The sequence below is a fragment of the Manis javanica genome, chromosome 2, assembly GCF_040802235.1.
Source record: "Manis javanica isolate MJ-LG chromosome 2, MJ_LKY, whole genome shotgun sequence".
NCBI classification, from domain to species: Eukaryota; Metazoa; Chordata; class Mammalia; order Pholidota; family Manidae; genus Manis; species Manis javanica.
Window position 1 is genome coordinate 24939833 of NC_133157.1, and position 288358 is coordinate 25228190.

A 288358-nucleotide genomic window follows, 5' to 3' on the forward strand; every position below is an offset into this window, starting at 1 on the left:
TATTTGCTTTTTGGTTGTTGAAGCATGTGAGTTCTTCATATATTTTGGATATTAACCCCTTGTTGGATATGTCATTTACAAATATATTCTCCCATACTGTAGGATGCCTTTTTGTTCTGTTGATGGTTTCCTTTGCTCTACAGAAGCTTTTTAGCATGATGTAGTCTCATGTGTTCATTTTTGCTTTTGTTTCCCTTGCTCAAAGAGATGTATTCAGGAAAAAGTTGCTCATGTTTATATTCAGGAGATTTTTGCCTATGTTTTCTTCTGAGAGTTTTATGGTTTCATGACTTACATTCAGGTCTTTGATCCATTTTGAGTTTACTTTTGTGTATGGGTTAGATAATAATCCAGTTTCATTCTTTTGCATGTACCTGTCCAGTTTTGCCAACACCAGTTGTTGAAGAGGCTGCCATTTCCCCATGCCTCCTTTATTGTATAGTAATTGACCATATATGCTTGGGTTTATATCTGGGCTCTCTAGTCTGTTCCATTGGTCTATGGTTCTTTTCTTGTGCCAGTACCAAATTGTCTTGATTATTTGATTACTGTGGCTTTGTAGCAGAGCTTGAAGTTGGGAGTGTAATCCCCCCAGCTTTATTCTTCCTTCTCAGGATTGCTTTGGCTATTTGGGGTCTTTTGTGGTTCCATATGAATTTTTGAACTATTTGCTCTAGTTCATTGAAGAATGCTATTGGTATTTTGATAGGATTGCCCTGAATCTGTAGATTGCTTTAGGCAGGATGGCCATTTTGATGAGACATTACACCTTTTGATAAACCCCAAAGTCTGTGCTGTCCTCGTAAAAGGAGCATGCTGCTGATTCACCAGTAGCTTTGAGATCTTTTCCAAGAGAAAGAATAGGTTTTTGTGGCTCAGTCCACATGAACTTGCCTGGTAACCCTTCTGATGAATGGCATTTATTCCCTCAGAGAGCTGCCTGAGGCTGAAGGTAGAGATATGACATTGAGACAGAGCTAAACTAACTGGCCTTCAGGTCTGACATTTCATCACAGAGTTCTATGCATTGGAGTTACCAGGGAGTGCCTTCCCTACAAATAAGTCTCAGTCATTCTATCAAGATGAATTCTCATTATCAGGTTTCCAGCACTTTACCTTTAACACAAGTCGAGGTTTACTTTCAAAGCTGGGTGTGGGACCTTCTAAATAGAAGCCCTGTGTGATCATAAACTATTCATGTGAGTTATCATGTTTCTAGAACTACCTACTTTCTGGTTCCCTTACTTTACAGGTGTTGATCACCACATGTCTCATCTCCTTGACAACTCTGATCTCAGATCTACCCTTAATTTATTTTTATTACATTCACTCTCTCATCCTGGACATGATGTCTAGTCTTGCTGATTTGACACATGACCCTGACTGACCATGACTCTACTATCTCCACCTGTCCTAGCAGTGGGTGTCAGCTTCAGACACATCAGTCAGAGGCTGTGCTTGAGTCCATTCCCTGACCTGTTTTGCACCTTGCTCTTTCTGTGAAAACATCAATAACTCTAAGAGGTCCCCCTCCATGGCACAAGGCCAGAAGCAGGACAGGAGACTAAAAAGTATTGCCCTAATGAAGTCAGAAGGGCTGTAGGCCTGGGAGAATGTGCTCCACCATCTTTGGCACCCAAGCCATGAGACAGTAGTACAGTTTCATACATCCCAGGGAACTGCTCACCGAAGAGGAAGCTGTATCCGTTCAGACTGTACCTCAACGACATCTCTGTGCCTTGAGAATAGTCAACAGGATGCAATAGAATATCAAGTGCTTTGGTGCCAGGCCCACTTGGGTTTGAATCCTGATTCTACTCCTTGCTAACTGTGACGTCTCAGTCAACCTTTTTAACTTCCCTGAGTCTCAGTTTCTTCCTCTACATAATGGGGATGATTATATCTATATTAGACTGCCATTGTAAGGATTAAGGAAGTAACAAATATCAAATATAGAATGTTGCATATAATAGCCAATAGTGTTCATTATTTATTATTATTATTATTATTATCATTGGCATGATAAGGCCCTATGCCCAAATTCTGGCAAGAATGGAGAAAATTTCAAATATTCAGGAGGCTCATTTCTTGAGACATGGGCCACAAGTTTCTTCACACACGATGCTGGGCGATCAGTGTGTTAGTCCCCAGTTGGCTTCCTGCCTGAACTTTTAATCTTGTCCCCATCTCAATTTAAAGAGGGTGAGAAAGCAGAGACATCAATCGTTTCCTTGTCAAGGACAACAGCCCCTTCCTTCTTCCCCAGTTCTCTCCTGGGGCTCCATCCACCAGTGCCAAGGGAGGGGGCTGCTGCTGAATACAAATCACCACGTGGTGGGGGAGGCTTTATGCCTCTGTGGGAGCCAGGAGCAATTTCACTGTCTCTGTGTCAGGCTGCAATGAGTCCACTCCAGTCGTCCCACTCCTTCTGGGGTTAAACACCCCACCGTGTTCCACAGTTGCCTGGATAGTGATGTAACCATGAAGATGGCAGTTACCCAAGGTACTGGGACACAGACTTTATTGATTTGTTCTTCTAATGCATTAGGAGGAAACAGGAAACCTCAGGAAGGTCACAAACGACAATTGTGCATTGACTGGCACAGACATTTACTTCATTCAGGAAAGCACGACTCAAGTGGCCTTGCTATCAGAGAGGAAGGAGACCATAGATGCATGACTCAAAATGAAAGACAATAAGCATAGGCTGGATCAGAAGGAGTCAGAAAGGTTTAATGCTCAAGCTCAAACTTGAGGGCGAATTTTTGTTCAGTTACTGCAAGGCCAGATGCTCAGTTAGTGTTGCTAAACAATTGGATGAAGGAACAGACCAGGCAAGAGCGATTAGGTCTTTGCTATATTGATCCTCTTGGCAGCTCTACAGCATTCTCCCAATTGATCCTGCGGTTACATCTCCTTTCCATCTCACCTTCATGATCTTTAAAGCTGAGTACACCAGGAGCTTTTCATGTGTTCCCATTGTTCTTGGCTTTCTCTTCTTCAGGCTCCTTCTTAGAATCACTGACCATTGAAAAATCACAGTATGTCTGAGGGAGTCCTGGCCTTCCTGTCCCATCTCTCCTTCCAGACCTGTGTTCTGAGTGTCTGGGGTCTGCCTCCCATAAGTCTAGGCTAACCTTGTCCTCCCTGATGATTATAACAGATGAAATCTTCCTTTGCAGGTTCTGATTATTTCAACTTTATCAACTCATTCTTGTTTTCTGTGAGCAATTATGCCAAATGTCTGCTCCCCATGTTAGTCCTCTATCCTCTAAGAAATGAAACCTTTCCCAAAGCGAAGCCTTTCCAAACATTTGGACTTTAATCATTTCAGGAGATTCTGGGTAGGGCGTCAATGTCCTTGCAAACCCATACATCTATCATTAAAGCCAAATCATTAGTCCAGGACTCATGGAATAGTTCCATTTTTCTTGAGACATTTTTGTATTGATTATTAGAAACTAAAAAATTATAGAGGAACAAGGAGAGATGGGATTTCAAACTGTACTTAATTATTCAGGTTTTTGTGGGCTCTGTATGGACATCTAGTCTCCAATCCTGGTTTGAGCAACCATCTGAAACACCATCTTGCCAGGAGGAGAAGCAACAGAGAGGTGGTATCTCTAACAAAAGATCTAATGCGAGAGTTCACTCGATAGGCAACGTGGAGATAGAGTAATGACAGCCCAAGACTTCTGTAGAGTTCAGATTCTAGCTTGGGAACGTGGCTCACCCAGACTCTAATGGTCATTCTCTCTGAACTTAGGCACAAGACATAAATTTTGTGGGCTACAGTAGCCTCATGTTTAAAAGGGATTAGTAATAAACTGATTTGGGGTTACTATGAAGATTAAATGAGATAGTGGATTGTAAATAGCCTCACACATAGTAAGTGCTCAATAAACATGTGCTCTTTTTTTTTAGTTTGGTTTTGTTTTTGAAAGGGTTCACAAATTGTCTAGATGTTTTTGAGTGTAGTTTGAGTCTTACAGAAAAACATCTAACATGTACCAGCTACTAACTATGTGCCAGCTAATATGCTAAGCAGTTTGAAAGTAGAATTTTATCTGCATACATATATTATATTCATTTTTTGGATAAGGAAGGTGAGGATCAGAGAGAGTAAATAACTACCTCACATTATACAACTAATCACTGATAAAACCAAGATTCACATCTTGGACTTTCTCATTCCAGAGCCCATTCTCTCTATCACTTCATTGTAAGAGCGTTTCAGAATGAGAAATCAGCGGTATGACTTTAATAAGCTAAAAAAACAGTGAATTGTAGTGTCCCTGGGGAAATAGGGGTTGGAAAGTGGAGGTGGAAATGCACTAAAATAATAGATTCCAGTATCGATCTAGAGCAGGGCTGAGGAGAAGGAGATTAGAAGGATTTGTAAAGTTGTTATTAGTATTTGCCAAAGACGTTTGCTATCTCTCATGTTCTTCTTGGGAATGCTGCCTTTTGGATATCTCTCTGGACAATGAGATCACAAAAAACATCCTTCTTTCCTTCGTTCCTTATTAAATCTTTTCAGCACTGGGCACCATGCTAGGCACCAAGCGTGCAGAGAGGAACATGGGACATGATTTTATATTTGATATGTTTTAGTTATACATGCATCAAGTTGGGTCTAGAAAGAAAACCTGGAACAGGATTTTAATGAGCTTTGAGTCTACATTGAGGAGTCTTGACTTTGGCCGCATACTTACCTATGGAGTCATTTAGGAAGAGAAGCTTATAAGCACTGCAATTTCTAAAATTCACCTTGGACCAGTGATGCTGCTCAAGTTTTTCACTTGGTGACACCAAGGGATTCACAGATGTGATGAGGAGAATACCTTAAACTTGCAGTTTGAAAGTTGTGTCTTATGTGCATCTGACTTTATTTTCTGAGGAGAGCGTCCACAGCTTCATTCTCAAAGGGTCAGTGCCACAAAATGAGTAAGGTCAAACCCCATTAGAGTTGTCTCAGAAAGAAGAAAAATTAGAGGAATATACGTGAAGGTTGGTAAAGAATTCAGCCAAGAGATGAGGATGAGCTGAGGTTGTGACTGTGGGGATGGGGCCAGCAAGTATAAGGGCTACTTAGGAGCTAGGAATGACGGGTTGACAGTCAATCAGATGTGGAAGGTGAGAGGAAGGACAGATGAAGCTTCAATGCCTTTTGGTTTTCTAGCCTAGGAGATGGGTTAATACACCAAGAGAGGAAATACAGGTGAGGCTCTAAGCTTGGTGGGGAAGGTATTAAATTTAGCACTGGTATTGATATGGATTGCTCCTTCCTTGGAATATGATTCTGTAGTGCTATTTCTCTATGATGCTTGCAACACACACCAGGAAATTTAATTTAATTCATTGATATACTAGGCAAATGAGGAAGAACATGCTGATTTGAGATTTGTGCTTTAAACACAAAAAGGATTGTTTTCAATAAAGCATGGATATATACCTAAAATTGAGGGTCATGACCTCATCCACCATTTCTAACTTTCCCATCCCTCCATAGTCTCAGAGACAAAGGTGGTGATTCATGACTTGGGATGTGTTGACACAGTGCTAGATGTTTAGAGAAATTCTTAAGAAGTAGAATAATTCACATCTCTTCCAAAATGGGCATAGCAACAATCTAGCTATTGCCTGAATTTTCCCTTTTCGTAAAGGTATTTCTCATTTTGTAGCTATGTTAAAGTCATATATAAATGCCTTAGCTAGAGAAAGGACCTTACAGAAGAGATTTTGAGCAAATACTATGTGCCAGCATTCTCCCTGAAAACATTAACTATTTAACAACAATCTTTTTAGGGATCTAAATCTATGAGTTAGATATTACTATTCTTAGTTCACAAATGAGGAAAATGAGAGTGAGAAACTAAGACACTTGCCCAAATTTGTCAAAGCAGGAAGTGGCAGAGCTCTTCTGATCCCCACACCGTACATTATCTGACCACATCTATACCTCTGGCGGATTGATTCTATTCTTTTTGAGTGTTCCCATCCCCTTCTGTCTTCTATTCACTTTGCACTCATCTTAGATTCCAAAATCTGTGGCTATAATCGTCCTTGTGCAAACCCTCACCTTCGTAGCCCCTCATTTCTTCCATCATTCTCACCCAGCAAGATTCAACCTTGCACCCAACCATGCCCACTTCGTTCCTGTGTCAGAGCCACTGATGGTGGCCTGGAGAAGAGCACTCCACCCCACCAGGCTGACTGGTTGGTCTCACCTCGAATTTGTGACCACAGACCTCAAGCGGGCACTCCACCTTGCCTGGCAACCTTGCCACATTCGCTTACTCCATCAACTCTCTCACTGTTCAAGACACCATGGTCAAATCTTCTTGCTCAAATTTCTTATTCTGCTCCCTTCTCCTTATTTTTCAATGGAGATTTTGCTTCTTAATCAACTGAAAGAATCATCAATCCTAGGACAAGTACACCTATTCTCATGACCAAGTTTACCAGCTATCTGCTTCTTAACTTACAGACTGCCTTCTTCCCATTTATGTATTTATTCATAAGAATGGTTCATGCTTCTACTAAGACCAACGCCCCCCACCTGTGCGCTGGAGCTCACCCCCTGTCCTTCCCCAGGGCTCTGTTTCTGCAGTTGTCCCCCTTCTGTCCTCAGGACCACTTTTTCCCTCTCTATTGACCATTGCCATCAGCAGACAAACATGCACTACTATCTCCCATCTTAATAAAACAAAATCTGAACCTTTACCCCCATGTCCTCCCAGCTCTTACCATGGTTTTCCTCTTTTAAAGCAAACATTCTGAAAAGAATCCATACTTGATCTCTCCACTTTCTCATCTCTAACTCTCTTTTTAACCTGTGCTATTCAGGCTTTGGCTCCCATGGCTTCAAAAACAATTTTTAAAAGCCACTCTTGTCAGTGTCACTGAAAAATGACATGTTGTCAAATCCGACGGTGAATTTTCAGGACTATTTGCAAACTCTTAGGAGCTTGATCAAGTTACTTGCTTACTTTTTCCTTCTTAAGCACTCTGTTCTCTTGGCTCCTGGGTGGTGTGTTTTGGATTTAGCCATGGCTTCCTAGTATTCTTGCTGGCTTCTCCACCCCTGCTCTAACCCAAAGATTCAGTGTGGTTCTCTGTTGTCTCCTCTTCCCTACCTGCATTTGCCTCCAGATGATGTCAGATAGTCTGATGACTCCGTTTGTCCTAACCTCTTCCACAGGCTATGAGATATCAAGCTACTTATTGAATATCTAGAGTACTTACTATGTATTTTAAACTGAACATGGCCAAAATAGAATTTTTTTCTCCCTGGAGATATTTTGATCTTTTTTTTTTTTTTAAATCTAGAAATCATTTTTTTATTTTTCTTTACTCCTCATTTCCTCCATCCAACCCATCAACAAATTTTGCTGCCTTTACTTTAATCTCATCACTTCACTCCATCACCACCAAGACTTCTAGTGCAAGCCACTGTTGTTTCTTGCTTGGACTATAAATGCTACAAATTGATCTCATTGCTTCTGCTCTCCCTTCTTCCTCTCTACACAGGACTCTGCTCTTAGCAGCCAGTATTCTTCTTACAATGAATTGTGTTCTAGTGTAGCACAGAGAAGGCACATATTGGATCTGTGGCATCTTGCTGCACTGATGGTCAGTGACTGCATTGGGGTATGGGTGGGGACTTGATAATATGGGTAAATATAGTAACCACATTGTTTTTTTCATGTGAAACCTTTGTAAGAGTGTATATCATTCATACCTTAATAAAAACATTTTTAAAAATGAATTGTGTTCTGTCCTCCTACAATTACTTCAATTACTTTCCATCTTACTAAAGAATAAAATGAAGACTACATAATGGCTTATCTGACACTACCTGATCTAGCTTGTGCTTACCTTTCTGACCTTATTTTCTACCATTTTTTCCACCAGTCAATTGTGCCACATTTACATTGGCTTTCTGGTTTTCCTTTAACACACCAAACTCATTACTGCCCCAGGGCCTTTGCACTTCTTAATCCCTCAGAATGCTCTCAGCCCAGATATTTATAGAATTCCTGTTACTAAGAAGTAATAGAATATCAGAGAAGCATAGAATATCAGAGTTTGAAGAGTCTTAGGGATCTTTGACCCCATCCCTGCATTTTCCAGCTAAGAAAAGTGAAGCCAAGAAATCCACACGGTGAGTGACCAAGCTGAGACCTCCACCTCTCTTTACCAATTCTTTACTTTAAATCTTGTTAGATGAGCTAATTACTCCATGCATGGTGCTCTTTTTGTTTTGAGTTCAAATTAACTGTGATTAGTTTTAAATGACAGCACAGTTTGTCCATCAGAATTACATATTTCTGAATTCTTTTAATGTACTTTTTTCCTGGGGCAGTGGGCTCCAGTGGGTGAGGTTGGGTAGTGAAAAGGGAATGGGAACCAGGGGTGATGGTATTTTAATTACATAGATATTTGGTTTTCCTCTGTGAAATCAAAGTGCCTCATCCAGGTGTTAATTTGAATCCCCTGCTATCCTTCTGAAATAACTTATGGAGACCAATGCACAGATGAGAAAATGGAGCATGTATCTCCTGTGTATACTGCTTACATTTAGAAAAGAATGACTTTTCTAAACTCGCCCCTTCATTCCTTTGCTTGAAATCCTTCTGTGACTTCCTATGCCCTCAGGAAGAATTCCAGCCTCTGGAACTGCACTCTCCAGCCCTCATCACCCGTGCTTTCACTAACCTCATCTCCCTCAACTTCCTTTCTTACAGCCTCTGCCATCGCCCAGGGTTCTCAGTGTTTCTGCCACACGTGTCCTGCCTGCTGTCTCTCACCCCTTGGGCCTTTGCCCAGGCCCCTGCTGCTCTGAACGAGAAACCAGCGTTACCTCTTCTCTGCTTCCGTGAGGCTTTTCTTAGGCAGTGCCGTTTGCTCCCCCAGGATCTTGACCATCCTGTGCATGCCCCTATTTTTAAAACATTTTCCAGGGTGTGAAGGGGTTGTGTTTGTTTTTGTACTTCTCGCTCCTCTGCTGGTCTGTGAACTCTTAAGGAGCAAAAGTGGCTCTTATTCTTTTGGTGTCCACAGAACCTGGGTCCCCTGCAGGCACGTGATAGGAACTGAGAACGTGCTGAGTGAATGACTGAATGAGTGCATGTGACTAGCAGGCTGGCAGGGAGCAAGAACAGCCTCCCCAAAGAATATTTTAATGGATTCTCATCTGCCACCACCTTGACCACGCCTTTTTCAATCCCACTTAAATTTCACAGACTTTGCAATAATCTCTCCCCAGGGTTAAAGAGACCAATCACTCTTGTGAGGCTCCTTCTGGCAGGCGCTACCCCTGGCTCTAAAGGGCCTCTTGAGCAACCTCTGAGGTCCCACACGTGAACACATGCTGTGGGATTTTACAGTGATTTGTTTATTGCAGCATATTCCTTTCTACTGGTATGCAAGATGATTTCTATGTGGTTTGTGGATTTTTAAATAGATATAAGTTTATTTATATGACTTAGGAAGAACCCTCTTCCATTTATGACAGCAAATCACATAGTCTAAAAAATATTTTTTTAGGTTTAAAATGTGAATTGATTTAATGAGAAATAGGAAGTTTATGTAACAGATGCATAACAATATTAGTGAAGTGGTACCTGAACGTTTAATAATCGGGTAATACTGATTTCATTCATTTAGGCATTCATTTTTATATTCATCCTCAAATGTTTATGTACACATGCCAGGCCCTGTGGTTTATTAGGGGTACACAGATGATGAGTAGATTCTGTCTCGGTTCCTGTCATTTAAACCTTAGACACTCTCCCTGTGCTCTCTGCACATTCTTCTACTGGATGCTGAGAACAGTTTTTGAACATTCACATTGATGTGGGGTGACCAGATTGGGTGGGAGTGGAAAGAGGAAAATACATACGTAGACATGTAAATATATATATATATATATATATATATATATATATATATATATATATATATATATATATGGGTGTGTATGTGTAAGTGTGGGCTGGACTTATTATTTCTAGCAATAGAATATGTCAGATGGTATATGCACACACACATTCACCCACACATAACCACCCAAGTGCTAGAATTGCAAAGCCATGCTGTGTGGAAAATTCAGTTGACAGGAGTGGAGCTATAAGGTAGACAGCAAGCTATGCGAAGAGAACAGACATCAGGTCAGAATTCAAAACTCAGCTTTGCCACTTACTAGAAGACTTTGGGCAAACTCTTCTCTGGGTTTCAGATTTCCTCTGTAAAGTGAGAGGATTGGACTGGATCAGTAATATAAAATCCATTTCAGTGATTAAGTTTAGGGAGATAGCTTCTGAGGGCAGATCCTGGTTCAGTAAGAAAATGTGCTTCAGTGATTAGTTATGTCTAGCACAGATGTGAGGGGGAATTGAATGATTACTTATGTCTGACATGAGTGTGAGGAGAGAATTGCGATAGCTTGCTACACTGCACTTAGGGCTTTTTTAAATTTCAGTATCATTAATGTACAATTACATGAGCAACATTATGATTACTACACTCCCCCTATTATCAAGTCCCCACCACATACCCCATTACAGTCACTGTCCCTCAGTATAGTAAGATGCTACAGAATCAATACTGGTCTTCTCTGTGTTGTACTGCCTTTCCCATGTCCCCCCCACCCTGTATTATGTGTGTTAAACATAATGCCCCTATTTCCCGTTATCGCTCCCTTCCCACCCATCCTCTCCAGTCCCCTTCTCTTTGATAACTGTCAGTCCATTCTTGGGTTTTGTGAGTCTGCTGCCATTTTGTTCCTTCAGTTTTTTCTTTGTTCTTATACTCCACAGATGAATGAAATCATTTGATACTTGTTTTTCTCCACCTGGCTTATTTCACTGAGCATAATACCCTCTAGCTCCATCCATGTTGTTGCAAATGGTAAGATTTGTTTTCTTCCTATGGCTGAAAAATATTCCATTGTGTATACATAGCACATCTTCTTTATCCATTCATCTACTGCTAGACACTTAGGTTGCTTCCATATCTTGGCTATTGTAAACAGTGCTGTGATAAACATAGGGGTGCATTTGTCTTTTTCAAACTGGGCTCCTGCATTCTTAGGGTAAATTCCTAGGAGTGGAATTCCTGGGTCAAATGGTGTTTCTGTTATGAGTTTTTTGTGGAACCTCCATACTGCTCTCCACAATGGTTGAACTAATTTATATTCCCACCAGCAGTGTAGGAGGGTTCCCCTTTCTCCACATCCTCTCCACCATTTGTTGTTCCTTGTCTTTGGATGTTGGCCATCCTTACTGGTGTGAGGTGATATCTCATTGTGGTTTTAATTTGCATTTCTCTGATGATTAGCGATGTGGAGCATCTTTTCATGTGCCTGTTGACTATCTGACTTTCTTCTTTGGAGAAGTGTCTGTTCAGCTCCTCTGCCCATTTTTTAATAGGGTTATTTGCTTTTTTTTGTTGAGGTGCATGAGCTCTTTATATAATTTGGATGTCAACCCTTTATCGGATATGTCACTTATGAATATATTCTCCCATACTGTAGGATGCCTTTTTGTTTTACTGATGGTGTCTTTTGCTGTACAGAAGCTTTTTAGTTTGATATAGTTCCACTTGTTCATGTTTGCTTTTGTTTCCCTTGCCCAGGGAGATATGTTCATGAAGAAGTTGTTCATGTTTATGTCCAAGAGAGTTTTGCCTATGTTTTTTTCTAAGAGTTTTATGGTTTCATGACTTACATTCAGGTCTTTGATCCATTTTGAGTTTACTTCTGTGTATGGGGTTAGACAATAATCCAGTTTCATTCTTTTACATGTAGCTGTCCAGTTTTGCCAACACCAGCTGTTGAGGGGGCTGTCATTCCCCCATTGTATGTCCATGGCTCCTTTATTGTATATTAACTGACCATATATGCTTGGGTTTATAGCTGCACTTTCTAGTCTGTTCCATTGGTCTATGGTTCTGTTCTTGTGCCAGTACCAAATTGTCTTGATTACTGTGGCTTTGTAGTAGAGCTTGAAGTTGGGAAGCGAGATCCCCCCTGCTTTATTCTTCCTTCTCAGAATTGCTTTGGTTATTGGGGGTCTTTTGTTGTTCCATAGGACTTTTAGAATGATTTGCTCTAGTTCATTGAAGAATGCTGTTGATATTTTCATAGGGATTGCATTGAATCTGTAGATTGCTTTAGTCACGATGGCCATTTTGACAATATTAATTCTTCCTAACCATGAGCATGGGATGTGTTTCCATTTATTGGTTTCTTCTTTAATTTCTCTCATGAGTGTCTTGAAGTTTTCAGAGTATAAGTCTTTCACTTCCTTGGTTAGGTTTGTTCCTATCTATTTCATTCTTTTTGATGCAACTGTGAATGGAATTGTTTTCCTGATTTCTCTTTCTGCTAGTTCATCACTGGTCTATGGGAATGCAACAGATTTCTGTGTATTAATTTTGTAATAACTTTACTGAATTCAGATATTAGATCTAGTAGCTTTGGAGTGAATTCTTTTGGGTTTTTTATGTACAATATCATCTGCAAACAGTGACAGTTTGACTTCTTCCTTACCAATATGGATGCCTTTTATTTCTTTGTGTTGTCTGAGTGCCATGGCTAGGACCTCTAGAACTATGCTGAATAAAAGTGGGGAGAGTGGGCATCCTCGTCTTGTTCCTGATCTTACAGAAAAAGCTTTCAGCTTCTTGCTGTTAAGTATAATGTTGGCTGTGGGTTTGTCATATATGGCCTTTATTATGTTGATATACTTGCCCTCTATACACATTTTGTTGAGAGTTTTTATCATGAATGGATATTGAATTTTGTTGAATGCTTTTTCAGCATCTATGGAGATGATCATGTGGTTTTTGTCCTTTTTTTTGATGTAGTGGATGATGTAAATGGATTTTCGAATGTACCATCCTTGCACCCCTGGGATGGATCCCAGTTGATCATGATGAATGATTTTTTTGATGTATTTTTGAACTCGGTTTCCTAATATTTTGTTGAGTATTCTTGCATCTATGTTCATCAGGGATATTGGTCTGTAATTTTCTTTTATTGTGGTGTCTTTGCCTGGTTTTGGTATTAGAGTGATGTTGGCCTCATAGAAAGAGTTTGGGAGTACTCTCTCCTCTTTTACTTTTTGGGAAACTTTAAGGAGGATGGGTATTAGGTCTTCACTAAATGTTTGATAAAATTCAGCAGTGAAACTATCTGGTCCAGGGATTTTGTTCTTAGTAGATTTTTAATAACGAGTTCAATTTCTTTGCTGGTAATTGGTCTATTCAGATTTTCTATTTCTTCCTGGGTCAGCCCTGGAAGGTTGTATTTTTATAGAAAGTTGTCCATTTCTTCTAGGTTATCCAGTTTGTTAGCATATAATTTTTCATAGTATTCTCTCATAATTCTTTGTATTTCTGTGGTGTCCGTAGTGATTTTTCCTTTCTCATTTCTAATTCTGTTTATGTGCATAGATTCTCTTTTTTTCTTGATAAGTCTGGCTAGGGGTTTATCTATTTTGCTTATTTTCTTGAAGAACCAGCTAGTGCTTTCATTGATTCTTTCTATTGTTTTTTTGTTCTCAATTTTATTTCTGCTTCAATCTTTAATGTCCTTTCTTTTACTGACTTTGTGCCTCATTTTTTCTTCCTTTTCTAGTTTAATTACTTGTTAGTTTAGACTGTTAATTTGGGATTGTTCTTCTTTCTTGAGGTAGGCCTGTATTGCAATATATTTCCCTCCTAGCACGGCCTTTGCTGCATCCCACATATTTTGTGGTGTTGAATTATTGCTGTCATTTGTCTCCATATATTGCTTGATCTCTGTTTTTATTTGGTCATTGATCCATTGTTTATTTAGGAGCATGTTATTAAGCCTCCATGTATTTGTGGACTTTTTCATTTTCTTTGTGTAATTTATTTCTAGTTTTATACCTTTGTGATCTGAGTACCTGGTTGGTACAATTTCAATCATTTTGAATTTACTGAGGCTCTTTTTGTGGCCTAGTATATGATCTATTCTTGAAAATCTTCCATGTGCACTTGAGAAGAATGTATATCCTGTTGCTTTTGGATGGAGTGTTCTTCAGATATCCATTGGGTCCATCTGTTCTAATATGTTGTTCAGTGCCTCTGTCTCTTTACTTATTTTCTGTCTGGTTGATCTGTCCTTTGGAGTGGGTGGTGTGTTAAAGTCTCCTAAAATGAATGCACTGCAATCTATTTCCCCCTTTAATTCTGTTAGTATTTGTTTTACATATATAGGTGATCCTGTGTTGGGTGCATAGATATTTATAATAGTTATATCCTCTTGTTGGACTGACCCCTTTATCATTATGTAATGTGCTTTTTTTTTTTTGTCTCTTGTGACTTTCTTTGTTTTGAAGTCTATTTTGTCTGATACAAGTACTGCAACTCCTCCTTTTTTCTCCTGATTAGTTGCATGAAATGCACTTAGGGTTTTTGAGCTAGCTTACCTTGAATAGAACTTCAAGGTCTGACATTCTAATGAGCTGCACAAGTAAACTCCATATTTTTAAAAAAGTAAGTGAGTGAGCATGACAAAGAGAGTGGTGTTGGTGGTGGTAGTAATGGTGTGCAACAGCTTCAGTTCATCTTTGTATAATTTGTGATAGGCAGCCTCTAAGTGACACCCAATTATCCTCACCTCCTGGTATATTCATTGCTTTGTGTGACTTTCTCCCCATGAGTGTGAGCTGTACTTGTTTTGTTTCAGACAAATATAGTAGAAGTGATGTGATGTCATTTCTGAGATTAAGTTATAAAAAGACTGTGGCTTCTACCTTCGGTTTACTCTCTTTTTCTGAGGGAGACCAGCCGCATTGTTACAAGTCACTCAAAGAAGAGGGCTATGTGGCAAGCAACTGATGTTTCCAGCCAACAGCCAAGGAGGACCCAACCTGCCAAGAGCCATGTGAGTGAGCCTGGAAATGGATCCTCCCTAACATGAGCCCTGAGATGACTGCAGCTTCAGGAGCACTTGGTAGCATATTGGGAGGTCCTTAGGCAAAATACCTAGATAAGCTGAACTTGGATTCTTGACCCACAGGAACTATGAAATAATAAATGCTTAAAGCTGCTAAACTTTGAGGCAATATGTTATGTAGCAATAGATACCTAATACAGAACTCTAAGTTTGGCAATCACTAAGGTGAATCTTGACAAATAACAGGCAGGTCCGAGTTCTACTCTCTATATAGTAAAAATGACCATGAGCTTAGTTTAGCTCTTGATATGTCCTCAAAAACATCCTCTGCACATGCAGGCAGTTGGGGACCAGGGTCATACCTTATCCTGAGCTCCAAACTTGTATTCCAACCTCCTACTGGGCTTTGCCTAGAGGATAGTCCCCTGGCACCTCCCACATAACATCTCTGACATTCTCCCCAGTACTGCTCTTCTCTTCCATATTGGATGTTCAGGCCCTAAACTTTGAAATCAGCAGTGATTCCTTCCTTGCCCTCACTCACTGTCTCTTATCTCTAGAATCCCACTGACTTCCACTGTCTAAGTCAGGGCAATAGCCTTCTCTCTCCTTGATTATCCCCAGACTTCCTCTTGTCCTGCAACCATGACAATGCTTTGCCCTGCCTGTTATCACTGAATTTCAATATTTAGTGCAGAAAAGAGCAGGTGAAAATCAAACTATCTCTTATCCCATCATCATAAAATTTATCACCTCCTGGTATCACCTCCTGGTATATTCATTGCTTTGTGTGACATCATAAAATTTAATTTTCACTTAATTTTTTTTACTTTTCCAGCCTCTGACCCTGTGCAAAATTGTATTTCACTTCATAACAAAACTAATTTCTCTACCATTTTTGTGTTTTACTTTCAGTACTTCATTAAATAATAAGTATTTTCCCAATTTGCTACATTATCTTAGAAATTATAGCTTTCATTGCTGCATACTATTCCATGGAGGGGAGATACCCTAGCATAATTATTTCTTTATTGGACATTTGAGTCATTTCTAGTATTTGTTGTGATAAGCAACACTGGATTGATCTTTCTGAGTAAAATTGATTGCTTCTCTACAATTAATTCACTATAGAATGTTTAGGAAGAGAATTTCTTGGTCAAATATTCTGAAGACTTTTTGGTATAGGATAGATGTCCTGATTGCTTTCTAGAAGGTTGACTGTAGGTGACAAGAGTGTAAAATAACATCTTCTATTTAAAAAAATTTTTGGTGCACTGATACACTTTTTAGAAGTCCCCTTGGAAAGTGACTCATTTGAGAGCATTGAAAAGTTCATATAGTATTAAAGATAAAGATGAGGGTCTAGGAAAAAGGGAGGACTAGAAGTCATTAAAAGTTCAAGTTGCTGAGACCGGAACATATTTTTTCTCTTCTATTTCAATAATCAAACAAATAACCCTCACTGTTTCTATTTACTGATGTCTAGGAATGTAGGGGCCTATTAATTTCCATACAACTTTGTAAACTTTTGCCCCATAATCAATGCTGTGCTCCTGCCTAATGGGTGAAAAGACTTCTGGGCATAGAGCACACAGCCCTCTCCTTGCAGACCATGCTCCATGTACCTGGGATGCCAGCATACTCTGCCAGAATTTCCTTGGACCAGACTTTCACTATCATAAACAATACCTTTTAAAATTACAATATTATTGACTATATTCCCTGACTGTACTTTGCATCCCCACCCCCAGGACATATTTATTTCACAACTGGAAGCTTGTACTTCTTGATCTTCTTCACCTATTTCACACATACCCCCACCCCCTACCCTGTGGCAACCACCAGTTTGCTCTCTATATTGACGGGTCTGTTTCTGTTTAGTTTGGTTAATTTATTTTGCTTTTTATATTCTACATATAAGCGAAATCATATAGTATTTATTTTTCTCTGACTTATTTCACTGAGCATAACACCCTCTAGGTCCATCCACATCACAAAAGGCAAGATTTCATTCTTTTTTATCATTGAGTAATACTCTATTTTACATATACACTGTATCTTCTTTATCCATTCATCTATTGATGGACACCTAGGTATCTTCCACATCTTGGCTATTGTAAATAATGCTGCAAAAATTAAGTTTTAATTTTCACTTAATTTTTTTTACTTTTCCAGCCTCTGACCCTGTGCAAAATTGTATTTCACTTCATAACAAAACTAATTTCTCTACCATTTTTGCGTTTTACTTTCAGTACTTCATTAAATAATAAGTATTTTCCCAATTTGCTACATTATCTTAGAAATTATAGCTTTCATTGCTGCATATTATTCCATGGAGGGGAGATACCCTAGCATAGGGGTGCATACATCTTTTCAAGTTAGTGCTGTCATTTCTTTTCCAGGTAAAAACCTAGAAGTGTAATGACTGGGTCAAATAATTTTTTGAGGAACCTGCATCTTGTTTTCCATAGTGGCTATGCCATTTTACATTCTCACCAGTAGTTCACAAGGGTTCCCTTTTCTCCATATCTTTTCCAATATTTGTTATTTCTTGTATTTTGATACTAGCCATTCTGACTGGCATGAGTTGCTATCTCACTGAGGTTCTCATTTGCATATCCCTGATGACAGGGGATGTTGAGCATTTTTTCATATGTCTGTTGACCATCTGCATATCTTCTTTGGACAAATGTCTATTCAGGTCCTCTCCCCATTTTAAAATCTGATTATTTTTTTTTGATGTTAAGTTGTTGTATGAGTCTTTATGTATTTTGGATAATTATCCCTTATTGGATATATCATTTGAAAATATCTTCTCCCATTCAGTAGGCTGTCTCTTCATTTTGTTGATGGTTTCCTTCACTAGCAGAAGATTTTTAGTTGGATGTCATCCCACTTGTTTATTTTTGCTTTTGTCTCCCTTGTTTGGGAAGACATATCCAGAAAAAAATTGCTAAGGCTGCTCTTTAAGAGTTTACTCCCTGTGTGTTCCTTTAGGAATTTTATGGTTTCAGGTCTTATATTTTAGGTCTTTGATCCATTTCAAGTTTATTTTTGTGTATTGTGTAAGCAAGTGGTCTAGTTTTGTTCTTCTGCACACAGCTGTCCAGTTCTCTCAACACTGTTTACTGAAGAGACCATCTTTTCCCCATTGTGCATTGTTACCATCTTTGTCATAGATTAATCGACTGTATAAACATGGGTTTGTTTCTGGGCTCTCTATTCTGTTCTCTTGATCTATGTGTTTATTTTTGTGCCAGTACCCTACTGTTTTGATAGCCTATAGCTTTGTAGTATAATTTGAAATCAGAGAGCATGATTTGCTCATGCTCTGTTCCAGCTTTGTTCTTCTTTCTCAAGATTGCTTTGGCTTTTCAGGGTCCTTTTTGGTTCCACAGAAATTTTAGGATTATTTGTCTAGTTCTGTGAAAAATGCCTTTGGTATTCATTCTGGTAGGAATTGCATTGAGTTTGTAGATTCATAACAACAGTAAAGTTACCTTTTTTTTTTCTTAAGCTACCTCCTCCTTCTTTTCTTCCTCTTTCGCTTCTTCTTCCTTCTCCTCTTTCTCCTCCTACTTTCTCTTCTTCCTCTTCCTTTAATATCAAGCTATGCAGTTGAGGTAGTACTAGTACTGAAATCAAGAGTCAGGCCTGTGGAATCAGACTGCCTGGGCTCACAGCTCAGCCCTTACACACTCAAGGAGTATGACCATAAACAGGATTACCTCTCTGTTCCATGGTTTCCTCATCTGAAAAATGGGACTAATATTCATACTTCCCTGTGGGGTGGTTACGGTGGTTAAATAGGACAATATTTAATTGTTGACTTATTTAACAAGTTGACACACAGTGAGTGCTCAGTAACTACCAGCCACTGTGACCAAATTCTCTCCAATTATTTCCTTAGAATAGATTCCCAGAAGTAGAATTTCTGAGACACAGGATAAGAAGAGTACTTCTACTTCTCTTTCTCTGCATAACTTCCCCCAAATCCTTACACTGATTTCCACTGGATGCAGGTGATATTTTCAAGGACTCTGCCTTGCTGAGAGCTGAAGATGAAGGAAGGCAGGGAGGGGAAATGACTCGCTGTGGCCAGAATGCTGTCTCAGCACTGGGTGGCCAGGCTTGCATCTGAGGAAAATGGAGCCCAACTCACCAGCCTTATGAAACTGGCTCTGCAGGGGTGTCAGGCAACAAACTGATACTGGAGAGAAGTCAAGGAGAAATATGATTGCCTCAGGATAGGGACTGCTCTTGTCAGGAAAATTCCTAGGAACATGAAGAGAGTCGTGCTTAAATGGTTCTGTGAGTCATATCCAGGAATTTGTAGAACAAAAGGGCGGTCACGCCATGGCCAGGCAGGACTCCTGACAGAGCGCTTTTGTGGAAGGACTGAGGAGGGCTGGAGAACACAGCGTGGACCAAGTCATTACCACCCTGGTGATTCCTGACCCACATTCACAGAAGCCAGCTCCCCTTTTGTCTTCTTCTTCTATGAGGGACATTAATAGTTCAGTTCTTTTCAGTAGACAGAAAGGTTCTGGGTATCTGAGGGCTTATGAATGACTGACAGAGAGGTCTGCAAGGAACTTGACGCAGGCTGACAAGACCTGACTTCCTAAAATAACTTACTCACCAGTTCCTTGTTGCCAGTAATTTAGCAGCAGTTGGGGGTATTTTCACAGCCTCCCTGAAAGTCAGGGCACTGGCTGATGCTGTTGTCACGGACAATGATGAAAAAACAGTGAGGATGGGATAATGGTTATGCTCATAATGAAAGGAAAGAAAAACTAATATTGACTGAATACAACAGTGCTGGTGCTTTCCTATGCTTTAAAATCACAATTTATTCTCATGACCCACTGAGATCTTGCCCATGGTCCCACAGCTGCTAAGTGCCCACCAGGGGTTTAAATTCCTGTCACCACTTCAAAACCAGGGCTCTTTCCTCTACCTCACACGCAGCAGGTAAAAATGACCCCCCAAACCCCACTTTGCAAAAAGACCCCATCACCATTCCAAAGGGCCCTGGGCTTTTTGTCATTATTATATTGACTTTGCTGACTGTCCTGTGCTCTGTTCTATAAGGACAAAGCCAATTGAACAGGTTATTTCTGCCAGGGCTTTAGAATATAAACCAGTTCCAGATTTGTGATGACAGTCTTGAGATTTGGGCCCTAAAGCAGCCTGATCACAATAGGTGAGCTGGGCCAAATGGCCAGCAGCCTTCACCCAGAGATCCTAGGGTCTTGGATCCCCACATGGAGCAGCCGTTAGATTTCTCAGTAGACCAACTGTTCCCAGTTGATTTTTTCCTCTGAGCAGCTGTAGAGCCCTTTCAGTCTCACCCACTGGCAGCAAACCTGAGGCTGCCCCCTTGTCCGAGTGCCCAGCAAGTTTGTTGACCTGATTAACCTATGATAATTACCTTTGAAGCTACACAGTAGGCAGAAGGGACTAGACAGACGGCCCGGCTGGCTCAGTTTTCACAGGGCACTTCCACAGGGCATTCCCCTTTGGGTCTCTGGACATGAGCTAGTCCATCTCCACATATTTCTTTCCTTTTTTGGCTTGTCCTCTCCCCTGCCCTCTATCAATGCACATGCCACGGTCACCAATTTCCTTGTATAAAGAGATGCAGAGTGGGGAAGGGAAAGAAAGGTGAATTGCTCATCTCCAGGACACGCTCAACAGCTAATGCATATTCAATATGAATGCCTTGCAAAGCAGTAGTAGTCATGTTTCCAAGAATCATAGACTGTATCAGGCCAATGAGAGAAGGGAATTTCCCAAAATGCTCCTTATTGGAAAAAGAAGAATGTCAACTTTTCTCTGAATCGACACCACCTCGAGGAGTGGTGGCTGGGACATGGGTTTTATGATTACAAACCTGGTTTCAGTCTTCGTCCTGCACTTTCCTGGTCTTCGGAACTTGAGCTGATTTTTAAAAATTTCTCTGCACCTCAGGTTTTCCATCTTTCAAGTGGGAATAATAATACATAGTCATAGGGTTGTTATAAAGATGAAGTGATAAAATGTAGATAAAAAGCTTAGCATGGTGCTTGGCACAGAGAAACATCCAGTAACTGGGTGTTGTTATCTGGGGTGTCTGCGCCAAGGGAAAGTCTAAGTGGGAAGCAAGGTGGAGTTGGGAGCCCAGGAGGCATGGCGTGAAGGGGCTCCCAGGGGAGCCTCTTGAAGCGGCTCGCTGAGGCCTCTTCTTCGATAAAGGAGGTTGACTGAGTGTTGCATTCAGAAGATGGCAAAATACGGGGTGATTTGCTTTAGCCCTAACAGACTGAGAACAAGAACTTCCTTTTATAAACTGCCATGCCCCTTGAGCATTATGACTTCATTCTTTTCTTGAAGTAAGGCTCAGAAAGCAGCTATCAAATGATATCTATCCACTTGAAGAGTCGGATCTGTCTCAGCAGGTTGCAGGGGGGAAGGTCCCGTCACATTCTAGGCCAGCATTACTAAGATTTGCTTTTCTGTTTTCTCCTACTTATTCCCTCTTTTGCTCCAGCAAAGGGTGCCTGGTGCCAAGTCGTGCAAATCACCTGTTACTTATATCTCTAAAAGGGAAAATATACTGACATGAAATAAAATTTGGAAAAATAAAACTAGTCAGCCAACACCACTTTGAGTTTCCTTCTTTTATTTTCTTTATCTGAATACACTCAGATTTTAGGTGGTCATACGCATTATGAACTTTGAAACTGTTTGCTCCTTTCACCTACAATTACACCATAAGTCTTTTATACATTTCCAGAGCCTTCATAGCTATGGCTGTAGATTGTTCCATAGTATTCCTGTCCCCTAATGTTGGACAGTTAGGTTGTTTCACATTTTTTCTCATTAGCCTCTTTGTTACATTTTATTATTTTTTATTTTGACTTTATTCTTTACTATAATAAAGATGCGTTTTATTCTTTTTAATTTTTGGGGATACATTTCTTGTTCAGAATGATTCATAAATCTTGTTATGCATTACCAAACTGCTTTCCAGAAGACTGGTACTCATTTTTATTGTCCCCAGGATATTACACTTACAAAAATGCTAGACTTGGATGTTATTTATTTATTTATTTGTAATTTGCTAACTCTTTGCCTGATGATTTGTGATCATAGCCATGTTCCCAAGGCTTATAAACACAGTTTTCATTAAAACTGTGTTTCCTCTCAAACGGTCTGTTTTTATAAGAACTGAGCCTGAATTGGGTGTCCTAATTGTGACTGACAGGTCAGCCCTGGATGCCCTGAGGAGTCTTATTTCTCATTCCACGGTGGCCCTGGAAATCTGATCATCTCACCCTGGTGTCCTTCTTTCAGTCTCCAGAGTTGCAAGCACTGTGCTGGGCACTAAGGGAAAAAAGAGGGAGCAGGGTAGGGGTGCAAAGTTTAGTGGGGTAGACAGATGACGAAGTGACACAAGAATAATCCCCAGGACCCCAATGAGGAGCTCGGGGAATGCTTCTCAGAGATAAAGCTTAGCCTGACATTAGAAGGGTGAATTAGAGTCTATCAGTCAAGTAAAAGGAGAAAGACATTTCTTTCTCCCTCAGCCATTATAGCCATCTCCCCTGGTCCCTCTACCTTGTCACATTCTCGTAATACTTGCATCACACTGAGCCACCCACACTTCCATGGCCAGGTTTTGTTCACACTGTTCCCTGAGTTGGAACCTCTTCTTCATCCTTATCCACTTACTCAAGTCTTACTTATTCTTCAAAGCCCAGTGAACTTCACTTCTTCTCTATAACCTCCCTATCTCCATCTAGAGATGGAAGTGAGCCCCAAGGAGGACTTCCCTCCCTCCATGAAACCTTCCACAGCACTTGGCATATATGACAGCCATAGCTTTCAGAGCATTTTTTTGCTTCCTATACTGAACCATGAACTTGGACAGTATGACTTCTCTCTCAGTGTCACCTCTGCAAGCTCAGGGCCTGCCTTGGGGTGCTGGGTGACTGCTGAGCCATGATAAACTCAATGGAAGATCATCTCTTGAAATACAGTCCCTGGGTGCCATTGCTGGAACTCCGTAGCTCTTCAAAAAATAAATATATAGTGACTACATTTAAATATTCAAGTTCAATTTCCACTAGGTTTCCCTTCAGGAAATCACTGTTTTCTTTCCCCCAGTGGTGTTTGTGGAGAAGTCTGCCTCCTATACCATGAGGTTTTCTCTACTGTCTGAGAAACCTGAGCCTTCCTAAGGATCATCAGTCGGCTCCAGCAGCCCCACCCACCGACAGGCAGGCCGAAGCATGTCTCCTTAACACAGAGGCCTTTTTTCTTCTTGTGAGAAAACTAAACCCGCTCTGCTATCTGAGATGAATAACTCCTGCTAAAATAGAACCCACTGAATCTTCCAGCCAAGGAGGCGGCTGGCAGGGATGGGGGAGGTGAGCACCTTTTGAAGCATAATATTTCCCAGGATTAGGGCATTTCATTAGGAGACTTCTAGATGTGTTTTTCTCTCTAAAGACTCAAATGAAAGTCCAGAGAATTTACCAACTACAGTGAACCATTCTTAACCATCAGGAGCTCGCCTGCCCATTAATTGTAAACAAGTTTGTGCGTTGATCTAACAAATGCCTATTTATTTTTTAGGTTCGCCCTGTTTCATTTTTAATTAAAATCGTTGCATTGATTTGTTTTTAAAATAACAGTGAAGGCTCTGACTTAGTAGGTCGAGAAATTATCATTTGAAGGATTAGAGTGGCTCTTCTTTTGATTGGAGTAAAGATTAGAAGAAGAAAAAGCAGAACAAAGGAATGAATGCAGCTCCCCCAATATAATGAGTTAGACCGCATCCCCCCCTTGATCAAACAAAAGAACAAATGTTTTAAACAAAGAGTATAGATTTGACAAACCATCTCTGCTCCTGCAAAGGATTTTCGAGGGGATTTGGAAAGTTGTAGCCTGTCCATGTTCTGTTATTTCTGAGTATATTAAGCCAGTACTCTGTTAGCTTAGGTATTGTTTTTCTGTGTGCTTGGCTTCCTGGCAATAGAGACTTCCTTGAAGAAAAGCAATTGGGAGATACCCTGGTCTTGGTTAATCTGTTCCCTTTTTCACACACAGACTATTGTCTGGGTGTGCTTCCCAAGAGAGGCAGGCATTATGTCCTGGGCCCCTTCTCCCAAGTCAGCAGCCCATACAAAGGGAGCAGTACATCTTAGGAAGAGCCTGCTGGATTTCCATTTGTCTCTGGAGCAGTTTTGCTTTGTGCAAACCTCACTGCACAATGTGCTGATTCCCAAGGAAAAACAAAAGAAAGCAAGGATAAGTGTGGTGGTTCGTCCGTGTGCCACCCAGTCTCACCGCCCCAAAGGGGAAGAGTTTGGAAAACCCCGCTATCATCCCAGCTCACTGCTGGGCTCTGAGGGCTCAGAAGAGACTCTTTCCCATGGGGGAGCTGAGGGTCTGGCTGCATCTCTAGAACAGGAACTTCTGGAGCTGGTCCTTTGTCTCTGTATCCACAGTGACCTTCAAGCAGATGCAAAGACAGAGCAGCTGTCCTCCTGTCAGTCAGCTCCGACAGCACGCGCTCTAGGAGTTTTGACTCACCTCATACGAGAGTTGTTTCTTGTATATCGTCATTTAATTACTACCTCTTCACTAATTTTTTTTTTCACTTTATAAGTACGTCCTCCGTCTCCTCACTCTCTCTCTCTCTCTCTCTTGTGCTCACACACACGTACACACACACATACAGACACACTTCTGGATAACTCTGAAGAAAGATCTCCCTCTCCTCCCTACCTAAGTTTCTTAGGTGTGCTCTCTTCTTGCTGCCTCTCCAACTCCAACTTCTGCAGACTCCTTAAGTCACTGCAGTGCGAGTGCCGTCTTTCACCTCCACCCATGATCCCAACCTGGCTGAAGTCACTAGTAACTGCCATGTTATTAAGGCCTTATTTGTTTGTTTATTATCTCTTCTTCCAGACCATGAGCACTTTCAGGCTTTGGGTCAGACTTTAGTCACCTCTGTGTTCATAGAATCATGGTGCTTAGGCCCAGTTTGACTAAGTGAGCTTATTCCAGAACCGTCACATTGCCAGTTTCTCTTCTTGTGTTAGGGAAGGAAAACACCACGACCAGGTGCAGTACAAGGAACAGCCACATACATGGCCTACAGGGCATTTTGCAGATGAGGCAGCTGAGGCTCTGAGAGACTGATGAGAATGCTAAGGCACACAGAGGTTAGGTACAGTACACAAGGTCACAGAGCTGGCAAGTAATGGAACTAGGGTTCAAACACAGAGAGGTATCGTTCCAGACTCTAGTACTGTGACCACTGTATTATCCCAGGAGGTAATTCTCTTATTTCTAAAAGTCCCGGGGTTTGTACATTTGCCTGAGGGTGGAAGTATCTTGAATTCTTGTCATGGATTCTCTACGTTAAACATGCCTAGTGTTTTCATCATTTGACACTATCATCATTTTCACAGTCTACCATCTTGTTCGTTCTTTGGAGATCCTCCTCCACTTCATCCATTTTCCTTGAAAGGCATGAACCCCCTGACAAGGAAGCTATCCCAGGCATCATTTAACACAGGATAATTCACAAACATGCCCATTTTTGTGGTCAAATCACATACATTAATTTATGTATTCATGTGATCCTTCCTGCTAACTGTACCTCCTGAGTCTTTTTCCAGGGAGCTGCCACAATTCTCTCTCATGCTTGTTCGATGGGTGTTTGGGGCATAAGTTCAGGCAGTTCCTTAAATTTATCCCTGATAAATTTCATCTCATAAGATAAGATTCATTTAAACCATAATTTCTCCAAATGCTTTCTACCAATTTGGCACCAAGACATATTGGAAGGTGTATAGGATTTGGACTCAGAGAACCTTGAATTAGGAGTCAACCTTGTCACTTATGTGTTATTTGATCTTGGTAATTCCCATTAATCACTGTTGCCTCAGTTTTCCACCTGTAATTTGGGGCTAATGGTATCAACTCTAGAGGGCTAGGGAACTCATTGACCGAAGGGCTTTTAAAACTATATCCCTATTACCATTATAATCATGAATATTTCAATCCTTGCTAATCATCCAAGAGCCTATCCAAAAGTCATGAAAACACATTATAACAATATGTTTCTTAGCTTTTCCTTTTGCTTACATGCATTACATTTATGTTACTAATGTAACTATTTTTGCAAGGTTTCCAGCAATTTGCATTTACCTCTTAGAAATGCTTAGTAATTGTTTCCTGAGAAACTAGCAATGGAATATGAAATACCTATTCCTAGAAATGCTTCTAGTGAGCTTTAGTGCTTGTATAAAAAGTTCAGTAACAGGGTCACCTGCACAAAATGTTAATAAGGGATTATTGTTTTCTGGAGACATAACCTGGGCTGGGGCGCATCACACAAAGAACCTGCTGACCTCATGGCCTCCGTCTCCGGCCCAGTCAGAGGCAAGGGTCAGCCCTGGAGAGGCTTCCCCTGGTCCTGGTGCTCAGGCTGCTGGCCTTCACTTGGAAACACAAGAGAGTAAGAGAACTGAGCAAAGATGACTTTTATTCATAGTCCAGATCAGAATTGTACCTTGTTAATACTGATCTCTCTAACCATCTAAACTACTAAATTCTGGAAACTTTTGCTATGGCTGGCCTTTCAATGTTATCCCGAACCTCTAGCATTTGACTGACTTCTCTGACTCTTCCGTGGCAGGCTCTCATCACTCATATCTGCGTAAGCCTTGCAGACTTAGAGCACTTCTCAATTTGCTGTTACCTCTGCTGATATCAGATGCCCAACTAACTCTCAAGTCTTCCACAATCCCCTGGCCTACAGTTTGAGCTGCAGATCAAACTCTGCTGTTACCAGTCAGGACAGCGAACTGTAAGCTAGATTCCTGAAAGGCTCTATGAGATCTTCAGAATGAAGAAAGTTCATAATAGAATTTTTTTCTTATGCTTAGGCAATGGAAGCCTACACAGCTGATTAAAATAGGATTTGAAGCGAGACAGACCTACACTGAACCCGGTTCTCTCAACTGTCGGTATAATGTGGGGGCAAGATATTTGCTTCCTAAGTGTCAGTTTTATCACCTGTAAAAGGGAGGGAATAATTCCTATCTCATAAAGATTCTGTGAAATTATGTTTATGTGTTTATGATAGTGCCCTGTGCACAATCAGCATTTCGTAAGTATTAGTTTCTATTTTTAATTTGATGTGGCACCCATGCTACAAAGTTCAGCCCAGACTGTCTGACCCCAGGTCCATGCTCTTTCCCCCATGTCAGATGGCTTTAATTAATGACCTCAGGCTTATCAGTTGGTTCACAAGGTATCTCTTCAGTTATGGAATGTTTATTAGATAATTCACTTTAATTACTATATTTTTCATTTCCAGAAATTATGGTTTATTCTTTTAAAAGTAGCCATTCTTTTTTCAGAGTATCTCATTTTGGGGGAAGCTCTTTTTTATGCCTTTAAACTACTTAGTATATTTATTTTATATTATCTATGAAATGGATTATCTGAGTTCCTTAGGGCTTAATTCTATTATTTTTGTTTGTGTTCATGAGAGATTAATTTGGGGGTGTGTTTTTAGTTTTGAATTGAGAGTTACTCTTGAGAGGGTCTTTCTCTGTGGAAGTCATGTTTGTTTTTCACTGAGGGCGTCTGCCAGTAGGAGTGTGGTATTTGCTTCTTTTAGATGCTTCAGGGATATAAGAAGTCTAGAACCTATTTTGTATAATATTCCAACTTGAGGGTTCCAGAATTGTATGAGTAGTAAAAATTAGGGCCCCAGCTATAAACGTGGCACAAGTTGGTGGATAGAAATGTCAAGGAGATACATTTTTTTCCTAATTCATGGATCCTATTTTATTTTACAAGTGACTAAGTTCTTACTTTCCCTTCCTGAATACGCACAAGACCTCATCTCTTATCATGATATGAGCAGTAAAACCGAAGCCTCTTGGTCACCTCAGGGCAGCTAAGGCATCCTTACAACCTTTCTTTTGAGTTTCTTTTTCATTTCTGACCTCTGACCTTCGGGAATTTCTCTTTCTTGTGATCTCAGCCATGTGCCTAAAACGATGTTTGTATTATATCTAGTACTTATAAACATTGTGGGAGGACTTTCTTCAGAGTATCTACTGTGCATAATGTTAAAACTATGAGACATCCCATCATTACTGCCTGCTTTGCAATGTGTGTCTCTACTACAAGGAGATCATGAGATCTCGGTGGCTTTCAGATTGCTGTCTAATAACTTGAGGGGTCTGTTTCAAGCCTCTGTGCCTCAACTATTTCCTGCTCATTAGACCATAAAGTGGGCCTTCTCATTTTGACTGAAAGTGTAAGGTGTTAAGCAATATCCTAGATGATTTTCTTTTCTCTTAATTTTATGTTTCTGCTTTTGCAACTTTCCCCCCAAGACAATAAGTGTCTGGTTATATGTGCATGTGTGTCCTATGTACATGAACATCTTTACAGAACTGAAGTCTGAAGAGAAGAGAGATACCTGTATTTACTAGGCCACATGAATCGTGGAAGAGAGACCCACTTTTATTGCTTTGGGTAATAACTAATTTCCTTTTGAGAAATGGTTGGTCATTTCCATTGCTTAGGCCCACTAGGTCTTATCTCACCACCTACAAAAAAACTAGAATCATTTGTGGGAGTGGGAACTAAACACTTATCAATTCAAGTACATTCTTACTACCTTCCTCCACCACTTTCTGTACAGAAATGAGCTTCAGATCTTCTCAATAAAAGTCATCAGGTCTGTACAATCCAGACAGCCTTCTTTGGCCTGGGAGATGTGTCTGTTTTGTTTCATATCACCTCATTCTGCAATAAATTGTGACTTCTGGGGCATAGGGGCAGCACAGTTACTGAGCTACTCTTTAAAGGGCTTGGGCTTCAAGAGTGAAGGAGCAAAATGTTTGCTGATTGGCAAGAAGCCACAGGATTATTTTATTTTAAGTAAAGATATATGAGGCATGGAGGAAAGAACATCAACTTTGAAAGCAGTCAGAAATGAATTCCAGTCTCAGTTCCGTAGCTCACTAACAGTGTGATATTTGGCAAGCTACTAAACTTTTCCAAGCCTCAAATACATGAATTAGAGTCAATTTGCAAGACATGGGAAGCTAGAATCTGTGAGAGGCCTAACTTAGGGGCAGCATGAATAGTGGCAAAGATTTTAAAGCCATCCAGATGTAGGGTCAAACTGTGGCCCTGCCATTTCCTTTGTCTAAAATGCAGAAGTAATACCTACTGCACAAAGTTGTGAGGATTAAAGTCAATGAAAAATCTCTTGCAGCGCTTGGTCCACCACATCAGCGCCTTTCTTTCTCTTGTTAGCACCGTCCTTGGCTCAGTACACACCAGTTCTAGCCCCTTGATCCTGGAAGGCTCAGAGAGTTGTTTCTGTTCTACGCTTTGAGCGCCGTCTGTACAGGAGGAAGCCAATGGCTCAGCTTTTTACCTAAAGTAAGATGCGCCTTTCATTCGCCTTCCCTCGATTTTCCAGACAGAGGGGTTATTAGAAGCAGGGAATGGCTCCAGGCCAGCAGGCCACTTCCTGCTCACCACCTGGCCCTCCCACGGAGCTTTCCATCTTACAACCAACCTCTGGGGCTGTGACAACAGGACCCAGGCAAGAGGGCACTGTCTGAGGACTTGCTTTAGATTCCTGAGAGGCCTCTGGAATTTTCTGGAGACAGACTGGGCTCTGTCAGTAGCCCATGGCCTGGAAAAGCGAGAACAGGGGTGTACGGCAGGCTATTGCTTCGAGCTGGCTCCCTCCCTGAGGCTTGTGGTTTTAAAGCTTTCATTGCTGAGATCAGAGCCGTTCCTTTTTATTGCAGTGCCAGAAAGGGCCCCCCCAGCCTAGAGTGGGTGATGGGAACAATTTCCATGGGCCCTCAACCTGGCCCAGAGTAGAGATGGCTGCCGGGGACTGGAACCTCCTGTGGGGCTTGTGTTTCCCTTCCTATTAAATCCTCCCTGAGCTCAGAAGGCTACTCCATGTTCCCATCTCTCCAGCTCTGCCTCTGGCTTCTTTAAAGGCTTCAGTGTTTCCTCAAATTAAGGGACCCAGCTGCTAGAGGCCCTTTGTTCAGTGTCTCCAGGATGACCTTTCAGATAATTTGTCCCCACTTGCAGGGGCTGAGTTTGCTGGTATTTAGACTCAGAGCTTCCTTGGCTAATCAGAATTTATTATCCTCTTTGTTAGGGGACTATGAGGCTCTTTTTCTCTGTGGAGGGCTGTCTTCTGGGTAAGTGATACATGGGCTGGCCCTGGCTCTCTAATCCTGGCAAGGCCCATTTCCAGGTTGTGTCTCCACTGGGCCCCAAAGACTCTTTGTGTGTGTGTGTGCACACACATGTACATACGTGCACTTGCACGTGCACACTCACTTGGCCATGGAAAATAAAGACTATCAGGTCTCAGGATCATTCTGGGATAGTCGAAGGAACATGGAGTCTTCTGCAGCTTCATCCTAACAGATTTGCTATAATTATTTAATTATTATATTAAATATATTAATATAATATATCTAATTATTCTTGCAAATCTGATTAAATCTTGTTAATTGAATTTTTTATTGTGGTAACATATACATATCGTACACTTTTCCATTTTAATCACTTTTAAGTGGACACTTCAGTGTTAGTAAGTGCCTTCCACTGTTGTGTAACCAGCACTGCTATCTGTCTCTGGAATTCTTCACCTTCCCCAGCTGAAACTGGGGCTCTCCGTTCCCCCTCCCTCCAGCCCTAGGAAATCACCATTCTACTTTATGTCTTATGACTTTCTGTCTCTAGGACACTCATGTAAGTGGAATCATACATTATATGTTGAATAGTGTAGATAGACCACCTACTGTTTATCCATTCAGTCGTCAGTGGACATTCGGGTTGTTTCCACCTTCTGACTAGTGTGAATAAGGTTGCTATGACCATATGTACACAAATATCTGTTCAGGTCAACTATTTTCAATTCTTTGGGGTATATCCCTAGAAATGCAATTGCTGGGTCACACAGTAATCTTGTGTTGAATGTTTTGAGAAGCCACTATGCTGTTTTCTGCAACAGCTGCAGCGTTACTTTCTGTTTTGTTCTGTTTTTTACAACAGCCATCCTGAGGTAGGTGATGGGTGTGTCCATTGTATTTTGAGGGTGATAAGAATGAGAATGACTGCAATTCTGCCCATTTGTTAAATTCATACTATGTACTAAATGTTTAACACAAATTATCTCCCTGAATCTTCACGACACCCCCGTGTGGTTTGTTGCTCTCTCTCTTTCATGGGAGGGAAAACTGAAACTCAGAAAAGTTATATAACTTGCTCACAATCAAACAGTTGAAAATGAGCAGAACTAGGAGCCAGGAGCAGGGCTGTCAGAGTTCCACATCCACGCTCTTTACACTACACAACTTATCTTCTAACCACATAGGTGTGCTTAGATGGAAACTTGGGATTTCCCCCTGCCAGCATGTGGCTAATTCCAAAGGCTTCACAATGTAAAGCCAGAGGCTTTCCATAAATGTGGGGCATTGAGATGTTGGCTAATTTTCAGAGGGAAAAACCCACATACACCTACACAAGCACATAAAACATATACATAAGCACTGAAAATATACTCAGGAAACATTCCAAGCCTTTGAGCCCTTGTTATGTGTGCTGCTGCTGTTCTAGATCCTGAGGCCACAGAGGTGAGCGAGTCATGGGCCACTCCTTCAGGGAGCGCAGCGTCTAGCTGGGGAAACACCTTCTCAGGTAATTATGGCTCAGGGCACTGCTGGCTGTGGCAGAGGAGGTTCCGTGTGTGGAGTGTTAGGACTGAGGAATGGAGATAGGGCCCTATGAGCACAGGTGGTGAGAATAATCAACATCATCCTTAGGCACAGGAAGCAGGGAGGGATTCCTAACCAGAGTCATCCTTGGAACTGAATCAGGATAAGCTAGAATGTGATAGTTGGAGGAATGCTGACAGAGGAGGAGGGTAGGTACTTTGTGCATAGGAACAGCAAATACAAAGGTTCAGAGAAGGGGGGGATTGCGGCCTATACAAAGTGGTACAAGTATTTCAGTACATCTGTAGCACAAAGGGCAAGTTAAGGAGTGTCAGAAATAGGATTGGAAATACGAACATGGCCTATCTCATTAAGAGCCTTTTCTGTCTTACAAAGTGCCTTGATTGGTCTTGATGTTGATGGAGAAGCATGGAAAAATCTCTGTTTTAAGCATGACAGTGATTTGGTCAAATTTGTGTTTTCAAAAATCCTTTTTACATAAATGATGGTGGATGGATTAATACTGTGGTGAGATGAGAAGTGAGATGTGAATCTAGCAGGAGACAGACTAAATATAATAATAGCTTACATAAAGTAATTGCTTGCTATGTGCCAGCATGGTCCAAACACATTACAGGCATTGCTCATTTAGTTTCCATAACAACTCTATGAAAAACATATTATTATGCCATTTTACAGATGGGGAAAATGAGGTTAGCTAAGTTGTCACATTGCACTAAGATAATGAAGTCACATTGCACTAAGGATGTGTCTAGCATAGTAGTGCTGTCTTAGGTCACAACCTGAGGAAGAAATGGTAGCTAAAATTAGGGCAGTCCTAGTAGGAAGAAAAAAAGCTGACTTATACCCAAGATACTTAGAAGGTGGAAATAACTGAAAATGATTGACTGGATTTAGAAAAAGAAGAAAAATGAGGTGTCAATGAGTCTCCCTCAGACTGGAGGACTTCTAGACATGACTTCTACTGAGAAGGAGCACAGCAGGAAAGATAGTGGACTTTGTTCTGGACACATTGTAAAGCCTGTAGAAACCATATATTGATGAAGAGAACCTTTTGAAATATCAATTTATATCCACTATCCTTAATGATGAACCTTCCCTTGAGATGCCAGCCAGGGATAGTTGTATGCATATGTGATATATAAATAAATTTGTAAATACATGGATACTGGAGGTGCATTCTTAAATTTTTTTACTGGTATTTAAATGAATGATCAAGAAAGTTTGGAAACTACCAATCTTATAATAGATTGAGAGTAATTCAGATTAAAAGTTTATTTGAGACAAAGCATTACCTAAAATATGCAGATAATCTGTTGTGATATTTAATCTTCTTGACTACTTGGTCCACTTACACTAGTCTGTGTTCTATTATTTGTCAGTAGGTCTATTGTATATATTCAATACTGGTGATTCTGTCCCATACTCTTGGCTCTCACTCCTAGTATATTATTTCAATCCCTGGTCACATTTTACTAATTTCAACCATTTGCCTTCTTCTATAAGTAACCCTGGAACTCCATTTTCTATAGATTCTCTGGGGAAATCTTCAAAGAGTGGAATCTATACTTGTCATTTCATTGTTTAAAATCTTTCAATGGCTCCATACTGTCCATATGGCATCAAAGCCTTGGTCATCCATGTATTTTTCCTCTTCTCTCACTGCCGGCTATAGATATTCATGATACTATAAACAAGCTCTGCCATTTCACAGCACCATGTTTTCATGCTAATATACCAATACTCTCTTTCATATTGATCTGAAAACTCCTTATTTATTCTTCTAAACCTTCTCCTCTCCTCTATGAACTTCCCTCCAGTCCCCAGCAGACTTGTTATTTCCCCTATACCTACAATATATTGAACACATATGTTTAATACTGTAATAAAAATATACTTGATGTGTCTGTCTTATCCTGTAGACTGTGAGTTCCTTGAGGATAAGGACTTGATTTGTGTATCTCTGCAGTCCTTCACAGTCCCTTATAATATTCCAAATACAGTGGATAATGCAACCATTGTTGGTGAGCTAAATGAAGGAATGAATGACTATTTATTATAAGAATTAGATAAGTTAGTACACTCAAAACCCTTAAAAGGTACCCAACACTTAACAGGGGTTATATAAGTACTTGCTATTATTATTATTCTCCTGTCTATTTTCTTTCAATACTTCTTTCCAGTTGGTTTTGTCATCTAGGCAGATTAAAGGAACAAAACATGTCATTTACATCTTTTATATTCCTCATAAAGCCTAATATAAGCACTTAGTCGACTTAGTCACACATTCATCAAGAATTTGAGATCCCCAGAGTCCAAATTTCTGCTAGGTTTCTTCCTCACCATGTGTGGCAGAGCTCTCTGAACACACTCTGATACCCAACCGTCTGTAGTATATGTATACATATATATGCACTCTGAGTCCATGCATATGGTATACTTCCTTTCTTCTCACCAACATTCCCCAATCCCTCTTGCTTTTCTAGCTTTTCAAGAGTGCTTTCAATCTCTCTTGAACCTCAGAGATTCTTTGCCTCAAGAGCAACCTTATTGCAAAAGACCACCACATTCTCTTCATATGGATTTATCTGTGTAGATTTTGCCCCAAATAAATAAATAAAATGGAATGTCACACTTCTACAGCTGAACACTGAAGTTTGTTTTCCTTCTGTGAGGCTGAACATTTATTGATGAATCCATATTGTAGTAACAGCAACTTCTTCGACAATTTCATGGGCTGTGCAGCAGTCGGTAATAGTGCATGCACGTGGGCAGGGAGAACTATGCAAATATCAGTAACAATTATGCTTGGTGTATGCAAATTCCATCAGTTATTTTCAGAAATTAATCTTCCAAATTACTTTTGCACAATTCAGGGAAATTGAAATGTGCATTTAAATAATTGTCGGAAAATTTAAAAGCAATCTCCACTCATTTAAATCATCCAGTTAAGGTGCTATTATAAACAAAAGGATTGTAGATATTTCAGACATAGCAGCCATACTGTCAAAACAGAATTACAGAGGTCATGAGAGCTATGCTTTGTTCATAGACAACTTACCAGGGATGACGATGTTTGGTTTAAAAATTTATTATTAATATTCTTCAAAAGTCGTTACTAAAGAGAAGCATTACTGTTTTGTTTATATATTCATTTATCTATCCTTCATGTGTTAATATCTCCACTTATCAACTCATTCACCTACCAAGTGCATGTTTATTAAGCATGACCGTGTGCCAGGGTCTGAGCTAAGTTAAATTAAAGGGGTAGAAAACCTTCTGGCTTGGGCCTCCAGCCTAACACAGGCCATAAATTTTCATAGTTTAGCCATGTTGGGGTCTTTAAATTTCCTGTATGAGTTTAATAAGTAACTTTGTATGAAAGCTAGAATTTTGGGGACAATAATTAGTGCATTACATAGATAAAGCATTTTTAGTGTCTTCCTCTGCTTTCATATAGTTTCAAGTAATCATTTATGATGAGGGCTTTAAATGCTGGTGAAGGCTAAGTTTCCCTGATGTCCTCTAATCCTTGAAATGAGACTTTCAGGGAAAATATCACTGAATTAGTGAATAAAGGATAGAAAGGTACATAAGCCTTACCTGCAGGAACCTGCCATTTCATAGACATGTAACCACAAATTTACCATTTGTCTCTTTAGTGACTTCAAATCTGTGATTTAACTGTTTGAATTTTTCATTGCCTATCGCTCAAATGCATTAAGAAAACATGATGCCCCAAGTGAGGGGAGGTAAGATGCAAAAATGCTGTCTGCAAGAAACATCTTTTTCATTGATGTTCTCTATTCATTCGTTTGATTACTTCTTATCAATTTCTGCCCAGGGATGACTTCCTGGTAAAAATATACACTTCTTTGGCCATATGTCCTAACTTAGCTAAGATGTTCCTCATAAAAAACACACTTTTGATATAGAACATAGGTTCAAAATATCTGCATTGTTTTTATTGTGGTATTATAAGTCAGTATGGCATTCTAGGTTTTGTGTGTTTTCATTTTTTGAAAGCTACATTGAGACTATCCCTTAAAAATAAATTGTCATTGACTCATTTGGTGGGAACAATTTATTTTCAGCCTAAATAATGAGATCTGGGTTCTCAGATCAGACAACCTATTGTTGTGTTTACCTACATTTTGAGTCCTGGTTAGCTTTTTTTTCTGGTCTCTCATGACTACTACATCCATGATCCTACAAATGGCATACTGCTATCAGAAGTCAGGTAGAATGGCAGAAAAACGAGTTAAGAAACACAGAAAGAGAGGACAGTGTATTTCTCACCTTGCAGTTGCACATTCAACAATTATCTTTCACTTATTAATTCAACAATCATAGTTCACTTATTCATTCAACAGTCACCAAGGATCTGCCGGGTGGCTGACACTGTGAAGGAATCAAAAAGAAAGTTCAAAGAGGTGTCTTCTATACTTTCAAGGGACTGCCAGCTAGAGGGAGAGTGCTTAATAACGCCGATAGCCAGGGTTTCAACAGAGTATGTCCTCATGATCCAGAAGCGCTGGGGAGGAATGACTAACTCAACCCAAGAGATCTGGGAAGGAGGTGATAAACTGGATCATGAACACAAGAAAGAAAAGAGATAAAGGGCATTCTAGGCAGGAGGAATTACTAGTTCAGTGATTAAAATACAAGGCAGAGAAAGGTTAGGCCATAGAAAGGTATAAAGTTTTAGGGGTTCAGAGGTAAGAAACATCACATTTCCTAAAGGGGATAAAAGAAACACTTTGAAGAGGGAGTGCTATTTAAAAAGGGCCGTGACATTTCCAAAAAGAGAGGGCTAGTGAGGGCATTCAGCCGGGAATCGCATGAACAATGGCATGGAAACAGGAAAGGCCAAGGGGGTTTAGGGTGCACAGGAGTCATGGTTGCCTGGCATGTAGTCCGGGTGTAGTTAAGACTGGGAAGGCCAGGTGCAGTCAGGTGGTGGAGAGCACCTACTTCTATTATCTAGTAGGAATCATTGAAATTTTGATTTGGGGTAATAAAAGTCCATTCAATTTAATCCCACCAATATTTTCTGAGCCCTTGGTCTGAAGCAGGTACTGTGATAGGATCTAGGGACATAAAATGAATCAGGCATGTTGCCTGACCTCTTGAATCTCCCACTGACATAAGTCTATGCCTACACCTATACATACGCCTGCACCCATACCTGTGTCTCCATCTATGCCCACATCTCCACCTGGCTGTCTGTGTCTGTGTCCAAATCTACAGCTGTGAAGAGATTAACCCAATGGCGGTGCCTAGGATGGTTGAAGCAGAGGGGTTGAGATGGGGGAGTGAGCAAGCAGGAGACATTAAGTTAGAAGGCCCTGTACTAGTCCAGACAGGGCTGGGTGGGGGGCTTAACAGGAAGACTGTGCAGCGTAGCAGGAAGAGCACTGTTGTCGGAGCACAAGGAAGGGGAGTTTGGACATGGGCTCTATTGCGAACTCTCGTTCAGAACTTCTCCAAGTAACTTCCTCAGCCTTATTCCCCCCATTAGTAAAATGAGGATCATAACATTTACCTTTGAGGTGGTTGAAAAGATTACAGGTGATGTATTAAGCACTTGGCACTGGTGGCACCGGGGGTTGGCAGTGATGATATCTGTTATAAAGAGGCTGTGGCTTGTCACTCTCTGATGAGAAAAAGTGGCATTTTATCCCAGAAGAGGGGCATGTTTGGTGGCTCCTGACAGGGAATAACGGTGTGGCACTGATTAAGCCTGCCCTTTGACCTCTATGTTTTGTTTCCCAGGTAAGGAGCACAGGTACTCCTTGCTGGGCTGGCAGAGCGCCTCACCTTGGGTGGTCGATTCATGACTGCTCTTGCCATGCCAATGAACCCACTGACTCGGAGCTCTGCACGGCTCTGGCAGTGAGCATGGCTGCAGCTGCGAACAGGCCAGGTTGCGCCATCTCCAGCAAACATTTACAGTGGCTGGGTGCCTGCTGCCCCTGCCCTGACACACAGGAAGCCGAGAGCTGGCCCAGTGAGTGGCAGCCAAGAGGATGCTGCCAGCGTGGCGGGCGGCTGCTGCAGAGGCCCTGAGTAGGAGCCAGGCTTGCTTCCTGCTGTGGGGAGTCTCCTCTGCTGTCAGCCTCACAGCTCTGGATGCAGCTCCTGCTAGGAGCTCACCTGAAAGAGGGGGCCTATTTCCAGGGCCCTGGCTCTTCCTGGCTGGGGTCAGATGGCTTCCAGGGACGACAGTGCCATGGTGAACAGGGAGGAAGCCAGAAGACGGTGAAGACACAGGGCAGAATGCTTCCAAAGGCAGATTCTGCTGGGGGCTCTTGTGGGTCCAGGATTGAGACTTGCCCTGGTGATCATTAATGTTTGTGAGCAGTTGTGTGCTAGCAGAGGTTTAAGAACAAGCTCTCAAAAGAAAGGAAGAAAAGGAAGAAGGGAAGGAGGAGGAAAGAAAAAGAAAAGTCCTGATTTGTAGAATTTGATGATTTCTATGGTATAAAGACTGCCACTGCATAAAATTTAAAGGTACCAACAAGATCTCACTGAAGGTGAAGCTGAAAAGAGATGCTCAGCAGCACATCATTACATAGTATTCCCACCATCCATTCATATACAAGAGATATAAATAACCTCAAGAACGTAGATAACAGTAGACGATAATATAATAATTGGGAAGTGAGAATTTGAGTACTTATTACCTTTTATATAATATATTATATTATTATAACTGTACCTTTTATATATTATATGTATAATTATAACTATACATATATAATTTAGCTTTTCATAATTACATATATATTAAATTACATATATTAGCTTTTAATAATGGCTCAGTTTAACAACTAGCTCAAAAAATTCATGTGTTTTTTTCCAGAGCTTCTCTGTTTTAGCTTCTCTGAAGAATAAACCTCCAGTCTTTTGATTTCATTTGAGAAGGAAAATTGCCTGACTGATTAGTGTACAGTAGGGGATCTGGGGATCTGAATGTCTTGTTTTGTTTAATGTAGTGAGGTGAAATTCACGTAACATAAAATTAAGCACATGAAAGTGAACAATTCTGCAGTACATAGTATAGTCACAATGTGCAACCACCTCCTCTATCTAGTCTAAAACATTTCCATCACTCCAAAGTGAAACCCCTGTATTAGATTCTCAGAGCTGCCACCACAGAGTGTTAGAGTTTGGGTGGCTTCAGCAACATGAATTTACCTTCTTACAGTTCTGGAGGCTAGAAGTCTGAGATCGAGGTGTGGAAATGAATAGTTCCTCCTGAGGACCACGAGGGAAGGATCTGTTTACGTCTCTCTCCTCAGTATATTGATGACCATATTTTTGCTGTGTCTTTATATGGGCTTCCCTCTGTATCTATCTGTATCTGAATTTTCTCTTCTCATAAGGACATTAGTCAGTTGGGTTAGGACCCACCTTGACCACCTCATTGAACTTAATCACCTCTTTAAAGACCTTATCTCCAAATAGACTTACATTCTGAAATCACTGGGGTTAGGATTTCAATATATGAATTTGGGGTGGTGGTGTTGGTCACAGTTCAGCCTAGAACAACTCCATACCCATTAAGCAGTTTCTCTCTATTTCCCCCTCCCTCAGGTGCTGGCCACCAACAATCTAAGCTCCATCTCTAAGAATTGATGTATTCTGGATATTTCATATAAGTGGAATCACACTATATGTGACCTTTTGTGTCTAGCTTCTTTTACTCAGCATAACATTTTTACTTTCATGGGAGTATATGGTTCATATACATATAGGAATATATGTTGTAGTTTAAAAAAAATGAGGACCACTGGGGTACATATAGCTTTTCAAATTAGGGATTTTGTTTTCATCAGGTAAATTCCAAGAGGTGTGATTACCAGGTCATGATATTTCTATTTTCAGTTTGTTGAGGAACCTCCATACTGCTTTGCACAGTGGCTGCACCAGTTTACATGTACACCAGCAGTGTAGTTGGGTTCCCTTTTTTCCACATCCTTGCCAACACTATGTTTATTGCCACATATTTACAGCAGCCAAGATATGGAAGCAACCAAAGTGCCCAACAATAGATGAATGGATGAAGAAGACATGGCAAGGTTGGATGGGAAAAGAAGATGGTAATGCAGGAAGGCAAGGCAAAACTTACTCCCCAAATCACACAGAACATGAAAATACAGCAAATACAGCTAGGCCTGTAGTCAACCTGAAGACTGCAGAAGCAGCCAACTACATCTGGAGAAGAAGAGAAGACTACAGAAAAGGGTAAAGAGACAAAGCCATGATCCAGTACCTCACCCCACCCCAGCCCTCAGGTGGAAAAAAGAGTAACTGAGCATGGAGGTAGTAGAAGCCTAGGACCCTGGACACCAGGCCCTGGAGATCTGCTTTGGGAACATGAGCCCACATTGCATGGTGCCCTGGTGATTCAGGCTGGACAGCAGAGATAAGTAGATCACTCAGGGAGACTGAGATCTCAGCCACCTGTGGAGAACAGGCATACTCTACAGGACCCCCAAGAAAGAAAGCACAGCGGACAGTTTGAAAGACTTCCCAGCAGTAAGAGGGGCATCAGAGGGAAAACAGAGAAACCAAGAAGCTGAGAAACAGAGAGAAAAAAGGATCTCTAGGAATGAAACAATACTAAGAGAGTGGTGTGACCAATCCAAACAGAACAGCATTCACATTATAGGGGTACCAGAAGAAGAAGAGACAGAAAAAGGGATAGAAAGTCTTTTTGAGGAAATAATTGTTGAAAACTTCTCCAGCCTGGAGAAGGAAGTAGACACTCAGGTCATAGAAGCACAAAGATCACCCAACAAAAGGAATCCTAGAAAGACAACACCAAGACATATAACAGTTAAAATGGCAAAGATCAAGGACAAGGAGAGTATTATAAGCAGCCAGAGAGAGAAAAATATCACTTATAAAGGAAACCCCACCAGGCTATTAGCAGACATCTCAACAGAAACCTTTCAGGCCAGAAGAGAGTGGCAGATATATTTAATATAATGAAACAAAAGGGCCTCCAACCAAGAAAATTCTACCCAGCAAGATTATTATTTAAATTTGAATCAGGGATTAAACAGTTTCCAGATAAGCAAAAGTTGAGGGAATTCACCAGCACCAAAACATTTCTACAAGATCTCTTAAAGGGACGGCTCTAGACAGAAATGCTCCTAAGGCTGAATACCTGTCACAAGAGAAAATAAAACCACAATAAAGGTAGTAGACCAATTAATCACTAAGCAAATACAAATTAAATAAATTCCTCACAAAGTTAGTCAAGGGATACACAAAGAGTACAGAATATGACACCTAATATATAAAGAGTAGAGGACGGAGAAGAAGAAGAAGGGGAGGAAAAAGAAAAAAAAAGAATCTTTAGATTATGTTTCTGAAATAGTGTACTAAATGAGTTAAGTTAGACTGTTAGAAGTAAAAAAGCTACTCTTGAACCTTTGGTAAACATGAATCTAAAGCATACAATGGCAATAAGTATAATCACCCTAAATGTAAATGGACTGATACACCAATCAAAAGACACAGAGTTAATGAATGGATAAAAAAAACAAGACCCATCTATATGCTGCCTACAAGAGACTCAATTCAAACCCAAAGACATACACAGACTAAAAGTGAAGATATTTCATGCAAATAATAGGGAGAAAAATGCAGGGGTAGTAGTACTTATATCAGACAGACTAGATTTCAAAACAACGTAACAAGGAACAAAGAATGACATTACATAATGATAAAGGGATCACTCCAACAAGAGGATATGACTATTATAAATATCTACGCATCCAATATAGGAGCACCTAAATCTGTGAAACAAATACTAACAGAATTAAAGGAGGAAATAGAATGCAACACACTCATTTTAGGAGACTTTAACACACCACTCACTCCAAAGGACAGATCAATCAGACAGAAAATAAGTAAGGAGATAGAGGCACTGAAGAACACATTAGAACAGATGGACCTAACAGACATCTACAGAACTCTCCACCCAAGAGCAGCAGGACACACATTCTTTCCAAGTGTACATGGAACATTTTCCAGAATAGATCACAAATTAGGCCATAAAAAGAGCCTCAATAAATTAAAATATACTGAAATTCTACCAACAAGCTTCTCAGACCACAAAGGTATGAAACTAGAAATAAATTATGCAAAGGAGACAAAAATGCCCACAAACACTAACAACATGATCCTAAATAATCAATAGATCAATGACCAAATAAAAAGAGAGATCAAGCAATAGAGGGAGACAAATGAAAACAACAACTCAACACCACAAAACCTGAAGGACTCAACGAAAGCAGCTCTAAGAGGCTTTCACCTCTAAGCACATCAAGAAAGAAGAACAATCCCAAATGAAAAATCTAAAGTCACAATTTATGAAATTAGACAAAGAAGAACAAATGAGACCCAAAGTCAGTAAAAGGAGAGATATAATAAAGATAAAAGCAGAAATAAAGAAAATTGCGAAGAATAAAATAACAGAAAGAATCAATGAAACCAGGAGCTCATTCTTTGAGAAAATAAACAAAATAGATAAATGTCTAGCCAGATTTATCAAGAAAAAAGAGAGTATGCACACATAAACAGAATCAGAAATGAAAAAGGAAAAATCACAATGAACACAATGGAAATAAGAAGAATTATTAGAGAATGCTATGAAAAATTATATGCCAACAAATTGGATAACCTAGAAGAAATGGACAACTTTATAGAAAAATACAACCTTCTAAGGCTGACTCAGGAAGAAAAAATATCTGAACAGACCAATTACCATGAATGAAATTGAATTGGTAATTAAAAAACTACCAAAGAACAAGAGTGCTGGACCAGAAGGCTTCACTTTTGAGTTTAATCAGATATTTAAAGAAAAGCTAATACCCATCCTCCTTAAAGTTTTCTAAAAAGTAGAAGAGGAGGGAATACTTTCAAACTTTTTCTATAAGGCCAGCATCTATCTACTCTAATACCTAAAGACACCAAAAACACCACAAAAAAGAATATTATAGACCAATACCCTGATGAAAAATCCTGAATATCAAACTGAATTCAAAAATACATAAAAAAGATGATCCATTATGATCAAGTAGGATTTATTCCAGGGATGCAAGGATGGTACAACATTAGAAAATCTATCGACATCATCCACCACATCAACAAATAGGACAAAAATCACATGATCATCTCAATAGATGCTGAAAAAGCATTCAACAAAATTTAACATCCATTCATGATAAAAACTCTCAACAAAATGGATATAGAGGGTATGTACCTCAACATAATAAAGGCCATATATGACAAACCCACAGCCAATATCATACTTAGCAATGAAAAGCTGAAGGCTTTTCCTCTAAGATAGGGAGCAAGACAAGGATGCCCATTTGCACCACTTTTATTTAACATAGTACTGGAGGTCCTAGCCATGGTAATCAGCCAACACAAAGAAGTAAAAGGCATCCAGATTGGTAAGGAAGAAGTTAAACTGTCACTGTTTGCAGATGACATGTTGTATATAAGAAACCCTAAAGAATCCACCCCTAACTACTAGAACTAATAACTGAATACAAAATTAATACACAGAAATTTGTTGCATACTAACAATGAACTAGAAGAAAGAGAAATCAGGAAAACAATTCCATTCACTATTGCATCAAAAAGAATAATAAAATACCAAGTAAGTGAAAGACCTATACTCTGAAAACTACAAGACGTTCATGAGAGAAATTAAAGAAGACACCAATAAATGGAAACACATCCCATGCTCTTGGATAGTAAGAATTAATATTGTCAAAATGGCCATCCTGCCTAAAGAAATCTACAGATTCAATGCAATCCCTATCAAAGTACCAATGGCATTCTTCAATGAACTAGAACAAAGTTTTAAAATTCATATAGAACCACAGAAGACCCTGAATAGCCAAAGCAATCCTGAGAAGGGAGAATAGAGCCGGGAGGATTATGCTCCCTGATGTCAAACTCTACTACAAAGCCAGAGTAACCAAGACAATTTGGTACTGGCACAAGAACAGAGCCATATATCAATGCAACAGGAGAGAGAACCCAGATATAAACCCAAGCATATATGGTCAGTTAATATACGATAAAGAAGCCATGAATATACAATGGGGAAAAGGCAGTTCTTCAACAACTGGTGTTAGTAAAAGTAGACAGCTACATGTAAGAGAATGAAACTGAATTATTGTCTAACTCCAAACACAAAAGTAAACTTGAAATGGATTAAACACCTGAATGTAAGTCGTGAAACCATAAAACTCTTAGAAGAAAACAGAAGCAAAAATCTCTTGAATATAAACATGAGCAACTTTTTCCTGAACACATCTCCTCAGGCAAGGGAAACAAAAGCAAAAATGAACAAATGCGACTATATCAAACTAAAAAGCTTCTGTACAGCAAAGGACACAATCAGAAGAACAAAAAGGCACCCTATAGTATGGGAGAATATATTAAAAAATGGCATATGCTACAAGGGGTTAACACCCAAAATGTATCAAGAACTCACATGCCTCACCACCCAAAAAGCAAATAACCCTATTAAAAAATGGGTTACTTTTTTTTAATGAACAGATACTTCTCCAAAGAAGAAATTCAGATGGCCAACAGGCACATGAAAAGATGTTCCACATTGCTAATTATCAGGGAAATGTAAATTAAAACCACAAGAGATATCACCTCACACCAGTTAGGATGGCCAACATCCAAAGACAAGGAACAACAAATGCTGGCGATGATGCCGAGAAAGGGAAATCCTCCTACACTGTTGGTGGGAATGTAAATTAGTTCAATCATTGTGGAAAGCAATATGGAAGTTCCTCAAAAAACTAAAAATACAAATATCATTTGACCCAGTAATTCCACTCCTAGGAATTTACTCAAAGAAAACAAGATTGCTGATTCACAAAGACATATACACTCCTATGTTTATTGCCACACTATTTACAATAGCCAAGATACTGAGGCAATCTAAGTGTCCATCAAATGTTGAATGGATAAAGAAGATGTGGTACATATACAAAATGGAATGTTATTCAGCTATTAAAAGAAAACAAATCCTAACATTTGCAACAAAATGGATGGATCTAGAGGATATTATGATCAGTGAGGTAAGCCAGGTGGAGAAAGAAAAATACCAAGTGACTTCACTCATTTGTGGCATATAACAACAAAGAAGAACTGAAGGAACAAAACAGCAACAGTCTCACAGATTCCAAGAAAGGACTAGCAGTTACCAAGGGGGAGGGGTTGTGAGGGTGGGTGGGGGTAGAGGGAGAAGGGGATTAAGGCACACAATAATCCACAATCACAATATAGGTGGGTCATGGGGAAAGCAGTCCAGCACAGAGAAGACAAGTAATGACTATAGCATCTTACTACGCTGATACACAGTGACTGCAATAGAGGTGAGAACTTGATAATATGAGTGAATGTTGAAACCACAATGCTGTTTATGTGAAGCCTTCATAAGATTGAATATCAATGATATTTTAATAACAAAATACAAGATGTGGCACATATATATACAGTGGAATATTATTCAACCATAAAAAAAGAAAGAAATCCTGCCATTTGAAACAACATGGATGGACCTAGAAGGTATGGTCACTGCAATAAGCCAGGCAGAGAAAAACAAATACCATATAAATAATAAATTCACTTACCTGTGGAATATAAAAACATAACAAAATAAAATATCAGTAGACACATAGACACTGAGAAGTGACTGTTGGTTACCTTTGGGGAGGGGTTGGGGTGAGTGGGTGGGGAGGGTTGGGGGATAAAAGGGCACAAAAATTCTCAATCAAAATATAAATTGGTCACACTGATGGTAGTACAGCATGAAGAATATAGCCAATGATTCTATAACATTTTCCTATGTTGACAGATAGTAACGGCCCTAGTAGGGGTGAGGATTTAATAATATAAGTAACTTAAATCAGTGTGTTGTATACATGAAACCAATATAACATTGCATATCATACTTACCTGGCAGGTGGTTTTCCAAGGGCAAGGCTTATCCGTTGTACTCTGGATGTGCTGACCCCTGCAATTTCCCCAAATGTGGGAAATTCAACTGCATAATTAAGAAAAAAAAAGATTGCGTATCAACTACACTGCAATTTAAAAAAATGAGAACCAGTGGTCTTGAAAGCTACCCAAAAACAACAGCTCCAAAGTTTTTAGATTCCCTTGGGGTCCACAAACCTGACCAATAGTTGACAGAAATTTTTGCCTCCTCTTTTCAAAACTGAAGGCAAGACGACTGGTCAAAGAACATGGAAATAGTCGAGGCAAGACCATTGTAAGCCATGGACTAGGGAAAGGAATGTGGGGATGAAGAGGAGCTGGCTTCATCAAAGTGACTGGAAATGTAAATCAGTCCCAAGAGTTTAAATATTACATATTTGAAGAGCATATGCAAGTATAATATAAGGAAAATTAAATATCACTTCTCATACAACTTCAGTTATAAATACTATAAACATTTTGCCATCTCTATGGTTTTATTAAAGAGTAACACACAAAGAAAAATGTGCACAAGTGATGTAATTTTAGAAAGTTAACCCACCCATGTATGTACCACCCAGATCATGATACGCAACATTACCATATCCTAAAAGCTTCCCTCATGCCTCTCCTGCTGAAGATATTAATTACTAGTTTGGGTCTATTTTTGAGCTATATATAAAGAATCATATTGTATTCTTTCATTTTTGGTGTATTTCCTTACACTCTGTGAAACTGATCTGTGTAATTATGTGGAATAGTGGCTCTTTCATTTTCCTACTATTCTATTATATGAATATACCACATACTATTAATTGATCTTATTGATGGGCATTTGGGACATTACAATGTTGCTATGAACATTCTTGTTCTTATCTTTTGTGCTCATGTGTGCATCTCATACTGATACATCTGTAGCTGGTAGGGGTGCATCTCATACTGATACATTTGTAGCTGGTAGGGTGAATCCACCAAAGTTTTTTCTTGTTTTGAGTGTATATTTAGGAAGGGAATTGCTAGTCTTAGAGTACGTATGTTCAGGATTAGGAGACCACTGTCAAAGTGTTTTCCACAGTGGTGTACAACTTAACACTATGACTGACAGTATTGAGGGTTCAAGTTACTCCACATCCTCACCAGTACTTGGTTAATATCAGTCAATGTCACCATAGTGGTGGGTGTTGTTTAGCGGTATAAATCTGGGCTTTTAGTTTCCATTTTCCTTCTGATTTACAACAGTGAGTTTTTCACATATTTATTCACCATTGGAATATTTTCTTTTCGGAAGTTCCTGATCATCTTTTGCTTAGTTTTTATTGGTCCCTCTTTCTCTTATTGTTCTGTAGAAGTTCTTCATATATTCCAGATATGAGCCCTTCATCATAGATATATAAGGTTTACATATCACATATATTGCATATATCTTTTTATACATATGAAGATTCATTGCAAATATCTTTTCTCATTCTGAACTTCAAGAGCAGAAGTTATAATAGTATAGTCCAATTTAGCAATCTTTTATTTTATGGTGAATGCTATTTGTGTCCAGTTTAAAAAATCTTTACCTATCCCATGAGAATAATTTACATTCTTATCTAAAGGTCTTATTGCTTTAACTTTCATATTAATCTTATGATCTATCTAGAATTAATTTTTATGTATGGTACAAGATAGTGGCCAAGTTTATTTATCCATATGAATAGCCAATTGATCCAGACCATTTATAGAAAAAAAACATTCTTTTTCCCAACTATGGCATCTTTGTCATAAATCGGGAAATTACACATATGTGGTGTTGTTTCTACACTTTTTACTCTATTGTCTTCACCTGTTTTCCTATCCTTAACACCAATAGCATATTGTCTTATTTTAGCTTTTTAAAGAAGCCTTGATATCTAGTAGAATAAAGAAAAGAAGCTTTTCTTCCTCAAGATTATTTTTGCTATTCCAAGCTATTTGAATTTCCAAAGAAATTTTAGATTGATTTTGACAATTTGCACAAAAAGACTTGCTTAGATTTTGTCAAAACCTCATTTGTTTTTTGTTTTTTATTTTAAATTCATGAGCAGGTTTTGAATTTTAACAAATGTTTCTTCTGCATTATATAGAGAGATAATGACATGGTTATTCTCCTGGTAGTGAATTACATGGATTGGTGTTTGAAAGTTATAGTGACCTTCCTTCCATTCCTGAAACAAACCCAATTTGGTCATGATGCACTCTTCTTTTTATGTAAAGCCACTTTTAAGTATTTTTTTCATATATTCGTAAGAGAAATTGGCCTGTGATTTTACTTGCTTATAATGTCCTTATCAGATTTTGCATCAAAATTATGCTGTACTCATAATGATTTGGAAGTGTTTCCTCTTTTTCTAGTCTTTAAATATAAGATATAAGATTGCATTATTTCTTAAATATATATAAGAACACACTGGTAAAGTCACTTGGGTCTGGAGAATTCCCTTTAGGAAGGACTTTAACTACACATTCAATTTCTTTCATAGCTATATAAGCTATTCAGTTTTTTAAATTCTTCTTTAGTTTTAATAAGTTGTCTTGTTTAAATATTTGTTAATTATTTGATTTTCAGATTTATTGACTGTGTCTTTCATAAAAATCTCTTATTATCTTTTTAAGGTTTATAGAGTCTGTAATTACGCCCTTTTTTAATTTCTAATTTTGGTAATATTTTCTTTCCCTCTTTCTTTACTTTATTAACCTTGTCAGTACTTTGTAAATATTAATTTCCACCCAAAAACAATCAATATTTCTTTTTGTTTATTTTCTATTGCTTGTTTATTTTCTATTTTATTAATTTCTGTTCTTTGAAATTATTTTTCTTTTGGTTTTTGTTTTCTCTTCTTTCACTTCCTGAGATGGGTACTTAAATGATTGTTTCCAGCCTTTCTTTTCTATTGCCTTTCTATTGCCATTTAAGGCAATAAATTTCCTTCCAAGAGCAACTTAGACTGTATCCCATAAATTTCTGCTATGTAGTGTTTTCATTATCACATAACTCAAAATATTTTCTAATTTCACTGAGATTTCTCTATGACATGGGTTGTTTCTCTAAATTCTTGAGTCTAATAATTCATTTATTTATTTCCATTATTTTTTGTACAATAATAAAAGCATGAAAAGTCAGAACTTGTCTTCTTGGTATAACTTTGGTTGGATTCTGTGAACTTTTATATATCTTGATTTATTTAGGGTATTTACAAAACACTTCAATATTTAAAATATTTTTCTCTTTGCTCCCTGCTTCAAAAAGACATATGCACCCCTATGTTTATCACAGCACTATTTACAATAACCAAGATATAGAATAAATCTAAGTGTCTATCAGAAGATGAATGGATAAAGAAGAAGTGGTACATATACACAGTGGAATATTATTCAGCCATGAAAAGAAAACAAATCCTGCCATTTGCAACAACAAAGATGGAGCTAGAGGGCATTATGCTCAGTGAAATAAGCCAGACAGGGAAAGAAAAGTATCAAATGATTTCACTCATCTGTGGAGTATAACAACAAAACAAAACTGAAGGAACAAAATAGCAGCAGACTTACAGTCTCCAAGAAGGGGTTAGTGGTTACCAAAGTGAAGGGGTTGGGGAGGGCAGGTGGGGAGGAAGGGAGAAGGGAATTAAGGGGCACTATTATTCTCAATCACAATATAGGTAGGTCACAGAGAAGTCAGTACAGCACAGAGAAGACAAGTAGTGACTCTATAGCATATTACTACACTGATAGACAGTGACTGCAATGGGATGGGGAGAGGACTTGATAACATGGGTGAATGTTAAAACCACAATGATATTCATGTGAAACTATCATAAGATTGTATACAAATGATACCTTAATAAAAGAAAAGAAAAAATATTTTTCTCATAGTAAGAATTACAAGAATATTTTTACTTTTCCAGGTGATTGGGTTTTAATGATATTTCATGTTACTGATTTCATTTTACTGCATTCTTAAGATAGACTTGACCTGTAAAACCTCTACAGCCTATGTTGCTCTTCTTGGAGGATTGTATTTAACATTTATATGTTAGGAAAACTTTAATCACCATAAATTAGATATTCTCTATCTAATTTTAAAATTTCTAATTATTTATTCTTAAATTTCTAATTATTATTGCCTTATATAGTTTCATAGTTTATTATCAAACTCATAAGACTCATAGCTTCTATAACTTTGTCTTGGCTTATGCACATTATCAATAGAAAATACTTTTTCTATCTTTTTAATGATTTTGGTTTTGATTTCTTTGATTTTTTTTCATTTACATTTGTCTGATACTGGACTGATCATCCTTTAAATTTTAATCTATAAAAAATGCTTTTGTTTATGCATATCAAATGGTTATAGTTAGAATTGGTTTTTTTGCCCATATTGAAGAGTTTTGTCTCTTGATAAGGGATTTCATTAACAGTTATAACTATAATCGTTTTGTCTTCTGTTATCATGATGTGTTTTTTATATTATGTATATATGTAGAATAACTTTTATTTTATTTTTTCTCTAATAATTTAGAAATTTCAGAACATATCCTTTATTCCACTAGTTCCTGTACCCCTGGGGATATACAGCAATGTGCTTGAGATGTGTCATGCCACAGGATACATACAATACATGTTCTTGAAGTATCAATTCCATTTAACAGTAAGGAAATGAGAAAATTTAATATTAAAATTGGCACTGATATACAACGTGATAAAATACAAAATTCACATCACATTTCTAAAATTTCTGCCTGGGACTGGGCCATCCTGGTTTATGTTCACAGATCCCTGGAGTATATATTTACTTTTTTCTGATATCAGGGGTACTTATGTGGAAATATTTGAGAACATCTGTGTCCATTATTAAAAATTACTTTTGATATTTGAAACTGTCTGTATTACCTAGTTTCAAAAGTCAAAAATAAAATAGTATTTCTTGAATTTCTACTCTATCAAATAAGGAAATCAACACACTTTAATTTTGTCTCCTCCTTATCATATTTTTTCAGTTAACTTGGTCTAACCTAGAATTTTGGATCCAGATTATTATTATTCTAATTTGGCTATGGTTTTTTTTATAATAATTCACAGTTTTTATTTCTTATTTATTATGCAAACACTATATTTATGACAAAAGTTAGAAAATTCAGATAAACATCTTTAACCTTGTGTTAATGAAAAATATAAAGAAGGGGTAATAATTTTGTCATATTGTTGTGAAATAGGAATCCAATGTTTTTCCCAATTAGTCAGTTTCTATGACAACAATTAATCTGAGTCCCCATCTTTATCACATATGCTTTCCTGTGTCTAAATGTTAGAGCACCATATCATAAAAAAGTGGGCTAAATAATAACACTAAAGTAGTAGTGAACTGAATAAGAAAAAACTAATCGTATGGTACAGTAAGTAATACTACAGAACACTGGCCTGTGCTAAGGTCTATTTCTGTATTTCCTTTTTCGTTTCCTTAATTTGTCCTTCAACTATTGTTTCAGTATCACTGTGATACATGCATATATATACAGTTAATTCTCATTATCCATGGCAGTTATATTCTATAAAGGCACTGCAAACATTGAATTAGTAAATACTGCATCGTTGTTCCTAGGGGAAGTACAGGATTAGGTTCCTGAAAGCCTTTGGTCACAACACTTCTATTGACTTGATCATTACATAACCTTGTTACATGTGTATTTCTGTTTACACACACACACACACACACACACACACATGTTTCATATATATATTGGATTCATTAACATTGGATTCATCTTATGCTTAGGAATACCAGACAGGACACCGGTCATTTTAAACAACCAGCAACAAATGGCACAAAAAATGTGAAAATGTCGCACTAAATATACTGCAAAAAGGACACTTATTTACAGTATGAGAACTGAAACAAGAAGGCAGAACATTGCCTTATCAGACCTCAGTTGTTTGACATGCAAGTGGGGCAATTCAAATGTTTTGCCACTCAACTGCCTATGACTGAATGATTGTGTATATTGATTTGGGGGTTATAAATAAATTTTAGCAAAAAGAATTTGCTAATATAGAACCTGCAAATAATGACTGTGTGTGTATACATATATATAGTTATATATATATATAAAATATTATGTATAGTATTATATAAAATATTGGTAGGCTGGTCTTCTCTCACTGCATTGAAATAGTTCTTGGCTATTTATGAGAGCTTATTTTCAGTTTTTTATTCTGCAGTGTTTTTTTATGTTTGTCCTCTTTTGCTTTACATCTACATTCAGACTAGTCAGCTTATCTTGATTTATGTCCCTCTTTCCCCTAGGTTGAACATTTACTTTCTCAATTATTGGGCATTTTTGGCATGGATGGGGCTGGTAGAGATTAGGGATAATGGCTCACCTTTGGTTCCCTTTCTGCCTTTGTGTGCTGGAGATAGTCCTTCCTCGTATCTATAGCTGGTAGGCAAGTTGAAGGGCACTGTTCCCAGTCTACTTCTCAGTGATTAGCAGTTTATTACCTACTGCAATAGTTCCTAAATTATAACCTTTAGACCAATGCACATTTGCGTTGAAATGTTCACTGGTCTGTTGTACATGGAAGAAAATGCAGGCAATGTTTAAAGGACAATAGGTGTTTTCATTAATTAAACACCCTTTGCACTTATTTTTTAAGTTTTTACTTGTAAGATAAAATAAATGGAACCTTATGTGGTTCCCAAATTTTATATGAAATTTTACTGATGTATGAAATCCAGACATCCTGATGCAGTACATTCTTTTCAGCAGTGTCATATCTTTTCCTTTCCCAACCACTTTTCTCCTTGCAAAGATAAATTATTTGCACTGATAATAATTATTATCATTATATTATATATAATATATATTATATAATACATTCTATCATATATTATATTATTGTTGTAATAATTATTATTAGTGTAACTATATGCCAAGTCTTACCTAAGCACTTGACACAAATGAATGCCTTTAATCCTCACAATAACTCTGCTAAAACTAAGTAGGCAGGAACTATAATTATCTCCATTTCTTAGATGGAAAAACTAAGGCACACAGGACCTCAAGATCACCCAGCTGGCTAGCGGCAGCTTCAGGATTTGAACACTGGGCAGTCTGTTTCCCGAGTCCACTCCCCTAAGCACAGCCCTGAGCTCCCTCTCTGCCTGCCTGACACCTGCATTCCCACACATGTTTGGGCTCTTCCTGTTTTCCTCCCTGACTTCAGTGCTTTATTTGTAGGGATTCCATTTCCAGCCTGCAGCGCTGTTATCATCCCTAACCACTTCTCCATCCCTGGCCTGGTGTTGACTCACTTCTGTCTTCCCTGAGCAGACAGATGTGGCCAAGACGTGTGGCTGGATGAACACAGAGGAAGGAGTCTATGCTGCCTGACTCTTAACACAGTACAGAGCAGAGAGAGCTGCCTGGCCATTTCCTGTTTGCTTGAGATCCTGAGTGTCTGTCTAAATAAAACTATGGAGAAGACACAAAGTATCTTCCTACTTATTTTTAGACCTCTTTTTTTTTTTTTTGCAAGAAGAAATTCTGGTCTTTGCCGTGCAGAGTCTGTGCACATAAACCTGGATATGTTTCCCCAATCCATTTCTTTTGTGTTTTACAGATTCAATACCTTTTCCATTTTGAAACATTATTTCTCAGTTTCAGCTTTTAAGGTTGTTTGGAGTTTGGATTTTTTAAAAGTTGTCTTTATGAGTATGCTGGCAAAAATTTTGTTAGCCAACATTTTAAATTCCAAGCAGGTTCTCTCTGATTTTTTTGTTAGTAAAACTTTTTCCAAAAATAAACTCTTTTCCTGAAACTTGAGAGAGACTGCCCCCGTTTTGGTTCTAGCTCTGTTCAGTCAGTAGAAAGCGGACACACAGTGGGCAAGACTGATGTTCCGTCCTACACAGGAGGGGTGGGGCCTTCGTGATCTTGCCTCATCCGTTTTCCCTAAAGAAGCCTCCTCGCAGATCTAGCCTAGATGACCTGCTCTTTTCCTAGTTCTCTGCTGGGGCTCTCTGAGCAGAGGGCCGGGGGAGGTAGGAACGTTAGCATGGGCCGCCCCTCAGGCAGTGTCTTCTCTGTGTTTGACGTTCCTACCAGGTCCCAAACTCAGCGTTCCTGCCCTGCGGTCCCTCTCTCAGCCACTACCCAGGCTCTGGTGCCCATCCTGCCTCCTGCCTGCTCCACTGCTCATGCACTGCGGAGAAGCCTCGCCGGCTGACGGTTCTCCTAGGGAGCACCTCTGCAAGCCCACTTTGGAGGCAGTCAATCTGCAGCTCAGGGTGGGGCTCCCAGGGCAGCATTTCCTCTCTGTGCCAGGGCTTGCCTGTGCCCTCACCTCCTCCCTCCAGTTAAGAGAGCTGCCGCCAGGGGTTCCCACTGCACTTGATCACTTCCCTTGCTCTGGCCCAGTTCTACTCGTCCCCTGAGGAAGCCCTCAAAGTTTGAGGAAAGTGGCCATCTCTCCTGCATTCTCAACGCCAGTGTGGAATTGTGTTATTTACTTTTGGTCACATCAGTGGGGATAAAAGGGCGTCTTCCAAGATCTGTACTTAAGTCACCATCTTCCATTAAAGTCTTTACATTATATTATTGTCTTCCTGGCTTTGTGCCAGTCACTTTCCCTTATGTGGTCTCATGTAATGTACTAAATACTCCTTTAAGATAGTTTACCGTCATCCCATTTTATAGGCAAGTAAACTGAGGCTCAGAGGAGCATATGTATTTATTTAGGTTTGTACAGCTAGTGGGAAATAAATCCAGGAAATAAAAATCCAATTTTTCTAATAAGGTGTGCTGCCTTTCTACTACCATTCCTTGTCTCCAGTGAATTATCTTGCCTGAGAAAGCCAAGCAGGGGCCCAGGTCCAGACATGGTTTTGTCCCTTTCTAGCTGTGTGACCTTGCACCAGTTATTCATTTTCTGCTTGCATAAAATGGTAATAATAATGTATTTCTTTTTAGAGTCTGATGAGAGAGTACATGTCAAGGCTTTCAAACCCAAATGCCTTTAGGAACATGGCAGGTGGCATAAGTATGTGAGGTGGCCTCATGTAAAACTTTAAGGATTGATGGGAGTTGTTGTTGGTGATGCTTCCAACGTCATCAGATTTCATTTGCTGTAAGTTGTTGGGCTGACTGTATGCCTACCAAAAGAGCCAAAATGAAAGGGAAATGAGAAAGAAAAGTACCAAGTGTGGTCAAATATGTGATGGAACTAAAATTCTCATAGACTGCCGGTGAGAATGTAAAATCATGTAACCGCTTTGGAAAACCACTTGAGGAAGGATACACATCCTTTGGCCTGGCATTTCAACTCCTGAGCATACCCTGGGAGCAAATGAGTGCATATGCGCACCAAAAAGATTGTATGGTAAGAATTGCATGACAGCCCTGTTCATCATAACCCCAAAATGGAAACTACCATCAGCTTTACGGTAGACCAATACATCGTGGAATATTAACACAACGGAATCATCTGCAGCAGTGAGAGGGAAGAAACCACAACTACACACCACAATACGGACGCATCTTATGAACCTAAGGCTAAGCGACAGAAGCTGAATATGGAAGAATACATGTTGTATGATCCCAAATGTTAAAAGGGAGGAAAAAACAATCCATGCTGTAGGAGCCAGGACAGCAGTTAGAGGGTGGGAGGGAATTTGAGAGGGGCTTCTAGGGGCTTCTGTGTTTTTTACAAATCGAAGGTTGACAATTGAGGCAACCCTGCATCGAGCAAGTCTATTGGCACCATTTTTCAAACAGCATTTGCATACTTCATGTCTCTGTGCCACATTTTGGTAATTCTTGGAATATTCCAAACCTTTTCATAATTATTATACTCATCATGTAGATCTGTGATTGGTGACTAGGACTCACAAAAAGCTCAGATGATGGTTAGCATTTTTTTAGCCATAAAGTATTTTTAAATTAAGGTACGAACATAATTTTTTTAGACATAAATGCTATTGCACATGGAATAGACTAGGGTACAGTGTAAATATAACTTTTATATGCAGTGGGAAACCAAAAAAATCATTTGACTTGCTTTAGTGCAATATTCACTTTATTGCGGTGGCCTGGAACCAAACCCACAGTGTCCCAGAGGTGTGCCTGTGATCACAGACTCCTCCCCCAGACACAAGCACTATGATCAGATGCACATGTCAGCAGGCAGGGCCTGCCACAGTCTTCCTGCCTTGATGTTCCCACCCTCTCTGCCCCACCAACACTGGCTACAGATGATAGAGCCTCTTTCTCTTTTTTTAACAGGTTTTCCAAGTAAGTCATGGGGAAGCACAGCTGTGGCTGACATGCAGGATGAAGGCCTAAATGTTAAATCGCAGGAAAGATGTTTTGAGAACCTTTGTCAAGGTCTCATCTATTGTTCTGGTGCTGTCATTTCAGGGTCCCTTGGGACCTTGATGTACCCTGGCTTGCTGTGGTTACTCCAGGTGTGTGTGTGCCATGGAAATCGAGCAGAGGGGAAGCCTAGCACCCTTCTCTCTCATCCCTTGACATCAACCTTCATCCCTGAACCATTCTTTTTTTTTTTTTTAATTCAGTGATATTTTAATTCAGTGATCAGCATAAATAACTTTGAGTTTTGCTGTCAACTACTTGAGCCCTGCAGCTATTAGAAATAAATATTATTTTACCACATTGTAGCTCCAGGAGGAAGGGTTCCCTGCCTGGGACAAGTCCCCTATGAGTTTGGTGAAACTGAATAAAGGCAAGGACAAGAAGTTGGGGATTAAAGGGGTCACCACATTTATTCTCATGGTAGTAGGTTTCATGTTCTCGTGCTCACACCACTCTCCCCTCCCCTGTTCTCACTGGAGGCTCTGTCTGCTCCTACCATTCTCTCCCCACTCTTGCGGCTCTCTCTTCATGCCCAGCCCCAGTCCCTTGCACTGGGAGGAATCTGTGGGCAGATCTGTGGTGACTGGCAGCTGCCTGACCAATTCTGTACCAGGAACAGAGGAGAAGAGAGAATGAGTGTTTCCTCTCCACCCCTCCCCTGGGCTGGCAATCCTGTGACTGACCGGCTACTCTGTCCACAGTAAACATCCCATACATGTGCAAACAGGTCCTTATATGTATATATAATGGGTGCTACTAAGGCCAGGTGGGATTCCTGGCCAGAAATCTCCATTTTCCCCACACACATGTCTAGAAATCCTTGTAGAAGTACATGCTTTGAATGGAAAAATTGAGATTTGAATTCGTCACACTATTTTAAAGGACTGTTTGTGAGAGTTAGAAGCAACCACCTCATCACATGACAATACATAAAATTAGCTAAACAAGAAAAATAAAAACTTACATACTTCACAAAACAAAATATGAATGATAACTATACGGATACACTTAATTTCATTAGCAGTCAGGAAAACCCAAATAAAAAACACAAAAAAATTAAAATATCTGACAATACTAAATTTTGGAAGAATGTGGAATGTTGTATGCAGCTTTCAAATGGCTCCCAATAAGCCATCTTGGTATTTCGTGGTTGATATTAACACCATTTTGAATTGCTCTCCAAACTGAGTCAAGGCTGGCCTATGTGACTGATATATACAGCAAAGTAATTTGTGTCTTTTGAAACTAGATTATAAAGGACATTAAAGCTTCTGCATGCTTTCTTGGATCATTCATTTTGGCTGCCATGCCATTTTTTTTTGAGAGGGCATCTCTCATATTTATTGATCAAATAGTTGTTAACAACAATAAAATTCTGAATAGGGGACTCAATGCACAATCATTAATCAACCCCAAGCCTAATTCTCAACAGTCTCCAATCTTCTGAAGCATAACGAACAAGTTCTTACATAGTAAATAAGTTCTTACATGGTGAACAGTGCAAGGGCAGTCACATCATAGAAACTTTCGCTTTTGTTCACGCATCATGAACTATAAACAATCAAGTCAGATATGGTTATTCGTTTGATTTTTATACTTGATTTATATGTGAATCCCACATTTCTCCCTTATTTTATTATTATTATTTTTTTAATAAAATGCTGAAGTGGTAGGTAGATGCAAGATAAAGGTAGAAAACATAATTTAGTGCTGTAAGAGGGCAAATGTAGATGATAAGGTCTCTGCCTATAGACTAAGTATTAATCCAAGCTAGACAAGGGCAACAAAACATCCACGGATGCAGAAGATTTCTCTCAAAACAGGGGGGGTGAGGTTCTAAGACTCCCCCCTTTGATCCCCAATTTCTCTCCTGATGGCCCCCCTGCAACTGTGCCTGTCTTAGGTTTTCCTCCCTTGAGGAATCTTACCCGTCTCTGGCTAACCAGTCATCTTCCGGGGCCATACAGGGAAATGTAAAGTTGGTAAGTGAGAGAGAAGCCATATTGTTTGAAAAGGTTAGCTTTCTACTTCTTTGCAAATTTATGCCCTGTGGCTTCTATGCCCAGCATTTGTCTTGAGGTATCTTTACCACCTGGAAGAATTATGATACTCGGTAATTTTCGATATGAGGCACGAATTCTACTAAAGGGTTGTAATTAGGAAGGAAGAAGAAAAGCTATAGAAGTAGCAGACGGAAGAGAACATGGGAAGATTGAATATTTCTTTGACATATCTTCTTGTAGAGTAACATAAGCATGTATGGGTTTTAAACTACTAATTAAACTGCGTACACACATTAACATAATAGGAATACAGCTACATAAAAAAAGCAGACCTACAATTACCAGCCATATCCAGTGAAACCAAGAAAACCAGTTAGGTACCCTAGGCATTTGTGAAAACTTATCAGTGATATGATGGATATTGTCTAACTGAATTTGAATAGTTTGAGAAAAGTCAGACAAATTAAAACAACACATTCCTGGGAATGGTTCACATGCCGTATGTTCTTTTAATGGTAGATAGTCTATAGTCACACGATTTTGGAGCACTGCAACTTGCACTTCTCCTAATTCTTGGTTGAGTTCCAACAGTATAGGTCCAGTCAAATTTGTTGTTTTACTGTATGCACAGGCCAGCTTAGATATCTCCTTTTTCATTCCAATGGCAAGTACAGGAACTGGTGGGATGAATACTGTTACAACTGCAGCAGCGCCAGGATCTTTGTTGAAGTTTTTTGATGATCATCTTCTGGAATGACTCTTCCAGAGGATGTTGATGTTGGAAGTTCTTCTTCATATCATATCTTAATTCGTTTTCTGTATAGCCAAATTAATTAGGCTTTGATCCTCTGTATAAACACAAACAAACCTTTGCCCACACTTTAATATGACCTTTATACCATTGTGAAGAACCTATTGGAGATCACCACACAGGAGCTGCTTTTTTTTTTTTTTAAGAGAAAGGAATATTATCAGAAAAATGTAGCTGATCATCTGACAACCTTTAAAAGATTAAAATTAAGAATATGTAAAGCATGTATTACTAGTTGATTTGCAGTTAGTTTTATCCTATCAGGGAGTAACCCCCTTACTTTCTCTTTTTTTTTTGTTATCATTAATCTACAATTACATGAAGAATATTATGTTTACTAGGCTCTCCCCTATACCAAGTCCCACCCACAAACCCCATTACGGTCATTGTCCATCAGCATAGCAAAATGTTGTAGAATCACTACTTGTCTTCTCTGTGTTGCAGAGCCCTCCCCTTTCTCCCACCCACCACATTATGCATGCTAATCATAATACTTCCTTTCTTCTCCCCCCCACTTATCCCTCCCTTCCTACCCATCCTCCCCACTCCCTTTCCCTTTGGTAACTATTAGTCCATTCTTGGGTTCTGTGATTCTGCTGCTGTTTTGTTCCTTCAGTTTTTCCTTTGTTCTTATATGCTACAGATGAGTGAAATCATTTGGTATTTCTCTTTCTCTGCTTTGCTTATTTCACTGAGCATAATACCCTCTAGCTCCATCCATGTTGTTGCAAATGGTAGGATTTGTTTTCTTCTTATGGCTGAAAAATATTCCATTGTGTATATGTACCACATTTTCTTTATCCATTCATCTACTGATGGACACTTAGGTTGCTTCCAATTCTTGGCTACTGTAAATAGTGCTGCGATAAACATAGGGGTGCATCTGTGTTTTTCAAACTGGAGTGCTGCATTCTTAGGGTGAATTCCTAGAAGTGGAATTCCTGGGTCAAATGGTAAGTCTATTTTGAGCATTTTGAGGAACCTCCATACTGCTTTCCACAATGGTTGAACTAATTTACATTCCCACCAGCAGTGTAGGAGGGTTCCCATTTCTCCACAACCTTGCCAACATTTGTTGTTAATTGTCTTTTGGGTGGTAGTGATCCGTACTGGTGTGAGGTGATGTCTCATTGTGGTTTTAATTTGCATTTCTCTGATAATTAGCAATGTGGAGCATCTTTTCATGTGTCTGTTGGCCATCTGAACTTCTTTTTTGGAGAAGAGTCTGTTCAGTTCCTCTGCCCATTTTTTAATTGGATTATTTGTTTTTTGTTTGTTGAGGTAGGTGAGCTCTTTATATATTTTGGATGTCAAGCCTTTATCAGATCTGTCATTTACAAATATATTCTCCCATACTGTAGGGTACCTTTTTGTTCAATGATGGTGTCTTTTGCTGTACAGAAGCTTTTCAGCTTAATATAGTCCCACTTGTTCATATTTGCTTTTGTTTCCCTTATCCGGGGAGATACGTTCAAGAAGAGGTCACTCATGTTTATGTCTAAGAGATTTTTGCCTATGTTTTTTTCTAAGAGTTTTATGGTTTCATGACTTACATTCAGGTCTTTGATCCATTTCGAATTTACTTTTGTGTATGGGGTTAGACAATGGTCCAGTTTCATTCTCTTACATGTAGCTGTCCAGTTTTGCCAGCACCATCTGTTGAAGAGACTGTCATTTCCCCATTGTATGTCCATGGCTCCTTTATCAAATATTAATTGACCATATATGTTTTGGTTAATGTCTGGAGTCTCTAATCTGGTCCACTGGTCTGTGGCTCTGTTCTTGTGCCAGTACTAAATTGTCTTGATTACTATGGCTTTGTAGTAGAGCTTGAAGTTGGGGAGTGAGATCCCCCCCCCAACTTTATTCTTCTTTCTCAGGATTGCTTTGGCTATTCATGGTCTTTGGTGTTTCCATATGAATTTTTGAACTATTTGTTCCAGTTCGTTGAAGAATGTTGCTGGTAATTTGATAGGGATTGCCTCAAATCTGTATATTTCTTTGGGCAGGATGGCCATTTTGACGATATTGATTCTTCATAGCCAAGAGCATGGGATGAGTTTCCATTTGTTAGTGTCCGCTTTAATTTCTCTTGAGAGTGTCTTGTAGTTTTCATGGTATAGGTCTTTCACTTCTTTGGTTAGGTTTATTCCTAGGTATTTTATTCGTTTTGATGCAATTGTGAATGCAGTTGTTTTCCTGATTTCTCTTTCTATTGGTTCATTGTTAGTGTATAGGAAAGCCACAGATTTCTGTGTGTTAATTTTGTATCCTGCAACTTTGCTGTATTCTGATATCAGTTCTAATAGTTTTGGAGTGGAGTCTTTAGGGCTTTTTATGGACAATATCATGTCATCTGCAAATAGTGACAGTTTAACTTCTTCTTTACCAATCTGGATTCCTTGTATTTCTTTGTTTTGTCTAATTGCCATGGCTAGGACCTCCAGTACTATGTCAAATAACAGTGGGGAGAGTGGGCATCCCTGTCTTGTTCCCAATCTCAGAGGAAAAGCTTTCAGTTTCTCACTGTTCAGTATGATGTAGGCTATGGGTTTATCATATATGGTCTTTATTATGTTGAGGTACTTGCCCTCTATACCCATTTTGCTGAGAGTTTTTATCATGAGTGGATGTTGAATTTTGTCGAATGCTTTTTCAGCATCTATGGAGATGATCATGTGGTTTTTGTCCTTCTTTTTGTTGATGTGGTGGATGATGTTGATGGATTTTCGAATATTGCACCATCCTTGCATCCCTGGGATGAATCCCACTTGCTCATGGTGTATGATCCTTTTGATATATTTTTGAATTTGGTTTGCTAATATTTTATTGAGTATTTTTGCATCTACATTCATCAGGGATATTGGTGTGTAATTTTCTTTTTTGGTGGGGTCTTTGCCTGGTTTTGGTATTAGGGTGATGTTGGCTTCATAGAATGAGTTTGGGAGTATTCCCTCCTCTTCTATTTTTTGGAAAACTTTAAGGAGAATAGGTATTATGTCTTCTCTGTATGTCTGATAAAATTCTGAGGTAAATCCATCTGGCCTGGGAGTTTTGTTCTTGGGTAGTTTTTTGATTACCATTTCAATTTCTTTGCTCGTAATTGGTTTGTTTAACTTTTGTGTTTCTTCCTTGGTCAGTCTTGGAAGGTTGTATTTTTGTAGGAAGTTGTCCATTTCTTCTAGGTTTTCCAGCTTGCTGGCATATAGGTTTTCATAGTAGTCTTTAATAATTCTTTGTATTTCTGTGGAGTCTGTCATTATGTTTCCATTCTCATTTCTGATTCTGTTGATGTGTGTTGATTCTCTTTTTCTCTTAATAAGTTTGGCTAGGGGTTTATTTATTTTGTTTATTTTCTCAAAGAACCAGCTCATGGTTTCATTGATTTTTTCTATTGTTTTATTCTTCTCAATTTTGTTTATTTCTTCGCTGATCTTTATTATGTCCTTCCTTCTGCTGACTTTAGGTCTCATTTGCTCTTCTTTTTCCAGTTTCGATAACTGTAATGTTAGACTCTTCATTTGGGATTGCTCTTCCTTCTTTAAGCATGCCTGGATCACTTTATACTTTCTGCTTAAGACTGCTTTAGCTGCATCCCACAGAAGATGGGGCTTTGTGTTGTTGTTGCCATTTGTTTCCATATATTCCTTGATCTCTATTTTAATTTGTTCATTGATCCATTGATTATTTAGGAGCATGTTGTTTAGCCTCCATGTGTTTGTGAGCCTTTTTGTTTTCTTTGTAGAATTTATTTCTAGTTTTATACCTTTGTGGTCTGAAAAGTTGGTTGGTAGAATTTCAATATTTTGGAATTTGCCGAGGCACTTTTTGTGAGCTACTATGTGGTCTATTCTGGAGAATGTTCCATGTGCACTTGAGAAGAATGTATATCCTGTTGCTTTTGGATGTAGAGTTCTATAGATGTCTATTAGGTCCATCTGTTCTACTGTGTTGTTCAGTGCCTCCGTGTCCTTACTTATTTTCTGCCCAGTGGATCTATCCTTTGGGGTGAGTGGTATGTTGAAGTCTCCTAAAATGAATGCATTGCAGTCTATTTCCCCCTTTATTTCTGTTAGTATTTGTTTCACATATGCTGGTGCTCCTGTGTTGGGTGCATATATATTTAGAATGGTTATATCCTCTTGTTGGACTGAGCCCTTTATCATTATGTAATGTCCTTCTTTATTTCTTGTTACTTTCTTTGTTTTGAAGTCTATTTTGTCTGATATTAGTACTGCAACCCCTGCTTTCTTCTCTCTGTTGTTTGCCTGAAATATATTTTTCCATCCCTTGACTTTTAGTCTGTGCATGTCTTTGGGTTTGAGGTGAGTTTCTTGTAAGCAGCATATAGATGGGTCTTGCTTTTTTATCCATTCTATTACTCTGTGTCTTTTGATGGGTGCATTCAGTCCATTTACATTTAGGGTGACTATTGAAAGATATGTACTTATTGCCATTGCAGGCTTTAGATTCGTGGTTACCAAAGGTTCAAGGTTAGCTTCTTTAGTGTCTTACTGCCTAACTTAGCTCACTTATTGAGCTGTTATGTACACTGGAGATTCTTTCCTTCTCTTCCTTCTTGTTCCTCCTCCTCCATTCTTTATATGTTGGTTGTTTTATTCTGTGCTCTTTCATGTTTCCTTTAACTGCTTTTACTGGGTAGTTGATTTTATTTTTTGCCTTTAGTTAGTATTTGTTCGGTCTGCTTTCTTTGCTGTGATTTTATTTTCTCTGGTGACATCTGTTTAGTCTTAGGAGGGCTCCTGTCTAGAACAGTCCCTGTAAAATACTCTGTAGAGGTGGTTTGTGGGAAGCAAATTCCCTCAACTTTTGCTTGTCTGGGAATTGTTTAATCCCTCCTTCATATTTAAATGATAATCGTGCTGGATACAGTATCCTTGGTTCAAGGCCCTTCTGTTTCATTGCATTAAATATATCATGCCATTCTCTTCTGGCCTGTAAGGTTTCTGTCGAGAAGTCTGATGATAGCCTTATGGGTTTTCCTTTATAGGTGACCTTTTTCTCTCTAGCTGCCTTTAAAAGTCTTTCCTTGTCCTTAATCTTTGCCATTTTAATTATTATGTGTCTTGATGTTGTCCTCCTTGGGTCCTTTCTGTTGGGAGTTCTGTGTATTTCCGTGGTCTGTTCGATTATTTCCTCCCCCAGTTTGGGGAAGTTTTCAGCAATTATTTCTTCAAAGAGACTTTCTATCCCTTTTTCTCTCTCTTCTTCCTCTGGTACCCCTGTAATATGGATATTGTTCCTTTTGGATTGGTCACACAGTTCTCTTAATATTGTTTCATTCCTGGAGATCCTTTTATCTCTTTCTGTGTCAGCTTCTATGCATTCCTGTTCTCTGGTTTCTATTCCATCAATGGCCTCTTGCATCTTATCGATTCTGCTTATAAATCCTTCTAGAGTTTGTTTCACTTCTGTAATCTCCTTCCTGGAGTCTGTAATCTCCCTCTGGACTTCATCCCTTAGCTCTTGTATATTTCTCTGCATCTCCATCAGCATGTTTATGATTTTTATTTTGATTTCTTTTTCAGGAAGACTGGTTAGGTCTGTCTCCTTCTCAGGTGTTGTCTCTGTTATTTTGGTCTGCCTGTAATTTTGCCTTTTCATGGTGATAGAGATAGTTTGCAGAGCTGGCACAAGTGATGCCTGGAAGAACTTCCCTTCTTGTTGGTTTGCGGCCTTTCTCTCCTGGGAGAACAGCACCCTCTAGTAGCATGTGCTGTGCAGCTGCATACAGAAAGGGCTTCTGATTCTTGCTCAGCTGCTATGGAGTTTATCTAGCTGTTGCTGTGGGTGTGATCTGCCTCGGGCTCCTACTCCAATATGGTGGAGCTGCATTGGAGGGGGAATGGCCGGGAGGCTATCTCTGTGAGGGGCCTCTGTGTTCTCTGCTGCCCAGGGGGTTAGAGTGACCAGAGTTCTCCAGATTCCCTGTTGCTGGACTAAGTGTCCCAGGATGCTTCCATCTGGTGGTGGGGTCCCTGTCCCTTTAAGACTTCCAAAAAGCACTCACTTTTCTTTGTCCAGGTGCGCCGGCTGCAGGGACCTGCTTACAGGTCTTACTGTCCTGTTTCCCTAGTTTCTAGCACCCCACGCATGCACTGTGTCTGCGCTCTGGTCCGGATGGCTAGGGCTGGCTATTTAGCAGTCCTGGGCTCCCTCTGCCTCCCCGCTCCGACTCCTCTCCTCCCTCTGGGAGCTGGGGTGTGGGGCGCTTGAGTCCCACCGAGCCGGGGCTTGTATCTTACCCCCTTCACGAGGCGCTGGGTTCTTGCAGGTGTGGATGTGGTCTGGATGTTGTCCTGTGTCTTCTGGTCTCTCTTTTAGGAAGAGTTGTCTTTGTTGTATTTGCAAACATATATGTGGTTTTGGGAGGAGATTTCCACGCCTCTATCTTGGCTCTGCCTCCCCTGAACCATTCTTAAGAAAGCCCTGGGTTCTCAGCCAAGAGCGGCATAGGGCTGTGGGGTGTGGTGAATGGCTGTGAGCATGTGGTTGTTCCAGTACCTCCTTTATACAACTGGGTTGTTTCCATTTCCAGGGAAGAGTTTTCACCTGGTCACACTCAAAAAGAGCATCACACTTAAGCAAAAATATCAGTTAATCCCAACAACAGAAGCTGAGGCTGGGATCATATGCCTATTTTGCAGAAAAGCAAACTATAGCCCAGGTAAGAGAAATAATTTCCCCAACTACAGTCTGCTTTATGGAAGGTCTAGATTTGAACTCAGGGCCTCTGAATCCCAAAATGTGGCTCCCACTTAAGTGAAACTAGAAGTCCCAACTCAGGGCATTTCCTCATCTCTCCTCCTCCTCTCCCACAGTCCCTCCATCCACCCTACCCCGCAGTGAGCCAGGTCCCACTTTCCTACCATGCCATTATTTCAAATGAGTCAGAAGAAAGCCTAGCTACAGCTTTTTTACAGTCCTGACACTGACAAGCCTTCAAAGGACTTGCTGTGGCTGTGAAAAGGCAGCTGTTAAAGGGAAACCAGCACCATACTTTACAAGGTCCTTTTCTCAGACTGGCCACTCTGGAAACCTCAGTGGACTGGGTCCCAGTGCTTTTCAAGCAAAAGCCTGTGCTCTTTTGAGGAGGGCTGTGGGGCTCCACAAGGCCCCTATGTAGGGCCGCCTGCTGGTCTCCACAACTGCCACTCTGAACCCAGACCCAGCCCACCTTTGCCAACAAGGGATATGTCTGGGGGCAGGTGTACTGGGCAGTAAGATCCACCAAAGGGTTTCAATCAAGAAGTGTATGTGACCAGTCTGTGTTTCAGAAAGATTCCTGACTAAAGTATGATGCCGGTTTGGAATGGGGGAGTGAGATGCATATGATGGGGAGACCAGTGTGGAGACTTGTATTAATCAAGGAAAAAGTAACAAAGACTGGGGCACACACGTAGAAAACCGACTCTTACTAAATGAGTGAAAACATCAGTTATTCTGGTACCATCTGTAACTTTTTTACTCAGTAGTAAAAAACTTTTCTCTTTAGCTTTCTTCTTAAATAAAGGAAATTGTTAATCATAATTTTCACATGCTAGTTATTTATTCAAATGCACATTAAATAAGTAAGGGATTGTTTCTACTTTAGATTATGACTAACTAGCTTTTATGGACTAATTTTCCTATTGAGAATAACTAGTAGCTTGGACAAAAATATATCAAAATCAGGACTTAAGAGTTGAGGATCCTAAAGAAAAGAGGAGCATAGAAACATTCTGTGATGATTATCCCCTTTTGAGGGACTTACTGATTCAGAAGCAGCAGGTGTGAGAGTGGGGCCGATCAGAACTTTCCACAGTCTCCCAGGCTGATGAGGCAGAAAGTCAGAGTTGAGGGCTGTGACTGGATTTTCAGTTGGGACTGCTGAATCAGAGCTGGAGGTATAAGAATGAACCAGAAATACATCAGCCCTCTCAAAGACTGGACCCAGCATCAAATCAGTTTAATGTCTGATTGCAAAAAAAGTACATTCCCAGCAGCCTGACTAATATTGGTTTGAACTCTTATCATTCCTTTTCTTGGATGCTGCAACTCTGCTTTTCCAGGGGCAGGGGTTATGCATTTACTATGCGTCAGATTCTTCCTATTTAATGTGAAGGAGGTAACATTATCATCACACTGATCTATTAAGCAAACTGAGTCTGAGAGAGTTAAATGATTTTCCCAAGGTCACAATACTAGTCTATGATAGAAATCAGATTTGACTCGTCTGTGGCTGCAGATCCTGTGTGCATTCACTGTAACAATGACCTTTCATGCTGCACTTTGCTAGCTGGCCTCCCGTTGACCAGCAGTGCAGCTTCACCGACACGGCCGGTAGTACCTTGGTCTTGTGGACATTTCATGTACCCAATTGGCAGGTCCAAGCACTTTCCCTTTGAGGCAGCAATAGCCAAATGTACATCCCTGGGGTGGGGCCCTAAGTCCAAGGGTCCCCCTCATCTACTTTCTTTCCAAGGTTTCTTGGTACCTGTGGTTTTACCTCATCCCTCTTCATCAGTTGTTTTCTCTGACTACTGGGCTGTGGTGCCAGCAATCTTTACCTCCGACCTAATCTTTCCCTTGCTTGTTAGCAGATGTCTATCTTTTCTGAGTTCATTCTGTTAATTTTTCTTATCTTTATATCAGTAAAACTCAGTGCACCTCGTTCCATCATTCAAAGCACTAGGCCAGGGACAGCACACTGTTTTCACCTTAAATGTTCTCTCCAGTCCTTTGGTAGCAGCTGCCCGGAGCACGATGGATGAAAGGATTGTGAGGCACTTTCACACTCAGAGGTAGTGCCTGCCACGCTCAAGGAGAAACGTCCGTTGTGAACACAGGCTGTGCGGGAGAGGCGGCAGTAACCACACACTGCCTGCTGGTCTCTAGCACACCATGCGCTGGACATCAACTACTCTGACTCTCTTTCTAGAAGAACAAGCTGCATTTGGGCTTGAAATTCCGTCCTAGCAGCAGTTCCACCAGGAAGGGTGCCCTGTGGTCATACTGGGGTCCTTTTAAACTCACTTCCGATGATGCTCAAGAGGTTCAACTGCTTGCTAGGAAATACCAGAGCAGACATAAATTTGAGCTCCCAAGAGCAAATTCTCCACCCTTTCTGCTGCCCTCAGATGTCTCTCCACAAGCCTTTCTACAGCTGATTATGGTTTATGAGCCAAGAATTTATATAGTCGATCTGACAAAAGATTTTTTTCCTGAGCTGTGACTATTTTTATGTAAGCCTAGCAAGGTTATAAAAACGGAATCACATTTAGTTACACATTTAATGAATCACCTTCTTTATTGAAAAGAATCAGGTTACATGAAATCAGGATGGTCCCTGAACACCAAGAACATATCTTTTGCATTTAAAAAAATGTATGAAATAGGAGAACTGACTTACATTACTCACTTGACAGTGGTTGCATTCACCGCACCAGCAACCATTCACGTTGCCTGTTTCTAGCTAGCCTCACATGGACAGGTTTCCCTTCTTTTTGCCTTCAAGATGTTTCTATGCACGTCGCCCTCTCTGCCTGCAAGCCCTTCTCTCACGAATTCCCATGATGTGTTCATTTTTACTGTCTCTGCAACATCAATTACGTTTTTTTTCTCTTGGTGAGTCTTTCCAATCAAATTAACAATCTCTAGTCCCAGGACTTCCAAAAAAAGTAGCCTCCTCATGTCTATGAACCAACTTCTACCTTTGAACTAGGAAAATGTAGCTATTCACTTACTTATACTACATGGTATTATACATGTTAATCCATGGGAAAGTAGATTTGTGAACGGTGGGGGCTTACAAGCAAGCTGAAAATGATGAAACCTTGAAAAGCTGGAACTGGAAGCAAGCACAGATGTTCTATAATCTACCTTCTCACTTTAAATGAAAGCACAGAGACCGGGAGTCAGGTAGGTTAATCATCACCCAGTGTTATGGGCTGAGTTGTGTTCCCCCCCACCCCCAACAATTCGTGTGTGGATGTCCTAACCCTTGGTGTCCCAGAATGTGATTGTATTTGGAGATGAAGTCTTTAGAGAGGTAATTAAATTAAAATGAGGTCTTTAGGGTGCACCTTAATCCAATCTGACTGGTATCCTTACGGGAAGAAGAGATTTGGACACAGACATGCTTACACAGAGAGGTAAGACCCTGTGAGGACACAGCGAGCAGATGGCCGCCAGCAAGTCAAGAAGGGGCCTCAGAAACCAACCCCCCGACACCTTGCTTTTGAACTCCAGAAGGTGAGAACATTAATTTCTGCTGTTGAAGTCACCTAGTCTGTGGTATTTTGTTATGGCAATGCAAGCAAACTGATAGGCCCAGCTGGTAAGTGACAGGAATGGGATTCAAACCCAGGTGCCAGAATCAAAGTCTAGGTGCTTTTCTGTGTTATTCTATGTGTAATGAGCCCTAGTGTGATTCATGACAAGATATACAACACAAATCTGCCTTTCCTTTTAGATTTATGGATTGAATATTGCATTTTCAGGATTAGGTTGAACCACGAGTAACATTAAACAGAGAGGGAGAGGAAGGGAGAGAGGGAGACAATTTGGAAAGGGAAAATCAAAATTGTCATTACTTAAAAATGAAATTCTCAGTTTTTGAATATACAAGGAAATCTACAGGTAAATTTTCAGAACTAATACAAAATTGAGCAAATGTGTCTGGATAGAAGATGAATATTAAAAAAATTCTCATTCTGATCCACTGGAAACAATCAGATATAAAATATAAAGAAATAAAAAGACAAGTTATCTAGAAATAAATTGATCTTGCTGAATTCTATTTACTAACACTTTGTTGAGGATTTTTATATATTTGTGAGGGATATTGGTCTGTGGGTTTTCTTTTTTGGTATCATTGCTACCTGGTTTTGGTATCACAGTAATATTAGCTTCATAAAATGAATTGGTATTCCTTCTTCTTCTGTGTTCTGGAAAAGAGTGTGCAGAACTCTTATTAATTCTCTTTAAACCTTCAGTAGAATCCTCCACTAAAATCAACAGGATTAAGACATTTTAGGTTGAGAGTTTTTAAATTCCAAATTTGAATCATTCAAGTTACAAAGCCATTCAAATTATGTATTTCATATTGAGTGAGTTGTGGTAGTTTGTGCATTTGGAGGAATTGGTCCTTTTCATCTAAGTTGTCAAATGTGCACACATAGAATTGTTCTTGGTATTCCCTTATCATTCTCTGGATGTGTGCAGGGCCTATAGTGATTAGGTGTTTCATTTCTTACAGTGGTAATTTGTGCCTTCTCTTTTTTATTTTGTCAATTTTGCTAAAGTTCATCAATCTTATTGATCTTTTCAAGGAACCAACTATTTGTTTCACTATTTTCACTATTGTTTTACTATCATTATTGTCATTCATTTCTGCCCTAACCTTTATTATTTCCTTCCTTCTGCTTGCTCTGGGTTTATTTTGCTCTTTTTTTCCCTTGGTTCTTGAGGTGTGGACTTAAAAAATTGACTTAAGACATTCCCTCTTTTCTAATGTGTTTAGTGCTATAAATTTACCTCTCGGTACTGCTTTAGCTGTGTTCCATGCATTTTAATATGTCATAGTTTCATTTTCACACAGTTTAAGGTATGTCTTTGATGCTCCTTGAAACTTCCTCTTTGTCTTGCGGATTATTGACAAGTGTGTTGTTTAGTTTTCAAGTGCTTGGAGATGTTCCTCTTAACTTCCTATTGATTTCTTATTTGAGTCTTATTTAGAAAACACATTCTGTGTGACTTCTTTTGCTTTTGTTGAGGTTTTTTTATGCCCCAGGACATGGTCAATGTTGCTCAGTGTTTCATGTGTGCTTGAAGAAAAAATGTATTCTGCTGTTGTCAGTCCAATGTTCTATATAGGTCAGTTAGATCCTGTTGGTTGATTGTATTGTTCAGTTCCATAATCTTGCTGATTTACTATTAATTGTATCAACTGCTGAGAATGGGGAGTTGTAGTCCCCCAACTTGTGGATTTCTCCTTTTGTTTCAGCAGTTTTTGCTTCATATTGAAGCTCAGTTGCTTGGTATTTACATATTTGGAATTATGTTCTACCTAGTAGATTGATGATTTTAACATTATGAAATGTCCCTATTTACCTCTAGTAATGGTCTTGTTCTGACATATACTCTATATGATATTAACATGGCAACTCATGTCCTTTTTAAAATTAATGTGTATGTAATTATGGTGTAAATTTTTCTACCCTTTTATTCTCAGACTACTTCTGTCACTGTTTGATGTGATTTTCTTTTAGAAACCACACAGCTAGATCATGATTTTTACTCTCTGCCAATCTATGCATTTTAGTTTGTGTATTTAGACCATTTATGTTCAAGATAGTTATGAGTATGTGAGGGCTTAAGTATGCATTTTTTTATTTATTTTCTGTTTTGTTTCCTGTTTCTGTTTGTTTCCTTTCTGTTAGTTTCTGTTTGTTCGGTTCCCTTGTTTCTCCTTCCTTTTGATACTGTGGGTCATTCAAACTTTTTGAGGATTCCATCTTGATCTAGCCATATGATTTTGAAAATATGATTTGGTTAAGTTTTCTGATCTAGGTATTATAATTCATGTACAGAACTTATCAAAGCCTGTGGTATCATTTTACCACTTTGAGTGAAATGTAGAAAACTCACTTCTGTCTGTAAATACTCTTTATACATTAAGGATATTAGTTGCTAAGTACATGGGATTTATTTTTCTACTTTGTTAGTCTGAACTTGAGGTTTTATATATGGAAAAATTTTGAAGTTTTTTTTTTGCTATCACTTCTCTTCATTTTGATTTTTCTGGTTTTTTAATGATCAAGAGCCCCTTGGTAACTTTCTGTCTTTTAAATATTTTCCTAATTTTAGAATTTTCTTGACAGTATTTATATATAACATACACATACATTATTATCATCTTTGGGAATTTGAGAAGGATGATATTAATTTTATAACTTAACATAGAAATATTAAAATCTTAACAGTAGTTGGAAGCATGTACTCTCCTCTTCTGGTTGGCTGGCTGGTTGGCTGGATAGACAGACAGATGATAGAAAGATATAGATGATATATATATATAGATAGATAGATATTGATATAGATATTATGTCTTAGTAATATTTTTGTAGTTTTCCATATAGAGATCTTACAAATTTCTCATTAAGATAATTTTTAGACATTTTACATCTTATGCTGTTCTTATACATATCATCTTTTTATCCATTATATCCTTTCACTGGCTGTCAGGAAAAGAGCTGTTGATTTTGATTAGTTACCTTGATTCTAAATTATTTTTCACTTTGCATATTTCAGGAGATATTCTTGAGGTTTCCAGTTTTATAATTAGGTGCTTTTTTAATAGCATGGAAATAGTTTGAATATAACTAGTTTATAAATTTGATCCTTTCAAAGAGAAGCAGCATCGTAAATATGAAAGAAATAACATAGATTTTTAAATTCATGCAGACCCTGATTCAAATTGCTTTTCTGCCATGGCTGTTTTATGGCACTGAACTTCTCAGTGTCCTTAACTGTTAAAAACAGTTTACATCATAGGGGGGTTGTGATAATCAAAAAAGTCATGAATGTAAAGTACATAGTATTGATAAAGAGCGAATATGCAATACATACCTATTATTTTTCTATTATTAAACACTTAGCTTCATACATTTTGACTGTGCTCTATTACAATCTTGGAACTGGAAGGTAGAAAAATTATATCTCTGGCTCTTTCACCAGACTGTAGGTTGCTAGAAGGCAGGATTATGTCAAGAATAGTAAATAGCATCATCTGACATAGCAGCTCTAACAGACTGTAATTTTCTGCTTAGGGATCTAGGTTGAGAAGACGAGTGCTATATGATTGGTCCTGTCTGCCACTAGTGCGCATTGGGAAGATGATGGGACATGTGCCATACACATCTCGGCTCTATGGTTTGCCTGATTCACCTCTAGCAAATGATAGGCACAGAAACATATCTTAATCATACTAAATGAATAAAAGAATGAATCTCTTACATTTTGGCATGAAAATAATGCAAATAAACACATACATGGGCAGTGTTACACACAATGAAAGGCTTACCTTCAGATTCAACAAAGACTATTTTCACGTGTGGACTTCATGAGAAACATTATCTTGGAAAGAATGTGAATTCTGTCTGCACTTAAACAAATTTGGGTTCACATTTCACCTTCACTGCTTTCTGGCTGTGTGCCCTCGCATAATAATTCTCTGGACTTTAATTTCTCAGTATTAAAAGAGATAACAATACTCAAATACTCTTCATTTTCCTTTGTCTAAGAATGTCTTGATTTCTCCTCCATTCCTGGGTAATATTTTCTTTGGATATAGGATTCTGGATTGAGAGTTCCTTTCTCTCTGCCCTTGGAAAATATACCCTTTCTTTCTGGTCACTATGGTTTCTGATCATAAATCTGCTTTCATGCTAATGTTTTTCCAAAGGTTAGGTGCTATTTTTCTCTTGTTGCTTGGAAGATTTTCTCTTTGTCTTCAGTTGTCACAAGTGTGATGGTGGTGCACATCAGGATGCATTTCTTTGGTATTATCCTGTTTGGGGTTCACTCACTCATCTTCTTGGATCTATAGGTGTTTGATAAGATTTTTAAGTTTTCCATCTCTTTAATCCCTTTCCCTTTTCAAAAATCTCTTACATTTTTTAACTTCTTGAATGTCCTGTTAGGACAAGACGAAAGTAAACCCAAAAGGTTTATTCCAGTCCCTTCCTCTTTCTTCCACTTTCCTTTTGGTTAGTTCCTGAGACTGATGGGCTACTGTTTGAGAAGCCACAATGGCTATATTTAGTCTGAAGTTGTATTTATGTTTGCCACCCACACATAGACACAGAGACATGCACGAATCTGTTCTAGTAGTGTGGAGACTCTAGAAAGCTCTCAGCCTATCCAGAAATTCTTTGGTGAGCTGACACGCATGATGTGTAGGATCCTTCACAACCTGTGGTTGCAGTGCTGCTGCAGAGACCCTTTTCCTTATAGAAATCTGGTACTTCTGGCTGCTACACTCCAGTGCAGTTGAATTGTTGAATTCCAAGTTCCAAGGCTGCAACAAGGACTGGGAATCAAGGAAGGGAAGGATCTTCTACTAGGATTGTTATACTTTCATTCCACTTTACTTGCCAATGAAAGCAGAAATCATCTCCACTTCTACAGTTATAGAATATTAGAGGGACCTCTATATCTAACCCAACCACCTCATTTCACAGAGGATAACGAGTCTCAGATGAGGAGAAATGGCATATTTCAGGTCACCAGATATGACAGTGGGAGGGGGACAGCACCCTGGGTTCCCAACTCCATCTCTGCTAATTCTTCCCTCGTACCGCGCCACACACCCAGCAGCCGCACTCTGGATGAGTTCTGATCACTGCAGTATGATGCAGATCTGACAAAGCTAAGTCGTCCTGGGGCGGGGTTTGGCAGATCTGGTCAATGCTAGCTAAGACTAGCCAGTATAGAACTGGTGACTACTTCCTTTCCATGGGACATACCACAGCCACCCTAGTCAACAGGTGGGAATCAGCACATCCCGCAGGCAATACACAGTGAAGATGACTTAGGCAAGTGCTGTCCACTGAGTCACACTCCTACAGCGTGTGGTGATAACTAACCTACACATGGACTAATTGTACCAAGAGGTAGAATCTGTCCAGCGCTGGGGTTCAAAAGACCTGGATCCTCATCCCAACTCTGCTGCTTACGTGTTTTGAGGCCTCAGGGGGTACACGTCCCCTTTCTGGTTCTCAGGGTCTCCACTTGAGGTAGGCAGAATGATGCACCCTCCCCCGAAGACATCCATATCCTGATTACCAGAATCTGTGAACAGTTCTCTTCCACAACAAAAGGGATTTTGGAAGATGCAAATAAGAGATGGGGAGATTATATAGCTGTACCCAATATGGATACTATGGGCCTTCAAAACCAGAGAACTTTCCTGACTGTGGTCAGAGATGTCACTGTGGAACACTAGTCAAAGAGACAGTGTCACTGGCCTTGAAGGAGGAGGAAGGGGCCCGGCCAAGGCATGTGAGTGGCTTTAGGAGCTGGAAAGGACAGTAAGTAACTCTGCCCTGGAGCCTCTGGAAAGGCGGGCAGCCCTGCTGACATCGTCATCTTGGCCCACTGGCACTCATCCTGGACACTCGACTTGAATACATTTGTGTTATTTTAAACCACTACGTTTGTGGTAATTTGTTATAGCAGCAATAGAAAACTTTGTTACCATCTTCAAGTCAGAAAGTGATAACAAGGACGCTATTTGAAAAGTGAGTTACAGAAGGAACCTGTTCTCCGGCCCACTCACACTCTTACAGCTGATGCTTCTCTCTGTCTCGCCTGGATCATCACAGCCCCTCCCCATGCTCCCCTGCCTCGCCTCCAGCCTCACTCTGTATTGCCTGTACCAGTACCAGACAGATCGGGCTTAAACCAGTTTCCGACCTCATGACAATCTTCTTAAAATCTTTCACTAATTTATCATCTCCTAGACTGCTGGTTTTTATGTTGCACCAGGCATGCACTGAAGAATAAGTAAATACAAAGATACCCCTCCTGGTAACATGTTTATACTCGTACGTACAGGAAAACTTCACTGTGTAATTTCCAAAGGCCTGTGGATCCTTTGATCCTCATCCATGGACTCAAGTATAAGACACTTGGGTCACAAAGATGAAAAGTGCAAATGAATGCCTTTATCTGAAATGATAAGGACTGTACCTGCCTCTTCTTCATATACTTCTTAACCCCCATCAAGCCCTCTGCCACACCGAACCCCTTTCACTTGCCCAGATGTCCCAGGCTGATTCAGGCTCCATTGTTCATCTGCTGGAATAATTCACCCCCTCCTTTCTTCCCCTGGTAGGCAAACAGCTCTTCATTTTTGCAGACTCATCTTAAAACTCTGTTTTCTTGAGCAACTTCTTACTCTCCACCCACCCCACAGGCGCAAGAGGCACACCTTCCTTGAAGCCCTTCACAGCTTTCTGCCCACACTCTGTCAGCCAGTCCGGCCCTTCGGTGTGCTCGGCTGTTCAAGCATTTCACCCCTTCTCTCTAGGTGGTGCACACTGAGTTGGGGAGTGACCACACCTCAGCCCTTTGGCAGTTTTGCTCCAGGTAGGTTCCCAGAAAAAGCTCAGAGCAGGACTGTTGAGTGGATGACTGGTTCTGGGATTGATAGCTACATCAGGGTGTTTCTTTAATTTACCCAATCTCCGCTCTTTGCAGTGTAGTGCTTTATAGGCCACGAGCTTTGTTAAATTTCTTAAGTACTGGAAAATTCCTAAATTTTATTCCTAAAAATTGGCTTTTGCTGAACAAAGCCATTTAATTTCAATGTGGGGCTGTGGCACATGGGAATCCATCTGCTGCTCTCTGAATTTGATTCGTTCAGACTAATACCCATCATGACCAACAATGTGTAGTTTTTTTCTCAATTCACGGCTCCTTCTCACCAAGGATTATCTCCCCATTGACCAGAGTGTCTATTTTTGCCAGGAACAGATCTATTATCTGGAACACAACACGGTGCTCTAGATGATAAAATCATCCTGTGTTATCTGTGTCAATTTCATTTGAGGATCTCAAAATGTGGCGGAAGAGCACTTAACTGGTGGTCCAGAGATTTGGATTCTGGCTCAGATGGCCACAATGTGCCCAACATACACATTTTCTTAGACTTAAATTCTTCATCTGTATGATGGAAGAATTTAACTCAAACACTACAGGGACTTGCTGGGTTGAAATTACGTGATGTGTATTGTCATGTATCTTCCTAACCTCATATGTTACTACTCCAATGTATTTTTCCTACGAGCAATTAGGAAAACTTGAGTTCTGAAGGTGATGTGATTTGTCCAAAATTGTTCAGAACACTGGAGTATAATTAAAATTTTTTGCATCCGATTCATTCATTCATGCTATCAGTCAACATTATATTATGAGTGTCTGTTACATGCCTGGTACCACACCAGGGGTAGATAATTCAAAAATGAATAGAGGAGACCCTTGCCTTCTAGTGGCTGACAGTATACTTCAGGAATCAGTCACACAGACAAATACCCTGCAGACTGACAAACGTTATGTTAGATAGAAGCTCTAAGGGCTCTGGGAGGGGAGGTAGTTGAACCAACTACCTGGGTTAGCAGCAGATGGAGTTTGCTGTTTCCAAAACCCTTTCACATGCATCATCTCTTGACTGTCATAAACCTCCCAGGAGGTAAAGAGATTTTGTCTGTTTTCTGCCTTAAGTCAGAAACCTGAATGTGAGAAGAAGAGAGACTTTCTGAAGGCCATGTGGCTGGTAAGTTGCAGATCCAAGGAGTGCAAAAGGGCTCTTGGCATGCATGGTGTGATGGATCTTCACTGCACCGAATTGCTGCCTCTTTTCAGTCAGCAGCCCCAACCCTCAGACAAGTTGTGACACAATAGATATTCACCTGATGTCTACTAGGTGCCTTTAGGGATGAGGCCCAGGGGAATTCTAAGGGGACCCATATGGTCTCCACCAGAAGAATGTGGGGCGGGCAAGGCATTCGTAATGGGGCTGGTGACAATTTGCATAAGCACTTTGGAAGGAGGGACAGAAAAGAACATGTGTAGGTTTCGAGAAGGGCAATTAGATGAGCATAAAGTTTGTCCTAGAGGTTGGTCCTTCAACACCTCCATGTGCACAGTTGCCAGAGCCTGCCACAAACACAAGGTGAAGAAGCTATTTCTGTTAGAACTTCATGAGACTTCTTTGGGTCCTAGGTTACAAGGTGTGGCAAAAGATGACTGTGGAGTGGGACCTTGTCCTCGCTTTTATGTGGTAAGCAATGGTTTGGCACACTAAAGCCTGCAGAGAACACTGGCCCCTATGTAATTCAGGAGACATCATACACCACAAAGGTGTACAAATGGCACAGTGGTGCTCAGGAGCAGTTATGCCCAAGTCGTGTGGGGTCATTCAATAGCGGACACTAGAAGAAAAGACACCTCTCAAGGTAACAGGTGGAAGAGGCCTTCTCAAGACATTTCCCTGATCTGGGCCAGAAGAAGACACATTTGTGGACCCTGGGAATCATGGCAGACTCTTTGGCAACTAGAGGTCAGTGAAATGTGAGTTACGCTTGTACCCTCAGTACCTACACTGACCTGCCACATAGCAGGAACTCAGTGAATGAATGTCCATCTGAGTGGAACTACATTTTCACCATCACTTCATCCCACACTCCATCAAAGGGCACCCACATAAGCCTCCCGGGGAACTTGCCCTTTCATAGGTGGCTCTGCACTTCATTCTCAACTCTTCTGCCACGCTTACCTACTCTTCTTCTCTAATCAGGAGGTAGAATGTCCACCTCTCTTTATATTTCAGTTTACAACTTTTAATTCAAAAGTCATGTGAAGCTCAATAGTTAATTATGGATACAGTGAATACATGATGATGAATCAGAGTCTGGCTTGTTGCAGACTTGAAATATGCTAGTGTCACCAGTACAAACTTCCTTTACCTTCTCCCTGTCTTCAGCACTTTTGCTTGCTTCCTGAATCAGCATAAGGAAACATGTACAGTTGTCTGAAGTAGATAAACTGTGTGCTTTTGAACAATCACCCAGAGAGGGTCACTGAACAAAAGAGTACACAAAGGGCTTGATGTCTTACTGTCATTCTTTCAACAGGTACCTATTGAGCTTCAGTTGTATACCAGATACTTTAATATTTTATTCTGAATATTTTGCAATATTTTATTGCATTTGTTGATTTACCTGTTGTTCTACCACTTCCCTCAACCCCAACCCCTGCTGCCGTGAGTTCTTCAGGAGCTGACTCTGCAAGGCCTTCTCCTGACATAGGTACTTTTGTTCCTGACCTCTCTTATTCACATGAACTGAAGCTTCTAGAAGATTCTTCAAACGTTTTTTGAACCCTAAACTCTCCCCCCCTTTTTCCTAGAGGTTGGTCCTTCAACACCTCCACATGCGCAGTTGTCAGAGCCTACCACAAACAGAAGGTGAATCACTTTTTGTATGTTTAATACACCAATGTATACAAATTTGAATTTGTATACACTGAACCTCAGAAAGTATTTCAGTTCCTCTTTTGCATTTTTACTTTCCCTCTTCTGCATTTGAGGTTCTAGGGATTAATTAGGTAAGGACTGCTGCTTAAAGAAAGTTGGGCTTTCTCCATCTTACTTTCTTAGTTGTCTTTGGTCTAATAAACCTAACAACTCATATAATTATTGATTGAATTTTCCCTGAAAGATGACCATGAGAGACCATGGCTCGAGACAGAGACATCAAGATCTGGAGCCAGGCAACCTGGATTTGAATTTTGGTTCTGCCAAGTAACAACAGAGTGACTTACAGCAGTTTGTGCAAACTTTTCCTGCCTCGTTTGCCTCTACTGAAAACTAGAGGAGATAATAGAAGTATTTAGGTCATAAAGAGGCTTTGCGGATTCAGTGAGTTCATATATGGAATGTTATTAGCACAGTGCCTGCATAGCAGTAACTCCTAATTCTGCTAGCTGTAGTAGTTACAGGAGTACTAGTAATAGAAGATGCAGTAGTAGTAAAAATAAGACATATTTGTACACTGATAATACAGGAACAAATGAAGTGGCTCACATCAGATACAAGCTAAACTTTATTATGCCTAAGAGCACTCATTGTTGTGTGGAAATTTCTCCACAGACAAAAATGTCAAAATTAGTCATCTCCCTTCACTATGTTTCTATCCCCTCCAAGCAATCTTCTGAGGACTAATTCAGCTTTCCAGCTATCTTAATACCAGGAAAACGGTGTGGTAGAGAACAGGATGACACTTGCTACGGGAAAGTGGTAAATTGGCATTTTAAAAATCAATCTTATGTGAAATTAGTATCAGCATGTCACTGAGAATCTCTCTGCTCTAAGCGTACTGATAAAGTTCATTCTCTGGACTTCCAAGCCCCTAGACCATGGTGAATTTGTGAAAATGACACTCCCCTGGGGGTTCAGTGTCTGGCTTGCAGTGGGACCATTGCTTCTGCTTCATCATGTGCTGTGCCCCTTTGTGGCATTCAGACTTCAACAGGTTACACTTCAGTCCTAGTGAATCTCTAAGCGCTCCAGTCCACAATGAAATAATATCTTTCCCTAGCAGGCAAACTCCACGAAGCAGGACTGGAAACTCCAGATTAGAGGCTGTGCACGTTTTGCATGCCTAGCACAATGCCTGGCCCCTAGTAGGCACTCAATATTTGTCATACTATTTCATGCACTCCCAACCACACAATAGCAACGTCTTCCAGGAAGAATTGGCTTTTCGTCCTAATAATAAATAATATGAGCAAAATATAATCAAATAATCTAGAGATACATACAACTCTTCACTCTGAAAAGCCATTTACTCTCCCAGTCTGCTTATGAAGGGGAGAGAGGGGGACCACTCTTTCGCACATATTCCATTTCTAACACTTTCAAGCCATTTTAATCTACCAGTAGTGGAGAAGGTCATGAAATATCTCATTCCACAAAGGCAATTTAAAAGAAAGAAAAACCAGATAGTACATTCAGAATGAGAGACATTCTGATGTCTATTTTAAGGAGAAGGTCAACTCAAGGTCAGAAGACAATCTACGGAATTGCCAAAAATGAGAGGCTGTACTTCCTGTACTTTAGGGATTATGGCAAAAGTCTGACCTGCTTGAGTCTGGGGCTTCTGGTTCAGCTGCTCAAGGGCAGTGTTCACCTAAAAGGTGTCATTTTCCTAACACCAAACCACACAGCAGCTACCCAGATTCCTGTGAGCCCCAAACTCTGCCTGGGGAAAAACAGCTAGAGCAACAGCCAGTGGCATTGGCCAGGTTTTCTATTGAGTGAATTTCTGCTGTTATCTTTCTTCATTCTCTCATTACACATTTTAAAACTATTTCCTCTTTGAATTTGTTTTATTGTTCTTTTCACACTCCTTTAGTTACATTTAAAAGTTTCCATTTTGATTTCTTTTTAACCAAAACATGATACAGAAATATGTGTGTTTATATTTGCATACCTGTTTTGATTTTGTTTGTTTCTCTGTTTTGGACATCTATCTTTTAGTTGTTAACTTCTAATTTTATTGTGTAATGGCTAGTGGATTTTGCTTATAAAGTTACCTTTTTGGAATCTCTTGCTATTTCACTTACAGCCTTGGTTATGGAGACTTGTTTATTAATGTAAGTTTTATGATAGTTGCATATGTGCTACAAAATAACATAGAATCTCTGTTAACTGGGTACTAAATTCTCTAAATATTCAAGCAAGCCTATTGATAGATTGCTACTAAAATTATTCCTATTCTTATTTGCTTTTTGTCTGATTGATTTTGTTTCCTGGAGGGGTTTGTTCAAGTTTTCAAAAGCAATTTTGTATTTTTCAATTTCCTCTTGTAAGTCTGTCCATTTTTGCTTCAACTGTTTGGTAGCTATATTTTAAGTGCATAATAGTTATTTTTTCTTGGCTGCATTTATCACTATGAAGTGTACATCTTTGTTTCTTTTAATGGTTTCCACCTTAAACTTCATTTTACGTGATATTAACACAGTATATTTGCTTTAAATCAGCCATCTCTAAACAAGTATTTTCTACTGCTTTGTTTCCAGAGGAAATTTTGTTTTGTTACTTAAAAATAGCAAGTGGCTAGGTTTTTTAAATGCAATCTAGGAGTCTGTCTCTTACAGGTGGTTTTTACTATATTTACAGAGTTGCACAACCACCACCATAATCTAATTTTAGAATATTTTTACTGCCACAAAAAGAAACCTTACACCCAATAGCAATCACTCTCTTCCCCTTTCCAGCCCTAGGCAAACACTAATCTACTTTCTTTGTCTATAGATGTGCTTATTCTGAATATTTGATGTAATAAATATCTAGTTTAAGATTGAATAGATAGACATGGCAAGAGTGGCCATCCTTGTCTTATTTTGGATCATAGGGATAAAAGGTGAATTGGCATTTAAAATGATATATCTCTCACCATTAGGTATGATGTCAGCTACTGGTTTTTCATAGATACTTTACCAGATAGAGGAGATTTCTTTTTTTAGTTTTCTGAGTATTTTTTTTATCATGAAAGGGTGTTAGATTTTTTCAAATGCTTTTTCTGCATTTATTGATATTATTATAAAATTGTGTCCTTAATTGTATTAATACAGTGCATTATATTGATTGATTTGGGGATGTTAAACCAACCTTGCATTGATAGGATAAATCTTACTTGGTCAAGGTGTATAGTCCTTTTTGATGTTGCCAGTATTTTTTTTGAGAATTTTTGCATTTATAATCCTGAGGGATAAGACTATAATTTCCTTTTGTGATGTCTCTATCTATTTTAATGTCAGGCATTAAGTTTTAAGATATTTTTTAACGTATTTCAACATATTTTTCTAACAATCTGCTGTGTAAGTAGCTCTATTTTGCCTTTTGAAAACAAGAGTTTTAGTATGATTAGACTTTCTTCCTTCTTTCTCAACCCATGTACCAATCTACAATCTACATTAAGACAGTCTACACATTAGGCTTGACAGTAAGTTTTACACATGCATTTCTTTCATGTGTCTCACCTTTCCCTTCTGGATTAATTTTTCTCCTCCCTTAAGACATCTTCTAGTGACTTTTTTTTTTTTGAGAGACTGTGGGCTACAAGTTTTTCTGAGCCATGAATCAACAAATTTGCCTTCACTCTCTAGTGGAATTTTGGCTGGCCATAGAATTCTAAACTTGAGATAGTTTTCAACTAGAACTTACACTTTTCTTATAGCCAAAGTGATGTCTGATGGCATTCTGACTCTTTCTTTTGTAGTGAATCTCCTTTTCTTTTTCTGGATGCTGTTGTGATTTTCTGACCCCTTGATGCTCTGTAATTTGTATGTGTGGTGTTATTTGATTTTTTCTGGCACTTTAAATCTATGGAGTCTTGTCTTTCTTTAGTTCATGGGTCTTCTATTATTTCTTTAAATGTTCATTTCTTCTGGAATACTTTTTAAATGGATGTTAGAAAATTTTTATGTTTCCAATGATTTTTAACCTATCCCATCTAACTATCCTAATCTTTATTTATTTTTTTGCATTTTTTCTAGCTTTACTGAAATATAGTTGACATATAACAGTCTATTAGCTTAAGTATACAACACAGTGATTTGTATGCATATATTATAAAATGATCATCACAGTAAGTCTAGCTAGCATCCATCACCTCACATAATTATTTTTTTTCTTGTGGTAAGAACTTTTAAGATCTACTCTCTTAGCAGCTTTCAAATAAATAGCACAGGATTGTTACCTATACTCACCAAGTTGTACATTACATCTCAAGGACTTATTCATCTTATAACTGGAAGTTTGTTTGACCACCTTCACCCATTCCCTCCCCTTACCCAATCACTGCCCACCCACTCCACCAGCCATCTATTCTCTGTTTCTATTAATTCAGTTACTTTAGATTCCACATTATAAGGGAGATCACAGAGCATTTGTCTTTCTCTGTCTGACGTATTTCACCTCTTTATTCCTTTTCACTGCATTCTTAAGAGAACTCCTGGGCTCAATCTTCCAACTCACTAATTCCCTTTTCAACCTCATCCATTGTACCATTCAACTGATGTATTGGTTTATCTTTTGGTGTACTAAGTTTCTAATTTTCAAGATCTCTATGTGGCATTTTATTGATAGGAAGTCCTTTTCCCTCTTACAGTGTGATTTAATTTTCCTTCTAGAGTCCAACTCTGATCACCTTTGTTCCTCAGAATCATTAGGTATAGGTTCTGGATTTCAGTTGGCTGTTTCTCATGGCGTGGCCTTTCCTCAATTTACTGGTGAGAGTGGCTCTTTGCAGCTGAGTTTCCCTGTTTGGCTCAGATCTATTTGTTCACACAGCCTGTCTGAGAGGAGGAAGGGGACCTGTCTCCTAGACTGATTTGACCTCTTTCAGGGAGGTTTGGGAGGTGATGGGACCTGCCTCTAGAGAGCACTGAATGGTGATCATCTTCTCAGTGGAATGCTGTCCTTCCTCCTGGGCTTTATCAGCCCACTGTGGTCCTACCTTATTTCTCCATTCCAAATTCCCATCACATTGCTTTTCCCTGGGGGTAAGCATCCCTGTAGTGGCTGGCTGCCCTTGGGGGAGGAAATGATTCAGGCTGATGTACCTGATGGCACCAGGCACCCGGGTCTCCTCCTCATCTCTGTTTTAAACGTTTGGGGAAAGTAGACATTTTTCAATAGAACTTCCTCTGTGCCTTTTGGGTTATAGTTTCCCTTTTCATGCCAGTTTCACTTACTTTCTGTTTTAAAGAATTCTTCTTTGCTTCTGGAACCACTGAGGGTTTTACTTCTTGTTTTTGGGCCTTGTTTTGGATTTATTTTTTCTTTCATATTTTTTTCTATAATTTTTCTTTAAAAATTTGAGAGGAAGCTGGAGCAGAATTGAGACTGTCATCTTGTGATTAAAATTAGTGCCAATTTATTGGAACACAGAGTTCTACGACCACCACCATCCTCTTTATTCAGTTGAATTCTCCAATTGAGAGAAAGAGAAAGAGAATGTGAGAGAGAGCAAGAGAAATGAATTTGGAGAGCTGTTTGAGACTCATTTGAAGAAGGGGCATCTCTTAAGTAGCTCAGGGCTGTTTATCCTATTTCCACGTCCTGTAATGACAGGTGCCACCTGCAGCAAAGGAACAAAGAGGGTATTCTTCAGAAGTATGGGATAGAATCAGAAGCTCAGCTATAGACAAACCCCAGCTGGCTTCTTTTTACCCTGTCAATAAAAGGCCCTGTGCTTGCACTGTGGCTCCATTATCCCCACAGCATCAAAGCCAGGACAGGCTCCTCCTATCTCAGATGCTGACTGCTGCACTTCAGCTGAGCTCTGCTTCCTGGTGTAAATGCAGCTGCACACACTCCACATGTTCTCTGAGTGTCTTCTTATTCTTCCTTCGGACTCACCAAGGGCAGCAAGATATTCCTTCCAAGTGAGTTATTCCAAAGCTAATACAGTGTCTGAATTTCCAGCTTGCTATATTCTTTTTCTTTTTTAATCTCTACCTTTATTTTTCTTCTTAGATGTGCCATACTAGTCATCAACAAACACTTATTGAGGAGATGTTATCTACATGTCCCCCTGGATAAAGAGGTCAGGAAATCCCTGCTATATATTCCCGAGTCACCAAAGTGTTCCTGGAGGAGGGGATGCCATATGAGGCAGACCTCTAAAGTTTTATCTGATAACTTCTGCCCTTGGATGACAGCTGCCCATCTCCCTTGGAGGAAATGCTCCTCTCCTGACCTTCCAGTGGCGACCTCTTCCTATAGTGGTGACCTGGGGTTAGTCCTGAAGATGGGCACATGACTCAGACTGGCCATCTGAGTCCTTCCTTGGGATTAACACACACTGAGGCAGGAGAAGAGCTCCCCCCTCTGAGCTCCTCCAGCTGGGATGAAGTCAGCCTGAAGCGGCCTCCACAAATGCCCGCCTCCCCCCGACATTTCACATGGAAGATGGTGCTTCACATAAGAGAAAATGAGACCAGTGTCAGGAAGAAGAGAGAAGAGAGATCAGGGAGAGAGGGAGAGAGAGACGAGAGAGCCATGTCAGACGACACGGTGTGAGGTCTTGCATCCACTCAAATCTTGCACCACCTACTCTCTCTAATTATACCTTGTTTTCCAGACATTCCACATCTGTCTTTTATGAATCTTTGCACAACATGGTTTACAACACAGGAAAAGCTCCTTTAGCTCCTTCCCCTCCTTTGTTCCTGGCAAGTGCCTACTCCTCCTCATCCTCTAAGGCTTGGCCCAGTTATCCCCAGTGCCTCTGCAAACAGTGAGTCCCTGGCCCCTCCCCTCGCTGGAGACTTCGAGTAGACTTCTAAGGAAGCATTTCCTCCTCACCAAGATTATTTGTCTCTACTTCCTTTTCCTCCATAAGACCGTAAATTCCTTGAGGGCAGGGACCGTGTCTGATCACCTGTAAGTTCACATGCCTCAAACAGGACTGGGCATCAAGTAGAGTGCCTCAGTCACCGAGTGATCCCTAGAATTGACTTTCCCAGGAGACGAATGGGGGTGCATGTGTGGGTATAGGAAGGAAGGGGGTTCCCTCCTGCCCTTATCCACCCAGCTCTGTCTCCTGAATCTTTTCTTTGGCAGAGGTTCTCTGAGCCACATGGTATATGCCAACAGAATCCCCTCTTCTGGGGGAATGGTGGTCTTTGGGCCTCCAGAAGGGATTTAGGAGAGGTCTTATGTGCCATCTGAGTAACAGGGGGTGACAAGAGGGTTTTATTCAATGGTATCTAACTCATGGTCAGGTCACTGAGAAAGAACCCTGATGGCAGTCTGGAGACCGAGACCGAAAACAGCAAAGAAGGCAGGGAACCAGGGCAGGGCATGGGTCTGGGGCGGAGCTGAAAAGGGCTTGGGTGGTGGGGATAGAGAGGAGGGGACACTGGCCTTCCTCATCATTTATTCTCTCTTGATCCCCTCAACCGAGCAGCTGAGACTTCCTCCATGGAGGCCTTCATCCCTGGCATCTCTCATTCTTCTCTGTCTTGTCTGCAAACCTCAGAATGCCTCTAAATCAGGAGAAAATTATGCTTTCTCTGTGCCACATAGAATCCCTGGGAGTCACATCTTTGTCAGCACTTCTGCTTCCAGCTCCCATCAGATCGGTTAATGTTTTTTTTATGAAGTGAGGACACCTGATTTCTGTCAATGCAGGACTTAAGACTGCCTCGTCAGCACTGCCTCCCTGGCTGGTCACATCAAATAGAGGAAGAAAGCAACCAAACTGGTGATTAGATCCCAAGGCGATGATGCCAGGGCTATATGCTGTTTGTGAGCAGGGCTGAATAGAACCAAGGGTCCCACAGTGCTAGGGTACCACAGTGCTAGAATGATGAGGCACAGCCAGGGGGCTGCCTGTTCTGCTGGCATGGAAAAAGCTGAGCACCAGCTGTCGGTCATCTGGCCGTGTAGGTGAGCCCCTTCCCTTGTCTGGTCTCAGTTTCTCATCTGTCATGTGTTGGTGATCCCTAAAGGTTTTTCTAGGCTCCTCTACTCTAGAGAAGGGGATGTACAGGGTCTCTTGTTACAACCTGTAACAATCCCATGTGCTAAAGCTTTCTTCCCTCTGCTTGGTACATTCACACCCACATTCATTCGTCAAGTAAATCATTCATCATTCATTCATTCATTCATTCACCGAATATCCACCAAACCTCTACTCTTCCAGGCCCTGTGCTCAGTGCTATGGATACAGATGTAAATAAGAGGTATTCTGACCCACAAGGAGTTTATAATCTAGAGATCAATCCAGAAATGTAAGTGGACAATCACTACAAACTGCCAAAGTTAGGAGCAAAGTGAAGAGGGGTACAGAGACCAGTGTTATTATTAAACAATCTGTTTTGTTCACTCTCCAAGCATCTGGTACTCATCCTGGATTAAGGTTAAATCCTCAGTAAGTGAATCAAGTGACATGTTGGGACCATAGGATGAGTAAAAGTTTCTCAGGTAGAGACTGTAGGAGGAAAGCATTCCAAACAGACAGAAGTATATGGGTCAAGACCTATCAGCATAAAAGAGCTTAACCACCTTGGGAAGGGTAAGCAGTTCTGCATGCTTGGCTTACAGGGTACTGCAAAGACCTGTCAGGGGATGAGGTTGGGGAATCGGATGGAGAGAGGACTCTGAATGGTCTTCAGGACCATGTCAGAGAACTTGGGTTTGAGCCACGGCAAAGGGGAGCTACTGAAGATGCAGCATAGCAACTTTTGAAAGATTCTCTGGGATTTTATGTGGGTGAATTGGGGTAGAAAATGCCCCAGGGAGGCACACCTGTCAGAGCATCTTCCCCAAGCTGGTACTATTTTTGGCTCAAAGCCACCAGGAATGAGTAGGGCATCTCCAAATCTGGACTTTCTTCCACCTCAACAGGGTAGGCTGGGTCACTGACTTATGGAGGTCCTGATGAGGGACAAGCAGATTATTTGGGGAACACCTTGACCTAAGCAATATCCATAAATATGGATTGATGATTAGGAAAACTACTGATGTCTGTCAGAAATCAAAGAAACAAGAAAGCACAGACGGATTGAAATTTACCACTCACCCTTCCCCAACCTCTCCTAACCTAGACCTGCTTAACAGAAACCTTGCTATCTCCTTTCCTGCTGTTACCTGTGAAAAAGCAAGTAGTATTTTGGCTAAAAACAAATCAAAGCAATCAGATACTACAAACCTCCCAGAAAGACAATAATATGTTTAATCCCTTAAGTATCTGATGTGGGGAGCTGGCGATCAGAGAAGGGGAAGTTTCTGGCTGAGGTCCCTCAGCAAGTTAGTACCTGAGGCAGAATTAGAACCTGGGTCTCCTGACTGCCAGCCAGGTGGCTGGTTCCCTCAGAGTGACACTTGGCCTCTGGCTGTGTGCACCAAGGGAAGAGGTAAATCCGTTGTGTCTTAGCAAGCACAGGTGGTCAGGCTCTCTGAGAAGGTGAAGCCAGAATTTCCCCTGAGGCTCAGCCTACCAAGGTTTCACCATTATGCTGACTCATTTCCTATAAGTAAGGTCACTTCCCTGTTTAAAAACCTTTCATGCCCACAAGGGAAGTTCAAACCGGTTGGAGTGGCATCCAAGGCCTTTCATCTGTGTCCTTCCTTAGTCTCCAGACTCATCCCGGTCCAGCCAGATATACTCTGGGTAGCACACCAGTGGTTCTCAATCCTAGCAACATATTACAATCACTTGCTGCTTTTAAAAAAAAAAAAAAACTGAGGCTCAGATGGAACCTCCAGAGATTGGACGGTAGGGGCTGGGCCCCAGGTATCTGTACATTTTAAATCTCGCCATGCATCTCTGATGAGCAACCAGAGTGGAAAAGCACTGTTCACACTCAGCTAACTACTGGTATCCTTATTCTCTGTGAGGCCTTAGGCCAGGTTCCTTACTCTGCCTTGTGCCCACTTCTCCACCTGGTTCTCCTCACAACTGCCAAGGTGGATCTCTCTGTGCGCTGGACCTCTGCACACACCTCTATTACATTCTGTTCCTTTACTTACAAATCTTGCAGTCTCTTTGAGGAGAGTGTGAACTTCAAGGAAAATGTTCAGTTTATGTTTCTTCACTGTCAAAATTATAATTCCTGACATACAGTAGATGCTTAGTAAATAACTATGGTCTGAAAAAGAGTTTCTGAGCCTCAGAATGACCTCTGTTCAGAAAGCTGTGCATATTCCTAGGGTGCTGAATCATGGACATGACTTCTGAGAATCTCCAGGATGTGTCCTAGCAATTGGTCCTTTATATCTTCTGTCTCCAGGGAAGGAATATGACCAGTGAATTTGTTCTCACCTGCAACTTAGGCCTTAAGGGAAAATTTATTTCCCTTACTAACTTTATGACCTGTGTATCTAAGCATCTATGAAATAATATGTAAAGAGTTCAACACATTGCCTACCATATTAGGGTTCTCTAGAAAAACACACCCAGTTACAAACACACACAGAAAGAGAGAGATTGGCTTATGTGATTATGGATGCTGAGAAATCCAGAGTTCTACAGTTGGCATGCTGGGCACCTAGGAAAGCTCCAGTCGAAAGCAAGTGGTCTTGAGACCCAAGAAGTGCTTGAGTTTCAGTTCCAGTCCAAAGGCAGGAAAAGAATGATGTGCCAGCTCAACAGTCAGGTGGGAGGAAATCCCTCTCAATCTGCTTTTTTGTTCTATCCAGGTCTTCAACTGATTACATGAGGCCCAACCCACATTAGGGAGAGCAATCTGCTTTACTCCGCCTACAGATAGAGGTTTTAACCTCATTCAGAAACATCCTCACAGACACACTCAGAATAATGTGTGACTGAATGTCTAGGCATCCTCCGGCCCAGTCCAGAGGATGCTAAAATTAACCACCATGCCCTGCCATGTAGTGAATTGCCCTCATGTGTGAATGTGAATTCCCTTTCTTCTGGAAGATACGGTTTCAGAATCCCCCAGTGTTCCAACCACTATCCCTTCCTAAATGAACTTAATCTCTGCTTTCTCGCCAACCCTCCCATCTTCCTTCCCTCTTTGTTTTCCTTCTTCTCTCTCTCCTTCACACCTTCTTATGCAGCCTCCCAACAGGTTCATTTAGAAATTATCCCAGAGGAAGGAATGAATCCCTTTCTTTCTATCTGTGTCTTTCAAGACTTGAACACAAACAGCAGGATTAAAACAAGTTGGGAGAAAAATCTGAACCGATTTTTGTTATAATCTGGCACCAGAGCAGCGAGGGCCTGGCTTCTCTGTGCTGAGGTGGGAGGCAGGGAAAGAGAGAAGTCAGTCCTCTGACATAAATACTGTGCACTGTGTTTTTATTACTGCATAATCCATGCTTGTGCCACTTGTCCGCATACCACCAGTTAATGGAAACCTCATGCTCCCCTGATCTGGGTCGCCTTGTGGTTAACTCTTGCAGGGCCAGGTATGCACCCAGGCCAAAGGAAATCCTTTCCAGAAGGAAGCCGGGTTATCAGACAGGCAGGCGCTGCCTCACATGTTGAAGGAAGTCACCATGGGGTGTGGCTAATGATAAAGGCAGGAATGTGGCAGGCAGGCACTCGTCTGGACCTGTGCAGGGCTGCTCAGGACATGCCACATGGCTTCTGGGTGCACACGTCACATGAAGTCTGAGCTTCCTCTAGATTCACGGAATTACCTGCTCCCTCTTTTGGAGTTTTGATCCATCTGGGAGAAAGGGCTAAGGAGCCTGCACAGACCGGGCATGAACTGACTGCATGGCAGGACAGCACTGTTTCGGTGTGTGCTGCGGTTCTGCGCACGGGGTGCGGGAGATCCAGGGAAAGAGCCACTAATTCTGCCTGGGGTTCCAGGAGTGGCATCCAGAAAAATGGATTTGATCTTGGAGGTCTTGATGCACAGCCTCCATAATGTTTTTTTTTTTAAATCAGGCAAGTCAGGAGAAAAGCCAGGCCTGTGCAGGGAAGTGATGTGTGCAGGGTCTAAAGGTATTTTCTGATATAGAAAATGAGGCAGGGGTGGTGAAATGGTTAAAGGCTGGCCAGAGAGTCACACTGCCTTCTAATCCCAACCTTCTCAATAGCTTGTGACCTAGTTTTATGACCTCTGCTTTTGTTTCCTCATCTGCAAACTGGAGACCATATTAGTGTGTACCTCAGAAATTGCTCTGAAGAGTAAATGATGAAATGCATAAAGCACTTAGCCCAGTTCCTGGCATTTTAAAGGTTTGGCTAAATGCCGGCTATCATTATCATCAGCGAACAAAAGACACTTCGGAATGGTCAGAACACATGGGGTTTGGGGATGATGGAAGGGCCCAAGCTTAGTCGGGGACCAGGTGGTGAAGGAACTAGAAGCCGTAACTAAGGATGTGGATTTGATCCTGTGGGCCGTGGGAAATCACTGAAGGTTAATTCATAAAAAGACTGTCCTCCAGTCAGTTTCCTTTCTTGGAAGATTCTTCTCAGAAAGCCGTTTTAAATTTTTCATCAGAGACCCAAACCATCTTGGGTAACACCCCTCGCAGTCTGAAGAGAAGCATCAGCCCGCCCAGCGCAGCCCCCTTCACTGCACCTGCATCACCAGACCACCTCGTCTTGACATCTTAGCTCTAAGACAACAGATTCAAGAGCCTGCACCTGGGTTTTCCTTCTCATCATTGCCAGTGAATGTCCATAATTACAAAACAAGGGGAAGGAACCAGGTCTGGCTCTCCCCAAAGTTCTGGGCCCCAAAGCCAAGTTTGTAAAACAATGTCTCCTTGTCCTAGTTAGGAGGAATTGCTTGGCATGTGAAAACCCCTGGAAATTTGCCACCAAATGGCCGATGCATCCTGCAAGTAACGCTGATGGGATTTGAGTAGCAGTTCACCAATGGAGGCTGCTGGCCTGTTTGTGGGGTTATCAGAGTAATGGATCCTGGCATTCTGCTCACACCATCTTTACAAATGTCACTTTCACTTTATTGTACATTAACCCCAATCTCTTCACAGGCTCCAAAATAAAACTTCTTTGCAAACAACCAAGGTCCATCTGCTGCACTGTTAAAAATACCCCAGCTTGAGAATACTGAAGCATTAGATGAATCCATGATCAGAGAGAGTGCAGTGGACTCACCTGAAAAGGCCTGCCTTTGATTGAGAGAAATCAGTCTTTCTCTCTTAGGTGGGAGGTTGATTACTCTCCCTCCACATGGTAACAAAAGAACCTGAAATTCCCAACACTGATCAGATTTCAAATATTGCCTCCTCTCATCCTTATGAACCCATACAGATTATTACTATGTGCCCTCAGTGGAACCATCACCTGCTGAGAGGTTGATTCTCTAGTTGGGAATGAAAGAATGAACCAATGAATGAAGAACAGATAAAGGTTCTCTATTCCCACTTAGTGTACATGAATTTTATTCACTTCTTTTTCTGTTCCCTGATCAAGTACTCTCCATTGCAGAGAGAGAACACTTGCCCATGTTCTTGCTAACAATCTGAAGGTTGGGTCTCACTTCCTTCTCTGAAGAACAACCCCAGCAGTGAGTATTTAAATTAATCTACCTGTGCTGCCAGAGCACACAGCCCATCTATCACAGCAATTTGTGCAAATGCCACTCTAGTATCCAGCTCTATGTATCATGTATTTTGAGATTGCACAGTTCCTGAGGCCTTTGTAAAGCAAACCTTTCATGAATAAATCAGGAAATACCCTGATGCATGCTTTATGTAGAGGAAGTTCTGCCAAGTTTGCTAAAATGAACAAATCCCCTGAGTGCAGTCTACCTCTACACATTGCAAAATACAAGCAAGCCTCTCCCCAGCCCCCGTGGCTGTGATCTGTAGATGCTGAGGACTCCAGGTCTATAAAGTATTGGTTTGATCACCGGAAGCTCCAAAGACTTTCAAGCCAGGAGCCACGTGAGGAGTCTTGCTAGTCCACAGGAAGGACTCTGCGAGTGGAAAATGTGTCCGCTGCAGTGCCTGTGGCAATGGGGCTTCTGCAAGCAGAGGAGGAAGGAACAGGAAGAATTACAGTGAGCCTGTTGTCCCACTTGTTTCTGAATCTACTTCGTTTGAGTCCAAAGCACTGCAACTGACTCTTTTGAGCCTCTCCCAGAACACAGGATGTGGCCTAGTGAGCCTTCCCCTGTAGCAATGGAAATTCTCCTGATAAGAATAAGGATTTCCAGATTTCCAGCCAACCTCAAATTAGAGAGGGCTATCTGGGTAGAAGAATGCAGAACAAAATGCTGAATGATTCCCTTCCTTTTAACAAGGGCAAGCAGGCCCACCCCCTTCTGCCCAGAAAAAGCTGTATGAGATTAGAAGATCTAGTCTGAAGAAACTGACGAAGCACTGACTTGCATTCTGTAGTTAGGGTAAGGAGAAGTCACACTGCCATCAAGAAGGTGGGCAGGATGTTTGGACAGGGTCTTATATTTGCTTTCTGGGTTCCCAAATTTGTCCTGGGCAGTGCTCTTAACGCTAGTCATCCACTTAGTGACCAACTCCTTCTAACAAAAGTCAACCGAAACAAACTCAAAACAGAAATTTTCAAACAGTTATGTCTGTTGCTAGCAGCGTATCAACCATACCCTGATTCTTTGGGAAGTCAAAAGGCAACCCAAAGGTTGCCTGGAAGTAGAGTCTGAACAAAAGTACTTTGTTCTTCCTGATGTCCCTAATCTGAGAAGTGTCTCTTGTACAGCTTTTCCCTTTGATTGTGCTGAAGATATAAAGACCGCATCCTCTGTGCTTCCTTCTCCTCCCCGTAACTCCTTTCTAATCATCTGTCTTGAATGAAGCTTTCTTCCTTAGATTTTGGTAATACCCAGCTTTAGCAAGGTGGACTCTTCCGAAGGCACTCTTTAAGGATCTCACTTGGTGCTGCCAGATATTTTTAGCCTCCGTTACCATTTGTTACCAAGGTGGAGATTTTTGTATAGTTGGTTGCAGTCATTTATAACTGGATTGCCTAATATTTGCCTTCTTAAAGTGTCACTGATTCCCAAGTTTGCAGGAATACTGCTTTCATTCTCTTATGCCACTCACATGATGGAGAAGTTTGAGTCCAACCTCATCCCTAAAGGGCTGAGTGACCACAGGCAAGTTTCTTCATTCATAAAATGCTGACCACAATCTATACTTTCCTTAATCTGCAAAGAACCAATTGAGAGAATTTATACTGAAGCATGGCGAACAAGGTTGCTGCACAAATAGGAAATGACTTTGCTGAACATTTTTCAAATAATGTCCCTGGGTTTTCCTTTCATTGCTGAGCACTTTCCACAGTGTCTGGCATGTAGTTGGACATCTGTTGCTTGGTGCTGGTCTTGTAAATGGGAGTCTGAGTGTGGGAATCATTCTCTAAGAAAGGGGCTTAAATGAGGATGCATTTTGTTTTTTTCTCATTATTAAAGTAATTCAAGCTCAAAAGATAAAATTAAGATGATGCATGAAAGTAGTAAGGAGAAAATTAAAATATTTCATTTTGTAAACTATACGCATTTTGCTGGGCATGAAGTCTTTCTCCCTCTGATTTGCCCATATGCTCAGAGTACAGTACTGTCCCTTTAAGTGCTGACTTAAAGTACAGCTAGGACCTGGAAATATATTTTCTCAGGAGGCAAAGGGATAGATTAGTTCCCTGGCAAATCTATTAGTTCATTAATTAATAGAAATTAGATATGTCAGTGAGGGCCTGTGAAGCCCCATTCTCTCTTGGATTTACTCTTTAAGGTAATAAAAATAATATTAGCTAATATTTATTCAGTGCTTACTATATGCCAGGCATTGTCTAAGCCCTTCATGCCTATTAACTTATTTTAGCCTCAAAAAAAATCTCAACAGCAGGTACCACAGGTCCACAAACCCTTACCTACAATTCCACTGTCCAAAAAACTCTGAAAATAGGAATGTTTTTTCTAAGTTTGGTACAAACTCCTTTGGCAGTACAAAAACCTTATCTGACATGAGGCTGTTCATGGTCTTTATACATCCTATTTATGAACAGTTAAGTTTCACTGAAAAAGCATTAATGTATTTGATGATAATGTTGTCCCAGAACCTTTTATTGGTTTTATGTTTTAGACAGTATACACACTTTATTACCTTTATAAAATTTGAAAACTTCTATATTCCAAACCATATTCTAATCCCAGGATTTCGAGTCTATGATTGTGAACATGCATTATTATCCTCACTTTATAGATGAAAAAAAAATGAATCATAGAGGCATTAAGGAACTTGTCCAAGCTGGGTCAGGATTCTAACCCTGACTTCAGAGTGTGCATTAAAAGTCTTCACATTTGTATAGTTCTCAAAAGCTTATACAGTGCTTTCCAGCACACTAGCTTGAGAAGTTATACTTAAGAGATTTTACTCTATTTTATAGTCAAGACAAGTGAGGTTTAGGGACTTGCTCAGGGTCCTGTAACTAATGCAGCAGAATTAGGACTCTAAGCTTGGAGCTGTCAAAAGTAACTGATCCACGCACGCTTCACCCCAGGGTTTAGGCAGAAGGCTGTGCTGCTGCCCTGATTCCTCTGGGCTTCTGGAGACTAAAGTGCACTCCCTCTTTTGGCTTCCGGTGGTCCCTTCTGCCCACAGCATCTGGGCCAGGGTGTGCTCCCTAACACCTGGCATGGCCCCTGGGGTGAGGCACCTGCACTGTGCCTCTGACTAGGGTGAGGTCAAGGATTCACGAACACTGGGGACCACATGATCGCTGGTGTGAGCAAACTCCTTGGAGATGAGTCTGGAAGGGAGGCTCTCAGCACGAGGGCACCCAGCTGTTTCTCTGGCCAAGACTCCCCTACTGCCCCACAGATCTGGACTTTCTTTGGCAAGTGCGGTTTGCAGCACCCGATTCCACCATTCTCCCCTTTAGCACATACCAGCCCGTCCTCTCCTGGCTCCTCCATCAGGACCCACACTTAATCCCCGCACACCCCCACTCACATAGCATACCCTGCAGGCTCTAATTACACCCTGTTTGTTTTCCTGGGAAACCCCACAGTCTACTCACCCAGATCAGCCACTCCACAAATCAAAGAATAGATTCTAAAGCTAGCAGGCTACTTCTTCAGAACAAAATAAACATAGTCATGAAAAGGGCATTAGAGAAAAGGCCAGAGATCTGAGACCTGGTCTGACTTTGTGTCTTTGGACACGTCATGACCACTCTAGCCTCTCTGGGGACATGCACCTGTTCTACCACTGCCATGTCAATATGTGAATCCATAAGAAGCGGCATGTGAAGGAGTCCAGAGACACAATGGCATTACTGAGAAATATAACAGCATGAACAGTAGCTAGGTCTCAGGACCTACCTTGCCCTGGTATAGTCTCACCTGGCTTCCCATTCCCCTTTGTCCAATCGTGTTTGCCTTTTCAGGGTAGTGAATAGCGTATTCCAGCACTGGGACCAGCAGAACTCAACCCAGGACCTGCCCACCTGGTTGAAGCCCTCCAGGTCCAGGGGAAAGTGACTTTCCTGAAGAGTTTGCCCATATGCCTCAAGGACTCCAGAAGTTAATATCCCTTCCTTCCCTCACCATTTGCCCTGTGGGTGGGGGCCTGCATCCCTGAAGGCTCCTCTGCTCTTTCACGGTAGACCCGTAGGCAGGGACTCGGGCTCGCAACCAGCTCCAACACCTCTGTGGACTACCTGGGACACCTGCTCCTCTGAGGCTCCAATGGCTGGCTACACACCTAATGCTGGCAGGATTTAGGGCACTGGTGTAAGAGAGGGAGGTCAGGAGATGAGGATGGAGAGGGAGCCTTATGGATTTCCATAACTACCAGATACCTCTCCCAATACTAAAGACACTGGGTCCTAGTCCTTTGGTTTCATTTTCCCTCTTTCATTATTAGACTCTGAGCACCTTAAAGGTCAGCACTGCTTCTCTGACTGACCTGCATTTAATTCAGGGCTGAGCTTAAGACCTTGCTTTTGGTAGGAGTTCAGAGTGCTTGCCGATTGAAAGAATGAACAACTGAATAAAAGAATGAGTGAATGAACGAATCATTCAAGAGTTACAGCTGGCAACAAATGGCATGTCAGACATACCCTTTTTAGGAACTTAGACCTGCTAGGGAAGGTACTGAATGCTCATTCAGAGCAATTTCATGTTGAGATGTTCTGTCTCCAAATTGGTTAGTGGATGGCTCCTAACTCTGGGCAAGATAAAGCTGGAGCGCGTGAGCTTTGTTAAAATGCAAAATTCTACCTGCACCACAGCATTGCCTGAAGTCAGGAGTTCTCATCCCTGGTTGCACATGGAATCACCTGGGGCTTTTAAAAACAATCCCTCGGCCCCACTTGAGACTAATTGAGTCTAAATCTGAGTGTGTGGCCCAGGCATTGAAATTTTTAACATCTCTGTCGGTGATAACTCTTGTGCAGCACAGCTGAGAACCACTAAGTGACAGCTAAACACTAGGATTATGCTTGGAACTGTGTGGCCTCAATTTCCTCATCTGCAAAGGGGGGATAATTAAATCTACCTTAGGTGTTTTCAAGGAAGATAAAATAATACATGCAACGGTAAAGCCTCTGTGTACTAGCTTACTACTATTTTCCTCAATGGTATTATTTTTATTATTTGATATCCATGCCTTAGAATGCTTAAGCAGAAAAAATAATCTATTTACTTGGATTAATCAACATTCATTACATGCCTAAAATGTGTCAAGAATTGAACAAAACACAATACAAAGAGGAATCAGACCCAGTGTCTGGGCAAAGAAAACCGTGTGTATGGAGTTACCTACTGTGTGCTAGACTCTCTACATACACGATGTCATAAATACTCCCACTCATCCCATGATGGGGTTATACCGCTAGTGCTTACAGAAAAGGAAACGGAGACTTGAGAAGTCATTCCCAAACCTCACAGCTGCAATGTGGAAGAACCTGGCTGGAACTCAGGCCCCACTGCTTCCAGATCTGTGTTCCTTCTCCTGTACCATCACTGAGCACCTGTATGAATGTGTTGCACATAGCCACTCTTCTCTCAAGAAATTTACAGGTAGAGGAAGGAATGATTTGTGCTGAGTGGGGAAAAAATCAGAGGAGGCTTTTGTAAAGAAGTGAAAATCCAATGGGGTCTTTGGGAGAGGAAAAGGATTTTAACAGGTGGGAGATGGGAGGGCAAGGATGTTCCAGTGGAGGAAACCCCAGGAACAAACCCAAAAAGGACAATAGAGCACTCCACTGACTTGGGGTGCATGCATATCGTATGCATGGCTACATTGGCTTTATTCCTTGCCTGTTGCTTTACTCCCTTAAGAGAGATTCCCTTCCTCTGAAGGAGGACTCCTGGAGGGTCTGGAGAGCAGTCTCAGAAACACTTTCTCCCCCAACTGTCTTCTTATCAACAGCAAAAATCTCCTTTGCATTCTGAGCTGCTGTCCTACCGACATCCATGGGAGTTTTACATGTCAGTCAAATGCCAAATGGGCAGCAGGGAGCTCAGCGGCAACCGTGGCGCTTGTGTCCCTCCTGTGCATGTCGGACACAGCATGCTGCATGCATGTGCACATGTAAAGCACACACACACACACACATGCAGCTGTGAGGAAGAGACCAGAGAATTCTGTCGGGCACAGCTTTGGCTCTTCAGACACGACTGAGGAGGCTTGGTACATTTTTCTCTGCTAACCAGGCTCCAGGTCCCATCTGCTCCTTGCAGAGCAACAAGGTCAATGCCAATTTCCCTTTCATCATCCATGTCTGTGGCTGAGCTGTCTGCAGTGGCAGAAATGAATGTTCTCCATAGCTCTTAGCTCCAGGGTGGCCACTTCCAGCCTGCCTACAAAATGTGATTGTGTTACATTACAGCCAAGCAAAATACACACTGCTGTGTCCATGTCCTTTGCATGGCAAGGCCACAGAAGGGGAGAGCCTCCTCTGGAGGAAGCTATTCCACCACTCAAGGTCTGCTTGAGCCTGTTGAGAATTGCAGCTCAAAAAAAAAAAAAGCCTAATGTATGTAATATGAACTGGGTGGTTTCCTCTGGCGGGCATAGCTGAGGCCGTCACATTTCAGGTTTTCCAATTCTACAGAAATAAAAAGACCATGTGTGCTAACCATGCTGGCCCAGAGATTAGATCACAATTCTGATTGGAGAATAAGGTTAATCATGGATTCATCACACAGTGACCTTTGCAGGCAGGGCTGCAACCCAATGAGGCTGCTATTGTGCAAAGACTAGATTCAGGAGCCCCATAGGTTTCTGCAGCTCAGGCTGCCTGGATTCCAAGGGGAGGGGGCTCCAAGCTCCAAGCGGATTCCTGCAAGGGAATGGGGGTGGGGTGGGGAATGTTACAGGAAGTGAGGTTTATACACTCAATGTCCATAGGTCAGTCAAACTTAGAAACAGAAAGAAGAAAGGAGTTCCTAGCAAGTTGGTTTTCAGATGTGCTGGTGCAGGAAAGAAACCTGGCATCTCCTCTTGGGCTTGAAAGGCTCTGGCTCCACTTGGAATGGGACAGGGAAACACAGCTTTGTAATGTAGGGTTTACTGGCCCATGATCAGAGATCAAGGTAGAAAAATACTCCGGGAAGTTGGCGTGGTGGAGGTGAAAATGAATTCTGCTGCTTTGTTCACAATTATCTGGGGTCACATGGCTTTCACCACATACCAACACATATCCTGAATGCTGGCACTGGTTTAACCCAGTTGTCTCTGGAGAATCAGCACCTGGGCTCTGCAATCCCAGAGCCGGGTGTGAATTGAGGCTCCTCAGTTTACTAGTGATGTGATCTTGGGCTATCCATTTAACCTCACCCAACCTGTTTCCTCCTCTGTAAAATCAGTGAAGAATAAAAGGAACCATATTTTGGAAGACAATGCCTGGAGACGCCTATTACATAGTAAATACTTATTATGTGTAAGGTCATAATATTCTCTCAACCTCTCAAACCAAACCCCCTTACCCCTCCTGCTCCATCTACTGCCTCTCTTTCCCTTATTTTATTCTTAAACCACAGAGGACTTCTTAGGATCTCCTGCCACCTTCTCCATCATTCTTCTGTCAGCATGTGCAAGGACACACAAACACAAAGAGAAAGGGAAGATGCTGGTCCAAGAGTGCAGAGCTCTATGTCTTCACACACATTATTCCCTCTGCCTGGAAAGCCCTCTCTTCTTCCTGAATGCCACAGAATGATCAGACTCTGTCCGCTATTCGTAGCTTTCCTTGAGGCTTGATTCCTTCACAGGCAATACCTTTTCCCAGCCAGAGTGTACCAGCCCTGTTTCTGGGCTCTTTCTTCTGGATTATGACAATATATGTCTGTTATTGCATGAACCCCATTCTGTGTGTTTACCTGTGCATGTGTCTGTCTTTCCCATTGGATGGTGAGTAGCCTGAGGGCAGGGCCATATCCACTCTGTATCCCAGGTTCCTTGCATCGTATCTGAAACATAATAAGTGCGCATGAAACATTTGTTAAATTGAACTGAATTTAGCTTAGTGGAACAACTGAGAAGAGAACCGTTTTGATTAAAACATTCATATAGTATTTTAAGGTTTTTCATCAACTGCTCCATTTAATTCTCACAACAATCCTCTCAGATCAAGAAGGCTTGAGGCACTGTTATCATTTTCAGAGATAAGGGAACGGGGGTTCCTAGTGTAAAAGCTGTGTGCACAGTCATACCTCCAGTAAATTGTAGAGGCAGAACTAGAATTAAGGTCTGTCTATTTCTAAGACATTTTCCTCCACTGAGATTTATTGACCCAAATAGCAATCAGAGCATACTTCTGTCATTTCCAAAGCATTTGATCCATTCCTGCACCAGAACATGCACCATGTACATCTTCCTATGTTGCTCCTACAGGATGTCACTACTTCTTAGCCATCAGTGTCCCATGAGGTGCACACAAGGCAAAGTTCACAATGATGAGTAAGGATGAGACGGGACATCTACAAGATAAGCTGTGGATTATGCACATTCTCCTGGCACCAGGGGAAATTCCACCAATTTTTCTCCACTTAAAAAATTATAAGTGAATGCAACCCAAAGCAATATTATTATAGAGATACATTTGGTTCCTCTTAATTTAGATTAAAAGCCATCTACAAATGATATTTATTTTAATTTTATCAATAACACATCATTTGCCATTCACCTTACCATTATTCACTTTATATCAATGTGTCAAAGAATTGAGAACTGCTGAACTTTCACATATATTTACAGAGCCCACAACTGAATAGAATAGCTGGGGAGAAATGTTCAAAAAAGATGGTCAATGGTCTTTGCCTTCATGGAGGGTGCACACAAAAACCAAGCTAACATATTGAAACTAATTGCAAATGTGCAAGTAATTTATATTATATTATATAAATACATATTACATTTATGTGTATAAATATAATAAATATGAAGGTAGCACATAGGACAGGGGTAATAAGACCTGCTTTAAGTAGGTGGCCATGGAAGGCATTTAGAGGAGGTGACATTTAGGCTGATAAGTTAAGTAATCATCTCCAGAGTGGGGACTCCCAGCCAATATGCTGTGGAGATGTACTGAGATACAGAAAAAATATTAACTTCTAGTGATATATTTTAAATTGAAAATAACAACTTATATGCTATTCATATCTAGTGATGATCACTCACTCAGCCTTTCTTTCTCTCTCTCTCTCTCTGTCCATTTTTCAGAAGAGCACATGTCACACCCAATAGGTTGGATGTCTAGAGGGAAAATGGAATTCCACAACACTGAGGAACAGACAGCGGCACCTCACTTGTCTTTCCCTTTCCATGGATAGTAATGCATGACATTTCACAAGTGCATGGTTAAGTGGATTTCCAGATTATATTATCTTAAGTAAATGAGCACTGACAGAATTGGCAAGTGGCTTTAGAAATTTCCTCCAACGAGACTGCAAGATGAAAACAATAGTAATAAGGTAAATGCAACAACATTAAGAAAACAGCAACTGATACATCTGTTCCTTATATAAAATCTTTGAGTCATATAATCATAATGAAACACAGATAGACCAAAAATGCTTTCCAAAACTGAAATTATTAAGATAACTTGAAATACCAATTTGCATCAACTATCATTAGAAATGCACTATTTGGGGATAGGGAGGTAAGGGAAATGGGGAGAGATTTGTACATATCTGTGATAATTAGAGCTAATAATGCTGTATCATAGACCTGAATGTTGCTGAGACAGTAAGTGTTCTCACCACAAAAAGGAAATGGTAATTATGTGACAGGATGAAGGTGTTGGTAATGCTCTGATGGTAAACATTTTGCAATATATAAATGTATCAACTCAACACACTGTGTACCTTAAGCTTACATAATGCTGCATATCAATTATATCTCAATAAGCTGGGGGAAAAGAAAAACATGCACTATTAACAAAGTAATATGATTATTTACTTAAAATAGTAGTTTAATATTTCCATATAGATCTACAGTTGCATGTATTTCATAACATACATATTAGCAAAGTAGTACTTGTGTAAAATTTATAAATAGATAAGTATACCTACATTGGGAGTTTAAGTTCTGTTTCTCCCTCACAAAAAGAATCAAAAATGTTTGAAGACCATGGATTTAAGGGATGAGAAGCAATTAGCCATGTGACAACTAGGGAAATAAACAATCCAGGCCGATGGCATAGTATCTGCAATGGCCTGTTGGGAGAACTAAGGAAAAGCTGGGGGAGCTGGAGTGTAAACAGTGGAGGGGAAAAGTGATGTGGTTAGAGAGGGGGGCAAGGGCAAGGTCACACAGGACCCTGGAGACCATGGCGAAGATCATGTGTTTTAGTCTAGTGAAATTGCCATGGCCTGTAAGTGTTTAAAACAGTGAAATGATGAAATACAGTGTAGGTCTTAAGAAAATTCCTTTAGCTGTTTTCGGATGATAGGATCATGCTGGGTAGGCATGGAAGTGAGGCAACCAGGGAGGAGGCTGTCATATTAATCCAAGCAAGAGATGAAGGTGGCATGCGCTAATGTGGGAGCCCTACAGATGAAGAGAGGTATATGGATTTTAGAGGCATATTGTATATAAACCCAACAGTACTTGCAGGTAGATGGGTAAGAGTGGGAGGTTGGTGACGGGAATGGAGGAATCAAGAACAAAAACAAGGTTTCTTGCTTGAGCAACATTGTGAAAGTTGGTGGCATTAAGATGGGTAGTAGGTTTGATGACAGAATCAAGATATCTGTTTTAGGCATATTACGTTTGATATTTCTGTGAGAAATCTAAGAGAAGATGTTAATCAGGTGGTTGGATGGACATGCTATATAGAACTTACGGGAGAAATATTGGCTGTCCTTAGCTGTTAGGATCTTCAAGGGAGAAGCCAACATCTCTAAAGCATTAGGACTTAGCTCATTACAGCGATAAGGACTATGAATGTTGTTTGAATCTTCAAGTTTAGGAGAAGGGGAGTAAAAGGAAGATCACTTGACTAGAATTTGTAGGTCAGGGCAGCAGCCATTGTCCCACCACACACTAGACCTCCATAGCTGGGGATTCAGTCATTCTCAATTGAGAAAGAGCAGTAGGTCAAGGTCAATAGTGGAGAAGAAAAGAGGCCAGCTCTGGGGAATACCAAGGAAAAAGTGCACCTCCTTGGGCAAGATATGTTCCAGAAATTCTAGCTGATGAAATGTAACATGAAACTGAACAATGATGGAGGAAAATTATTTTTTTATTTCTGCTATAATCTGAGCATTAAGTGAAAAAAAATTAAGATCCATTAGAAAGTTTAACAAAGCTGCTGAATATAAGATAGATTTTTAAAAAGCAATAGCTTTCCTATCTACCAAAAAAGTATCCATTAGAAATATAAACACAAAAAGTATTAAATTCACCATAAGCCAAAAAGAAAAAAAAATCCTAAGAATAATTTGAATAGGAAATGTTTAGAATAAAAATAATGGAAACCTATAAAACTGTACTGAGAAATACAAATTAAGATTTGAATACATGGGGACGCAGATTATATTCATTAATAGGAAAGCCAAGTATTTTAAGACTATAAATTCTTCAAATTAGTACATAGGACTAAGAAAATGTTAATCAAACTTACAATGGACTTTACTGTTGGAACTTGATGAAGTCATTCAAAAGTTTATCTTGAAGAATGTATGTGTGAGAATAATTAGCACGTGGGTAAGGAAGAGTGCGAGGGTAGAAAAGTCTGTGGCCCAAGGTAAACTCAGAAGGGTTCAGGTAAGAAAAGCTTCATCTTTACACATCAAGTGTACTTACCCTCTCTGGAGGTGCTCAATACTGCCCACCCACCTTGGGAAGTACACAAAGCCAATTCCAGAACTTCTATTTAATTTAAATATAAATACTATCCTCTCCCTTATAATGGAATCTTTCATTCTGGCACCTATCCCATTGTTTTTACAATTATTTTTTTAAATGGCTGATTTCCTCAGCTGATTAATTCTTCTCATGTTTATATTACTACTGTCAAACAAGTATCTAATATGTCGAAATTATTTGACAATATTTTTTGTGAACAAATAAATATTCTGGAGGAACTAATCTGCCTTTCTGATCTATTACTGAATCAGGAATTTATTCAGCCAATATTTATTATATACTGACTGATGTTGTGGGAGATACTAGAGAAGCCAAAAACCATTCCACTGATGAGAATTATCAAGTCTATTAGAAGGATTATTTCTAGTACTTCTGAGTATAAATTATTCATTTCCCTAAACACCTTAACACCTATTTCTCAACCCTCTGACATTTTACCGAAGCCACTTCAGAGCAGCCACATATGGTATCCAACCTGGTCCCTCTGGACATCCAAGATACTCAATATTTAGTCTCCTAAACATGCCATGACTTAGAAGAGATTTTCAAGTTCAATAGCTTCAGTGTTTCACAGATTTAAAAGAAAATGCTTCCTTGTTTTAGTTCACAAAAAGTACTTTAACAAATATGAGAGTTTGAAAATTTGAAATAATAAAACATGTTCCAAAATTTCTTCACAGCTAGAAAACTGGACCAGGTTTTACTACCAACCCTAGTCTTCCTGCTTTGACACAGCGTGAAGAAACTGTTGCTATATATTGCAGCTGGTTCACCAGGCAGTCAATATTAAGGCCATAATGTATGGATATTGATTGATGGTGATTTTCAAAATTTGAAAACCCTGACACTGCACTGTCTACCTATGAGTTCAAAATGCTGTCAAATCAACCTCAATGAACTGTAAAAGTAGCTTGACTTTCTGTACTTTGTGCCATACCTACTGGTGAACTCACGATTCAAGAGCAGAAATTTTGAGACGTTGTACATTCCCTAGCCCAAATGTTCCCTTTAAAAAAATAATCTGTATTTTCACAATTCTGATTCATAGTTATGCACAGATGTTGTGGTGAGTTTAGGGGAATTAAGATAAAGAGGACTCCAATAGCCCCCATTTACATGCTGGTCCCTATGAACTATTCTTCAAACAGCAGCCAAAGTGAATGTTTGAATGAAAAAAATACAATCACGTATCACCCTCAAGCAAACTCTCCAATGGTCTTCATTAATCATGGCCAATATGGCCCTCCTTGAATTGGCCCCTGCCTACCTCTGTACTCTGGTATTCTTACTCATTCCATTCCCATTATAACACTGATTTTCTACCTGCTTCATCAACCCACTATGCTTCTCTACTATAGGCACTTACTGTTCCCTCTATCTGGAAATCTCTTCCCCACATTTCCAAATGGCTTGATTTCTCATTACATACATCTCAGCTCAAAGTTATCTCCTCAAGGAGAATTTCCCTGCGACCTTATCAAATTAGCAATATCACCACCATCACTTTCTAGTCTTTTTCCTTCTTTAGTTTTTTTCACAGCACTGGTAACTACCTGAAATTATATTATTTGTTTATTATTTTCTGTCTCAAGCCTTCTATAATATAAACTTCATATAAGCATGAATTTATCTGACTTGCCCACAGCTGTGTCCCCAGTGCCTCATGTTATAAATGCTCAATAAATATTTTTTGAATGAGTGAATAAATGAATGTCTCAACCTTGTTCTTGGGGGAGCTTCTGGTGTACATAGATTCATAAATAGATTATTATTTTGTTGAAAAATTACAACTCTGTCAGGTAGATATTATCTTGTCTTCAAGAAGTAATGAAACAGATTCAGCAAGGCTAAGTAATTTGCCTAGGGTCACTCAGCAAGTAAAGTGATAAAACTCAGATTTAAAGCCATAACTATTTCACAGAGTGAATTCAACTAACTTCTTCTAAATGACAGATTAATCTTCCAAGTAAAGTCATGTAGAATTTGCTTATCTCACATAGCCTTCCTTGGCACACAGTTTATAGCAGTTGGTCATGTATACACATGTCATATCATATACCAGAAATAATCTTGTACACAGAAAACATAAACAACATACATTTCAAAAGTCTCTCTGTCATAACCCGAAATAGTGAAACACTGGAAGTAGCCTGAAGGCTCTCAAGATCGGGGAAATGGAATAGTCATCCATGATGCATTCATTACAGTGGCATATTATGTAAAAGCTGAAGGTTACATTTAAAAATTTGTTCAATAACATAGAAAGCATTCCCAATATATCTTTTGGTGCAAAAATGTATATGATAAAATTAAATGCAAGACGTGCACTTCTGGCTATGAAGGAGTAGCTTATGTCAGACACCCTTCCATAACAAACAACTGTCTTAAAAGCTATAGAATGTACAACAACAGCTGTTTGAAGGAGAGCAACCGAAGCATCTGGGCTTGAGAGAACAAGATCCCAGAGAGAAGGGAAGGACTGAGGCAAATATATGTACATTTGTCTACTTTTCCCCCTTAGGCCATTTGCCAATTGGCAGTGAAGACAAAACACTAAAAAAGAAATTAGAAGAGTAAATATTATGTCAGTATTAATGGGTCAGACAAACAAAACTGAAGTTTAAGCCCACCAACACAGCCAGCAGTTCATAGGACAAGATACTGGTGGAATGAGAAAACTGACCCCAACATTCTGAGCATAATTTATTCTAGAGATATTTGCCAAAATAGTGTATACAACTTTAAAACAGTTTTGAAAGAGCTAGAAGGCTATGCAGAAATTTAATTAATCTCATGAGATTGACATTATGAAAATTAACTTTAAGGAGGCGGAGTACTGGTAGACCATTTATAGCCTCAAATAATCTTACTCCCTGATTGGGCTGAGGTAATTTGTCAATGATCAAAGAAGAAAGATTCTTTCTGTAGGAAAATAAAATCATCCAATGTTTCCACAATATTTCAAACAAAATATCCAACATTCAATCCACAGTTTGAATGTACCAGGAAACAGGACCAAATGACCCAAAGAAAAAAATACACAATAATAAACCTATAGGTAATCTAGCTATTGGAGTTATCAGACATGGATTTTAAAATAATTATGCTTACCATGCTTTAACAAATAGATTAAAAGGTGGATAATTTAAGTAAAAGACTAGAATTTACAAGGATGACTGAATGAAATTTCAGGGACTGAAAATAAAATAAGATTGCTTTAATAGGACACAAAATATAGCAAAAGAGAGATTACTGCATTCATACATAGGTCAATACAAAATATACAGATTGAAGGACAAAACATACAGATTGAATGGCAGACCAACAGCAAATACAGGAAAGGAATAAGAGATAAATGGGATACATTGAAAAGATTTACTAGGCACCCAAGTGGAGAGAAAAGAGAAAATGAGCAAAAGTAATACTTGAAGAGACAGAAGCTAAGAATTTTCCAAAACTGATAAAGCAAGTAAAAGATTCAAAAGCTCTATGAACCTGAAGCATGATAACACTACTAAGAACACATACCTAGACCCACCATAGAAAAACTGCTGGAAATCAAAGACAAATAGATAATGAAGAGCAACTAGAGGGGGTGCATATTGGTTTCAAAGGTGCAATAATAAGACTTACAGCTGACTTCTCAGTAGAAATTATGGAAGGTAGAAGGAATGGAACAAAAAAATTAATGGGCTAAAATGCAGTAATTACCAACCTAAGATTCTATGCCAAATAAAAAGATCTCTTAAAAATTAAGGTGAAATAAAGACATTTTCTGACAAAAATTTGGAAGAATTCATCACCAGGTAAAGCATACTAAAATAAATATTAAAGAGAGTTTCTCAGACAGAAGAGATGTTATTCCAAATGGGAGCAGGTAAGTCAGTAATAATGAAAATAAGTATGAATAAAGATTATAACAACACAAGGATCATAAAGGGATAAATGGGGCTAAAGTTTTGTACAATCTTCGCATTGTTCAGGAAGTGATAAAAGTTTTCAATATAAGGGAGAACTTAACAAGTCAATGATGCATATTGAAATCTACAGGATAACCAGTGAAAATAAAATTAAAAAAATACATATGCAAAGAGAAACAGAACACAATAATTTTTTAATATTTAGCACAATAGAAAATTTAAAAAATAAAGGAACAAAAACTAAAAGGGACAGAGAAGATAGTAAATTTAAGTTCAAATATATCAATAGATTAAATGTAAGTATATTAAACACCAATGTTTATCAGACTGAATAGAGAAAATAAAATCAACTATGTGCACATTATGAAATGTCTTAAATGTAGAGACAAAGTTCATATACCTGTGCTAATAGCAAATAAATTTTGAAAGCAAGAATTATTCCTAGAGATAAATGGGATATTTCACTAAAAAAATGATGCGAAAGGAAAATATAATAATCCTAAATTTATATGCCTCTAATAATACAAGGTCAAAAGATATAAAGTGATAACTAACATACCTCTTAGTAACTGATAGGGGGAAAAAATAGAAAAACAAAACAGGAAAATGTATGGCTGTACACATGAATTTTTCTAATCCATTAAAGAAAAAAATAATGCAAAATTACAAAACCTTCCAGAGGACAGAAAAAAGACAAACTTATTTTAAGTCAGTTTGTTCTTGATACCAAAACCTGACAAGGATATTACAATAAAATAAAATTATTATCTAATTTATCTCATGAGCGTAATTGTAAACATCTTAACTAAAAAAGTGTAAATCAAATTCAGTCGTACATGAAGAAGGGAATACATCACAACTAAATTACGTACATATCAGGACTTCAAGATTAGTTTAAGATTAAGAACTCATAGAGTAATTCATTACATTAGTTTCATAAATAGGGAAAATCAAGCAACTCAAGAGATTCCAAAAAAGCAGTTCTTAAAATTCAATACAATTTCATGATAAGCAATGGGTTTGTATGCAGAAATGTACAGAAATCCCACAAGTCAGTAAGGTAAAGAAATAAATCAAATTTTTTAAATGACTATGTTTGGAATGGGCACTCCACAAAAGGAAACATCCAAATGGTCAATTAATTATAGAAAAATCTCTCCATATAATTAGTGTTAGGGATAGAATGCATTCAACCTGAGAATGTGACCCTATCTGAAAATAGGATCTTAGTAAAATGAAGTTTTATTCCTCAAAATGTACATTGGTGAGATAGGCTGGATATTGAACTAGGAGTCTGTCAAGAACATAGAGCCACTCAGAAGTATCCATATCGCTGCTGCTTCTACCTGAGAGTTACTGTCCATGCTGCCCTGACTTTGAAAAGGGTCTGTCTTGCCTAGAGGGTACACTGCTAGGACCTTCCAATACCCATGGAGGACAGTGGCTGTCCCCTCACTACCTAGAGTGATACAAAGAAACAGCCTCCGCTTTGGAGTGAATCATATCTCTGTTTGACTATGACTGCTTAGCAGCTATGGACTTCCTCCAAGCCTTTCTTGACCTTCAGTCCACTTGGTTCAATGTAAAATTCAGCAAATATTAATTAAGGATCTTGACTACATTTTAAAAATTGTGCTCAATCCTGGAGATAAAAAGAAAACTATGAAAAAATACCATCTCTATCCTCCAGGAGCTATAAACTGGAGAGAAATACTACACTATCCTCACAGCTGTTTATTTTTTTGTTCTGAGAAGTAATGTGATACAATTTAAAGTAATATAGTGCAATTTGTCCATACGATAAGTATCAGTGTTACTTCCTTTTTCCTATTTCTTCTGTACTGTCAACCTGTCCTTGGCTGTCTGTTTGGAATGTTATTTACCTCACTGCACTTCTGTTTCCCTCCTTGCAAAATGGGGAAAACAATAAGACTTACTGCATCCATCAGGATGTATAACTCACCTTGCAATAACAACTCCAGCAACTTAGTGGAGTTACTGCAGCTGTCCACTGCTCTGTGATGAACCACCCCTAAACTTAGTGACTTAAAACAACTATATTTATTTTGCTCACAAATCTGTACTTGGGGCAGAGCTTGGTGGGAAGAACAAGTCATCAGCACTAGATTAAGTGGCTGGGAGACAGGGGACTGGACCAACTGAAGGCTCACATTCGTGTGTTTGACTGTCTACACTGCCTGTTGGTTGGGCCTCTACTGAGAATGTGGCTGGAACACCTACACATGGTGTTGCCGTGCTTGGTTTCCTTGCAGCATGGAGACTAGATTCCACAGGAGAGAATCTCAACAGTAACAGACAAAAGCTGTGTTGCGATTTGTAACTTAGACTTAGAAGTCATATTGTGTCACTTCTGCCATGGTCACAGGCTAACCCAGATTCAAGCGAAACACAACCCTCCCCTGGCAATAGGAGAGCATCAATGTCATGATGTAAGGAAGAGAGTGGTAAGGAATATGTTGATGTCACCATCTTTAGAAAAATCTGCCACAGGTGCTAAATAACAAAAGATTAATTTTTGCCCTCACTACATGGTCTCACCAGAAGTAAGCATGGACCCCAATCATCATACCACTTGGGCATCCAGTCAGATATCTTGTTTCCATCTTGACATATGTTACCATAATTGGTAAAAGGAAAAGTAATGTCATTTATCTCAAAGATCTTTTACTGAAAAGTGAAATTTGCCAGTTCATCTCACATTATATTGGCAAAAAAGACACAAGGTTCAGCCTAAACTTAAAGCAAGGTATGGAAGGTCAAATCTACCACGTCTAGAAGGAAAGAATTGGATTATTTATGAATGGTCCTAATAACTAATATACCCACCATATAGGGTTACTATGAGGATTCAGTGGGATAAAGTACATGAAGTTCTTAGTATAATCTTAAATCATTGATCATATTCAATGAATCATAGCTGTATTACTTGTAACTATGTATTCTGTACAATGGCCTGGCATTTCTCCAGCCACACTCTCCAATGTTGTGGATGTGAGTCCTTGCAGATCCTACAATATTTTCCTTTGGAATCTGGACTCAGGGGCTTCATATGCAGGATTATTAGCTTTCTCAAGCTTGGATACCACTTAAAAAGATTTGTCATCTCACTGAGACTCAGAAAACGGCACTGTGCATACTGATTCTTGGCATGGGGACTGGAGAAAACAGGCTTTACACAGTTTTTATAGGGACTCAGAATTGAAACCTTTATCTTCCATTACTGGCTCTGACTTAGTGCTATAACAGAAAGACGGTTGGGTACCAGCGTTAGCTATTTAAACAAAACAACTTGACAGCCTTAACCAGAAGCAGACTTAGCCCTGGAAGAGGAGTGTGAAACTTCAAAAGATGCCCACATGCAAAGAATAATGTTTCCATGAAGATGTCTTCCCGGAGATGTCATTTTGCCTTTCACCTCACAAAGTAGGGTTTCTGCACCAGTGACCTCTCTTGTCAATCTGTCCTTTGCTCAACTTAGATGCCTTGCTGGCCTTTTGAAAAAGTTTGATAGTTTGGTAGGCAGGCCTGTCTTCAAAAATCAACTCCACTTTTTACCACCTTTGTGATGTTTGAGAAAGTTACCCAAAGTCCCCGAGTCTAATTTTTCATCTGCCCAAATGAGGATGAAAGGACCTACTTCCCCACAGTGGTTCTGGGAGATTTTAAAGGCATCCATATAAACCTCATGGCTTGATTTCTGTCATAGAGTGGGCACTGAAATGGTACCTCCTTCTACATCCAGCTTCCCAGGTTCTCCTAAAATGTGAACAATGATGCCCCCTCCAATTCTTGTTCCTCTCCTCTTCGCTTTATTCTCATTACATTCATTGCTAACGACCATCCTGGTTTATGACTCAGAAGAGGATGGATTGGGATCCAGGTTTTGTTCATCTCACTTGTTTATAAAAAAGAGTCAACTCCAACACCAGCTTATATTAATGAGTACCCACAGTTTAAACCAACCTTACTTAAAGAAGGCTAATTATTCTTGAGTTTATTCTATGTTCTAAAATAACTTAAATCAAATGAAAATTATCACCTTTGAAAGAATCAGAGAATTCATCAAACTTCTTTTCACTGTAGAGTTTTCAGTCTCTACCATGGTTATTGCTTAATTCACTGTTTTTTTTTCTTTAACCAGTTTAGTATTTTCTACCAAATTCTCCATTCCACTGACAAACTCAATTATTAGAGTAGAAAGTATTCTTATATTCTCTTTTTTAAATCAAAATCTCTATCATGGGGATTCTTATTTCTAATATAAATTATTTATTCTTCTATTCATTGTTAGATTTTTCAGACTTCTCCATTTTAATGTTTTTCCAAAACACAGGGTTTTGATTTATGCCATTTAAAATATTTTATAAACCCAGTGTTTTCTGCTTTTATTGCTATTTCCTTCAGCTCTCCTCAGAATTGTTTAATTCTTTAATTCTTCCATATAAAAAAAAGCATTTGTAACTTACAATTCTTTTTTGAGAACAGCTTTGACAGTACTTCCTAAATTTTTTGTTTAGGTGTTCTCATTTTAAACACTTTTAAAATAATTTATCAAGTTTATCTTTCTCCTAGTAGTAATTCAGAGCAATGTTACTTAAAGTTTAAATCTTGAGGAATGTATAAAACTCATACTTGTAAAAGCATGTTTAGTTACTTGGCATTATGGACAGAAAATGTGGCCTCTACAGTGTTTGGCAATAAAAATATTCCTTTTTACACATGCATTTATAGCCTAGTCATCATATTTTCTAATTGTTCATTAGGCATTCAAACCAACTGTATTTTCCTTTGGTAGGCACAAACTTGGTGTATTTACAAAGTACGTAACTATATGTATCATCTTAATACTTATATTATTAAAATTGGCATCATCTTTTTTCCTCCAAGATAGATCTGTGAGAAAGATGGGCTAAGTATCCTAAAACAATCAAATTATTCTGTTTATCTTCTTTCTTTCATAGAATTCTCTAAAAAAACATAAATTCTATATTGTCTGAAATTATCACTGGCTTTGCTTTTGTTTTCTTTTTATTTTCTTGATATATCTACACCACCCAATTATTATATTTTTATTTTCACACATTTTAAGTTGTCTCTGGAATGCAACAGCAGATTATTCAGTTCCCTAGATTCAATGTGTAGATTTACTTTAGAAGTCTTTGACTTTAAATGAGGCAGTTTAACCTATATATGCAAATTATCATGACTGAAATACATACTTGTTCTCCCATCATATGCCTTTATGTTTTCTATTTTTTATGCCTCTTTAAGGTTTTATATTTTCTATCACGTGGATGGTGTTTTGTTTTATATTTTCTATTAATTTATTCAACAAACACAAATTGCGTTCTATGAAGCAGGCACTTTGCCAGGCTTTAGGTACAAAAATAAAGAGAAAAACAGGTCCAGTCCCTGCTGGACTGAGGTGGCAGATTAATAGGGAAAATAGACATAAGTAAAGTAATTTAATTAATTAAGGGTTGCAAATAATTGCATTACAGATCATGATGATACACTGATAAATGCTCTAAAAAAAGGAATGCAGTTCTATCAAAGCATATGACAAAGAGAGTTGACATAGTTAACTTAGCCTTGGAAAATTCCTCAAGAAATTAAATATGACCTGAAACCGGAAGAATATGTAAGAATTCACTCATTAAAGGTGGAGTGGTGATCGAAGTGGAAGGTGAAAGGGATCTGTGGTAGAAGAAAGCATTTGAGAATCCTAAAAACAAACCAGCAACATTAAAAAAAAAATACACTAGCTGGAACCTGGGGAGCTCGTGACCTCTTGGTGTGAGATGAGGTTTATATGAGTTTGACCAACATTTGCCAACTCCTGTCTCTTTAAATCTCAAAGTTAGAAATGAAACTAGACATTCTGCTTCCTCCACCACCAAGCCGTTTAGATGAGGAATCAAGTGAGAGTTTTCTTCCCACTTAACACTTCTCAGTCTTAAAATATAATTTTGGATTCAGCACACCAGACTGTGTTTATTAAATTATTCTTTTGTGTATCATGTATCTTCCATGTCAAGAATTTTAATTGACATTTGCATTCAGTTTTGAAAAAATATTTTCAACAATCATTTTACGTAAGACTTAATGACTCTGTGTACCTGTTTTCCTTTTCATCATTAGCCCCCATTTGCCACAGAGTTCCATGCTCAAGATTTTAACTTTGATGAATTTTCTGGTCACTTAGAATAGGTATGTGTCTTGAACTAATTCTTTCAAGAAGAGTGCGTGGTGGCATATTTCCTGAACCTGCTCCTGTCATGGAATGTCAGTGCTGTTGATTCACATATGAGTAGCAACCTGACTGATTATAAAATTCGTGGTCATAACCAGCCTTCTCCAAAACTCTAAAAATTATTTCATTGCCTTTTGGCATTCAGCATTACAGAGGAGAAGTCTCAGGTTATTCTGATTATTATTCCTCTGTAAGTAATTTCTCTTATTCTGTTTTGTTTTGCTCTTTTCTTAGATACAAAATTGTTTTCTGTCTATTCAAATAGTGGACTATTAAAATATTTCCAGGACATTTTTGGGTGTGGCTATCTCTTCATAGATACTGCCTTGATGTAATCAGGTGCAGTCTGTAAACTTTCATATGCAAATTTTGAATGGTGCTTTCTCTGGATACCATGTTGCTGAGGAATTAGAGCATTCACTGTAAGCCAGGCTTTCTGGGTTTAAGTCCCAGGTTTGTCCTTCAGTAAACCTAGGACTGTGAACTAAACTTTAAAAGGAGAGCCCAAGATTAAAAACTCTCTGTTTTACTTTTCAGGTCCTTTGCTCATTTTTAAATTATGCTATTTCGTGTTTGCTACTGAGTTGGTTCAGTTCCTTATATATTTTGGATATTAACTCTTTATCAGATATGTGGTTTGAAATGTTTTCTCCCGTTCTATACACTGTCTTTTTTGTTGTTGTTGAGTGTTCCCTTTGTGTGTATAAGCTTTTTAGTTTGATGAAGTCCCACTTGTTTATTTTTGCTTTTGCTCTGTTTTTTTGGGGGGGGAGAGGGGTCAAATCCAAAAATCATTGCCAAGACCAATGTCAAGTAGCTCTGTCCCTCTTTTATTCTAGGCGTTTTATAGTTGTAGGTCTTAGGTTCAAGTCTTTAATCTATTTTGAGTTGATTGTTGTATATGGTGTAAGATACAGCATCCAATTTCATTCTTTTGCATGTGGCTGTCCAATTTTCCAAACACCATGTACTGATTTTTGTTTTATTTATTTATTATTTCCTTTCCCAACTGTATATTCTTGGCTCTTTTGCCAAAAATTAATTGACCATATTTGCATGGGTTTATTTCTAGGGTCTCTATTCTGTTCCATTGATATGTCTATTTTATGCCAATAACATATTTATTCCTATATCTTTGTAATGTAACTTGAAATCAGGAAGTGTGATGCTTCCAGCTTTGTTCTTTCTACTGCTTTAGATATTTGGGATCTTTTGTTGTTACAATAAATTTTAGGACTGTGGGTTTTTTTTCTATTTCTGTGAAAAATGCCATTGGAATTTTGATAAGGATAGCATTGAATATGCAGACTGTGTTAGATAGTATGGATATTTTAACAATATTAATTCTTCCAACAAATGGACATTAAATATTTTTCCATTTATTTGTGTATTTGTGCATCCTCAATTTATTTCATCAACTTTTTTAGAGTTTTCAGTGTACTCATGTTTCACTTCCTTAAATTTAATTTCTAAGTATTGTGTTCTTTTTGATGCAGTTGTAACTGGGATTGTCTTCTTGTTTTTCTGCTAGGTCATTGTTGGCATGTAGAAATTCAATTGACTTTTGTATGTTGATTTTATATCCTGCAACTTTACTGAATTAAAAAAATATATATGATAGTTTTTTCATGGAATATTTAGGGTTTTTGACAAAGAGGTAATTTTACTTCCTCCCTTCCAGTTTGTGTGTTTGTGATATCTTCTAGTTGCCTAATGGTTCTGAACAATTTTTGAATAAAAGTGGTAAAAGTGAGTACTGTTGTCTTGTTCCTGACCTTAGAGGGAAAGCTTTCAACCTTCTCTATTGAGTATGAGATAAGCTGTGGCATTTATTATGGCATTTATAGGGTTGAGGTACATTCCAATTATGTCTAATTTGTTAAGAGTGTGTATGGTGAAAAGGATGTTAAATTTTTCAAATGCTTTTCCTACATCAGTTGGGATGATAATAAGATTTTTATTCTTCATTTTGTTAATATGGTGTATCAAAAATATTGATTTGCATATATTGAACCATCCTTGCATCCCAGGAATAAATCCCACTTGATCATGGTATATGATTCTTTTAATACACTGTTGAATTGTTTGCTTATATTTTTTTGAGGATATTCACCAGGGATAATGGTCTATAGTTATGTTTACTTTCAGTGTCCTTGTCTGGCTTTGGTATAAGGGTGATACTGGCCTCATAAAATGAGTTTGGAAGTGTTTTTCCCTCTTCTAGTTTTTGAAAGAGTTTGAGTAGGATTGGTATTAATTCTTTTTTAAATGTTTGGTAGAATTGACCAGTGAAGCCCTCTGGTATTAGAATTTTCTTTGGTGGGAGATTTTTGATTACTGATTCAATTTTCATATTAAAATTGCTCTGCTCAGATTTTCAGTTTCTTCATGATTCAGCATTGAACAGTTATGCATTTCTATATATTTATCCATTTCTTCCAGGTTATCTTATTGGCATGTAATTATTCAGTTATTTATTATGATTCTTAGTACTTTTTCAGTTGTAATGTCTCCTCTTTTGTTTCTAATTATATTTATTTAAGAATTCTCTCTTTTTTTCTTAGTTGGTTTAGCTAAAGGTTTGCCAAATTTATTTATCTTTTCAAAAAAATTAGGTCTTAATTTCATTGATTTTATGTATTGTCTTTCCAGTCTCTATGTCTTTTATTTTCACTATGGTCTTCTGTTATTTCCTTCCTTCCACTAATTTTGGGCTTAGTTTGTTCTTCTTTTTCTAGGTCCTCTAGGTGTAGAGTTAGGTTATTTGAGAAATTTCTTTTTTCTTAATCTAGATATTTCTTGCCATAAACTTTGCTCTTAGAACTGCTTTTGCTGCATCTCATAAGTTTTGGCATGTTGCAGTTCCATTTTCATTTGTCTCAAGATATTTTCTGATTTCTTCTTATACTCATTGGCAGTGCAGGAACATATTGTTTAGTCTTATATATTTTGAATTTTGCAAGAGAAATTAAAATTGTGTTCAGAGAAGACACTTGACATGATTTTGCTTTCTTGGATTTGTTAAGATTTGTTTTGTTGCTTAATATATCTATCCTGGAGAATGTTCCAGGATATGTATTGAGAAGAATGTGTATTCTACTACTGATGCATGGGTCTATTAGGCCCATTTGGTGTAACATGTAGTTTAAGTCCAATGTTTCCTTATTAACTTTCTGTCTGAATGATATGTCCATTGATGAAAATGAGGGATTGAAGTCCCCTACTATTATTGTATCATCTATTTCTCCCTTCAGATCTGTTAATATTTGCTTTATATATTTAAGTGCTCTAATGTTGGCTGCATAAATGTTTAAAATTGTTATAACCTCTGATGAATTGACCCTCTCATCATACAATAACCTCCTTTGTTTCTTATTAATTTTTGACTTGAAGACTATTTTCCATGATATAAATATAGCTGCTTTTGCCTCCTTTTAGTTTCCATTCAATGCATGGAATATTTTTCTGTTTCTTCACTCTCAGTCTATGTGTGTCCTTAAAACTGAACGGACTCTCTTATTACACAGGCAGCATATATTTGGGTCTTGTTTTTTTCTCTGGTTATGGATATTTATTTCTTTTCCCAGGCTAGGGAAGTTTTTAGCCATTTCTTTGAATAAGCTTTCTGTCTTCTTTTCTTTTTCTTCTGGGACCTTTAGAATGTATATCTTGGTCCTTTTGATGGTGTCTATTGGTCCCTAAAACAATTTTCATTCTTTTTTTTCCCTTCTTTGATTGAATGAATCCCATTGCTCTGTCTTTGAGTTTGCTGATCATTTCTTCTGCTTGATCTAGGTGGATGTTGCACTCCTGTATTTGCATTTTCAGTTTATTGTATTCTTTACTTCTATGATTTCTGTTTGGTACTATTTTGTATTTTCTATTTCTCTGTTGAAATTTTTTCTTGTATTGCTCTCCTGACCTTAGTGAGTATCTATATTATCATTATTTTGAACTCTCTATTGGGTAAATCATTTATCTCCATTTAGATCATTTTTCTGAAGATTTATTTTGTTTTGTTTTGTTTTTGTTTGGAACCTACTCTCCTGTTTCCTGATTTTCCTTGATTTCCTGTGTTGGTTTCTGTGTATTAGATAATAACCACCTCTCCTAGTCTTTACAGACTGGTCTCGTGTAGATCTCATGTAGAAGACATTTTTAATCAGCCTGGCCCAACTTCCTGATCATTTCTCAGAACTTTGTGATGCTGCTGTCTTTGTTCTTAGTGGCTCCCAGTAGTTGAAGGTATGTCAAAACTTCCTCTAAACTGAGCTGTGGGGGGATAGCCTTGGCAAGTAAATTCTTGTGGAACCATCAACTGATTCTTCATTTGCTATACACTTTTGAGACTCATGAATGCAAGCCCCATTGATTTTCAGAGCTAGTTGATTCAGAGGCTCATCCCTCATGTGGCAACCTTACAAGCTGGGGAGCTAGATGTATGGTTTAAGCCCTTCATTCCTTAGGGAGAAGCTCAGTATTGGGGGTTTCCTCCTAAATGAATGGCACTGTGCAGGGGTTGGGATTTATGGTGAAAATGGGTCTCAACCTTTCCTACTTATTTTGATTAGGTTATTTTTTCAGTCTACTGATATTTAAGAGTCATTTATCTAATTTCTGGATTTCTCTTGAAGACAATTGCTCCATGTGTAGCTGTGTATTTGGTTCACTCATGAGAGGAGGGAAATTCAAAAGCCTCCTATGTCACCACCTTGATCTGGAGTGAATAAGGTTTCCTTTAATCGACTGTTTGCTTTTGCTTGTATCATAATGTTCTGATATAATATAGCTTGAGATTTGATCTCCATTCTCTATGTCATATGCCTTTCTTTTTCTTTTCTTAATTTCACCTCTTGCTCTTTTCCTCTGAGAATGGAGATGCTTCTTCAGTCTTAGCCCTATTTCATGATTTTCTTAATTGCACCATTATTGCTGCTCCTTACTTCCAAAACTGATTGTTTAAATTGTGTTCTTCACATTTTCCTTTCTTTGGAATTCTGCCTTGACTACCTCTTCTACTAAGATATCATCTGTTGTAACTCACTTCATTAACTTTATTTGTCAACTTTTCTACTTTAAAATTTTCTGTTCCTTTCCCAACTACAAGTCTTCTTGGGGATAGTAAACAATATCTAGATCTTCCTCCTGCTTTCTGTAGTTAATATATTCAAAGTTCTAATGAATGAATCTTCAGAATTACTTCCTTTCTCCTGCTAAATTCTTGATAGGTTCCTATTGTTGCTTCAGTTGTTATATTTTCTATTTATTCATTCTAAGAGGAGGGAAGATCCAGACTCAATCAGGATTTATTAAGTGTCAGGGTGTGTGCATTTCCCGTGGCTTCATTCACTCTGTTTCTTTGCAAGTCAAACTTCCTCCCAACAATAGCAGCCAAAGGATAAATTGTGATTGCTAGATTTAGCAAATAAAAGTATAGTATTCTCAGTTACATATTAATTTTAGATAAAATAATGAGTTTTTTTTTACTATCAGTACATTCTAAATATTATATGGGATATATTTATGATAAAATAATTTTTTAATATCTACTATTCAAATTTAACTTGGTTCTTTATGTTTTATTTGACAACCCTTGATTAGACTGATAAGTATCAAACTCAGCCTAACTCCCTCTGGGTAGCAGGTTTCTATTTGGTGCAGATCTGAGGGGCCTTCTTTTCCTATTCTGCTCACTGGTTCTGTGCAAATGCTGCACTATTCCGGAAGCCCTGCTTTTCCTCTTTCCTCCTGTCTCTACAAATTTGGAGGGGACTCCGTATCCTAGGATATCATGTGTGATTGCCCTTCCTCCTTCTACTTCCTTTGCATCACCTTGAGGAACTTCCTGTTTTCTGGGAGATCAAGTTTCCAAAAGGATGGAGTAAAAATAATAAGTATTTATGAATGTTTACTATGTTTCAGGCACTGTGCTTAGTGCTTTGCATGAATTAGTACTTCTAATTTAATCTTCATAGCTACTCTTTATGGTACTAGATGAACCCCATTTTGCCAATGATGTAAACAAGGCTTGGGAAAGTTAATTACTTGATCAAGTAATAATTCTGGGGTTTAACAACATGGGGCTATGTTATATCAATGTTATATCAATTTATTGCTGAGTACAGGCCTTGAACTACTACATGATGTCCACATCTCTGGGCCAGTAGGCAGCTGTGCAATAGGCACATCATATTCCTTTGTTTTGCCCTTCTGTGAGGTCACACATGGACAGTCCACTATTTTTCTTTTGTTAATTCAGATTCAAAAGCTGTTACAGGAGTGAAATTTCTACCAGATTCTAGAAATATATTTTCTTGCAATTTTAGTTTTGCCTGTTGTGAGTTTTCATCTATTGTATTTTTATGGAGATTTGAGTAGCAATTTGGGACAGGCTAGGACAAGACTTGTAGCCAGTTTCCATTTTAATCTGTAGCACAGTATTTCATTTTTGACTCTTCCATTTCTCAAATGACAAGTTCTACTTTCTAAACTTTTTCAAAAAGCCACTGTCAAGTTTAGGGGATATGGCTGTATCAAGTGTCCCTATACAGTCCCCTTTCCTAATTCTTTCATTCTGATATTGATGTTTCCCCATTTGCTCCCAATCGTTATTTTCTTTGTTACTCTTTTGACCTTTCGAGAGACTATGTTGTCAAAAAAAGTTACAAATAAGTATAATGGTCTGCTTTTTAAAATGCAGATTCTCAGAAGACATGAGAAAAGTTGGAATTCCGTATGCTGCCAAGTCCTGGGCCAATTCTATACCCTTTGCCGGAGAACATCATCAATCTCCTCCCTCTCCCCAGGTGGTTAGTGATATGGTTCTATGGCAATAGCACATTAGCTTCTCCTTTTCTCTTTCAATTCATCCCACTTCAGGTCCTAAATTACCTTACTACTCAATACTGTCCAGACAGACTCCACTACTTCATTTCCTCTTCTATTTTTTTCCTATATTTCTAGTTCTTCTAAATATATTTAAGTTTCAATTGTCACTATTCATCCTTGATCCCCACTCTGTCAAGTTGCACTGATACCTCTGAAATTTTATTTGACAATTTTGTGCTTTCTTCCTTCTCTTGATTGATCTTTGTCCTGAATGTGTTGGCATACACACGATGTGGCTGTAAGACTTATTTCTGAACATATTTTTATCTGAGAGTTCCTGTGATACTTCACACTACATTATTTCTTTTTCTCATACCTATTGTCCTCTGTGACATCTGCTTTTGCAGTTTTATCTAGGATTTCCTTCCCTGTCCCTAAAACTCAGCTACTCAGGCCAGGGACTCTCTTGCCAAACACATTCTTTCCAATATTTGTGAAGTTCCTCTAGGCCTGTAGGAATCTTCCTTCAACCAAGTAGAGTGGTAGGTTTTTTTGCTGAAATGTGAAAAACAAACGGCTACATGATTTCCTTGGTTCTCCCAGGTTGAGGTCATATGTGAAGATCTCATGTTACTTGTGACCTTGAGCTCACCCTGAAAATATCTACTATATCCCTTTTCGTTAGGGGGCCATTTAGATACCATTTAGCTTTGGGGTGAAAGGGAAATTAGCTGCCTTAGAGAGCTGTAAATAAAAGGGGAACAAATCAAGATAAACAAACTTAGGAAAAATTACATTAACATTGTATTATACATTTAAAATTTGTTCAGAGGGTAGATCATATATTAAATGTTCTTACCAGAATAAAAAAAATAATAACTAGCAACTTTAAGAAAAGGAATTCAAGCAACATCATATGATAGCTAAGATTAGAATGGAATTTGAGTACATGTTTCGTCTTTTAGTAGCTAGGTGACCTTAGACAAGTTAACTTTACCTTTCTGAGCCTCAATTTCACCCTTTTTAAAATAAATACAATGATAGTAAGAATATAATAGAGATATCAAAAGAAATACTCTAAATAATACATGTAAAGTACTTTGTATATGGCAGAGATAATATCTGAAATAGTTAAGTGTTCAATGTTACCTGCAATTTAAAAAAATGAAAAATTATATTATAAAGGCAGCATCTACCTTTATGCTCATCAACAAAGGAAACTTTTCTATTTTTGACCCTTTCCATCCTGCCCATTTATTGACATGATATTTATATAATTATAATTAAATCTCAATAAAAATTTTATTTTCTCATATTCCTACAAAGATGTCATGGTATCTTAAAATGTGTGCATCACAAGTTCATTGAGAAGATATGCCATAACTTATTTAAACATTCCCCTATATACTGAATGTTAAGAGGCTTAACATTTTTTGCATTTAATCCCTTTCATGAAAAATAGCTGTTTTTATTTTGGATTGCCTCCTTGGGAAGCATTTTCAGATGTGAAGTTACATGGCCATTGATGTTTGCTAAAAAGTATTCCCAAATTACCTTTTTGAAAGGTAATTTTATGAAATCAACAGATGAAAAGATAATTTTATCTTGCCATCAACAAATGTAAGAGTCACCATTTTAATTCTTGCCAAGGCCAGTTAATCATTACATTAATGTTTCGGTAATTTGAGAAAGTGGTAGGGTATAAAATTTAAATTAGTCATTTAATCTGGCTTCTCTTCTGGCCAGAGAACTGAGAAGGAATCTCTGACAGCTATCCAGTGCCAGAAGAGAATTTTTAAATGCCCCTACAGGGCCTGTGAGAGTATTAATTGGTTCAGTCATTCTGGAGGGCGCCTAAAGACTGAATGTTTATATCCTCCCAAAATTCATATATTGATGCCTAATGTCAGTGTGGGATTTGGAGGTGATCAGGTCCTGCTAGTGGAGCTGTCGTGAATAGGTTTAGTGCCTTATAACAGAGGACTCAGAGTTCCCTTACCCCTTCTGCCATCTGAGGAAAGACAGCTGTCTATGAACCAGACACCACTTTTATCTTGGACTTCCCAGCCTCCAGAACTGTGAGAAATAAATTTGTTTGTAAACCACCTAATGTCTATGGTAATTTGTTATGGCAACTCAAATGGACTAAGACAAGGGCAGTTGGTAAGATACATCAAGAACTATAAACATAATTCCTATACTCTGGGATTACTTTTCTAGAAATATAGTCTAATTTTTATAATATTAAAATTTTGAAGAATATAAGTGTCCAATAGAAAGAGAATTATTAAATAAGATATGGTACAGACATGTAAAAGACTATGAGAATGTCATGCATCATGTTTAGAAAGAATATTTTAATGACATGGTGAATGGGGAGGGGAAAGAATAGCATTCTAAGTGCAATATGTTCTCAGTTATGAAGAAAAAAATGTAAGGAAAAAGTATGGAAAGCAATATACCAAAATAGTAATAATAGGCTGCTGATGAGTGGTGAGCTTTTAACATTTTCTATTATTCAAAATGCCAGTCTCTTATATCAACAATAAGGAGAAGTTAAAAAAAAAAAAGAAAAAGAGAAAGAAGAGAAAGAAAAAACCCTCTGGAATCAAAATACGAATGTGCTCATACAGAATTGGAGGCAAGTAACTTCTAGACTCAGTATTCTAACTCAGCACTTCCTCTTCCTTCATCAACCTTAATTCCACTGTATTGACCATATGCATATCCAGCATCACCAATATTCACTTTCACTATGTTTTTTATTTTTAATTTTTATTTATTTATTTATTAAGGTATCATTGATACTCTTATAAAGGTTTCATAAGAAAAACAATATGGTTATTATATTCACCCTTATTATTGAGTCCCCTGCATACCCCCATTGCAGTCACTGTCCATCAGTGTAGTAAGATGCCAGAGTCCCTGTTTGTCTTCTCTGAGCGACAGTCTTCCCCATGATCCCACACACACCAGGTGCACCAATCATGATACCCCACAATCCCCTTCTCCCTCCCTCCCCACCTAGCCTCCCTAACCTCTCCCCTTTGGTAACCACTAGTCCCTTTTTGGAGTCTCTGAGTCTGCTGCTATTTTGTCCCTTTGGTTTTGCTGTCTCTCCACAAATGAGGGAAATCATTTGGTATTTGTTTTTCTCTGCCTGACTTATTTCACTGAGCATAATACCCTCTAGTTCCATCCATGTTGGTGCAAAGGGTAGGATTTGTTTCTTTCTTATGGCTGAATAGTATTCCATTGTGTATATGTACCACATCTTCTTTATCCATTCATCTACTGATGGACACTTAGGTTGCTTCCATATCTTGGCTATTGTAAATAGTGCTACGATAAACATAGGAGTGCATATGTATTTTTGAATCTGAGAATGTGTATTCTTTGGGTAGATTCCTAGGAGTGGAATTCCTGGGTCAAATGGTATTTCTATTTTTAGCTTTTTGAGGAATCTCCATACTGCTTTCCACAATAGTTGAACTAGTTTACATTCCCACCAGCAGTGTACGAGGGTTCCCATTTCTCTGAATTCTCGCCAGCACTTGTTGTTACTAGTCTCTTCAATGCTAGCCATCCTAACTGGTGTGAGGTGATATCTCATTGTGGTTTTAATTGCATTTCCCTGATAATTAGTGATGTGGAGCATCTTTTCATGTGCCTGTTGGCCATCTGAATTTCTTTTTTGAAGAAGTGTCTATTCATATCCTCCACCCATTTTTTAATAGGGTTATTTGCTTTTTGGGTGTTGAGGCTTATGAGTTCTTTATGTATTTTGGATGTTAACTCCTTGTCCGATATGTCTTTTACAAATATATTCTCCCATACTGTAGGATGCCTTTGTGTTCTGCTGATGGTGTCCTTTGCTGTACAGAAGCTTTTCAGCATGATGTAGTCCCATTTGTTCATTTTTTATTTTGTTTCTCTTGCCTGAGGAGATACATTCAGAAAAAAGCTGCTCGTGTTTATATTCAGGAGACTTTTTCCTATGTTTTCTTCTAAGAGTTTTATGGTTTCATGACTTACATTCAGTCTTTGATCCATTTTGAGTTTACTTTTATGTATGGAGTTAGACAATAATCCAGTTTCATTTTCTTGCATGTAGTTGTCCAGTTTTGCCAACACCGGTTGTTGAAGAGGCTGTCATTTCCCCATTATATATCCATGGCTCCTTTTTCATATATTATGACCATTTTGCTTCGGTTTACATCTGGGCTCTCTAGTCTGTTTACTGCTATGTTCTTTTCAGGAACATAGATACTATATTTCTCATTTGTAGATTCTATCTCCCACTTTATCCAGTATCTGGTATAATCCCTTGCAAAAAAAATTGTAATTACTCTTCATTTATTAATTAATTCATTCAAACATTTAAGAAACATTTACTTAGTGCATGGTGTCCCAGGCACTGTGCTATACTCTGGGGAAATAACTATAAGCAATGTAGTATTTTTATCCTCAAGTTGCCTAAGTAAAACTTAAAAGGGTTGCTAATAAATTGTCACTCCAGGAAGGAGATGGTAACAAAGACGAATTTCCTGGCTCAGCCACACCAATAAGTTACTAGAATGGCAGCTTCCCATAACCTCACTGCTCTCTGGTGTTAGAAGCCCTCTCAAACAGCCTTGATGACTGCATTTATTCTAGACTCACCCTTCCTGATGCTGAGGGCTGGGCACTGATCTGGGCACGCCAGCATCCTCTGATATTGCTTAACCTTCCCATAGCCACAGCCTTAGTCCCCTCTTCGGGGCTCAGCCTTTCCAATAAGCCACGACTACCATGGCCCCACCAGATGCTGTTTCTCGCTCTTGGGTCTCCTCTTGTTTTATTTTTCTTTTTATCCCACAAACCCAGGAAAACCTGAGACCCTAGAAATACACTCACCCCTGCCTCTGAGGTTAGTGCCATCATCCTTAATTATGTTACTTCCACAAAAGTAGAGAATTTATTCACAAAGTTCTGCTCCACCAACTAGCATGAGATTCCCTTCCATTTTTTCCAGCTTTCTTCTGTTGAAGAAGTTTCCATCTGCCTGTCTTCTACCTCAAAACAAGCCCATCAGAGGGGGTGCCCATTTCTACATCTGTGTGTTCACATTTTACACTGGGAAGTCAACTTCAAGATGGGTGATAGAAATGAGGAGGCCCAAGGGTGGGAGAGGACCATAGCAGAACTGATCCTATGGGGAGAAAAGTTATCATAGGAAATTCTTTCAATTAGCTCATTTCCTCCTGTCTATTCTCTTTGATTTGACAGATACATTTCAATGAACACTGTTCTTCCACAAATTCAGGCTTTCAGTAACACCAGTAGGAAAACTAAAGTCTATCATCTCATCTGTTCATATTTTATTTCTTTTCCTCCTCCAACCCCCATTCTATTTCATAGACTCTCAGGATTTCTGGATGGAAAAGAGCTTCAAGATCATCCAATAAAATGCCTCTTTAGATCATTAAAATTTCTCTAAAAGATTTCCCTAAATGGTTCTTCAGCTTCTGCTTGAACATCCCTCAGAAATGGGGACCTCATTGCCAGACTGGGCAGCCCATTCCATCTTTACACAGCTCTAGAAGTTAAAATGTTTTAATTCCCAGTGAGTTAAAAACTATTTCCCTGATGCTTTCTATCCTTGGCCCTAATTTAAGGTCTGGAAGAAAATATAAAATCCACCTATTCTAATTCCCTTAACAATGTACAAGAGGCAAGAGAAATAAACCATAATAAAGCAAATTTATTCCACTTCTCATTGTACAACAAATATTTACCAACTTCTCATTGCTCCAAATCTAGTGCAAAGATCTGGGAACACGTAGGTGAGTGAGGCTCATGGCTTTCCCTCAAAAAGCTCACAGTCAAGTACAGTAGTTAAGAATAAGTAGTCCAGTGAAAGATCATTTGGTTCAAATTCCTGCTCTCTCTTGATATTTGTGTGACCATGGACAAGTTACTTGGTCTTACTTTTGTTATATGTGAAATAAAATGTTAATAGCACCTATTGCATAAGGGTATTGTGAAAATTACATGAGATGAGCCCCACAGAGCTCATTAAAGGGTCCACAAATGTTGGCTGTCATTACTAGGAGAAGACATGGTGGAAAGAGGTGAGATCAGTTTCAATACAAGGGGTAAATTAGGCAAAACCAGAATATTCTGCTAAGGCAGAGAGAGGGCACCTAAACAAGACCCCAGAAGAGCAGGTAATTTTTAGTTAACTCTGGAGAGATGGGGAAGTTAGGTGGGTAAAGTTGGAGAGAGATATTCCAGGCAAGGATTGAATCTGTGAGATCCTAAGGAGTGTTCAGAGAACTACAAACAATCGAGAATGGCTGGAGTACACGTATATTGTGGCAATGAGTAAGACCAAAGAATTTCTAGGAGTCATAAAACCCAAAACCTTGTAAGCCAGGCTAGGAGAACGAACTTTGTCCTATAGGTCAAGGGGCGCCAATGAAGAATTTCCCATAAAAAGATCACATCTGTGTTTTAAAATCACTCTGGAGGAGGGTGAACTGCAGAAAGGCAAGCCTGGAGGAATGAGCTCCTCAGTAGGTGGCTCATGTTTAGGGCACCAGTAATGCAGGGGTGAATGAGCTTTTGTCAGCGGCATGATTTATCTAGGATTTTGCAAGCATAAGATATACAGGAAAACTCTTTTCATATCAGCATATGCGTGCATAGCTTTGGATTTTACGATTTGGTCCAATTTTTATTTTGACTCAAAGAAGCAGCAACAGGATTGCAGTACCCGGGCACTTAAAAATGCATTAAAATAGCTGAGAATTATAAGGGCAAGAATTTAAGGCAACAGTATAGGAGACAAAGAGAAGTGGCAAAGTTCAAGGAAACACAGTCACCGTGGAGTTCTTACCTCCAAAATGGCAGAACAGGCACTGTGGTTTTCCGACCCAAAGCCTCTCCCGGGCAGTGAGAGAGCATGACGATGTACTCCCAACAAATTCACTTCGAAGTCATGAATATATTCTAAATATGACTTCACCATTTTCCTGAAAATAGTTGTCCAAGATATTCCCTGAATCCTTATTTACTCATTTGCATTCATTTACTTGTCAAATATTACTAAACTTTACTAAATATTACTTTACTATGTTACTGAAATAAACAAAAAAGATGTATTGATTGATCTCAAGAAGTTTATAGCCTAGCAACGTGGATAGATACTGGATAAAAAAATTAATAATTTAAGCACATTTGTGATAGAAACTACTTTCTTTCACAGCCAAAAGCTCAAAAAGAATTGTTACAAAAGACGTCGGTACATACTTTCTTCCCATCCACTCTTCAAATTATTCTGTTTGGCTTTTCCTTGAGAAGGTATACAAATCCAATGGACAATCTTTAGCCAGCACCTTATTTATAATTTCAGCAGCATTCAACAGTCCTTTCTTCTTGAAATGTTCTCTTCTCTTACCCTCTGTAAGAAAGGAAAACACAATCTCCTCTTCTACTCCTTTGCTTCTGATTCTGTTTCTGGTGTTGACTCCTTTTCATGTTGGGGTTCTTTGGATCTCTTTGCATCTTAACTTCTCTTTCTCTAGGTGAGCTCACACACTCCCAAGGCTTCACAGATTCTCCACATATTTCAAAATTTCAAAATTCTATATCTCAGCACCAATCTCTTGTGAGCTATAGGTTCATATAACTCAATTGATTACCTAATACCTCCACCCTGATGCCTCATGAGCATCTCAACCATGATATGCCCAACATTGTTGGATTTCTGCCCCTTCCTATCTCAAATATGTTCCTCTTCCAGTGTGACCGCTCTCATGAAATGTTTTAATCAACTGCCCAATTGCTCAAGACAGAAAGTTAGGTGTTTACCCTGACAGCTCCTTCTCCACTAAATCTAAAATCTCTCTCCAACTGTCTTCATTTCTCCTTATTCCACCTAGTCTAGGCCACCATAATCTCCCACCTGAACTAGTGGGATATCTTCCTAACTTACATCTCCAGAGTTACTACCATTCCCTTACCAATAATTTTCTACGCAGTGACTACATATTTAAAACACACACACACACACACCTCTAATCATGCCATTTCCTGCTTAAAACTCACCAATGATTTTTTTTCTTACCCTGAATTATCTCATCTAAATCCAACATGACCTTTAAGACCTAGCATGATCTGCGACATGACGGATCAGCTCTGATCTCTTTTTGTAGCACTCTTATCTTCATGTCCTAATCATAGAAATCTTTTGGTTCTTCAAATATTCTGTGACCTTATACTCCCCAGAGATTTTGTCTATGCTTTTCCTCCTTCTTGGACCACTCCCTTCTGCTTGCCCGTTCATATCTGTTACGTCACTCTCCAAGATAGCAGCTACTTCCTTTTGTATTTTTTGTCTCTTCTCGCCCACTAAAATAAGCTCCAAGCAGCAGGGCCCTAGGCTGTTTACTTACTCTTAGGCACTCAGAACATGAGAGAGTCTCTGGCACAGTCAGTCAATGACTATTTATTTCATGATAAATGAGCTAATCATCAGACTGCTGGTTTGGTTAGTTTTCTTTATTGTATCACGGATTTTTGTTCTGCCAACTACTTCTCTGTATCATTGATCACTGTCATAATTCTATGCTTACTCATGGTGACAACAGTAGTTATGATTGAGCAGGAGATTGAAGGATGAATGAGGTGTCAAGTCACTTGATCACTTCTAGATCTCGATTATTTACTAAAAAGTGAAAATAGGAAGATGAAGGAGGATGGATCTTCTTTTAGTTTTTCTAGATTTAGAGCTGTAGAATTCTATGTCTAGGAAATTCAGGATCCAAGAAGTGATGGTGGCTGAGAGGTGCCAACAGACAGGAATGAGCACTATGTTAGGAACAAGGGATTCCGATAGTAGATTTAAAGGTTAGTGTTAACTTTGTGACATTCATCTTTCTGTGCTATAGTAACACCTTCCATAAAAAATTAAAGATAATAATGCCTTGCCAAGTGTATCAGTAAGGGTTCTCCAGAGAAACAGAACCAATAAGAGGAACACACACACACACACACACACACACACACACACACACACACACACACACACACACATCTATTTATTTATATAGGATTTATTATAAGGTATTGGATCTTTGTGATTATGGGGTCACAGACTCTCATAATCAGCCATCTGCAAGCTGGACACCCAAGAAAGCTGACAGTGGAGTTTGCAGTCCTGAGAGCTGAAGAGCCAGTGGTGTAGACTACAGTCTGAGTCTGTATGCCTGAGAGGCAAGAGCACTGAAGGCAGGGAGGAGTCTTTGACTTGGCTCAAGCAGTCAGGCAGGGAGAGAAGTCAACCTTCCTCCAACTACCTAATCTATTCAGACCCCCAGTGGATTGGATAATGCCAGCCCACATTGGAGAGGGCCATCTGCTTTACTCAGGGCACTAATGCAAATATTCATCTCTTTTAGAAACACTCCTACTGACACACCCAGAAATAATGCTTGCGCAGCCAGCTGGGCATCTCCTGTCCCAGACAACTTGATACATAAAATTAACCATCTCACTAAGATTGGAAATAGAATTCTGGGATTTATTTACTTCTAGATACATTTCCATCTATTCTCCATCCATTGTTTTCATCCAATATTTATGCAATTAACAGTCACTTTATGCAGCACTGTGCCAGACATTGTGCCAGGCATGAAGGATTCAAAAATCCATAAAATCAAGTACCTAACCCTGTGGAGTTTAGTTTGGGGAAGGAATCATGTAAGTAGGTAGTTCAGAATTCAATAGTTTAAGGATGAGATAGACATAAAGGCACTACTCTGAGACTAGTGCAATCAGGGAGGGTTTCTGAAGGAAGCTCTTTAAAAAATAAATGAGCACTTCAAAAAATGGTAATGTTAACTGGGGCTGGAATCTGTGTGTGTGTGTGTGTGTGTGTGTGTGTGTGTGTGTGTGTGTGTGTGTGTCTGTCTGTCTGTCTGTCTGTCTGTCTGTCTATGAGAGAAAGAAGAGAGGGAGCAAAAAGGACGGGATGGAAGGAAGCAATGTGAGCAAGAAAATGTGTGCAGGAATCATAAGCAATCCAATGCTGTTGTACCTTAAATGGCACCGTGGAGAATGATTAGAGCTGAAGCTGTGTAGATGTATGCTGAGGCCAGGCAAGTCTTGGGTGGCTTGGGCTTTGTCTTCTAGACAACTGGGAGATCCAGGTATTTAATAAAAAGGGGAACGTTATATGGTCAGACTGATGTTTTGGAAATGGCACTCTGGTAACTGCATGGTATTAGAAATGGATAAAGTCAAGATGAGAAGCAAAACAGGGACCTACCTGTTGACTCTACATATCCACAGGTAATTTTTCATCATGTGAATTTGTCCCCATATAGTCATATAATCTGAGATGTGAGCAGGGCCTTTAGAGATCATCTCTCCAACCCGGATTCAAATCCAGAATCCTCCTACCAAGTCCTAGGCAAGTGGTTCCTATACACATGCACACAAACTTGCCCATTATTGTACTGCATGCAGACAACTCCCTGAGCACACAGATATTGTTGATTGCCTGTGATTTTATTTCCCCAAGTACCCACTGTAACACAGTGACTGCCTGACAGATCTAATCACAGGCAGGGTCTCTTCTGCAGTCACCCCAGAGTAAAAGCTCAGCGTGCTCCCAAAGAAACGACTGAAACATACAAATCAATTGCCCTTTTCTTCTCTTCTTTTTTGACCCCATTTTGAATGCAAGTATGAGGTTTGATAACAGTACCAGGGACTCATCAAAAGGAAAAAACTGCACAAAGGTAGAAGTACTGAGCCTTGCACCAGCCTCGAGGATTGCCACAGTCACTCCTGAGGACAGCCAGGAACCCAAACTCTCAAATGTTGATGTCAGAATGTGGGAAAACACCCAGCACCCATTCCTCCCTGCCTCTGGATGGGGCTTCATCAGCACTACCTGCTTCTTGCTGTCCCCTCCCCACGCTCCTAATTACTAGCCTCTGGGCCTCTGTTTATGCTTTGCCCCTACTTGAGACACATTACACCAGTGCCATAATTTAACTTCAGTGTATTCTTCCAGCCCAGGCCAAATGTCTTCTCATTTACAAAGTTTTACTTGAATGACTTCTTCTAAATTTTCCATATCACTCCAAATGTATCTTTAATATGATACTCATCTGTTTGCCTTGCATTATGATTATTTATGCCCATATCTTCTCTCTTCTATGCCTAGAGCTCCTTGAGGGCAGGGTCAGCCTTTATATATCCTGCAGCACGCTCTAGGGCTTGGCAGATGGAAGGCCCTGTATTAAAATTTGCTAATTAAATAGGTAAAGTGGAACTGGAACTCACAGATATAAGTGACCTAATTTTGGGCCTTTAGGGATACAATTTAATCATGAAAAGAACTTGAAGAAGACCTATTTGTTCCAGAAAGAGGCTAGAGATTATATTGGGGGCTTCCTGCTTTCTTGTCAGGAAGCAAAATGCTGTTCCAAGAAGGGTGGTCCCACAGGGGTCATCCTTGCGTGCGAGATCAACCAGCATCACGCAGAGGCCACGACAAGCATGTATTTTGGAGGGAGATGTATGTTCGGAAACTGGAATTCTATGTTAATAGCCATGTGAGCATGGGAAATGCACTTCACTCCATCAGTAAAGCAGGGACAGTTGTCCCTACGTCAGGGGACCATCACAAGCAGCGGATGTACAAAGTGCCTTGCAGTGACTACAACACTGCTGCCTTTTAAAAAATAATTTCCTTTTATTTAACTTTCCTTCTTCCTCCTCTACCATGCTTAGAACCCAATTCCTATTTTATATGCAGATGTTAGTTGAATAAAATACACTATACTTGTATTTTCTGAATACCCACCCAATTATCTGGACATTGGCCTACTTAGCCATATTTGTATCTGATGAACCCATCTTCTGGCCTCAGCTGCATGGGGTGGGAATTCTTTGCCACTTCAGTTCCTCTCAAGTAGAAATTTGGAACTGCAGCCTTGAAATACTGAGGCAATTGACTCTGCATAGTTCAGATAGTAAGTTCTATAAACTCAGGTTAGATGGAGTCTTCATGGTTGACAAAAGCCACTTTGACCAGCAGCACTAAAGCTTCTCCATCTCGTTAATATATTCTCTACTCACTTTCGGGGTCTGGGCTCCAGTTCTCATTAATTCTCACCTGGACAACTGACTACAACAGTTGAATCCATGTCTCAATTTTCACCCCACTTCTCTCCATCAGCTTCTCTGGAACAACAGTGAGCGGTCCTTCTAGAATAGTATCTGTGAGGCCTCTTAGGTCTACACTCCTTCAGCAATTTCCTTTTGTCTACAGCATTCTTTTCAGACTCTTCCAGAGAAAACTCACAAGGTTAGAAGCAAGTAAACAGAGCATGTAGGATGAGATCAGAGGAGGAAGGGATGAAAGGGGACCATCTCAACCACAAATCTCTTGTGGCATAGATTGCATTCACTGTCACTGGTTCCCTTGTCATTCTCTTTCACTTTCTCAGGTATACTAAGATTCTCCAGAGAAAGAGAACATACATATATTTATATATATAGATAGACAGACAGACAGACAGACAAAGAGAGAGACAGAGAGGGGAAGAGGAGGGAGAGGGAGAGACATTTATTATAAAGAATTGGCTAATGTGATCATGGAGGTGGATATGTCCCACCATATGCCATCTGGAAGGTGGAGGCCCAGAAAAGCCAGTGGCGTAGCTCTAGTCCAAGCCAACAGGCCTGAGAACGGAGGAAGTTGCAGGTACAATTCCTAGCCCAATTGCAGGAGAAGACTGATGTCCCAGCTCAAGAGTCAGGCACAGAGTCAATTCTCCCTTCTTCCACATTTTTGTTCTATTCAGATGCTCTACAACTTGAATGAGCCCTGCTCACATTAGGGAGGGCAATCTGCCTTACTTAGTTGATTCAAACACTCACCTCATTCAGAAGCACCCTCATGGACGCATGCATAAATAATGTTTAATCAAATATCTGTGCGCCCTATGTCTCCGTCAGACACATAAATTAACCATCACACAGGGAAATAGTGCTGTATTATATTTTACTTTTACTTTTCATTCTTTTTGGGGGGGAGAAATGAGTCGTCTGGGGATGTAGGGCAAAATATACACTGACAGCACTTAATGAGGTACTTTCACAGTCCTGGCTTATAACATTGTCCTAATACATTAACAAATAGGGCCAACTTCCATTCTCACTTTCGTTACTGATTTGGGTGATCAAGTACATGGCCACTCTAGAAACATGACAGATAGTGCTCTTCATTTTCCGATTACCGCTGTAACTTTCATGACCTGTAAATGGATGAAGGATCTCAAAAACAAAATTTCTGTAATTAATCCTCATGGGTCAATTGCTAAACATTGCTTTGTTACAATAAAATATTCAGTTTCGCCTTTCATTTGTTCATAGAATGTTGGAAATACCTCTAGAACCAAAATTTGTGGACCACTTTTTAATCATTGAGAACAATGGAATCCTTCACTTGCAGCAGGTTTCCACTCTTTGTTATGTTTCTCTCCCTTCAATGACAAAAAGAGCTAGGTAGCCCTTCATTAGAAAATCATGACTTGACTCAGTTATTTCTCTGGTGAAACAAATACACATTTTTCAGAGCAGAGTAAGCTTTCAAAGACACATCTCATTTCATTTCGCTTATTTTAAAAGATGAGTATTCACACTACCTACCCTATTTATTAAATGAGATTTATCCCTTTCCTACCCCAGTGAACATACTGAGAAATTCAGGAGATGTATTTCTGGGGGTGATGCCTTCTCAGAGAGAGAATCACAAAGCTGATTAACATATTCAAAGGTGCATTTCAAGTGGTTTTGATGTGAGCCTTTCTCCCATCTGAGCACACAAATCCTATGTGTATATGTGCATGTGTATATTATTTTGCATGTAATACAAGTTATTTTTAAAATTTATATATCATTTCAATGATGTTTATGTCACTACCTTGCCAATAAATACTTTAATCCGAATACTTTCAATCTAAAAATACTACAGGAAGGACAAAATGACTGCAAAACTGGCATCAGTATTTTATATAGTTAGATATTAAAAAATCAAATTAACTTCCGTTTTCAACCAGTTGCTCAAGAATGTGTTTCTGAGCACATTAGAAGGCAGTGTGTGATAGTATCACTCAATAATGGCACCTTCTTCAGCATGACTACCTCTTTTTGACCTTACCTAGATTTGACCCTACCTCTTCCCACCCCTGTTACTGGTATTCCACCTTTCAAGATGATTTTTGATACTGAACTCAGAAGAAATGTAAAACATACTTAGTTTGGTTGGTTTTTTTTCATCATATTCCATCTAAACTGTGCTTTGGGATTCAGAAAGTTCAGACACAAGTGTCCTACAAAATTTGCAGGAATAAAAACAATGAATGCCAAATGTCTATGTAGTTGTGCATTTATGAGTCAAAGTCTTTTAACCCAAGAGACACCAAAGTTTAAGCCCTTTAAAGTAAGGGATTACACAACGAGGCACGTATTTTAAGAAGTGTTTAAGCACAGATTTTTTAAGCCAGCTGCTGAAATCAACTATGTGTCCACAGATTGCAGGTGGTCAGTGCTACCATTTTCATCTGGAGAAGTAGAGCACGAGGCAGGGCACATCTTTCCAGGTGCCCAGTGATTTCGGGTTAGTTTAGATTCTGCCCATTTTTCAAAGTTTTTACCACTTCCTAGTTCATGCTTACAGTTTCCTGTTTTTAAGCACGATAAATATTCTCAAATTCAAGATCATTATACTTGAAAATAACAAGCCCCAAATCACAGTCACAGACATCCACACAGAAGATTTCTCTGTACCTTTGCATTATCAGAAATTTACTGGTAGGAAATAAAATTCAGCATATTTTGTTTTATAACTGCTGTGTGATAAACAAAACATCAGATCAAATAGCGGCTTGTTATTTTTGTGCAGTGTATTCAAAATAATTTTGGAGTACAAATAAAACATTTTTTCTGCAAATATATCCTTCCAAAATGGATAATAGCTTATCATGTCTCCTGACTTATCATCATATACCTCTGGCAATATCTATATTCCAGTTTGAGAAAAAAAGGACTTTGTATGGTATACAAAGTCCCTGTTCCCCATTTCATACCTCATTGTTCATTCTCTGCTTCCCACCTCACTTTCTGGCTCAAACTGTCTTGAGATTTTTGTCATTGTAGTGCAGGCCAAAGAGGCCATTGTAGTAGAGGCCTCAGCACCATGAAGAGGACAGGCTAAGAGCATGGTATACAGAGCCAGACTGTCTGGGTGAGAATCTGGGGCATGCCACTGTCATGGCCTTGGACAGACTACTTAATGTCTCTGAGGCTTGCTATAAAGTAAGGATAATAATTACCTCATGGGGTTACTGTGAAAATTAAATGAGTTAGTATATATTAAGTGCTTAAAACAGTGCCTACTTAACAAAACTATATAAAGGTTATTTATTAATTCCCCTAATGATCAAAATGGCATTTCTTATCCAAACCACTGTCCTTGGTCATGGCCTGTACAGGTGGCACCCCAAAGAGCCTTCTCATACCCCTGACTACCAGGGCAACAGGACCAGTGTCCAGTGCTGTCCCCATCACTTTGAGTTGTAGCAGGCAGTTGACATAGTTTTGTTTCCCTCACAGATTAAGAGCAATGCAACATCAAATTGAGACCTGTTCATCTCTCTCTTTCTGGTGTGAGGCCCAGAAACATGCATGCTCCACAAAACTCATTAAGACATAGTTGAGTTAATGTATCTTAGAAACAGCAAAGGCAGCCACAGAGGAAAATGGGTTCCTTTTAGCTTAAACCAGATGAAGATGGCTTTTCAAGGTTGCCTTTTTTGGGATACACATCATGGAAAACTGATAGGTTCTTTGGAGAACGTATTCCCTCTCCCTTGAGTTACCATCCTTGGCCATACTGAACTCACCCACATTCGTCCATTGTCTCTTGGACGATGGCTCACACTTACCGCTTTCTAGGATCTTGCCTGTCCTTCCCGGGATTGAGTGACACACCCTACTTGCCCCTGACATCCTCAGGCCTGAGGTCTAATGACTCCTGGTGACTGAGGGGTTATTGGCTCATGATTCCCTTGGGCTGAGGAGGTGCTGTTGGTATTCTGGACCTCCAAGCAGAAAGGGTGTCTGAGAGCCACTTAAATTAGATGATAGCCCGCCGGACACTACAAACAGAGTGCAGCTGTGTATGAAGCTTGACTCAGGAAGGGACAGCATTTGAGGCACTGCTGGGTAAGATGGACTTCTGATCTCACTGAATGAGTGGCACAGTAGCGGCACAGTAGCAGGCCTCCTGCCCACCAGAGCCCTGCACTTGCATGAGCAGGTATTTCTGGGCAGCTCAGTCCTGGTTGCAGGTCCAGGGAGAGGAAACTTGGAGCCTCTCCTGAGAGGTGGGGGGCCAATCCACGTGCTGGGCCAAGCCAGGATCTGGATGCCTGCTCTGAGATTCTCGCACACGAAGGAAGTTGAAGGGCAATTCTGTGCCTCAGAATTCCTCCTTCCATCTTCTAAGAACCAGGAGGTCTCAGCTATTGTACCCAAGATCAAATAATTTCTTAAAAAGGCAGAAAAGGGACCTGGACCAAAGCCTAAGCTTTGGTGGCCCTGTTTTGTGCTTTCTTAAGCAGGGACTTGGGCTTTAAACATTTTCCTTTTAATATGAGGGAAGGTGCAAATGCTGGTGGGGGTATGCTAGGTAGATTAGTGTCCTTCTGCTCATTAGGGTCACCTTCCAGTCTAACCACCACATGGCACCCCATTTCTTTCATGTAACCTGCCCTCAGTCTCTGCATTTGCAAGGGAGGAGGGGCTGGGGAACTGCTGTGGGAGTCAGAGCCCTTAGAGAGGGGGGCAGGCCGCAGGCACCCCTCAGCCCAAGCCTGTCCTGAGAGTGCGCTGCCGAGATCACCAGCTCTTCCTCCCATGAAGTTCTCTTTTCTCTTGAGACTGGGGAATATTTGGGAGCATTTGGTCCATTGTTTGGAAAGGGTGACCAAAGCTGGATTTCCTTCTCCATAGATGGGAGAGAGGATGGCTGTCCTGGGAATGATCTGGCAGCTTCCATATGCTTTATGAGATTATGTGAAAGCTCTTGTCTCAGTAGCAGAAGCCTTGAGCTACCACGCTACTTTGCTTTCAGCATCCTCTATATCAGGTGTCCTGGGAGCCAGATGTCAAGAGCTGAATAGATGAGACGTTGCCATGAAACAGCTGACCACTGTCCCTGGGTAACACAATGTCTACCACAGTACAGAAGACCTTGGAAGTTATACTTGATGTTTTAACAGGTCAGGCTTGATTGTCCACCTGCTCATATAGATGTGTCAGATTTAGCAAGTCCATTCACAAAAAATCAGAGCCTCCCTCAGAAGTAGCATAAATAAAAAATCAGAAAATATTGGTGAACTGAGCTGAATTGGGCTTTCTCCACTGTTGAAATTGGCAATTTGAATATAAAGGACAAACAAGAACGAATTAAGAGTCTTTGCAGGGTTCTGAGAGGGATCTACACACGTGCCTGTCTCAGGCCCAGGCTGGAGAAGGCACCAATTGAAGTTTTGTACTTTTAACCTGCCATGGAACTGGATTAAGAGTCAGGAGACCTCAGTTTATGACCCAATCCTGCTGCATAACTTTAAATAATTCACTTACTCTCTCTGAGCCACACAGAGTTATGGTGAGGCTCAAATGAGAATATGTGTGTGAAATCCCTCTGTAAATGGAAAACCTCTATAAAAGTAAGACACTGGTCCTATTATTATTCAAGTAATTAACATGCAACAGATGCGCCAAGGGAGGTAATTTCCCTTAGAAACTAGAGGTAGAAAAACATCAAATCCCCGTATATTCTGGTCAGTGTGAATCAAATTGCAATTTACGTCTACAGTGTAAACAACTAAGGAATATGCTACTGAAGTATCTTCCTATAATTTTAAAAACAAGCACAAATGTGACATGGTGCTCTGTGATACTAGAGATGAGCACAGGACTCAGAGTTGCTTTCACAAGGCCAAGTGAGGTAAGAACTGCAAAGTGCCCCTGGGAACGGCACCAAGATGGTCAGCAGTACCAGGGTGGTGGTAAGGATGGAAGCCAAGCAGGGTGGGATAGAGGGAAGGGAGTGGAAGCTACAGAAGGAGGCACAATGCCTTTAGCCAACTCCTTTAAAAAGTCGGCCATGAAGTGCGGAGGGGGAAGGTGCAACTGTAGATAGAGATGGAGTGATTAAAGGTGGGAGAACTGCAACTTTATTTAAAGTCTGAAAGAGCTGGAAGAGAAGGAAGAATGTGAAGATGCATGACAGAGGGCTTACAGGTGGAACAAGGCCCTGAGGAGCAGAAGCGAAGAGCCGCCCTGGGGGAGCGGCTCGCGGAACTGAACAGGAGGGAGGGAAGGGAGGATGGGCGTGCCGTCTGTACCAATGTGGGGCTGGTGTGGGCACCAAGGAAATTTTGCTTCTGTTTCCTTGCACAAATGAGAAGCAAGGACACCTCTTAGGAGGGAAGGAGGTGGCGGCTCAGGAGAGGAGACGATTTGGTTTTGCTGATGAAGTGCCCACTGACATCACTGTCATCCCGGTGCCCAGTTCCTACTTGTTCTTTATGACACGGACTCATTTATGCATTCACTCACTCAGTCAGTCAACGGCTGTGGAATGGACACCATGTCTGTAGGAAATGCGCGGGAAGGGCAAAGGTAAAAACCATGCTGGGTGTTGGGCTGGCACAGGATGACTGACTGTGCTGCAGAGAAAAGTCAGCTTTACTTGACCCAGTAGAGGACAGGCCCAATGACCGTGGCCTCTGAAATTTGCACATTAACAAAGTGAGCCTATAGCTACATCCTGACAAAACTGATTATTAGTCATAAACACATTTCATGACCTATGGGATAGCAGTTGTCCTTTCTCTACCCTCACAGGACCCAAAACCCTCTCTTCAAGCATATGTTCTATTTGAGTTCCTGGCACAACTTCCTGTGGGCACCCCACCACCCTTTCTAGAACAATGGACTGTTAATTATCTCCCAATATCTATCTTCCTTTCCTCCATACTAAGTGAATTCAGCTAGGTCCATGGCTACTGCCGGCTAAAGAATACGTTTCTCAGTCCCCCTCATGATTTGGTAGGGCCATGACAGTCAGTTCTGACCAGGAGAACGTGAAGAGAGTGATGTAGGTCCTTTCCCGCTTAACAGGCTTTCCATTTTTCCCTTTTACAGGCTGGCACCAGGACAAAGTGACAGATCACTAATTTGGATGATGCAGGGAGGGAATGAAGCAATACCACAGAAAGAGCCTGGTCCTCCTTGTTACAGTCTTCACTTATTATTTAAGACTTTGAAACAGTTGAACCTCTATGTGGTATCAGCAGTGGCCTTAGCTGAGGGGAGCAGGAGAATGGCAGGGAGTCCACAGGGCATATCCATTTAGGATAATGGTGGTCATAAGTCTATCAAAATACAAGCTGAAAGTCTGAGCAGGAAGAGGAAGGAATTGCACTAGGTGTCTTCACACAAGTAATCTCATTTCATCCTCATGCCAACCTCATGGAATGTGTATTATTATCTTCAGTTTACAGATTGTGAAACTCCAAGAGGTAAGCTACAGTGGTCAAATGTGCAGCTACTGAGGTCTGTGTTTCTGTGCGGTGTTCAGCTCTGCTCTTTACCTCCCTGTGAGGCTTCTTGTTCCTGTGAGGGCCCCAGGCTGCAAGGAGCTCAGACACTTTCATCAGCAATGTGGCTTAGCAGGAGCAAGAACTCAGTCTTCCCTTCCAGACCACAACATCCTGGGGCCATGTGTCCATCACACACTGACGCCTGTGAGCCCCTGCATGTACAGTGTTGATAGGGCTGAGGGGAGGGGGGAAGAACAGCAATGCCCCAGGCCAAGAACCCTTTACAATGGAGCCAGGTGCTATAAATTTCTCTAAACGCATGGCCTTTCTCCACACATGCACATCTGGAATGCCGTATAACCCCTTCCCTCTCCAACCCCCTCTGCAATGATGACTTCCTGGAGCATTTTAATGACTCGCCATTATAAATAATATACTCTACCCTTTCTTGTAAAAAAAGAAAAAAAAGCTAGAGGTTTCTGCAAAACCAGCAAATTACTCCAAATCGTAATTTCATTGAAAACACTGGGAAAAAAAAATTCATACCCTGAGGTAGGAAAGGTTTGGGAGATTTATATCTTTCCTTGAACACACAGATTTATAACAGTGGATAATGTACATTCATTTCATCCATATTTATACCTGAATTGATGCAGAGTCTGGTATCCATTACTTTAATCTATGTAACTTGATCATCAGAAATCTGAACCATAATTTTAACACGTATTACAAAGAGTTTCTTTTGGGCTTGAAGGAAAATGACGGTAGAGAAGAAAAGCCATTAAGAGCCAGCTGCAGTCACTTACTTGTGGGGCCCCTCCCCACTTCCCATCCCTTACCTGCCTAGACACACATTCACTCCCACGTTGAGCCCTAGCACTAACTGTACCATGACTGGAGGGGAGAGAAGCCATACACAGGGCAATTCAGAGGGAATTCATGTAAATAAATCTCTGATATCATGGCCAACCCAGAGCTCATGTGGAGGCAGTGGTAATGGGCCAGTAGTCATCTCTAATCACTTAGGAAAAGTGAAAAAATGCAGGGTCTGATCAAAGCTTCCTTCTGACAGACAGTGGAAATTAAACCCAGATACTGGTTCTCAAACAGCATTGCTGGCACTCAACACATGGTTCCTGTCCAACTTCTGAGCACCAAACATTGGTCTGGCTTAAAATTCCAAATGCCTGTCCTTGCACAAAAGCCACATAGTAGATTTTTGAGAGATCTGGGCTCCAGGAATATATTGGGCAGAAGATGAGGCGCACAAGACCCTGGGACCTCACTTACAGCAGCTGTGTATCAGAGAACTTTCTTGGGTCATGATCGTGGGATTTCCTAAAATCATGTAAGCACCATGAGGGCAGATCTTTTTGTTTGTTTTGTTCACTGGTTTGATGAGGGCTGGCATTTAATAGGTGCTTGATAAATATTTGTTGAATGGAAGGCCTTCATTATAAACTATCCCAGAGCTATAAACTGCAGTGTGAAAAGATACTGTACAATAGCGAAGGATGAAACCCATGGGATTTTATAAAATTAGGAACATAATTTAGAAGAGAGTAATAAGCAATTAAATCCATTACTTTACATTCTTGTATCTTCCAAACTTTCTTCCATTTTTTATTACATTATGTCTTAATAATGTCTTGTATTTTAGAAATATTTCAAGATTTTAAAGCATGTGATCAATGTTCACAGCGATCCTGTGACATAATTATATGTGTAATGTATTATTCATATAATTATAATAATATGTTATATGTTACAGAATATAATTGTAACTAATACCATTCCCATTTCACAGATGAGGAAATTGGGAAGCAGAGTTTCCATAACCTGCCTGTGCTACCGGCAAGTGGCAGGAAGTACTAAACTTTGTGTATCACCATCTTTGGATTCCTGGTGCCTGTCCTTTCTCATACAGCGCACCACAGGGATGCATTCCTAGCAAGGGTCAAGGGCAGAGTGAGTAAGGAGGGCATTTTAGGAGTGGCTGATTTTAGAGCTGTTCTGGCCTGGTCTGAACCCAGGAAGAGATTGCCAACCTACAAATCACTAGGGCTGCTACATGCATTTCTTTAGTGCCTCCTGAGGATGGTTTTAGATATGACCGTGCCTCAAGGGAACCAACGCCAGGTGTCTGGTCCTTCAAGTTGGATAGGACAATAATTGGGCTTCCAATTTCACTGGTGAAAACTGACTTTTTAGAAGGAAATCTACCCCTAAAAAGAGGATTAATAGAGCTTTTGCTTTATTGATATTTTAATTTTTTACTCTAAGAATGTCTTTCAATATATGTGTGTATATATATATATATATAACATGCTATATATGTGTGTATGTTTATAATTACCAATGTCTTTAAAAATTATAGCCAAAATAAATAATTGCTCTTTTAGTAGAAGAATGTTTCCAACTATAATTTCCCTTCAGACAACTGGCCTTCTTGAGAGAGCGTCAGGAATGGGGGGAGGAACCCTAAGTTTTCACATACCACAATGCAGGCACTGTTAGGGGTGTGCTGCAGAAGCTCGTAATAGTCATCCCTGCCGTATCCTGGTCATCACTGCTCTTTGTAGAAAGCAACGCGAAGGGTCAGCGAAGTGTCTTGACCGAGGTTCCACATACAGTGAGTGAATATGAATGTACTGGGATTTGAGCCCAGGAGGGAGTAGCTTCACAGCTCATGCCCCATCCAGTCCATCTTTACCATTGACACATCTCTACCAGCTGCATCTGGAACCAGGAGACTGAATCCTGCAACAACTTAAAAAGAGAAATTTTATTTTTTGGATTGTTTCCTTATAAAGTTTTCTCTTTTGTCCCCAGCCAGATGTGAGCTTTCCCTCCTTTGAACCCCAAAGTATTACTTTGTTTCACATTTATTGAAACCTGCATGCTTCATACTTGACTCGGGTGCTCTGTGAAATAGTCCCGGCAGATACTGCCATCACGCTATTCCCACTGAACAGGTAAAACAGCGCAAAGAAAGACCAGCGACTCAGCCAATATCACGCCCCTGAGACTGAACTCATGCACCCCCTTGCTCTCAGCCCAAGCTGAGATATTGGGCTTGATATTTTAATTTTTTACTCTAAGATATTAAAATATCTCAGCCCAAGCCCTTGTCTTGGCCAAGACATTTGATAGCGCCTGGCTTGAAGAAACATACAACTTTCCACTTAACTGAAATTGAAAGGAAGACAGAATGTGTTACATTTCTCCCAGTCATTTGTATGTGACTCTTATGGGTTAGTGAAACAGCAGGGTCTTGTTGTTCATTTGCTGTGTACCCAGAACTGAGCTGGGGAATTAGAGGACAGAACCATTTCTGTGAGCCAAGTTCCTGCCCTCAGGGAATTAACAACGGCTGGGACGGGTAACTGGAAACACCTGAGTTACTCGGGCACAGGCTGGCCTGTTGCACGCTTCCAGGTCCCTGAAGCCGACCATGTTGGCTCAGTGTCTGGTATTCGACAGGCAGGAGCCACTGCATACAGCTGTGTCCACCTCTGCCACACCTGGTGGGCACCTGCACGGGGATGGACATCTGGCCCAGCCAAAGTCCTCAACCTCTTCACTGATTTCATGCCTAGCAACTCACTCTCTTTACTGAATTTTCACTTTATTCTTCCATTCCATTCGTTGGATTTGGACTTGACCCATAGCACTATAAAAATGCCATTTATTAAGTCATGATTACAGGTCAGGAATTGTGCTGGATACTTTATACTTGCTCTCTCTAGTCCCCACAATAATTGGAAAGGCGAGAACTGTGGTCCCTATTTTAAGAACATGGAGATGGAGGCTCAAGGCAAGGTGAAGGACATTGCCTGAGGTCACAGCAGGCAATACGAGCCTGAAAGGTGATGGGGAAGTGCAGACAAAGCTCAAATAAGGGGAAGGACTGCTTAAGCATCAATATTTTTAAAAAAACCTTTCATAAAACATTCTTGTTTTTCCCAACATGTCAGTGATCTGACATAAATTTAAGGATGGCTTCCACTTGAGAATATACTTTGAGACTCATGAGCCCAGAAACACATAAAATAGGAAAATAAGCACATTTTTTTGATGTTGCCAGAGAAGGATTTTTCAAAGCCCTGTAACAGCTCTCAACTACTTATACCAAAATAACTTTCATTAAAAGTATTTACTATGTGCTAGACTCTTTACATGTAAAACCTCACTTACAAATAACATCCCATTTTATAGAAGGGTTGTGTATGTGTGTGTGTATGTGTATACATATACAAACATATATATTTTATAGGTACAAATATAAATGTACATGAACATTTAATGTGTAGGTGAAATAAAATTCTGAGCTCAATCTTAAAATGATAGAAATGGGATTTGAACCCAGCTTTCCTGAGTCTAAACACTGTTGGGATTCTATCCACTAAATTATTGCTTCTCAACTTTGCTCACACATTAAAATCACCTGAGAGTTTATAAAATTCTGATTTTGAGGGTCAGAGATTCTGACATGAATGGTGTGGGGTACGGCTCAGCATGAAGAATTTAAAAAACTCTCCAGATGATTCTGATTTACTCCAAATTTGCGAGCCCCCTCAGCCTTCACTCCATGTATCAGTTTCTTATTGCTGCTGTGACAAATCACCACAAATGCAGGGCTCAAAATAAGACACACGTATGATGTCAGTTTCTGTAGTGCAGAAGTCCAACATGGATCACACTTGGCTAAAATCAAGGCATTGTCAGGGCTGCGTGCCTTTCCAGAGGTTCTAAGGAAGATCCTGTTTCTTGCTTTTTCCAGCTTCTAGAGGCTGCCCACAGTCCTTGGCTAGTGGCTCTATTCTTCCATCTTTAATGCCAGCCATGGCAGGTCAGGTGCTTCTCACAGAGCACCACTCTGACCAATTCTGCCTCCCTTTCCCCACTTAAGGACCCTTGTGTTTACACTGCCCACCCCCACCAAGGTTTTCCAGGATAATCTCACTTTAAAGTCACATGATTGGCAACCTTAAGTCCATCTGCTACCTAATTCCCCTTGGCCATGTAAGGTAACACAGTCATAGGTCCTGGAGATTAGAAGACAGAACCCTTAGGGGGCATAATTCTGCCTACTACAATGGACTAGCAATTCTCAGTGAAAAAAAAATCAGGGTTTCCCTTCCATGGCACCTGCTCACTGTGGGGAAAGCTAATGAGCAGAGTGTTCTTTAACAGAGGAGTCAAGTCAAAGCTGCTGGGTATATGAAAACATCTCCCTTCTGTTTCCCTCTCTTTTCTTTCCCACTAGTAAGATGAGCAGTGAAAGTCTGTCATTCTCTGGGCTTCCCACAGCTGCTGTCACACCACTTGAAAACAGAGCCCAGGTGACCAGCGTTCAATCCGTGCTGGGACAAGGCAATATGTGAGCTGCCATATGCTCTGGTGGGTCCCGCTGACGCTGAGCAGGTGTATGGCATCCGGGCCACGTGGAGGGTGGCAGATTCACAGAAGGGAGGAACCATTTTCAATTTACCGGAGGAAGACCTAGGAATTAACAGAGGCCTGGGTCTATTTGCCTCTGTCATGCTTCCCCATCATTTCTTAAGAAACAGAGGATGGTTCTGGTTTTCATTCTGACAATCCAAGGAAATGCTTTGAACATTATGCTCATGCTGACTTAAAAATTATTCTCTGAGTTCTCCAACACTCAGAATTCATCAATTATCAAGGTGCAGAAGCCTCCAAATATTTATAATGACAGCACTATCATTATGTTACATTATTTTGACAAGAAGGGGAGGAGAGCAGTTTAACCTCAGTCAAGGTGTGTGTGTCTGCATGTGTGTGTTTTCTGTGTATCAACTGAGGATTTCTATAACACAGTTGTGATGTACAGTCGTGTCTCAAGAATTTCTTACAGAAACTATTGGCTTATATACCTGAGCATCTTTATTTTTAAATATATTTATATCTACCAATGACTTTTCTAATTAAATGTATCACCTCTGATGGAGGATGAGGGGTAGAGAAGAAAAAGCAAAAGTTAAAAAATGGTATTCTATGAACAACCAAAGTTGAGTCATTGACACTAGCTCCAAAGAATTCATTTTAGTCAGTGGTACTGCCTCTGTTCCCTTAAAAAAATGAATGATTGGCACAAAAAAATATGCTATCAACTTTTACCAAAAAATTTGTTTAGGTCATTTCCATAAAATGGCCTATGCGTCATATGTCAAGCTGGTGCATTCTCTGTGTGACTGACTATGCAGACTGAATTAACATCTAAGTTCTAATTACTTGCACCCTCCTCAGTCTGTTACTGCCTGACATGGGACTCTCCCAGAGGAGTGTCAGAAAGGACATTTTATGGGCTGATGGGAAGCAGGGGAAAAAGATCCACTGGGCTTTTTAATGCAGATGATGCACAGTGCAGAGAAGAGACAAAGGGGATCGAGGACCCCGACTGGAAGGTTCAAGTGTGTTTGTGTTGCATCTGTTATTCCTCTAGCTTTTTCATTAATGCTTCGTAAAGGCAAGCAGAATCACAGCTGGTGAAAAGGTATCTGTTTGACAGGCCCAAGGCCTAAATCTCCTCTCCCTTCACAGGGCCAAATGTTCATAAGGGCCTTGGAACTGTCCACCTCCAATTTCAGGTCAAAACACAGTGTGAAGCGCTCCTGTGGCCAGGGAATTAGCATGACCTTGGTCAATCAGATGACCTTGGGCTTGCATCACAGCACTCCATTTTCTCACTGTGGGACCACTGGAACATTAGGGAAACTAAAGGTTAATGTCCTCATCTGAAATAAAATGGAGGCTTAATAATATGGATTCTAGTGCTATAGTGAGATGTTTCAGTTAGACTTTAGTATGTATTAAGTTTCTTCCTCCACATAATCTACACTGTATGTGGATGAGGAAAAGAAAAAAAGTGGTAGCTGGTTTTATGCTTCTGATGATTGAAGAGAAGAGAGTACATGTGCGAAAAAGACCTCCACCAGGACTTTCAAATGAATCAGGTCTTATTTCCAGTGTATTTTTTGTAATGGCTTAAAGAGCACGGATCTAGAGCATGACTGCAGGGATTGGAATTCGAATGCTACCACTTACTACCTGTGCAATCTCTGCCTCATGTTCATGGTCCATCATATGGAGATAATACTAATTACTTCATAAGGTTGTTATGAAGATTAGTTGGATTCCTACATGTGAAGCACTTTTAGAATAGTGCTTGTTATTATTTGCAGACATATCTAAATATTATTGTCCTTCCTCCCCTTGCACAGCTCCATACTTAGGCAATTCATTCATTCCCACTGGGAATGGGTTGTTTCAGAAAGGAAATAAAAGAAGAGTCTCTTTTCGGTCTTTGAATTTCAAATGCCTGACTTGTAGGGCAACAGAAATGACTCAGAGAAGAGTAAAAAGTATGACAGAGGCTTTCTGCTTCCGAGACTAGACTGGTGTGCTTGAGGTGGGACAGAGAAGACTGTGGAGGGATGGGCAGGTGTAGCAAGCAAAAGCCAGCACCTGGAAAACTGCTCTGTGTAAAGCTGAGGGCTAGTGGTGGAAGGGATGATCTGAACCCCCAAAAATGTATGGGATACAAGAGCAGAAGAGACTTGTGCTTCATTTCCAGGCTGTGCTGTACCCAGGTCTGGGAGGACCTCACAAAAATTTTCTGTACTACAGCCTGGTGTAGACACAATGATTTCTCTGTATCTGAGAAGGAGACTGAATTATAAACCAGAAACAGGCAGACTTGAAGGAGCCGAAGATTGGAAAAAGGGATGACTCCTAGTGATCTACATGGACTAAAGATGAAGGGTCAGATGGCAGCATGTACAGATGATACTGAGCACTAACCAGATGCCCTCTGATCCCAGACCACAGCAATACGGTAACTTGGACTTGGATGCACCCCAGGGGAAAAGAGGGGGTGATCCTCAACTGGCTGAAATTAATTTTCCACATGTTTCTACTCTTTGGATTTTTAAATAGAACCTCAATTGGGTTTCAGAAAGTTTTTGAAAACATTCTTCCTCTTACACACTGGAGTTTATAGACCAAGATTCATACCTATTACATGTAGGGGGATTTGTGGAAGTGAGTTTTAAATTAATGACTGGATGAATTATTTGTTTGTAATTTGGAATGATTTTCTTAAGTTATATAGATCTTTGTACCATCCATGGATGGAATTTAGTAATCCCATCTATTGAAATACATTTTTAAAACTTTACCAATAGTCCAAATGTGTATACAAAGAGAAATACGGTAGATCCCCACATACCTATCTCCTACCTTCAACAAGTACCCATTCAGAGTCAGTCTTGTTCTAGCAGCCCTCCCACACAACTCCAAGCCCTTAACCATTGTACTCTTTTGAATGAAATCCCAGACCTTATAATATTTCTTTAGTTCAGTAAGTATCCCTAAAAATAAGGACCATTTAAAGAACATAATTATAATACCTTTAATCTATGTAAATATTTACAATTCCTTAATATTATTAAAAATATAACCAGTGCCAAATATTTCTAATTATTTTCTACATTTATTTTTGTGGTTTGTTTGAATCAAGATCCAAACAATTTCCACACATTGCCTTTTTATGGGTTTCTTAGGTCTTTTTAAAATTATACTTTCTTCTCCCTCTTGCTTTCCTTACAATTTATTTGTGAAGAAATCAAATTATTAGTGATGCCCTGTAGTATTTCTCACATTCTGGATTTTGCTGATTGCCAACTGGATGGTAACATTTAGCATGTCCTCCCAGGACGATATTTCCCATAAACTGAGAGTTATAACCAGAAGCTCAATCTGACTTGGAGTGATGCTTTGACAAAAAAAATGCTTCATTGAATATACTTCATCATTCCAACAGGCATCACACAGTGTCTACTTCTCTCATTTTGTGATGTGAGTACCCATTGACTATGATTATCTAGATCCACTGTTTCACTAGAGGTATGAAAAATAGTGATCTGATTCTCTCTTCCTTTATTTGCTAGCTGGGATACTTTTATAAAAATATGCCTGAGAGGAGGGAGCCAAGATGGCGGCGTGAGTAGAGCAGCGGAAATCTCCTCCCAAAACCACATATATTTTTGAAAATACAACCAAGACAACTCTTCCTAAAAGAGAGACCAGAAGACAGGACAACATCCAGACCACATCTATACCTGCGAGAACCCAGCACCTCGTGAAGGGGATAAGATACAAGCTGTGGCCCAGCGGGACCCGAGCGCCCCTCACCCCAGCTCCAGGCAGGAGGAGAGGAGTCGGAGCAGGAGGGAGAGGGAGCCCAGGACTGCTGAACACGCAGCCCTAGCCATCCGCACCACAGGACAGACACAGTGCATACGTGGGGTCCTGGATAATAGGGAAACAGGACAGTAAGACCTGTGAGCAGGTCTCTGCAGCTGGCGCCATGGGGACAAAGAAAAGCTAGTGCTTTCTGGAAGTCTTAAAGGGACAGGGACCCCAAAAACAATCAGAAGCGTCCTGGGAGACTTAGTCCAGCAGCAGGGAATCTGGGGAACTATGGGTACTCTAACCCCCTGGGAAGCAGGGAGCACAGAGGCCCCTCACAGAGATAAATAGTCTCCAGGCCGTTTCCCCCTCCAACGCAGCTCCACCATATCGGAGCAGCAGTGCAGGGCAGGCCATGCTCACAGCAACAGAGGAGATAAACTCCATAGCGGCAGGGCAAGAATCAGAAACCCTGTCTGTGCAAAGCTGCCCAGCACAAGCCACTAGAGGTCGCTTTTCTCCCAGGAGAGGAAGGCCACAAATCAACAAGAAGAGAAGTTCTTCCAGCTGTCATTCGGGCCAGCTCTGCAAACTATCTCTATGGCCATGAAAAGGCAAAATTTCAGGCAGACCAAGATAACAGAGACAACACCTGAGAAGGAGACAGACCTACCCAGTCTTCCTGAAAAAGAATTCAAAATAAAAATCATAAACATGCTGATGGAGATGCAGAGAAATATACAAGAGCTAAGGGATGAAGTCTGGAGGGAGATTACAGACTCCAGGAAGGAGATTACAGAAGTGAAACAAACTCTGGAAGGATTTATAAGCAGAATGGATAAGATGCAAGAGGCCATTGATGGAATAGAAACCAACGAACAGGAACACATAGAAGCTGACACAGAAAGAGGTGAAAGAATCTCCAGGAATGAAACAATATTAAGAGAACTGTGTGACCAATCCAAAAGGAACAATATCCATATTATAGGGGTACCAGAGGAAGAAGAGAGAGAAAAAGGGATAGAAAGTCTCTATGAAGAAATAATTGCTGAAAACTTCCCCAAACTGGGGGAGGAAATAATCGAACAGACCACGGAAATACACAGAACTCCCAACAGAAAGGACCCAAGGAGGACAACACCAAGACACATAATAATTAAAATGGCAAAGATTAAGGACAAGGAAAGACTTTTAAAGGCAGCTAGAGAGAAAAAGGTCACCTATAAAGGAAAACCCATCAGGCTATCATCAGACTTCTCGACAGAAACCTTACAGGCCAGAAGAGAATGGCATGATATATTTAATGCAATGAAACAGAAGGGCCTAGAACCAAGGATACTGTATCCAGCACGATTATCATTTAAATATGAAGGAGGGATTAAACAATTCCCAGACAAGCAAAAGTTGAGGGAATTTGCTTCCCACAAACCACCTCTACAGGGTATTTTAGAGGGACTGTTCTAGACAGGAGCCCTCCTAAGACTAAACAGATGTCCCCAGAGAAAATAAAATCACAGCATAGAAAGCAGACCAAACAAATACTAACTAAAGGCAAAAAATAAAATCAACTACCCAGTAAAAGCAGTTAAAGGAAACACGAAAGAGCACAGAATAAAACAACCAACATATAAAGAATGGAGGAGGAGGAACAAGAAGGGAGAGAAGAAAAGAATCTACAGACAGTGTACATAACAGCTCAATAAGTGAGCTAAGTTAGGCAGTAAGACACTAAAGAAGCTAACCTTGAACCTTTGGTAACCACAAATCTAAAGCCTGCAATGGCAATAAGTACATATCTTTCAATAGTCACCCTAAATGCAAATGGACTGAATGCACCCATCAAAAGACACAGAGTAATAGAATGGATAAAAAAGCAAGACCCATCTATATGCTGCTTACAAGAAACTCACCTCAAACCCAAAGACATGCACAGACTAAAAGTCAAGGGATGGAAAAACATATTTCAGGCAAACAACAGACAGAAGAAAGCAGGGGTTGCAGTACTAGTATCAGACAAAATAGACTTCAAAACAAAGAAAGTAACAAGAAATAAAGAAGGACATTACATAATGATAAAGGGCTCAGTCCAACAAGAGGATATAACTATTCTAAATATATATGCACCCAACACAGGAGCACCAGCATATGTGAAACAAATACTAACAGAAATAAAGGGGGAAATAGACTGCAATGCATTCATTTTAGGAGAATTCAACATGCCACTCACCCCAAAGGATAGATCCACTGGGCAGAAAATAACTAAGGACACGGAGGCACTGAAAAACACAGTAGAACAGATGGACCTAATAGACATCTATAGAACTCTACATCCAAAAGCAACAGGATATACATTCTTCTCAAGTGCACATGGAACATTCTCCAGAATAGACCACATACTAGCCCACAAAAAGAGCCTCAGTAAATTTCAAAAGATTGAAATTCTACCAACCAACTTTTCAGACCACAAAGGTATAAAACTAGAAATAAATTCTACAAAGAAAACAAAAAGGCTCACAAACACATGGAGGCTTAACAACATGCTCCTAAATAATCAATGGATCAATGAATAAATTAAAATAGAGATCAAGGAATATATGGAAACAAATGCCAACAACAACACAAAGCCCCAACTTCTGTGGGATACAGCGAAAGCAGTCTTAAGAGGTAAGTATATAGCGATCCAGGCACACTTAAAGAAGGAAGAACAATCCCAAATGAATAGTCGAACATCAAAATTATCGGAACCGGAAAAAGAAGAACAAATGAGGCCTAACGTCAGCAGAAGGAGGGACATAATAAAGATCAGAGAAGAAATAAACAAAATTGAGAAGAATAAAACAATAGCAAAACTCAATGAAACCAAGAGCTGGTTCTTTGAGAAAATAAACAAAATAGATAAGCCTCTAGCCAAACTTATTAAGAGAAAAAGAGAATCAACACAAATCAACAGAATCAGAAATGAGAAAGGAAAAATCATGACAGATCCCACAGAAATACAAAGAATTATTGAAGACTACTATGAAAACCTATATGCCAACAAGCTGGAAAACCTAGAAGAAATGGACAACTTCCTAGAAAAATACAACCTTCCAAGACTGACCAAGGAAGAAACACAAAAGTTAAACAAACCAATTATGAGCCAAGAAATTGAAACAGTAATCAAAAACTACCCAAGAACAAAACCCCCGGGCCAGATGGACTTACCTCAGAATTTTATCAGACATACTGAGAAGACATAATACCTATTCTCCTTAAAGTTTTCCAAAAAAAGAAGAGGAGGGAATACTCCCAAACTCATTCTATGAAGCCAACATCACCCTAATACGAAAACCAGGCAAAGACCCCACCAAAAAAGAAAATTACAGACCAATATCCCTGATGAATGTAGATACAAAAATACTCAATAAAATATTAGCAAATGAAATTCAAAAATATATCAAAAGGATCATACACCATGACCAAGTGGGATTGATCCCAGGGATGCAAGGATGGTACAACAGTCAAAAATCCATCAACATCATCCACCACATCAACAAAAAGAAGGACAAAAACCACATGATCATCTCCATAGATGCTGAAAAAGCATTTGACAAAATTCAACATCCATTCATGATAAAAACTCTCAGCAAAATGGGTATAGAGGGCAAGTACCTCAACATAATAAAGGCCATATATGATAAACCCACAGCCAACATCATACTGAACGGTGAGAAGCTGAAAGCTTTTCCTCTGAGATCGGGAACAAGACAGGGATGCCCACTCTCCCCACTGTTATTTAACAGTACTGGAGGTCCTACCCATGGCAATCAGACAAAACAAAGAAATACAAGGAATCCAGATTGGCAAAGAAGAAGTTAAACTGTCACTACTTGCAGATGACATGATATTGTACACAAAAAACCCTAAAGACTCCACTCCAAAACTACTAGAACTAATATCGGAATACAGCAAATTTGCAGGATACAAGATTAATTCACAGAAATCTGTGGCTTTCCTATACACTAACAATGAACCAATAGAAAGAGAAATCAGGAAAACAACTGCATTCACAATTGCATCAAAACGAATAAAATACCTAGGAATAAACCTAACCAAAGAAGTGAAAGACCTATACCATGAAAACTACAAGACACTCTCAAGAGAAATTAAAGTGGACACTAACAAATGGAAACTCATCCCATGTCTTGGCTAGGAAGAATTAATATTGTCAAAATGTCCATCCTGCCCAAAGCAATATATAGATTTGATGCAATCCCTATCAAATTACCAGCAACATTCTTCAACGAACTGGAACAAATAGTTCAAAAATTCATATGGAAACACCAAAGACCCCAAATAGCCATAGCAATCCTGAGACAGAAGAATAAAGTGGGGGGGATCTCACTTCCCAACTTCAAGCTCTACTACAAAGCCATAGTAATCACGACAATTTGGTACTGGCACAAGAACAGAGCCACAGACCAGTGGAACAGATTAGAGACTCCAGACATTAACCCAAACATATATGGTCAATTAATATTTGATAAAGGAGCCATGGATATACAATGCGGAAATGGCAGTCTCTTCAACAGATGGTGCTGGCAAAACTGGACAGCTACATGTAAGAGAATGAAACTGGACCACTGTCTAACCCCATACACAAAAGTAAATTCAAAATGGATCAAAGACCTGAATGTAAGTCATGAAACCATAAAACTCTTAGAAAAAAACATAGGCAAAAATCTCTTAGACATAAACATGAGTGACCTCTTCTTGAACATATCTCCCCGGATAAGGGAAACAACAGCAAAAATGAACAAGTGGGACTATATTAAGCTGAAAAACTTCTGTACAGCAAAAGACACCATCAATTGAACAAAAAGGAACCCTACAGTATGGGAGAACATATTCATAAATGACAGATCCGATAAAGGATTGACATCCAAAATATATAAAGAGCTCACATGCCTCAACAAACAAAAAGCAAATAATCCAATGAAAAAACGGGCAGAGGAGCTGAATAGACAGTTCTCTAAAGAAGAAATCCAGATGGCCAACAGGCACATGAAAAGATGCTCCACATCGCTAATCATCAGAGAAATGCAAATTAAAACCACAATGAGATATCACCTCACGCCAGTAAGGATCGTCATCATAGAAAAGACAAACAACAACAAATGGTGGTGAGGTTGTGGAGAAAGGGGAACCCTCCTACACTGCTGGTGGGAATGTAAACTAGTTCAACCATTGTGGAAAGCAGTATGGAGGTTCCTCAGAATGCTCAAAATAGAAATACCATTTGACCCAGAAATTCCACATCTAGGAATTTACCCTAAGAATGCAGCACTCCAGTTTGAAAAAGACAGATGCACCCCTATGTTTATCGCAGCACTATTTACAATAGCTAAGAATTGGGAACAACGTAAGTGTCCATCAGTAGATGAATGGATAAAGATGTGGTACATATACACAATGGAATATTATTCAGCCATAAGAAGAAAACAAATCCTACAATTTGCAACAACATGCATGGAGCTAGAGGGTATTATGCTCAGTGAAATAAGCCAAGCGGAGAAAGAGAAATACCAAATGATTTCACTCATCTGTGGAGTATAAGAGCACAGGAAAAACTGAAGGAACAAAACAGCAGCAGAATCATAGAACCCAAGAATGGACTAACAGGTACCAAAGGGAAAGGGGCTGGGGAGGATGGGTGGGTTGGGAGGGATAAGGGGGGGAAGAAGAAAGGGGGTATTATGATTAGCATGCATAATGTGGGGTGTGGGAGAAAGGGGAGGGCTGTGCAACACTGAGAAGAGAAGTAGTGATTCTACAACATTTTGCTATGCTGATGGACAGTGACTGTAATGGGGTTTGTGGGGGGGACTTGGTATAGGGGAGAGCCTAGTAAACATAATATTCTTCATGTAATTATAGTTTAATGATAACAAAAAAAACGAGTAAGAAAAGGGGGATTACTCCCTGATAGGATAAAACTAACTGCAAATCAATGATTAATGCATGCTTTACATATCCTTAATTCTGATCTTTTAAAGGGTGTCAGATGATCAGTTATGGAAGTACATTTTTCTGATAATATTCCTTTCTCTTAAAAAAAAAAAAAAGCAGTTCCTGTGTGGTGATCTCCAATAGGTTCTTCACAAAGGTATAAAGTCATATCAAAGTTTGGGCAAAGGGTTTATTTGTGTTTATACAGAGGATCAAAGCCTAATTTGGCCACCCAGGAAACAAATTAAGATATGATATGAAGAAGAACTTCCAACATCAACATCCTCTGGAAGAGTCATTCCAGAAGATGATCATCAAAAAACTTCAACAAAGATCCTGGCGCTGTTGCAGTTGTGGCTGCATTCATCCCACTGTTTCCTGGACTTGCCATTGGAATGAAGAAGGAGATATCTAAGCTGGCCTGTGCATACAGTAAAACAACAAATTTGACTGGACCTATACTGTTGGAACTCAACCAAGAATTAGGAGAAGTGCAAGTTGCAGTGCTCCAAAATCGTGTGACTATAGACTATCTACCATTACAAGAACATATGGCATGTGAACCGTTCCCAGGAATGTGTTGTTTTAATTTGTCTGATTTTTCTCAAACTATTCAAATTCAGTTAGACAATATCCATCATATCACTGATAAGTTTTCACAAATGCCTAGGGTACCTAACTGGTTTTCTTGGTTTCACTGGATATGGCTGGTAATTGCAGGTCTGCTTTTGTTATGTAGCTGTATTCCTATTACGTTAATGTGTGTATGCAATGTAATTAGTAGTTTAAAACCCATACATGCTTATGTTACTCTACAAGAAGTTATGTCAAAGAAATAATCAATCTTCCCATGTTTTCTTCCGTCTGCTACTTCTATAGGTTGTCTTCTTCCTTCCTAATTACAACCCTTTAGTATAATTCATGCCTCATATCAAAAATTACCGAGTATCATAATTCTTCCAAGTGGTAAAGATACCTCAAGACAAATGCTGGGCATAGAAGCCACAGGGCATAAATCTGCAAAGAAGTAAAAAGCTAACCTTTTCAAAGAATATTGCTTCTCTCTCACTTACCAACTTTACATTTCCCTGTATGGCCCTGGAGGATGACTGGTTAGCCAGAGATGGGTAAGATTCCTCAAGGGAGGAACAACCTAAGACAGGCACAGCCGCAGGGGGGCCATCAGGTGAGAAATTGGGGATCAACAGAGGTGAGGCTTAGAACCTCACCCCCCCTGTTTTGAGAGAAATCTTCTGCATCCGTGGATGTTTTATTGCCCTTGTCTAGCTTGGATTAACATATAGTCTACAGGCACACACCTGATCATCTACATTTGCTCTCTTACAACACTAAACTATGTTTTCTACCTTTATCTTGCATCTACCTACCACTTCAGCATTTTATTTAAAAATAATAATAATAATAATAAGGGAGAAATGTGGGATTCACATATAAATCAAGTATAAAAATCAAACAAATAATCATATCTGACTTGATTGTTTATAGTTCATGATGCGTGATCAAAACCGAAAGTTTCTGTGATATGACTGCCCTTGCACTGTTCACCATGTAAGAACTTATTCACTATGTAAGAACTTGTTCACCATGTAAGAACTTGTTCATTATGCTTCAGAAGATTGGAGACTGTTGAGAATTAGGCTTGGGTTTGATTAATGATTGGGCATTGAGTCCCCTATACAGAATTTTATTGTTGTTAACAACCATTTGATCAATAAATATGAGAGATGCCCTCTCAAAAAAAAAATATGCCTTAGAATATTTGGCTATCTTGATGTTGTATAGGAAAAGCATGTGGAACATTTGATTTTTTTCTCTATTTCCCAATTTTCAGAAAAATGAGAACTGGTTCTTTCATATATTTCAAAGGTTGCCCATGACTTCTTTTCCTTTTTAAGCATCATTATGTTATCATTAGCTTTTCATATTTTTGGTGTGTTTAATTCAATTTATTATTTGCACCGACGCCCAGATTGCCTCTCTTTGGTCCAGTGGAGTCTCTTTACATTAGCTGCTGAGTCCTTCTGGCATGGTCTCAGGAGTTTCTGATAGTCCTTACTTTCTGCTATATGGTATTTCAAACTCATCTTGTTCATTTCCTGTCCTAGACCTGGAATCAGCCATTTCCCCAAGCAGCACAGCCTCCTCTAAGAGGAAAAGATCTTTAAATAACATAATTTGGTTGTTGGTGGTCCTTCTTACTACTGGATTTGTTATTACTTCTAAGTCCTTTCAGTGTACAATGTTAAATGTCATAAATACATACTGATATTTCTGGTTCCAATGATAAATTACACAGGTTTTTATTTAAATTATCTGATTTCATATTTATATCTTTTTCTTATACTAAAAATCTTAGATCCTATGGACAATGATTATGTTCATGTGATATTGCTTCATTATATATATTAACTATATATATGTATATATAATATTTTATATGTGAAATTGTTTCAAAATATCAATATCAATATCAATATATTTATTCACAATATTATTACTCCAAACAGTCCCAGGTTTTCTTTTTATATTTTTGGATTTAATTGTTTTGTTTTAGAGCTTATGGTAATCTTGCCATTGCACTAAGGATGTAAAGACAAATTATTCTGTGTTAAATCACTTGAATATGTTCCTTTCTATGGGGCTGTGCCAACAAATTTACATCAAGTTAAAAAATTTTTTTCTTTGTGTTTTTGGGGAATTCTTTTCCTATTTATTTTTCTTTATAATTATGGGAACAAGGTTTATTTAGAAAGGCCTGCTTTCTGTCTTGAGCCCTTTCCCTTTGTTCCCTCTCTTTATATGCCTCACTTTCCAATACAGTTGATATGAGATGAACTGATTTAATGCACTGAGAGTGAATAGTCTTTATTTTAAATTTCAGTAAATGGCAACTATCATTATGGGAGAGGCATGTGACTAGTTACTGTCTCTGAAGTTTCCAAATTTGAATATTCTCTACCATAATCTCTTGAGTGGTAACTTTTGGTCTTGATTGAACACTTGTCTCTGTATCTAAATAACCCCAAACTTCTTCAGAAACATTAAGTTTCTACTTCCATGCAGAGGTCATGGCTTTCCTCTGGTATCATAAAAATAAAGTGGGGAGGAGAATTACAAAAGTGGAACAAAACCCAAGCTTTGATGTTAGAAAATCCTGGGTTCAAATCTCAGATTTTTCTATTTATTAGCTGTTTTGTAGGATAAATTCCTTAGCCTCTCTGAGCCTTAACTTCCCACATATGTAACAGTGATAATAAGGTCCACTGTTATTATTGCAGAAATTAAATGAGCTGATGAACAGAAAGCAACCTACACAGTATTTGGAATATGCTAGTGCTCAAGCAAAGCTTATTTCCATTTTCCCTTTTTTTAAAACTCAATCTATACTCTTACTATCCTACCTGCAATGAAAAGCAGGTAGGTCTTTGATCAGCATCAATGAAATTTCTGTTCTGTTCACTTCCTCCAGAGAACTCCTTCCTGTATTAACTTCTATCGTTTTTCGTGCTGGTGTGCACCTCCACAGTCACCCTCTAACCTTCGTCACCGTGCTTTTTGCCCTCGGACACTGGCCCACATGAATGTATCAAAGGGCTCCCAGTGTTCTCTACCTTGGTTGAATTTGGTCAATGGGAGACCTGGTAGGAGATTTGAGGGTTTATCAAGGAACTGATTCCTCTAGCTCTCTTCCTGTAGGAAGGGCGCTCCTTGACCGGTTCCTCTCTGAAGTCTCGGATTGTCCGTTGTACATTTCCCTGAACTCTGACCACTCCTTTATAAATAGTCCTTTCATTAAACTCACTTCACTTATCCTGTTTGAGTGGTGCCATCTGTTACCTGCTGTGATCCTGACTGATACGATTTCCAATCAAGAAAATAATGAGATTGTTAGTTGAAGAGACACATTTTGCCTCAATTCCTTCAGTTATCTTAAAGTCTTAAACTCACATAAATTTAAATTAAGGAAAAGCAAACTAACCAGACTTCAGTAAATTATCCCAAACAGCAAGTAACTCAATGAGTTTTGCTTTAACCTTTCTGCCCTCAGCTTTTAACCAAAGGTCAATACAGGAACTGGTCATATGCTATCTCCATTCCTGGATCTTCAATAAATGCACAGTTGAAAACGGCATCCATTATTGTGGCCAATGTCCTGTCATGGTAATGTGGAAATTGCACAAGATTTGGAGTTAAAAGGTATAGGCTGCTCCATAATTTACTAGTCACAATACCATATTTCTCTGAGCTTCAATCTATTCTTCTATAAAATGAAACAAAAATACTTACAGAGTTGTGAGTATTAATGAAAAAACAGATGTGAGAGACCTTTTTAAAGTAAAGAGCTCCATAAATATTCATGCATAGTATGAGTATATTAACTTCCTTTAAAAATTTAGCATGGGCAAAGGTTTTCTTTCCTAAGGAACTGCTGTGCTTCATTTCTGTGGAAAAGGAGTATATGACTCATCGTGATTTTATTTTTTTGCTTTAACTTGTAAGAAATGCACAATTAATTGTAAAATTTCATTATAGATTTTACTAGTATTTGTATACATATTTTTAGTTCCCTTTACATGATTTTTACTTTTCCTATTTTGATGATATTATGGTATACTTTACTTGAAGGGACATCAAATTACTTTTTGGAAAAGATGCAGTGTAAACAAACAAGCCAATACAATTTTTAAAAAAGAAGAATTTGTCCATAATTGTACTGCTTTCTGAGTGAAAACTCTCATTCATTTTTCTACAACATTTCACTTTAATTCTGCACCCAAACAGTGTTCACAGTGACAGATCCAACGGCCTATATCCATGATTCATTATTTGAAAATCAGCAGGATCCTCATCTGCCTATCTATAAAAAGATGTAATATATAATATATTATATTATTTATAGAAATCTGTATTAGCACAGATTAGCACAATAGGAATAGGAGACAAGGGAAGAAGAGAAGGAGGAAAAAAAGAGGAGAAAGAGGAGAAGGTATATATGGAGAAAGAAACTGCCATCCTCCTGGGAATTACAGTGTCCATTTCAATCTTGTCTCAATGTTCCTTCCCATGTGAGAACCATTCCCATCAGTACACTATACTCACCTCTGCCCATCAGTGTATTTTCTTATTGGTTCCTGTCTGCCATGTGACTTTTCATGACTATTCTGTTCTCATTCTACAGAGAGAGGAGCTCAGTTCAGATCCCTCCAAGGCAATCACAACTACTTTTAGACCACAGCCTTTCTCCAAGCCAAATACAGGTCTTGTGAGATACCATCTCCTAATTTGCAAATCAATAGGACAACAACTATAAAACAGGCTTTATCTGTTAGATCAAATGAAATTACAGAACAATAGAACTATTACTTTATTTCAGGCAAAAGAAAGATTTTAAGTGAAGAACAAGTATAAATGTGCTGTCATTAAAAGAAAAGAAAAATAGAACTGCCTGAGACAGTTAGTCTGAGTGAAGATGGAAGATTTTTAAACACACTTCCCAAGCCAAACAAAGATCTTATTTGTATATAGTCAAGTATAACTTACCAAGGAAAGGGACTCACTGTCCTATCTGTAACATCCTTTTGAAAGACACCTGAGGTACTATTATGCTATGTAAAGCACCAGGTCATTTAGGGCTCTGTCAATCAAGAGACTGATTCCTCCAGACCTGGCTGGTGAATAAAGAAGACACTTCTAGGTTTCAGACTGAAAGTCACACTCCACTTGCTCCAAACCCTGAAGTTCTGAGAAAAGGAGAACTTAACCTAATCTACTTCCATGTTAAAAGAAACACTGGATTCTCAAAGCCAGAATTAAGGAATCTTTGGTCCAAGCAGAAGCTGATTCCTCAGGAATGTCTGAAAACACTTCTGGATTCATTTATCTCTTCCTTGTAGGATGATTATTGGTAGAGAAATATGGTTGCCAGTAACATACTTAAAATTAAATAAAAAACACATGTTTCTGGAACAACAGCTAAATAGCCAAACCCTTTAAAAAAAATTCTGACTACTTGCTCATCCATGTTTCCTACCCCCAACATGTATTACAAAAACTGTCAGAGAGCAGACTTGAAAGGATCCTACCATAAACACCTATATACCAATCACCTAGAGTCTATCATTAACCTCTACTATACCTACATTTATTACATATCTATCTATTCATCTCTGTTTACATATATCATCCTATGTATTTTTAAGACATTTCAAAGTAAATGCAGACATCTATTTCCCTCTAAATACTTCACTATGCATATCATTAACCAGAATTCAATATATGATAGTTTCTTCTTTGGATATAAAAATTTACATACAATGAAATACATAAATATTAACTGTACTTTTGCTGAAATGCACACATGTTGTACCCCAAACCCCTATTAAGGTATACAACATTACCATGATCCCAGGAAGTTGTCTCTTACACCTTTCCAGTCAATTGCTACCACTACAACTCTGGAGGTAACACTCTGATTTTTTTCCAGTTTCAATTAGATTTCCTGTTCTAAAATACAACAGAAATAGAATTATGCACTACATATCCTTTGTACGACTTCTTTCACTCAGCATGGTGTTTTGGAGATTTGCCCAAGTTGATGCATGAACATACCAGTAAGTCTTTCCACTTCAGTGTTGAGTGGTATGTCACTGTATGAATATTTTGCTTATCCATTCTCATCCTGATTGACATCTGGGATCTCCAGATTGTGCTATCATGTATAAAGCTGCTATAAAAACAAGTTTCTTTTCACTTATTTTGTGTAAATAACTAGAAATGGGTTTGCTGGGTCTCAGCTGTAAGTCATGGTACTTTTTTGGTGATTGCTCTATGGATGACAATATTCATTCTTAATTTTACATGGTCTATGATAGAAAACTTGCAACTATAAAAGTCCATTTAGTCCTCTTGATCCTTTAGGTTGTAGTGATAGTATATATTACATCTATACATATTGTACAACCTGCAAAACAATGTTATATGTTTTACTTTAAATATTCATACATATTTTAAAGAAATTAAGAGGAAAAATGGACTTTTATATTTACCTCCACATTTTCCAAGGTGTAGAGTTACCAGCCCTTCCAGGTGCTTCTTACATTATTCCAATAATTTTTTACTCCTTCTTGAGAAGCCAAATATTATCTAGTATCATTTTCCATCAGCTTGAAGGCTTTCTTGTAGTGCAAGTCTGAAGCTGATCAACTCTTTTAATTTTAACTAAAAATCTATTTATTAGACTTTAATTTTAAAGATTATTTTTTCTGAATACATAACTATTTTTTCTCCAGCTCTACTGAAGTACCATTGACAAATAAAATCACATATTTTTAAGGTTTATATAGTGTTTGATATTTGTATACATCACAAAATTATTACCACAATCAAGCTAATTAGCACATCCATCTCACATAGTTACCATTTGTATATGTTATGTGGTGAGAACACTGGAGATCTACCTCTTTATAAATTTCAAGTATGCGTGACTGCTAACTTTGGTCATCGTATTGTACACTAGGTCTACAGAACTCACTGACCTCGTAACTGAAGGCCTGTGCCCTTTGGTCAGTATCTCTCCTTTCCCCCTACCCGTTAGCCTTTGGTAGCCATCATTCTCTTGGTTGCTGAGTTGGGCTGTTCTATTTCGCAGGTTCCATATATAAGTGAGGTCATGTAACGTGCGTCTGGCTTATTTCACTTATCATGATGTCCTCTAGTATCATACAGAGTATGTTCATGGCCCTCAAATTAATCTGCGCTCTGCCTATTCATCCCACCCCTCAGGCCCTGGCAACCACTGATCTTTTTACTGTCTCCACTGTTTTGCTTTTTCTAGAATATCACATATTTGCAATCACAGCCGACATGTAGCCTTTTCAAACTGGCTCTTTCACTGAGCAATACGCATTTACGGTTCATGGCTGGAGAGGTCATTCCTGTTTAGCAGTGAATAATAGTCCATTGTCTGGACAGTTTCTTTACCAATTCACCTACTGAAGAACATCTTGGTTGCTTCCGAGTTTTGGCAATTATGAATAAAACTGCTATAAACATTCATGTTCAGGTTTTGGGGGACATAAGTTTTCAGTTCATTTGGGTAAGTATCAAGGAGCTTGACTGCTGGAGCATCAGGTAAAAGTATGTTTGGTTTTGTAAGAAACCACCAAATTTTCTTTCAAAGTGTCCATACCATTCACATTCTTGAGAGTTTTTGTTCTCCACATTCTTGCCAGCATTTGATGTTGTCAGTGTTCTGGATTTTAGCTATTCTGACAGATGTATAGTCATATCTCACTGTTGTTCTAATTTGCATTTTTCTGATGACACTATGCTGTGGCACATCTTTTCATATGCTTATTTGCCATCTGTATGTCTTCTTTGGTGAATCAATATATTTTTTCTTTCTGCTCCTACATCAGAATTTCCTTTGGGTTCCTCATAAAGTCTATTTCTCCACCAAGATTTCTGCTCTTTCCATTTTAACAGATGTATTCTCCTTTACTTCATTTATCTTAGTCACAATTCTGTTTTAAAATCTTTAAGGAATATGGCTGCTCTATTCACTTTCCAAAGAAACAGGAACTTCATCTATTTAGCTTTGAAAGTAACTGTCTAAAGATACAATGCTCTCAATATAAGAACAATGAACACATCCCTAAAATAATTTTTAGATATTTAATACCTATAATATGTGACCAATAAAGAGAAAGGATTTTTTTTAAATGCCAACCTCTGTATGACCTCCACAGTAAGATCCTTCCACTACAGCTGCTTCCAAATATCTGAAAACTTGGTTCCAGTGAGACAACAAAGGTTTCGCCCTATGATGGTAAGTTTTATGTGCCAACTTGGCTAGGTTATAATGCCCAGTTATTCAATTAAATGCTAATCTAGGTGTTGCTGTAAAAGTGTTTTGTAGATGTGGTTAATCAGTTGACTTTGGCTAAAGAAGATTGCCTTTGATGATCTGGGTGAATCTCATTCAATCAGATGAAATCGTTAAGAGCAAAACTGAGGTTTCACTGAACAAAAAGAAATTCTGCCTGTGGACTGCAGATTCAGCTCCTACCCAAGATTTCCTAGCCTGCCAGCCTGCCTTAGAAATTTGTCACCACTTGAATATATACATATATATATAAAACATATAGGGGGGAGCCATTATCTTTGGTTGTAGACAATGAGTAAAGTTTCTACCAAAGGTTATGTTAGGACTTGATGAGATTTGAAGATTGTAGAGGTGCTCTTTAGGCAAAAGATTATAGAAGGGCAATTTACAACTAGAGACTGACATATGCAAGATAAAAGGTATGGAAAAACCCTCTGTGTTAGGGAAAGGTCACTACAATATGGCTGGAACAGAAGGGCAGGAAGAAAATGGCAATAAATAAATGGGACTGGAATGGAAGGTTAAAACTTGGTTAAAAACTACCTCAAAGGTCCTGCTAAAGATTTTGGATTTTGTTCCAGTGTTCTTAGGAAATCCTAGAAGTCTTTAGAATACAGTGATAGTAGGACCAGATCTGTGTAAATGGGTAATGGTTTGGCAGGGGCAGAACAAGGGGTAGAGATATCAGACATGCTGTTCATCACATTGTATGGGTTTGTAGTTTAATCTGTATTTGTTCTTACTTTCTCCTTAGATTCAGTTTGAAGCCCTTTAGACCAATTTGGTCTCCTACCAAAGCCCATCTTCTCCATCTTTTAGAAGTGCAGGGCAATAGGTTGAGCCCAGAGCAACCAACAAGCCTGGATGAATGCTATTCAGATTAAGTTTAAATAGTAAGCACGGGCAGTTTGAGGAAGGAAGGTGGGTCCCAGTGGTAGGTCTGGGCATGGAAATTCCAGCATTTGGACAGGTCAGGGCATCAGAGATAATGATGTTTGTGAGCAAGTCACACAAAAGTAACCTCTGATCCTAGAGCAAAGGCTATTCACTCTCTGCTTTCTGTTAGGCTCCTGGATCTGCATGGTCAAAACAAGTTCTGGGGAATGTGTCTGCAGCCAGAATTTCTAAATTGCACTTTGCCTTTTACTAAGAAAGGTGTAGAGTTACCAGCCCTTCTGGGTGCTTCTTACATTATTCATGCTTACACAAAGCATCCTAGATAACTCCAAGACAGTGGAAATTATATTGGAGAAGAAAGATACAGAGAAAAGCAAATACCCTGTTGCAAGTTACCAACAATTATTACATAGCCCAAATGAGAGTTAGTATGAAGCAGTAAAACAATGATACTTTGGCAGTGGGACAGCATGGGAGGAAATTAAATAGAATTATGCAGAAGTGTCTAGGTTTCAATATCATTCCCAGTGAGAGGAATGAAGAAGGTATAGATTTTTATTTTGAATTCTAATAAGGAATTGTTCTTCCTACTGAAAGGATCAAAACCCCTCAAAGACAGAACATCCGTTTAGTGAGTGAAGAGCAGACATTTGAATAATGCATTGTGGGTAACATGCATGCACAGAAATCAATTGATAAAGTCCTGAGTGCCAAAATGAGCACTCAAAGAGGGCTTAAGCAAAGATTGGTAGAGAGACTGATATTCCATGGTTGAATGGCAAAGGAGAAGGACAGTGAGGAACACATAAAAGGAAGAGAGAAGCTGACCCTGCCAGAAGGAGAGGACTCAGTACACACAAATGATGCTTCCTGTCTTTGTACCAATGGGAGATTTCATCTGGCCCATAGCCTGTCATGAGAACAGGCTGCCAAAATGCCAGCATCACCCCACCTCAACGGCTGCTACTTGATGCCAATGTTCCCTGTGAGTCTTTGTAGCCAGCACAAGCTACCAGCTTCCCTTCACCCGTTGCTGTCCAACACAGGGAACCCCATTCATCTCTGCTTACTCATATTCGCATCCCCTTGCTGCTCTGCTTTTCTCAGTTCTCATCCCAATTATTACTGCCCCTCTTTCAAAAATTTCCCAGTAGGATGAAAAGTACAGCATTGGGAATATACTCAATAATATTGTAATATCTTTGTATGGGGACAGTTGGTAACCATACTTATCATAGTGAGCATTTTGTAAGGTAACAATTGTCAAATCGCTGTTGTACACCAGAAACCAGTATAATATTGTATATCACCTATACTTCAACTAAAAAAAAAGCATTCCCAGTAAGACCTCTGGCACTCTTCATTATAAATAAATCCCCTCCCGTATTAATTTTACCATACATTAATCCTTCCCCAGAAAAATATGGTTTTTCTGTTAGCCCTCTCAAAAGAAATCTGTTCATTCTTCCACCATTCACCGTGTTTAGTGTCAGGAGGTAGGTTTGATGTTTTCTTTGCTTTTCAATGCTACATCCAGATATTTGTTCATCCATCCTCTCATAAAAATCCCTATCCCTACACCTTCTGTCTTAACCAATCACGGTCCCCTACTGGCTTCATGCCCCGCCCCCTCACTCACTGTGGACTCTGGTCCCCAGTCAACCTCTACGTCGTGAGAGTGGCTTTGGTATCCCTGCTGATGAGCCATCCAGCATCTAAAACCACCCGCCCTTGTGGCCTTTGCCTTCACTCCTTTCCACTCCTATCCCATCATTCATGTTTGTGGCCACTCCTTAGACCTTGTCACCATCTGGAATGTTTCTCCTTCTGAAATATTAAGCTGCAGTTTCCCACATAAACCATAAACCTCCTTTCAGGTCCCTGAATATCTCATTCTCATCTTAAGTGCTCATCTCACCTTCAGTCTTTCATTTTCCTATTCCACCAGCTGTGTTCTGACCTCTCATCTTTTTCTACCCAATCTGGGCCCCACATGGACCATCAAGTTACTCTCCAGTTCGTACTCACAGTTCCTCTCACCCTCGTCATTCCACTTGTCTAACATAAACCTAACATTGGTTTAGTATTTTAATGTCTCATTTTTCTCCATTTCTATACCTGAATTGTTTAGTGCTTCTAGACAAAGCAGACTGACAACTCTACAAACTCATGTTCTCCAAATTGAACCATGTGTGATTGATCAGTGTCTTTACTGGCTCTTGGTCATCTCTCCTTTCTATTCTCCGCTTGCACTGTCTTAAGTGTGCTACCCAACACTCATTGTCTTCATTCTCAGCAATGATCTTGTGCCTTTCAAGAGTTCCAGGAAACTCAGTCTTCTCAATCCCTGTACTACCTTCCCTACATTTACACCAACTGTTCTCCCACAGTGTAAAAGATGAAGTTGTCCTCCCTCTTGACCACAGCCTACCACTCATCTGAGTTCTGAGTATACCTTCCTCTAATTCCGCTTGCACTTGACTTTTTCAATCATCCTACTTTTCTACTGAATTACTCTTTCATTCCTTCCCTTGAGCCAATTATCATTTTCAAGTTTTTCCAATGCAAAAACAATGAGAATATCTCTTCAACTTTACATACCTTTCTAGTACCTTCTGCACCTCCCACTCAATCCTCAGTATATTGTCACAATAATTGCCTTTAATAGCACTTCTCTCTATCTGGCATATTTTTTATATATCATTTATATCTCCCAAGAGAATGTTGAGTTCCACAAAGGCATGAGTTCTGTTTTGCTTGAGTCTGTACCTTCAACACCTGGAACACTTGAAACAGAAGAGGTCCCCAAACCATTTACTGAAGAAATGAATCCTCTGAGGATTGAAGGAAATAATGTACATGGCAAATGGCAGGTATTCAACAAATATTAATTTCTATCCTCACTGCCTCTCATATTGTCTGCCATAGTAATTGCTTGGAATGGCATATCACTATGGAAACATAAGAAAATTCCCAAAGGAATTTGTCTTATTCATACTTAGGTAATTCATGCAACATTATTTATAGGATCAAAGGCTATCCCAAACATAATCTGGATAAATTCTTTGGTCAAAATACTAAAACATTCAATCATTTCATATATAATCTAGACTGTAACAACAAATAATAAACTAAAAGTTCAAATACCTAGATTTTACTGATGTGAGATAAGAAGACTTAAAGCTAAGTCTCCTCTTACATGGCAAGATAGAAAATACTTGCGTTTAAATCCTAGCCTAGGCAATGACTCTTAGTTACTATAAGGGACAGGAGTGGAGGAATGGGTGAAATAGGTTAGGGGGATAAAGAAGTACAAACTTCACTGATAACAAGTTAATCACAGGAATGGAAGTACAGCACAGAAAATATAACCAATAGTACTGCAATATCTTGAAATGGTAACAGTGGGTAACTACACTTACTGTGGCGAGCATTGAGAATGTATATAATTATTGAGTTACTATGTTATATGTCTGAAACCAACATAAAACTGTGTATCAACTATACTCCAATAAAAAATTAAAAAGGAAAAACTGTAGCTGTAAGAATTTAAATAAACAAACAAATAAATAACAACAACAACAAAAAGCCCTCACAAATCCCAGCCTACCTCTGATTAGCTGTGTTCCTTGGGCAGGAAATTTTAGAATCTCAGAGCCTCAGCTTTTTCACCTAGAAGATAGGGATATGAAATTCCCCTTCTTGGGCTCTTTCAGGGGTTACAGATATAACATGTATTATATATATATAATATATATAACATATAAAAGATGTATTCCAGGGTATGGCTGATAGAAAATAACAAAAGTTAATTTCCACTAAACAAGTATCTTGTCCCAAGGCTGTTCTTCCTTCAGCCATGGACAACAATTACAGAGTAGCGTGGCTGCCTGGCAGAGGGCTTGCCCTGCGTGTGCACCTGCTGTGCCCTCCCTCTATCGTACGAACAGCTGCCATCTGCAAGAACTTTCCCTTGGCTATAGATGATTCTCTTTCGAAATCTTTAACAACCATAGGAGGTGTACACAGTTACCGCTGCCTAGATGCAGAAACCAAAGGCCAGAGTGATTAAGTCCCTTGACCAATGTGACACAGCTGGTACTGGGCTAAGCCCACCTCTGGACGCTGTGCCTGAGATGTGTCCTCTACTACATGGGACTCATTGAGAAGCCTCACATGGCTGTCTGTCCATAGTTTGTTTTTTCTTCCCTCACCAGAGTGTAAGCACCTCCATGTAGCACCTCTGAATAATTCATCCCTTTACCCACAGTACCTACCATTTAGCATTGCATATGGTAAATACTTGAGAATTGTTTGCTGATTGAATGAACCTGAATTATTAATCAGAAGACAGGAGTTACTGAGCCCTACAATGGGCTTAAGATGAGCCTCTTTGGGTTGACCCAGAGCAGCCTGGGCATCTGGAGCCCTGGCAAAGGTGAGAGGCCTTTTGACATAGCCTAGGGCCCCCCTGATGTGAATCTCTGTCATGTCTCCTTGGCCAGGTCAGCACTTATAGTCCAGGGTCAGGCCTTAACTTAAGAACATTGCATACTTTATCACATCCCTGGTAAACCCAATAGACCTTTCAGTTTAAAAGAACCTATTTTAGCTCAGGTTCTGGACACATAGTTTATATATGATGTGAGTCATTATAAATGACTAACCATAAAAGCCAGCATCCATATAGCAAATTACAGTTTCCAAAGTGCTTTCACATCCATCCCTTAATTCTCACATTAACTGTTCAATGTAGTTCTGATTCACCTCCTTTCACATGTGAGTATACTGGGGCTCAGAGAGATAAGTGTGCCGCCAGAGAACACACAGATAAAAACAGTAACTTGGCTTATTCAGAGCCATCCCTGGGCCGTGTGCTCTGCTGAGCATATCACTTGCATTATTTCTTTTAATCTTCACAAAGGCCTCATGACATAGGTAATACTGTGTTTCATGTAATTCCTATGAGAAAAGTGAAGCCTGGATTTCCCAAGGTTGCACAATGGCTGGCAGACAAAGCCCAGATGAACCCTGAGGCCAGAGCCTCCCTCCTACCCGCTCTGCCAGGCTGCCCAGTGTGGTGCAGTAAGGGGCCAGAGGAAGGAGAGGCCCCACTCTCACATGCTGACTTTACAAGCAACAAAAGCTTGGAAACCCATGGATTCATCTCAAGTACTACCCTCCTTGACTTTGTTTTCTCTTAGTTGAATCTTTCCATATGAAAATTTCTTGAATACCACCGGCCTTTAGTAACTCTGGGTAGAATTTCTATAACTGATTTTTCTTAAAATAAATGGCTGATTTCACTCTTCTCTAGTTCATCTTATCTCTTAATGACAAACTCACCTTCCTAAGTATCATCTTTGTCATGCCACTTTCTAGTTCAAGACAATGAGAGCCTCCTTAGTCCCTGCTGCACGAAACGTGACTGCCCTGCCTGGCCTCTGCCAACCATCTCAAGTATCATCTGCTCAATCCTAACACATTCCCTTTTATCAGCAAGCTCCTTCTTCCCTGGAGAAGATTTCTCTTGCTGCCCCTGACACGCTCACCTCTCCCTCCTTCAAACCAGTGGCTCTACGAAAGCAAGACTTTTGGTGAACCACACACCTTTTTGACCCCCAAGTATGGAACACCAAGAAACAATGGCTTTATGGTCTCATGATAATTTCACAAAATAAAAAAAAAAGTTAAAGAAAAAAAGCAAAAGTAAAAGGATCCAAGTAAAGGACAGTCACAGGGGAAAAGAGTTGGACACATAGGTATAAAATAGATACAGATACAATGGAAATGAACACGATTTCAAATTATGTGTGTTCTATAACATATATCTGTATACTGATGTTAAAATACTGTCTTTGTTTTCTCTCCATTTTGAGATGGTTTGATGAATATTTCATTAGTGATCAATGTCTGCTAGAACATAAGGAATCAGTCTCCTACTTCACTTATATTCAGAATCAAGAGCATACTGAATACGTCTTCTATTACTTAGTTCTCCGCCCTCTCTTTTTAGCTAAATAAGCTCGAGAGCACAGACCACATCTTGTGCTTCCTCTGCTTTGCCCAGAGGACTTAACTAGGCCAGGGCCACTCAGAAGAGAGAGTGCAATATATGTGAGCTTGTATATAATCAAGGCAATCTGAAATATTTCAGACAATGCATTTTTGGGGGACAATCACCTCTTGGGTGAAATAAGAACAAACCAATTCACCCAATATTAGCTCTCTGGAATGCCGCTCTCTAGCCTGACCTTTCAGTGACCTCCGACTTCAGAGATCACCTGAAGCCTCTTTCACTTATCTTCCCAGTAAATCATTTCACTCACTGTTCTCACCACCCTCTCAGGGATGGCAGGAGAAATTGTCCTAAAAGGGGCACATCAAAGCAAGAAAACACTTTAACCTCAGTAATAAGTTTGTGTTCTGTCAGAGCCAGCAGGTAGATTTTCCAGCAAGCCTGGAGTCTGTGCCTCTGCATAGTGAGCAAGACATTTAGAGAGAGAATAAAACACCGCATCAGGTTCCTGGCAATATGTGGAAGCCCACAAAATATTCTCAGCCAATTAAACATTTAATGAGGCCCTCTTGGAAAGCTGTTGTCTTGGGTTATAGTTAGTGTTTCCCCCTCATCAAAGCCTTTATTTAGGGGTCATAATGCCTGGAAACATCTTGGCCACTCACCCTTCCCCACCCACGTCTTCTTTGTACTCTGTATTACACCTTTGGTTCAATGGGCCGTGTCTTGCAGAGCTCTCCTCCCCAACTTCTGCCCCTCCCTCCTGCTGACTGTCCAATATCTCCCAAGCACTTAGTGAACATGCTCTGATTTGACCTTCACAACAACCGCGCAGAAAGGTTTTGTCATCCTAGTGGCACAGAGAAGTAAACTGAGCCCCAGAGAAGTAAAGTGACTTGTCCAATGCCACACAGCGATGATGAAGTGGGATTCAAACCCTGGTCTGTCTGACTCCAAATGGTCTGCTCTTTCATCTAGCCCACCATATTGTACCCAGGGGCTAACTATTTTCCATACACACAGAAGATTCCCCTCTGAAACAGGAATGAGCAAACAGCCTTCCTTCCCTTAGCTGACTGTCAATGTAAAGCCAAGGGAGATGAGTGGACCTGCCAGAGAAAAATGCTCCACAAGGATCAGTTGTCTTTAAAACTGTTCACACAGGAACTGGTTCAGACTGATTAGGAGGCTAAATTACAGACAGCAATAAAGCAATTCAGTTATGGTTTGAGTTAAGCCAGATCTAGGTTAGTCTTCATTGTGCCAGCCTCATAGGAGAGCAGTCGTGCCAATTAAAAGACAGACTATAGGTAAAAAAAAAAAGTACACAGCTCGGAGCCTGACCCGTAGCTGGAGTTTGATACATACTCATATACTCACCAATATTCATTACAGCCCCTCACACAGGACTACATACATTTGACCTGTTCTGTATGTTAGATGCCATGTTGATACCACATCCATTCCTGTAAAATAATAGCTATTTGATTGTTCTAGAAGGTGAAAAGTCTAAGAAACCAGAACAAGCTGGCATCCAGAGTAGAGTTTTGAGAGGATCCAGTATGCGATCTGAGCCTTCTGCTCTCACCCCCAGTGGGGCAACATCACCAAGAAGGAACTGAGAGAAACGTGTGCAGCCTCCAGTGGGACTGATCTGGTATGACTGCCTCCGTCAGGCATGTTCCCCACTCCACAAGGAGTCAGGAGGCGGCGGCCTCTGAGCTGAGAAGAAACAGGTCTGCCTGGGACGGTATGGTTGAGTGTTTTGCGTCTTTTAGTCAAAGAGCAAACTGACTTACATTTTCCTCCCACGTAAATTGTCTTTGTTCTCTTTCTATGAGGAGGCCTGAATCTGTCATATACTGAGATCTGAGATGTCTGATTGTTCCTTCATGAAACTTCGTGAAGGACAGCATCGTTCCCAAAGATGAGTTCCTCATGTAAGGAAATAAGCTGGGAACTTAGAAACTGGGTGAAAATGATCTCAGCAGGAGAATGTAAACAGATAGCCACTGTGCCTTATTTTAACACCACACCCTCCTGTTGCTCCTGTGAAAGCACCATCCCGTGCCAGGCAGTATGACATTTACTGATTCTGCCAAATCACTGATCAGACTTGCATCCTTCAAAGTGAGAAGGAACAGAGCCCAGGAAGAAGAATCACAGGAGTGTTGATGAGAGAAAAGTTGCTACTGCTAAGAGATGAGGGAGGACGCTCAGCAATGGCGTAAGGCAAAGTGGGGAATGTGACACTTGATTGCAAATCAGAACCCAATTCTCCACCAGTTTCAAGACCTTGGGCAAATTATTTAATCTCACTGGAGCTTGGTTTTGGAACCCCATTCTATAAAAATGAACAGGACAATATGTATGGGAAAGCATTTATGTAAGCTATCACACATATATTTAAAAAATTAATACAAATTCAGCAACTCAAATATATCAACCTATTTGACCTAAGTACACCTCTATTCCAGTACAGAGAGCTTAGTTAGGCCAGGGATCTGCTATTTTAGAAGAAAACATTTGCTTTGCCTCAGAAGCTTCTGGTTAAAAAATAGTTGGAAGAGAGCAGGTGGCATAATCTAACATGATGTTGGTAGACCAGCTCAGAAGATAACACTTAGCTAGAGTCAACCTTATTGCATGTTTGGAAGTTGCTCAAAGAGAAGATACTAAAAGTTCTCATCACAAGAAAAATAAGATTTGTAACTATGTGAGGCGATGGATGTTACCTAAAGTTATTGTGGTGATCATTTCACAATATTACATACATCAAATCATTATGTTGTACACCTTAAACTAATACAGTGTTATATGTTGATTATAGTTCAATAAAATTGGGGAAAAAATAATGTTAACACTCTCTCTTTTTGATTTCCTTCTATTTGATGGGGCTGGAGATATTATGGGTGATGTATTTTTCTACTGTCAGAGAGCAAGTAAGAGGGTGACTGTTTATAATTTATGCAGTTGATTTCCTGTGGTATCTTGTTTTGGTGAGTTCTTTCACATTTTTGAAAGTAACAAACGTTTTTTGGTTTGTTAGTTCATTTGTTGTATCATCCCTCTGGAATAACAGGATATTATACTGCATGTTAAGAGGGACCTCATGATGTGGGGTGCCACACGCTTATACTCTGAAGAGTACTAATTGCCATGAGTGTAAAATCCTAATCAAATAACTTTTAACACATTTCCAGGGAGCATAGAGAAATGCTTCCAATAACAGGAAACAGTGATGAAAGCAATTAATCCATTGATGCAGATGTTCTGTTTACATGTTAATATTACCATAGTGTTAAAACAAAACATCAAGTAAGTTGATCCCTCGACTCTCTTCATCCCCAGCAAAGAACAGATTTTACATGAAATGGGTCATGGGACAGCTTTCTCATGAACCCCAGGGACAGTTGTAAAGGAGAATTACCCCTGCCACATTTGTGGGGCTTTTTACTTTTCAAAAGTCTTTCTCATATTGTCTTATTTGCTCTCTACCACAATTTGTAAAGAAAGGCATTAAACAAAGAAAGGGACTGAAATGAAGTCACCAGAAGTTGCCATTTGCCCACCTTCATTCAGCCAACAAGTGGCACCCAGGGCTAGCTCAGGGCTAGGCCACCCAGAGGTGCATCCCACCCCATCCCCCATACCAGTAAGTCCAGGGGAAACAAAATAGCCATTGGTTGCTTATGCAAGTCTCCAACTCCTCTGATGGGTAGTTATGGAGGCAACATATATGAAGGGCATATTGCAAATCATGTTTAGGAAGGAGGAGACACATTCCAGAATAACTTTCTAAAAAAATGTGTACAAATTCTAAATGACCATAGGGATTTATAATTCTATGCCCTAATTCAGTTTTCCAATACTGCTGGCATGAATCTTAACAATAAAATTGCTGCTCTAGTTTCTTTTTTTTCCAGTTTTTCAAATCACAGTCCTAGACAGAAAAAAACTTCAGATTACAGAAGTTAGAATTAAATATATACTCATGCATCATATGAGTTTGCAATGAATTTGAACAAAATTGATTTAAATAATGTTTACAGGGTTGTTCAAGTGGATAGAATTTTAATGTTTTCCTTGGTGCTATCATTTTAAGTTAGAAGGGAAAAAAAGAAAAGCAAAAGAATATTGAGAGACAGAGGATAATAAACCCTAAATCTAATAAGGCAACTCAGGTCCAGCATGTTCACCATTAAATAGGCCAGATAAATAATTTGTTACAATGGCTGAAAATTATGACAAGTTGAATATATGGGGATAAAATAATGCGACTCAACACATGCCTCTGTTCTTTCAGGGTGGCCAGAAGATCCACTCTGGGCCAAGTACCGGGTGGGACAATAAAAAAGCACAGCACCACCTGATGAAGGAACCAAGACACACAATACACATTTATAGACATGTGAATTAGACACTGAATTCTACTACCACAAAGGGTTTATAGATCAGGAAACTCAGTTTCTACCTTTTAAAGGGGAAAAATAATGAAGCTTAAGGTGGATAAATACCAGGCTCAATGCCCTTCAGCTCCTATGTGGCTAAGGTGGAACTAGAGCTCAGACATACAGATTTTCAATGAATACCTTGTACTCTAGACTATGTCTTGTATTTTCTTTTTACATTTATCTCCACATTCAAAGACTTACAGGATGCGTATGTATTCCTTTCATGATCAGAACTTTTTCTAATAAATGAAAGCTATACTATAAGGCAGAGAGAAGGTGGGCACCCTTGGCTGTGGAGTATTCAGGAAGGAGGTGAGTTTGGATTGAGAGTGTAGGTGGGCAGATATGGTGACGGAGACAGCAGTGAGGGGAGGAAAGGTGGCTGGAGGGGTAGGAACATGGTGGAGCAGAGACAATAGGGCCAGAGTGTAGAATTCACTGTGGACCTTTGCAGAAGAGGGTAGACCAGAAGTCTTGGAGGAAACGTCTCATTCCCCTTTGCATCTTACTACTTTGTCTGGTATATAGTTGATGTTTAGTATTTTGGAAGGAAGAGAGAGAGGAGGGTATAGAAGAAAGCAGAGAGAAAAGGAAAAGGAGGAAGCAAATGGAAGAAATATGAAGATGAGATAAGTTGAAACCACATTGTGGAGATTTTGCCCTGTGGAGTTGCTGGAATTTGGACTTAATTTATGAAATTATATGATGCCATTGGACGCTTATGTTTAGGAAAGCCACTTAATTTGGGTTATATTTTAGAGCATGATGGCAGCAATAAAAAAAAGATGAACTGGGAATGGAAAGACTTGAAATATGGAGGTTTGAGATTTCTAGAACTTCTCATACTGGTGTTTCTTACCTCTTTAATTCTGATATTTTGGTTAAAGTTTCCAATGCTGAATTAGCAAAATACTTGGAATATAGGTATTCAAAATATATCCTGAATTGCTTTTTTTCTTAATGTTTTATAAGCCTTGAGTTTGCAAAATATATTGGAATTAGCTTAGTTGATTATATTTAAATCTAAATCAAAATTGTGGATTTAAAAGCTGCAGTCTACTTTAACAAAGAATATTTTAAAAAGTAGTTCAAATTCCAAGTATAATTAAAAGTTCATAGCCTGGAAGATAAAACCCCACTGAAATATATTAAAAGTCCTCACTATGCTTTTATCAAAATAAAGAGTTTATTTAATTAAACACACACACACACACAAGAAGTCTTTATACACAGAATTCTAAAAACCAGTATTTTCCAACTGAACTAATAAACCCAAAGAAATGACAGCAGAGAAGTTTTCACTCCAGCCAGTCACCTGCAATGCTGCTCTCCATCTTTCAGGACATCATAGTTCTCATGAAATGAGGTCTTCAGAGACAAAATCCTCATAAAGCCAACCCTACAAATGGCCAATGGAGTGTGGAATTACATAATTCTTACTCTCTGCCTCAGTTAACAAGAAGGGGAATGATGTGCAATATGTAGAGATGAAACCCCAGGCTCTTGGAGGCTAGGCGATAAAGCTCTGAAGTTGAGGCGAAGAATAAGGGATGGCCTGAATTGGGGATGGAAAATAAGGTAGAGCAAAACCTCATGCAATAATTAAGTAACAGAAAAGGCATGAGCAGACAAAAGCAGACCAGTGAGAGACAGATCTATAGAAATTACCAAATCAACCATGTGGCCTTTAGAATGAAGGGATCATTCATGTGTTGCAAAAGATTAAGTGAATCTGCAAGAGCCATAAAAACCTTACTTCACTGGCAAGAGAATTCAAAGCTGCACAGTAATTCAACCAGCAACACCAACAAATATCCGGTGACACTACCAGGAGTTCAAAGATGCTCTCTGTCTGGAGTCCAGTGCATTTGGGAAAGACGGCTTAGGATTCTTTAGGAACAAGATACATAATAGCAGCCCATAAAAATAAAAAGGCAAGTGGATGGTAAGGAACTTAAAGGGGGGAAAACACCCCCAAACTAAGCCATGGGAGCATAAATTATCCAGTGTAGTTAGAAATGATTTCAGGCCACTTCATTGAACTCTTCGATATGTCTATGCTTCAAAACTGTCAAGAGGAGTTTTGCATGGAGCATTCTTCATCCTAGAAGAATAATCTGTTACAGGATGCTTCTCACCACCCTCCCCATTTAAAATTCAATCTGTTTTCTCCTACTCAAGTTAGAATTTCATTGAGAAAGTCTGCTCCACCCATCACTATGCCACAGAAACAAAGGCACTGTTCACCTCAGAACTCCACATCTTATCACAGGCCTCAGCTGGGCTCCCACAACTTCCAGGCAGAGGCTAGTCATGCACCAGGTTTTGCCTCAACTCCTAGGAGATCTGTCAGAAGTGGGAGAAAGCAAGTAAAACACCATATACACACATACGCACACAAACAGAGAAGTAGTGTAAAAATCCACTTGTGAGACTAAAGGACTCTGAGTCACCTTGTTTTGAGGATTCTGGAAGTATCTCTTGAAAAAATCTCACTAAAATGTCAAGGCAAGTGACTAATTATCTTGGTCCACAATGGATATAAATGGTGAGGCTGGAGTTCAGACTTAGGAAAGAGAGAAGATGGGTACACTTGTAATGTAAAGAACAGGCAAGCAGTAACTCAGCAAAGAAAAACAAGATATCATAATGGTTACAATTAGAAGAGGCACATCATGACCCATCTGGAGAGAAGCAATTAGATGATGTGATTAAGTTTAGTCAAGATGATGCTAAATGTTCAAGAAGGTTTATTTGAAAAGGATTTAGTTAGAAGATTAAGGAATCTCTACAACAATTTCTGCTCATGGTCAATAGCATTGCGAAGTGTGGTGGACATTAGGTTTTCACCCCAAGTCTCTCTCAGAGCTGTCCATTCAGTAGAAAACTTAGGATACAAACTCATCCTTCAATGATCTTCTTCTTGGAGCAGATGGACATAGTGGGGGTCGGGGGCGCAGAGAATAGGGATTCCATTTGCAGGTTTCTCCCCAACCCTCTCAGTTTGGTGTCCCTCTTGGTTCAGTCGTCAGCAAGCAGAAACATGTCACATTCAGGAAATACGCACTGAGGTTAAAGAGCTCGCTGCCATCTGTCCTTGATTAGGAACAATTGCTGGGGTGGAGCAACTCCGAAAGCATTTCCCCAGGCTGGGCAGTGAACTCACTCATCTGATATGGTTGAGAGCTGCTCTCCTCTCCGGGTCAATGTCCTCACTCAAGGTTCTTTTGTGCTGACACTCTTAGAGGAAGCATTCTACCATCCCAGAGGTAGTAAAAAACCTGGAGAGAAAACTGGGACTCCTGCTAAAGGGGAATAAAGGCATTTTTCCAAAGACATATTTAGACTCATGGACAAAAGGCCCCCCAATCTTGCACACTGCCAGGCATTCAGTGCTAGTCTGATGACACGTGTGACAACTCAGACAGGATGCAGTTTGGGGCCTCAGTCACAAAAGCCCACAAACAGCCAAATGGTTGCTATTCTTTCCTTCTCAAATGCCCTTTCTGCAGACTCACCCCCTTACAACCCAGTATTGTCCCTCCTTCTGGCCTGGCCAAGGGCTACCTCCTGCAGGCATGTGGGTGTTATTTCTCTCTCCTCTTCATACCTGAGATCTATGCTTCTCCCGCAACCTACACTTCCATTAAACCCAGAGGTGCTGCAGAGCTCAGATCTGAAGCCAAACTGCCTGGGTTCACAATCTTACCTGTGTGTTACAGCTTTATTATTTGGAAAATAATGTAATAATACATCTACTTCACTGGGCTGTTACAAGGATAAAGTTAAGTAACCTTCTAAAAGTGCCTAGACTATGGTAAGAGCTGTATAGGTATTTAATGCTATAATTATTACTACTAGTGGTATAAATGAATAGTTACCAAGCACCTCTAACAAATAGTAGCTCCTTGAGGTCAGGATCTGTGCTTAGGGTACAGCAATGTGAATAAATAATGAATATAACAGTCATTAGTTGTTTTTAGATGTTTGTATTTTAAACATTAAAGTCTCGGGCAGCAGGAAGGGGAGGTAGGCAAGACCAGGCAACAGGGCTGAGAGAATTGGAATTGATCATTGTGTAGGCCAGCCTCTGCTAAAGCAGCCTGGGGGGTGAGGAACAGACTTAAATGGATTGGCCAGATGCAGACAAATGTCACTATCAAGGTGTCATCATTATTAGAAAGAGAGTATCAGTGAGAAGCCCCTATAGAAAAATAGACTCAATATAAGACAGAACTAAGCTATTTTGGACCTATCTATGATCAACACAATAGTATGAGAATGGTTTGTGGGGCCCAGGGGACCAATAATATCCAGAGCTATGTGACTAAGTAGATGGAGTTTCTGAGAAAGATATGGATTAAAATCCTCTCTCCATGTGTGGCTAGACATACCTTGAGCCAGGTTGTAAGCTTATCTGTAAAATGGAAATAATTATATCTAACATACAGGATTGGTGGAAGGATTAGCAACAAATAACCCGTCAAATATTGGATCCATAGTAGAAGCTTAGCAAGTGTCATTTATCCTTGTTCTTGTTAGACATGGCAGGCTAGTAAGTGGTCTGTGAGCATAAGCATAAGATTCAACTCCAAGTCCTAGGGACGGTGGGCCTGGCACAACCTGGGATGATGCTAGACTGGCCACAGGTGGACTCGGGAACTAATGCAGATAAGGGTGGAGAAGGCCCAGGCAGGGGCTCCGCTCAGCCCTTCCATCTTAACATTTTTGCATGCAAATTGACCACACAAATATTCTTTGACCCATTCCCTGAGAATTGGTCCACCTTCATTACTGGAATCACCCAGCCAGGAAACATAATCCTATGGTACTTCCTTTCTTTTGAAGGTAAATGAAGCTGGAAGATGGGGTAAGGACAGCACAAAGGACAGCCAGGAGAAAGCAGAGATATTTGAGTGAATGAGAGAACACTTGTATTAAAGTGATATAATTCCACAACAGCTTGCTGAAAAATGAGAAAATCATTCAATACACATTGCCAAACAGCTGCTTTGATTGATTGTTGTAAAGCCCAAACTAACCAAGTTGTCCAGTTGTTAGAATTGTGTAGCTGAAGCCACAGACTATGTTGCTCTGAGAAATAATGGATGGCTTGAAGCAAGCACTTCTAACAGGCCGAAGAATGGCCTTAAGAATTCTAAAGAGAAAGATGGAGAAAATAAAAATAAGCAGATTTTTTTCCAAAGCTATTTCTGCCCATATATTACTGGAGGAACCCCCAAGTTCTTTAAGATTTCTTTAAGATATAAAGATTATATTCACAATCACACAAAGAGGGACCCCAAAGAGCACATAAGAATTAAAAGTATTTTTCCAGCAATCGGACTGCACAACTTCGGGATTATTTAGACATTCTCAGAGCCAATAATTTAAAGATATTATGCTTTTACTTCCAGTTTTAAGGCTTCTGGACGACTTTTCTTCCTCTGCCTTTTTGTCTATAAAGACATGGGGCCATGATAGAAATTACTTGGAGATAAAAGAACAGTTCATTGCTGCCTCTTGTTTTTTCCTTCTAAGTTACTTGAAGTTACTTGTATGTCTGCCTATACATTAAATGCATCCTCATTTTGAGTGGGCCAAGAACTGAAACTGGAAAGGGAGGCACATGAGGGGGGACAATCCTTTAGGGGCAGGATGGTCCCAGAGAGCCATGGAGCCAGTTAGAGTTGTGTCCTCATTCATCCGCCAGGGCCTGAGGCCTTTGCATGCCTGAACTTCATGTGATTGCATATCCCAGGGACAATCAAAAAATGTATAAATTATACTTTTATCAAAGCAACTCATGTTCACATTTTAAAGACCAAAAACTACTAAAAAGTCCATAATGAAAAACTGCATTCCCCTGGCCCACCCCACAGTCTGGCCTCAGGCTACAACTGGCAACACTTTCATTGTTTCTTCTATCACCACATATTTAATGATGTACTTATAGTGCTCTTTTTCTTGATTTATGTTTTGGAGATATTATTTATTAATTTCCTGGCATTTTAGTTGATGACTCAGCTCTCTTTGATCACCCCAATTCTTCTCCCGTCCTCCCAGTATAGATACTGTTTCAGTTTTCTACTGGGGAGAACAAATCACCCCAAAACTAGTGACTCCAGGAAATAATAATTTATTATTTTCCAAGGTCTCTGCATTTGCTGTGTGGTTCTTTGGCTGGTCTTACCTGATTTCACTTGTGGTCTGCATGCAGCTGGGGGATTGGCAGGAGGCTGGACTTTCAATCAGAACTCCTTAGTTCCCCTCCACGGGTCTCACTTGGGCTTCCTAGGGGGATGGCAGTCTCACGGCAGCGGCAGCATTCTAGGAGGAAGTGTTCCCAACAGCTTCAAAATGGAAGTGACAAGATCTCTTAAAGCCCAGCTTCAAAAGTCTCCAGCATCGCTTCTGCCACATTGTATCAGTCAATGCAAGTACCAAGAAAAGCCTGCCCATACTCTAGAGGAAAGGAAATCAACCCCACCTCTTGATAAGGAGAGTGGCAAAGTCTCATTGCAAAAGGCAGGCAGGATGGCAGATATTTGGAAATAATTTACAACAGCTATATCTAAATCTATTGAATCAGTGTAAGTTATTGTTTAAATATTATACATGGTAGAGTCAATTTCAACAGTTATAGTTCCATTTTTGTACAATGTATTTTATTTTTCCCAGAGCTAATGATTATCTTGCTTTTTATTTGCTTTTGGCATGAGTAGCCATCAATATACTTACCCTTAGCTTTTCCATCAGCTCAATCATATGTTTACTTTTCAATGTGCGGGACTGCCAGGAGAACTTCTTCCCCAGAAGTAGCTGTCCTTCTTCCTGCTACAATCTGGACTGGCTTCTCTAGATCTGCTGCATAGTTCTCATCTTGTGACTTCTCTTTGCTGCTTTTCTGTGTTGGGTTTCCCTTTCCTGAACACTTCTTCCTTTTTTTAAAACTCCTTTATTTTGCACATTTCTAATAGCTTGCTAATAAAATCGGGGCGGGGGTGGGGGTAAACATTCTGAGGATTTCTTTTCAAAGTCCTTCTTTTTTTAATCTTTAAAAAAAAATCCCTCTGGGGACATCAGATACACAAAACTGAAATTAGGACTTTACAACAGCAAGTTTTCATAATGGTGAAAAAGAGTGGAGACAATTTTGTAAGATCAATATAACTGCACAGGGAGCTCTGATGAGTGCAGAGGGGAAACAATGAAGGTGACCAACTGGTCAGAAAATAACAAGTAGCTTAACACAATTCTTGCAATAAAGTGAAGGACAACCAAAAGGGCTTACTTAGTTTTGTAAGATGGGAGAAGGAAGTATTGGAACTAATGGGATAATTTTTATATGAAAAATACAGTGGTATAATTATATGAAAATATATAATGGTATAATTTTTCATGAAAACTGAATTTCATAACACTTATTTTATTTATATGTTTAAAAGGAGAATACTTCCAACTCATAAAGGAGCAGATAAAATATGGATTTGTGGATATCCTACTACTATTCTCTGATAGCATGTTCTCTCCTTCTGGATACACTAGAAGGTTATAACTCCCCACCCCTGACATTTGGCTTAACCATGTGATTTGCTTTGGCCAAGAAATGACACCAGAAGTGATATGTAGCATTTTGAGTTTGAAACAATTAATTGTCTGTGGATGACTTTCCAGCATGATTTTTCAGTCATCCAATCATTTTGATACATAAGTGCAACATCGACATTATTGATGTTATTTGTTACTGCAGCAAAACCTAGCCTAATCCAACAAGAAAAGCCCAAAAGAAGTGAAGTGATCCTAAGAATGCATCAGGATGTTTTTAATGTGTTTCCTGGGTTAGAGAAGTTACATCCTAGGTAATGTATCAGTTACATTGTATCATTAAATCAGTCACATTGTATCAAAGTTTCATTAAAACCACAATCTTTTGTATGAGACACAGATTTAGCTTTGAATACTGAATTTACTACTTATCAAATGGGTGAACCTGGGCAAATATTTATCTCTTTTTGTCTTGGCTTTCTGATTTATAAATTTCTGATAGTCATACCTATTTCATTGGTTTTGGAGGAATTAAATAAGGTAATATAGGTCAAGTGTCTTTTCAGTGTTTACAACTTTTCTATCAGTGGTGGTTGTTAAGAGAACATCCCAACTGTATCATTAAAATTCTGCCAGAAATCTTGAAAGAAATAATACAGAAAACACTATCTTGCCTCACCAAAGAAGTGTGCTGCAGAAATTTATAATATGCTTAATGTCTATACTGAATAGTTTTCTGGGAGAAATAAAATTGAGTATTTGTGAACATTAAGAAGAAAAATGAGAAAAATAGTAGGTTCATGAAACATGAGATACAACTTAAGTTTTTCTTTTTATAAACTAAGATGATCAGTATGGTAGATTTGGGGGAAACTATAGATACAGTATACCTGACTATACCCAAATATTTCACAATGTCTCCCTCTAATAATTGTAAATAAACATATAGAAATCTTAACAATATAGTCCAGAGGATTTGTAACTGAAAAGACCAATAGAACTCTATGTCCTGGTCCTATATTGTTCATTCATTCATTCATTCAAAAGTAATTCATTGAATGCCTACCATGTAACAGGTATGTTAGGTCCAGCAGGTATAGCAAGGAACAAAAAAACTTTTGTTAACTTTTTAAAATTGAGGATTTAGATGAAGGCACAGAGTGTTAAACCAAATCTTTTTTGACACAAAATTGGGACAGAGAGTAATCCAAAGTGATCCAAATTCAAAATGATGTTAACGGAATATAGCAATAGATCAACTCTAGCATTTAGTTGTGTTATTCTAGAGAATTTCTTTAATCTCTCTAAGCCTCAGCTTCTTTGTCGGTAAAATGGAGACAATCTGCTGATTGACTTGTTTTGAGCTTTAAAGATAATGTATGTAAAGAATATAGTACAGTATCTGGAATATGCTGGCCCTTAAAACATAACACCTTTTAGCTGAAAAGCTTCTGTACAGCAAAAGACACCATCAATAGAACAAAAAGGAACCCTACAGTATGGGAGAATATATTTGAAAATGACAGATCCGATAAAGGCTTGACGTCCAGAATATATAAAGAGCTCACACGCCTCAACAAACAAAAAACAAATAACCCAATTAAAAAATGGGCAGAGGAACTGAACAGACAGTTCTCCAAAAAAGAAATACAGATGGCCAAGAGACACATGAAAAGATGCTCCACATCGCTAATTATCAGAGAAATGCAAATTAAAACTACAATGAGGTATCACCTCACACCAGTAAGGATAGCTGCCATCCAAAAGACAAACAACAACAAATGTTGGCGAGGCTGTGGAGAAAGGGGAACCCTCCTACACTGCTGGTGGGAATGTAAATTAGTTCAACCATTGTGGAAAGCAGTATGGAGGTGCATCAAAATGCTCAAAACAGACCTACCATTTGACCCAGGAATTCCACTCCTAGGAATTTACCCGAAGAACGCAGCAATCAAGTTTGAGAAAGACAGATGCACTCCTATGTTTATCGCAGCACTATTTACAATAGCCAAGAATTGGAAGCAACCTAAATGTCCATCGGTAGATGAATGGATAAAGAAGATGTGGTACATATACACAATGGAATACTACTCAGCCATAAGAAGTGGAAAAATCCAACCATTTGCAGCAACATGGATGGAGCTGGAGAGTATTATGCTCAGTGAAATAAGCCAAGCGGAGAAAGAGAAATACCAAATGATTTCACTCATCTGAGGAGTATAGGAACAAAGGAAAAACTGAAGGAACAAAACAGCAGCAGAATTACAGAACCCAAAAATGGACTAACAGGTACCAAAGGGAAAGGAACTGGGGAGGATGGGTGGGCAGGGAGGGATAAGTGGGGGGAAGAAGAAGGGGGGTATTAAGATTAGCATGCATGGGGGGAGGGAGAAAGGGGAGGGTGTGCTGCACAACACAGAGAGGACAAGTAGTGACTCTACAACATTTTGCTAAGCTGATGGACAGTAACCGTAATGTGGTTGTTAGGGGGGACCTGATATAGGGGAGAGCATAGTAAACATAGTATTCTTCATGTAAGTGTAGATTAACAATTAAAAAAAAAAAAAAGAAAGAAAGAAAGAAAAGGGGGATTATTCCTTAACAGGATAAAACTATTGGTAAATCAAAGATCAACGCATGCTTTAAATATCCTTAATGTTGATCACTTAAAGGGTGTCAGATGATCAGCTATGGAGGTACTCTTTTCTGATAATATTCCTTTCTCTTAATTAAAAAAAAAAAAAAAGCAGTTACTGTGTGCTGACCTCCAATGAGTTCTGCACAGTGGTATAGAGGGCATGTCAAAGTGTGGGCAAAGGGTCTGTTTGTTTCTACGCAGAAGATCAAGGCCTAGCTTGGATACCCAGAAAATGAACTAAGATACGATATGAGGAGGAGCTTCCGGCATCAGCACTCTCTGGAGGACTTGTGCCGGGGGATGATCATCAAAAAGCCTCCACAGGGATCCGGACGATGCTGCGGTTGTGGCTGCATCCAGCCCACCGTCTCCTGGACTTGCCATAGGAATGAGGAGGGAGATGTCTAGGCTGGCATGTGCATACAGTGAGACAACGAATTTGACCGGATCTGTACTGTTGGAACTCAACCAGGAGTTGGGAGGGGTGCAGGTTGTAGCACTCCAAAATCTCATGACTATAGACTATCTATGGTTAAAAGAACATATGGGATGTGAACAGATCCCAGAAATGGGCTGCTTTAATTTGTCTGATGGTTCAAGTACAGTTGGACAATATCCATCATATCATAGATAAATTTTCACAAATGCCTAGGGTGCCTAAATGGTTTTCTTGGCTTCACTGGAGATGGATGGTAATTATAGATTTGCTTTGTTTATGTCACCGTATTCCTATTATGTTAATATGTGTGTGCAAATTAGTTAGTAGTTTAAAACCTATACATACGTAAGGTGCTATACAGGAAGATATGTCAAAGAAATAATCAATCCTCCCATGTTTCCTTCATATGCTACATCTATAGCTTTTCTTCTTCCTTCCTAATTACAACCCTTAAATAGAATTCGTGCCTCATATCGAATTTACCGAGTATCATAATTCCTCCAGGTGGTAAAGATACCTCGAGACAAGTGCTGGGCATAGAAGCCACATGGCATAAATCTGCAAAGAAGTAAAAAGCTAACCTTTGCAAACAATATGGCTTCTCTCTCACTTACCAACTTTACATTTCCCTGTATGGCCCCGGAAGATGACTGGTTAGCCAGAGACGCCTAAGATTCCTCAAGGGAGGAACAACCTAAGACAGGCACAGTCTCAGGGGGGCCATCAGGTGAGAATTTGGGGATCAACAGAGGTGAGGCTCAGAACCTCACCCCCCCTGCTTTGAGAGAAATCTTCTGCATCCGTGGATGTCTTGCTGCCCTTGTCTAGCCTGGATTAATACTGAGTCCATAGGCACACACCTGATCATCTGATCATCTACATTTGCCTTCTTACAGCACTAAACTATGTTTTCTACCTTTATCTTGCATCTACCTACCACTTCAGCATTTTATTAAAAATAAAAATAATAATAATAATAGGAGAAATGTGGGATCAACATATAAATCAAGTACAAAAATCAAACGAATATTCATATTTGACCTGATTGTTTATAGGTCATATTGCATGATCAAAACCGAAAGTTTCTGTGATGAATGCCCTTGTACTGTTCACCATGTAAGAATTTATTCGCTATGTAAGAATTCGTTCACCATGTAAGAACTTGTTCGTTATGCTTCAGAAGATTGGAGACTGACGAGAATTAGGCTTGAGATGGATTAATGATTGTACATTGAGCATTGACCCCCCTATACTGAATTTTATTGTTGTTAACAACCATTTGATCAATAAATATGAGAGATGCCCTCTCAAAAAAAAAAAAAAACAAACATAACAGCTTTTAGTACTATGGGAATTATCATTCCACAAAATCACTTGTTCATGCATGCAAGGATTCTCAGAATGTATCAGAAGGTCAAAAGAGGTAAAATGAATGGTTCAAGGTCAAACAATAAGAAATTGACAGAACCAGAATTTAAACACAATTTTCCCTATTTCTGGTTAAAAAGTTAATATTCTACCTGGTAGTGACTAATATTTGATAGTCAAACCCCTTTTATATAGAATGTAGGTATAAAATAATTTTAAGGTACAATAACCTGTGAGTAAGATACTTTTGGAGATGTTTTGGAGCTTAAAGGGGAATTGTTTTATATCCACATAGGAAGCTCTGTTTCTGTCATTTAGGGTAGTTACAATTATTGTAAAACAATACTGTTTTCTAAATTTGGTGATATTCTTTTTATTGAAAAATTGTTCTACACTATCAAGAAAGTCCTTTTCTATAAAGTTAGAGAAGGAAGAGAAGTTGGTACAACCATCAAAAGGGTGAATATGCTGGATGAAGTGCAATAAATAAGACTGAGCATCTGCTCTGTGGTGCGTAATAGATACAGTATCTCCCATGATCCTTGTGGCAGCCCAGGGATGAAAATATTTAGTGTCCTCATTTCTGTACTGAGGAAATAAGTTCAGAGGGGTTAAGTGACTTTTCAAGTCACACAACTAACACATACAAGAAACAAGACTAAAATCCAGGTCTTTGTGATTCTATTTCTCATATATTTTCTCCTGTGGCATGTTTTTCTGTCTTTGATGAGTGGCAGAGCCCCAGACATTACCTCAAAACTGTCTGCTCCCCAGAAAACAGCCCCTATTATGGGACTTTTTCTTTGTTATATCAACAATAGTGCAAAGTTTAGGAAATCGATTTTTAAGCTATTAAAATCTTACCATCTTAGCAATACTATTTAATTGTGTTTACATGTATTTATAATTTTAAATGATTGTAATCATACTCTACATATAATTTTGTATCACTTATTTATCCATTCTTTAAATGAATATTTTTCAAGTGTTTGCTATGTCCCAGGCATGATTCTAGGAGCGAGAACTGCAGCAGAGAACAATGAAGTCCCTGATCTCATTGAGATTACATGTGTTGGAGGAGACAGACAGCGATATAAATAAGTAAAATATATTATATGTTCAAGATGAGAAGTGCTAAAAAGTAAAAAAAAACAGTCAAAGGGGGTGCAAGTTGAAGTGGAGGTTAGAGGTGCAGTTGAAATTTTAGATAGGTTCCAGAAAACACTTTGCTGAAAAGTTAAGACCTGAATGAAGTGAGCAAGCCCTGTGGCTATCTGTGGTGTGGCAGCCAGAATTCTAAAATGACTCCATGACCCCATTTGCCCCATGGTTTGATTTCCATGTTTATGTTAAGTTATGTGGGGAAGGGATTTTGTAGAAATTAACTTTAAGGTAGGGAGCTTGTGCACATGGTCCTAACCTAGTGACAGGAGCTCCACAAAAGCAGAAGATTTTCTCCAGTTGATAACAAAAAAGGAAACTCAGATTTAAAGTGTGACAGGAACACAACACAAGGGAGCTTCTCCAATGCTGGCATGAGGGAGCTGCATGGAAATACCTCGGAGAAGCCTTGAGGAGGTGAGTGAACTATGGCCTATAGCAAGAAGATGGGACTCTCCGTCCTACTACTGCAAAGAATGGAATTCTGCCGACAACTTGAATGAACCTGGAGCAGATTCTTCCCAGAGTCCCCAGATAATAGTCCAGCTGGCCTTCACCTTGATTTCAGTGTGTGTGGAAGTGACCGAGCCAAGTGTAGAAAAGTGAGGACACAGAGGTGAGGGCATGGTTTCAGGCTTGAATTCCTAATGAGAATGGTATTTTCATTAGCTACACAATATTCTCATGTGCATCATAATTTACTTAGGTCTTCTCCTCTAATTCTGTTACTTCAAGTCTTCTGTTATTAGATACTCCTGCAATAAATCCCTTCATACATATAACATTTTTCCTCGGTTTGCTAATTTGTCTTTCCAAAGGTTGCTATTTAATAATAATATATGGGCCCTGATTTTTCTGGGCCCTTGAAAGCATTGAATATTATCATTCGTTTTACTTTTCCTATTTTAACAAGTAAAAGAGTAGCAACAATTAAAATCCTTCTATGAATACTTATAAGAAGGAAGATTTTTCCCAATTTGTTCCCTCTTGGCATTTCCATTCACTGATTTTTGGAAGGAGCAATATTGCTTACTGAGTTACTGACAGGTGAGGCCATCAACTGAAAGAGGTTTCAGACTTGATTTGGATCATAATGTGTTCTTCTTTAGTGCCTTGCTGTCTCCAGTTCTTCACCTAAGAAATAAAGACAGAGTCTGGAATCATATCAAAACAAAATTTATAAAGCATTTACTGAAGTACTTTTTGCATATCTTCCTATTAAACAACTACATCTAGATATTTTCTTTTAAAACAAAAAAGTGTTGTATGGTGCAAAAAACTATTAGATTAAGTAGTCCTCTATCATCTCACTAGCATGCTCTAACTTTGAGAAGTCACTTCCCCTCTTTGTGGTATAGTTCCTGCAACAATATAATGTGGAACTTGTAATAATGTGTAGTCAATCCTTACACTCTATGAGTACCCGTGATCTTACATGATAACTGCCTACCATGTCAGACATGGAATCTGGTAAATCCTATCTCCTCTGCATAAATATAATACATCTACATTTGACACCAAAATTAGTTGTTCCTGACCAACTGCTTCAGAAACTCCCTTGTATGGTTTCCTATTCCATTTTCTGTCATCTCTTTAAATAATTACATCTTAGCTTATATTTTTAAGACAGAAAATTAAACCCACATGTCTTCTTGTGTTCTACCAAAAATACCATTAATTATAGACTTATAGACATTGAAAATGTATATTTATATTACTAAAAAGCATTGCCCCAATAAATAGCCCTCTAAGAAATTTAGCCAAGGTCCAAAGGGTGAAAACACAAGTAAATGAGTGAGAAGGGTGATAATATCACAGACCCAGAAGACATTTAAAACCTCACACATGATAAATGCTACTTTATTCCATATACATTTGATAAAATCAATGGATGACTTTCAAGGAACAAGTTCCCAAATTGGTTCTGAAAAAACTAGAATTGAGTAGACCAGTAACCATAGATAAAATTGAACAGGTATCAATGGGAAACCACTAAAGAAGAAATCTCATTAAATTTGCCTGTGAATTCTTTCAAACTTTCAAAGGTAAGAAAAATTACTCTGCTTTTAAAAGTGTTTCTTAACATAAAGAGCTTTGAAAAACATTCCATTCACTTTGAAGTTAGCATAATCCTAATGTCAAACCTCTAAAAGGCTACAGTGAAAGAAAACTATCGATCAATCTTTTTATTCATATAGATACAAGAATCCTAAACAAAACATTATTAAATTCTGTCAAGTAGGATAAAAACATAACACTCTGTAATTAACAAGTGGGGTATATTCTAGGAATTCAAGGATGGTTTAACATGTTAATTGCATTAATAATTACCTGGGCTTTGATGAAATTCAACATTATTTGTGATTACAAACCTTTATAAATAGTGTAGAGAAGGAAAATTGTGTAACATGATTGAGTTTTTAAAAATCAGAATCTAACAGCAAACATCATACTTAATGGTAAAATACTAGGCATATTTATTTAAATGTTATAGATAAGAAAGATGAAGCTAATCCTTATTGTTTTTCAATATTGGATTGGAGATCTTCATCAATAGATTAATAAAAATAAATAATAAAAATATATATTGGAAAGGAAAAAATGAAACATATTTAAGCAAATATTGTTACTATATGTAAAACTATTGAAATGATAGGACACAGACAAACATCTCAATGGGATAAAAAGGGATTTTAAATTTCTAGTGAGGCATTACAGCTTAGACATTTACATTTATCTTGGTTCCCTCCAGGAATTCCAGAATAATGACAGTAAAGGAATGACAAAATATGGACCTGAAGACAAAAAAGAGTGTCAGAAGAGACAACACAAATGGAAGATGTCAATATTTTAAAAAAAAAAAAAACCTTTGGGTAGAGAACAGAAGTTGAATGGTACCTTGGAAATGGCATACTGTTCTGTAGCATTACAACTCCCTACCCCTACACATGCTTTTAAATTAGCTTTCTAGTGTCTGATTCCAAAACATAATTAGACAAGGATCACAAGATATATGTAGAAAGCCTCCAATATGAAAGACAGAAACCAAAGTTAACAGAGAAGAAAAGCTATAATACAAGAAGAAGGTTTAAAAATATAATTTTTTATAGCAATAAGACATGGTATCTATGAAGAAAAAGAATGGGACATTATAAAAAGAGACCATACAAGGAATAAGAAAGAACTGCTGGAAGATGATATGATAGCTACAATAAAGCATCTAGTAAACATTGGAAGGTGTCCAAGTGTAAAAAGTCTAGAATATCTTCTAGAAAACAGAAAAAGCCAATGATAGAAAATGGGAACTTATATATGAGAAATTAGAGGATTAATTCAAGAGGTCTAACCAACAGGAGTTCCAGAAACAAAGAGTGAAAAAGTATATTTGTCTGAAAGAAACAGCCAGAGAACAGAGAAGAACTACTGAAGAAATAATACAACTTTACTAAAACTAATAGACACAAATTTACTTAAAGGCTGTTCCTATCAATCAACCCACATAATGGGAAAGAGCTTACAAGTACATCATGAAATTTCAGAGCTTACTTAAGAATAAAGAAAAGATTCTGAACGCTTCCAGAAAGCAAGACAAAAACACAAAAGATCAAGGATCAAAACAGCTTTGGACTTTGCAACAACACCAGGGCTGCTACAAACAATGGAGAAAAATGCCCTTAATATTCTGAGGGAAAAATGGTTTTCAACCTAGACTATGTATACAAATTATCAATCAGATGTGAGGGTAAAAAAATAAAATATACTTTTAGACATATCAGTTCTCAAAATAAAGTGGTTCTATGTGCCCTTTCTCAGTATTATGCTAAAGTTATGTCCTATAACAAAATTAAAGAAAAGGATGAAATGAGTATTTTCCCAAATCGGGGCTGAAACACAGGGGAGCTGCAAAGGGAATTCCAAAATAGCAGGGAGAGGAAGTCCTGTGATACTTGTGCAGCAGGTGTAAATATCAACTAGGTGAGATTGGAGCAAGATGGTGGAGATATTATTTAAAAAGAAAATTACAGATCACCTAAAGTATTTAATCTATTAAGAGTTTTTCACTGTGGTAGTGATTTGTGTAAGCAAACTCCAAAATGAGGTAATTATTAACTCCAGGGAAAACAAAAATCTGAACCAGAAAGAAGATCTAAACTATGTACATTACCTACTAGGCTGTGAATAATATGTATTTAATAATGATAGAGAGAATATAATTTTAGCCCCAAATTATGATATATCTACATAGAAAGGATGCTCAAAGGAGAATTAGAATGCATCTATAGGGACAGGGTGGCGAGGGGGAAATGTGGAAGGAGAGCTAAGTCTTCCTCTCACCTAGTAGGAAATTGAGAATTAATATGTGAAATTAAAAAATCAAGAAGCATATATAAGTTAGAAACATAAAATTAAATAAATTAAATATCAGAAGGAGCCATTAAAAAATCTGAGCATGATTAACTTTGGGCAGTAAAATTGGAAAGGGAAGAGACACAGGGAAGAGAAATGCTGTTTTTTGCTAAAAATCCTTGTTGTCCTAGAGGAACTTTAAAATAATGCATATGTATTATTTTGCTACAAAGTAAAATAGTCAAAAGATATGAACTGGAAAATCGAAATAAATTTGGAATATTAATCAGCATACAAAAAGGTGCACAACTTCAATAAATAATCAAGTATTCAAATTTAAGCAAGAAAATGTTTTGCACTTATTGGCAATTTACAAAATTTATACAGAATTAGTAAAATGCAGAGAAATGAGCACTCATAAAATGCTGGTAGAAGTATACAAATTAACCCATTTCTGAAGGGAAAAATGGAAATTCATATCAAAATTTGAAACATGATTCTTTGACCTAGCAAATATGCTTCATGAGAAAACTTCAAAAATACGTACAGAAAGACATTTATTAAAGCATTGCTTATAATAGCAAAATATGGGAACAAACTAAACAGGCACTCTATAGATCATCTTTAAAACTAAGGAGAACATTTATAAAATAGGAACTATGCACAATTAAAATATGTAGACTCACACTTATTGTCATGGAAAGATGTTGGCAATATACCAAACTGTATGAAAAATGCAGGTAACAATCAGGCAATACCTCAATATTAAAATTCATTATAATTCATTTTAGTTTCTAGAAGTCACATTCTTCCTCCATTATTTGTTCTTTTAAAAGATTTTTTTAAACTATTCTGTTTATTTCAGTACAGTAACTTCAGAATTTTCTCAATGTCTCAAGCTATAATATGAGATGCCATTCACCCCAAAACTAGCTGTCTATCCATCTATCAATCCATCTATCCACCCATGCTAACACAGATACATCCATCTTTCTACCTGTGAACCTATCTACTTACTAAAGAGTGTGGGATTATGTCTGAGTAGCGAGATGAAAAAGAGATACTTGCTGTTTCCTAACTTCTACATTGTCTTAATTTTTCTTTTCACAATGGAAAAAATGACCTATTTTTGGAATCCTCTCCAAAAACAAAATTATTTCCATTTAACAAAATAAAGTGAAACACAATGGGTATTTTAAAAAGTGGTTTATGCAAGAACAGTGACTCATCTTAGATCAGTCCGATTACACTGGCCATTTTTCAATGAGCAGAGGGAGAGGCTGAAGATAGCAGAAGAGATCCATATAGCTAAGCAATTGAATCCCCCACGACGAATAAGAATGTGAGCAAGGAGCGAGCGGGAGTCCAATGGCTGGTCTTCAACAGGAGTGCATAGCTTCTGTGACAGAAAAGGGTGAGAGGTAAACACACAGAAGTTGAGAGTGAGAAGTTAGGATGGAAGAGGAAGATGAAATAAATGCTGAGAAGTGAGCCACATGAGCAACTTTGAAAATCTTTTTTGTTACACTGAGAGCAGGGACACATTAAAAAAATTTTTTCTTCTTTAATATAGAAGACATTCATGTTCCACATAGATGATTTGGGAAATAGAGGAAAGTATTAAGAAGAAAATCAAAATTACCTGTATGTCTGACTTTCTCTCCATATATTCTGAGCATTTCTCTGTCTTTAATTTTCATTTAAAACATAATTTAATATTCATAAATGATTCCATTATATTTGTTCTAACCATCCCTTTATTCTTAGATAATTATATTATATTTTAAAAATTTATACTAAGTATTTTTAGGACTATCCTTTTATAAAGTTCTTATACAGCTAATACTGTTCAGAATACATTTTTTACAAGAATTACTGGGTCAAAGGGTATAAACTATTTTAGGCATTGTAATATATCTAGTTTAATTGGTTTTCTTTTTTTTTTTTTTATTAAGGTCTCATTGATATACACTCTTATGGAGGTTTCACATGAAAAACAATGTGGTTATTACATTCACTCTATTATCGAGTCCCTGGCCAAACCCCATTGCAGTCACGGTTCATCAGAGTTGTAAGAGGCCACAAAGTAACTACTTGTCTTTGTGCTACACTGTCTTCCCCATGATCCCCCCATACCGTGTGTGCCAATCGTAATACTCCTCAGTCCCCTTCTTCCTCCCTCCCCCACCCCTCCCCTTTAGTAACCGTTAGTCCCTTCTTGGAGTTTGTGAGTCTGCTGCTGTTTTGTTACTTTAGTTTTGCTTTGTTGTTACACTCCACAAATAAGGGAAATCATTTGGTATTTGTCTTTCTCTGCCTGACTTATTTCACTGAGCATAATACCCTCTAACTGCATCCATGTTGTTGCAAATGGTAGGATCTGTCTCTTTCTTATGGCTGAATATGGAAGTATTCCATTGTGTATAGGTACCACATCTTCTTTATCCATTCATCTACTGATGGACACTTAGGTTGCTTCCATGTCTTGGCTATTGTAAATAGTGCTGCTATAAACATAGGGGTGTATACACCTTTTTGAATCTGAGAACTTGTATTCTTTGGGTAAATTCCTAGGAGTCAAATTTCCAGGTCAAGTGGTATTTCTATTTTTAGTTTTTTTGAGGAACCTCCATATTGCTTTCCACATTGGTTGAACTAGTTTACATTCCCACTAACAGTGTAGGAGGGTCCCCCTTTCTCTGCATCCTTGTCAGCACTTGTTCTTAGTTTTGTTGATGCTGCCCATCCTTACTGGTATGAGGTGATATCTTTTTGTGGTTTTAATTTGCATTTCCCTGATAATTAGCTATGTGGAGCATCTTTTCATGTGCCTGTTGACCATCTGAATTTCTTCTTTGGAGAAGTCTCTGTTCATATCCTCTACCCATTGTTTAATAGGGTTATTTGCTTTTTGCTAGTTGAGGCATGAGAGTGCTTTATATATTTTGGATGTTAACCTCTTATTTGGTAGGTCAATTATACACATATTCTTCCATTTTGTAGGATGCCTTTTTGTTCTGCTGATGGTGTCCTTTGCTGTACAGAAGCTTTTAGCTTGATGTAGTCCCATTTGTTCATTTTTTATTTTGTTTCCCTTGCCCGAGGAGATGCATTCAGAAAAAAGCTGCTTATGTTTATATTCAGGAGATTTTTTCCTTTGTAGTCTTCCAAGTGTTTTATGGTTTCATGACTTTGGTTCAGGTCTTTGACCCATTTTGAGTTTGCTTTTTTGTATGGGGTTAGACAATAATCCAGTTTCATTCTCTTGCATGTAGATGTCCAGTTTTGCCAACACCAGTTGTGGAAGAGGCTGTCATTTACTCATTGTATGTCCATGGCTCCTTTATCATATATTAATTGACCAGGTTTATATCTGGGCTCTCTAGTCTATTCCATTGGTCTATGGGTCTGTTCTTGTGCCAGTAACAAATTGTCTTGTTTATTGTGGCTTTGTAATATAGCTTGAAGTCAGTGAGCATAATTCCCTCAGCTTTATTCTTCCTTCTTAGTATTGTTTTGGTCATTTAGGGTCTTTTGTGGTTCCATATGAATTTTAGAACCATTTGTTCTACTTTGTTGAAGAATGCTGTTGGTATTTTGATAGGGATTGCATCAAATCTGTAGATTGCTTTTGGCAGCAAGGCCATTTTGACAATATTAATTCCTCCTATCCATGAGAATGGGATGTATTTCCATTTATTGGTATCTTCTTTAATTTCTCTTATGAGTGTCTTGCAGTTTTCAGGGAATAGGTCTTTCACTTCCTTTGTTAAGTTTATTCCTAGGTATTTTATTCTCTGATGCAATTGTGAATGGAATTGTTTTCCTGATTTCTCTTTCTGTTAGTTTTGTTAGTATATAGGAATTCAATAGATTTCTGTGTATTAATTTTGTATCTTGCAACTTTCTGAATTCAGATATTAGATCTAGTAGTTTTGAAATGTCTAATTGGTTTTCAAGAAATTTATACCTATTTGTACTCCAAACCAGGGGTCCATCTGAAGATACCTTTGCTAACATAGGTCATTTTTAAGACCTTTATTAATTTGATAACCTAAAATTAACTGTTATTTTGGCTTTCTTTAATTGCCAGTAAGGATGCAATTGTATGTTTTCATTGTCATTTGTATTTCTTCTACTCTTCCTTTACATACTGAGGGATTTTTTAATTATATCTTAAATGCTATCTCTGGGGTAGTAATGCAAATTCCATTATTTAACCTTAACTAGTCTGCTTGTAATCTCTTCTGTGTATGTATGGTTCAAGTGTCAACCAGATATCTGGATAGACTTTTGCAAAGAACTTAGGATTTCCCTCTCTGGTTCTTTCCTTTCCTGTATCCTAACCCTCATTTGCTGGCACTTATGGTTGCCCTGAACTCTGTGTACTGGTTGTTTAAGGAAGACCAATTCCAGCTTTTATATCTGCATTTTAGCCAACCTGAAAAGTGCAGTCCAGGGCTTTCCTTCTAGCCAAAAACTATACACACACACACACACACACACACACACACACACACACACACACACAGGGGGGAAAATCATGCAGTCTATTACCTTTTTTCAAATATGGACATTCCTTTAAAGTGTCTCTGTGTTTGTTTACTCTTAAGCCTTTAGATAGTTATTTCTTATATTTTCATTTGTGATTTATACTTGTTATCTGCAGAAGAGTTAGTTTGATATGAGCCTACCTGACCACTACCAGAAAGAAGACTACAGATAAATAATTTTCATTTCCACCAAAGTTGGGTTTTTTCCTTCTTTTTTTCAAGATATGATAATTCCCAAGCACATCTCAAGGAAGCTAAGTTTCTCAGGATCCCAATCGTTCTTTTTGAACATATTTAGGAATGTTTCCTACAAAAGCTGCACCTGGTGACTAGAGCTGTCTAGTTAGCCTCAAGCATACACAGAAAATTGCACCTGAGCTCATATCAAACATGATAACAGTGGTACTGGGAGACTACAGTGTCCAGAAACCAATTAAGTCTGAGCTAAGAAGGGGATTTTCTTTAACTGGTTAATGGAGACCATAAGCAGAACCTCTGACCACAGAGAATTCGATGCTGGCTCAACATTTTCTTCTTGCATTTGAGCAAGGATCAATGACTGGGAGGACTAATCTACTGTGTGCCCTAGATGGCTTTCTTGTTTATGCTACTTTGTGCTTAGCAATAATCACTGATCTTTGATTCCCTGGTATAAGGAAATATTATACTTTTGCAGCTAACAGGTATTTACTCAGACAACCATATTCTTTTTCATCTTGAAGGATGTTGGAATTTCCCTAATTTAACCAATCATTTTACTTTTCAGAAACCCACAGTCCAAACTGGAGAAGACCCACGTAAGATAACATAGAAAGGGGCAGAGCTTCAGTAGAATGTGGTTAAGCTGACTTTACTTCTTGCAATCTGACTCTCAGCTACACATTCAACGTTTCAGAGACACGGTGCTATGTGGCATATCCTCAACCATTCTCAAGGTTAGACTCTAAAGCATTCTGAGTGTAAGAAAAAGTCTGCTCAGTGATGTGATCTCAGTCTCCTGAATTCAGCAATATGACAGTGTGATGACTGCATTTAAATAATGCATGGCTATTCTCCAAAATCAGCTTGGCAAGTAAAGACATGCTGTCTCTCTTGTAACTCTATTCTCCTGCCTTCCCCACCTCTTTCCTTCCCTTTACCATCTCTGTGGCTCTGTGCTCTCTTTCCATGTGTATTCCACAGCATTCAGATGCAAAGAGACTAGTCAAGATGTACATCAAATTGCAAAAAGGAACTGGCCAGGCCAAAGTTAGGCCAAGTCTAAATCATAACTTCCTTCCCTGTGAAGTGTTTGGTTTTTCATTCAGTAAGATGAAAATCACTGAAAGATTGCTTTTCCATTCAATGATTCATTTGTTGTCTAAAAATACAAGAACATGTTCTTACTCATCAGCCATCCTCACTTATGCTACAGGAGATGGAAGCCATTCAGTTTGAAGGAAAACCTCTATGGTCATAAATCCTTCCTTAAGGCCTAGTTACCAGTTCAGGCAAATCAGGTGGGACATTTAAGTCCTCAGCATGGAAAGTCAGATAGATGTGGTTTTACTTTTAAGGGAGGGAGGGAGGGAGGGAGGGAAGGAAGGAAGGAAGGGAGGAAGGAGGAGAGGGAGGGAGGGAGGGAGTGAGGGAGGGAGGGAAGGAAGGAGGGAAGGAGGGAGGGAGGGAGGGAGGGAGGGAGGGAGGGAGGGAGGGAGGGAAGGAAGGAAGGAAGGGAGGGAGGGAGGGAGGGAGGGAAGGAAAGAGGGAGGGAGGGAGGGAAGGAGGGCGAGAGAGAGAGAAAGAAAAATCTGCCAGTCTTCAATAGCCTTCTGAGATCTCTCTTGTCTCCTGGCAGAAGGGACTCTTCAGGGGTTAGCCACTTTATCATGGCATTCCTCATCTCTCCTTTTATCTTGTACCTTCTCCTCTTTCCAAGACCATAAATCAACAGAGACAGGTCTTCATTCTTCTTTAAAAAAGGAAGGGGGAAGTCTAGACTTCTCCTATTCCATGGCAAAGTGAAAAACCTGATAAATTTACCTGCTTTTCAGGTAAAAAACAAAACAAAAACTGGAACTATTTCAAAGCCTTAGTGGGCAATCTGTAGCCAGGAAGCTCTGCAGCACCAATTCGGAGTCTTTTTCATGTTCCTCCCCACTGCAATGCCAGGAAGGAAGCCCATGTGGGAAAGTGGCAGACTGGTTCAAGAGACTTCAGATTCCAGAGAGGGGTCAGAGTCAAATCCAAGAGTGTGTGACAGCTGAAATTGTTCATGATTTACTAATTGCTGAAGGCAGTGACCCGGCCATAAAGCCCAAAGGCCACAGGGAAGGCTTGCTGCCCACTGCTGGCATTAGGTTTCTGTCCAGAGGAGGAGAAGACAGCAGAAAACTAAAGAACATTTGGAACTAATTAGCAGGAATAAGGAAACTTGAGGCTAAGAGGCAAGGGTGGGATCAGGGCTGTACAATTCCTTAAAGTAAGAAATAGTTGGTCAACTTCACCAAAGCTCTGCTTCTTATCTTTCTTGTCCTCAATGTAATTTATACACAGCTGATTAGAGTACAGCCTCATCTTTCAGATTCCTGCAATATTGAGGATCTTATCTGAAGAATAACACAGCTTTAAAAAAAAGAAAGGAATCAGCAGATATTACTGTTTTCCTCAAGGATGGTCTGGTCCTGGGAATACAGGAGATGTCAAGAAAGGAATTGAATATTCAACTTAACAGACATGAACTTGAATCTTTACTCCACTACTTACAAGCTATGTGACGCTGAGTATGTTAAGGTAGCTCCATTGAGCTTCTGTTTTCGCATATGCAAAAGTCAGCCAATTCCACTTCCTTCACAGAGAGCAAAATTAGGTAAAAGGTGAATATTCCCCCGCTCTGTGCTCAGCACACAGCTGTACTCATTAATTAGACATCCCTTTTCTTTATGCCTTATAAGAAAACATTACAAATACAATAAAAGTATTTTTATCAATCTGTCATCCAGAAATCAAGGCCTATAACAAAGCCACATACTTAAAACGGTGTGGTATTGTTTCAAGAATGTATATAGATCAATGGTATAGATTGAGAATCCAAAAAATTGTCTTGTTCATAGACAGAAATAAACTCAAGTTCAATTAAAGGCCTATATTTGGGAAAACGAAATTGATTTTATGTCAAGATAATGAAGGACAATAACAACACCCTTGAGTTGAGAAGATTTTCTTAAAGTCAGATATGGAGCAAAAATAGAAAAACAGAAATTTGAACATTCTCAATGTTCAAGGTAAAAGAGAGAATTTGGGAAGAAATAGTCACAACTGCAAAATAGTCAAATACAAAATGACAAAGGATAAGCATCTGAATCTTTCAAATAATTAATATATATCTATAAAAAAGTCCAAAAGCCAATGAAAATATGATTTAAAGGACACAGATAGGTAATCATAGCAGATGAAATCAGAATTGCCCTATGAAAAAATGGCTCCACCTCATTAGTAATCAGAAAAATGTAAATTAAAAAACAATGAATTACCATTTTGCTATCAGTTTGGCATGGATTAAAAGGGTTGATAATATCAAGGGTAGACAAGCAAGGAGTAGGGTCTGGCAGGGAGAGTAAGAGTAACGCTCCTAATGACCCTGAACTTAGTACAATCAGTCTGAAAGGCAAAATGGTGGTATCTATAAAATTAATTACTTAGGCTCCAGAGATTTCTTTCTATATATCTGTCCTGGATAAACACTTGCATATACACACAAAAGATTTGATGCTATGTTGTTTATATTATGAAAAAACTTTAAATATATATCCATAGAAGGGATGAATTCAATTCTATAAACTAAAAAATTGCTATAAAATGTTCAAAGGAATAAAGAAGATTTACACATATTAACATGGGTTACTCACAAACCCAGAAACCAGTATTTTATATTTCTCCCAATATATAGATATGTATGAAAAATATAAATAATTTGAGAAACTTTCATCAGATAAATTCATCAGAGTATGGTCTTAGTATTGGTGGGAGGACTTCCGTATGGGGATAGGAGTTTCTAGGAGACTATAATCTGTAATCATCTAAATGTTTTAAGTTATAACTGGTTTATTTATTGTTTGCATAAATTTAAAAATAAATATGTACAAATGTTGGAAAAATGTAAGACACAAATATCCCAAAAATGTTGACAGTGATTTATTTTTGAGGTGCAAGGAAGGAGTATGGGTGATTATTGTTTCCTCTTTGTATATCCCTATAATTTTAAAGTTTTTCCAAAGAGGAAAATTATCACCACTATCCAAACACACTCATAAAATCCCAGGTTATGGCACTAGATACCAAGCTCACTGGTTAAAAAAAAATGCTCTTGTCCAGTTTTGCAAGCACAATGTCATTTGACATTAACTAGGTATTATCTCCAGTGAGAGAGAAAGAAATTGAGATTTCAAGAAGCTAGGCAATTTGCCCAAGCTGACACAACTACCAAGTCACACAGCTGATAGCCCAACATATGCCTTCAGATACCAAAATCTCCTCCCGCCATCCTAGGGCTACCTCAAGGCAAATATTATATGCGACTTTTCCTCTAAACAAACTCTAAAGCTATTTTTTTTATTATAAAGCTGTTTCACTGCTAAATGAATTTGAAAGCGAAGTTCGATTAATTAAACAAGTTTTAAAAATACATGGACATACATGTATTAAACATAAAGGAGTTAAACCAACTTACTTAGGGGAAGTACTGATCCCAAATAAGGTTAGTTTGTAGAAAGGCATTTGCACAAAAAGGAAAAATCCTTTGTTCAGACATAATATTCTCATGAAATGTGATAAAGCAGCATGGAGTTCCACAGAACCAGTTGTAACTAGCACTGTGTTAGGAGACTCTCAGCTCAAACGAGCCTAAGACAACCAGAATTTACTGCCTTTTCATCACCAGCAGCAGGCACATCTGCATCCAGGCACTCAGAAAACATTATTAGATCTCCCTCTATCCTTTTCTCTGTGTTGTCTCCATTTTTAAGTATGCTCTAGGCAAGTGACAGCACTTTCAAGTTCCCCAAGTTTTCATGGATATACTTTCTTCCCAACTCAAGGAAAGAGACCCTCTTTCCCTCAGTGTGCGTCCCCTAGAAATGAGCTGGCACCATACCATACTGATCTCTGTAGTTAGTGGATTTGTCAGTCTCAGGTCTTTATTACCATAAAGCCTTTAGCCCCAAGAAAGGGAGATTCAGTCCCACTCACACCAGAGGGATTGAATTGGATTATTATAGAATGGGTAAAGAGAGGTTAACCAAACTAAAGGAATTCTGGAAAGACAAAAAAACATATGACACAATACAGTCCCAACTTTGACAGTATTGGGTGTGTGACCACTGGAGAGCCAGTGAGCTAACTGTGGAGGAGGGCAGACATTCCTAGCAGCTACCTACAGGGTTCTCCTAAGGATTAAACAACACCTTGAAAGGAAACACTAACACAGTATCTGGTGGATAGAAAATGTCTTATAAAGTTTGTTTCCTAATTGATTAATCAAAGGCAGAGTGGTTCTGAGCTACTTATATCACCTCATTCCAGAGACTTTATCAAGTCCAAATGAACAAAACTGTAATGAGCAATAATCCTACTGAATATGGAACAGAATTGTGAGCCCATTTCAAGTTGTCCTTTGTAAAGTCTGAAAGCCTGGAGGCTCCATCATCTGGAAGTCATAACAACCAAAATAACAAAAACCGTAGTAACTGATATTTACTGCATGCCAACCATGTGCCAAGTGGTCTGCCAAGTGCTTAACATGCACTTTCCCATGTAATCCTTATCTTACCTAATGAAGTAGATATTATTATCTTTTCCATTTTATAGATGAAGAGGCAGATGTAGCAAGGCCAAGTAATTTGCCCAAGGTCAAGCAAGGGACAAGGCTGGACTCCCACTTGGTTGTGTTTGACTCGAGAGCCTGAGCTCTTAACCATGCATTGTTCTGTCTCACACTGCCCTGCATGGCCTCATAATACCCCGAGGAGAAGACTCAACATGAAATAGCACTTGGCTGCATTCCAATCAGTCAACACATTCATCACTAGATGCACAAAGAGAGCAGGTAGGTTGGATTCCCTGCACTGAACAAAACAATCCAGGCAAATGCATGCACTGACCTCTAACTTGATTTGGAGATTTAGCGTCTCCATCTTGAAGACTTTCCTACCATCTCAGCTGCTGTATTTAATGGGGCCTTTTGTTGATGGGGTCAAGAGGAGTCAAAGCGAATTAATTTTTTCAGTTTATTTTTCTTTTCATTAAAAAAATGATTCAACCTTAATGGTTCTGGAGTTATTTCTCATTGGCAAAATTATGGAGCTGCATACTGATTCAGGGAAGTGTTGAGACGCTGGGCACAGATGGCTTTAATTATTTGGGCAGCCATTGACAGATGTGATGGTCTAGGTTTCGGCTGCCTTGGACAGGTGTAAGCTATAGGATTTACCCAGAGGGAGTTGTGGAAAGCCAGAATTGGATAGAGCCCTGTGATGGCCCTTTATTTTGTCTTAATCCACCCCTAGGTACATAGTTATCATATTTCTTTGCCTCAAGGCATGGTCAAGTCAGTCAAAACCATCAAACCAAGTTTGTGTGCAGGAAAGAAAATCTCAAAGAGAGAAATACACTGTTAGCAATTAGTTACAAACTCTACTCAGTGTTTTTACTCAGAAGGCTTTCTTCTGATTAAGCATAGCTTCATAATCAAAAGGATATATGTACATGTCCCTCCTTCTGGATTAGATCAAGCATGTTTATTTCTCTGATTATAGTCCACAAAAATAATTTGAAAGAATTGAATATTAGCCTGTGAAATCCTTCATTATTTTGTTCAACAATTTAGTGATCAAGTTATGGAGAGTGGGAAGAGAAAGCAGACATGCTCCTACTCTTAGGGAGCTAGTGAGCATTATTAAGAGGGGGTTTCAGACCGTTGAGCTGGTAAGAACAGGAGAGTCAGTACTTACTATTTCAAGGCACTGTTCTGGGTTCTGGGGATGTGGTGGCAATCAGAAGAGCCCTTTCCCCTGGAACTTCCCTTCTAACTGGGGAGATGGACTATTAAAAACCTATTTCTTTCTCTCTCCATATGGAGAGATATAATATGTATCATATGTATATATCATATGATCATAGATGTGTCTATATATATGTATTAACTGGGGTGGATGTAGTATGCTAATTGATATAACATTATATTTGAGGAATTGTGACTAGCCGTGTATGTGAGCTCAATAGGAACTCTGCAGAGGAAAAGATATTTAAGCTGGGCTGAACATAAGAAAGAGATCACCCAGTGGAAAACCAGAAGAAGGTATTCCTCCTACCCTTTGAAAGAGCAGAATTATGACTCAGTATCTATTATGGGCTGAATTATGTCTCCCAGGTTCATATGTGGAAGTCCCAAACCCCCGTACCTCCGAATGTAACTGCATTTGGAAATAAGATCTTTAAAGAAGTAATTGAAATGAGACGATCAGGGTTAGGACCTAATTCAACATAACTGATGTCCTTATAAGAAGAGGACGGGACACCAGGGATAGTGGGCAGAGAGAGAAGACCACGTGAGCTCTCAGACACAGGCAGCAACCCGCAAGTCAAGGAGGAGACCTCAGAGACACAAGCCAACCCTGCCGGCGCTTTGATGTTGGATTTCAAGCCTCCAGAACTGTGAGAAAACAAATAAATAAATCTGTTGCTTAAGCCACCCAGTTTGTGACAGCCCTACTAAATTAATACAGCGCCTCCCGTCAGACTGGAAGCATAGTATATAGCTAGTATATAGAAAGCTTTTCAAAGAATATTTACTGAATTAAAATGTCTGTGAGTTGCACAACTGACCCTTGCTAAGCATTTAACATGTGCACTGATAGAATTTAACCCAGCAACCCACTTATCTGTGAGGAAACTGAGGCTTGGTGAGGTTAACTAAGGCACCCAGTGTCACATCCCTGCCGAGAGAGCATGTGTTGGAGCCCAGACCGTCTGATTTGACAGCACTTGCTCTTAGCTCAAGGACATAGTAAAGAAGAGGAGGAAACACCAACATTGGAGGACCTGGCTTACAGCTGTGGAGGCTGAATTATCAGAAAACCAAAGTCTGTACCCAGAAAACCCGTATTTACTCACAATCCATGCACACAACTTAACACCCTATCCCTTGCACAAACACAGGCCTCCACACCAACTGACCTCCCCATTTGCATCACACACACACACACAAACCCACACACACAAACTCACCCAAACTCCTCAGACAATACGACTTTTTAAGAAGTCCTTTGAAGAATGCCTTAAAGGATTTGAATCAATAATCTCCTCAGATTCTAACTGGAACTCTCCAGTTTGCTTTTTAATGATAGCTCCCAACTTGACAATCACAACTGCTTCTTACTGTTCGCTCCCAGCTAGTCAACTGCATGCTTCCCTCGGCCCATAGAGCATGTGTTTTTTTAAATAAAGAAACAGACATGGAATTAAGTCTCAGTGTCCCATGTGCTTCATTATCCTGACTTGTTGGGAATGTGTTAGCCATACAGTGTGAGTTTTCATAAGTAGCAGAAAAGGATCAAAGGAACCTACTTTACCAAAGGTTTTTCTTTTCTCTCTTTTTTTAAAAAAACACTGAGGTTTGGGTGATTCAAATCACACTAGGTAGTTGAGCTGATAAGATATGGGAGGAGAGAGCTCCAGCAGAAGTTTTTATTTCAAGAAAAGGAAACTTTTTAAATCATAATATGCCCATAGGTGTCTTTGATTTTTTTTCAGTTGAATTGCAGCCCTGGAATTAGAAGATATCTTGAAAAAATATGCTTGATGTTAACCCTAGGTAGTTATATAAATAGAGTGAATTGAATGAAGTTATATAGCCCAAAGATTACACTTTGCTATGCTGCTGAGATTTTTACATACCAAAAATTTTAAAACCTTAAGTGGAATACTTAAAATTACATGTGTGTGTGTGTATATATATATATTTATATATATATGCCTTAATAATAACATTTTCATATTACTCTTCTGTAAAACTTTGAAGTGCTTGTTCCTAGGAGACATTAAGCAAGAGTCCTTGGATTGGGAGGATCTGAATAAGTCACCCTGAGATAAGATATAATGTGAAATGTAAAGTTCATGGGGAAACAAACTTGCTCATTTGATCCTACCTTTGCAATACAGAGGGATCTTGTTTTCTTAACTTTTGGCTGTCCCCAGGCTATTTAGGTTTCCAAAGAAAAAAACTGGAATCCGTAAGACCTCAAACTGAATCAAAAACACACGTTTGTCATGATGAATCATTAGACCCTGGTTTATATACAGAACTCTGAGACAATTTCCTAGGTAATACTTTAAAAGAAATGCTTTTCGAAATCCAGCTTTACTGAATAAAAAACTATTTCTTCTGTCCTTTAATTTTGCAGCTATCATTGTGGTGTCATTTTTTTTCACCAAAAATCATTTTGAATATTTTCAGATTCATGTCTTGCATGTGTCTCAGCAGATGCTTTTTTTTCTTTGTGTGACATCAGTAAAATGGTTAAAGTTTCAAATGAAAGCTCAGTGAAAAAACTGGGGCATAAAAAGGTCATAGCTAATCACCACCCTTAAGAAGTTTTTGTTGTATTTTTATTGCTTTAGGTATACTTCAAAAGTTATAATCAGACTGTGCCCACAATTTTTGCATCTTGATTTTATTGCTTAAGTATTAAATTTTTTAACATTAAAATCATAACAAAATATTTCACTTTTTAAATCCTTATGGAGGTAAAACTTTTCCACAATGACTCACCCATATGTACCCACTCATGCAACCATCATTCAAATCAAGGTATAGGAAGTTTCTGTTGACCCTGTAAATTACCCTGTCCCTCTTTATAAACAACCCTTCCTGTTCCCAGCCTCAAATAACCATCAGTATGCTTTCTTTAAGTTTATGTTCATTTTTTTGCCTTTTCTAGAATGTCACCTGAATGGAATCAGACAGTGTGCATGTGTCTGATTTTTCTATCTGGCTTCTTTTATTTAGCATATTGGTGTTAAGATTTAGCCTTATCATTGTGTGTATCAGAAGTTTGCTTTTTATTGTATTACTTATTCAACCACCTGTTTATTCACTTACCTACTGATAAACATTGGGGTTGTTCCCAGTCTGTAATATCATTAATAAAGCTGCTATGAACATTCTTTTACATTTGTTGTTTTTTTTTGTGGACATGTTTCCATTTTTCTTGGGTAAATAACTAGAAGTGGAATTGCTGGGTGGTCAAAGGTAAGTGAATAAGTTCTTAAGAAACTATCGAATTGTTTTCTAAAGTAACAGTACTATTTTGCATTCCCTTCAACAATGTGTGACAGTTTAATTGCTCCATATTCTAGCCAACATTTGGTATTGTCAGTCTTCCTAATTTTAGTCATTCTGGCATATGTGTAGTGATATGCCATTGTGGTTTTACTTCATTCCTTGATGTCTAGTGATTTTGAACATATTTTCACATGCTTTGTGGACATTTATAGATCTTTATTGTGTGTCTATTCAAATATTTTGCCTTTTTAAAAATTGGATTATCTTCATATTACTGATTTATAAGAGCTCTTTATATACCATAGACACAAGTTCTTTGTCACATATCTGCATTGTGAATATTTTCACTGAATATGTGGCTTGCCTTTTCGTAATCTTTATAGTCAGTTTTTTTAAAGAGTAGAAATGTTTTTCCATTTTGATGAAGTCCAATTTATCATGTTTTTCTTTTATAATTAGTGTACTTTTTCTCCCAAGAAATCCTTGCCTACTTCAAGATTGTGAAGTTTTTTTGCTGTGTTTTTTTCTGGAAATTATATAATTTTTTATTTATAGATTTTGGATTCATTTTGAATTAATTTTCTATATGATATATTGTAAAGATCAATGTTCAATTTCCCCCATATCAATATCCAATTGTTCCTGTATAGGTTGTTGAAAAGATGATTCTTTTCCAATTGAGTTAGCTTGGCATACATATGAGTTATACTATTCTGTCCCATTGAGCTATGTCTATTCTTATGTTATCATACTGCCTTGATTGCTATAGTTTTATAAGTCTTGAAATCAGCTCCTATAAACCTCCCACTTCTTTTTCCAAATTGCTTTGACAAGTCTGATTTTCTATGGTTACATGTAAATTTTAAATCATCCTACTTATACATATATATATATTTTTTAATTGACTAGGATTTTGATTAGAATTTTATTGGTTCTATTTACCAATCTGGAGGAATAATACTATCAAATCTTCTGATATTGAGATGGTATATCTCTCCTTTCTTTAAGTCTTATTCAGCTGATCTCAGCAATGTTTTATGGGTCTCAGTATATAGATCTTTAACATATTTTACTAATTTCAACAAGTATTTCATCTGTAAAATCTATTTTAATTGCTACATAATATTCCATTGAACTAAAGTGCAATTATTCAACTGTTCTACCTAATGTATAGGTTGGTTACATTAGCTTTATTCTAATGCAAATAATTGGGTGATAAACATTTGCATGTAAGTTATTTTTTGCATTTAAAACTAATTTCTTTATATAAATTTCTAGAAGAGAAGTTGTTGGGTCAAAGGGCATGAAAATTTTTCAGGTTTTTAATACATGTTGAGTAGCTGTTTTTCTTAAAAGATGAATTACAAAAGTCTTATTTTTTCAGATATTCTATGTGTTTCTCTTCTGTAGCCAAGGTGAACAGAGTCATCATTATATAATCTCCAAGAAAGAAAGGGGAAGGGAAAATTTGTTTAAATGCCTTTGTAAAGAGAAATAGAACACACTAGCTTTTCTATCACCATGTCATACAGTTGCATATAAGACCAACCCAAGTTGTTGCAGATGATGCCTTTATATACTAAAATAGATGGATTCTTTCTAATAAGTAACTCTTCCTGGACATCACTTTCCTCATCTACAAAATGAGGTTGTGAGAAGTATCAGTACATTTCCCTGCTGAAACCTGCTCTGAAAAAACCTCAGGGTTTTGGAAAAGGAGGTTTGTGATGAGCATCTGAGCTGCTGGCTTGGGGTCTCCCTGCATCTCTCCATCCAGAAAAGTTCTCTTTTATCAGTTTTGCATAACAAATCCCTTTTCAGAAGTGTTTAAAAAATAAGGCATCCCCTAATAAAAACAACTGGAGACACCAATGAACTAGATGGACTCTAACGTATTTCTCAGCAAACTATTTTATTTGAAGCTACCTCATTTTCTAGCAGGCTCATCTACAAAAGCAGCCCTGGGGAAACCAGGATTCCATGACGCCAAATATGTCACAAAACACCCCTAAATGTACCTTCAGTTTATAGGACACACCTAGTTCTGGGACCATTCCAGATGAGCCTGAACTCAGAACTCAAATTTATAATCAGATTTCTAGGCACCTTTTATCAGGTTAATAAGCAGTCCCTGACTGCATCCTAACATACACTATGTTGACAGAGCCTCACAAGAGACCCATGTTATTTGTTACCAATTTGCAAATGAGGCAATTAGAGATCAGCTTAGTAAGCGATGGAGCTGAAACTTGAACTCAGGTCACCAGACTCTTCGGTCACTCCAGGGTATCCCACATTTGTGAACAGAGCCTGCTCAGAAACTGGGCATTAGACATGCATTGCAAAATAGGTCATGGAATAAGACCAGGTGGGAAGGTCAGAGATTCACAGGAAGGTCCCAGGACTGGAACATGCCTTCATGTCTATTTACTCCCAAGACAATCAAGGCCAAAGCAGATCATTTTGAAATCCAACTGTGGTCTTTATTAGTTTTTTGATCTTGGGGCAATTCCTTAACTTCTTTGAGGCTAAGTTTCCTTTTATGTAAAATGAGAGCGAACCTCATAGGGTTTTGGTGAGGATTAAGTGAGGTGATGAATATGATAAGGTCCAGCTCAAAGTCTACTCATCCCCAAAGTGCCACATGGGCAAACCACAGACACATCTTCATAGCTGTTTGTCACAGTACTGAATCTGTCCCTCAACAGGTGGAAGAGAAGAGAAAAGAGGGAGGGCCAGGCAAATAAGGTTTTTATTGTTTCTAGGCAACCACAGAAAAGGAATAATATAAGGCATTTCTCATAAGGGTGCTGCACAAGCTACCTCACAAAAAGACTCTCTGTCGGGTTTTAAAAGTAGGATACAACTATGGATGGTCACAGAATGGTACAATTATTCAAAATTCTTCCCAAACTGCTACTCCTCTCTCCTTCCTCTTTCTCTCCTTCCATCCCTTTCTCTCCTAATTCTTAAACTATCCAGTGAAGAAGATAAGAGAGATATTTTCATTCCAATTTTGTAAACAATCAAATTGGAATTCTGAGAAAATTATACACAGCCACCCACTTTGGGCTCAAAGCCATCCTGAACTGTAATCTTCTTGAGGCCAGGATCCGTAACTTGTTTTTCTTATATATCTTCCCAAAAGGTCCTCAAAAATTAGCTGTTGACTATAATGCGTTAGTCTGAGACCTGCTTCTTCAGGAGGCTCAGCCGTTTTGTTCAGAAGCAGAATCTCAGATTAAATGTCAAGGTCACAGAAGCTCTGGAAAGCTTCTTCAGTTGGTACTTATCTGTTTAGGAATAACTTATTTTAAACGACTTGGTACATTGTTATGTTCCATTGCTAATCCATACTTTTATTTCTAGTTTTTGAATAATATGTGTACTTTTTTTGAGGAATAGCATAGGAACAAAAACAGTGAGTATGGATAAATTTTCACTTAAAAAAAAAAAACTTGACGTTAGCTCATCCTCCTGGTTGGCTTTAAGTTGCAAGTACATTTAACTGACCTTGGACATGACAACGGTTTAAAACCAGAATGCGTGAAATTTTACTGCGGGCATATTTATCTTAAGTTGAAATGGAAGTTGCTGTCTCAGAATATTATCTTAGTCTGGTATTATCTCTGATTGAAGGCAGGACATATTGTCCTGCCTATTCAAAATATACTTCATTTGGACCCAAAATAAAAATATGTCAAATGTGAAGAGACCCATACTTGAACCTTGACTCCCCAGATTTGCAATGTTCCATTATGAATAACACTAAAGCTGCTCTCTGTCTCCAAGTCAAATAACCCCTTTTTCTCCTTCCCGAGCTTGTAAAAATTAAGATAATGCTGCAGAGTACTGACTTCCTTAGAAGAAACGGTTTGCTGGGTAAACGTTGAGACTCCCCTGGATTCTTAGTACCACCGGTCGTCACTACTAAAGTCAAAAATAGGACAGAGAAGACGTGTTTTGCTTCCGACAATTTGACAACTGGATTTTTCCAACCACCTTTGAACCTTTTGATGTTCAAATTCCTCACTGGCATGCATTCCAAAGCCTTGCAGGGCTCCTGAAATCTGAGAAGTCTCCTCACCAGAGCCACACTGCGTGAAGCGGAAGGCTCCTAGATGTGGGTGCAGCCTGGCTCCTGGGACCAACAGGGAGAACCACGGCCAGCCCTTTAGATGATGCTCCCTTTCTGCTCTGCCCATTCGGTTTGAGGCCCCCTTTGTTTCCTTTCTGGGGAGGGGGTTTCGCCACCAACAGGGTTCTCTCACCTCCAGCACTTTCTGATGGGGGATCCATCTTCTCAGGCCCGGCACGGACGGTTCTTTGACTGTCACTCACAGCTGGAGGACAGTCCAGCCTGGAGATAAATCTCTCACAGATTGCTCATTCTTTTCCAGGAGGCTGTGAGGAGAATGATCAATGCAGTGATACAGGGCTAGTTTGCTCAGTGAAGCACAGAGAGAGAAAGAGAGAGGGAGAGTACAAAGAGCCCATTTAAATACCTAAGTCCCCTCCACTCCCCTCCTCCTAAGGCACAGCCTTGCTCTTAAAATTTCCACAGATGTATCTACAAATGGTGACCTCAGGAAGATGGCTGGCAAAGCCAAAAATACAACCTCAGGAGGTGACCCCAGCAGCTTCCTGAACATGAAGCCCTGCATGCATTTCGAAGAAGGCAACTCTTCCCTGTAACTGCCTGAGCTGCCAGCTGTTTCATGCCCTGGAAAGCAAGCCCTGGACTAGTGAGACTGAGAGATTAGCAGGATGTTACTGGAGCACCAACAGGTGCAAGAAGACAAATATTCATTTGCTAAGATGTTGAACCCCTGCTACAGGCCTCAGGCTGGCAACAATTTGCTCTCTCCAAGAACCCAGAGGTATTTCTGGGGTGGCAGGTCATTCCACACAGGTCAGAAGTCTTGTTTTTGTGTGTGTGTTGTGCCCTGCATTCACTGTGCATTCCAGGAGTTAGTTTGTCTCTACGGCAACTGGGCACTAACCTGGACTGCCTTTGCCCTCTCTTTTAGACTGTCTTCACGTAAGGTGCAAGTTATCTCCTCTCCATGCCCACAGCCTCGTGGTTTCCATCAAGCCGGAAACAAGTTTCCCATATCCCATCCATACCACTGGGCACATGCCTTATAATTGGTTCCTTGCTACCAGTTTCTTCCTCCCCTACTCATGCTCTTCCCATGGTCCGTCACATCAGAGGGATTGTTTGAAGCTCAGACTTCACAATGTCATTCTCCTGCTTAAAAATACTCAGTGGCTCCTAATCAACAGGATGAATTTAATTTCTCTGTCACCCTGGGTTCTGGTATGATGTGGAAAGCCAGAGTGAGAAACCTTTTTTGTTGTAACACACCAAGGCATCATTCGTCACTTAGCCTAAACTGAGTGAAACAGGTTCACCTAATGTCATCTTGCTCGATGTAAAAAAATGACAAGAGGAGAACTAGTAGCGTCCAACTGCGTCTTCAAGAAGAAACGTGTTTGAGCAGCACTCTGCTAAGTTCAAGCCTGTTCTAGGCCTTCCTCGAGCTAGTAATTAGAGAAATTAAGTCATGGAAGTCTGAGGCTTTCATCATGATTCAAAACACTTTAGTCTGAGAATTCCCCTATACCAGAGAGAAAGAAGTAATTTGAACATCTGAAAAAAACAATCATGACCCCAGGGTATGATGTGGTTTCCAGAACAGAGAAAAAGACCCAAATTTTTAAAGTTTCTAGGGTGCACCAAATATCACAGTAGATAGATATATGAAACAGGGGTCCCAGCATTGTCCTAAATGGGCATTCAGACTTGTCCACATATGTCTGAGAAGTTGGGGCAGACAGATGCCTTTTTTGCGTAAAGACGTGAGGAGTTTCCTGGGAGAGAAAACAGTGAAAAGGAGGCAACTGAATAGAGGGCTCTGTCATTCTGAGATTGGCACAAAGCCTGCTGGATTTGTCTCCAAGCACAGCCCCAGTGGAATTCATCATATCTGAGTCCTTCGGAATGAGGGAGCTGAAGAAAACAACTACTGAACCCCTTCATGAAGTCCTGTGAATCATCAAGTCTCACTCGGCCCTGCAAGGGGACCGACGCCTGTATGGAATGGGACATAAAGCAGGGGCTGGGGTCTTTTCCTCCACCTTGACCTAGAATGTCTCAAAGTTGTCAGGCCCCGTTCAGTTTTAGGAGTTGCTTACTTGTTGCTAGTGGCACTGAGCAAATGCCCTGCTGTAGAGAGGGCAACAAATATGGCACCAGGAAGGAGATACTCTTGAAAACTGCTCTAAACACTTGAAAGTCATTACATGTAGATGACATCATAGGCACACAAAAGGCCCAAAGCTATAGAAGCAGCAGTATTATTGCTGATGTGACCCCATTAATATCTACTCAGTCAATCAGCAGTTCTGTGGCTAGCACTTAGTCTATGCAGAGCAAATGTTGTGAGCAATAACCCTTGACCTTAAGGCGCTAGTCTCTAGCCCTTCACAGGCTGACAATACTAGAATCTAATAACACATTACCTCTTTAATTATCACATCAACTCCATTAGGGATACTTTATCTTCTTTTTACAAGAAGGGAAACTGAGGCCCAGGGAAGTTAAGTCACTTGCCTAAGGTCACATGGCTTGTAAGCAGTAGAGACCAGCCAGGCAAGTCAGATAAGATGACATGAACAATGAATGCTCAATGCAAGGCAGCATTTCTGCTGATTACACACAAAACAAAAAGAGGAAGAGAAACCAAGGAAGTTCTACAGACCTTCCTTCGGTGGCTCTTTAGTGGAGCTCTGTCACCTGCTTCTGGGACCCGGGGGTAAAAGAGCAGCTGCCAGAGGCCCCTCCACCTTGCTCTGCCTCCAGTTCCCTCTCCAGTAGCTCTGGCGATTCTCTCCCATGCCGACCTGAGCCTCAGGAGTCATCAAATCGGTAACTGATATTCAGAAAGCAGGTATAGGCTTAACTGAAGTGGATCTGGTATGTTAATTAAGTGTTTTATGGAACCTCTGAGATCTCGGATGACACTCGGTAAATATTCCTTACTGAATCTGTGAGCAGGCTCTGTAAAATAAAGCGATTTCAATGTCCTGACAGATGGGCCATAGCAATTGACGGTATGGCTATGATTTCAACAGATTACATACAATGAAAAATCTGGACAATATGTGCTTTCTGTGATTGCTGCCTATGTACTGGTCACCCTCTGGAAGGGAGAACTCGACTCCTTTCATTTTGGATTCAGGCAGAAGGGGCTTCTGACATGTTTGCAGTCTTTTGTCTGGGCACTAAGGAAAAAAAAAAAAAAACAACCTTCCAGTTCTGCTTCCTGGTTCTTGAATGAACTATTCAGCCCACTAAAAGCCATTTGTAAAGCATCTCTCAAAAGGACAGCAGTGATTAAATTTCCCCTCCTCCTCTTGAGTTCACAGCCCTCTCCCTCCCTGCCATGCCACTGGAGAGAGCCTGCTCTAGGTTCCACTGCATCCTCAGCTCTTTCAGAGCAGCAGTGAAGATTGTTGGAAGGAGTTTGTATAAGGATGTGGGCCCACACACAATCCAGTAATTCTCTCAGCTTGTGATGTTAAACATGTTTTTTCAAACAGATAAATACCTGGTAATCAAAATATTTTTAAAACATCTACATAGAGATCGTCTTAAGTTGAAAAGAACAAATTCTAAGTTCTTAATCTCTGAGTTTTGCCTACCATGGACAACTGCATTGGAGAATAAAATTTCAGCATTTCCTAACCAGTCACCAAAAACACAAATTTTGTATGATTCTACTTATATGAGATACTCAGCGCAGTCAAACTCATAGGGACAGACAGGAGAAGGGTGGTTGCCAGGGTCTGGGGGAAGGAGAATGGGAAGTTATTGCTTAAGGGGGGAGATTTCCACTTGTACAGGATGGAAAGAGTTACGGAGGCGGATGGTGGTGATGGCTGCACAACATTACGAATGTATTTAATACAACTGAACTATACACTTAAAAATAAAATAGTTAAGATGATAGATTTTATGTTATGTGTACTTTACCACAACAAAAAACAATTGAAAAAAAAACCCAAATGAGGAAATTAAAAACAAAACAAACAATTTTTCATTTCCTTTTTTGCTACCTTACACTTCATCAAGAATTATCATCTTCTGCCTACAATGGCTGGTATATGTTCAGACGATGAAAGGAATCCTGTGCAGCCCCACAGTTAGATAAAGGCAAAATTGCCTATGGAAATGACCGAACCCTTAATTAGCTAATTGCAGGTGCAATTGGCCGCTTGCACCATCAGATGAAGGGCAAGTGGTTAATTGAGCCCACAAGTGACCTACTCAGTCAGAACTAACAAATGGCTCATCAGATGAAGCCCCAGCCAAAATGTGTCTGCAAACAATAGCATGTGTGAAAACTGCACAAATCAGAAGCAGCATTCAGGCTGCTATCTAAAAACAAAACCCACAAAATACATGTTAATTCAGAAAGTGATCAAGATAAGGAAAATTCTCTACTGAACCATGATCATGGGGGAACTTAGGGAGATGAGTGATGCAGCAATTTGGGGGATCAAAGGCCATAGACATTGGAAAGAGCATTTGGTCTGAGTCATCCTTATGCATTCTTATTTGAAACTTTCAGGAAAACTTGTCATGCTCTCATTGTACATTCTTATTCACAGAGGGTATCCACAGAGCTCAGCACAAAATCTTGTACAGAATAAGGGCCTGGGAAATGAAAATGAATGAATGAATGGAAAGACACCATATTTGCATAAAGACTGCTAAGAGCGCAAGTGCAGCCACCTCAGTAAATTGATAGTACTGACAAGTTTCTGTTGGGTTTCCCTAAAACTGAACATTTTTGTTTGACTGTGTTTCTCCTGCATGCAAGTTAACTCACAGGAGGAAAATGATTATGAAGATGTTGACACAGCAATAATAATAGTGTATATTCACCAGGTTAGGTTAGGTCTATGCTGAAGTAGAAACCCCAAAATCTCCATGGCCCAAAACCACAGAAGTTTATTTCTTCCTCATACAAAATCCATTCTGTTATTTCTCCTTCTCACCAGAATTCTTTCATCCTGGGATTCAGCCATTCTCAGCAAAGGCCTCTACCCTTACCAGTCCAGAGAACAAGACCAGAGAACTTGCAGAGAAATTGTCTCAGCAGCTCCTGGATGTGTCACATGTCCCTTCTGCTCACATTTCATAGGCCAGAATTGCTCAAGTGGTCCTGCCTAACTGCAGGGGTTGGTGGAGTACAGGCTCCCATCTGCTCAGAAAAGAGGAGAGCTGGGACAGGGTTGGGTGAATCTATGGTATTTTCTCTGTCACAGATTTCCAAAGACAAAGAAGAATAAAAAACAATCCATCCATTTGGAGATTTAGAATACCTCTTGATAAATATTATATTAAAGAAGTAATCAAAATTAAATCTACAAATAATTTAGAAATGAATAAAAAGAGAGATTTTCACAGTGAAACATATAAGCCAAAGTGGGATTCATAAGGAAATGCAAAGCCGTAACTCTTTAAGAGGAAAGATAAGATGAAAATAAGTGCCCCAGATCTTCTTCACTCAAGAATTTTAATTGAAATTAAAATGTTAATGAAAAACAAGAAGTGTTGGTGAGGATGTGGAGAAAAGAGTACACCTATATACTATCGATGGGAATATAATTGTGCAATCACTACCAAAACAGTGTGGAAGTTCCTCAAAAAATTAAAAAACAGCTACCATTTGATTGAGCAATCCCACTTTTGGATATTTATCTGAAGAAATTGAAAACACTAATTCAAAAAGATATATGCACCCCTCTGTTCATTGCAGCATTATTTACAAGAGCTAAGATATGGAAACAACCTAAGTGTCCACAGATGTATGAATGAAACTATGTACATGTGTGTTTACACACACACACACAAACACACACACTGGACTACTATTCGGCCATAAAAAAATGAATGAAATCTTGCCATTTGTGACAGCATGGATGGACCTTGAGGGCATTATGTAGTGTGAGTATGTCAGGCAGTGAAGCAAAAATACCAAATGATCTCACTTTTATGTGGAATCAAAAACAATCAAAACCAAGCTCGTAGATATGGAGAACAGACTGATGGTTGCCAGAGGCAGGGAGTGGGAGTGGATGAAATGGACAAAGGCAGTCAAATAGTACAAACTGTCAGTTATAATATAATTAAGTCCTGGAGCTGTAATATACATCATGGTGACTACAGTTAATGACACTGTATTGCATTATTTGAAAGTTTGCTAAGAGAGTAGATCTTTAAAGTCCACAAAAAATAATTGTAACTGTGTGTGGAGGAATTAACTAGACTTACAGTGGTGAGCATTTCACAATATATACAAATACTGAATTATTATGTTGTTGACCTGCAACTAATATGTTATCTATTTAATTATTATTTTGTACACCTGCAACTAATATGTTATATACATAATTATGCCTCAATTTTTAAAAAAAGGATCTTAAAGAGGCAGCAAAATAACACAAAAGAAATGTGATCTAGGAATTATCGAAGACTTAAAAAATGATGAAATAAAATATATTTTAAAAGATCATACTAATATAAATTTTAAATGTGTTCTTTGTAAAGATTTATAAAGCAACAGATTTTTGGCTAGTAGGATTACAGAGAATAAAGGGTTCCTATGAACAGTATTATGAACAACATCGGAGACACAAATACAGAGGAAAACTGATGAAGACCTAGGAAAAGAGTAATTATTAAACATAGGAACTATTTTTCTTTACTTAAATTTCTCTCTCCTCCTCATATTCATTCCCCAAATTGAAGTACTTGCTCCAGAGTTAGGGCTGTGCTCTGGGGTTCAGTGCCCAGGCTCAGATCCTGACTCCACCCTCCTAGCTGTGCCACTTTGGCCAACTTAATTAACTCTCAGTGATTCAGGTTCTTAATCCACAGTTACTCACAAGATAATTACATTTAGCATGTAAATACGCTATCAATGAACATTGTTATCATTCTTTAAATGGGACTTCAAGCATGTGATTTTTAAACGGGTCGAGAAAAAACTGTTAAAACATAGATCATTTATATTTCCATCAGTTATTCCAGAGCACAGAAAGCAGTCTAACTAACATCATAGTAATTTAAAGATGGAGCATGGGCACAGCAACAGAAACACAGATCAATGGGCCACAAATGCCAACCCTTTAAAGAACCACACAGCAATATAAATGAGAAAAGGAGGCTTGGTGTAAGAAAGACTAGGCATGCATTCTTTTCTCAGTCCACTGTTGATACTCTGTTTTAATAGCTACATGGGATTAAGAAGTAGCTCCTGCATATAAAAATATTAAGTGAATAAATGGGCAATCATGGCTAAGCCATCATCTGGCATACTGGAGGTAATAGGGAGCAAGGGACCAAAAAACTAGAGGACACGGGCACCTGTTAAATGGGGTACTGGCCTCTGAGCTATAGCCAAACACGAACATGCCAAGTTAAACACCCAGTATAAACGCATCATCTCATTTCTTTTAAGGGTGGGGAAAAAGAAGGGGGACATTACGATTAGCATGTATAGTGTGGGGGGTGCATGGGGAGGGCTGTGCAACACAGAGAAGACAAGTAGTGATTCTACAGCATCTTACTACGCTGATGGACAGTGACTGTGAAGGGATATGTGGGGGGAATTTGGTGAAGGGGGGAGCCTAGTAATCATAATGCTCTTCATGTAATTGTAGATTAATTATACCAAAATTTAAAAAATAAATAAATAAAATAAAAATTATTTTTTTTATAAAAAGGTAGATCTATACATATTTACCAAAAAAATGCTGGATCCCTACTTCACACCATACAAATGGCTAAATTTCAGCTGGTTTAAAGAGAGAAATGAAACTTAAAATAATGTTTTTATAATCACAGAGTAAAACAGCTTTGCTAAGCAGTGTACAAATAAGAGGAAAATTAACATGTTAGACTACATAAAGTTAAAAATATTTGTCTTATAAAAGACACTGGTGGTCTTAAAAGGCAAGTAATAGTCTTAGAGAAATACACACAAAGTATAAAACCAAAGATTAAAATTAGAACAGTACTGCCTAGTAGAACTTTCTGTGATGAGGAAATGTTACCAGTTTGATGTGTATTCTTCTGGATATTTCTCTCTACATTTGTATGCATATTCAGGTAAGCACAAATATGTAATGATAATAATGCTAATAATAATAATATTGCTCACTATGTGCCATGTACTGTTCTTAAGGCTTTTCAAATATTTATTTAGGCCTTATAATACTCCTATGAGATAGGCACTATTGTTATCCCCATTTTACAGAGGAAGTAACTGATACATAGAGGAGCTTAGTAATTTTCTGAAGGGCATACAGTTAGCAAGTGTCAGAGACACAGTTCAGTCTTATGCAGTCTGGCCCCAGAGCCTATACTCTTAAACTTTACACTAAATTTCCTCACATAGGATTTTTAGTTTTCTTGATTATTTTCATTATTGTTTTGTTAATCATAAATGGAATTTTATTGCACATACAGTTCTACAAATAATATTTTTCACTAAGTCTAGCAGGTATGTGTCATCTCCAGAACATATATCTCTACTTCATTCTCTTTACTGGCTGCATGATATGTCATAGTAGATGAGATGTGCCATGACTAATTTAACTACTCGGACATTGTTAGATATCAAGGTTTCCAAAAAGAATCATCCAGGGGGCACCACTCATACAAACTACAAGACGAAGGGCATTCACTGGAGTTGGGTAGCACTACGCCCATGTAATCCCACATATGTTGCCAATCTTTGTTTATTGTTAGTCTGAAGAGTGAAAAACAATATCTAATTTTTGGTTGGTATTGAGCTTCAGCATCTTTTTAGATCTTCACTGACTTTTCTAATTTCCTCTATTGATTATTTTATATTATTAATTTGTGGACGTATCTATAGTCCACATCTGTACTGTCCAATATGATAGACCCTGGTCACATATAACTGCTTTTATGTATGTTAAAGTTAAATATTAAGTTCCTCAGTCACACTAGCCACAGTTTAAATGTATATGTCCTCTGGGAAAAAGAAAGTGGTAGAGAGAGCAGGGAAAGATAAAAAAAGAATAAAGAGATAAGTAGAAATGGAGAAAGTAATATGATTACAGAAAAATAGCCATAAACATAAAAGGCTAGGACTGGAAGGAAACCTGGAAAAGATCTGATTCCATTGTTTTCAAATTGTATTTTGTGACATCCTGGAATTCTGTACAGACCCTCAAAGCTATTTATTTTATGGTATAATAAATGTGTTTAAATGTATTTTAAGTGTTATAAGTAAAATGCACACACTCAAAGTTCAAAACATTGTGGGCCATTGGAATTTTAACGTGTTTCACTATTTTAACTCATTTTGAAGCAAGCCTTAAAATAAAAATAAACCTTTCTGCTGGTGTGTGTGTGTGTGTGTGTGTGTGTGTTAGAGAGAGACAGAGAGAAGGAGAGGGGTTGGGGTGAGAACTTACGGTAAATGTGTCATTGCGTAGGAAGGTTATTTAGCTCTGCATTCAACTTTTTAAAAAAATTCAACACTCAATATGTCAACTCTCATAAATTTGAACAAAAGCAAGCATGCTACCTCAGCTCATCCATGCAAGGCAGGACTCTGCTATATCTGCTTGGCACATGCTCCCATCTTCAATTAATAGTCAACAGTGTAATAAGACAGGAATGTAAAATGTTTAGACTCAAAATAATATGTTATAGATAATTTTAGTGCTAATTTTAAATCTCAGAGGCTTCTGGCTTGACTTTTTATTGATAAATTTTTTTGCAAATGTTGAGTTATTCTTGTCTCATTTTTGCACTCATAAATGTTGGTTTTTCTTCAGGAAGTGTAAAGAATACCTTTAAAACTAGAAAGACATCTCTGGTGAGACAAGGAGAGAGAATTAAAAGGGTAAATTAGATATGGCCTATTAGCATCTATTGATGCATCAACTAACGTCAACCCATTGAGAATAATATAAGGAATGAAGGCAAGGGCTGACAACTCTCATACTAACTCACTTAAAATCAAGAAACTACAATGATGGATGGAAAAACTGGAGGAATCCATGTTTATGATCATAAAATCATCCATGCCTGCAGTGTGTTTTATGCAACCAACTATTTCAAAATAGTGTTATGTTTCCTGACAGGGTAGTCATATCTAAATACAAGACAGTAAGCAATAAAATAGGCCCTTCTACTTGTTTTCTTTCAATATTAATTAGTTTTAATGTTACCAAGTTTGATGCATACTGCATGTTAGTGATATGACAGACATGCTCTTCCTCCCATGTCAGAAAATCAGGTTCTGTGGAGGCAAAGTAAAAAAACCTAGTACTTTTTAACAATTCAACTCAAATGTAAGAGAATCAGACCATTATAAAGACATATATACACCTGTTTCCACTTTCTGATATGTCTAGAGAGACATAGCGGCAACATCCAAAATACATGATAGATTAATGAAAATAGTTTTGTAAACTCTTTAAGGAGCTTTACTACCAATACTATGAATCTCAACATAGTTCTTATTTTTCTATGCTGGATTCATGCAGATAAAAACAAAAAAGACATTTTACCTTAAACTGGCCAGAGTGTAGTAACACCTGTGCAGATGATGAGAATGTAATATCTGGGAAAAGCATAGAAGTAATGGTTCTCTTTAAAGCTAACAGCACAGTGTTCACCATCTAATGGCTCCTTAACAGTATTGTAGTCAACCATTAAGTGTTAACTTCTTACAAACATGAAACGTCTTTCTACGTAGTGTCAGATCAAGCCTTATTAACCAACTATATTAAGGGGCATCCTTAAAAAAGCAATTTTTCATATTTGTTGGTAATCATATTGGCAGCATGTTTCAGAATTGCTTTTTTTTATAGGCAACCTATATGATGAACTGAAGGCAAGGTGCTAGGACAAATATTTCAAAGACTTTTAATAGAAGGAAAAAAATGTGTCAGTGAAGGAATTCCACTTATTAAGTAGCTAACAAAAATACAACAGCTTTTTGGAATTCTGGTATTTTCATGCTTATAATTCCAAATAAGGTATCAGCAAAGAAATGAAAACTTCAAATTTCTACTGAATGGAAAATAAAGTAGATTTTTACAGCCTTGAAAAATGACAGACAGAGGTATGCTATGACATCTGAGGGTTTTTTTTTAATGAAATCCCTGGGAAATCTTATATTGTTATCAGATATATTTGAAAAGTATTTCCTGCCAAGACATTTCAACCAGCTAGATAGGAGCCAGTGTATTAACACTCCCCAAATGAAACACTTACCAAATAACAAAAGTGAGCCACTACTAGATCATGTTGGTTATTCAATCTGGAAATAAAAATATCCTGTTGCTTTTCTTTCAATCTTCTCTAATTGTTAATGGAAGAATAAGCTTATCCATTGAAAAACTGCTTTTATGAAAAACTCCTCTATGTGAATCACCATTTTTGTGCTATGAAACCAAAACAAATCACTGGAATAAGTGGATTCTGAATGTGCTTATTGATACATAATCTTGAAATATTTCAGTTGCCTTTAGAATGATAAGCATGCATTAAATAAATATGTATATGCAAATATACATAAACAAATAGCATTGAAACTCGAAAAATACACTAACTAGTGCTTTTTCTCTTTGTATCTTTGTATTCCTCAGATCATTCTACTTGAAAAGAAATTCTAGACATAAAACAAAACTGACTGATCCATTTTACAGAAAAGAGATTGCAACCAAGGAACACAAGGGGACTCCTTCAGAGTATGGTTTCTAGGTTCTGACAGATTTGGGGCCAAATTTTGACTCCATCACTTATTTTCTGTGTGCCACTGTCTTTATCTCTTAATTTCCCACTAGGTTTCAGTTTCATCGTTTGTTTGATGAAAGTAATAATACTATCTATCTCAAGAGTTGCTATTATGGTTAAATTAGATATAATGAATTCTTTTAAAAAAAGAAAAACCACAAACAAAATGAAAAATGCCCTGTATGGGAAAACGATCCGGTATCACCCAGAAGACAAAGCATGGCCTGGAAAACAAGTTAGTTGTCCTAGTTCTAGTGTTCTCTCCATTATAGTAGTCTGCCATGAACCCAGTGGGAGGGAGAGTTCACCCTGGGATCAGACACAGATGACTTCTTTTGCAAGGAGAGAAAAGAAAAGTCCAGGGTGGGTAAGGAAGGAGAAACTCTGAGATGAAATGTTGACAGTGGCTAAGATTTTTTTTTAAGTGGAAATTAGGTTTATCTGTTGAAAATTTGGGGTTTTGAAGTGGCACTGAAAAAAGCTTTGTAGGCAAAGATTCAACTAAGTATGAGAATAATAACATTGAGTGAGCTGAAGTTTTGGCTACGTTTAGAGTTTGGAAGAATATGAAGCTTTGAATTCCAGTACAATTGCTCCAAGCTCAAGCTTTGCTACATAGGAACTATGTGGTTTTGGCGAGTCGTTAGTATCTCCATACCTTTCTGGTGAGGTTACTGTGGGGATCGCATTTAGATACATTGGATGGAGTTCCAGGCTGCTCGCTGAGGCCCCCAGCGCAAAGCAGACTTGTCGCCTAGATCCTCCTAGACCATAAGACCCTGGAAACCAGGAGCAGCATCACACTCGTGTTTGTTGAGTGCAGAACAGACTGAATTCTTGCTTCTTAGACTCTTTAATCTGAATATTTGGCCCTTTGTTCTGCTGATGGGGGCCCAATTTACTAAGACCTCCAGCTTCACCTCTTGGACTACGTTACCACTTTTAGCCTCTGCTTCCTGGGAATAAAATGGGAATGATAACCACTTTGTACAGGTGTTATGAGACTTAGTGGTAAATGTACATAAAACCTTCAGCACAGTTCCAGCACAAAGATGCAAATTCCAGTTTCAGTTTCTATTATTTTCTAAGTGTCCTCTCTGTGAAGTAAGATCACAATGCAGTTTTCCTGCAGTCTAAATGAATTTTTTTAAATGTGGAGACTTTTCAAATTATAAAGTACTAACCAAATGTCGATTTACATCTTCAGCAGTGAATAGTTAACTTATGTATATCAATAAAAGGCAAAACGGAAGCATGAAGTGCTATAACTTCAAGTTTTCTCAGTAAGTTCTCAAACTGAAGGATATTCTGTTCAGTTTTTGGTCAAGTGTGGTTGTTCTTCCACCTGCATTCAGGGAATCATTCCCTTTACCCTTTCCAGAAAACTTAGATAAAACAGTGAATTGCCACCTCTAGAAGACTGAACTGCAGCAAACAGCATGCACACTTGAATAAGTACTAAAAAAGAAAAAATTGGCTGGAGGGCTGTATTTTCCAAGGATGCTATAGAGGAAATGCCTATGCTGGGTGGAAGATAGGACTAAAGTGACAGGAATGCTGAACTGGAAAGGATTTATATTCCAATTCCTTACCACATTAAGTAGATATTTATATACTTTCTGCTCAAGTACTTCTTGTCATTTGATTTTCAGGGCACCCTTATTTTTAGAAAGATCTTCTTTATATTGCACTAAAATCTACCTCTTCTGGGCCCACATACTTTCTTCTGGAGCCATCAAATCCAGGCTCTTTCATCTTCACTGTGAGGCTGTCAAATATTTACAGATAGAGCTCAAGGATTTCATCATTGGAGCCTGTTATTTGTCATCACACAGGAGAGCTGGAGGGAAAGGTGGTCAGTGGGTCTGTGGAGCATCTCAGGCAGGGTTTGGCAAACCCTCTTTGACCACAGTCTAGATCTTGATTGGCCTTATCAGGCCCATGGAAGCCACAGGATGTCTCTCAGCTGCCCAAAGTTGCCCCCTCTCTTGAAATTCCCTTGATCTTACTCATTCTCATGAATCCCACTCATTGGAGTATTAAGTAATGCTTTGGTAAAGGCTTGCTTTTTGTGGAAAAAAATTTCCTCCACACCGAACAGCTATATTATGATTCTGAGCCATTTTTTCTCCTCTAGGGCTCCAGTGCCATTTTGTCAGCCTTTTGGTATTCATTTCCAATCCCTTTCCTTCCTCATTTTCTCACCCTATGATTTCTTTTTTCCTTTCTAATAAACCACTTGATAGGTTCCCAAACATATCTTTTCCTCAGATTGAGTGAGAAAATGGCCAGGAGCACACTGATGGTCAGGATGACCTCAGGCAGGGAGAAAATTCTAACAGGACAGTAGGACCCCTCAGCTTCATGCCTCTTGATAACGGGAAGTCTAGGATTGGATTCTGTAGTGAACCACAGTTCTGTTGTCTAACCCCAGATACTTCTAACTAAATGCTACCACTAAGTGGACTCCTGTTTCCTGTTACTTCTAGGCTGGTGCATCTATTATTCTCTTATTTTGTCATCTCACTCTTAGATGCCCAGGTATGGAATATCAGTCATTTCCTGCAGACTTACTTCCAGATGTTCAGAAATATCAGTCATAACTCTGCAGACATATTTCCAGATGTTCAGAAAGACATCTGTCAAGTCTCCAGAGGTTTCTTATTTGTACTTGTAAACTGGTAGCAGTAACACACTTCATGAGAACGGGCTTTATTAAATGTTTTATATACATCCTTTAACACTCCAATGATGTATGTGGAAAAGATATTAATAATTATCACTCCAGAGATGTAGGAACTAAGATTATGTGTTCCTGCACAGACTATATATATGGTAGGGCTGAGGTTCTAATGAAGGTCTTCAGACCCAGAGGCTCACTTTATTTGCCTCACACTATATTATTTGGACTACTCATTCCCCAAAGGAGACAGGCAAAATAATAAACAACGGAAATGATTACTATCTAAGTACAAAGAGTTTTCTTCCAAGTTCTTCACCCTTGGCCTAAAAAATGTAATACCATGAAATATCCCTGGTATACTTCAGTCTGAAGTTCTCTCCCTTCTTCTAAATCCAAGTAAATTGTGTTGTATACTTGCACTTTGACTTCCACTTGCATTCCTTCATTATTTTTGAGGGTCTTCCTTGTACAAAATACCAAACATTGGGAATTCAAAGTTGAATAATATAGGGTCCTTGTTTGTGAAGAGTTTACTGTATAGCAGAGGGCATATTTTAAATGGTATAAAAATAGTGATGTTTATAGTAATAATGACTAACATTATTGAGTATTTACCATGTGCCAGATGCCATTATGAGCACCTTACATATATGGTAAAAGAATGCACAAAGTGTATTCAGATTTATATTTCTATGAATGCACATCATCTGCCCAACTGGTTTGCAAACTCTTTAAGAATAAGAGCCTTCCTTGTCAGTATTTTGTTTTACCTTCCGTATATCGAGCCAAAATGAACCAGTTTTTGATAGTAACCTGGGAATTATAAATAAACTAAACTGGGATACAATAAAAAAGTTCCTACTTGTTTTAGTGATAGCTGTTGCCAAGGGACACATGTTATTAGAAATCATTTTGACTAGGTTGAGTGGGGACCCCAAAAGGACAAATTTTAATAGCATGTGAATGGAATGATTGCTTTAAATACATAAAAAGGTAAACAATTGTTAGGGTATAAAATGTAATGTTTTACAGATTCAAAGAATATATGGAAAATTCACCTTACAAGGGAAGGAATGAAAGATGAAAACAAGGGATTGGGGTATGTGCCAGTCTTAGCTAAGTCATAGTGCAGTAATAAACAAAAATTTAGGTGGCTTAAAATAGTGGTTCTCAACTGGGAACTATTTTCTTCATAGGGAATATTTGACAATATCTGGACAGTTTTGATTGCCCCAATGGGGGGAGGGAGGCTACTGATATCTAATGGGTAGAGGTCAGGGTTACGGCTTCATATCCTGTAGAGCACCACGGGAACCCCTCTCACTCCCAAGACAGAATCACCAAGCTCAAAACGTCATGAGCACAAAGATTGAGAAACTCTAGATTAAAATAACAAAAGGTTATTTTTCTCATTCATACAACTCATTCATACAACATGTCCACCACAGATAAGCTTCGAACTTTGTTTGGGAATCACTGTTATCCTCAGTCCAGGATAGAAAAGGGAGCTTTGCAGTGCCTCACAGCAGCAATTAAATGACTGAGCTCAGAAGCCACGTGAATCCATTTCACTCCAGCTCAGTAGCCAGAACTAGTCACATGGCCCTCCCAAAGCAAAAAGGAATTAGGAAATGCAGTTCCACCATGTGCCCCAAACATGGGAGAACTAGTCATCTGATGAATAACCCAAATGGTGTGAGGGGTGGACGGCAAGATATAAGAATATTGGGCAGAATTATGGCAGTTCTAATGACATTCTAAAGTTCTGAAGTCAATGCAGTTTCCACTTTCAGAAAATCTTTATGCTCAAGGAAATATATTCACAAGTGTGATTCTGTGATTTTTCAGCTGGAAATGGTTAGAAATAATGCCTACCTACTTCAATTCACAATGTTATTAATACGTGAAGGCAACTGGCACAGCGTTTAATTTCTAAGAAATACTCTTAAATGATTATCTCTCCCTCTTTCTTTCGCAGAGTGGACATAAGAGCAATAGCATCACTGAAAAATAAGGCTATCAAAAATGCGCCACCTCTTTTGCACTAAGTAAAAGAAGAAAACACTGTGTTATGTATAATGATTGAGACCTTTACTCTTCCTTGCTGGAACAGCCTCGATTACCTTATAGATTCCATAACCCCACTATTTCCTCTCTCCTCCTCTTCCTCCAAACTAGGAGGCTACTGACATCTAATGGGTAGATGTTAGATTGGGCTTTCAATATGGCAAATCAGTCTAAATTGTTTCCTAAATGAAAGTCCTCCAATGGCTTCCTATGACCCTCACTGTAAAACTCCTTAGCATGGCATCCTAACCTTTTTCATTTCATCTGCTTACCTCTCCATCCTAATCTTTTCCCTGTTGCCCAGCCACTTACATTTTCCCAAAGTGAGTGTCACTCTCCCATGTTTCATGCCTTCCTGCAGGCTGGCTTCCTCTGCCCATTGGCATGGAAAACCATTCTTTGCCCTTAAAAAGCCCTCAGCCATCACTCCTCAGGAACGAGTCTATTTACTTGACTGTCTTCTCCACTTTATGTAAAAAGCTCCCATCAGAGGCTGCTACATTTTATGTCTGTATACACAGAACTTAGCACAGGGCCTGACAAGAGAATGGGATCTCAAGAAATGTCTTCTGAATGAATCATTAAAATATAAATTTCATTTTTCTATGTCCTCATAATAATCATCTGCATAATGGCATATTACGCAACCAAGAGGATATCCAACTTTAAAGAAATTAACATAAGATACCACTTTCCTTTAATAAACTACAAAAACATTCATACAAAGATTAAAAATGTCAAATACACAGATGTTTCCTACACCATCTCACAAAAGCAAAATTATTGCCTTCCTTGCTCAGAAGTAGCTTTTAGGAAGGAGCTGAACTAAGGTATAAATGACAAGTTAGGTAAGAAGTTTGACATTTTTTGTTCCTATGAGCTTCTTAGGAGTTTCCTCTTTCACCACAAAATTCTATTTTTTTTATTATTTCCCTTCATATGGTCAGTTCTGGACTTGAATTCCAGGTCTGCTCTGATCACTACCTCTACAGACTCTTTTAAAACACAAGGGATTCCAACCACAGACCTATTGGTTTAGTCCAAATATATTGTTTTGCAGAATCTTATAAGATGGATCCTACTACAATCCCATTTTACAGATGATTAAATGGAGGCATAGGAAAGCTAAATAAAGCTGGCTACTACATCGGATTTGATCCAGAAAGTCTGATTCAGAGACATACAATATACTCTACTACAATATCTTCTCTCACAAAACATATGAATTTTAATGGCTTGAAAAGCTTTATCCCTGAAATAATAACTCTTATATAATGGGTTTGAAAAAATAATTGGGGAAATAGAAGACTTCAGGAGGCTTTTATCTATCATTTTTTCCACTTCCCATCCATCATTTGTATTTGGGAAATTTCTCATCTTGGAAACTTAGTGGGAAGCAGAGATTGCCTTCTACTATAGTGAAAACCTTTCCCTTTTCTTTCTAAGGCAGATGAGGGGCACAAAATGGAACAAGGTTCACCCTGGAAAAATTATCTGTCTTATTTTCCAGGGTTTTAAGCTTTCTGATTTTTACATTCAGAGAGAAAAAGCTGTTAAGTCAACTGGGGTCATTCTTTTGCAACTATGACTCATACGCCACCCAAACCATAAGTTATGAAATCAGAATCTAAGAGGAAGTGGTCAGTTTTTCAGCTTTACCTGAAGAAAAATTTCTTTTCAGTAGGAACCATTCTTGAGTGCTGATTGTTGAGGTGAATCTACTCTAAAGACTTAGTCTCTTAAGGGGGAAGAGCTTGAGGAAGGCATGATATTTAAATATGCTAATAGCTCAACAAGGACAGAAGAGAAATCTCCTGCAACACCCTTTCCAGTCATTTTAGTTGCAGGTGTTTGCCAGTAACTACCTGATCCTGGGGAAGAAGCAAGCAAGAGAATAGAAAAGGTAATTTTAACTATGATTGTTTCAGGGTCTTTTCCTGTTATAAAACTAGGGGAAGGACATCCATTCTGGTGACTGTAGCAATGAATCAGTGTCAGGTTAAGGCTAAGATGAGTCAACTTCCTGGAGGGACCTGACTCAAGGATTATAGCTTTAGCACAGTGTGTTTTATCTCCAACAAATGAAGGTATGGGTATTATAAAAGAAAATAAAAAACTTGGCATGAATTTTTAAGATTCATTGATTTATTTATTCAACAAATATTTCCAGAGCATTGTGCTAAGTGCTGGTGTCCCAGTGATGGGCAGAAATAAAAATGGTCCCTGATCTCAGGAAATTTAGAACTCATGAAGGACGTAGATGAGTTAGTCACAAAAGCTTGGCTAAGTCCTGCAAAGGGAAGCACTACAGCTCTTAAAAAAGCCTAGGACAAAGACGAGTGACATGTCATCTGAAGATGGGGAGAGCTAAGAAGATGAAAGGCAGGGAGTAGAGGTGGCCTAGAGGGGGGTGCAGATGGAACAGCATAAGCCAAGGCCTTGAAGTCAGTGGCAAGTAGGCACACTCAAGAAATGCAAAATAGTCTAAAGTTCACAGGGTAGGGGAGAGGGTGGTGGACCAGGCTGGAGAGATCACTGCAGCCAGACAGCCCACCTTCTTGTGAGCATGTTAGTCCGAGAACCAACAAGAGTAATGCTCACTTCAGGCTGCTTTGCACTTAATTTTCTGGTCCTTCCAGGGGAAAGAGTACCTCCTCTGATATCGGGGATACATGGATGGAAAATGTGAGACACTGGCTTATTATATGCCTTGCAAGATCAACTGTATTGCCCCTAATTTTCAGGTGAGAAAATTGGGGGCTCAGAGCAGTGGTGTGAACAAGTAGTGTATGTAGCAATGAACAGACAGGATTTCAACTTTGGTCTTCTGGACTCTGTTTCTAAGGGCAGACTTTAGAAACCAACTTTATCTCCTTCACCATTTTGCCTGTGACCAGTCAGGGCTATGTATACTCATTCTTTGTGCAACAGTCTTCATTTTTTTTGCTTTTAAAAATTGACCTTAGCACGATTTCCTTTACACCCAGCCTCTTTGTGGATCTCCAAGTCGGAATCAAAGCAAATTTGCATGATTGGCTTAAAATGATCTTCTAGTCACCCCACTAATCCCAGGTATATTTAGCACTCAAATGCGGGCAGCTTTCCTTTGGCTAAGCTGAGATGTGAATCACCAGTCTACACCACTCACACTGCATAGTAAGTTCATTGCTCTATCCTCAACAGGTTAGTCTCACCCTACATCACTTCTCTGGAATTTACAGAGAACTCAGAATTTGTCAGAGTTGAAATTGACTCACTGCATCTTCTCACTGAAAAGAGATTTTGTTAAAACAAATCCTTGATACAGCCAAGTCTTCCTTGAACCAGCACATTCACAAATATTGCTCTGATATAATTTCTCCCTGAAAAATAAATAATCAAAAACTGAAACACTGAAGTTGTGCTTGATAATTTACTTAATTTGCACAGAGTAGAGAGCTGCCTGAAGTGGAATCACAAATGTCTTTGTCTTAATGCTGTGCAGAGCGTGTGGTGGACTCGTTTATGTCATGGAGCTCGAGAACTGCCAAGTGTGACATTCCATTCCTTAATGGATCCAAGGGTTCAGCTTTCTGGCAGGGATGATCAGGTTTTTAGGCTTATTTTCTCTTCCCTTTCAGCACCAGCTCTCGCAGTTGATATTCTTCTCTTGTCTAATTTCCTCACAAAGAAATATAATTTATCACATTATGAGAATTGCTAAGTTCTCGTCAAGGAGTGTGAAACCATAAAACTGATTAAAACACAAAATGCTGGGTGGTTGGTTAGGTTCTTAGACTGAGTGGCTTGGTCAGAACGCAAGCTTTGCAAATGCATGTGATTTAAAATGCTACTGCAGCGCAATGATAAATCACCCCATACCCTGGCCCTGGAAGGTCTCTTGTGAATAGCTGAATTCATGGGTACTAAATTCACAAATGCTAATGGTCTACTCCGTCTCCCTAAGTTTTCACCTAACTTGCATTTTGCTGTTTATGCAATAATATCCAAAATTCTAAGTCCTTAGTGTATATTATGTTCTCAACTCAGCCTGTCCTGGGTCTCTCTTGGAGCTTCTGCCTTTGACTGTGAACTTGCCACATGACTTTAATCAATTTATCATTGACACTGACCTTAAATAGCACCCAAAAATTCCAGTAGCCATTTCTGATTGTTCCGTTCATCTGTTTCTACAAAATTTACCTGACTGAGGATATAAACAGAGCCTAGATTGTCTAAGGATCTAGTCTACATTACTCTAGGTAAAACAAATGCCCACTAAGATATATGTTTTTAATTTTGTCAAGGGACTCATAAATTCAATGAACTATTATATATTCATGAAAATTGTGAGTAAACAGTCATATGGGAAAATGATTACCATGCAGTATTAAGTGAAAAAACAAGATATAAAATGGCAAGTGTAGTGAGATTTCAATGGTGTAAAAACATGTACTAAAAATACTAAAATTCAATATACCAATAAATGGGTAGCAATCATCTCTGGGTATATGAATAATATTAATCTTTCTTTTATAGTATTCTGGATCTCTAATTTTTTTATAATCCACAATAGACTATTCAAAAGTTCAGAGTACCTCCGAAGTACCTTTGTTGTAAAGGAATTGTAGACCAGCTCCTTAAACACTACCTAAATTCCTCCACAGTTTCAGAGGTGAAAAATCAGGACCAGCAACTTCAGGAATTTAATAAAGAACAAGAAACAAATCCCAACTTCAATTCCCCTGCAAATATGATAGGATTTTAAAAATGTGCCTGGAAAACTGCATCTGGGGTTTTGCCAATCCCATAACGTTTGGGACGTTTGCTGAACCCAAAACACAGCCGGGCCCACCCATCCATAATTAAAGCCCTCCCCCCAAATGAATTCATTGCTTTGTGGCACCATCTGTCTCATTCCCTTATTTACATAATAGGGAACCCTGCTCAGACTGCAGCAAATGAGAAGTGACAAAATAATGGTGAGTGAAGATGAAATGTATACATGCCTATGTCATATTATGTATAATGTGGTCAAATACCTTGAATTCAAAATTTAAAAAAAATTTTTTTTCAAAACCCATCACAGTTTTCACCTGGGCCTCTTTCCAGGTCCCAGAACCTCCTTCCTCCTGCTGCTGCATCTGCAGCTCTCACTAATACGGCTTGTTTCACTCAAAGAGTTCATTTGTCACATTTTATTTTATTAAATATTTTATTTTCCTCTGGTGGACCCATTAGAATGCCAGTTAGAGAATGTGACATTAATCAATTGCGTTTGGTAGTCACTAAGGATGCAGAGGAGAAATAAGCAGGTTCACGTTAACTTAAACTTTGAAAAGAAAAAAAATGTCCCCAATGTAGAGCTTCCTTGAATCCTTCTCATTTTCCTCCTGTCTGTCTGCTGGTAAGTTTCTGTCCTAATAATGGGAGCGTGAGCAGTGGATCGGTTCAAAGACAGACAAAGGGCTGATTTTTTCAATATGCAGCAGTCACTCTAATCCCATGTTCTGTGTGTCTTCCTACAGGAGCTGGGGCAGGGACAGCCTTCCCGTGCCCACAGCAGCCGCAGGCTGTAGCGGGGTGAGCCCTGGGCTGAGAGGCAAGTGACTTAGATTCTTATTCAGGCTTTGCTACTAATGCTGGGTAACCTTGAGCAAGTCCACTGCTAAGAACTTCAAGTTCCCAATCAGCGCTCTGCTGACCCATGAAGGTCTGCTTGGAAGCTGAGATGATGTTCTTCCCTGTGGATCTAGAAGACCAATTTCCATGCCCACAATCACAGATGCAAGTGGGGAGAGGGTTGGGGGCCTGAACTCCTCCATCCCAGGACTGGGTGCTCTCAGGACAGAGGTGGGGAAAGCTGCCAAGGTTCACAGGCACACATTGTCTTCTGCACCAAGCCATTCTCTTCCATAGCCAGCGGTCAGGAGGGAGCCTCCTCAGCCCAGCACTGACAGCAGTCGGAGCAGCCACACCCCCAGTCGAAATTGTTAGGCTAATGCTGAGAACAGTGGTCTAATCTGCGCACTGCAGAGAGCTCGGGACTCAAGCTAGGCTACAGTGCACAGATTCCTCAGCTCCTCTCCAAGTCCCTCAATCAGAATGTCTGGGGATGGAGTCAAGGAATCAGCATATTTATTAGGTTCCCAGATAATTCTGATTCATAGTCCAGGTTTGAACACTACTGATTTCCATAATCTTGCTGTGATAGAAGGAAGGTTAGCACATCCTTAGGAGAAACAATTCCTTATTTCTAACCTCCAGAAGGTATTTGACACATCTGCATCTTTACTCAGGGAGCACTGGAGCACTGACCAGCACAGAAGATAAAACCAGCAGCAGTCTTATTCCTTAGATACAGAAATGTTCACATGGACACATCTTATACCCACCTGCAATCAACCTGAGGCCAGAACCCTAAGCACGTACCTGGCGAAAGCTACACTTAATGAGGTTCAGGCTGAGATTCTCATCTATGCCTGGCAATGCATGAAGGGGGATAGCAAAGTGCCCCCCTAATCTAAAACCTCCTTCCCCCCCAAAAAAAGCCCAATGAGTACAGTAGTGATAATGTTTTCCATATAGACAACTCAAATTTTCACAATCCAGTATGATGTATGAAATAAAAATAGCTTTAGAAAACACTATAATTTTTAATGATGTATATAACACAACTCAAACAAACCTCTCTTCTTGCCTTACAAATGGAGCTTGAAGGCAAGTGGATTAGACCTCTTTTCCAATCAGATGCCCTCTGTTCAGCTCCTCCTGTCTACAGAGGAGCTTCTGCACTATGACAAACAGTAAAGTAGTGTGTGGGAGTGGGGATACTGAGCTTGGACCTCTGGGCCTTCCATTTACTAACCTCACAGCCCTGAAACATTAGGCAAACCCATCTGCAAAATGGGGGTATTAGTGACCAATCCGACAGGGTTGGAAATCAATGAGACAAAGGACAGGAAAGGTCTAAGTAGCAGTAAAAACAAGGTGTTTGTTATAAGACGTGGCACTGTGTTCCTCTGAGCTGGCAGTTTAGTAGAGGAGATGAAAAATTAGGATATGGTTAAGTTCAAACGGCTGTGGGAGCCCTAAGGTGGGAGGGTCTGTCCCGTGTGAAGAGACAGCACAGCACTTAGCTTCAGAAAGATGTGAACTGAGTCTTGGTGGCATAGAAGTTTTCTCGGAGGACAAAGGGAGAGAGTACAGCCTATGGGAATTTTTTAAAAAAGGATGCCGACTTCAGGAAACAGGCAAGCAAGTTGACATGGTTTGAAATGTGCATTTTGACAGAGAGGAAGTTTAATTATAGAAGTGGAAGGTGGAATGACTGCTAATGAGGAGTTTTGTTATTCTGTGCTGAAAAAGGAGGTCTTTCCATTGAACACACTGAGGGACCAATGGAGTCTTTATGAAGGAGAGTGACATGATCAGATTTGGGTGCAGAAAAGTCACTCTGGAAATTCTAATTAAGATGGGCTGGAGCAGAGTGAGACTGGAGGCATGAAGACTACAGCTGGGGGGTTCTAGGAATCTCGGTAAGGAAAGGCAGGGGCAGTAGCAATGGAGTGGACACTACTTATCTGAAAGAAGCTAAGAAGGCAAGAAGGCAGGACTCAGTGATGGGCAGGACGGGGCAGTTGAAGGAGAATGAGGGATTCAGTCTGTCTCCCAGGTTGCAAATAAAGGTGAATGGGTCAATGATTTTCACATTGACCAAGAGAGAAAGAAAAGAAGATGAGCATATTTAAGAGTAAGTAGATTTGGGAGATGGTGAATTTGGTTTGAGACAGGTTGAGTTTAGAAGTAGCTGTGAAAATCTAGAAGGAAAAGTCCAGTAACTATGGATAGGGGTGTCTCTAATTTATTGGGGAAAAACTCAGTTCATTACATGGAAGCTGAGAGCAGTTACTGATGTCAGGATGTCCTTAGAAGAAGTTTGTTAATAGCAAATACAGTGGCTATTTTCAGAAACTGAACTGCTTTGAGGACCATTAACCAAGCGTTGTGTTCAGATTCACACACCCAATACTGCTCAGAGTCTTGATGCTCCAAATAAAACTCAAGGACGAGCTTTACCACATCCAAGGTGAGATGACTCTGCACCACAGTGAGGGATACAGGCAGTCCAACGAGACAACGTACTTGAAATTGTTTTTGAAGTCCCTCAAGACACAGCAGTTCCTTCTGATTCCGTATAGAGGGGCAGCACACAGCATTATAATTAGAAGTTGAGTTGTGCACAGATAGTCATGCCTAGAACACTGTCTGATATACAGTAGTTACACCATTGGAGTTTGGTGAAAAACTGATGAATGAAGGAACACATAAACAGAATAAGCATTCCCACAGAGCTGGAGGAGGCTGGAAGAGCTTTTTACCCCTAGGTAAAAGTCACTTCCAAAGTTGGGGCACTCCAATTTTAGTCAATGATGACATTTTAGCTGGGCCACATTTCAACCAGGTAACCACTAAGGGGGATTGAGAGTGGGAAACTGAAATTTTCTTTCTTTCAAGGAGGCACCTAAATGTTCAGAGAAGGGGTGAGTGGATGCGGCTCCTTTTAAACAGTGGTGAAATGCTGTATCAGGTCATAAACCTGTGGTATAGTTAAGTGACTGTGTTTAAATGGATGCTTCTCATTGTCTTATGAGATCTGGGAAAGCCATAAAAATTCATGGCCTACTTGTGGCTGAGTTCTAATAAAGGAATAATCGGTGCTTTACGAAAGAGGTAATGGGAGGTACAGGGGGAGATTTACTGGAGCAATAAGTGTTGTAGAGAAAGAGTAGGTTTTTCATGCCAGTTACACTGACAGACAACAGAGCAAGACTTAACTGACACACACTTGTAATTCTGTCCTGGTAAGTGACAAAACAGGGTCTTTAGCTCTTCCTTCTCCTGTACTTTCAGGAATCAAAGCCTCCAAGTCTTACTCAGGGCTCCTGCCACCAGACTTAATAAATCTTCAGTTCCCATAGTAGACCACTCGGTGAGGTGGAAAGAACTTGTAGTTCAGATTACAAAGAACTTCAGTTTTAATCACAGCTGTGTTACTTGCAGGCAATTTGATCATTGCCCCTAATTATTCCTTCCCAATTAATCATTCCTGTCCATTGCCATGGGAGCTGAGGTATCTGCCTATGGGATGGGCCCTCACTCATCTACCTCTAACGTCAAGCATGGCCATGTGACGCTCTGGCCAATGGAATGTGAACTGAAGTGATGTATGCCACAACTCAGAAGAGCTTTAAGAGCCTTTAGGAGGTTGGCCATTGCTCTTTTCTCTCTGTCATGGGAATCCTACACCCTAAATTAGGACTGTTTTTCAGCCTGGGTTCTGGAAAAGAGATGACGCACAGAGCAGAGCCAGAGGTGACTACAAACACTATACCAGACGTGTTATAGGAGTAAGAATCTAATATGTCCTGTTCTAAGAAGCTGATACATTGGGAGTGTTTGTTACTGCAGTGCTATATAGTGAAAGCTGACTGATAAAGAGAGATTTGGGGAAAAACACAACCTGACTGAGCTTAGTATTCTCAAAAATGGTGACAATATACATACCTGATTGTGTGGAGATCAAAGGAGATCCTAGCACTATGTATGACACAGAGAAGTTGTCCAACTATCACTATTCACATTTTCTACTCAATAAAGGTGATGAAAGAGGTTAAGTTACTTTCTCAACATGCAAGCTTCTGGTTAGCTGCGTTTCAATAACTTGTGGCTGGGCAGTCTCTGGACCCATGTGGCCATCAGTGGTAAATGAGACATTTAGGCCATGCTTTCCTCCAGGACCGGGGAGAAGGAGTCTCCCAGACCTTTTCATTAGAACCTTCACAAGCTGTGAAAGGAGTAGCAGCAGACTCACTCTCACTCCATTACATGTCCAGTCGATGGAACGCTGCCTTTTCCTTACCTGGGGTGGAAGTCCAAAAGCTGAAAGCTGGCTCCCACGGCCCTTTGCGCACAGCCACACCGCTGTGAAAGCTCAGAGACTGCTCACTGCAGTCACAGAAACAGCACTTCGGGCCCGGCCATTCACAGTTCACAAAGCCTCCACACATTTCATTTTGATTTTCACAATAGCTCTCTGAAGGTTTCATTCATTCAACTGAGAGAGTGCCAGCTACATGGTCTCTATCTTCACGGAGGGAGGTATTAAGATATTACTGAATTATTACTAATTATTAACTGTTTTTACAGTTACTCAGCAAACATTATTTGCATCCACTGTGTGTGCTGGGCACTGAGCAAGTCCGTGAAGGTACCCATATGAACAAAAGCCTGGTCCTTACCTGAGAGGAGCTCACAGCTGCTGAGGATGCACACGTGCGAACTGCGTTTCCTGAACAGTCGTCACACAGTGTGAACACAGAGTTTGAACCCAGTGTGTGGGGGCTCAAGGGAGAAAGGTGCTGAGCCTGCCTGAAGAGCCAGGAAATCCTGCCCACAGAAAGCGACAGTTGGGCGGCGTTCTGCGGGGTGACCGGGAGTTTACCGGGCAGATGGAGGGGCAGCCGGAGCAGCAGTGGGAACAGACAGGTAGAGGAAGGGTGTTTGTGCGTGGCTAGAACACAGTGCTGGCTGGGCAGCAGGGAGAGATGGAATTCAACAGACAGGAAGAGAGTGGGCTGTGAAGTGCCTTGACAAAAGAATTTATCTTTGTTCTGTAGGCAGCCGTGAGGCTTCGCATTAAGTGCTCTAGATAGAGGACTGTCATGGCCGCATTTTTAAAAAGAGATCACTCTGGCAACAGCAGAGAGAGTCTACTGGAAATAAGAAAGATCAGAGTAAAGGAAAATAGTTAAGAGGTAATTCCAAAGTCCAGAGCTCTGAATTAACATGTATTCACTTCAACCATCCACATGTGCCATTACCACCGAGGACTCTGCTCACAGCGAGACATCACTCCTGTCATATCAGCTCAGCCTCTCCTTTGGGAAAAGCAAACACTTCACAAATGATCCATCCATTTGGTTAATTGTATTCTTTTATCAGAGGGACAATCTCTTCCCAGATTTCTCAGCCACTGTCTGAATCCCAAGGTCAGAATCACCAGGGTAATTAGCCAGGCCTTCATTAGCCAGGGCAACCCAACACATGCTCTGAGCGCCCAAAAAACAAGGATTTACAAAAAAATGTATGTGTCGACACATTTTTAAATCATTTTGGAGAAGTCAGAAGTTGGACTTGGCCACATGTATTCTATAATTTACCTTCGTTTTCCACCACATATAACACAGGGAGGAGCCACAGGAGTGGAGGTGGGACAGTGCAATCTTCTCCGCACCTCCATCCCCTAAAGTGTCAGTCTGCCTGATTGTGCCCTTTTCTCTGGCTGTTCCGCCGGTTGCCATCATCACGCCCTTCACTGAACTCTTTTACAGAGAGAGATCCTCACCCACAGCAATGCTGAAGGCATCACAAGCTGCACGAGCGGATATGACTAGCAACTCCTACTGCCAAATGCAGGTGCGAACCCAGTGTAAGTTTACTTGAGCGCAAGATTTGGAACCATGGTTTATCAGATTCTGGTTACCCAACAGCAGTACTAAACTGGGATCCTCTTTGCTGTTAGTGCTGAAGGTCATGGTGACTATTATAGAGCAAGCTTCTTAAACTGTAGGAAACTACTCCAAACTAGAATAATCCCAACACTCTTCCAAGAGATCCTGATTGGAGGCCCATCTTTTCTGTGGAACATCAACTCTGTAGATGGAGGCAGAGAGAAATGAGCAGTTTCAATAACAAAGGGAGTTTGCTGCTCTTCCCAAAATTGTTCCCAAACACTTAGACGATCCAGTAGTCAATACCTCATGATAGCACAGAAATCTGAAAGGTCAAGTCAGGGTCTCTAGGCCACTGTAGTTTAAAATCACACTTCACAACTCCGCTGCTAGTTCAATATTTTTTCTCTGGTCATAAGCCGTGAGGTTTCCAGCAGAGTTCTCTGAGACAATAAAGGTATGTGGTGAGGATTTACTATGTGTTATAAGAATATGCTAAGTGTTTTACATGTATTCTCTAATTTACGTGTCATATCTATAGACCATAAACTACTACTACTACTACTATTATTATTATTGTTGTTGTTGTTATTATTATTATTATTATTATTATTCCTATTTAGCAGGTAAGGAGACTGAAACAGAAAGTCTTTGCTAACTAGGCCAAAGTCATACAGCAAGCAAGTTTTGGAGCCCAGGTTAGAATTTAGGAAACCGAGCTCCAAAACACCTTCTTGACCATTTTGCTAATCTGCTTCTTCCTGCCTGGGAATTTTTAAAATTCCAATATAGAAGTATTTGTAAACTTCAATCTCACCCTCAAATTGTAGGTGAGAAAACAGAGGTGACAGAGGTTAAGTGACTTGCCTCAGGTCACTGAGCTAGTGGTGGCAGAGCTGGAACTGGCCTACAAATCATTACCTCTTTGATCTCTTAACTTGAAATTCTCACTCTGACCTTAGCCTAAGATCATATTATCTTCTCAAGGAAAAGAAAAAAGGGAGGCATGGGGGGCAGGGGGGTCATTTATTGAGCTATTTCTAAGTATTATGTAATCTAAGTACTTTATATTGAACATTCATTTATTCAGGCAACAACCTGGTTAGATTGCATTTCTGCTTCCCTTTCCCACATGAGAAAACAGAGGCTTAAAATGGTTAGGGGAGCCTGAGCTCATCCAAATAGTGAGCAAAGGAGCTGGGGCTCTAGGCCCTGCCTGTGTCCCTGTGACACCCATGCTCCTCTGCCAAGAAGTTAATAGTAGGCTTGCCCCTTGTAAGCATGGATTTCGTTCTGCACCCAATTTTACCAGGTCCTCAATAGCATTAAGGAGTGAAATGGGTCTTGAATCAACACAGACAATCTTCTTCCATCATCCCCTCACAAGATCCTGGCCACTATGATTTAAATTGAATTTTTAAGCAGTTTCCCCAAGGCCCTGTGTCAAATGACTTCTGATGTTCTGGGAAGATTCCTCCCCTTGCTTCTATTCCCTGACTCATCCTACCTGGGCGCAGCACTGAAAAGCCTCACAATTTATTTAAAGGTCACCCACCAGAGAAAATATCTTCTAGACCTTGGTTTGAAATTGTGGGGTGAGCCAGGTCATACTTGAGGTACAGTAAATGTGTTAAATTATTTCCCAAGTATTTGGGGTTTAATATAGCAGCAGAAACCTCTCACTGAAACCCTTCCCCCAACTTTGAAATATGTGTGTACAGCAGAGAAGTTTTTCTGGTTTTGATGCCCTTACACAAATTGTCAACATACTGTATCTTTTTTCACAGCTCTTTGATGTACTTGAAGGAGTTTTCTCCCTTGAACAAGAAGCCACAACTCCAAATGTGTTTAAAACAGAAGCCCTTAAACATTTGAAGTTCAGTTCAGAATTCCTAAGCAGAAACTTGGCAAGAAGTCCTAACTTAAATTAGGAAAAAATCTTCTCCCATCCATGAAGTATAAAATGTAAACTTTCCAATAGAAAACAGACTTTTCACATCCATGTCATGCTGGTCTACCATTTTATTCACTTCTTGTTCCCCATAGAACTTTCTTTTCTACTCATTTCAAAAGCACGGTAAAGACCATTTGGATGTACTGTTCTCATCTGAAACTCAGCAAGCCCAAATCTTAACCTCTAATCTTTTCTTTACCCAGTGCCCTTTGCTTTCTTCATTTCTACCAACAGTCCCAGTCACAGCTCAAAACCTAGACATCAATTCCGTCAAGGACAAGAAGCATGCCTTGACAGTCTTTATATTCCTAGTACTCAGGCAGTGCTGGTACACAGGAGATGCTCAATAAATGTTCATTCAATGAACAGATTTAAAAGTTGTAGTCTCTCTTCCCTCCCCCTTAACCCATGTATCATATCTCTTCAAAGCTCTTGCCATTTGTATTTTACAATATGAGTACCCAAGGGACAAATATGACCCATTTCATCAAGGTGCAGCCTGTTTAAGATTTTTATGAAAACACACACACACATACAATCAACCAAAAATAGAAACTAAGAGGCCAGTGGTTTCAAATAATTATGCATCTGAAGGCAAATTAGGGTCATTCTAAAAGGGTAGACCAAGTATAACTGTCTTGAATTTAGGTATAATTTTAATCTTTACATATTAAATTCCTCTACAAGATCAAGAACAAGTCTAATGGAACATTCCAAAGGATTTCTTACTAAAAAATAAGTATGTGCCAAATATCATTACCTTAAAGTTCTTCTTGGGAGAACCCATAAAATGCCTTTTAAGTTCCTAACCATGCTTTGTAGGGGGAAGCTACTTCTGAAGTTCCCAGGTTTACTTGAGTCCCACTTGAGTCATGTGGCCAAGCAAAACAGAAGCCATTAGTCCTCTTTTAAACTTAAATTTATTATCAATATTAAATGAATAGGCTTCAACTCTATTTCAAATTATGAGGTCTTCTGTAAAAGCAATACATCTCTTCACTTCTTTTCAATTATTACCTCTCCCCTCTTTTAATACATATCATTAATCCTATAGCTACCACTGTAGTTCAGACCTTCATGTTCTACTAGATCAGAGATCCTTAACCTGAAGTCTACAGTATAGAAGAGGCTATGGACTTTCCACAAGCAGAGGTAGGAAGCAAGGAAGCAAGTATTCATTTCAAGCTGGCAAGCTGGCATGAGTTTAGAGAATCCTTAGACACACTGATGAGGATAAGCAGATGCTGGAAGAAAGACGCAAAGTTTACTATACACCAGGCATAGTTCTCAGCACTGGAGAAAAGGCAGTAAACAAGGACCCTGCCCTTCTGGGGCTTCCATTCTGATGGGGGCAACAAATGGCTAGCAAACAAGTAAATAGATATTATATCAGATGGTCAGGAATGCTATGGAGAAGAACAAAGGAGATAGGAATAGAAAGGTCTATAAAACTGACAATTTATGTAGAGTAGTTAGAGAAAGCCTCGCTGCATGGAGATCTGATGGAAGTGAGAGAATGGAACACACTGTTATCTGGGGAAAAGCATTCAAGGCCGGGGAAACAACTGGTGCAAATGCTCTAAGGCAGAAAGAGGTTTGGAACAGTTCCAGCAGCATGAGGTGGCCAGTGTGGTTGAAGCAGAAAGTGGAAAATATCATGTAGAGCCTTACTAGGATGAAAGGCTTACACTTTCACTCTGAATGAGTGTCCGCTTAAAAACAATTTTTTTCTTTGATTGCATTCCACCAGCATAAACTGGTGGCCCACCATGTTCCAAGCACTCTGATAAAGCTCTGGGGAGCTTATATCAACATCAATAAGATTCAGCTACTCTTTGAAAAGGCAACAGATATGTAGACAAATAGAGTATCAGGTTGACAATGGGCAAGTGTTAGAAGAAAGGGAGTAGCCCCTGAGATAATCAGGTATGGCTGGCTCATGGCAACAGTTCCTGTATGATGGGCCTTGAAGGATGGGTTATATTTGCATGCAGGGATCTCTGAGCTACAGAACTTTCTAGGAACACAAGTCAGGAGATGGAGGTAAGATATGCTTGGTATTTTCAGGGAATTGTGAGAATTGACTGAGAAGGGAAGTGCTTGAAGGTGAGTAACTGGAGACAGGTTCAGACAAGATTGAAATTAGATGTCTGGGGTACATGGATACAAGACTGAGAATTAGCAAATCCTTATTAGCTCCAAGGTATAACATGCCTTCTACATCATTTCCAGATTTGTATGTTTATATTCTATACAAGATTTAAAAAAAATATATAGGAATTAAATCGAACTATTTTTTGGCCAGTTGAAAATCTTAAGTTAGATAGGCTTTTAGAGATAATCTATCACAAATATCTCCCTCATTCCCCAACACTGCACTGATGAGGAGTATGAGTCCTAGAGGTTTAATAGATAATGAAAGGTCATGTATTAATAAGTGATGAATCAAGAATTGGACTAATATCCCATTATTTTCCTGCCACATTTCTCTGCCTGCCTCAAGCAAGCCTTTCCGGTGACTGTACCAAAATACAGTGGGGGACATGCATTTAATGCCTCAAATCCACATCTTGAGCTGGTTTATTGTAATATATAAATGATATTAATGACTTATCTGACATCCCTGCCTATGAGAGCACCACCTATCTCCCCAGAATTCCTCACACACTGTCAATGGTGACTTAGCTGTATGGCTATAGCCAAGGCCTCCCAAATACCCGACCACAGTATCTTCCGTTCCCACTTCTCTGTAACACACACATACAAGAAGGGAATTCCTTCCACAGACAGACATTTATCACCACCACAAAAGTTGTGTTTTCCTTTCATTTATTTGCTCTATATTCCATATGAGAAGATCTTGACTTACCCCTTTTTCAATAATTGAGCTTAGCAACCAGCTCAACATACTCTGGAGTTTTCAAATTTATTTCTAATGAAAACAAACTTGACATAGAACAAGAGGGAATGATTCAGCTTAGCCACAAAAGTAAATTTTAGCTCGTTGCTTCTACCTTAAAGGAAACACTAGAAAGTTTGGGGAAAATTCTGTATAGCTTGATATTTCATTGAATTCTAGAAATAACAAACCAGCCTCAAGACTCAACCTAGCTTCTACTTCTTTCAGGAAACCCTCTGTAAACAAACCCTCTCCCCAAATCTGTGCTCCCTTGAAATTCCATACATACCTTTAAGATGGCACTAACCATACTATGCTCTGATAATTGCTTTACACATCTCTTCTACACAGATTCTCAGCACCCACCACAGTGGGGAGCAAGGAAGGGTGGAAGGAAGGAAGGAAGGCATTCAGGATGTGAGGAGGAAAGTAAATAAAGTAAATGTTTGACGTACATGTTTTCCAAACTAATTCAAGGCACATAGTCTGGCAAAGGGTTTCTTTCCTGCTGACTGGTTAAGTGTAATTTCAAGAGAAATAGATTGGGTAGCAATACTAGAATTCCATGCACACTACTGGTTTATGGGGATACCAGAAAAAAATGTTCTAAATTATGACTGAAAATCTACAATGCTCATTTATGATACATACATTACACCTCAAGCCCAGACAAATGGAAATAAATATTTCATGGATTTACAACTATCTTTAGAAAAGCTTTTCAGGCACTTCTTGCTCTAGATACATTTGTGTTTTACATATTTGATATATCACACAACTTTATTTAGCCTTTTAGTGAACTAATACAGTAACATAATATACAGCAAGTGCCATGGTAAGTGGGCACCACCGTGTGTGGGGCCCTAACTGCCAGTGAATGGCAATGCTCCAGCATCTGTCCTTCATCCTCTGAGGTTCTCCATTGCCTGTCAGGTGAGATGCATTTGTGACATTCATGTTTTTCTATATTACTCTTTCCTTCTCCACTGCTTGTGATGATTCCACAACAACACAGAGGATTGTGGTACACACTTCACTGTTAATGATTTTTAATATATTTAGGCATAGAAAGAAAATCCTAAGATAGATGTGACTCATAACCCATCAACCCCATGGCAGTCAAGAGAGTTGATCTATCACCTCCAGCTTTTTCTCTGTTCACTCCACTTCTCACTCTGTATTCTTATTAAATGAGCCCAGCTTTAATAACTATAGATTAAGTAGAGATAGCAATATCCTCCTAGAGTGGCCGAAAAATCCTAAATCTCTTCCATGCCACTGCTGTATTGGAAAATTGCTCTTAGCATATTTGGTTTGGCTGGCATCCTTTTTAAAGAATTCAGCCACTGGTCATGTCAAGGAATGTCTGTATGCCTGGATTTTTGATCGCCAATACATAGGACATTGGAATTACATTTGTGTGTTTGAAGAACATTAATTGGCGATGGGCTTTACTTTGCCAAATGACTAAGAATACTTGATACAAAAAAAAATATCAGAAGTTTGACTTAGGATATTAATTCTCACTAGTACTTTATCGTGACATTGAAAGGTTTCTGCAAATGGAGATACGAAGAAGACACATCCCAGGATAGAAGTGCATATGATGAGGGCAGCTTGCAGGACACAGTCAGCAACAGAATTTAAGTGATTCAGAACCCAATCCATGAATACTTTTGAGTGCCCATTACATGCTGGAACATGTGAATATATAAAATCATATAGTAATATATAAAAATATAGGGTATGAGTTATTTTAGAGGAACTTTAAAGAAGGCATAGGTGATCCAAAGGAACACTTGACACCTCCTTGAAGAGATTAACTTGGGCTGAACAACATGTGTCTGGAAACTTTGGGTGGGAGTAGAAGAATCAGGAGCTTTGCACATTGACTGTATTACCCAAATCATCTGTCTTTTTCACAAAGTTTTAAATTTCACGTTAAGCCATATTTATATTCAAATATAGGACTTTCCATTATTCATGCTAAATGTCATCTTTCTAGTTTGTTGAGATTTTTTATTATCATCTAATTTTGACATAAAATACATTCTTTGTTATTCCTTCCAGATTCTTGCCATCTGCAACTTTAACAAATAAATGTTCACCTATCTTTTAATAAAAAAGATGTAGGCCTAAGCTGGATCAAGGACCTGAAGCTTCACCATTTGTCCACGGATCTCTCTCCTGACAGCCACTGCAACACTCTTTGGGGACTGTCAGTTACACATCCACAAATTAAAAATCTTTAAGCTCTGTTTTTCTCTTCACTTTAAGGTTTTAAAGCACCAAGTTCAAATATGCTATTACTGTGTCTATGGAATTTTATAAATGGCCAAGATTTTACCTTCAAAATGAAATGAAGGTGATAGGGCATAATTTCTCAGCAATTATCGCTGCTCTCAGGAATCAGAGAGTTGTCGCTTTTTTAATCGCTCCCCCAAAAATGTAACCTATTTAAGAAGCAAAGGCATCTTCAAGTTCTCTAGAGCTTTTGGAAATCAAGCTCCTGGTTTGTACCTCTTTGCTCCCCACATCCTAAAACATGGCTGACAGCGTCTCAGCAATCTCGTCCACAGCTCTGCTCTGTGCACCTGTCAGGCAGGCCTGCAATTCCATCTGGGCAGAGGGCTTATCTCCTTTAGAGAAAGATAATACTCCTTTGGAATCACTTTACCTTGCTTGATTAGGCTCGCAGATCCTTCCCTTACTGTTTGTTCCTCTCTTTCCTGCCTTTTTTAAACTACTGATCTGGGGAGAACTTGAGAGAAGTATCTTATCATTTATTCAGTTGACTACTGACACCTTGTTCTTTAAAAAAAAACAGATTAAAGAATAAATGACACCAAACCTAATGCACCTAAAACACAAAGGTGATTCAACTAATCAAGCCAAAAGGAACTTCTTATGAGAAGATGAAAGGGGAACATATTTTTAGAGAGGGTAACTTTATTTGCAGTAAATTCCCTCTACAGTTGGTGAACCTGTCAATGTAACAAGGAGGCCATTCCTCTACAGATGATCTAAGGAATAATGGTGAGCAACCAGGTAGCTGGTGCAGTGTGAGAAGGCCTGTCTTCCATGTGTCTTCCTCCTCGGAAGGGTCTGCCCTGTTCATCTGTCAGTTCAGCAGAAGCTCTGACAGCCAAAAGCCTGGCAGTAAGTCAATATGTTCCCCTTGAGACAAGGAAAATTCTGCAGGTCAGCCTTACTAGGCAAGTAGACTACAAAAAGCGCCGAGTGCATACAAATGCTGTAGTAAATTAAGATAATGATATTGGCTGTTTATTGTAGATAAAACATAAATCTGTAATAGAAGCATCTAGGAGATTCCAGCGTCCAGTGCATCAACATCAGAAAGAACAGTTATGACTGTTGTCAAGGAAAAAAAAAACTCCAGGGCCTGACTAACATTTAGAGATATAAAGCTTTCATATCCTTCAGTCTTCTTTCCTTTGTGATTTCCACAGGATTTTCATTTCCAGAGATATTATACTACTTGCTTTCAAAGGAATTCAATATTTTCATTCAGAAAAGTAATTTCACAGGAAAGTAACACAGAGTGATGTCCTGGGTATTCATTTTCAGAGCCAATCTTACAAAGTCAATTTGTGCTGCAAGGAGCTGGGGCAACATGAAAAGGTGCAGATCCTGTGTATTTGGGTTTCTATGGTCTTCTTTCCCATTTCCCCACACAATGCCTTGGACACCCCATAAGCATTTGAAAAGAATTGTCTGGTGTTAAAAACAAAACAAGCTGCTGACTCCCTTAATATAAACCAGGCATAACCCAAAGATATTGACACCCATCCCAGAACTAGATTACGACCTCCTTCCTTCTGCCCTGTACTACAAGTCATATCGCCATAACCATCAGAGCCATTCTGTTTATTTTCTCCCCGTCGTTGGAGAAATTAGAGGAGAAAGCGCAAGTCTAAGGTGAAAGGCAAGGAGATGAAGTACTTGCCCGGGTACTTCTGGGCAGATAAAAAGCTAATCCTGATAAAACCAAGACTGAAATCCTTCCAGCCAGCAGCAAGTCAAGGTCAGACAACATGAGCCAATCAAGGTGCAAGCTGACTGACTTTCTCAAGTGAGTCAGACACTGCCAGAGGAGGGACAGGGGTAGAGGGAGGAAGGAAGAGGGGGGAAGAGCCGGGAAAGGAGAAAAAAAGCATCCCGGGAGAGGGGAAGAGATGGACTGACAGAGTGAATGAGAGGCCGAAATGCAGGGGGGAAATGTGGTTCCTTTCTCTTTTCCTGCCCCTTGACATATTTCAGGATGAAAAGGAATTTTAAAATCTTCAAGTTTTTCATCAGGCATTTAGGTGACGGAAGCACAAGGTCCAGCTGCCAATGGATGTTTTTCCTAGGGGTTTTCAAGTCAGCCGCACGCCCTAACCTTGAAGACATTGTTTATTCCTGGTGGAAAGATAAGCCCGCCAGCCCCGGCCCCACCCCCCACCGGAGCAGCGTGGGCATTACCAGTGAACAAAGAGAGATTGCTGTACGGCAACAAGCATTTGGTTTTGATTAGAGGATATTCAGGGGCTGTGCAAGTTCTATTAAAATAAGCACAAAACCATTTTAAAGGGCTTTTTCTTTTCTTTCTCTTTCCCCCCTCGGTTTATATTGTTAATCTTTCTTCCTGGACGGCTCCTCACAAATGCCTTTTGTTTTCTTGCGTGATCCTACGTGCCAGGACTCTGAGAAGGGAGGACGGAGGTCCTGTGCTGGCATCCTTTCAAGCCTCTTCCATAGGAGATGAAGGCTTGTTGCTGCGCCTTCAAGGGTATAAATTTAGAGGCCGCCAAACCATCCGGAGGTAATTCAAATGCTGGTAAATGTTGGAATCTACCCTGGCCCCCTGCTCATATGAATACCCTGGCACTTACCCCACTCAGAGGAAACGAAACCAATTTGGGAACGCGAGAGAGAATAAACATGCAATTAAAATGGTCATTTCTCCTGTTTTCTTCCTTTACTTCTCTCTCTCTCTTTTTTTTTTTTTTTTAACACTGCATCCCATTCTATAATCTGATGATGAATCGGGCCTGGTTAATTATAACAACATACAAAAGATCGCTGTCTTTTCTCCACAGTGACTGTGTTAGCTCTGCTTTTTTTTTTTTTTGTGGAGGGGCTGGGGGTTGAGGAATGGGAAGAGAGGTGGATAAACTTCAAGGGAAACCGTCATTTTGGAAGAGCCGCTATTTTGATACTGTTTGCAAACCCTTTGCCATAGCGAACATGGCACTTTCCCTTTCAATTTCTCTTCCCTCCTCCTTTATACATAGACAAATAAAAATGAATCTTTCCAGAGGCAGCACGCATGTCACTTCTATATATTCTTCAGATAGCTTATTTTCATTCAGCTTAAAGCAGAACCTATCATTTGTATTCAAGATTCCATCCAGCCTCTCTCTCTCTCCAAGCAGGTCTTCAAGAAGGCCTGCTGCCCTCCTTTGTTCCACACACTCTGCTAAAGGCCAAAAGATGGAAAGAGCACACCCATCTGGTTTGTTTTCCCATCCTGAGAGGGGCTGAGAGAGCCCCCTCCAGTGGAAGGAACACGGTGGTCGGGAAGAGGCATTGCCATCTTCTCTTTGTTCGTGATTAGTTTCTTGTGCTCATCTCAGGAAGACTCTGAATATCTATCCATGGGGAAATAACACCACTAAATGGCGCTCACCCAGCAAACAGGAGAATTCGTTGTCAGGGCTGTGAAATACTTACACTTAAAAATCCCATTTCGGTGTCAAAAAAAAACCCATAAGCATTTCACTTCTCTCTTCATCCTTTTTCTCTTGTTCCCCTTTCCACCCTCCACTTAATTCTAAACAGTGTGTGCATTTCATATGTATCAACCTTAAAGCATCTGCTAGAAAATAACAGCCAACCTGTGTATGAAATGGGAATAGATTCCATGTCAGAGCAAAATTAAGACCTTGGTGCCTCATCGTTTCCATAATATTACCATCATCCTGGCAAATAAATACCACAGGAAGACCAGAGGTGGAGCAAAAATAAACACTGAAATTTATAAAATGGCCAGTGTCCAAACTAGTAATACTCCCAGGGAAGTGTTTTGACATCTGAGATAACCTCCATTTTCCTTCAGAGATGAGCATGCTTGATTTGGTGGGACTGATTTGAACAAACATGTTGTTATAATGAATTTCAAACTTCTCTCCTCTTTTTTGCTCCTTTGATTTTTATAATTACCCATCACCCCGATTTCAGAGTAAGAAGGAACTGAAAATACAGAATTTGAAGTCAGCTGATTCAGGGATAGAATCCTGGTTCTGTCCCTCTCCAAATGTGTAGCTTTGGCACCTGAATTAATCTTTCAGAGCTTCAGTTGGTATCTGTAAAGTGGAAAAACCAAGAGACCCATTCTTATAGGGCAGCAGTGAGGATTAAATAATAATACACATTAGATGACAAAAATGTAATGGTGATTATCATAGCTAAAATTTATTGCAATTGACTTTAATATGTAGTAGTCACTGTTTTAATAGTCTTACACATATTAACTTATTAACTATGGAATAGGGTTATTGGGAAATTCAATGAGTTGCTTCATGTAAATTAAATAATACATTTATGCCCAGCACATGGTAAATGCACCATAAATGGTAATTTTAATGATAATAATGTAATCCTCACAACAGCCTTATAAAAATAGAGTTGTTATTAGGCTTTCTACACAAATGAGGAAACTGAGGCACAGAGATGTTAAGTGATTTAACCCAGAATTTGCAGATTAGGAAACAGTGGAAAGAGTCAAACAGTCTGGCCCCAAAGCCTATAATTTTAAGCACTGTGCTATATGTAAAAGCTTTTTATAAAATAAAAAATAGTTTTTATACACATGTATGTGTATGCCTATTTGTGTATATTTGCGCATATATATATACACACACACACAAACATACACATAGTTGATTTCCCTTGTTAAAAATTGAACTATTCTGATTAAGTTTCTACTACCCAGACTAATCCCACTAATAAGGAGTGAAAGTTATGACTGGTGCCTGACCTGATTTATATTCTGAAATCATCATATTTTCTTCTCAGTACCCTTCTTACCCGAATTTTCCTTTCTGGCTGTTGGGGGTTGTTCAGTTGGGCTTTGTGTGAGTTACAAAGCAGCAACAATTACATGGGGGAGTCCAGGAGCATGTTAACCATCAAAAAACAGTTGTCATAAACACGGTGCATCTTAATGCAATGCTTCAGTCTTTACATAAGATTAATTAAAGAGCAGATGTTCTGTCATACCCTGCGTTAGGTATGGTTATCTTTGAGATTCCAGCTCCTCCATTTGCTGGGTTTTAATTTGCATCATTATGCATTTTGAGCCTGGGGCATGAGTAGTCAAGTGGTAAACATTAGCTATACTGCACTGTATTTCCAAATGCACCTTCACTATTAGGCTGACTAATAGAATTCAATTCTATTTTCAGCCAAATCCTCTCAATTTTCATTTGCTTTTGACACGTTACATGGCAGGAGGAAAGAGCAGGGGAAAATGAGGGAGAAAGAGGCCATTACAGCACTGTTGGTACACAGACCTCAAATCAGCAAGGCAGCCCCCTTCTGTTGGGTTTTGGCCCAGCAAGCCGAATAGCCCCTAACATTGCCTTCCTGTACACACAGCTGTGACAGCCCTGCAATTTCCATTCCCATCCTCATCTTAGAGGTTGACACTCCAGATAAGGCAAGAGGTCTCTGCTGTGTCATTAGGAACTGGAAGCACTAAGGTGAATTCTGATTTTTGAAATGCAACTCCTAAAAATTGCTGTCAAAAAATTGTTCAGGCCATGATCAAAGTCTGATATGAATTAATTTGTCATTATAGCACAGCCCCACTTGCCAGGCATTTCAGGCCAGGGTTTGGAAAAGGCAGCAGATATCTGGGTTGACAATTTCATTTAAAGGACAGAAAGCTTTCTGCTTTCTTTTCATTGGTATCTTGATTTAATGAACACACAAACAGACCATCGCCATATGCTCCAAATACCAGCTTGCTGTGTTCTTCAAGAAGCAGCTTGGGAAAAATGCCAAGGCAAGAAGCTTGGGAGAGACTTGAAAAGGCTTCAAGACATATCTCTGTAGCCTGGGATAGCAAATGCACCCAGTGATTAATTACGCTGGGGTTGGACGTGAATAGGAATGCCAATAAGGCGTTCATAGTGCTGCAACAGTGGGCATGTTGGCTTGATAATAGAATCCTTCCTGTTTTGATTTCTAGAGTTTCCTTTCTGTTGGTAACACATTCACATGCAGGTCAGAGATATAAGATAGCAATGTCACACTGCGTCTCATTACAGAATCATTACATCAGGTGTGACCACAGTCAAGGAGGAGTATCCCCAGGAAAAGGGACCTGCAGGATTTGTGCCAGAGAATTCTTGTCTGAAGGGAAATCCATGACTATCTTCCCATGTAGAAATCTGCCACTGCCTCCCCCAAAGATATCCCCAAGCAGGGCAGGAGGTACCTTTGCTCCGCTGACAACAGCACATACAGATTCTCCCCTAGATGTCTTCGAAGATGATTCCCTTCCTTCAGAATTCGGACTTGGAGTTTGCTGAGGTGTTTAGAGCAAGAAAAGCCATCTTATTTTTTTCTCTTGGAAGATGAAGGAGGAATAGGAGAAGAAGACCAAAGGGTCTTTTAACCAGAATAGAAAGCTTAATCGAACCTAATAATAGGTAATAACTTGTCCTGATGGTGGAACTTCAAGTATCAGAATCTAGGAAAGCTCATTTGAAAATGACGATTTTAACTTAAGCCTTGAGGCCAGTGTAATGTGCTTCTAAATTCAAGTTACAGGTTCACCCATTCTTTATTTCCTGAGCTGATTGCCAGTCCTTGTGCATGTTGAATAGCTTTCCATCACCTTCAAGACATATTCTAGAATCTTTTGTCATTCATATGTGGTCCTTTATGACCTGACCCTGCCTCAGAGGTCCAGATGCAGCTCCTGTCCTTCCCTCTCATCACACTGTGTAACAGCTAAAGGACGCCAGTCCTTTTCACTTGAGGCTTTTGCACATTTGTTGCGTCTACTTTAAGCTCCCTTCTCCACCTTGTCATTCTAAAAAAAAATTCTGGCTACATCCTTTACTCATCTCCTGGGATCTTGTCCTAAATTTCTCACTAACTCTTCTATATCTCTCCTTGAATGTCCCGTCCCATCAATGCCTCAAAGCAAACATTCCTGACTTAACTCATCTTGCCTTCCAAACATTCTCCAGTTTGTAACCCCTGATGCCTGTTAATGGCACAAACAACCCATAAGGCCACCAGCATTCATAATACTGATTTTCATTTTCCTCTTGCTCCCCTTCTAACTCCCTGGTAGCCAGTCACTGGAGAGTTTCCTCTGCATCCACCCGCAGAATTACTCTTCTATTCAAAATCTTTATACCCTAAGTTGTCTCCCAGATTTTCCCTCTCTGTTGTCACTTCCCTTCTTCAAATACTGGTTTTACTTCACATGGCCTATTAGGATAATTGCCTAATTCATCTCATTTCTTTCCAGTCTGTCTTTTTGTATCCATATTACCTTGAACCACAGGATTAAATTGTGATGCTTTAAGTTTTCATTCTTTCAATTTTTCATTTCATATGTATGAGCATACATGCTGGGTACTCTGAAGAATAGAATTGCCATACCCATTTAAAGTATCAATCAGTGATTGGTATTTAGTCACTATTAAATAACTGGGTATTAAGTAAATGAACAAATGAATAAATGAATGAATAGGACTTAGACTTTAGAGACAAGAGTTATAAAACCATTAGAAGCTAAATAGTAATAAATATTTATAAATTATAAATAATAATGAATAATAAAATACTTCTGAGGGATACTTCAGGACAATCTGTAATTGATTGCCAGATGAAAGAAAGATATTAGAATTCTGCAGGAATGTAATCAGAGAAATCCTTAAAGAGGTAAGAGAGAAGAAAGAGAATTAAGATTTATTGACCAAATATCACATACCCATCCCTACACTAGGGAAACTGTTCACATTCTTTCATTTACTCCTTACAGTAACTCTGTGAGTAAGCCCATCTTATAGATGAATAAACAGAGGCTTATGGTGGTTAAATAGCTTGCCCCAGGTCACCCAACTAGAAAAGGGCAGAATTGAGGTTTGACACACAGAGTCCGTGGTTCCAGTGCCTACACCCCTCCACTGGGCTAAGCTGAAAAAGAAAAGGTGGGTGTGAAAGGCCTTGGTTATTGGTTTGACATCAAATTTTGGATCAGGATGTCTGGGAGGAATGCAGCAATGTGAAAGGTGTGTTACTTTTAATCAGAAATCAATTTAATTATAGACATACTAAGTTAGTTTGATGAGGAACTCTTGTCTCCAACTCTAGATTCCATATATTTGGCTAGACTCTTCATGGGTTCTACAGAGCCTAAAACTCAAAAAAATAAAAAATAAAAAATGAAAAATGACCCTCAGAGCCATGAATTTACTTTTTAAGGTGTTTTGGTATACCTGGTCAGATCATGGTCTGCTGTGATCAGTTTGGCTGACAAGAACAAATTTGAGGAGGTTCAAGGCAGTATCACAGGATCACTCAGAGCTGGGCAGAACCTCATATCACACTTGGGACAGTGTTTCATTCAGTGTTCAAATTCTGCCTCAAGTCTTCAAGTTCGCTTGTCTGGATTCTGCTCACTACTTGCAGTAACAAGAACTTCATTCCACTGTGAGAACGATCTAGTAGTGAGAAAATTACTTCTTCTTTGGAAAAAAAAAAACCTAACTTTTTGTTACATTCATCTTCTAGTCCTATTTCTGCTAATGCTTTGAAACATGATAGCCCTTCCTATATTTCATGGCACCCTTAGTATCTCCCTAGTCTTCTCTTTTCCAGTCCTAAATGATGAGGTTTGTTAAATGGAGATAGAATGACATTTAATCCACACAGAAAATTTATTGTATATTTTTATCTGATTTATTACCTCCACTTTGCAAATGAGGACATTGAGTATCCATCAAGGTGAGCAATATGCCCAAGCTCACAAGGCTCACAGCAGAAGAGCAAGATTTGAACTCAGGTCTGTGTGATACCCAAACCCCCATTCTTTCTATTACAAATTGTTGCCTTCAACTTTTACACTGGCTATTTATTTACAGATGATCTCTTTCCCCCTTCTCATTTATATATATTCTACCTTAAGGAAGGAAGGAAGGTAATTATGCCTGACATCAACTCAAAGAAAAGTTACTATATTACATTTAAGCATTATGTTTAGCTGTGAGCTTCCTGGAACTCAAGGCAAAAAGAGAAATAAAACTATAGTCTCAATGTTCTCATCACAGGATAAAAGGATATCAACAAATTCATGAGAAGAGAGAAATGTTTTCCTGGCACTGCATTCTAAAAAGAATTTTCAAAAGCATTTATCACATAGCTGTAAGAAGAATTCATCACTTAGATGTTGAGTAAAACAACAGATGATGTCTTCAAAGTGGCTTTACAGAAGATAAAACAACAGTCTTCACATAGCTATTTCTTGTAGAGATTCTTTATTAAAGCAAAGGGAAAATCCTAAATTGCTACTGAGTGAAAGCAATTCTAAAATGAGCAGAGTCAATACAATCTACAAGCATGCATGGAAGAACAGAGTCCCCCAGAATGAGGAATGGGCTCCTGTTACTGGTTTGGACTGAGTTAGAACCTTAGAGAGGTTCACCCTGCTCTGGCCAGGTGCTCCATAAAAGAAATGTCCTCACATACATGCTGTGATAATCTCATTTCCTGCTGGGTTCAACATTTCCATTACCTGGTCTTTTAGTTTGGATGCCCAAATGATTACTTCCAACTCCTTCTCTTTATTACATTTTCCAAGTTTCCAATTTCAACTCTTGGCATTGCACTTGTAAGAAAGCATCTCCTGCCAAAAGACCCTTCCACTTGATGAGCCTTTATGGCCGTCCTTCTTTGGGTTTTGCTCCAGCCAGGGACACAGGCAGCCAGTAGGCACATGGTCAGAAAATCCCTTAGAGAATTTCTCAAAAAGCAATCAATTCGACTGTGTTCTGAGAGAGAACTACAGCAATCAGTTCCAGACTGAGCTTTCTGGCAGCACCAAGGGAGCAGTTCCTCTGTGTGGCTGAATGAAACAAATTCCATCAGTTTTTGATATGAGACATTCCAGTGGCACAACTGACATTCTGCTTGGGTAATTGTGGAATCTGACTTACACTTTCCCAGATGAAGGGGCGAAGAAGGCTATGAAAGTGCTTGCAGATACAATCAAAATTTTCTTAAAGAGAAGGATTTAGATCTGCTTAAGAGCTTAGAAAAACCCCTAGCTGACTTCAAAACATGGCAGAGATTGTTTTGCCTCAATTGCCTTTGTTTTTCTTATAGCTGAGAAATATAAAAAAATCTCAATAAAATTAGAAATTTACCTAAAGCTTACCATCCACCTATCCCCATCAAACTGACTTCCTTTGTCCATGTTCTTTTCCAGCCTTTGCCCATATACAGACACATTTTTTTTAACTTTTTTTGGTATCACTAATATACAATCATATGAGCAATATTGTACAGACACAATTTTTAAGTTATAATTTTTGATTGCATAGGTATACTTTTAGATTCTGTTTTTCTTCCACTCAGCTTTCTTTACAAATGCTTTACCTACTATATGGTTACCACATGGTTTTCATAATTTTCATTTTTGATTGAGCTGTACTTTCATTAAGCAACTGCATTATGACTTCACTACACAGACATTTAAATTGTTTGTGAATTATTTGGGATATCTCCACATGACAAGTTCCAAGGAGTCAAATATTCAAACCAAACCATATAAATACAGCTCTTTATACCTTGTCAAACTGATTTTTGCAATGACAGTTCTCATTTATATACTCATCAGCAATATGAAAATGTCATTTTCACCACAGCTATTCCAACACTGGGGATTTGTACTTTTTTAATACTAATGTGAAAGGGGTAAGGTGCACAGGTGCGTGTATTTAGTGAAGTTTGTAACAAATGTCCAGAAATTTGTAACAATTGTTATAATAGGGGTAACAGACAGTGACATTGTCAATCAAACAGCCCTCCCTCTGCTTCCTTGCTAAAGAGCCCAGATTTTGTCCATCCCTCCTCCATGAGACTCAGAAACAAATACCGATTAGTTAAGGACCATCTTGAAAATCCCACTTTGTTGCCAAAATGAGAGTGGGGAAGCCCACCCCAGAGTTTCTGGGAAGGGTTTCTTTGCTCCTAAAAAGGGCAGATGAAGCAACTGAACATAACTGAATACTCCATATCAAACCGATAATGTAGCCACAACAATTATATCATGTATTTGAATATATTTCTCTGGCTTAGTGGCATATTTTCTAAAAACAAAATGAACTATAAAGAAATCTTAAAATTTACTCAGTAGGTTTTTTTAATCACAGTCATGTAGATATTACAATTTTAAGTTATTGTGTGCATATACAAAATAATTATATAATTATACAATGCCTGTTGGAAACCCAGATATTCACCTTAATGCAAAGAAACACAAAGTAAAATAAGATTGTGTAATGTTAGATTTGAATTGGAAATACCAATACAAATTTGATTATATAGATTATGTATGTATACATGTGAACATATACTTACATATATATGTCCTAGCTCTTCCCACTAAAAGAGCATAGAAGGAATGATAAGCCACCATCAATAAACACACCCAACAATAAATCTTGGTTTCTAAATGCTAATCCTCACCTGAGGGAACAACAGATTCTTTTGAAATAGCTAATTTACCTCTGGACAGAACAGTGTTCATCTTAGATGCCCTTTTGTGCCAGAAAGCAAAGGAACACCCAGAAACTAAAGTGGAGATGCTGAAAGCACAGAGAAGCCACTTGAAGGAGTTCCTACTAGCAAAATTTAGGACAATCTATATATCAAAAAGAGTAATCACTATAATTGATTATAACATATTGAATTACAAATAAATGGATGAAACCACAGTAATATTTAAGTAAAAGGAGAGGCGCTTTACAGAAAAATTCAATCTAATAAATGAGAAAGAAAAGACAGAATTAGAACATTGCTATTCTACAACCCCCAATGTAATAATCAATTCATGTGAGTATCATCAGTGGATGCTAAAATCATTAGCAGAGGAAGAACATGATGGCAGCGTATCATCTCCTTCTCCCAGATTAATTACTGAACTCTGAAGGGAATATATAACTTTGTAATGGAGAAATATGACTGCCATCACCTTAACCAGGTGATCAATCTAATATCATCAATAGTAGGACATCCTGACATTGTGCTTGGAAGGCTGCAATATGTGGAACATGGCATTGTCCATGAAGTTACTTGCAAAAAATAAACTAAATGTACTCAAGGCATAAGACCTGATCTCTGGATATACAGTGGACAGAGGAAAAAGTTAGATGACATCATAAGGAAACAATCAAATAAACCCAGCATGTAGTACTTCCTACAAGGCCTGAACTCCTTTAAGAGACTAAAGACTCATAAACAAATGCGATGGGTACAAAATCACTGGATGCTGGATTTAAAGGGAAAAAAAGCAAATATAAAGATATTTGGGGACCATTGGAGAATTTGAATATGCACTGGATTTGAAATAATATTATGGAATTATTGTTAATCACCTTAAATCATATGACTGTACTGTTCTCATGTAGGATATTATCCTTATTCTTAGCAGATTCATGCTGAAGTATTTAAAACAAAGTACCATGACACCTACCACTGAATTTCAAATGGTTTAGCCAAGGAGACTATTCTTTCAATTCTCCTGTATGCTTGAAAATTTTCAAAGTAAAAAGTTCATGAAGTAAGAGAGAGATAGATAAGAAAAAAACTGTCCTTCCTCCACCAGATGATACCATTTAGTTGTCATATTCAGGAAAACTACACTGATATAGGGAGAAGATGACAGCAAAAATTTTTGAAGAGCTAAACAAACAAACAAATAAATAAAAGAACCAGGTCCTTAATTTCTTGAGGCACTAAATTAGCCAAGGTAGAGCCATCTTACCTAATAGCTTCTTTTATAGCAATTGTAAATTATTCTTATTTTTAAAACCAGTTGGGCTGTCATAACTTGTAGACAAAAGTATTCTAACTAAAAGGATAAGTAGAAGATAACAAATGTTTCCATGTGGCAGCCACCATAATAAACACAGTGATATATAGTATCTGCTTTTAGCATTTTACATCCATGTGAATTAGGTACCATTATTGTCCACATTTTCTTCAGATTTGGAGGCCAAAGTGTAGGCAGGCAAGTCTTGTTGAAGGTCACAAAGACATTGAATAATTCAGCTAGAACTCAAATCTAAGCATCCAGCAATACCTTCTCTACCCCAAAATATACCCAAATCTGTTTTCTTTTCCTTCCCAAGTGCTGTAATCTTGATTGATGCTTCTACTATCTTTTATTTGTATAACTGCCATAAGCTCATAAATGGCCTCTGTACATTCAGTTTTGCTCTCTGCATCTTCTGTGAAACATCCAGAGTGACCTTTCCTGGCCACGAATGATCTGATCATTTCTCATGGTCAACACTCCAAAGGACTTGCCACTGAACTTTGAATCCAAACTTAGTAGAGCAGTCAATAAGCCCAAGACAATCTCTCCCTTGCCTTTCTCTCCAACCTATTCCGGCACCACTCTTCCCAAGTTCACTACACACAGCACACACACCTTCTCTCTGTTCCTCAAATACAACAAGCACAGTCCTACATGCAGGGTCTTGGAACTTTGCCTTCTCTCTACCTTGAAACACTCTGAATACAGCTATTTGCACTGGTGGATCCTGTGGGACACTCAAGTCTTGCTCAAGTGTCTCTATTTTTTGTCCCCCAGAGAGGTCTTCTCTCTCACCCAACACACTCTATACAAAGTGTTCACAATCACTCTCAGTTGCCTTTATAAAAGTTAATAATATTTCAAATGATCTCATTCATTCATTGACTTAGTTGTTTTTTATCTTCCTTTTTCCTTACCCCAACTAGGATATAAGGTAAATGAGAACAGGAATATTGTTTATCATATGCACCACTTTCTCTCTTCTTCCTAGAATAGTGCCTGGTATATAGTAAAATGTTCAATAAATATGTGTTCGTTGAATGAACAAAATATTCAGTGGCTCTTAGCAACCACATTTTGCCATATCTCCATAAAATAATAGTATTTACCATACCAATCCACCTTTCTTTTTCTTGAATGCATATACCCTAGTTTCTCAAAGTCTGTCTTATAATCTTGCAGTCAAAGAGCAACAAAGAGCAGTAGTATCTCCCACAATTTTTTATTTTTTGCAATATAGTTTGTTTTATTTCCTTTTTCCTCTACTAGTTGGAAGATAAACATCCAATTTTAAGTTACATCGGTGGTTATATTTAGGTTCCATAAGAATAGGCTTTACTCCAACTGCTTTAATTTTCATTATTAAAAATAAAATACACACCATACACATGTACAAAGACATACGTACTCTGCATATGATGAGGAAATCAGCATTACATGACATTTTCTTACTTACCAAAAATTATTTTTTGGTAGTATTTAGAATTTTTGTTCTAGGGTACTATTATTATACTAAGATTTTCACTCTGCATATTTGCCCTTTCAAGAGTCATTTAAGATATCAACATTTGAGCTTTTCTTTCCCCCATACATTTAGTTGTGATTTAGATATAATTATGTTTTAATTATTTTAGTGTAAGCTACCAATCCATTCACTCTGCATTCTTTTTTAATAATTTGTTTATTTTAATTCATCTCAGAGTTATCTGGAATATATCTCCAGGAAATTTTTCAAAAAAGATAAGTGAGAAAAATATTTTCTGTGCCTTTGCCTGTTTGATAATTCCTCTCCATGAGCTTTCATTCAAGTGTCATAACTTGGGCAGGCCACACTTCTCTTCCATAGTTACATAAAAATGTTTCCCCAGTGTTTTAAGACAGAAAGAGTTGGGACAGCCTGGAATTTATTCCTTTTTGGATGACCTTTCATGTTGCAGAAAAATACTTGTGGCACTTTTTTTTTCTTACTTGAAATTTTAAAACATTTCAAGAATGTGCCGACATATTATTTGCTTTTCATTATCTGCTTGATAACCACTAATTTATTTTGATCTAGGGCAGACATCAGCAAATATTTTCTGTAAAAGGCCAGATAGTAAATATTTTAGGCTTTGAGGGTCACATGATCTGTCACAACTATGCAACTCTGCCATTCTAGAGCCCTTCTTCCCACCACCACAGCTTTCTGGCTGGGACTGGGACAAGAATGAACAAACTGGGGAGGAGTCTATGGCAATGAGGCTTGGGGAGGAAGTGTTTGTTTTTTCAACCTGCAGATGACACTAAAATCTAGCCACTGACAGCTACATAGGAAACTGAAGTCATTGAGTGATGAAAGGGCATCCAAATGTGTTTGAAGAATCAAAGGACTGCAAGTTCCAGAGAGAATTCAGAAAAATATAGATTTGAGGATAGAAAGCAGTGAGTTGGACAAATGGACAATCAAGTGGTTCTGGAAGGGTATCAGGGACAAGGGTGCTTAGATGAGGCTAACTTTTATTCAATCACCCGTGAGGAGAGGGAATAATATTTCTATCTTAATGAATGGGACTGGTATCCATCAATGGTCCCTGCTCAAAGGCCTTCAATGACTCCTCATAACTTAAGAGATAAAGTTCAAACGACTCAGCATGAAATTAAGGCCTTAAACAATCTGATCCCAACCACCTTTTCTGTAATTCAACATCTGCCTTTCTCTCTCCTCCACACACAATATATTCCGTTAAATAGCCCATTTCCTAAATGTGTCATACTCCTTTACAACTTCCTGACTTTTTCTTCTTACAATGTTCTTTTCCTCTCTGTCTGGAAACTAAATCTATTTATTTTTCAACATTCAGCTTTAATATCCCCTTGTCCATGAAGCCATTCCCCAATATACTCAACTGTGCTAAAAAACAATTCCACCTCCATTGTCATCCTGGAATTCCATCACCTGACTTTTATCTGAATCCCCTCATTTACAATAATACATTTAACTAATGGTTTGTCCCTAAGCCATTTTATTTCTTTATGTGAAAGTTTGAAACATTAGTATTTCCACAAAACCAACTATTTTTGGTGTTGCATAACTGACCTCCTAGATAGAGAAAAAGACATGTGCCTAAATAATATAGCAGTATTATTTACAGTAGCAAAAGAAAAATGCCAGCAACATGATTCATGGAACTACAGAGAATGTTTAAAGAAACTGTGGTAAATTTTCTACAAGGAATACTATGCAACCACTGAAAAAGATGATTTTTGACACATATATCACATTTTTAAAATACTTAAATCTTAAAAGTGATTGTTACTAACTGCTGTATTTGTTACTGAAACATTTTCTTATATCTTTTCTTTTTTTGCATATTTGAAATTGTCCAGAAGAGTGTATACTATTTCTATAACAGAGAAAAAGCATTCTTAATTGCCTAGTGGAACAAAGATCACAATCTCTAATACCTAAATTTCTTTTTCAACAATTGTCCATTGATCTTCTGGAGATACTTGATTTACCCTAAAAGGCTCCATCACTTGTGTATATGTGAACCTGCTTAGTCATGTGTCTGTTAATTTTGTTGACTCAGGTAGGTAGCCCTAGGTTGATGTTTGTTGTCCTTGATCCATGACTCCATGACTTGAACAAGGAATAGGGGAAGTAGCTATTTTGGATTGAGGAGTTCCGTTGCCTGTGGTTGTTACAGCCAATCCAATTACATCTTTTTATTTTTTGGCCAGGGGAACCTCAATCTTAGCCAGAAGCTGCTTCCCTCTGCCCTCAGAAACCTGCATGGAGATGTAAGTGAGAAATGGACTGTATTGGACACCTTTTATGCAGCACTTCAGATTCTCTGGGCCTCATCTGTATTTCTAGCAATTGCTTTATGAACCCATTTCCATGAAGACTTCATCCAGTGTCGCCCAGGTGGAACCTGACAGCATGTTGCCCCTCTTACTTCCTGCTCTGCAGTATTCTGAGACTCACTGGAGCCAATGTGCCACTCACATATGTACAAACCAGATTAGCACCTCTTTGGGCAGTCTTCAACCAATGAGAATGATGGATAAATGCTCCTCCCTCTCTTCCTTTGAGTAGATGGTTCTCAATGTATTCAATAAGGCTTCTCACAAAAATCTGGAGCCTCAAGCAGTTACTTATAGTAGCGGTAAAAACAATCACACACCCCACCATGGCCTTCTCTTCTTCCATGTTTCATGCTCTCCATCTCACTACTGCTCTTTGTAATCATATTCATCTATTAGATTTTAGAGGTTTTTAGGATTTCCCTAGACAAAATTATATCATTTGCAGATAAGACAGTTTTATGTCTTCCTTTTAAGTCTGGATTCTTTCACTTATCTTTCTTCTTTTACTGAACTAAGACCTCCACTATCAAGTTGACTAGAAGTGAGAGTACACACCTTTGTCTAGTTCTTGATCTAACATTTCACCATTAAACACAATTTTTGCTGTAAGTTTTTCTTATGGCCCTTTTTCACACCCTAAAATGGGTGCACTTAATTGTAAGTAAATCATACTTTAATAGAGTTTTTTTTTTAAAAAGCCAGCCCATCCAAAGAAATGAAGGTGAAACAAAGACAGTTTCAAAAAAGCAAAAACTAAGAGATTATTATCAAAGAGACCTGCACTAAAAGAAATACTAAAAGAACTTCCTCAGAGTGAAGGTAAATTATACCATAAGAAAATATGGGCGGAGCCAAGATGGCGGCGTGAGTAGAGCAGTGGAAATCTCCTCCCAAAACCACATATAGCTATGAAAATATAACAAAGACAACTCTTCCTAGAATAAAGACCAGAAGACACAGGACAATATCCAGACCACATCAACGCCTGCAAGACACCAGTGCCTCGCAAAGGGGCAGCCCGAGCCAGGCTATGCCCACAGCAACAGCGGAGATAAACTCCATAGCAGTTGAGCAGGAAGCAGAAGCCCTGTCTGCACGCAGCTGCCCAGCACAAGCCACTAGATGTCGCTATTCTCCCAGGAGAGGAAGGCCACAGACCAACAAGAAGGGAAGTTCTTCCAGCCATCACTAGTCCCAGCTCTGCAATCTATTCCTATCACCATAAAAAGACAGAATTACAGGCAAACGAAGATCACAGAGACACCAGAGAGGGAGACAGACCTAACCAGTCTTCCTGACAAAGAATTCAAAATAAAAATCATAAACATACTGACAGAGATGCAGAGAAATACACAAGAAAAATGGGATGAAGTCCGGAGGGAGATCGCAGATGCCAGAAAGGAGATCACAGAAATAAAACAAACTCTGGAAGGATTTATAAGCAGAATGGATAAGATGCAAGAGGACATTGATTGAATTGAAACCAGAGAACAGGAACGCATAGAAGCTAACATAGAGAGAAAAGGATCTCCAGGAATGAAACAATATTAAGAGAACTGTGTGACCAATCCAAAAGGAACAATATCCGTATTATAGGGATACCAGAAGAAGAAGAGAGAGGAAAAGGGATGGAAAGTATCTTGGAAGAAATAATTGCTGAAAACGTCCCCAAACTGGGGGAGGAAATAATTGAACAGACCATGGAAGCACACAGAACCCTCAACAGAAAGGATCCAAGGACGACAACACCAAGACACATAATAATTAAAATGGCAAAGATCAAGGACCAGGAAAGAGTTTTAAAGGCAGCTAGAGAGAAAAAGGACACATATACAGGAAAACCCATAAGGCTAACATCAGACTTCTCAACAGAAACCCTACAGGCCAGAAGAGAATGGCATGATATATTTAATGCAATGAAACAGAAGGGCCTTGAACCAAGGATACTGTATCCAGCACAACTATCATTTAAATATGATGGTTGGATTAAACAATTCCCAGACAAGCAAAAGCTGAGGGAATTTGCTTCCCAGAAACCACCTTTACAGGGCATCCTACAGGGACTGCTCTAGATGGGAGCACTCCTAAAAAGAGCACAGAAAAAAACACACAACATATGAAGAATGGAGGAGGAGGAATAAGAAGGGAGAGAAGAAAAGAATCTCCAGACAGTGTATATAACAGCTCAATAAGCGAGCTAAGTTAGGCAGTAAGATACTAAAGAGGCTAACCTTGAACCTTTGGTAAACACGACTTTAAAGCCTGCAATGGCAATAACTACATATCTTTCAATAGTCATTCTAAAAGAAAGTGGACTGAATGCACCAATCAACACACAGAGTAATAGAATGGATAAAAAAGCAAGACCCATCTATATGCTGCTTATAAGAAACTCACCTCAAACCCAAAGACATGTACAAACTAAAAATCAAGGGATGGAAAAACATATTTCAGGCAAACAACAGAGAGAAGAAAGCAGGGGTTGCAGTACTAATATCAGACAAAATAGACTTCAAAACAAAAAAGTAACAAGAGATAAAGAAGGACACTACATAATGATAAAGGGCTCAGTCCAACAAGAGGATATAACCATTCTAAATATATATGCACCCAACACAGGAGCACCAGCATATGTGAAACAAATGCTAACAGAACTAAAGTGTGAAATGGACTGCAATGCATTCATTTTAGGAGACTTCCACACACCACTCACCCCAAAGGATAGATCCACCAGGCAGAAAATAAGTAAGGACACGGAGGCCCTGAACAACACACTACAACAGATGGACCTAATAGACATCTATAGAACTCTACATCCAAAAGCAACAGGATATACATTCTTCTCAAGTGCACATGGAACATTCTCCAGAATAGACCACATACTAGCCCACAAAAAGAGCCTCAGCAAAATCCAAAATATTGAAATTCTACCAACCAATTTTTCAGACCACAAAGGTATAAAGGTAGAAATAAATGCTACAAAGAAAAGAAAAAGGCTCACAAACACATGGAGGCTTAACAACATGCTCCTGAATAATCAATGGATCAATGAACAAATTAAAATAGAGATCAAGGAATATATAGAAACAAATGACAAGAACAACACAAAGCCACAATTTCTGTGGGACGCAGTGAAAGCAGTCCTAAGAGGAAAGTATATAGAGATCCAGGCACACTTGAAGAAGGAAGAACAATCCCAAATGAATAGTCTAACATCACAATTATTGAAATTGGAAAAAGAAGGACAAATGAGGCCTAAAGTCAGCAGAAGGAGGGACATAATAAAGATCAGAGAAGAAATAAACAAAACTGAGAAGAATAAAACAATAGCAAAAATCAATGAAACCAAGAGCTGATTCTTTGAGAAAATAAACAAAATAGATAAGCCTCTAGCTCAACTTATTAAGAGAAAAAGAGAATCAACACAAATCAACAGATTCAGAAATGAGAATGGAAAAATCACGACAGACTCCACAGAAATACAAAGAATTATTAAAGACTACTATGAAAACCTATATGCCAACAAGCTGGAAAACCTAGAAGAAATGGACAACTTCCTAGAAAAATACAACCTTCCAAGACTGACCAAGGAAGAAACACAAAAGTTAAACAAACCAATTATGCGCAAAGAAATTGAAACAGTAATCAAAAAACTACCCAAGAACAAAGCACCCGGGCCGGACAGATTTACCTCGAAATTTTATCAGACACACAGAGAAGACATAATACTCATTCTCCTTAAAGTTTTCCAAAAAATAGAGGAGGAGGGAATACTCCCAAACTCATTCTATGAAGCCAGCATCACCCTAATACCAAAACCAGGCAAAGACCCCACCAAAAAAGAAAACTACAGACCAATATCCCTGATGAATGTAGATGGAAAAATACTTAATAAAATATTAGCAAACCGAATTCAAAAGTATATCAAAAGGATCATACACCATGACCAAGTGGGATTCATCCCAGGATGCAAGGACTGTACAACATTCGAAAACCCATCAACATCATCCACCACATCAACAAAAAGAAAGACAAAAACCACATGATCATCTCCATAGATGCTGAAAAGGCATTTGACAAAATTCAACATCCATTCATGATAAAAACTCTCAGCAAAATGGGTGTAGAGGGCAAGTACCTCAACATAATAAAGGCCATATATCATAAACCCACAGCCAACATCATACTGAACAGCAAGAAGCTGAAAGCTTTTCCTCTGAGATCGGGAACAAGACAGGGATGCCCACTCTCCCCACTGTTATTTAACAGTACTGGAGGTCCTAGCCATGGCATTTAGACAAAACAAAGAAATACAAGGAATCCAGATTGGCAAAGAAGAAGTTAAACTGTCACTATTTGCAGATGACATGATATTGTACATAAAAAACCCTTAAGACTCCACTCCAAAACTACTAGAACTAATATCGGAATACAGCAAAGTTGCAGGATACAAAATTAATTCACAGAAATCTGTGGCTTTCCTATACACTAACAATGAACCAATAGAAAGAGAAATCCGGAAAACAACTCCATTCACAATTGCATCAAAAAGAATAAAACACCTAGGAATAAACCTAACCAAAGAAGTGAAAGACCTATACCCTGAAAACTACAAGACAGTCTTAAGAGAAATTAAAGGGGACACTAACAAATGGAAACTCATCCCATGCTCTTGGCTAGGAAGAATTAATATTGTCAAAATGTCCATCCTGCTCAAAGCAATATACAGAGTTGATGCAATCCCTATCAAATTACCAGCAACATTCTTCAACGAACTGGAACAAACAGTTCAAAAATTCATATGGAAACACCAATGACCCTGAATAGCCAAAGCAATCCTGAGACAGAAGAATAAAGTTGGGGGGGATCTCACTTCCCAACTTCAAGCTCTACTACAAAGCCATAGTAATCAAGACAATTTGGTACTGGTACAAGAACAGAGCCACAGACCAGTGGAACAGATTAGACACTCCAGACATTAACCCAAACATATATGGTCAATTAATATTTGATAAAGGAGCCATGGACATACAATGGGGAAATGACAGTCTCTTCAACAGATGGTGCTGGCAAAACTGGACAGCTACATGTAAGAGAATGAAACTGGACCATTGTCTAACCCCATACACAAAAGTAAATTCGAAATGGATCAAAGACCTGAATGTAAGTCATGAAACCATAAAACTCTTAGAAAAAAACATAGGCAAAAATCTCTTAGACATAAACATGAGTGACCTCTTCTTGAACATATCTCCCCGGGCAAGGAAAACAACAGCAAAAATGAACAAGTGGGACTATATTAAGCTGAAAAGCTTCTGTACAGCAAAAGACACCATCAATAGAACAAAAAGGAACCCTACAATATGGGAGAATATATTTGAAAATGACACATCTGATAAAGGCTTGACATCCAAAATATATAAAGAGCTCACACGCCTCCACAAACAAAAAGCAAATAATCCAATTAAAAAATGGGCAGAGGAACTGAACAGACAGTTCTCTAAAAAAGAAATACAGATGGCCGACAGATGAAAAGATGCTCCACATCACTAATTATCAGAGAAATGCAAATTAAAACTACAATGAGGTATCACCTCACACCAGTAAGGATGGCTGCCATCCAAAAGACAAACAACAACAAATGTTGGCGAGGCTGTGGAGAAAGGGAAACCCTCCTACACTGCTGGTGGGAATATAAATTAGTTCAACCATCGTGGAAAGCAGTATGGAGGTTCATCAAAATGCTCAAAACAGACTTACCATTTGACCCAGGAATTCCACTCCTAGGAATTTACCCTAAGAACGCAGCAATCAAGTTCAAGAAAGACAGATGCACCCCTATGTTTATCGCAGCACTATTTACTATAGCCAAGAATTGGAAGCAACTTAAATGTCCATCGGTAGATGAATGGATAAAGAAGATGTGGTACATATACACAATGGAATACTACTCAGTCATAAGAAGAGGGAAAATCCTACCATTTGCAGCAACATGGATGGAGCTGGAGGGTATTATGCTCAGTGAAATAAGCCAAGCAGAGAAAGAGAAATACCAAATGATTTCACTCATCTGAGGAGTGTAAGAACAAAGGAAAAACTGAAGGAACAAAACAGCAGCGGAATTACAGAACCCAAAATTGGATTAACAGGTACCAAAGGGAAAGGGACTGGCGAGGATGGGTGGGCAGGGAGGGATAAAGGGGCGGAAGAAGAAAGGAGGTATTAAGATTAGCATGCATGGGGGGAGGGAGAAAGGGGAGGGAGGGCTGTACAACACAGAGAGGACAAGTAGTGATTCTACAACATTTTGCTATGCTGATGAACAGTAACTGTAATGTGGTTTATAGGGGGGACCTGGTATAGGGGAGAGCCTAGTAAACATAGTATTCTTCATGTAAGTGTAGATTAAAGATTTAAAAAAAAAAGAAAGAAAGAAAGAAAAGGGGGATTACTCCTTGATAGGATAAAACTAATGGTAAGTCAAAGATTAATGCATGCTTTAAATATCCTTAATTTTGATCACTTAAAGGGTGTCAGATGATTGGCTATGGAGGTACTCTTTTCTGATAATATTCCTTTCTCTAAATAAAAAAAAAAACAAAACAGTTCCTGTGTGGTGACCTCCAATGAGTTCTACACAATGGTATAAAGGGCATATCAAAGTGTGGGCAAAGGGTCTGTTTGTTTTTATACAGAAGATCAAAACCTAATTTGGCTACCCAGAAAATGAACTAAGATACGATATGAAGAAGAACTTCCAACATCAGCACTCTCTGGAAGACTCATACCAGAAGATGATCATCAAAAAACCTCCACAAAGATCCAGGCGATGCTGCAGTTGTAACTGCATTCATCCCACCGGTTCCTGGACTTGCCATTGGAATGAAGAAGGAGATATCTAAGCTGGCCTGTGCATACAGTAAAACAACAAATTTGACTGGATCTATACTATTGGAACTCAACCAAGAATTAGGAGAAGTGCAAGTTGTAGCACTCCAAAATCTTACGAGTACAGACTATCTACGGTTAAAAGAACATATGGGATGTGAACAGTTCCCAGAAATGGGTTGCTTTGTCTGATTTCTCTCAGACTGTTCAAGTGCAGTTGGACAATATCCATCATATCATAGACAAATTTTCACAAATGCCTAGGGTGCCTAACTGGTTTTCTTGGCTTCACTGGAGATGGCTGGTAATTATAGATCTGCTTTGGTTATGTAACTGTATTCCTATTATTTTAATGTGTGTGCACAATTTAATTAGTAGTTTAAAACCTATACATGCTTAAGTTACTCTACAAGAAGATACGTCAAAGAAATAATCAATTTTCCCATGTTTTCTTCCATCTGCTACCTCTATAGCTTTTCTTCTTCCTTCCTAATTACAACTCTTAAATAGAATTCGTGCCTCATCTAGAATTCACCGAGTATCATAACTCCTCCAAGTGGTAAAGATACCTCAAGACAAATGCTGGGCATAGAAGCCACAGGGCATAAATCTGCAAAGAAGTAAAAAGCTAACCTTTGCAAACAATATGGCTTCTCCCTCACTTACCAACTTTACATTTCCCTGTATGGCCCCGGAAGATGACTGGTTAGCCAGAAACAGGTAAGATTCCTCAAGGGAGGAACAACCTAAGACAGGCACAGTCGCAGAGGGGCCATCAGGTGAGAAATTGGGGATCAACAGAGGTGAGGCTTAGAACCTCACCCCCAGCTCTTTTGAGAGAAATCTTCTGCATCCGTAGATGTATTATTGCCCTTGTCTAGCTTAGATTAACACATAGTCTACATGCACACACCTGATCATCTACATTTGCTCTCTTACAACACTAAACTATGTTTTCTACCTTTATCTTGCATCTACCTACCACTTCAGCATTTTATTTAAAAAAATAATAATAATAATAAAGGGAGAAATGTGGGATTCACATATAAATCAAGTATAAAAATCAAACGAACATTCATATTTGACCTGTTTGTTTATAATTCATAATGAGTGATCAAAACTGAAAGTTTTTGTGATGACTGCCCTTGCACTGTTCACCATGTAATAACTTATTCACTGTGTAAGAATTTGTTCACCATGTAAGAACTTGTTCGTTATGCTTCAGAAGATTGGAGACTGACGAGAATTAGGCTGGGGGTGGATTAATGATTGTGCATTGAGCATTGACTCCCCTATACAGAATTTTATTGTTGTTAACAACCATTTGATCAATAAATGTGAGAGATGCCCTCTGAAAAAAAAAAAAGAAAATATGGATATAGAGGAAGGAATGGAGAGTATCAGAAATGCTAAATATGTGACTAAATACAAAAAATTATACTTCCAAAAAAATTTCCTTAGAAGATAACTCATTATTTAAAACAACAATTATGATGACATTGTATTATGGGGTTTATAACATACATAACTAAAAAAATCACAAAAATAGCACAAATATGAAGTAATACATAGAATTTTAAATGGTTCTTATATTTTATGTGAGTGGCACAATATTTAAGTACACTGTGATAAGTTAAGGATGCATAATGAAAACCTTAGCATTACCACTACAAACATAATACAAAGAGGTATGACTAAAAAGCTATTATAGAAATTAAAATGATACATTAGTAAAAATACAGTTAACTGAAATAAGGCATGAAAATAAGAGGGAAAACCATAAAACAGATGGAACAGAAAACAAATCACAAATGATAGGTCTAAACATAAACATTCCACTAACTTCACTAACCATAATGGGATAAAACATTTCAGTTAAAAGACAAAGTTTTCAGACTGGATACAAAAGCAGGACATAAGGTATATACTGTTTACACATAATAAGCTATCAATAGAAAGACACAGACAGGTTAAAAGTAAAAAAAAAAACGTGAAAAATATGCACATGCAAATGCTGAGCAAAATAAATCTTGGGTATTCAAATTTCTGTTTCAGGTTCTGCTTCTTAGGGAACTTGAACTTAAGATAAGCCCCAAATTATGATACAGCATCTGTAAGTCATGAAAAAATGTTCTTATCTGATAACTGCACCTAGCATTCATTTGATCATAAGCAACTTGTGACAGTTATTCCAATACTACACCTGTAGGATATCCTAATATTCAAGCAGCCTCTGTAAGCTTGAGACACTTCCCCAAATCATGAAGTATCCTCGGCCTTGCCCTTAATGTAATAATATGTTTAGGTACTGTTGTTAAATTATACATCATGTCCCAGCACATCTGTGCAGTGGGAGAGAACTTACACAGGTCCTGAGCCTTCTTCCAACGGCAGTGAATTCCCACACTGCATTCTAATCCTTTCACCACTTGGCTAACAAGGACATTTTGAGCAGGTGGGACTGGCCCATTGAGCACGTAGACTTCTAGTCATAAATGAATTGGGGCTTTGGGATGCTATCAGAGAAAATCCCTGAGTAGCTCTGCAGACTTAACTATTTCCCAATTTTTTCCTCAAATCTTTCCCAATTTTTCATGAAGAAAGTCTCTACTAGTAAACTGTATGCGAAACATGGACACATAACATATTCAGGCTGTCTTTTCCTGAAAAAGTTTGGATTTATGACACAGTTATTTTTCCACTTAGGAACACTGCAAAGCCATACAATCAAGCCATCCAGAAGGGGGGAAAATGATAATCGTTTATATTAACCCACAAATTCAGCATTTCTGATGTTCTTCATCCTCCCTGTAGATCCAAGTTTTCTTCTAATATTATTTATCTTCAGTCTGAAGACGTTCTTTCAGCATTTCTTCCTGAACAAGTAAGTCTGTCGGAAACAAATCCTCTCAGCTTCTATTTATCTGAAAATGTCTTTATTTCACTTTGGGGGGAGGTGGTTATTTTTTCATCGACTTAATTGTTGTATAATTGGGTACATGTATTAGTCTCTCTAGTTGATGCTCTATGAGGGCAGGACCCATGGCTTATTCTGAAGGGACAACATAGAACAGTGGGTGGTCCAGAGCCCAGATTCTAAAGCCAGATGCCTGAACCTAAATCTCAGCTCCATAGTCAACCACTTGGGCAGGTGACTTAATCTCTCAGTATATCAGTTTCCTCATAAACCAAAAGAGGAAAATAAAAACAATAGCCACTTCACAGAATTGTTGCAAAGATGATGTGATGTACTATACATAAAAATCTTAGAATAGTGTCTGGCACATAGAAATCACAATACAAATGTTTGCTATTACTGTTATTATTATTAACCTCTGTATCTCCAGCACTAATAGAATATTTATACCTTGGTAAATGCTTCACATATACTAAACAAATAAATTCTTCCTAGATTATTTAAAAACTCGCTGAAGTGAGGCATCACAATCGCTAAGGAATTGTAAGCTTCTTCCTTTGTGAAATGCCCTCTGACAGTGGCCTAACTGGACTATTTTGTCCTTGCTATGGAATCCTTTCCCAATCCTACTTCAGGCTTTGGCCTCACTGATCTTTTCCCTCTTCTATTAACCTTTCAAATCCAGATAAACACTCAGATGCTCTGTTCTCCATGAGTGTTTCCCAAATCCCCAAGTAACATGTGCTCTCTCCTTCCATAGCTCTTGGAGTTTTTGTCTGACCCTCTTTTCAAGCACTCACCATACTTTATGCCAGATTATAGCTTTTCAGGTCTGGATCATTCACTCATAGATTGCACCATAGTCATAAAGGATTTTAAAAAGCCTGGGGCCAACCACCATTGAGCCTGAGACACAGACACCCTGGCTGTTGACCTCCTTGTCTCATGCCTGAAGGTAGATACTTGAGTTTTGGCTTTGGACTCTGTATTTGAGTCCCTGGGTTGGTAATCAGTCTAGCCCCCTACTTCTCTGTCTACAAAACCCAAAATAGACATGGCCCCTATCCCCAGTCTGGATTGAAATAGTGGCAAGCTGATGCTGACTGCCTGCCCCACCACTAGACACAATCCACCAGACAAAACCCTGTGGCAGGACTTCACCCCTTGAAAGAGACACCTGATAGTGAAAGTCACCTGCCCCAAAAACTTGCATGTCTCCTCTCTGAAAGAGGAGTTCATCCCTAACTTGGCACCAAAGCCCTTTTTGTCTTTCTTACTTCACCTCCCACCAATCCCTTTCCACACACCTTAAATTCCAGCTACTTTGAACTCCTTACGGTCCTCCCTATAGTATAGTTTTTTGTTTTTGAAAGATAGGGGGAGAATGAAGGGCAGGTAGGCTGTATCTTTGCAAGTGCAATACCATTTACCTATGATACCTTCATCCTCATAACTGGTTCCTACTTAGCCTTTAAGGCCCTCATCCGTGCTCACACTTAAATCACCAAGGACATGTCTCAAAGTTTAACCAGCATCTATGCCTTTATTGCAAAGACTCATTACCTAGCAACTCAGCAAATGAAAACCCTGTGCAAAGGAGACTGAGCAATGCAGGATTTAGCAAAGCAGGTGTACTCAGTCATGACCAAAAGAGCAAAGCCTGGATCAGCTTTTCCCTCCTACTTCTCAAACGTTAACATTTCCTCTTGTAGATCAATGGACTTGCTGTGGTTATGAACAATTTCAGTGCTCTAGATCTGCAAGCCCGTGACTGTTGGTCAGAATTTACACACATGCTTCCATGTCCAGAATCCAAACAAGTGATACTAACAGAGAGAATGTGTTTTCTAGTGAAAAGCTATTGCCTCCAAGTCTGAAAGAACCAGGAGAGAGTGATTTCCCACTGTCATAGCACAACTGGTCCTGAGCAATACTTTTCCCTATGAAGGGAAGCTTTGAGTTGCTATAATTCATCAAAAACCTTTATAAAATCCCTTCTTCAAATATGCTCTGTTGCCAGGCACTATGTCTGACAGTTCCTCATTTTTTCAAGTGAGGTGCTCGATAATTTCTCCATTCCTGGTCTCAGCTTCAGTTAGTATACATGAGGCAAGCCTTTAAAAAGGCATCAAGGAATGATGGCTGTCTTCTCCTCCCTTACTGCAGCCCTACGTCCGGCTTCCATCATGATAATAAATAAGACTCTTGCTGGCTATGCACACCTAGTGCAAGACCAGTTAAAATAAAATCTCATGTTTTGATGGTGCCTGACACTTCAAAATAGAGGGTGGTTATCATTTGGTTAAAATATTCATTGTTAGCTTGGGTTTGATTCTTCTTAACTTGCAGTCAACAGAGAAATGACAATAAAGCCATCAATAGGATGGCTGGGACTTATCTGTGATAAGATGCAGGAGCCAGGCAGAAGTCAAGGAAACTTCCACTGTATCGTGGGGGCTGATCTGTTTACCTCACACAGATGGTGAAGTCCCACGTCTTGCCCTGTCATTAGTCAGGTGCAAGAGCACTTCTGAGCCCCAGCTGCTCCTGCTCTCTCAGTTGCTACCTTTGATCCATCAGCCGGTGCCTTAGACGCTGGAGGGTGTTGGCAGCTTTGTAACATGGAGTTTGGGATTACTGTGCGGAATCAATGCCACGCAGGAGTGCAGATGATTCTGAGACCAAATTTCATTCCATTGTCAAGTCTGAGCAGGTGTCCCATCAATGCTAACATTTCCTTAATTGTGGGTTGAAGCTCAAAGAAAAAAATGTTTTCTGAAACACTGTATGGCTGCTGTAGTGGATACTGGATCACTTCCTTAGTACCTGTTCACTATTAGAGAAACAATACCTAAGATTCAGAAGTGGAAAAAGACAGCTAGTAAGTGAAGAGGAGTTTGATGCTAACCCTGTGTTGTCTGTCATGTGTTTTCCCATAATTTAATTTCTCATGATTTAATTCATGGATGTTTAACATTGTTGGATCTTAAGAACTTCAGGGAGCTGTTGGATAAAACCTTTCCTGTAGATATTTTGGGTCTGGAGGGCTTCAGGTTTCCAGTTGGATTTCTGGGTGGTGGTACAGTTTATGAGATAGTAAGTGCCGGAGTAGCGGGAGTTTACAAACTTTTAAGTGCCAGATTTTCCCAGGCCTTCCAGATCTGAGCTGTATACAAAAAGGCACCCGGTAAAGGGAGGAGTGGTATAGCTGGAGGGAATGAATGAAGGTGGGAGGAGCGGTGGGAGCTGAGGTCCGAGACATGGAGCAGGGGCGTCTCTTGGACAGCCTCGCAAATCACTGTGAAAACTCTGGCTGTTGGACAAAATGAAGGCACTCTGCTATTAGAACTGATAGGACTGGGAAGCTTTTTGGAGAGCCAAGGGTCTGAGGATAATGGACAGTCTGCTTCTATGGCTTCAGCTATTGGCTTACGGTTTAATTTCAATTCCATCTCTTACTGTCCCTGTGAATCCTTTTAAATCCTGATGTAGAATAAGACTGGGTATAAATACACAAATGCCTAATGGTACCTATGTGACTCTGAGCTCATTATTTCCCTTTTCTACAGCTCAGATCACTATCTGTAAATTGGGGATATTAGTATCTACTCCACAGTGTTACTGTGAGGACTAGAGAAAATGTATGCATTAAATGCCAACTAGGTCTTTTACCATGTAGAGTTAAAAATGGGAGAAAATGTTCTTACTATTACTTTAAAAAGAAAATTAAAAGTACGAATTCCATTGGAAGTTGAAAATTGCAATGGTCCTTCCAAGGAGCAGCATGCCAGAGACGCTAGCTCAGAGGGAGGGACAAAGGTGGGTCCAGGCCCTCCACAGGTGCTCCTAAAGGGACAAAGGTCTCAGTTAACCTATGAATAAGTGAGAGAGAGTGCTTTTCTGTTATGCAATCCTTGACTCCTACCCAGACCTCTTCTTACCTGACCAGGAGCTCCCTTAACACTAACTGAGAACCAGAGCCCTAGGGGGAACTCAGGGATTGTTCAAAGTAACACTGGCTTAATCTAGAATGTACACATCTCCCAGCAACCTCTGGTGAGAGAGGGGCAAAGTGGGCCAGCAGAATCTGTCCGCTGGCCTTCACCTGCTCTGCTCCCCCTGACAGGGCTGTGGCAGGGGCTGCCCCTGAGGCCTACATTTCCCCAGCACCTGTGCAAGCTGCACTTGGACCATGGGAGGCACGGATGGGAAGCGAAAGAACAGACAGAATGGACAAGCCAGATCATTTCTCCCCATTTCTTTCCCTGCTCAGGGAGAGTCTCTGGAATCAGTGTCCTTTCTGTGGCTCCAGCTTCCTCCTGGTGACCCCAGCCCCTGGCTTCTGGTGGTAGTACCTTCATCCTCTGTCTCACCAGTTTACAGATGGAAGAAGCTTCCTTAGTTGGGAGGTGGCTGCTTTGCTATTGCCAGTTTGGCTTTACAGCTTTTCTTTTACCCATGTAAACAGTTCCCTACATAAATTTCCCTCCGCTTTTAATGCTGAGAGTGGTTTCTCTCCCGGCTGAACTGGAGCAGATGCAGCCACGGTGAGAGTTGGCTGGAACCAGGGTAGGACAGTAGGGCTCCAAGGGGTCTCACAAAGCAGCAGCATCTTGGAAGCGACACCACACTCCAGGGTCTGACTCTGGTCAAGCTGGATTCAAAATTCACACCTGTCACAGGCCCTGAGGTGATTTAAACTCTAGGAAGTGGACCCACAGCTTCTAAACTAGCAAGAGTTTGAAGGATAAATTATAATGTCCATTTAAAAATTCTCATGAGAAACACAAATGTCACATAGACCAGAACAATCGTATCAGCAGGATCCACATAGTCTATCCCACAGGAGACCTACACGGAAACCTAATCATCATCAGAGGGCAATCTGGAAAGATCAGAATGCTTCTGTGTTTAAATGTTGAATAGCGTCAGGCTCTGAGAGCCTAGTGTCCACTGCCACATTAGACATGGCCTTGACAGTCTCCCAACAATCATTTATTAGGCAAGTCACATCAGCGGGATAGACAGCTGCTACCCTTGTGGGATGTACACTAGGTCTCCAAGTCCAATGGTCCATAGTCATTCCCAGGAGTACTGACAACGCCACCCAGACTGCCTCTGTGACTCTTTCACCTACCCTTCCACGGCTGACCATGCCCTGCTCCAATGAATGCAGTGTGCTTTGCATTTCTGTCACTAAAAAAGAGCATCCGTCATTCATCAGTAGGAAATGGGTATGATCCTAGCTAAGCTGATGCCAGAAGGGGTCCTCTCCAGCCCTCCTGAGGGAGATGGGACTCCTGGGGACATTACCATACAAGTGAATCTAAAAAGTTGCCTGTTGGGAAGTCAGGCCACATATGGCATGAAGCACCCTTCTTCAGTGGTACTCAGGAAATGAGACCATTCCCACCCTCAGGGACCTAAAGGAACTCAGGAGCTCAGGGATCAAGTGGTTTGTAGTAACTACAGGTCAGGGCAATATTACGGAGAAACAACTTCTATCTTGCACACGTGTGCAAGCGCGCACACACAGAAGTACACTCACTCTCTCCATCTCTCTCTTTTTATACACACACCTTGAAATAAAAGCAGGGCATCACAACAATAAATAAACCACTCAGTACCATCTGTTGAGCAGCATCATACACGGCACTCACTGAAGCCAACATCAGAAAAACTGGGCTTCGGGAGGACTGGTCTGTTCCCTGTCTCTCTCTCCACAAGGCCCTTGGAAGCAAGAGGGTCTTACCACCCTCTATTCAGAGCCCTAATATATTCAGCTATAATTTAAGTCTCAAAAGACAACTCTGCTACTTCAAATCCAAATTTGGGGGAGAGGAGGCAGTATCCAGTGGCACGCTAGTAACCCCGTTCTTAAAAAAAAAGGCTTTAATTTGTAACTTTTAACTTCTGTTTTATAAATACTCTCACCATGGCTAATTTTAAACTACCAAAGTGTCATCAACCAACTTGCCAAATTCCTTAAAATATAATGAATTTCTCTCTCATTAGGCGGAACGTAACAGCTCCAGCACATGACTGAAACACTCATACCTCAAAATGAACCACAGCTGGAACTCAAGAAAATTCATCTATGCTTAAAATGTACTGGTAGTTTTCTGTGCTACCTAGAGCTATGGAGAAAAACTCTTACCATTGTGTGGAACTCAAGTCTAACTCACACAGAGATTATATTTGTTGATTTGCCTATTTATTTATTTATGCCTTCTTTTTCCCAGAAAGGATTTATGGTGGATTATGTAAATATATTTAATATAAAAGTAGATAAAATTGGATTTAAAATAAGTAGATGAGAAAAGTGGTATAAACAGAAAATGAAAGTTCTAATAGTAATACAGGGAAAATGAAATCAAAGGTGAGCCCAACACATAAAACACATAGTATAAGGCCTTGTGGGCCATTCAGAATGCATGCAGAAAAGGTTCAGTGGGAACAAATAGACATTCCATGATGAGCAACTCACAGGAATTCCTATGTCCAGATTCCAGTGGATCTAGCCATCTGTGTAGAATGATGTGGCAACTGGGTCTCAGCAGGTCAGTTTGGACATTAACATTACACCCAGGACTTCAATGGGAAGGTGGTGAATGGGTCTAGTGTCCCAGTCTCTGTCTGCAGAGGCACTTGGCAGTCCAGCGATCTCCCATTGTCCTGTCGATTTGTCAGAATTGCTGTTCTGGAGCAAACCCCAGTCTCCAGGAACAGGCTTGCTAGGGGTACTCTCTGGAAGGTGAATTCACCAAGCCCCTCCAAGTCAGACTGGCAGCCTGTGAGAGATGCAATCCAGCTCTGCACAGACAGTGCCTGTCAAGCAGAATAGTGGCCCATGCTTCCTCCAGCTGCCCATAACCCAGAAGAGCCAAAAAAGCTAACTCTTCGGACATAGGCAAGCAGAGAGGCCAGAGAATAAGATAATGATTCAAAATGGACATATATCCGGGTTGAAGTAACCTATGGTCATTAAATGTCTAGGATAGAAACTTTGGCAGGTTTTTCATTTACTTGAGATGAAACTCCAATATTAACCCTCATCTGTTTTCCCAGATAAGGAGGAGGCCTCCAAGTGTCTCTCTCCCCCATGCAGGGCTCTTTCCCTGAGTTGGCTCAATTATCAGGGATGTGCTCTTGCTTAACCAAATGAGAAAAAAAAGTATATACCTAGCATAAGGTTTGGCATTGAGCACTGCCTTGAATGGAAGCCCCATACCTGACTCTGCCAGGCCCCCTAGACCTCCAATGCTGTCAATGGGGTCTTTAAAACAAGGTCTTGCTCTAAGATCCTGTCTGGTTTGAGCCACCTTCCCAAGATCATGACCACAGGGCTCCTAGGTGCCTCTCACTCCTATTCCCCACAACCTACATCCCTGTGCTCAGCCAGGCCTGGTACATATCAAGCTTGCCAAACTCTCTGGGCTTTGTGCCTTCCCGTTTGGCTGTACTTTCAGAGCCAATCTCTGTAGCCAGAATAGATTCCTCAGTGGTCTTCATCTCATGCCAGGCCCATCCCACTTTCATGCTTTCTCTGAGTCTAAATCTGAAGATGAGACCCCTAGAGTGATGCTTTGGGAAAACTGTATTAATCAGGCATTGGTTCATCATGCTTAAGGGAACCAGTTCATGGCAGGAAAACAAATATGCACATCCTGAGAATTCCATATGCCAAACATCGGTAGGAATTGGCAGAACCTGCTCAGTGGTGCATGCCCAGCTCTGAGAGAAGAGTTATCCTCTTCCAGTCTCCATTCAGCCATGTCCAGTCACAAATTTCCTGTAAGCAGATCATCAAAATTACCCAGACCTCAGCTATAAGGCACAGATTCCCTTTGGAGACAGCTTTGGTGTAGTGAGAAAAACACAGAGCCTAGAATTAGCAGAATTGAATTCAAACAACAATTCCCTATTAGATGTGTGAATTTGAGTAAGTTAGTGTCTCAGCTTCAGTTTCTCCACCTGGAAAATGGGAATAGTGAAAGTATCTTTCTAAGTAGATTGAGTCAAGGTCTAGAAAAGAACATACATATAAAAATTCTTTATAAAATGTATTTATTTACAACTAACTTCACAAAGACCAGGTTTTAAAATTTTAAATTGCAAAGATGTGCTGTAAAGATTGTAAAAGACAAAATGAATTTGAAGAAGATTTAGCTCCAGTAATGGCAAAGCAGCCTGGCCATACTAACTCTTCTACAGATAAAAATAATAATCATAAAGTAAATATAAAATATTTTTAGAGCACTGGAGAATACCATAAACTGGCAGAATTTGGGTTGGAGAGCAATCCTTGCAATACAGGAAGTGCACTGGTGGCATTTGTGAGTTAGCAGGTTTTACCTGAAGGCATGTCCTAACCCCTGTAGCTAAGGCTGGTAGAAAAGTAGTCTTGCTATCTTGAGATATCAGAGAATGGCATTCTGAGCTAGCAAAACCACTGAAAAGTTACTTGTGTGTGTGTGTGTGTGTGTGTGTGTGTGTGTGTGTATGCATGTTTTGACAGGGTGAAATCCTGGAACGAAGGAACCTGAAGAGGGATAGAGTGCAAAAATATGCAAATAAATTCTTCTAGAAGTATTGGTTAACTGCTGAACAAGGAACAATACAGAAGCTGAAGGCTGGAATAACTGAACATAGATTTCAGCTATTTCTCTCCCAGGGAAGACAGTTTGAGTTCAAGTTCAGCCAAGTCAATTAAACATACCAACTTCTTTCAAAAGAAGGTAACAAAATCTGTAATCTGTGCAATATATCTTCCATTTTGTCAACATGTAATAAAAAAATACTAGACATTTAAAGTAACAAGAATATATGACCTAGACTTCAGAGAAAAGCAGGTTATTCAAGAACTTCTAAGAAAATATGTCATAATGAATGAAGACTGGGGAATATCAGAAAACAAAGAGCAACTACAAAAAAACAAATTTTACAATTGAAACACAAAACAATATTAAAAATGTCAGAGGAAAGAAGAAGTGAATGAAAGTCATCTAACTCAAGAACAGAGTGGAAAATGTGAATAAAAATTAACAAAACTTTAGGGACCTGTGAGAGAAAATCAAGCAATACACTTATCATTGAAATTCCAAAAGGAAGGCAAAGAGAATGAAGCAAAGAAAAATATAATAGTTAAAAATATCCTTAATTACTTGCAAAAGTTGAATTTATAGAGGCAGGAAGTCAGTGAACCCCTCACAGAATAAATATAATAAATATCTGACATCCTATCAAATGTTTGAATCCAAAGACAAAAGGAAAATCTTAAAATCAGCCAGAGAAAAATCAGAAATGAAGTACAAATTATAATGCCACAAATACTGTTGACTCCTTATCAGGATTCATGAAAGCCACGAGGCAATGGAATGATATCTTTAAAATGCTGAAAGGATAAAACTGACAACCAACAATTCTATACCCAGTAAAATTACTCTAAGAACATAAAGGCAAAATAAAGACATTTTCAGATGAACATAAACTGAGAAGATTTGTATCCAGGATATATACTGTGCAAAATATTCTGAAAAAAGTTCTTCTAGTTGATTTAGACTTGTCAGTGAAAAGAATGGTTAGCACTAAACATAATAAATATCACATAAATTTGTGGGTGGGCTTTTCTTTCCTTTTTCCTTTTTTTAAAAAAGATGACTGTTTAAACAAAAACATTTATAATATTGTACTGTGGTGTTTACAGTGTATATAGAAAGTAAAATGTATATATATATTATGTTTATAATAATGTAAAGGATGATGATGTCAATAGAACCTTACTGTTTCAAGTTTTCTTTACTTCACAGGAAGCAGTACAAAGTCAACACTGTGAAGTTAAAAGTGCATATGGTAAATACCAGTCAAAAGCTGAACAATCAGTTATAGTCATGAAATGAGTGGTTAAAAAGCTATTAGTTGAAGTAAAATTGAATATTAAAATTGACTGACTCAAAGCAAGGCAAGAATTCTATGGTGGAAAAGAGGAATGAAAATAGTTGGAACAAATGGTAACATGATCTAATCCAATAATATAAATAATTATAGTAATATAAATGAACCAAATCCTCAAAGAAAATGCAGAAATTGCTAGATTATATAAAAAATTAAGTCCCAACTATATGCTGTGTACAAAAGACAATTTTTAAATACCAAGACACATAAAGACCGGAGCAAATCCAGTGACCACATCTAACTTTAGGTGAGTCCTAAAGTACACCCCAACTATCTGCTCAGACAGTTGAAAACCATATACATGTGAACAAAAACTCTTTTTCCTGTCCTGCAAGGATACGTACCATCAGTGCTGAAAAGAGAAGGGAAGAGCTGGAAGTCTCTTGCACACCAAATGCTTACTATCCCCTCAGATGGCCCCAGTGAGCATTATGGCCATGGTTCCTAGACCAAGCCCAGTCCCCACCAGTATCCATCCCTGAACTTAGGGTGGCATTGTCAGGAACCAGTGGGGCCAAAACAGATTGGACAATGTTGTTCTTCCTTTAGCTGCCAAAAGGACAGGCAAGTGGCCAAGCCCAACCCTTTAGAGTCTAGCATTACTGTTCATAATTCCCCTAAGCATTTCACAGAGGGACTTACGCCAGCAAAATCAGCACAATCATGGGCACAGCACTGGAGTTTTCAGAGAATTCATAGATAGTCTCCCCCATGGTTGGTTTCTCACAGAAAGAAATTATATCAGTTATTTTAACAGGAAGTATTTAATATAAATAATTGGAACCCAAGTAAAAAAATTGCTCACTAGAATATCTGAAAAGACAAAAAGATGTACTAAGATATCACAGAGAACAAGTGCAGGAAGAGCTACTATCCCTAGGACTAGTGAAACAAAGAGAAAAAGATATAAGTTAAAATCCAGACATGTGGATGAAGGTCCCATGGATGAGTCCCAGTACCCCTGAGGGGGGGAGTACCCTCTCTTTGGCTGTGTTTGTGTCTTTGAAGAGGGTTCTATGCAACTGGTTCTTCAAGTGTTGGACAAATTGTATGCTGCTGCTGCAGAAACTCTCTGCTGCCATCAGGTAAAGAAGAAAGCTGAGGTGACCGCTGGAAGCCCACAGGTAGCAGACAGGAAGGAGAAAGTTCCTTTTCTGGCTCCCCCTGTTGAAGAAAACCTGTTATAGAGCAAGGTGGCAAAGCACAAATGAGGTGTACAGGCTCCTAGTCCAGCATCACAAACCTGAGTGCTGAAGAGTGAGTTTGGGTCCAAGAGACAATAGTTTAATATCTGACCCAGCTGGGCTGTGGCAAGCCCAGCAGTGACTACTGGGGTGGATTCCTCAGGCAGGGAACTTGACATGGGAATTGGAAAAAAGGCTCTCCTAGAATATTTGAGAGCAAATTGAATCAAAGGGTAAATGAGTCCAAGTGAATATTCCAGGACTGTGAAGTGGGAAGCCAGGCAGTATATTAGGACAAGAGCATATTAGTACTGTGGAGCTGGTGTTGGGAGAGGAAACCATAGAAGCCTGGTAAATGTGGGAGTAAAGCAAGGCATGGGGAGCATAGACAGCAATGAAACAAGGCTGAAATTTTCAGAGCCTTGATGTCTAAACTCTAGGAAAGCTGCATGCTGGTATGAAGGTTAAAGACATGGTTTGGATAGGGTGCTGTAAATTGAGACAAAGAGAGCAATAGGATTTATCCATTTATTCATCAGTCTTATTTTGTGTTTTAGAGGCCAAAAAGCATATAAATAAGTGTGTATGAGTGCATGCAAGAGATGTATATCCCAGAGGGTTGTTCCAGAAGAACACTGCAACATTGATGCATGAGCAATATGATATGTATTTATTATGACTGGTGACAAGAATTGAGTCTTAATGGAGAAGGTGATTGTTATTCATGATTTCCAAATGGTTAACTAGATCCAGAGGATTTGCATTAAACCAAGTCATTCCCCTTCCATGCTTTCTGGCCATGATCGATGGAAATGTCAAGTCCCATGAGATCTCTGAGCTCACTTGCTCTTTCTACTAGAATTGGGGCATTTTTTCCCCACCATTTCTGCTCTGAGTCTCATTTCCACAAACAGTGCTAGTGATATGTCTTTGGCTTTGATCTTCAATTTCTGACTTCTTTTAAAGGACATTGTCAGCCCACAACAGAGGTTCTAAAGCAGATACTGTTCTGGCATCCAGGAAAAAAAAAAAAAAGATGAAAGAAAGCAGGTGACTCTGAATGTGAAATGCAAAGATTTCATAGAATCATGGATTTTCAAACCAGAAAGCATGATAAGGATTACTGAGTCCAGTGTTTTCAAACTCTGTTTTAAACAGAAGAGCTCTTTATACTAGACACTGGAACTAGTTATGATTTCTTGAATGAATGAATGAATGAATGAACAAACAAATGAATGAATAAGGTAGATATGTGGTAGAGGATGAACTCATTTCCTATATTTCAACTTAGTCCTATGGCAAATAGTTGGAGAACCATGACAGACTTTAAACAAACGAGACACATTATCATATTCCAGTTTCAAATTTCAAATATATTAGATCAGAGGCTATATCAAAAAAAGGGTGGGGGATTTTGCAATAATCAAAATAAGAAGTGATAGAGTCTATTCTACAGTCTACACTAAATGATAGAGTCTATACTAGACAGGGACATAGAAAGCTCTGAGGTGACCCCCAGGTGTCCAGCTTATCCTGCTGAGCTAATGACAGTCTTCTCTGAACTGAGGAGCCCAGGAGAAGCATGGGTACAATTACTATGTTTGTTTTTAGACATGTTAACTTAGGCTCAATATGGGAATAATGAATACAAATCTAAAACATGAAAAAGCCAAGATAAAATACTGGTAAGCTTCTGGATTGGATGATGATCTAAATAGACTGAATGGGAGACAAGACATAAAGTACAGGCAGCATCAGTTATAGCCACCTAAGTTTCAAATAAATTCAGTATCAAAGCCAGCAGATATAAGTAAGAGGCCAAGCCTAGGAACAAGGGAACATTAGGTTAGGACCAGTTTCCACAGAATTGCACTAATGGCCTGGGCCTTTCTCCTGCTCATTAAAGACACAGAAGTCCATACCCAGCTTCTGAGAGAGGATATGAGCAAAAGCTCAGCTTTATTTACTCCAGGCTTCTGCATCCCACTTCCAAGGGAGCATATAACCATTAAGCTGGAAAAGGATGTCTCCATCTCAAGGGAGATGGAGCTGTGTGGGTAGTGACTTTGGCGAGCAGTCCAACCTCAGAGAAGGAGTGTGAATTACCGCCCGCACACACAGAGTGGCTCTCCTCAACTGCTGCCAAGGAAGGGATGGTTCTCAACCAAATCAGTTCTGTAGCTGCCAAAAGCTCTTGTGAGGGCCCAGTTTTCCAGCAGGAAACGTAACCTGAATTGGAAAACATGAGTGTAAGCTGAAAAACAAACAGCTCAAAATATCTGTGTCCTGGAATGAACTGTAAGCCATTCTGTCTTCAGAACTGAATCCATCCAGTCAAAGGCTCAGAGGGCTCAGGGGAGCCAGTAGAAGGGAGGGAGAGAGGAAGGAAAGACCAACTGATGGAAGAAAGGAAAGAAAGAAGGAAATTCAGAACAAAAGAAAGACTGAGTCTTTGCTATATGCAGGATGTGTGCACATTCATTTTCTTATGAAGTCTCTCAACATCATTGTGACGCTTGGAGAAGCTGGAGGTCCTGAGGCTAATTAACTTCCCCAAGATCACATAATTAGAATGCAGCGA

General features: G+C 39.3%; 2 long non-coding RNA genes across 3 annotated transcripts; one reads left to right on the forward strand and one right to left on the reverse strand.

The window, feature by feature from the left end:
• Nucleotides 1-66759: 66759 nt before the first annotated feature.
• Nucleotides 66760-213309, reverse strand: LOC118974140 (uncharacterized). Of its 2 annotated transcripts, none has more exons than XR_005063747.2 (6): nt 213179-213309; nt 190723-190823; nt 182729-182865; nt 143554-143825; nt 100368-100457; nt 66760-66874 (listed from the first exon to the last, which is right to left on the reverse strand). It is a non-coding gene; the product is annotated as an uncharacterized lncRNA (long non-coding RNA). The 2 variants fall into 2 exon arrangements; XR_012123559.1 differs by lacking the exon at nt 213179-213309 and adding an exon at nt 204396-204532.
• A 26562-nt stretch (nt 213310-239871) lies between these two features.
• LOC140844972 (uncharacterized) lies at nt 239872-243000 on the forward strand. The gene is made up of 4 exons (XR_012123567.1): nt 239872-240040; nt 240172-240309; nt 240886-240970; nt 242793-243000. It is a non-coding gene; the product is annotated as an uncharacterized lncRNA (long non-coding RNA).
• The last annotated feature ends 45358 nt before the right edge of the window (nt 243001-288358 follow it).